General features: G+C 42.2%; 2 protein-coding genes across 6 annotated transcripts; both read right to left on the reverse strand.

Moving 5' to 3' along the window:
- Window positions 1-4,157: 4,157 nt before the first annotated feature.
- On the reverse strand, window positions 4,158-204,226 carry MID2 (midline 2). 4 transcript variants are annotated; one of them, XM_069986526.1, is made up of 11 exons: window positions 203,962-204,224; window positions 191,506-192,216; window positions 159,678-159,818; window positions 115,642-115,737; window positions 84,618-84,725; window positions 81,179-81,327; window positions 72,786-72,913; window positions 69,007-69,150; window positions 21,028-21,189; window positions 16,125-16,332; window positions 4,158-7,001 (listed from the first exon to the last, which is right to left on the reverse strand). In XM_069986526.1, exons 2-11 carry the CDS (start codon window positions 192,163-192,165, stop codon window positions 6,593-6,595), a joined length of 2,205 nt encoding a protein of 734 aa, XP_069842627.1. In that variant the 5' UTR covers window positions 192,166-192,216; window positions 203,962-204,224; the 3' UTR covers window positions 4,158-6,592. The 4 variants fall into 4 exon arrangements, with proteins under 4 accessions (XP_069842627.1, XP_069842626.1, XP_069842628.1 ...); XM_069986525.1 differs by having other exon boundaries at window positions 203,719-204,224; XM_069986528.1 differs by lacking the exon at window positions 4,158-7,001 and adding an exon at window positions 11,024-11,128 and having other exon boundaries at window positions 203,719-204,226.
- An 8,281-nt stretch (window positions 204,227-212,507) lies between these two features.
- Window positions 212,508-258,774, reverse strand: LOC138802675 (uncharacterized). Of its 2 annotated transcripts, XM_069986229.1 has the most exons (10): window positions 258,558-258,774; window positions 242,397-242,500; window positions 233,394-233,501; window positions 229,691-231,319; window positions 229,486-229,585; window positions 221,237-221,388; window positions 218,174-218,286; window positions 216,460-216,540; window positions 215,339-215,461; window positions 212,508-212,703 (listed from the first exon to the last, which is right to left on the reverse strand). In XM_069986229.1, exons 2-10 carry the CDS (start codon window positions 242,482-242,484, stop codon window positions 212,629-212,631), a joined length of 2,469 nt encoding a protein of 822 aa, XP_069842330.1. In that variant the 5' UTR covers window positions 242,485-242,500; window positions 258,558-258,774; the 3' UTR covers window positions 212,508-212,628. The 2 variants fall into 2 exon arrangements, with proteins under 2 accessions (XP_069842330.1, XP_069842331.1); XM_069986230.1 differs by lacking the exon at window positions 242,397-242,500.
- Between the last annotated feature and the right edge of the window lie 29,584 nt (window positions 258,775-288,358).

Here is a 288,358-nt window from a genome sequence, read left to right on the forward strand (position 1 = left end):
TCTAAATCTACCCCCCCCCCCCCTCGGGTTATTTCACCTGTCCGACCAGCCCTTCCAGCCTATATCACCATCTCCCTGTCATATATACAGAAATAGATATATCTAAATTGAGATTGCTGCAACCTCACCTGTGCAATAGTCTGCAGTGAAACCTGAAATATTTGTCTTAGTGCCCTGCAGTTCAGCTACAGGGGACATTCAAATTAATGGTCTGTCTGTGTAATGGACTATAGGAAAGTGAAAGAGTGAAATTCATACATCCATACATTGGTACCTCGGTTTAAGAGTAACTTGGTTTAAGAGCTTTTTGCAAGAAGAGCTCACAGTTTTTCAAAATTTTAATTTGGTTTAAGAGCATTGTTTTGTTTTAAGAGCTCCCTGTACTGGGTGGGAGGGCCAGTGGGGAAGGGCATGGTCTGCATAGCAGGGTCTACAGTACTGTACTCTGACCCAGGAAGTCTCCCTCACCTTCTAAATTATAGCAGATCCATTTCCTTCCTTCTTCATGCCCCCTGCAGTCTCTGTCAGCCCTTGTGTTTCCCATCCTCTCTATCCCTGCTATAATGTGCCTACACTTACACTCAGCTATAAACACTACTGCTATAATGTGCCTGCACTCACACTCAGTTATACACATTGCTGCTATACTGTACAGTAACTAATAATATAAGATATTTAGCTGTTTCTCATTGTTTCTTCATCTGTTCTACATGTTATTCAGAACAAAAAAAATCATTATTTTGGGGTGTGGAACCAATTGTCTGCATTTTAGTGATTTCTTATGGGAAAATTTGCTTTGGTTTAAGAGCGGATTTGGAATACAAGCACGGTCCCGGAACGAATTATGCTCGTAATCCAAGGCACCACTGTGTACCCTAACCTCTTTTTTTACAAACAAAATAAATCCAAGTTTCATCATCTTTCTAGTTACTGAATCCATAAATTAACTTGATTACTTTGCCCTCATCCTCTGTACCCTCTGTAGGTCAGTCATGTCTTACCTCTACACAATATTCTACAAGTGATTTCTATAGAAAAAACAATGTTCTTGTCATGAGCATCAGGCCTCTTTCAATGCATCCCATGATTTTATTTGCTTTGGCACAAGCCGTATGACATCAGTTACTAAAGGTTACTTTGCTGCTCACCATTTTCCCCAAGTCGCTTTAAGAGTATAAACACACACACCATATACGCAGCGTATTTACTGCTGCAAAACACAGCAGATACGCAGCAGAAACGCACCAGATTAGATCTAAATAATTGAACACAGCATCAAATCTGAACCACCAAGTCTGCTGCAGATCTGCTGCGTATACGGTGTGTGTGTTTGTACCCTAAGTGTCAGTTTTACTCAGCCTTTTACCATAGTATGTAACTGTAAAAATAGTTTTCTCGTGCATTAACGCATAACCTTATATTTATCCACATTAAGCCTTATTTGCCATTTCTCTGCCCGAGCTTTTAGCTTCCCCAAATCCCTCTAATATAATATCATCCTCCTCCTGTCTTGATTACCTTACAGAGCTTAGTATCATTACTATATGCAAACATTGATGTTTTTTTCCCACTGTAACTCATTTACAAGGTTATTAATAAACATATTATAAGAAGACCCCCTCTGGTTTTTGGATTAGTACGGCCAATCCTGTCTGTTAATACTTTCTGTCTGTCTTCATACTAAATACATGATATACTGGAGGATATGTTTCACAGTCTAACCACACAGAGGTTAAATGTACAGGCCTAGTTTCCTAGCCCAGTTTTCGATCCCTTAAAAAGTATTGGTATCACATTTCCTGTCTAACATGAAGACCAGATATAGTCACTAGTAAGCCCATAAATAATAGTAATAAGCCTGTCTATAATAAATTCTAGTTCCTGTAGAACTCTGGGTTGAATGCTGCCTGGACTGAAGGCCGTATTGCACGGCACGATATTGAGGAGGAAGCAAGCGCCAACCTGTCAGGTCAGCGCTTGCTTTTTCCTCGTTCCCTGCTTGCTGCCTGTGCTAATACAAACTGCAAGCAAGAAGCAGCGGGAGGGGCTGCCCGGACGATCCTTAGACCGTCCAGGTGGTCCATTGAAGTCAGTGGTAGTCTGCTGCTACCGCTCCTATAACATGGAGCGACATCATGATTAGGCTGTTTCAACTATCAGCCGATTGTGCCAAAAATCATTTGGTGTAATAGGGCCTTTACAGGGGTTGTCCAGGGGAAAGAAAGTAATAGCCTAACCTATCAATAAGTTGTTTAATAGGGTGCAGACACTCTGATCCCTTGTGGATCAGCTGCCTGCACTACAATGAGAACGATGCAGTTGGCTCTGCTCCCTGTTTAGTCTTGACTCCAGTACTACAGCCTCAGCTCCTACTGAAGTGAATTCTATCCTGTACATAGGCTATCAGTTGTTCAATACTGGGAAGCTATTAAGTGGAGAGATAGTAACAGTGTATTGTACTGCCTGGGCCAAGATAAGCAGTTGTCACACTGATAATAGCAGATATAAGATTGTAAAGACTGACACATAACGGAGTGTATATGTATATATTTTACATATATATTTATATAGCTACCTCTGCATTCCATTAGTTAAGCTATATTATTATTTTTGAATATATTATACTAGAGTTTAAATGGCCACTGTCATTGGACATGTCACATGCCAGTACAGTGACCCCCACTGATCAGGAGTGACTAGCACATTTCATTCTCTGGCTCATAGTGACCTCTTTCCAGGTGCCCCCCTTATAAGTTTATGGGTTCACTGGAGATGACTGACTTTACCATACGCTTCTCCCCACTCCTTATTCTGATTGGTGCGGTTCTCAGTAGTAAGACCCCGACCATTCAAAACTTTTGACATGTCCCTGTGTCATGTCAGAAGAGTATGTCAATGATAAATAAATGTAATTCTGTCAATCCCTCATCTGCCACAGTGGCGCATTATTTGGTGTAGTAATATAACATCCATTTAGTTGAATGGGTGACCACATAACACATGGTCAGGAGTCCTCCGGGATAGCTAGGTTTTCCCTAGCCACACCCCCCTCTAACAGCCATTCTATATTGGTACAAATCCCAATACAACCCACAGACCCAATTTAATTATAAATGTTGCATTAAGTCAAATGTAAGTTACTGATGTGAAAATTAAGACTTTTCTTAGATCTTTGCCTTGAGTTTGTGATTTAGTCGCTTACTGGCAAGGTACCAAGCTCTCTGCTGGTGTAAAGCATTGATAAGGAATACAAGTCCCTGGGTTTAAGTCTGTGAATCGATAAGGTGTCTGGATCTTTCAAGTCAGCTCTGTTGTATGAGATCACATCCTGAACGCACCAGCTAAGCCATCCAAATGGAGGAAAAAAATAATAAAAAAGTATTTAAAGGAGATGCCCTGTGAAAATAAAAATAGAGGAAGGCAGGGGTGCGTACCCATCCACTTGCCCGTGTAGTGCTGCTCCTGGGTCTTGCTGACAGCTCCCGGCTTCTTACAGCTCCTCCAGTTGCAACTTCACATACCTGGCTGATGGATTGCTTGCTCAGCCAATCAGTGTCTTGAGTGGGACACTGACTGGTTGAGCAGGCAATCCATCAATGGGGCTGTGATGTTGCAACTGGATGAGCCGGGTATGTACTCCGAAGCTGGCGATTGTCAGCAAGACCCGGGAGCTGTGCTGGGGGGGAATGGGGACAGGTAAGTATACTTTGCTTATTATGTTCCTGCACCCCCCTGCCTTCCTGTCATTTAATATTTTTATGTGACGTCTCTTTTAAGAACAACAAATGTAATATGAATTTCTGTATAAAATAAAAAAATACAAAAAAAAACACAACACATACTATTGCACAAAGTTTATTTATAGAAATCTGACCATCTCATCATCCTTTCACTGTGAAGAGTTTCCAATAAAAACCTATCCCCCTTTTTGATGTTTCTGTCATGGGGGGGGGGATCATATTTAACATTTATATAGGTTTTGGAATAAATATATCATACAACATTTGTATATTTTACATATATATTTATATAGCTATATCAGAGTGACACAGTAGTTGATACATATACATATACAGCAGTATGAAATAACTGGGGGCATAAGCCACTCAGATTTTATTTTAACCCACGCAGTTTCATAGGACCTCTCCCTTTTATTAAAAAAAAAAGGTTTTATGGCAATGCTTCTAGATTTTCTAGAACAAATGTGGCCGCCATGTTCAGTGTTATGTTTTTTTTTGCACTGAAACTTGGAGACGATGAACATGAGAGAAGCAATAGGGGATGTAATCTTTCCATTCAGCAGGCATTAGCATATGGATGGGCCACATCAGCTGCTGAATAGTTCTGCTCCATTCACTCTGGTTTCCAGGAAGATCTGTGAATTCTATAACAATAAGTTCTATGCAAACTGTTTCTCCTTTATCCTACCTCAAAGAGTAAGACCTCATACACACAGTCATATTACCATTGTCTTTTTAGCTGAACTGTATTAAGGCATGGGGCCTTTACTGTACCTCTGTAGGTCTCTATGGAGCTCATATGGAGCTATTTTCCATAGACAAGAGAAGAATAGCTCTGCATGTATGAGGCTTGATGAAAACCTGAACTGTGTGATATAGTAGTGTCAGCCCTTAGCGGCAATTTCTTCTACTCTCAGAAACTAAATGGTAAAATTACAATAAATAACCGTCAAGGAGTATGACTCCCAATCTTCAGTAAGCATTAGGAATAATCTCAGCCTTTTCTATCCTTTCAGTGTTTTCAGTATATAGATACAGACAATTTAGGTAGAACTAATATATATATATATATATATATATATATATATATATATATATATATATATATATATATATCTCATCATGTTCTCACAATTAAAAGGTTTGATTTGACATAGGACTGCAGGTAGGGTCCCAGCTACAGGGGTTGCAAAGGAAACAATTACACTCATATGCCTGAAGGGGCTCGGAATGTTCTTATGCCACAAAAGGCCCCAGTATAATAAATGATGGATGGGGGCTTATTATAGTATAATCACACTTCTTTTGATGCAGAAACGACTATAACCAACATACATGTTGCATATGATTTAATGCAGTTGCCTCTGCAGCATGCATATGAATTCCTGCAAGTTGTAGTTAGATGAATGAAGCAATTGCAAAAACCTGGGAACATACCCTTCAAGGTTTTGCGTTGGAGATTAGAAGCGTCGCATTACGCCTCTGACTGCAGGTAAGTATTGAGTTACATTAACCCATATAGACAGATTCAGCTTTTCTCTATCTGTATACCATAAAAGTGAGAGTATTACATTGAAAAAAATCAGGCAGGTCATTTAAAAACCCACAAACAAAAAAAGCATAGATTACTATATGGTTCTGCTTGTTATAGCTTTATGCCTTTAGCATATTTACATGTGTAGCAGCTTTGACCTCAAAAGAAAAGATAAGGACCTTTCCCTATATTGGTCTGATTTTGCTATGATGGTTACGCCAATGAAACAGATCAGACAATGTCATGTATTACTCTGCATAGGTCTTATTGAAATGATAGTGAGCCTAGTGATCACTATAATAACTACTAAGGTAGGAACTCTCACTAAACGGGCCAGAACACAGTTTTATTAGGGTGAAAAGAGTATCTGAACTGATATCATAGAGTTTTATGAACTTTTGAAGGCTAAAAACAACAGGGAGGCACAATGTACTGTCTGCAGAAACCAAGCATTCTCTGCATAGATTCATTAAGAAGGATGATAAGAAGCCGAAAGATTTTTCTCGATGAATTGGAGCAGCAAAAGCAATAGTAACCCCCCCCAAAATTATTTCAATGTTGAATGGTGTCCACAGTTTTCAACTTCAAGAACATCTGCCCAGCCATTGCTTTTGAAGAACAGAACTAACTTAAAAGAGGGAAGGCAACTATTTCACTCTGCAATGCAACCCTGCTATATATATATATATATACAGGGTGGTCCAACAGGTGGACAGAAAATAACATTGGGGGAGATTGATCTGTGAAACTGGCTCAGTTGCCACTAGCAACCAATCAGATTCCACCTATCATTTTCCAAAGAGTCTGTGAGGAATGAACGGTGGAATCTGATTGGTTGCTAGAGGCAACTGAGCCAGTGTCACTTTACACCATGTTTGATAAATATCCCCCTTCATAACCCTATTACACATACTGTCCACCTACTTTTGGACCAATGTGTGTGTATATATATATATATATATATATATATATATATATATATCCGGAAGAGGAGTTTCGAAAAAAGTTCTAAAATATACATTGTGCAGGAAGACTTTCTCATAGTCAATAAAGTGGATATAGCCAATGACGGACAGTGTATGGTGACTTTTGGAATAACACATCTTAATATGCAAGAAAAAAAATAAAATAAAAAAGTGTCTAAAGCTAGCTACCTGGCCTATATCTGCTAGTAGCTGATGAAGAGGGTTTTATATAGTAAGAAAATGTTCTCACTTCCTCACTTGCCTAAGAGCAGGCTATCCATTGCAGGATACAGCTGTGTCCAATATCTTATTCTATTAGGAAAAGGCCATGGAGCAGGTCATGGTGTTGGTGTTCACTGGCAAGCTTTGAGTCCAGATACATATGGAGATTCTTGTGGTCTACAGATACACTCTGGCTGAGGGGTCACAAATGTGTCCATGAAATCTGGTGCCGGGAGCCCTGAGAGGATCAGCAGAGACTTGTTCCATATTGTAAAAGTAGGACAAACAGGCAGGATAAATGAAATCTCAAAGGTGTGCAGGTGAAGGGAATTAGCCGGATCATAGAAAGAAAGTGTATTATTGTCATAGTCTAGGAGGACGCCCAAACGTTTAAGCTGGGGGTGAACATCTAAGAGGACCTCTTTGTTATTGTGCCTAACAAGGAAATTGCTATTACATCTAGTGAAAACCCAAGACGAAGTGTTCTTTCCAATCCATTCATTCTTAGGAGCAGACTTGTAAGCAATTCCTACTGCGTACCTAAGGAGAGAGAAAAGGGAAAAAAATCATTACATGTTGTAAAGATTACCTCGGTCCAATAAGGTTAATGGAAGAAAGACAGAGAAGGAATTAACCTGGATTGCACATTTTACCTAAAGGGCCTCCTTTTTCCATGAAGGATCTTTGTCTTTGCCGACTCACTGTAAGTGCATGCTGGTTATATGTTCTGTATGAAAAACAGTTCTCCTCCCGAAGGCAAAAAGCTATCCCTCTAGGGTCACATATTAGAGATAACTCCTCTCTAAGACAATGCCTGACCACTGCATAAGTCTTAAAACATGACTAAGAGTTATCTCCTCCAGTAGTGGAGTTCTTGTTCCTCATCAATTTAGAGTAGGGTGCTGGTAGACTTAGATTTAGGAATGAGGGGGTTATGTGATCGTCAATCTGGTACCAGGCAACACACTTCCTGGGAAAAAGTAAGCAAAAGAGCTCTCCTCCAGAAGAAAACAAGTCTGCTCTCTAGTTTTCATTTCACTGCCTGTATGTGACCCGGCTCCTTTAACCCCCCGCAGCCCGCAGCACCTGGCCCGGAGCATACATCACCTGCTCGGCGCTGCAGCTGTGTGTGAGGCTCCCAGCTCCCCTCGTTTCCCATCAGCCTATCAGTGCACGGCACGGCATCACTGATTGGCTGATGGGGAGCGAGGGGAGCCGGGAGCCTCACACACTGCCGTGGCGCCAACCAGGTAATGTATGCTCTGGGCCAGGGTCTGCGGGGGGTTAAAAGGGCCAGGTTGCATATCTGCAGTGGAATGAAAATTCCACTGCGGATATGTAACCCCATAGACCTTCACAATACCAGGATCAGCAGCAGCAGATTTCGCTGCAAACTCGCATCGTGAAATCCGCTGCGGATCCGGTATGTGTGATGCTACCCTTAAAGAGTTTAGAAAAAGGACTAAGGATTATGTGACAACTGTCTGAAGGGTAGGTTTAGTACAACAAAAAAAAGTTTGAGTAGTTTCCACTAGCAACAGGTCATAACTGAACAGGTTTTGTTTTTGTTTTGTTTTTTGCCAAAAGCAAAGTACAATGTACAAAGTACAATAAACTAAAAACGAAGTTAAACTAGCCAAGGTCAGGAGACATAGAAGGTCCATAATTCAGATGTGGCCCAGAGGGATTACACAAGCAATAGAGTAGTCAAACAATCTAGGTAGAACATGGAATTAACAATGATCAGAAACAACAATATAGGATTGAGATAATGAGGCATACAATAGAGAAAATACTATACATGCCCCGTCCACAGAAATACTTACAGGAAATATTCTGATTAAAACACAATAGCACTAGTGTGAACGTATCTAAAGATAACAAGTGATGAATAAAGAGTCTCATCTTGTATAAATTAGGTTACATAATGTATTTAGAGCGCAATGCTTTTGACCCCAGCATTGCCAACAGCAAAGATGTTAATGGTAAGTGTATGGAATTCTCTAAACTGCCATTTACTTAAAGCCAGCGAGAGGTAAACACTTCACCGATGCGTCTCTCTGTCTAATCTCCGACTAATGCATAACAATGTTAAAAATGTATTAACTGCACAGTGTCACTAGAAAGGGATTCTGGGTAATATGTCTACAATGAGCAGAGATTTTGCTTGTGGGTTTTTATTAACTCGGCAAAACAGATTTCCTTCGTGCTGGAACCTAAACATTATGAACACCTCTGCAGCAAGGAATGGGATTTTTTTTACGCTCAGAAAGCCTGAAGTGCTATGTACCTTATTAAAAATGAATGTCTGAGGTCTGCACGCTGCATGTTAAACAGACTGTGTGCGAGAATTTTAAGCAGACTCGACAGCATCATTGTAATAGGAGTTGTCAGAAACCAACTGACCACGTAGCGTGGGACCTGAAGGCGGGAGGGAGGCAGAGAGCAGTGACAATGCCTGACCATTATAAGTTATTATAACAGACTTGGACATGCATTATCTATAATAGGAAGAAATAAAGAGTAAAAGATCTCCTAATGTAGATACTGTATAATCATATAGGTATAGTACTATAAAAATGAGGGAAACAAGACTACATTATAATCTGCTAATAACATTATGCAGCCTCTTAAAATTCTTAAATTACAATTACAAATCAAGGTACTTTAGAGACCTAAAGGATAGGCGACAAATGTCAGCTCTGCTGTATTTATAGTCTATGGTGACTGACATTATTTTATGAATACCTTCTAACCCCTAGAGATGTAAACAAAGACACGTACAATCTAGTTGTCATAGGGAACACCCATGAGGTTCCTAAGACATACGGAGGCTAGGCAGTCTGTACGGCAGGGATCATGAAAAACATATCGATATTTGCATATTCTAAAGTTATTGAAGAGAAGGAGGAGGAAACAGTTCTGCCAAGGTAAATATACAGCACTTTGGATCGCCTTTATCTTGTTCTATCTAAACTAAGAAAATGCATACACTCAGGAATTAGTTGTAATATATTAACCCCTTTTGACCCGTATAACTTTTTTTAATTTTTCTCTCTATAGATTTATGTGAGGCCTCAATATTTACCACATGATCTGTAATTTTTGCCATAAGTGGGACTTTTTGATCATTTTACCCCCTTTTTTCTGATATGCAATGTAACCGAAATCAGCACCTCTTGTATTTAAGTTTTTTTTATTTATGCTATTTATTATTTATTTTATTTGAAAAAAAGGTGATGATAATTTGTTAAACATTATATAAATCATCTTTTTAACCTTTCTTTTAATTACTTTTTCAGTCTTCCTAGGGTACTTTACTATGCAATTGCTTTATCACCTATATCACACATATGTGTTAAAGTGAACAGATCAGCAATCTGCTAGTACAGCCTCCCTATGTAATAGCAGATCAGTTATGGCAGCCACAGAGGCCTAGCAAGGTCCTTGTGTTAAGGTGGGTTAAAGGGTTATGCACCAACTGTTTTAAACAAATACTCTTTACATTTTGAGACCAGTCATTCCGATACGCATTAAGCCTTAACCTTACTCCCTTTAAATTTAGGGTACTTATACCTATTAAGGTATGTTCACACAACATTTTTTTGAAGAGTGAAAATACAGTCATATTTTTATCATTACTGGTATAAATAAGGAACATGATCAATATTTATGGACATATTTTCGCCCCAAAAAACATTGTGTAAGAATAATCTTAGGGTATATGCATATGTGACATATTTGCATCAAGTTCACAGCTTATTAATTTATGCTGCAAATACGTAGATTTAATACAAATTTTCCCTGGACACTTTGTTTGGGAACTTGTCTATAAGATGTCCAGCAGCTTTCTGGGATAATCTTTCAAACAGTTTGACACCAAGTCTACATGAATACGTTTTGACCCCTCCTGGGGTCTTTAGCAAGTATCAAGTATACTTGATAAAGACCACAGCAAGGGTCGAAATGTTGTATCCAGACTTGGCGTCCAATAAACTTTTCGGAAGATTATCTCTGGATGCTGTTGGACATCTTCTAGACAAGTTTCGTATATCCACTTAGGGTTGTGGGTTCACCTGCGTGTGTCCTACCACGATCGCTAAATCAAGGGACCATTGGTGTTGCTAAACCTTCCTTTCACTTCAACTTCGTTTGGCAACTCAAAACTGAAGTGTTGCCGATTCTGGTGCGAAAACACCATGGACCGCAGCAAATGTTGCCACTGAAGATTTTTAAACACAATGGCCCATATTTATTAAATAGTCTAGTTTTTAGAGAAACTAAACTTGGACTAGACACAATTTGTATGCATACTTTTTACAATTCTACCTGCCTTTTTTCAGTAGTAGGTTTAGTGCCCCTTTAAGTACAATAATAAACTACAAAGTCTATTGTATGTGTTGTGCGTCAATGTTTGTCAAGATCTTTCTGGATTCTGGATTGAAGGAAACCACCACTTCGATGTCAGGACCTCTAAATTCAGCTTGAAAATAATTGAAGCAAAAATTCCTGCAGGAAGAAAAGAAATGCATGATCCTGTGCAGGTCCCTGATACATACCAATAATCCTGCGCTTCTATGTACTGCTACAACTGTAAAGCCAGAAGTGTCACCTGTAAGCCATGGCCTCTGTTGCGTAGCAACAGACAGAACATATTTGGATGCTGCCTAGCAAGCAATGCAGGTAAAAAGTATTAGTAATGTATTAGAGAGGCTCCCTAATATACGATTACAGTGTATCTTACTTAAGTCTCCCTGCCATAGTATAAGCCTGAAGGATCAATAACCGTGAATACAAACATAAAAGACGCTGCATAGATTGTTCTCCTGATCCAGCCTATTCTTTAAAACTATTTCTGGATACTGACATTTATACATTTGGTTGACGATTTCTCCTATATGCAGATTGTCCACATACATCTGCTATTACAGCCAACGTCTACATAACCCTTCTGTTCAGAGCTGTACCTAAACTATCTATGACTGGCATAAAGAAGGTGATTTATATAGAAAAATGCAGTGACCTGGATTTTACTGAGCAGTTGTCTCTACCTGAATAAATATTCAATGAGTGGACAGTTTATTAAAGACACCTGGTGGCATATTGGACCCTGTTTGGCCTTCAGAAACACGGCACAACATTGTCCCATAGAGCCTGAAATTGTTCTTCCGGAATATTTTCCCATGCCGGTTGGATTGCTTCTCACTAGAGATGAGCGTAATTCAAGCATGATTAAGTTTGATTATTCGGGATTTGAATATTGGTGTCTGACAAATTTGGAGGCAGCCCTAGGGAATCCTGGAAAACATGGATACAGCCTATGGCCTATGGCTGTATCCATGTTTTCCAGGACTCCCTAGGGTTTCTTCCAACTTCATGCTTGAGTTGCATTCATCTCTACTCCTCGTAGTTGCTGCAAAATAGTTGGAGGTCCCGACATGCTTTGAACTGCCTGTTCTACATTATGCTGTAAGATTTGGGCTTCCCCCTTGTCTTATAGTACAATGTTCTGGGCAACTGACCTTTGTGTAAATACTTGTGTTCTTACTATATACACAGTATAGTCTTATCAATGTAACCCCCACCCCCCTTCCCTTTAGTCATGAGCAGCAGTTCACTGCTTATAACAGGGCTGCTTTTAAAATAATTCCTTCCTTGCTGTGATTATGCTGCCATTTCCTTTTGAAAATCTGGCGTCAATAAACTCCTTCTCCCTCCACATGTTACTGATAGTGTACTCTAAACAGCCCCCAGAACAGTGCCAGCTTTTACAGTGTAAGCTGTGCACTAACTATTACATGACACAGCAGAGAGAAGGAGGGCTTGTGACTAGGTGTTCTTCTGTGACAGTTTACTCTGGTCCCACCCCTAATATAGACAGAAGGGAAAAAAACAGTGTGTAGTGTCCCAGCACAGGTGTGCCACTAAGTTTCCTTTGCACTTGGGCAAAGTAACTCACTCAGATTCTCACAGTGAGATAAGGGAGAGTTGTAGTGTTTGTTTTTCCCCACTAGGTGTCACTACTGTATTTTTTGTATATGTTGTATTATTCACAGCTAAAGGAAGCATTGGGTTAACTGTATTTGCCCCATGTTTGTTCTTCTCCAATCACAGGTGCAGGTGCTTTCCCTTTTCTTTCTACCCTATCATCTCTCTTCTTTCTCTGCACCACACAGCCCCACCAATCACAAGTGAGTTTAGTTCACCCCTATAAAAGGGAGGTTAGTTCCTGGAGGGAGGAGTTCTCTAGTCAGGAATTGGAGAGAGCTTGTAGTTTGTAAAAAGCGAAGGGGATCTGAGGGAGGCGCTATGTACTGTAGATTGTATAAGTATTTTTTTTTTTTTTTTTTTTTAAACTTTAATAGCATAAATGACGATTTCCACAACATGATAAAATAAAAAAATCTCTGTAAAATAAGTCTACATTCAGAAAAAAGAGAAGTCCCAAAAACAACAGTATGGAGATGGTTACTGTCAAGCAAAAAATGAATCCATTTGTATTGTTACAAAGGTAAACAGTTTCAGTTCATCATAAGGGATCAGCTGGCCAACCGGTCTATGGTGTCTTGGAGGTGATGAGTTTACTGCTTTATGATATACTTGCTGACACACGACTGGCTGACCACTGACCATCACTACAGAGAGTAGGTCAGGATGTATAACGTTGTACAGAGACCTGCCGAGACAGTGTCTAGACAAAAGCCGTAGTAGTATTAACAGTAGCGTACTACCGGCTGATTACAGATGGAATCTGGAGGATGTGCTGGGATATACTACGTTGATGGTTGACGCTGAATCAGTCGGGGCGATGGCGTGCCGTGGCCACAGGGCGCAAAGCTAACAGTGTGCTCTCGAGACTCTTAAAATAGACGGTCAGAATGAGAAAAATGGAGATGTATGATGAGTGTAGTAGTCCACTGGATAATTCTAAGAGCTAGACCCGTTTCGGAAAGACTCTTTCCCTCATCAGTAGCTAAATGGTTAATAATAGTCTCTATCTATCTATCTATCTATCTATCTATCTATCTATCTATCCATCTATCTATCTATCCATTCATAAAATAAATAAATAAATAAATGAATAAAATATGGGAAAGTATTTCTGGATGTGGAATTGAAGAAAATAAAAATAAAGAACTCTATTTTTCTATAGACTGCATGTCTATGCATAGTAGTCAATAGACATTATTACTAAAGTGTATATGGCAACAAATATTGTCGATACTGATAACAAGCTTACTCCATACCTTCTGCATTGCTTGATAGTAACGATCTCAATACTGTTGTTTTTGGGACTTCTCTGTTGTCTGAATTTACACTTATTTTACTGAGATTATTTATTTTATCATGTTTTAGAAATTGTCATTTATGCTATTATAGTTATTTTAATAATACTTATCCTATCTACAGTACATAGCACCTACCATCATTGAGCCTCCTTCAGATCCCCTTAGTGTTTCTACAGTGTGAACAGGTGCACACATTGAAGTTGAGACTCTGCTGGTAGACAGTATTTAGTGGTGGGACGCATATTTTTTCTCTCTTAACAACCGCTAACATGCGGTGCTAGATTCCTAAGGAGGGAGGACGTCCTCTGAGGCAAACCTTGCCCATGCCTGGGATACCATCTACATTATACAGGGCAGCATACCTGAGCTAGGTACTGACCCCAGTAGGACATAGCTGCAGTTAATGCCTATACATCTTACTGTAACGCACAGCTGTTCTGGAAAACCCTGGAAAGTCTGTTCAACCCAGTGCAGGGACCTTGTACTACCCTAGCAGGACGGGTACCTTAACACTATAGGGCATAAGGGGGTCAGAGCAAAAAGGGTCTATACGTGAGTAAGAGTATCTTTTCTTCTTTTCTTCTACTATGCTATCCCAGCAGAGTATACAGCTACCTTGGACAGGGCCCTCAAGATGCTTCTCTACTCCACTCTACTCTTACAAAGTTTACTACTACTACCTCTTGCCTGCACCTGCAGTTATGAAAACAATATTTCTGTATTGCACTGAAAATTCTCAGTAAATGGAAGTTTTCCTAGTTAAGCTGTTGGACTCTAGTCTGTCATTTTGCACCTGCACCTACATACCAGGTTACACTTGGGCTATCCAAACCCAGTAGTGCAGAGTCAGTTTGTCTGGGGGTGGGTCCCAACACTACTCCAGGCTACCGTGACAAGTGCCCAAATGACCCAGCACCAACATCGCATAGGCTACTCTGGCATTTGGCATGCGCACCATAGAGAGAACTCCTGGGAGCTCAATAACAGCCATAGGAGCAGTAAAATCACAGAGAATATCTATGTGAAAGCATACTACAATCCAACATTCAGTGGCTGTATCAGTGACTTTGGTAACTACACAGAGCATCTGACCTCCATCATTTTGATAACAAATACAGTATTCTTTTAACACTAACCTAGTAGACATTGTACACTAATCTAGTAGACACAATTGCGTCCATTGGATGCCTGAATGCCAAACTGCAAAATAGGTTTCTACTGATATTCCTCTAATGTTCCTACGTGGACATATAGGTGGTGGATCCAGTTACCCACCCAATTACCCTTCAATGTCTACTATAAATTTTCCCATGATAACTAAGATTTTATTTTATTTATTATTTTGTTGTGGAGCTAATGGGGAATTATACCCTCCTCTTTACGTCTCCTCTCTCCTCCCCTCTCTCTATGGACTTCAATGAACAGCAGATAACCTGATTAACCTCAGTAATCTGCTTAGTCACTAACAACAGAATTTTTGCAGTTTTTCTTACTGAACAATAAGTTTAGGAGGTAGCAGAAAAGAGTAAATGAGGCAGAGACATAGGAAATTGTATGCAAATATTCGCTTGTTCTACTGACGCACATAAAGGCCCAGATTTATCAAAGGGTGTAAAGTTTAGACTAGTTTAGCAACCAATTATAGCTCAGCTTACAGCTTTAGTAAAATGAAAGCTGAGCTGTGATTGGTTGCTGTGGGCAGTTTACACCAGTCTTAATTTTACACCCTTTGATAAATCCCCACACAGTGTATTAAAAACAACCATTTCGGTTTTCATTTTTTTCCTACTCCGAGATCAAGAAAACAGAAAGTAGCTGGGGAAAGAGAAAGCAGTGATGGCAAATAGGACAAAAAAATGGACACCTCATAACATGCCTGTATGACACGGATGATGGTTCTGACAGGATGGGTAGCTGTAGAAAGGGTTTGACTTACATATATATGTACATATTTTTTTTTCTGTTAAAATCTAATCACACGTACAGTAACAATGCTATTAGCTATGTTCCACATTCAGAGGAATACTGGGAGGACATGGATCATATTCCCCAGGCCTTTTCTGCCTTAACGTGACAGCAACAACTTCAAAAGCTTCCATGGAAACAGCGCAAACACAAACCTCTGCCTCTTGCACATCACATACTAGCTAAACAAGGCAGAGGCGGTTATTGCATTACGGCCACAAAGGGATTAAGCAAAAGAGTCGCAGACTTTCTTACAGCCCTGCCTCCTTAGAAATGTGAAGAGTTCTGCTACCTCAGGCCTCTCATGCTTCCTTGACAGCTGATACTTTTTTGGCCCCAATGGATATGATTGAAATTGAAAAACAGAACAGCGGTGAACAGTCTTATTACACTACTACGATTTACTCACCAAGTAGAATTTCCTACAGCTACTTCCCAGTAATGGCATCCGCTGTCAATAAAGACATTGCCTGTTGCACCATAGCATCCCGTTCCACTGAAGCGCTCTGGCGTGTGACTCTTCTTCAGGGAACTTTCTTCTTTTTCCATCTGCATTCCATCATTGGTAATTTTTAGCTTCTTATGTGCAAATTTTGGGTCAATTTTAAATGGCTGACCTATAGGTAGAAGCAGAAAAGTAACGTGATATCCTATATATCATCCTAACATAAATACTAAGCAAATCTCTATACAACATGTCCACATGGCCAAATCTCGCAGCTTGTTGATTTACGAACATAGATAGCAGTCACAATACTAACAAGGTGATGTCTTTACTAAGTTAAAGGGGAAAAAAATTCTTTCAAATCAACTAGTGCCAGAAAATGCCAGAGATTTGCACCTATGGCAGGCTTACCACTGGTGGTTGAGAATCAGTCTGTTTCTAATATTGGTGGGGATCCTGATAACTAAATCCTCATTATCACTGTTTTTTGATATATCCTGATATGTGGTAAAACGCTTTTATAAAGAAATGCTGTTAAAGGATACCAATGACAAGAAAATCGTCAGAAGCTATATATATATAATATAGCCCCAAGCCATATAACTAATTGGTAACAGCGTTACTCATATGTCCGGGAAATGTACTTTATTAATCTCCTGTGCTATATTTAAATTATATGTACTGTATGTAGGCATTGGGCGGTCATTAGTGGTAAAGTAGTCACGGCTGGCGGGAAACATCCCGTGTAATCATCCCTCTTCTTAGCATAGGAGCCTGCAGCCATACAGAAGGGCCATCCCTGAGCTCAGATGCTCCCAGAGAGGATTTATCCCACCAGCCGTGCCTACTTCGCCGATGAGGACCGTCCTGATGCTTAGTTAAGTATAATTTACATACGGCATGGGAGTTTTACAAAGTCAATTTTCAGGCCATATGAGTAAATTAAATTTTTTTAATTAAAGTATTGTATTGCCCCCCAAAAGTTATACAAATCCCCAATATACACTTATTAGGGGAAATGCTTATAAAGTGCTTTTTTCCCTGCACTTACTACTGCATCAAGGCTTCACTTCCTGGATAACATGGTTATGTCTCTTCCTGGATGAAATGGTGATGTCACGAACCGACTCCCAGAGCTGTGCGGGCTGTGGCTGCTGGAGAGGATGATGGCAGGGGGATGCTCAGTGTCCCTCCAGTGCCCTGTGTCCCTCAGTGTCCCCCTGCCATCATCCTCTTCAGCAGCCACAGCCCGCACAGCTCTGGGTTTTTAGTTACTGGAATGCCCCTTTAAGTGTATGATCCTAGAGAGTCCCTGCAATGGAAGCAGTGGTAAACCATGCACACTGCCCCTCCATTCACTGTGTATGGAAGCTGCTGGAGTTAGGCAAGTACAGCGCTCAGCTATCTCTGGCATGGAGCAGCACTGCACATGCATGACAGCCACTTCAATAGAAGACTCGTAAGCCTGTTCTAAAGATTGCAGAGGGTTTCAGCAGTCAGAGTCCTCACCTATCTCCTGGATAAGTCAAAACGGTGGGACTTTGCTTATCAGCATCCTGTGCTGGGGCATAAAGCTGTCATTAGCTATCTTCACACTGTAAAAATAACGGTTGTCTTTTTTAACATCGGCCATCGTTGCACAAATAACACATCATGGTTTAAATAACGGACGTTATTTGTGCAGTGACGTCCATTATTACTTATTTTACATAATGTGAACCTAGCAAGTCAGGAATGCCTAATGTACACACAGGTTGGGAGGACCAGAACCCTGACTTGATGAGATCTATTGTGTGAAAAATAAGAAATACTTTGCCAGAATTGGGGTCTCTGTCATAGTTTACGCTGTGTTCAGATAATGCAGCACAAAACTGCTGACAGATACCCTTTAAATATAGCACAGATAGTAAAGTGTCACTGTCGTTTAAATGTTTTTTTTTGCATAAATCAATAGTACAGGCGATTTTAAAAAAAACTTTGCAATTGGTTTTATTAGCCGAAAAATGCATTTTTATCATGAAAAAGCAGTTTGAAGCTCTCCACCCTGTCTTCATCATTTTCTATGGAGAGGAGAGAGGTGGAAAGAGATGAGGCACCAAAACAAGACAATAAAGAGTTAATTTACAGCTACATCACCAGGCTCTCGCCTCTGAAGTCAGCACTGACCTCTCTGACCTCTGAATACCAGCTTTCACACAGGTCCCACTGTGTAATCCTTTGTTCTCTGCTCTCTGCTGCCGACTTATCTCCCTCCTCCCCCCTGCCCTCTCCATAGGTTTCACAGGGCTCGACTGATGTAAAAGAGTCGAGATTTCCTGATAATGAGCAGTGAAAGAAAGAGAGGAGGGAAGGGGGCAACCAGAGGAAAGTCTTTTGGAATGCAGGTAATTGCATATTTGCCTAATGAACCCAATTACAAAGTTTTTAAAATTGCCTGTACTATTGATTTCTGCAAAAGAAAAAAAAAAAAAAACCTGACAGTGACACTTTTAGAAAAGGACTGAATTTGTCATTTTTCTTCTGTGCAGACAGCATAAAAGTTAACAAGACGTGTGGGCTAATAAATGTCAGCAAAATGGATTGACGTATTTATTATTACACAACCTAATGCATGGTTTTACTTATATAGGGTCCAGGGGTCTCGCTCGGGACAGGCGGCATTATCTCACATTGTTGTCCATAGCTACAGTCACTGCTGCGGTTTACAGTCATTTTTGCAGAACGTGGCAGACAATGATATAGCATCTTGAAAGTCAACCCCGTCAACACATGCATCATGTGAGAGCGCCTTGACAGCGGCAATTAGAGGAGCTGTAGGGAGCATTCTGGAGGACATTCGGGAAGAATTCGAGGAGCAGAAGTATTTGTGAGAACACAGACAATACATTCGATATTAACCAATTTTTCTACATTAACAATAAACAGCCTGGTTCGAAGCAAGTGCCGTACCCTATTTAACATTTACTGAATAAAATGCCCGGCATATCACCAACCTAATGCATTAGCTGCAGGCAGATAAATCAATTGGAATCCACAGATATGAGTTTTATTGGTAAATGGTCGTACACGCTTTATATTTGGCTTGTCAGACTTCTGATTTGAAATCTTATTGAGTGTCTGAGCTTTTAAAGGCCGCTATTTCAGTCCGAGACAGGCGCCAAGGCTTATAAAGAAAATGCATGTTCACAATGAATTGGAAGATCCTGCAAGGGCAGAGTCATTTTAGCAGTACGAGATAGCATTAAATTCAGGATTCATAGTGAATAACAGTTTCCTCTAAGCAGAGGCAGAAAATGTGGTTTTAATAGAAACACTGCATCTGTCTCCCTTGGACTTAGTAAGTACAAAGTGTCTGATGATAGTTTCCTGTGGCTTAATGTCTCTGAGAGGGGAAAATGACGTTCAATTTTATGTAACAATCGCTAATATAGAAAATGGGTGATATTTTACATTTTGCTGCTAAAACCTCAGACATACATTTGGACAATGCTTGAGATTACAGAGACTGGACAAACAAGATCTAAATAAGTAATAGGTTACCTTCACTTCCAGTCAAAGGTTTTATATACTTCATATATAGATTAGTAGAGAGACATTAGAACATGGCAAACCAAAAAGGGGATGGGGGATTGAATCATAAATGCTTTCAATAAAATTACAGAAAAAGTTTCCTTATATTACATGTAGTAGTCAGGGAAGAACAGATTGAACAGAAGAGGTGTTTAGGTATTAGAAATTAGTATTTAAATTAAACTCAACATTCATTTATTAAAGTATTGTATTGCCCTGCATAAAATGATGATGTCACGACCCGACTCCCAGAGCTGTGCGGCTGTGGCTGCTGGAGAGGATGATGGCAGGTGGACACTGAGGGACACAGGGCACTGGAGGGACACTGAGCATCCCCCTGCCATCATCCTCTCCAGCAGCCACAGCCGCACAGCTCTCGCAGTCGGGTCGTGACATCACCATTTTATGCAGCAAGTGAAGCCTTGATGCAGTAGTAAGTGCAGGGAAAAAAGCACTTTATGTGCGTTTCCCGTATTAGGTGTATATTGGTCATTTGTATAACTTTTGGGGGCCAATACAATACTTTATTTTATTTTTTGTAATCAATTCTAAAGGACAAAGGGCTTGGGTTAGGGCTTCATTTATATGCAAGCTATTGCTGTTGGCTAGTTGTTTAAAAGGGTTATCCAGCTTTTAAAAACTGATGGCATGTCCTTAGGATAGGCCATCAAAATTAGACTGGCAGACGTCCAACTCCCAGCGACCCTGCCAATAAACAGCAGGTACGTGGCTGTGCAAGGTTCTGCAGCTTTGTCCCATTTATTTGAATGGATGATACTGCAATACCTTGCTCCGATGGTGCAAACAGAAAGCCTGTAGCTGAATAGTAAAAAACTGCAGATTAACAGAATTAAAGAAAAAGTTTCCTTAAATTACATGTAGTAGTCAGGGAAGAACAGATTGAACAGAACAGGTGTTTTGGTCTTAGAAATTTTAAGGCCTCTATAAAACATGAGATTGGAAGGGAATAGAGATGAGCGAATAACTTGGAATGTCCTTTCGCAAAGTTTGTGAATATTCACATGAATTCGCAAACACTGGCTTTCAATGAATTTCAAGTTTAGCAAATATGCGAAGAGATTCTGGCGAATTCACGAATCGCAATGAGGCGAATTGAAAGCCCAATTCGCTGTGGATCAAAATCAGATTTGCTTCGCTCATCTCTACTAGGGAACCTTGGCGTCACATCCCTGACAGTCTATGCCCTGAGCTTAGGCTCACAATTTTAAAAGGCTGGGTAACTTCTTAAAGACACGAATCATGCCTAATATACCAAATAATGACAAGGTATACTCACTGTTTGTCTTAAGCCTTGCCGGATCACTGTGTCGGCTCCCAGCCTGGTTAATAGCTTTCACCAAAAATATATAACGCGTTCCACTCTGGAGTCCGTGCACAGTGTAATGGTTCTGCTTGATATTGGGCACAATCATCCAGCTGTCCATGGAGCTATATAGACCTATAAAACAAAGGAGTAACTATCATTGCAAATAACATATCAACTTTAAATTAAAGAATCAAAGCATATTTTTTTTTTATGTTTTGGGGTTGGTCTCTCCTTTCTGATATACAGATACACAAGATGATGCCCACAGCTGTTCCAGAGCCCAGGCCTTATCCCATGTGCTGTGTACAGTCTTCAAAGCACAGTAGGATTTCCTATAATATTGCCTTCAGTTGCAGAAGTTCATGAATTAGAGGATCGGCTTAATCCACGATGTGAAGCAGAAGCATTTAATGTATTACTTTATGTCATAACTAATCTTGAATTAATCTGTGTGTTTGGTTTACAAGCGCCTTCAAATTGCAGATTCTACAGGGAGTGCAAATAAAGTTCAATCTGATGTGTAAATGTTTACGCCTGTGCCGGAAAAAAAAAAAAATCACCCAGGGATACGCAAATCACAATAAAAAAAAATTAAGAATAAAAAACAAGTGACTCTGCATAGTTTCATAACCGTGAATACATACAAGGTAAATTATCGTGTTCAATGAGTTATGAACCGATAAGCGACGTGTCAATATAAATGATGAGTTATGTAAATGACGCCGTCAGGATACGTCCAGACATTCTGGCTGATGTCAGATGATAATGATACAATTATAGACATAATTCAATTAGAGACATAAAAATAATACAAGACATGATGCCGTGTTTTTTAGATTGCTTAATTAATCATTGCTGCCAGCTCTCTGCTATATACAAAGTGTCTAAGAAAGGTGGATACCTAGCAACAAGTAAGACTTGTGGTGGATGACCCTGCTTGATCTGCACGCTCCGGTGGATATGGATCGCTATCATGATGGTGCCTATTAAAGGGATTATGCCACAAATCAATCTATATTAAAGGATATCAGGACCAAAAATCCTTTTTTTTTTCTTTTTAAATTAACATCCTATAAAAATGTTATTTTCTACTTCTAGCTCCCTCTACTATGGCCGCTCATCCATCTGTTTGTGGACTTGCATGGTCTATCCTTGGGAGCAGTGAAGACATGCTCCTACTCTGACAAGGCACAAATGACAGGTCCAACATACCAGCAAAGTTCCCTTTGTCCAGAACTTGGCAGAATTGCTCACTCTGGGTTTAGGAGTCCAAAGGGTGGTCCCTCCCTGTGATTGACAGGAAAAACTGTCAACCATAGTGTGACACCGCCCACTGGACCCGTCATCTTAGAAAAACTGTTTATACAATTAAAGTAGAAATTAGTTTTTCACCACAAAACTATATATAAATCTTAACTCCTCCTCTTCTATAACATGCAGCACAATTCAGACTGCAGGTTCAATGAGACAAAATCCCTTTAAAGGGAACCTGTGATCACTTTCATTCTACCTAAACCATGTATAATCTGGGCGGCAGTCCCTGGAGGCTTCCACCTGCCCCACTGGCATTGATTGATAAATCTTTCTCTATACCCTATACACATGGAGAGGTCTATCAATCTAGGCTGGTAGGATGGAGGAAAGCTGCCAGGGACCACCCCAAGGACTCGTAGTTCAGGCAGCATGAAAGTGATGACATGTAGGATGGATAAGAGAAATGATCAAAGTCAGTTTATATAGTACATGCTATGAATTTGGGAATATATTGAACTGTATATTCCTACAGAATTACTGAATGAGACCATTTATATTCAAGCACACTATAACAACATATAACTACAGGATCAATGATAGTATGGTTCCAAGAAAAAGCAGTATATAAGCAGAATAAGAACAATGAAGACTTGACTCAATGCGCATTTTATTAAACCGATGCAGACTTCAGTATTCGGGTGGTTTGCACACCCCTCCTTGTATCACTCATTGATTATCCTATATATGTTACAGCACTAGCATTTTAAGTAGGAATAAATTACCCAAAAGATGAGTCTATAAGCAATTTCGACTTTATGTACTTGATTCACTAAACACCGTATCAACAGAAATAGTCTCAAGCTCCTGAATTCATATGCAATTTCACGCACCTGAATCCTGAAGTATACATGCAGTCAGTGCCGGCATTGACAGAAAGAGTCAGCGTTCAAAGTCTGTTGAGTGCTTGCATACTAAATAGAGTGCGGAGGGGGTTGTGTGTAATGAGGGAGACCAGAAGAAGCGGGCATTATGGTATGCCATAGAAACAATAAGGTTCTGTATCCCTATACAGCGGTGGCCCTGCTCAGCATCGTAACTATTTCCTCCTGATGTCATTTGTTCTAGGCCACAAACTGTTTAAGATCCAGCCGATATAGGTGTGAGCAGGGGAGGCATGGAGGTGAAGAAATAGATTTATTATAGTGCAGTTATCTTATCCATCTGTAATACACGTGTATACTCTTCACTTCAGATATTGTTCACATGTGCTGTTCACAATTACTTAGCTATACAGTGGTAGCTTGTTTTAAGAGTAATTTCAGGCTGGGACTTGCATCAGGGGACAGGTGTGTGGGGGTAATCTCGCCATAGCTGTAACCCCTCTCTACCCATACAAAGAGTGCTGCTATACTGTGCTCACCCTATACCCTGATGATTCCTTCCTGCAGTCTCTGTCATCCCTTGTGTTTCCCAACCTCTCTGTTAATGCTAATGTTTCTGCACTCACCCTCAGCTATACGCACTGCTGTTATAATGTGCCTGCACTTACACTCAGCTATACACACTGCTGTATAGAAAAGTTTCTGTCACTGTCTTCCTGCACAGCTCTGTGATTCTCACTTTCTGATTGGTCCATGCTGAACACACACCCCTTCCACATTGCTGTCATGTGACCACACAGACTTCTGACTGCCCTGCTTCTCTATTCTAGCCTGTTGTACTCTACTGTACGCTACTGCATTATGGGGATCTGCAGCTCCATCCTCTAATCTACAAACTGTTGTATTCTTATGCACTTAGTATACATAATACACCACATGCTGATTGCTATACTCTACAGTAACTTATAATAATATGACATATCCAGCTTTCTAAATGTTTGTTTCATTTGTTTTCCATGTTTTTTAGAATAAAAAATAATTATTTTAGGGTGTGGAACCAATTGTCTGCATTTCAATAATTTCTTATGGAAAAATGTGCTTTGGTTTAAGAGTGATTTGGATTACAAGCACGGTCCCAGAATGAATTATGCTCGTAATCCAAGGCACCACTATATATACAGCAGCAGGTTTAAAGAAAAATAAGTGGTTTATTGTCCATAACAGAAAACAAAACATACAGCTTTCTTCAGCCAACACCCAGGTATGGAACAGAGTCCGTGAAAACAGTCATTGGCAGTTATGCAACACAGTCAATTGGTTCACATAGGGCTCTCACCCGGATAGACGCTGCCAGACACCAAGCAACTCCTGGAAGTCTCCTTTGGCCTCAGAGAAGCCACACACAGCTCCTTCTCCACAGCAGCACACACTGAGACTGGAGATACACACACCCACTCTCAGCTGGTTCTCCCAGGCTTACAAAGGCCACACCAAAACCTGGACCTGGAGTAAGGGAGCAGCCGCCCACCCTCTCTTTGGCATGCTCCCATGAAAGACCGTCCCAGACTAAACTGCATTGCAGCCATAATAAATTGAAAAAAATGTGCCAGTGGCCTAATGTTGCTGACACCAGCAATCATAGTCTTTGACCTCACCAAGCCCAGGATCCTTAAGACATATCTACCATCTATGACGGTGCCATGCGCCTTCTTACATACCCCCCCCCCCCCCCCCCCTCTGCCCAAAGCCGGGATTATGGGCACCTTCAGCAACCTTGCAAGTCCTGTAGTGCCAGGAACCAGCGGGTGACTCGGGCATTTTTTCCTGTTTTCTCCCTCAACCACCTAAGAGGGGGATGATCCGACACCAGCCTAAACTTGCGCCCTAACAAATAGTACCGTAGGGATTCTAGGGCCCACTTGATGGCTAGGCACTCTCTCAATAATTGAGTAGTTCTGTTTTGCGGGCCACAGCTTCCTGCTCAAATAACTCTTCTCCGTTTATCACTTGGGATAACACAGCCCCTAGACCTACATCTGATGCATCAGTCTGGATGACAAATTCTCTTTCGAAGTCGGGGGCTACCAAGATTCTGGAAGGCCTTTTTAGCCTCTGGGGACCACTTAACCATGGCTGACTTCCCCCCTTTTGTTAGGTCAGTTAGTGGAACCACTATCTCTGCAAACTTGGGGATGAATCTTCTATAATACCCCACAATTCCTAGGAATGCCCTGATCTGTTTTTTTAAGTGGGAGGGGCCAGTTTTGAATCGCCCCTATTTTATTTAGCTGGGGTTTTATTTCCCCTATTCCCACAATGTACCCCAGGTATCGGGCCTCTTCCATCCCCATGGCACACTTACTTGGATTAATGGTAAAATCGGACTTCCTTAATGAGTTCAGGATGGCTTGAACTTTACCTAGGTGACTTTCCCAATCTTGACTAAAGTCGATGGCCCTCTGAAAAGTAGCTGGGGCCCCTTGCAAACCAAATGGCATTCAAACGTATTGGAAAGAACCCTCAGGTGTAGAGAAGGCCGTCTTTTCTCTAGCCTCATTAGACAATGGGATCTGCCAATATCCTTTTATTAGGTCTAGGGTAGTGATGTAACGAGCCGGACCAAGCCTCTCAATTAGCTTGTCTACCCGGGGCATGGGGTAAGCATCTACCTTAGACACCTCATTTAGTTTGCGATAATCGTTGCAGAAGCGCCACTCTCCATTGGGTTTAGGGACAAGCACTATGGGACTGGACCAGCCGCTTTTAGATTCCTCAATCACCCCTAGGTTTAACATCCTCTGCAGTTCCCCTGCCACAATTTGCGGACGGGCCTCGGGAATCCTGTAAGGCTTTAAATTTACCCTCACATGAGGCTCTGTAATGATTTCATGTTCCACCACATTTGTTAGCCCTGGTGCATCAGTAAATAAGTCACTATTTTGCTGCAACAGTTGCCTGCACTGATGTTTTTGGGAGGGGGATAGGGTCTCAGCAATCCTTACATTCTCCCAGGTGACCTCTGGTTGGGATAACAGACAAGAGGATTCTGGAGGGTCCCTATCCTTCCACGGTTTGAGCAAGTTGACATGATATATTTGATAGGGTTTTCCCCTACCTGGCTGGTGTACCCGATAGTTGAATTTCCCCAGCTTCTCAACTATCTCATATGGTCCTTGCCACTTTGCCAGGAACTTGCTTTCTACCGTGGGTACTAGCACAAGAACCCGCTCCCCTGGACTGAACTGTCTCACCCTGGCTGACCTATTATATACTCTAGCTTGTGCCTCTTGTGCCTGTTGGAGATGTTCTCTGACAATGGGAAGTACCTGAGCTATCCTATCTTGTAGTTGACCCACATGCTCAATGACGCTTTTATGGGGTGTGACTTCACTCTCCCAGGTCTCTTTGGCTATATCTAACAGGCCTCGGGGGTGTCTGCCATATAGCAACTCAAAGGGTGAGAAACCTGTGGAAGCTTGGGGGACCTCTCTGATAGCAAACAGAAGACTGGGTAACAGGTAATCCCAGTCCCGGCCATCCTTCTCAACTACTTTCTTTAACATGGCCTTTAAGGTTTTGTTAAAACACTCCACAAGGCCTGTTTGTGGGCGATATACAGAGGTGTGGAGTTGGGTGACCTTTAAACCTTTCATCTGCCCCTAGTTCTTGGGGTACCCCATTAAGTACCACTACTGTATTAAAGGCACCTTTTAAAGTTTCGTCATGTAATTGGGCCGTCCCAAAGTCTCCTCGGGACACCTCTAGGTCTGGGACCTCCACAAGGGTCACTTCCTCCTCCCCCTCCCCTACCATGACTGATAATGGGAATTCAGGGACTACATCATGACCAGTGTTCCCGGGGCTTTATTGGTACCTGGGACCTTTTTTCAGTACCACACTTTCCCACAGACCCCAGAACAGAGGACAGTCTCGACCAACAGGGTGTGACACTGTACTGCCATCTGTTTTTAGGATGACTTTGGCCATGGGGTACAACTTGATATCCCCATGAATACAAGTGACCCCCAGGGTTTTCCCAGGGATTAATTTATGAGGGACATGAGCTGTCAGAAGGGTGACCAGGCTTCCCAAGTCCAGGAGTCCAGTGACAGGGATGCCATTTACCCTAACGGTACAAAGGGCAGTCCTTTCTGGCATTTGGCATGGCACTGCAGGCCACATGGGTAAACATGGAAGTCCACCGCCCCACAGAACAGTCCATGGCTTCTGAGCCGAGGGGGCACTGAGCCGCGATATGACCCGGGGCCTGGCATCTCCAGCAGATGACCTCTCCGAGGGTTTGTCTGGTTGACTCATGTATACTCTTGGCTTTAAAACGTCCATCACGTGGGGTTCGAGAACCCTTCCTTTGGCTTGCAGAGACACTCCGAGTACGCCAGTATGGAGAGGGAAGGAGTCCTGGGTCAGCCAGAGAGGTCTCAACAGCATGATATCTCTCCACCAAACCCACTAAGTCATCCGCATTCTGGGGATTTCCCTGGGCAACCCAGCACTGCACTGGCTTGGGCAGGGCATGCACAAACCGCTCCATCACCACCCATTCAACCATTTCTGCTGGAGAACAAACATCCGGCTGCAGCCATTTTTGGGCAAGATGCAGGAAATCGAACATTTGGGATCTTGGGGGCTTATCCCTTTTGTACCCCCAGTGGTGCACTCTGAGCCCAGACAGCAACGGTTAAGCCCAAATGTGCCAGGATCTCTGCTTTGACCTTGCTATACTCCCGGGCATCCTGCAAAGACAAGTCATAATAAGCCTTCTGGGGGTCGCCTGTGAGGAATGGAGCTAACACTTCAGCCCATTGCTCACTTGGCAGCTTCTCCCGTTCAGCGACCCGCTCAAAAACGGTAAGGAAGGCTTCCACATCATCTTCTGGAGTCATCTTTTGCAGGGCTTCTCGTACAGATTTTCGGGCTCGCTGACCGTGCTCCATGCTGGTAGGAGGTGGGGTCTCCTTGACCTGAATGGCTTCTTTCATTATAGCCATCTGCCTGATGAGGAGCTGGTTAGTCTCCTGCTGGACTCGTACAGCTTCAGCATGAGCTTGTTGCTGCTGGGTGTTGGCCTGCACAAGTTGTTTGATAGTGTCCTCCATTGTCTCTGCCTAGGTCTGTATCTGAGCTGCAGCCTTAACCCAGGACATACGATCCACTAGCGGGATCTGCCCCCATCCGAAGCACCAATTTGTGGGGATCAGTCTCAAAAGCAGTCTTTTGATATGAGACAGCGGGGCAGGGACAGAGAGCAGCAGGTTTAAAGAAAAATAAGTGGTTTATTGTCTATAACAGCAAACAAAACATACAGCTTTCTTCAGCCAACACCCAGGTATGGAACAGAGTCCGTGAAAACAGTCATTGGCAGTTATGCAACACAGTCAATTGGTTCACATAGGGCTCTCACCTGGATAGACGCTGCCAGACACCAAACAACTCCTGGAAGTCTCCTTTGGCCTCAGAGAAGCCACACACAGCTCCTTCTCCCCAGCAGCACACTCTGAGACTGGAGATACACACACCCACTCTCAGCTGGTTCTCCCAGACTTACAAAGGCCACAACAAAACCTGGACCTGGAGTGTGGGAGCAGCCACCCACCCTCTCTTTGGCATGCTCCCATGAAAGACCGTCCCAGACTAAACTGCATTGCAGCCATACTAAATTTTAAACATGTGCCAGTGGCCTATTGCCGCTGACTCCAGCAATCATAGTCTTTCACCTCACCAAGACCAGGATCCTTGGTGAGACATATCTACCATCTATGACGGTGCCATGGGCCTTCTTACAATATATATATATATATAATTTATTTTGATTTTTTTTTGGGGGGGGGAGGTTGCATTGACCACTGTATAAGGGAAACAGCTTTGAAAATCAATCACTGTCAGTGCGGACTAAAGGTGTAATGTGTTGTGAATAGATGCCACAATGTCAATCACTACATTGAGATCCCGTATAATCCATCTGAAAGTCATATTTACGGAATACAAGGGATATAAGTGAACCTGACCTGTGCTGTCAGCAGGCCATCACTTGTAGCGGCAGTGATTCTGGTGCTGATATTACATTGAAGCAGACGTGCCCAACCTTTACTAGCATGGGAGCAAGTTTCAGATTTGACAGGTGGCAATGAGAGAGACAAACTCCTATATAGATAGCACTATATGATGCACCTTTATCATAATGTTGGCTGGCAGTAGTTTTAACTTTTGGGCTAAGTTTCCCGGGTTCTGCCAGGTCATAGTTACCAACACTGTAAAAGCAGAAATTGGGGCATTTAAAGGGGAACAAAAAACAACGTATCCTTCTTTATGCACAATTATTTTGGCGAAAAAGGTGTTTTTGTGCACACTGTTTATTTGTTGACAGCATTAATCAAGCCTTTTGCAGTATTTTGAGCAGTTTTTTTGCTCAGGGGGTTTAAACAAGCTACTTTTTTTTAGCTAGATTTATCATGTGCGATTTTTTATTGAACGCAAAAAATATTGCACAGCAGTACTGTAGTCAGACCTTGGTGTAGTTTGTTAGCCTTTTTTGTTTTTGCCCAAAAATTGTGAAATATTTATCAAAGCCTGTGCTCATATTGATATTTTTTGCGCATGTACTGGAGTTTTTCCAGCAGCACGTGAAAAGTGCGATAGCGGGAAAAAAATTGTGCTAATAATACATATCCCCCAATAACTATTCCTACATCCTACATCTGCCACTAGGTTTATGCTGCCTTAAATGCTGAACAGATCAGTGTATTACTTACTGTACATCATTTTGTTCAGCCGTACTCCTAATATGCAGGTGAATAGTATTCTTGCCACATCCACCCCAGCTGCTGATTGACAGTTGACTGACTATTTACAGAATTGATAGATTACTGCAAATCAGCAGCTGGTGGGTGGAGTTTTCTGCTTCTCATAAATATCAAGGACTACTGAGCTCATGCACATAATAGAGAAGGCTACTTATTTTCCATGTTATTCAGGAGGGTATCTCCGAATCAGCTGCACAGAACAGTGTAAGTGATACATCATTCTGTTAGAAAGGGCTGTATAAACCTGCTGACAGAGTCTCTTTAAACATGTGGATTTCGCTTTTTTGCTTCCTGTTTGCTCCTTCTCAGCGCAGCAAGACTAAACCTAGCTTGAGCAGCGGCAGCCCATGTGAGTATCAGACAACAATAGGAGACAATTTCTCATACTGCAGTCCTCTAATACAATGGTAATCTGTAATTTGCAGATACCACAAATAGATATGTGATGCTAATAAAAGTGAATAGCAGACAGGGGGAAAAACAGGCGGAAATAGTTGCTGGCAACTCCCATAGAGTGTCCATGAAGCCTGCAGTGCTTGTGAGATTTATTGATCTATTAATCTCCTGTAGAAATATTCCCATTTTGATCACTCTTTTTTTATATACAGCTCTCAGTTTCTCAGGCCCCTAGATTCTCCATATTTCACTTACTAACATCATCCTTTCTATTTTACGACCTCATAGTATGTTCCATTGTTGTTTTCCTATTTATATGCGATCTGGATTCTTTATTTCCAGGGTATTAAAGAAGACATGTTTGAATAACTGCTCTATATTAATATTTTCCTAGCTAACACGTTCCCTGATACGGCACTCATGCAAGTCGGAATCAGTTCTAATTAAGATTTATGTTACGATATTATGTGCATTACAACAAGCGCCTGGGACTTCTAAGAGATGTGATTATTCTTCCTTGTAGTGGGATATTTTACCAGCCAATACTTCTCACTGTTCTGTCTAATGAAGCACACTGAGCTGGTGACAGTGACAGATTTAAAGAGTCCGCACTGATTTACAGCGGTTTCATTAGTAATGGTAAAAAGACCTTACTGATACAATATGTAGGGCTAGAGGGACAAGATTTGGCACAGGAGGGGGTTCTCCTGAATAAGACCACTGGAAGGACACAATGAAATTCACATGTATCGGCTCCAGTATGCTCATAATTCCCTCATGTCCACACCCAACTTATCCATCAGTCGCCCTTAGATCAGGACATCTGGAAGATTTTTCATCAAAGATGAACTAGTAGATGTAATTTCAGTGACTGAACGGCCCTTAAAGTGGTAATCAGTGGACCAGAAGAAGGCTGCCGAGAAGAAAAGATATTTGCTGTTTCTAAGGAGTCAGGACTGCAGTAAAGTATATGACAGACGTGACCTCTTTCTGCTTTGCTGAGGTGAAGGGTGCAATCACATATGTTAAGATAAAAAAAAAAACTAGGATCAGCTCACTCATCCGTGTTCTCCCAGTGGTGCTGCAGCATCGGAAACTTTTACTGGAATACAAAGAAATACTTGATTCTCAGGACTTCTGCACTGTTCAGTATGGTTTCTGTATTTTTCTCAGCATAAGCGGCGTTTTCACGCAAGTCGGACTACTTAGTAGTGTTGAATGAGCATGCTCAATGCCCGATCGAGCACCTTGTGATCATGCGCCTTCAATAACTGATGTCTGAACAATCTGGCTGCAGTAACACATTGCATTTTTTTGTTCTAATTTTTGTATATTTTGTCCCTGAAAGGGATGTGCAAACAAAATATACAAAATTTAGAACAAAAAAATGCAATGTCTTTGCAAGACATATTAGAACTCCGGAGGTAAGCCAGCAACTGCCGGCATACCGCCGGAGTTCTAATGTGTCTTGCAGAAACCTATTGCATGTTTTCGTTCAAATTTTTATATATTTGGTTTAAACACCCCTTAAAGGATGAAATATACAAAAATAAGAATGTATAAATGAAATAGGTTACTTAAAGGTGAACCAGGCAGCCTCCATTATGCTGAGCAGAGGCCCCCTGGTTATTGATTTCAGTGGAGTTTATCACTCGAATTCAGCACTCTGGCATTAAAAAATGCTCGACATGAGTAACTAGCACTCAAGCGTTTTAGTGCTCGTTCAACACTACTACTTAGACACGGCGATAGTTGCATGGGCCTCGACTATTATTAGTGCTCACAATTACGGCTACACTGTGAGTTTTTGTAGCGCTACTGATTCATTTTAAGCTATAGAGTGTCAAACGATACATAAAGCTTTATGAAACCTCGTGGACTGCTCTATAGTTACAATCAATCAGTAGTCCTAGAAATTTCACTGTGTAGTCCATAAGCTGGCTTCCAAATGTAAGCCAGGGGCAAGTACACTGCACTGGCTCATGAGGACCTGTGCAAAAAAACAAAAAAGTCACACATCCAAATGTAATTTATTCCAAAGTTTGGAGATTTTATATGCCAGAAAATTGGTGTAATGTCCCTGAAGTTTTACATTATACAAAAATATCATTGGAGAAAGCCACTATATACTTATTTTATATTTTATACCACTATGTAATATAAAAATGTATTTTATAATTTACAGGCATTAGTAATACGACAAAGACTATGATGATGATAATAATAATAATAATAATAATAATAATAATAATAATAATACTGATACTAATTTTATAAACACAAACAACAACAATAAATTGGTTCCAATTGTTATGAAACATTATGCCAAATATACATCCACTATATTCAGGAGGAAAACATTATTTGACTATTACATGCACGCTCTCTCTACTTTAATACACTGAAGTAAAGCAGTCGGCCAATTGAACTCTATCCAGATTAGCCTTTAGATGTGCAAAAATCCTCCTTGGCTGTAAAACTTTATCTGATTTCTCCACGGATTATTCAACCTACATTTCAACTCTTAAAACTGTGGGACCTTTGACTTATAAGTCTGTCACTAAATAAACACTGTATAATCCATCTCTGAACTCAAAGTGCTTCATACGCGGATCAGCCATAACATTAAAACATAGCCGTGAAGACAGCTCTGTCTTATGAAGGTATGAACTCCATAGGACCTCAAAAGCTGTCTTGTCGTATCTGGCACCCCAACTTTTGTCAGAAGATCAAGGTGTTTTGACACCAATAACACCCGTCACCTATACACAGGATAGGCAAAGAGTGTCTGATCGCTGGAATGCAGGTCCCAGGCTCCCATCTGACTGGATGGCAGTCAAACAACCGCAGTGCCACTCTATTTACCTTAATGGCCTGAGAAAGTCAGCTGAATTGGATCTGGGGAAACTGGAACACACTCAGACTGGGACTGACTAGACTTTTTGGTGGCTTCCTATTGGTGGAGAGGAGCCTGAGGTACAGTAACTTGACACAGGATTGGTTAGTCAAGAAAGTTTTGGCAGGGTTGTGATAGGCCCAGAAACAGGGAGGTGGTTGGCCATTTCCTCTAACAGGTGGCATACAGAAAGTGCTTAGGGACAGTAATACATTAACCCTTATACAGACCTCAGCTTACGCTTGCTGTAAAAGAAGAACATAGAGTGACATCTACTGATCAAATGCAGTACTACATCCTCATCTCCAGATTAAACCCTGTAATAAACATAACAACAGTGCCATCCTACATACATATATACTTGGCAGTAGTAACACATGAGTTCTGGGACACTGCGATGATAGTTATAGTTTTTGTTAAGCAAGAAATCTATAAGTACTTTGTATTGGTATGAATGACATACAGTATACTATAAAGTATACCATAGTCTCAACTGCACTCTTAGGATGGGCCACTTATCGATCTACTTTAAAATAAATAAAAAATCAATTTTGAGCATCTTCTTACAGAACCATACAGCAGAACTATTAGAACTATTAAAAATTCTTGGCAGTAATGAGATCTAACATGGATATATGTTTTGTTATAGCTTGTGCATGCCTCTCTCTAAACTACATTGATTCATAACTGTTTATAGCTTATGTTTACATGTAAACTAAAAGTACGCCAATGTATATAGTGGCATATCCACAACGGATCCATCAATTTAATTGGGCCATGACTACATTTGGTACATGTCTGAACTAAAACTGGGCCGTCTGTACTTTCCAATACCACAGAAAACTGCATATGTTTAGAAATCTACCAAATATAGTCCCGAATAGAACACTTTCAGTCTATTAGAACTCCATAAGTCGGGCACAGGTATGCCATGGTGATGGGTTTATCTTCCTCTGAGTAGAAGCGAAATGGTAGGAAATATTAAATAAAAACTATTTAGAAAGTTGCTTCATTTTGCAGTCAAGAGACAAATCAGTAAAACAATCATTGTAAAGATGTTAATAGATTTGAAAATGTAAATATTGGACTTGGAGGGGCAATGAGGAGGATGGGTTGGTGCGCTGAGGGTTGGCCTAGTTTCCCTTTAAGGATCCATGTGATGGTAACATACTCCTATTCTCATACAGCAGAATAGAGCACCATACTATAGTACGCAATGCACCAAGCCTCAAAGTATTTCATTTTACAAAAAGCTGAACACACTAAAGAGAACAGGTGGAGACTCATTTCATAGTCAGAGACGAATAGACTATTTGTCAAAGCATTGTCCCCTTAAGTCATTTATGTTAACTAGAACAAAAAAGGAACATGTCAGCTTAGATGTGCCAGTCTATACTAAAATAAAACTATTTTGGGGATGATGCATGAAATTATATTACACTCTTAAAATAAAAGCATTTTCTTTGAGAAGTAAAACATTATTTCTTTATAGTCTACTAAATTATGTATGCCGAATCAGTGAATGACTAGCATCCCGGTGATACTTAGGTGGGGCTCCGCCAGGAGAGGAAACTCATGTATGTATAAAAATATATATCTCATACCAACACACTCTAAGGCTATGTTCACACAATGTACTTTTTATAAAAACAATGGCCGCTGTTCCTTGATCGGTTGTTTATACATTGTGTGAACATAGCCTAAATAGTCAAGCATGATTTTTTATTACTTTTTTAGGGACATTGTATTTAAAGGGGTTATATGCTGATGTGAGCTTGATATCCCCTAGCCATAGGATAGGGGATTACAAACTGTTAGCTGGGGGTCCAATTACGCAGATCCCCACCGAATCAGAAAATGGAGATGCATTCAGTGTGCCTAAACGCTCAATTAATTCTCTATGAAAAAATTCAGTGCTCTAAGGTGTTTTGCAGCTCCATAGAGAATGACTGGACACCCGGTTGCTCTGAGCACCCCATTTATTGTGGGTTATTGCATCTTTGTTCTAAGGATCAATAGGTATACAGGCGATTTGACCCTAAGCTAGCACTTTGTTTCCCCTATCCTATGGATCCTGCCATATGCCATCATTACAGCCTCGAAATTGTCTCCTTTAACATCACCATACGAGTGAGCAGGTAAACATTATCCTCCGTATATAGAGTGAATAGCGTATACCTGCTTATCTGTGCGCCGCCAATCCTATGTATATAACCATTTATGTCTCCTTGCTTTGAGCTTACCTTACATTCTGCCATATACGATTACATTTCGCTGTACAACGTATAAATTAAACATTGGTCTCGTGTAGCGAGATTGCTTTGTATTGTCTGACTACATCATTGTGCAGTTTGCATGATATGTTGAGCCTATGCATCAAAGATCACACTTTCATTTAATTTCCCGTCAAAATGTCCATTAGGTACAAGTTATTCATTTTTCAATGTCATGAAAGGAAATGGATAATAGACGTACTTATTGAAGCTCAGACTTGGGGTTTAGGTATTTCTGTTTCTTCTGTATTTCCAGCCTCAATTAAATTGACTTGTACTTTGTTGACCCATCACTTGCACATGGTCCTCTGGCCTCAATATATTTGTCATAATCAGCTGGTAGCACATCTACTTGTACAGACCTGTATCTCTCTGATACTACCTTGTTTCATTGCCATGTCATTTTACAGCAGCTTGCTGTCAGTCTTCTGCCAACAGCACATCCCTAACTACTCCGAGAAGTTTTATAGCATTTCTTCATAATATCAAACAGCCATACTCATCGCTGCCATTTGCTTTCCATGTACTTACAGTAAATCCACCAATAAACTACAAACTGCTCTCTGCTACATGGTAATCAAGATGATTCATTACCACTTAAAGGGGTTTCAAAATTATTCACTAAATAACACACATTACAAAGTTATACAAAGTTAGTGAGTATAGTGCATCACACTTCCGGGTCTAGCGTGGGGGGGGGGGGACACGGGGAAGGGGGCCATTCACTAACATAACATACATTACAAAGTTGTATAACTTTGTAATGAGTGTTATAAAGTGAATAATTTTGAAACGCCGCACTACCCCTTTAAAGGGCCACTCTGACATCAGGTAAAAAACATAATAAATATGCTGAAAAAGCTTAATGCTTCAGGGGTCTTAAGGCCCCATTCCACGGAATGATTAACGGACGTATTAGGCCGATATCGGCCGTTACGGATGATAATTGTCCCGTGGAATAGAAGGCAACGATCAGCCGACATTGTTCATGTCGGCTGATCGTTGCAGTCCTTTGCCTTTCAACCATGTTGAAAAACAAATGACTGTCATAGCAGCGATCTGCTGCTGTCGCTCCGTGGAATAGGAGCCGCAACAGACCGCCACTATCCTCTATGGGCTGCCTGGATGATCTAGCCTCACCCGGGCAGCCCCTCCCCACGGCCCCTCCTGCACTTGACTGCTCGCTGCCGCCGCGTGTAATGGCGCTAGTTTGCTCCTCACAGTCGGCCCGTGGAATAGAGGCTTTAGTTTTGTATTTTGTGGATGTACTTCCTGGTTGAGTAGTTGTTTAGTACTACAAGTCTCAGGATGCATTGCTTTCCCTTAGCTCTCCATCACAGCCCTCCCACCCTGCCTACTTCCCTCCCCCAGCACTCCTGCCAGTTCCCCACCCAAAGCTGTTACAGGACATGTCATTTCACTGCAAGCTATTCCACAGTGAGGTTGTAGTACCTGCTGCTTCATACACCAGAATAAGGCAGCATGTTGTAATCACACCTCCCTCTCCTCAAGGCTGATTTCACCAAAATAGCAGAAAAATTGCAGTTAAAACACCAAGTGAAAAAAAAACAAAAAACTACCATATGGGAACACAGCCTAAATGCCCAAATAAAGATATATGTATCTATATATAACGGAGATGGAGCTTGGAGAGGCTGGTCAGAGGCTTAGAGCTCAGAGACAAGATCCAGCCAAGCCTCCACTAACACCAGAGGATGATGTATGGTCTACAAGAAGTCGGGGGGGGGGGGGGGAGGGGAGGTTTTTTATTTATTTTATTTTAATATAATTTTCTTATACTGGAGTATGCCTTTAATAGTATTAAAAATATATGAATTCCGATCCTTTTTCTTTTAAATGGCTTTAGGGACCAACCCACCTATACGGCCTCTCCTTTCAGGCACTAGGGCTTACTCCTCTCCTCACTGCTGCAGTTCTCATGGTGCCCATTTCGACTTGCATAAAATGCTCATTCAGCCAATCACTAGCGATAACAGTGACCTCAATCGATCAATGATTGGTTGGATGGATTGGCAACCCTGGACATTACTTTCTACTAAGCCACTGTACAATATGCTGGTTGCTGCTCTGCATGTGAAACACAATCCCTTCTGAGACAGAAAGAAGAGCTAAGATAAGAGGCACATGATACTACAGAAAGGGGTAAAGAGGGGCAATAAACTGGTGTTCAGTATATACTGTAGGTTCTTATCAGAGCAGGCGACATACACCAGCAGCTTGGTTGGTCATTTACAGGTAACTGCATGTGAGACAGGCTTACAGAGACATTTCACAGTACAGTATACAGTATATAAGAATGGCCTTAATATTCTTAAATTATCATCATGACTGTGTTATAACTATGCTATCGCTGGTCTTTCTAATTACAATCCACTACTGTTTCTCACGCCAAAGCCTGTATGTTATTTTCCAAAATGTCCCAGTAAGTTACGGGAAATTTTAGTAAAATGTCAAAGAAATTCCCAGACTAAGAGAATTAGGGGTCGTACTCCTTGGCCGTACATTCCCCTTAAAACAGAGGTTTCTCTTGTGACACTCGAAGAATGGGCAGTTGTGTCTGCAGCAGATTCATACCCTCAGGAAAAAAGAGAGCTTATGCCAGAAAGAAGAAACATGGATAACACAGCTGGGTTTAAAATCCTGAAAAAAAGGAAGCTTTAAACATAAATCCCAGTAGAAGTAGCAAAGCGCCATTTGGGCAGAAATTATGAAGCAGCGAGTCCCAGAATGTTCAGTGTATAAGACACTCGATGGGTTCTCTCAATACTCTGAAACTTTTGTAGGTCATGTTCTGCCAGAGAAAGTAACAAGTAACAAGTGATCTGCTTCCATTAGAAAAGTTATATGCCAATTGTAGATCGTTCCTGTTCTGTAGAGATGATCAGAAGAGGAAAATTGGAAAAGATGTTAAAAAAGAACATGATAAACACAGCAAAGCTGCTAGCATTGAGGGACATGAGCCAAGGAGATGAAAGGAATGAATGAACTCGCTGCGCTATTGTTTAATAAGACAGATAAATGCATCAACTCTGCCTCTGTTTTTCCCTTCTCATTGTCACTGTGCCTTTTTCTCCCTAAGCATGGACAGTATTGATTAAATGGGCTGAAGAATACTGTGAATATGCCTCCCAGACCTCATTTGGTAGTACATTACATAAAATGTTACTGAATTGCATGATAACCTTTCTATTAGCAGGGACAATAGGCTGGAAAATCTGCCAGGACAGCCAGGAAATTTCCCATTTCCAATGCGATCCCTGATGTACCCAACTGTAGTCAATTGCCTTCAATCCCCAGCCCATAACTCTAATGAATTGACAAGTTTATAGAACCAAACTGCTATAAACAAATCATAAAAGTATATTCATTGTGGTTGCAGTATACGGCTATGTTCACACTGCGTATGTTTCCGATGCGAACCGCGAATATACACACGCAGTTTTGAGGTTGATGCGTTCGCTTGAAAGTATACGATATACGCCCGCACAATGCACACTACGTATGAGCTTACGGCCAGATCGTATACGGCGCCATGAAAAATGAACACGACCATTGTTTGAGGACGGAAATGTTGAAACTCACGGCCGTGGATTTCCATGCGGTCCCGTACAAAGTACTTATTTCAGCCAAATTGAACTTGATTTTTCGATCCAAAAGGTTCCGTGAGTTTTATTGGGCTGATTTCCAAGTAAATGACCTGTTTCAGATCGCTTCGAAACAAGCTAGGAAGCATAACTGTACTACGGGCGTATGTTCGTGGTTAGTATGCATCCGGCCGCATGTCTATTTTTCCCACGCCCGTAGTTTCAGCCGCACATGTACGGCAGCGTATAAAATGCGGCCGGAAACATATGCAGTGTGAACATAGCCTGAGGCTATGTTCACACAGCGTAAAACACCCGGCCAGGCCACAGAACAGCGGGTGTTACTGAAGATCATTCCGGCTGGTAGTGCAGTACCGTCCGGATTATCTTCCTTTGTGCTGAATTGGGATGCGGGTGCATCCATGTGCACCCGCATCCCAATTTATCATAGCTGACAATGGAGAGTGCGGCCAGAGCCGCACTCTCCAGGCTTGTGACTTTCAGGCTTGTCAATAAATATGTATACTATGTGTATACACTCTGGCCAGGATTCCCTCAGCCTGCAGTGCACTTAAGTTTTGAATCAGCAACAATGGCAGTGAATAATTCAAAACTTACTTTGTGTGAACATGGCCTAACTGTGTAAATAAACACGTAAAACAGAATCTGTGGACATACAGTGTATTAAGAAAGTCTTCAGACCCTTTCACTTTTTTCTGATTTCGCTTTATTGTGGCCTTGTGCTAATACACATATATTTTTTAAAAAAATCATTTCCCTACACCCTTCTGCACTCACTACCCCATAATGACCAGTGGAAACAGAATTTTAGGAAAAACTAAATCTTGCTTTGTCAAAAATATTCTGACCTTTTACTCCGCCGTAGTTGAAGCCAATTTGGCAGTGATTACAGCCTACAGCTTTCTTGGGTATGATGGCACAAGGCTTACACATTTGGACTGGGGGATTTTCTGACATTCTTCTTTGCAGATCCTTGCACTCTCTGACACGCTGGATGGGGACTGTTGGGGACTGTTGGGGACAGTTCTTTCCAAAAAGGTTCAATTGGGTTCATGTCGGATTGTCCCTAAAGTCCCTATTACATGGGGCGATGTGGAGAGCATGCGAGTACTGATCTGTCAGTACTTGCTCCTCATTCCCCCGCCCACTGCTGGCACTATTACACGCACTGAAAGCGAGCGAGGAGGAGCGGGTAAAAGCCGGGGGGCCAAGGGGGGCTGCTTGGGTGATCGTCCAGGCAGCCCATACAAGAAAGCGGCAGTCTACTTTACGTGGAACGACGGCAGATCGTTGCTAGGCTGTTCGTTGCCGTTTCAGCCTGTTGAAAGACAACTTCTATTACACAAGGCAATTACCCGCAGTAACGGTTGGTATACGGAATACGGCCGATAATCGCTTCATGTAATAGTGCCTTAAGCCGTTGACTTGGGTGTGTACCTTGGGTCACTGTCTTGTTGGCCTAGTCTGCTTTTTAATAACAATAACTTAGATTTAGCTTTCCTGCATCTCTGACCAGTCTCCCAGTCCCAGTCACTGAAGGAAAACTCCCACAGCATGACACTGCCACCACATGCTTTATAGAGTTTATCAAACTTTGGGAAATCCTAGGTTCGATTGAACTCGAACATTCACGAACCTGCCGCATTTGATTACTGAAGCCTTCCCGGTCCGTGGGGAAGGAGGAGACCCTATTGCTTTATGCTAAATATGGTTTTATGCAGATGGCGAGCAGAGCCTAGTTTCACCCAGACATGATACTTAGAATGGAGGCCAAACATAAAATACGGTTTCTTTAGATCAAAGAATTGTGTTTCTCACAGTCTAAGAGTCCTCTAGGTGCTAATTTCTGGCCACTCTTCCACAAAACCCAGACTGGTGGAGGCTGCAGTGATGGTTGACCTTTTGGAAGTCTCTCCCATCTGCACATAGGAGTTCAGCCAGAAAGGCCGCTAGGTTTTTGGTGAATTCTCTCTTGTATGTAATGATAAATGAGGACATAGCTAGCAAGTAATCTGTACAGAACAGAAGCATCACCTTAGTTTCAGGCCTAGCAGCTAAACTGAAAATGTTACGATCTCAAGATTATTCTATAATATAGTAAAAATTCAAACAGTAGTTGATTCAAACAGTAGATAATTTTCCGATTCCATATTCCCTTTAAGAAGAACAATGGTAACAGTATCGGGCATGAGCAGGACATAACTTAAATCCAGGCTTCATAAGTCTAGCTCTAAACAAATCTACTGTAGGTTATCTACAAAGTCATCACATCTTTCATTACCTATCATCTAAGCAGTCAAGGTGACTAATCTACGCTCACATAGCTGCGGCAGATCACCTTTCTGCTTTGCTTCGTATCATTGCTCTATATTTTCAAATGCAAATTGAATCTTATTCCTCTTACCTCCATACAGCCGCAGAGATTGGAGCTCAGCGTCCTATCTGTATACAATAAATTAAAGTGATTTATCTCGAGATATCATCTAGTCCGAGCTTAGATGTCTCTCTAGTAGACGTAGTAGATGGAAAAACTATGTCAGTATGTAGGAGAGGTTTTATCTCATCCATTAAATCTTCTGGCATAATAATATTAATACTATTTCCTTAAATAGTGGTGGCATATTCTACAGCACTGTACAATTTAGAGGGTTCATGTCCAAAAATAAGGTCCTGCAGTTAGGCCAAAATGGTGTCCTGGTCTTGCTGTTAACCCCCAATAGTGCCCTGGTCTTGTCCTGCAGTTTCCCACCAATAGTGCCCTGGTCCTGTAGTTAACCCCCAATGGTGCCCTGGTCCTGTAGTTAACTTTTAATGATACCCCTGGTCCTGTAGTTAACATCCAATGGTGCCCTGGTCCTGTAGTTAACCTCTAATAGTGCCCTGGTGTTGTCCTCAGTTAACCACCAATAGTGCCCCTTGTCCTGATGTTAACCCCTAATGTTGCCCTGGTCCTGTAGTTAATCACCAATGGTGCCCCTGGTCCTGTCCTGCAGTTAACCCCCAATGGTGCACCCCGTCCTGTAGGTAAGCCCCAATGATGCACTGGTCTTGTAGTTAACCCCCACTGATGCAGTGGACGAAGTGAAATCTCTCATACATACTGAGACAGTTCTTCTATCTATTATATTTGAGAGACATCTGAGCTGTCTCAATAAATTTCGGCTGTAAAGTTTTCATTGCGGCATTTAAAATCACAAGTCTGTGTGCTATTATTTTTGCCCTATCCAGAACCCGCCCCCCTCCATGTTTTCCAGATGCACAAGATTCAAGACAGAGTAGCTGCCATTAGATTTAGCTAGAGATCCTTTGAGACTTTACTAAGGGCAAAGGAAGGACACAGCGATCTGCTAACCACAACAGGTCTGGTTTCCAAATCCCCCACCAATTAGCTGTATTCCTGGGTAAAATCATGTCTATGGATACAGATGCTTTGTCTATACCGCTCAGCAACTGCAGAGGTAATTGTGGAAATAAATGCTGTCCATTAAAATCAATGGCTATCCATGTAATGCATCAACAGTCTGGTCTCATTTCTGGCAGGGTACCCTCCCCCCTATTACATGCCTATGCTCTATTGTGAGACATTGACAACCCCCCGAATCTTTACTTTTAAAGTTTTATAATGGAACCTATTATGTTACATAGAAATCCTAGCGTAATGTTATTCACAGATCTGAGGAAGTGTTCTCTTTTTAAAATGTATCGCTGACCCCTATACACAACTGTGCCCCCTTAGCGAAAACTGCAAACTGCTGACAAAATTGCCGTACTCTTGAAAAACGTACAGCACTGTAAAAGGCAAAGTCTTTCATCTGGTAATAGGCTGGTCCTGTGTAAATGAAAATGCCTACAGTGCAATAATTTCCAAACCTTACAAGTCACTCGGTATATTAGGAAGTGAGAATGATCAAAAGTTTATATCCTAAGACTTTCAGCAATAGACTTTTTCACAAGCTACAGTGCGTGTCTTGTTTTGTAGATAAGGATAATAAGCCTCATACAGAAAGACGAACACTGACATAGAGTGGAGTTGGTAGCCATAGCTCAGATTGGTGCTTATAGGAAATGCTAGAATATGCTACGAGTGACAACTCCACTGTTTTGTCCACATCTCCGATTTGCTGCATAAATTGCTTTTACAAGTTGTAGTTTTAACATTTTTCTAAGATTTGCAAACCTATTTGGTATGAAGTAGACTCGTATGGCTCCAGATAGGCTGATGTCATTTATGAAGTTGTAAGATACTAAAGCTAATGATATAAAATCAAGTTACACAATCAGGACAAGGAACATTTGCATACATAAAATCAATTTAAAACAACAGGTATGTTGCTTTAAGATTTTTACATAAATAGACCGGCGCCAGCGTGGGGATGCTGGGGCCACGGTCCTTATCTGTTTATGCTTCTAGAATGTAAAAAAATGCTTTAATTCTCTGGAGTAAAGTGTCAAGGAGGCGTCTCCAAGCAGAGCATTTACATGAAATTTTATCTCAGGAGGCAGATAGTTGAGGGTAAGGCCTAATGGATGGCAATTAAGCAGCTGGAGGTGGAAAGAATTGAGCACAGGGCATTTCAGGCAAGCCATGGGATGTACACAGTTGGCCTTTTGTATCCATGGGAAAAAAACACCCCCTGCGCTTTTGGATCTCATTTCGATATTAAAAAGCAATTATAAATTGCTTTTACATGTTGTAGTTTTACATTTTTTTAAGATTTGCAAACCTATTTGGCATGAAGTACATTAGTATGGCTCTGGATAGGCTGAAGTCATTTATGATATAAAATCTAGTTGCATGTCCAGGAAGAAGAACATCTGCAAACATAAAATCAATTTAAAGCGAATGTATCAGCCAGTACATCACTTTAAGATTTTTACATAAATAGACCAGCGCTGATGCCATGGTCCTTTGTTTGAACCACGGCCCAGTATAACACCAGTCTAATCCCAGTCACCGTCTCAGCCTAAAACACTGAAGGCAGGCCAGCCGGCCCCCAGTTTGATGAAACCCCTCCCCTCTGTGATGCTGCTCCATTGATTCTTATGGAATTACAGAAGGGAAGGCAGAACGTCACACTGAGGGCAGGCGGGTCCACCTCCAGCGCTTAGGTCAGGCTGGTGACTGAGAATAGACTGGCGCCACCGGTCTATTCATGTAAAAATCTTAAAGCAATGTACCTGCTGGTACATTCACTTTAAGTGCCATACATTTTTTTTTTTTTTTTTACCAAAGTTAGAATCTATTTTACACATCACGATTCAGGGATGTGTGAACTTTAGAGGACGAGCAAAGAAAAGGGAAAAAAAATCTACATTTTTGTTCATTTTTATGGCCTCTTCTAAGCAGACACCTCCCAAAGTGACATGACCTCTAAGCTCAACCATAATTCAGCTTTACTGTATTTTATATACACACCATTAATAAATCTGAAGGTATACGACATACAAGTGATAGATTCTGACAATCACATTCAGAGTACAGAACGTGACAAGTTCTGCAGTAAAAAATAGATAAAGGAGGTCAGGGGCAAAGAGAGACTCGCCAGTAAAATCAAGGATAGTCGGTAAATGTGACACTATATATATTCACCATAAAAGCTGCATATTGTGTTCATAAAATCCTAAAATATCCAGATAGTTTAGCAGACACAATGGAGCTCTATTCTGTGGTGTATTCCCAGAATAAAGGGTTCTCGGTGATTTGACAGGGCGCTGGATGTGCTCCAGTTTCCTATTTTAATCTCTGATATAATTTAGGTTCCAAGCACTGACCTCTTTGGCTTTGGGGCAAGTAGAAAGGGATAGATGTACTCGAGATCGATGGAGACCCAAATGTCTGGTTTAGAAAAATAATTTTCAAATACGCTATAAGTAAACTCTGAATTAATAGAATCAGTTTAGGATCTTCATCTATTTGTCAGAGAAGGTGGTGGCTACAAAGAGCACATATTGCTCTATTTCCCCTTTGTTGGGGCCAAAAGGAACATGTTTTGGTCATCAGGGCCATTCCAATAAAAAGGTATTGCCCAAAATGGCAACTAATAAACCCCTTCCCATAATAGAACAGGGTGGAGAAGGATAGTTCATGTCCAGCACATGTGAGCTCTGCAGCTGTGCCCATGCCTTTCTCAGAGGCCGTCAGCTATGATCACCAGGATCAGACTTAAAAGGGATTTTAAGCCAATAATGATGTTCTTCCTAATTTACTTAGAAAAATCAAATTATTTTATATTTTAGGGGTTCAAAGTATTTCTTGTGTCGCTTGTCTAATGATTGGCAATCAAGCAGCTAAAGGTGGATAGAATTGAGCACAGGGCATTGAAGCAAGCCATGGGGGGCCCTAAAACAGCCCTGCAGCCTCAGTGTCACAGGACCAAATCCACTGGGCCCCCCCACACCCCGCAGGCACCACCGGCGGAGAAGGCGGCTGCTAAAGCAACACAAGCGTGAACAAGGTATCGGGGGCCCAGTGGGTTTGGTCCTATGACATAGGGGTTGCAGGGCTGTTCTGGACCCTTCCCCCCCTCCCCTGTTGTCACTTGCCATGCGGAGTTGGCGGTCGCTGACCGACAGTGTTGATTTAGTGTAGGGACTCATGTGGGCCAGGGGACCTGCACGTGGTACATGAGGTAATATGATTTGATCAAATTATATACCAACATCCTGGCATTGGTTTTTAAATGCAGCCAAGAGGCATTAGTGTCAGCCATGGATGTGAGGTGCAGCAGCTCCTTTCTCTCCATGTCCATATTTTACCATTTTTCTAATCAGTACCATTTAGCCCTGGTCAGAGTCACTCAGATCCTTTCACTTGCACTTTTTATTCCACTTGCAACATGTCTACAGTACTTCAGGAACTGCTTGCCCCCTTGCTGCCTAATATATCCCCCCCCCCCCCCCGAACAAGTGCCATTGTTACAAAACAGTATGTTATTCCCTTATCAGATTCTGTAATATTATTGTCTTTTCATTTCATTCTTGCCCGTGAACACCATGGTTACTGTATTAAGCAAAACCAATGCACAACAGAACAGTCATTACTAATAGAATGAACCTGCAGTGTAACCCATTCATTGTGCACATTGCTAGGTCAGTGTAGATCTGCATACAGTATTATTGTCATCTTCACCATATTATTACATGTCTACATGTAGATGGGTGGGCAGCATGCACCACACAGCAGGGCAGATTCATCCTTCTAATTCCGCTCTGTGTATCTAACAGCATGTGAATAGTAATGTAGGGATTAGTAACATCTTCCTCTTCCTTTCCTTGTCCATTATTTTGTTTGTCCTCATTGTATAACCAGCACAACTAAACCTATGGGTACTTTCATACAAGAATCCAGATATCCCTATCCCATCTTTTTTGCCTTTTTGTCTTGTTTGCTCCTCTCAAGAGATCAGATTTTCCTCATTCATACTTGTCCCTGTTCTCTTGTTCTTCCAAGTTGCTTGTCACTCTCTCCCCTCCCCTCTTTTACAATGTGTCTGTCTCACGCACTCGTCTTCCATTCCCCTACAGTCCTATTCTCTCAACCTCCCAAACATCACACACACGTCTCTGTATCACACATTCTTCTCTTCCCTCCAGCCGTTCCTTCGCTGGCACAGTCAAGCGTGAATATATATATATATATATATATATATATATATATATATATATATACTGTATATACAGTTGTACCTTGGTTTAACAGTAACTTGGTTTAAGAGCATTGCTTTGGTGTAAGAGCTTCCTGTACTGGGTGGGAGGGGGAGGGGCATGGCCTGCATAGCGGGGTCTACAGCCCTGTACTCTGACCCAGGGAGTCTCCCTCACCTTCAAAATCATTGCAGATCCACTTCAGGCTGGGGCTTACATCAGGGGACAGGACTGTGGGGGTAATCTCTCCATACCTGTTACCCCTCTCTCCCTGGACAGAGAGCGCTGCATGTATGTGCCCACATCTGTCCTGCTCATTCCTTCATGCTCCCTGCAGTCTCTGTCAGTCCTTGTGTTTCCCATCCTCTCCATTACTGTACAGTAACTTATAATATCACATATTCTGCTGTTTCTGAATGTTTGTTTCATAAGATTTATATGTTATTAATAATAATAAATCATTATTTATGGGGTGTGGAACCAATTGTCTGCATTTCTATGATTCCTTATGGGAAAATTTGCTGTGGTTTAAGAGTGGATTTGGATTACAAGCACCGTCCCAGAACGAATTATGCTCATAATCCAGGGCACCACTAATATATATATTCAGGGCCGGACTGGGCCACCGGGGGACCGGTGAAACCCCCGGTGGGCCCCGAGCAGGAGTAGGCCCCGCCCCCCAGTCAGGGAGCACAGTCCCCCCGCAGCGGGGGCCCCCGTGCTCCTGGGGGGCCCACTCAGCCGCCGGTAGCTGGCCTGCACCTTCCCTTCCTTGTGATCGCAAGCATCTGCTTGCGATCACAAGGGTGCTGCCGCCGCCGCCCCGACAGTTGAGCAGCTGCTGGTCCCGGCAGCGTCATCACCACTGAGCTCTGTGCGCGGTGCGGCTGCTAGGACTTCCGGTTCACGTAGCGCATACCGGAAGTCCCAGCCGCTGCGGCGCGCACGGAGCTCAGTGCTGATGGCGCTGTCCAGGACCAGGAGCTGCTCGTCTGTCGGGGAACAGAGAAGAAGAGACCAACGACGAGGGGGCGTGTTGACAGGTGAGTTGTGTTTCGGTTTAGTTTTTTTTATCATAGGGGGGAGATGGACAACATGAGGGGGGTGGGGAGAGATGGACAACATGAGGGGAGGGGAGAGATGGACAACATGAGGTGGGTGGGGGAGAGATGGACAACATCAGGGGAGGGGACAGATGGACAACATGAGGGGGGTGGGGGAGAGATGGACAACATGAGGGGAGGGGAGAGATGGACAACATGAGGGGGGTGGGGGAGAGATGGACAACATGAGGGGAGGGGAGAGATGAACAACATGAGGGGGGTGGGGGAGAGATGGACAACATGAGGTGGGTGGGGGAGAGATGGACAACATGAGGGGGGAGAGATGGACAACATGGGGGGGGAGATGGACAACATGGGGGGGGGGATGGACAACATGAGGGGGGGAGATGGACAACATGGGGGAGAGATGGACAACATGAGGGGGGGGAGATGGACAACATGATGGGGGGGAGATGGACAACATGGGGGAGAGATGGACAACATGGGGGAGAGATGGACAACATGGGGGGGAGATGGACAACATGGGGGAGAGATGGACAACATGGGGGGGGGAGATGGACAACATGGGGGGGAGATGGATAACATGGGGGGGGAGATGGACAACATGGGGGGGCTATAGGGGGGAGATGGACACATGAGGGGGCTATAGGGGGGATGGACAACATGAGGGGGCTATAGGGGGAGATGGACAATATGAGGGGGCTATAGGGGGGATGGACAACATGAGGGGCTATAGGGGGGAGATGGACAACATGAGGGGGCTATAGGGGGGAGATGGACAACATGAGGGGGCTATAGGGGGGAGATGGACAACATGAGGGGGCTATAGGGGGAGATGGACAACATGAGGGGGCTATAGGGGGAGATGGACAACATGAGGGGGCTATAGGGGGGATGGACAACATGAGGGGTCTATAGGGGGGAAATGGACAACATGAGGGGGCTATAGGGGGGAGATAGACAGCATGAGGGGGCTATAGGGGGAGATGGAAAACATGAGGGGGCTATGGGGGGATGGACAACATGAGGGGGCTATAGGGGGAGATGGAAAACATGAGGGGGCTATAGGGGGAGATGGATAACATGAGGGGGCTATAGAGGGGAGATGGACAACATGAGGGGGCTATGGGGGGAGATGGACAACATGAGGGGGCTATAGGGGGGAGATGGACAACATGAGGGGGCTATGGGGGGATGGACAACATGAGGGGGCTATGGGGGGATGGACAACATGAGGGGGCTATGGGGGGAGATGGACAACATGAGGGGGCTATAGGGGGGAGATGGAAAACATGAGGGGGCTATGGGGGGTGGACAACATGAGGGGGCTATGGGGGGATGGACAACATGAGGGGGCTATAGGGGGGATGGACAACATGAGGGGGCTATAGGGGGGATGGAAAACATGAGGGGGCTATGGGGGGATGGGCAACATGAGGGGGCTATGGGGAGATGGAAAACATGAGGGGGCTATGGGGGGGTGGACAACATGAGGGGGCTATTACAGAGGAATCGACAACATGAGGGGGCCATATTGGGTGAATGGACATGAGGATATCTATATTGAAGAAGGACAACTTGAGGGGGCTATATTTATGGGGATGGACAGCATAAGGGGGGTACCTATATGGGGATGGACAATATGGGGTGCCATTTATAAGGGAGACAACAGAGGGGGGACCATATACTGTAAGGAATATATATATATATATATATATATATATATATATAGATTGAGGGCGTACAGGGGCCAATACAGATGTGCAGTTTGTAGAGAGATGAGGATGGTGACATAGTGAGGAGCCTAATATGTTTGTCTGGCAGATTCTGTGGATTCGTGGCTCATAGAAGTTCTCATTATGGCCCAGGACAGATGGAGAAGAAGATGAAAAGGGAAGAACTCCGATCAGAAAAGACGTCCCCTGTGAGTCACCTGATATATTTGCACTGTAATGTATATGGTGTATAGAACCTGTGTAGAGTTGTGTCTACCTCTATATGACTGGATGAGGTGATGGTGATCTGTGTACAGTGAATCTTATTCAGTAGCAGCGGTGGTGTTAGTCAGTATGTGGTGGTATTAGTCAGTAGCAGTGGTGGCGTTAGTCAGTATGTGATGGTATTAGTCAGTATGTGGTGGTATTTGTCAGCATGTGGTGGTATTTGTTGCTTGTAATCCGGTACTGTGTTTTATTGGTCTTAGTGTACTAGATTTGGTCAGTAACAATATAGTGATGGTATTGGTTGTGGTGTGGCGGTAATATTTTCCCCTTGTATACTGGTATTATTGGTAATATCACTCTCAGTATACAGGATCTGGTCAGTAACAGTATGGCGGTAATTGTGGCGGTAATATGTATGGTGATAATATTTCCCGCCTATATAATGGTATTATTGGTAAAATCAGTCTCAGTATACAGGATCTGGTCAGTAACAGTATGGCGGTAATATGTGTGGGGATATTTGCTCTTTATATACTGGTGTCATTGGTAGCTGTATGACTTTTGTATCTAAGTATACAGTGTTATCATACAAAGGAAATTGTCTTATAGCCCAATTACACCAGCCAATTATCGGTAACAAGCGCTCCTAGGAAGCCCCATGTAAAAGTGTCAGAGATCAGCTGACAAGCAAATGCCCGATAGTCGGCTGATTTGATCTTTTGTGCGGCTGTAAAAATCATTGCTGTCGGCTGCACATCTCTGTGTATTCCTGCCCTGCTGATTAGCAATCGTTTGCAGCCCCATACTGCCCCAAATCACGCCGTGTAACTGGACCCTTATTAATGTTACCATAGATAAGTATGGTGGCTGAAGGGTGGGCCCCAAGAATGATTTCCCCTGGTGGGCCCAAGGCACTCCAGTCCGACACTGTATATATTTCTTCACACAGACATACAACTTATAAAGTGAGGGCCCCTTACTCCTCTTTTCACCCCTACCTTCTCACACATAGTCTGAAATACACAGTATCTGTGCTTTAGTGATTCTACGATCTGTTATTCGTACACCTTATAAATGACCTGACAGGCAGCGGCAGATGTCTAGATAGAAAAAAAAATCAAAACATCCAGAATTTTGTTGTTATAGTGTACCCCAGATGGCGTTTTATAGCCCCTTCCCATCCACGCTCCTGTATCTTGTTCACAATATACATTTCCCAGCTGGGCCATTCACAAATTAGACAAGATTCTGTGAACTTTAAACATATTGACATAAGTAGACAACCGCACTTAAAAATGAGCTATGGCTAAAAAGGGAAACTAGATTAAAATAATTGGAGAACTATGCGGAAAACTGATTTAATAAATAATAATAATAATAATAATAATAATAATAAAAATAATAATAATAATTTTATTTGTATAGCGCCAATAAAGTTATATTACTTTGATGCAAACCTTTATTAAAATAAAAATAATTTTGAATGTATATCCTATTATATATATTGAGTGGCAGCAGTAAGGACCAACATGGGTCTCTTTACTGCCACTAATATTTGCCTCAGAAATTGCGGTCTTCACTCCTTAGTTGCCTACAGCGCTTCTGATTCAGAGGCAGTAACCTCCACACAGCCATATACTGTACCTTCCTATACATTAGACTATACAGTACACTAAAGGCGCAGTAGCGCTGTTTGCAATGATTACTATCACCGCTCACTCTACTAGAGCCACCAGCATCTGATCTCCATCCTAGTTCATCCCAAAGGTGTTTTGAAAGGGATTGAGGTCAGGGATCTGTGCGATACAGTCAAGTTTTTTTTACATCAAACCCCCATTCCATGCCGTTATGGACCTTGGGGCACAGTAATGCTGAAACAGAAAAAGCCGAATCCAAACAATTCCCAGTTGGAAGCATCTATTGTCTAGATGTCTTGGTATATACTGAAGTATTAACAAATCTCTTAGCTGGAACTAAAGGCCCTATTCCACCAACAGATCTGACGACAGATTATCTGCCAAGGATTTGAAGCCAAACCCAGGAGAGGATCTGAAAAGAGGAGAAATCCAGTCTTTCCTTTATGACCTGTTCTGTGTTTATAGTCTGTTCCTGGGTTTGGCTTCAAATCTTTGGCAGATAATCTGTCGTCAGATCTGTTGGTGGAATAGGGCCTTAAGTGTCCCCAAACTGTACACATGGTACACAAGCAGGCAGTGTTCTCCTGACATTCAGACTGACAGATAGAGAAGTGTGGTCCGTAACTCCACAAAACACGATTCCTTTGTCTTAGAGTCCAGTGTCGGCAGCTTTACATTACTCCATTCGAGACTTGAATTGTACTGGGTCATGAAAACCCATGTTATGAAGCTCCCAACAGATTTTCTGCAGTTTTTAATGTCAGAAAACTCTGCAAGTATTGAGGTGGTAACTTGTCTGCACTATGCACCTCAGCACTTGGTAACCCCACTTTATAACTTTACATGGTCTTCACTTTGTGGCCGATTGCTGTGGTTCCTAAATGCTTCTATTTTTTAATATTACCTTTTTAATATTACTACTTACTTATGGTGGAAGATCTAGAATGGAAGAAATTTCATGAACTGACCTGCTGCTGAGGCTTCTATTACAGTACCTCTGTGGTAGAATTGGATATAGTTCTGCAGGTCCTCACACAGGTATATAGTTCTGCAGGTCCACACACAGGTATATAGTTCTGCAGGTCTTCACACAGGTGTATAGTTCTGCAGGTCCACACACAGGTATATAGTTCTGCAGGTCCTCACACAGGTATATAGTTCTGCAGGTCCTCACACAGGTGTATAGTTCTGCAGGTCCACACACAGGTACATAGTTCTGCAGGTCCCCGCACAGGTACATAGTTCTGCAGGTCCCCGCACAGGAGCCCCGCACAGGTACATAGTTCTGCAGGTCCCCACACAGGAGTATAGTTCTGCAGGTCCTCGCAGAGGTATATAGTTCTGCAGGTCCACACATAGGTCTGCAGGGCCCCACAAAGGTATATAGTTCTGCAGGTCCCCACACAGGTATATAGTTCTGCAGGTCCTCGCAGAGGTATATAGTTCTGCAGGTCCACACATAGGTCTGCAGGACCCCACAAAGGTATATAGTTCTGCAGGTCCCCGCACAGGTATATAGTTCTGCAGGGCGCCATGCAAGTATATAGTTCTGCTGGGCCCCAGACAGATAAATAGTTCTACAGGTCCCCACACAGGTACATAAATCTGCAGGGCCCCACACAGGTACATAATTCTGTAGGGGCCCCACACAGGTACATAATTCTGCAGGGCCCCACACAGGTACATAATTCTGCAGGGCCCCACACAGGAGTATAGTTCTGCAGGTCCTCGCAGAGGTATATAGTTCTGCAGGTCCACACATAGGTCTGCAGGGCCCCACAAAGGTATATAGTTCTGCAGGTCCCCACACAGGTATATAGTTCTGCAGGTCCTCGCAGAGGTATATAGTTCTGCAGGTCCACACATAGGTCTGCAGGACCCCACAAAGGTATATAGTTCTGCAGGTCCCCGCACAGGTATATAGTTCTGCAGGGCGCCATGCAAGTATATAGTTCTGCTGGGCCCCAGACAGATAAATAGTTCTACAGGTCCCCACACAGGTACATAAGTCTGCAGGGCCCCACACAGGTACATAATTCTGTAGGGGCCCCACACAGGTACATAATTCTGCAGGGCCCCACACAGGTACATAATTCTGCAGGGCCCCAAACAGGTATATAGTTCTGCAGGGCCCCACACAGGTACTGTACATAATTCTGCAGGGCCCCACACAGGTATATAGTTCTGCAGGGCCCCACACAGGTACATAATTCTGCAGGGCCCGCACAGGTACATAATTCTGCAGGCCCCCCACACAGGTACATAATTCTGCAGGGCCCGCACAGGTACATAATTCTGCAGGGCCCCACACAGGTACTATAATTCTGCAGGACCTGCACAGGTACTGTACATAATTCTGCAGTGCCCGCACAGGTACTATACATAATTCTGCAGGGCCCCGCACAGTTATTTTACTCATCAGGCCCCCTGCACAAGTACATACTGCAAGTCTCCAGGGCACCGCACAGGTATATTATTCAGCAGGGCCCCACACAGGTACATAAGTCTGCAGAGGCCCACATAGGTATATATTTTAAGAGGGACCCGCTGAGGTACATAAGTCTGCAGATTTCTGCACAGGTACATTAATCTGCACAGGGCCAGACAGGTACATAAGTCTACAGGGCCCCGCACTTAGCTCTCCACTTATTCTGCCTGATCCTTAAGTAGGCAGCTAGGTACCAACTAACTCAGTCACGTATTCCTGCACTTAAAAGAGTGAACTGCGGTGGTAAATATACACTCACCGGCCACTTTATTAGGTACACCTGTCCAACTGCACGTTACCACTTAATTTCTAATCAGCCAATCACATGGTGGCAACTCAGTGCATTTAGGCATGTAGACATGGTCAAGACAATCTCCTGCAGTTTAAACCGAGCATCAGTATGGGGAAGAAAGGTGATTTGAGTGCCTTTGAACGTGGCATGGTTGTTGGTGCCAGAAGGGCTGGTCTGAGTATTTCAGAAACTGCTGATCTACTGGGATTTTCACGCACAACCATCTCTAGGGTTTAAAGAGAATGGTCCGAAAAAGAAAAAACATCCAGTGAGCGGCAGTTCTGTGGGCGGAAATGCCTTGTTGATGCCAGAGGTCAGAGGAGAATGGGCAGACTGGTTCGAGCTGATAGAAAGGCAACAGTGACTCAAATAGCCAACCGTTACAACCAAGGTAGGCAGAAGAGCATCTCTGAACGCACAGTACGTCCAACTTTGAGGCAGAGGGGCTACAGCAGCAGAAGACCACACCGGGTGCCACTCCTTTCAGCTAAGAACAGGAAACTGAGGCTACAATTTGCACAAGCTCATCGAAATTGGACAGTAGAAGATTGGAAAAACGTTGCCTGGTCTGATGAGTCTCGATATCTCCTGCGACATTCGGATGGTAGGGTCAAAATTTGGCGTCAACAACATGAAAACATGGATCCATCCTGCCTTGTATCAACGGTTCAGGCTGGTGGTGGTGGTGTCATGGTGTGGGGAATATTTTCTTGGCACTCTTTGGGCCCCTTGGTACCAATTGAGCATCGTTGCAACGCCACAGCCTACCTGAGTATTGTTGCTGACCATGTCCATCCCTTCATGACCACAATGTACCCAACATCTGATGGCTACTTTCAGCAGGATAATGCGCCATGTCATAAAGCTAGAATCATCTCAGACCGGTTTCTTGAACATGACAATGAGTTCACTGTACTCCAATGGCCTCCACAGTCACCAGATCTCAATCCAATAGAGCATCTTTGGGATGTGGTGGAACGGGAGATTCGCATCATGGATGTGCAGCCGACAAATCTGCGGCAACTGTGTGATGCCATCATGTCAATATGAACCAAAATCTCTGAGGAATGCTTCCAGCACCTTGTTGAATCTATGCCACGAAGAATTGAGGCAGTTCTGAAGGCAAAAGGGGGTCCAACCCGTTACTAGCATGGTGTACCTAATAAAGTGGCCGGTGAGTGTATATTGGAGCCAGCATATTTGTAAGACATTAGATGGAGGGGGGAGCAAGCCGTTACACTGGGGCCCATGAACCTTTAGCTTTGCAGAGTGAAACAGCAGCATCTGTCATAGGAAAAGGGCACATCATGTACGATATATACTTTCATTTGTGCGCCTGAAATGGTTGGTTAACATCCCCAGGATTTGTGGCTGCATCACAGGAGATTTGTAGATGATTATTTCAATCCACTTCCCGACAGCCAGATTTACACACTGCTACGTGGATAATTAAATTGGACAGAACTATTTTAAAACAATTACTCGCAGACGACTGCAGGTCAAAATAAATCAAATTCCATTAAGCAAGCTTTCTATTCCAAAATGAGACTCACATTGAATTAAAACGCCCTGTAATTAAAAAGAAAGAGATTATATTTTAATTTTACTTAAAAATGACCTTCCTTCACCATTACTCAAACCTGGATGATAGAGGATACATGTAGCACTATGTAGAAAAACGATTGCAATGATCCCTCTGTTCCTGGGTTAATATATGATAATGGTGTGGGTTGCCAGCTACTGCACAATACTGCTTCCAGCTTACTCAGGTAGACATAGACAGTCCGGGCATGTTGGCAGTTGTAAATCCACAGCAGCTGGAGAGCCGCAGGTTGGGGAACATTGCAGTATGTGGACCCCTGCTGAACAGAAAACCAATTATACCCTTTCAGTAACGTGCAGTAATAGGAAGCGAAACCATCAGTTTACGAGATGCTTCTTCTTAGATACTAGTCTGAGAGAACCTTGTTTAGTCAGTATTAATAAGGAACACGGATGCCATAAAAATGGCAAAATTCTTAAAATATTTGTACAGTTTATGTAAATTTAGAGGAATTACGAGAAGCTAAAGGATGCTTAATCTGAAGGATACTTACTGAAGCTTATGCCTCATGTGTATGCAAAATGATATATCATAAAATACTGTATACAGCAGGTCTGGCCTGGCAGATGCAGTCCTTCAGTTTTTGCCATTAAAGTGTACCTGTCATCATATATAAAAAAAAGTAACCCAGTAAGTATATAATTAAAGGGGTTATCCAGTGCTAAAAAAAACATGGCCACTTTCTTTTAGTGATAACAACACTGAGCAGCAAATCCGCGCCCAAGCTGGAGACAAGAGTGGGGCTGTCTCTGGCCATGGCCATGTTTTTGTAGCGCTGGATAACCCCTTTAATGCTTGCCTTATCTATGCTGTTGGTTTGATTTTAAGATTTTAATATTGCACTTCCTGTGGCCTGTTAAGAGCCCTACTGTGCTGCTTATGCTTCTACATTTCACTCTGAACCCATGGACTTTTTTTTAGTAATGACATTTGCCTTAAGCCAGAAGATCCATAAGTTTACTCGGCTGCAGCAGTGTACAGAGGCATGTACAGGAGAGTGAACAGGAGAGTGAACAGGTGCATGCATGGCTGTTGGCCAATAAGCATTCATCCTCACTGGGCCAGTCTGTGCAGAGCAAAGGGACAACTGACTTCCTGTGTTTTGTCTTTCTATTGCTGTTACTAGAGACCGAATGGCCTTAGAGTTGGACTGGCCTGGACTGCAGTTTTCCAGTTACTGAGACACCTAGTGGGCAAATTTAAAGCATTATTTTCTATATAGAAAACTGGCAAAAAAATAAATTATATAAATTGTAAAGCTGTTGTATATTACCCGACACCCCCCCCCCTTTGCGGATTTTACCTAATGTATTAGTAATGCCCATTTAAAGATGTTGTACATTACATGTATCTTATGGGGTATTGCTTGCATTTCATTTGTAAATTATATCACTTTATTTGTAATATATCTTTATTAAAGAACATGTTTAATTATTTTTTTTTCACATATTTACATTGCCCCTCTGCTGCTACCATTGTCTGTATCAGGAACTGTAGGGCTGCTTAAGCCCTGGTCCTGACACAGTTATACATCGCTAGTGCTGCTTTCAGCACTAGAGATACTGAACTTCCCCTAATGTCTATTCTAATGCATATAAGCATTCCAATAGAGATTACAGTTGGGGAAGCGGTTTGTCTCACTAGCACTGCAGCCTATAGCAGAGGGAGCAGTGATTGATAGTTATGCCTGCTCCCTACACTGTTTAATGTCTATTTTAATGCTAATATGCATTAGAAAAGACATTAGGGGGAAATTCTGTATTGCTAATGCTACTTGCACTAGCAATATGTAACTGTGCCAGGAGCAGGGCTTGAGCAGCCCTGTAGTTCCCAACACAGCCATTAGTGGCAGCAGATTGGCTGTGTCGCCCCTTCCTGCCCCCACTCAATATTAACTGCTTTAAAAATATTATTAATAATAATAATAATAATAATAATATACACAGTATATATATATATATATATATATATATATATATATATATCTTTAATTAAGTTATATTACAAAGCTATATACCTTTACTTCAGAAAAAAAAATATTCCCTGAAGTACTCTCTTATGAAATTTTGTGCACTTAAAAAGCATCCTTCTCCATAGTTTCCATCAGGGGACTACTGTACAATACATTTGTGGGTTGAAGAGCCCAACATGGGGTCACCTGTTCTAATACTGAGTTATTTTGATTTCGTTTCCAGTGATGGTTCATAGAAATTCAGGATTACACAAAACATTATGCGCACCACTGAAGACGTTCTATACTATAGAGTTGGCCATGTAAGCTAGTCTATATTGGATTGACATCCATTGAGCATACGAGTTTGTGAACATGAAGGACATTTTAAGAGCGTTTAGTTGATGGGCCGTTGAAGCCCTTACCTAGACATTCTAAAGCTTTCTATGACCGTAATGCTGACCTCCTAAAGGTCAGGGGAATCGATAAAGTATACTATGACAAACGTGGAGGAGAATGGTTAACATATGTGGTTCGGTGAATTATGAGAGTTAATAAGATCTGTCCAGATGGTTTGACACTTCATTCTGCCTGATGCTTTCAGTGGTGGTGGGTGTCTATGGGAAACTTTAAATGGTTATTTGATTTAGTTTTTTTTTTTCTTTATTATTTTCTATTTTAAGTTTCATATTTCTTCTGCTGAATATTGTATTGGATGCCACTGATGGAGATGAAGATCGAGGATAGTGGACTGCACATAATTTTTGCATTATTGCAGGTATATTTTATATTTAGCCAGCCTTAAGTTTACACTTCATCATTTCTGCATTATTACCAGTATATATTGTACGAAGCCAGTCTGTATATTGAATATACTGAATATGTTTGTATCATTAGAATTTTTTTAGAATTGTTTATTTCCTACTTTAATTTTTTTATCCAATACAAACTTGCCAAAGCAAAGCAAAATCCAGCATCTGGTGTAGTACTTCAGTTAAAAATACTCATCTTTACTGCCACAATGTTATAATAGGGGGGCATTCACACATTTTGTGCATGGTCCGTATGGAACAGAGTTTGGAGTTCCTGACATCATCATTCATTATAATACAAGGAGCTTTGAAGCTGATTAAAGGGACTCTGTACCCACAATCTGACCCCCCCAAAACACTTGTACCTTTGGATAGCTGCTTTTAATCCAAGATCTGTCCTGCGGTCCGTTCGGCAGGTGATGCAGTTATTGTCATAAAAAATTTAATTTTAAAATTGCAGCCCCGTGCCCGATGGGCGTATCTGTGCTCTAACTTTGCACCACCCCCTCTGTCCCTCCTCCCCACCCTCTTCATCATTAGGAATGCCACTGGAACATTTACTTCTGTTTGAACATTGCACAGGTGTCTTAATGATCCAGCCCATGTGCTGTGGTAACACAGGTGATGAATAGGAAGCAATCTGCCTGGAGTATTCCTAATGATGAGGAGGGCAGGGAGGAGGGTCGGAGGGGTGGTGCAAAGTTAGGGCACAGATACGCCCGTAGGGCACAGAGCTGCGATTTTAAAAGTAATTTTTTATGACAATAACTGCATCACCTGCCAAACGGACCCCAGGACAGATCTTGGATTAAAGCAGCTATCCAAAGGTACAAGGTGTTTGGGGGGTCAGATTGTGGGTACAGAGTCGCTTTAAATGTTCTCACTACTGTACTGACACAGTATGTCTGTACAGTAGTGAGAAGCACATCTTTTGAGAAACGGACCATGCATGTAACATGTAAATGCTCCCTATGTAGTGCCATACCAAGCTACCATACAGTGATCAAGTAATAAAAGCAAATACAGTCTTCAATCTAATACCAAGCTTGTGTTAACCTACATATTACACCTGTCTACCTCTACCAAAAATTAAATAACATGCCTTTAGATGTGGATGGATGCCTGCCTTGGTACCCTTGTCATGTCGCAATACTCGCCACAGAGTTAGACATTGACGCAAAAGGGGCCACCCTGGTATTTCCCTATTTATGTTCCAATACTCGCAACCGAGTGGAACTTAAGGGTCTACGTATCAGGGTGGTGTGGTGATCTCCCCACTGGGAGGTACCCCTTGGCAACAGGCTTTTTTTCTCTGGAGGAATATCTGGCTATTCCTGTGTTTTAAGACTCTTAACTGAGGCTCCATGGACCCTTTTTTTTGCATAAAACGTATAAAACAATTATTTAACCAGTTCCAAATAATTATCTAGCCCTTTGAATGTACACAAGGAAATACCTAACTACCTAACTATGGAATTGCTATCCATCATATGAGCTTCTAAATTTTTTTTTGCATCAAGTAATGAAATAACAAGTGGAGGATAAGTAGAGCATGTTAGTGCACAAAATTAGTGTCAAAGTGACAGTACTGTGTTTAGCTTTATGGACTGTATCTGCCATGCCAGGCGCTCCTCTTCTTCTGTACATACTTTTCATCTCAATGCAGTTGGCACTGGCTGCACTGGTACATGCTTCCAAGAAAAAGTCTAGTAAAGAGTTTTGACATTTCCTTTCATAGTTTGGCACCACCTGGTGTTCAAAGTTATAACAATGCGCACGTCCATTTCATTACCTGGTGGAAACACCTGCTCAGTTCTCTGCATATTGATTCTCTGTTTTCTCCAGAGCAGCCAATACTTACTTGTCAGAAAAGGATAATAGACTATACAGTAATATGATAGTGTAAGGGAGGGAAAGTAAGAAGGGACTATATTGACAGCTTCCAGAGTTGGAAGAAAACTAATTCTGTTCAGAGTCTACAGGCAGCACCACAGGGGCATATTTAAGTCCCCAAAAAAAGTTTCTGCAGATTTCTTTAAAACAGCTATTAACAACCTTTGGTACCGAAACAATTCATGGGTTGACCCCTTTAATAAACCAATCACTGGATTTTCAATAGTGCCATAATATTGTAAGGTAGTAAACTAAAGGGTAAGAAGGCTAAAAGGACTGTACAATAATACGACATATGAATGCAGTCCTGCAATCTCTCCGTAATTTAGTAGAATTATGGATATACCATGGGCCATTGTTTTTGTATTCTTCCATCTCCGATATTGATGATATTGAGCTTACACTATTACTAGTCATGTATTTCTCATCATCAGATTTCCTATTACCTTCTGTATTCTTCTTGTCCCTGGGGAACGAGTTCCAGGCCATTAAATTACAATAACAGCATTATCTTCTAAATTCACAGGTTACAAAAAGAATGTATTGTGCTTATTTAGTATAGCATGCGTTAGTATGAATGGATTTTTCCCATGCCGTAGATGCTCAGATCTCCACTTATTCATTGCTTTTATTAGCTTTGTTAGCTTGCCAATTTACCAGCGGATGCTCCATTTTATTAAACTTGTATAATTAGCTATTGTTTTATTGCAGTTGTTTGCCAAATGTTTCCACATAACCTCATGGGGCTATTGACTTTATTCAAGTTTTCTTTTTTTCTTACTCAAGTCTTTTTACTGAAACATGTCTTAATGTGGTGACACATACCAGGAAGAAAGAAAGTGCAATTCCTTTAAGTCGGATAAATCAGAATATGCTATTATCTAGCACCTGTGCATGATGGACTAATGGAAGTTTTAGATATAAAAATAAAAAGTTTGTATAGCCAAAAATACTGGGCGTGCATTATTTCTTTTTGTTTTGTTTTTCCTTTGTCCTTTGCTGATATTGCTTTTACGTCGCTTTATTAAAGTGACATGAAAATGCATGTTCTCAAAAGGCTTCAATTACTTTGGATTTCACAGTTGTAGAAACTATGAAATAGTAACAAGGTCTTAGATGACTGCATATTACAACATAGCACATTAGTAACACTTCACACCACTTTAGCTATTTGTAACTACTCAGGAAGGCTTTTTGCCTGTTCTGCGCCATCTAAAGGAGGGCACATGAAGCCTGGTCGCATATAAAAGCTCTCTCGCAACTTTAAAGTACAAATTTGCTAAACAAGAAATAGCACACTAAAATGCATCTAGAGTAATAGCTTGGGGCTTCAACGCAACTTAATGTAACACATCTTCTACATTTTAATTATCATTGCATGAAACTGCATTAATCTTGTACATGCTCTGTCTCCTCTTTTAGATAGTGTAGCCTTCACAATCGGAGATATGTGTGTTTTTTTTTTTTTTTTAAGAAAAGAAAACCCCCAAGCCATAGGATTCCCTGAAGTTCACCCTAAAGAACTCATGACTTCTTTCCCCTAATTTGTTAAAACTGCTGTTTATATCTGGAAAATTGTATAATGCTTATAAATACTGATAAACGGTATCATTATATAGATGATGTATTTTTGTTATGTTACTGTTAGGAATGTGACTTTGCGCTCCTCGGTCTGTGCCAGGCGGCCGAGGAAGCGCTGAATTTTTGTCTGTGTTTGCATAGGAATTGTGTCTGAACTGTGTTTTACTTCAGCCACACCTGCCTTGCCTGTGAGACTTCTGGCAGTGCAGGGGTTACTGCACTGCTAGGTCTGTTCAGCTGAGCTTGGTGCTGGAATCAGGGCTGCTCCAATCAGCTGCTGGACCTAAGCTCTTACCCTGGATAAAAAGCAGTCAGATCCTCAGTTCCCCGCTGGCTATTAGTTGTCACTAGTCCCAGCTCCCCTACTCCTTTCCCAGCGTTCCCTGTCCTAATCCCCTTGCTATTGCTCTGCCCGTGTTCTGACCTCTTGCTTGACATTTGACTATCCGCTCTCCTTCTGATTTTGTACTGCGTTGTCTGTTTGGTTTTGACCCTGCTAGTTGACTATCCTCTATTGTGTTTTGTTTGTCTGTCTACGTTTTGTGTATTCACCTACGCAGTGTAGGGACCGACTCCGTGGTTGTCCGCGACCGTTTAGGGTCGACCGAGGCAAGTAGGCAGGTGACAGTGGGTGGGTTCAGATCTAGGGTCACTGTCTCTTGTCTTGTCTACGCCTGCCAGTCCTGACAGAATAGCCAGCCCTATAAAAAAAAAAAAAAAAAAAAAAAAAAAAAATTTTTTTTTTTTTTTTGCAGTCACCTTGCATCATGGACGCCATGGAGGCTCTGGTTAACCAGATGCAAGGTCTGAACACGCTGGTTCAGAACCTTGCTGAGCGCGTCCAGGAGCAAGAGACTGCACCACGACAGGTGACCATGACCACCCCTCTACCTCTGGAACCTCCTGTGCAGCTCCCTGAAAAGTTTAAGGGAGACAGGAGGAGTTTCCGAACATTTAGAGAGGGATGCATGTTGTTTTTTCGTTTGCGCCCCTGCTCCTCTGGGGGTGAGGACCAAAGGGTGGGCATTATTATGTCCCTCTTGCAGGGTCCTCCTCAGGAGTGGGCTTTTTCATTGTCCCCTGGATCCATGGAGTTGACCTCCGTGAATCAATTTTTTGCTGCCCTAGGGCTATTATATGATGACCCAGACCAGGCGGCAGTAGCAGAGCATCAGCTTACTTCTCTGAGACAGGGTAAGAGACCTGTAGAAGAATATTGTGCTGAGTTCCGGCAGTGGTGTGTACCATCCGGCTGGAACGATCCAGCTCTGCGTTGCCAGTTCCGGATGGGGTTGTCGGATCAGCTTAAAGATCTATTGGTAGTGTACCCTACCCCTGATACTTTAGAGGGGACCATGACATTAGCCATACGGGTGGACAGACGACTCAGAGACAGACGCAGAGAGAAAGACACCCCTGAATCTTCTAAAACCCTGTCCTCTGCTGTTTCTACTCCTAAATTAAGTCCTTCTGTTCCCCGATTGCAAGATGAACCCATGCAACTCGGGGTTGCGGATGCCAAGATTAGACGGGCTTACCGCCTACAACATAATCTCTGCTTGTACTGTGGAAAGGCCGGACACCGGGTGAGGGAATGTACCTCCAGACCAGAACCACCTCCGGAAAAACTCCAGCGCCTGAGTGACGATCGAGGGGGTCACTCAGGTGCCCAGGTACCTCTTGAAAAGAAAAACAAATTAATGTTGCCTATTTCTTTGTTTTTGGGAGACAAATCTGTTTCTGGTTACGCTCATGTGGATTCGGGGGCCTCGGCCAACTTCATTAATTCTGCATTCTGGTCAGCTCTGGGAATATGCCCGCTTCAGCTTAGATGTCCGTTGACTATTACTGGTGCTGATTTTACACCCCTGGCCCAGGGTAAAGTCAGGTACATTACTCCTTCTATGGAGGTGCAGGTTGGGTCAGTACACAAGGAGATTCTTGATTTTCTGGTCATGGATAACTTGTCTTCTGACATAATTTTGGGTTTGCCCTGGTTGGAACAACATAATCCTGTATTTGATTGGTCCACTAAGGAGTTGATTAAATGGGGTTCTAAGTGTTCTTCTCACTGTATTGCATTAAATGTCACAGACTGCTCTACTATGGAGGGAGAGATTCCTGAGTTTGTAGCTGACTTTGCTGATGTGTTTGATGAAAAATCTGTGGAAGTTCTGCCACCGCACCGTCCGTACGATTGTGCTATTGATTTGATTCCAGGGTCCAAATATCCTAAGGGGAGAATTTTTAATTTGTGCAGACCCGAGAGGGAGGCCATGCGAGATTACATCCAGGATAGTCTTCGCAAAGGTCATATTCGTCCCTCTTGCTCTCCATTAGGTGCTGGTTTCTTTTTTGTGGGGAAGAAAGATGGTGGACTTAGACCCTGCATAGATTACCGTGAACTTAATAAGATCACCATTAAGAATCAGCACCCCCTTCCTCTTATTCCGGATCTGTTTAATCAGATTGTGGGTGCTCAGTGGTTCTCCAAGATTGATCTTCGTGGGGCCTACAATCTGATTCGAATAAGAGAAGGGGATGAATGGAAAACTGCCTTCAATACCCCTGAAGGGCATTTTGAATACCTAGTCATGCCCTTTGGGTTAAGTAACGCGCCGGCAGTTTTTCAGCACTTTGTAAATGATGTCTTTCGTAAATATCTTGGTCAGTTTCTGGTAGTATACCTGGACGACATCTTAATTTTTTCACCAGATTGGTCCTCTCATGTTTGTCATGTCCGTAAGGTATTGGAGTTACTCCGACAGAATCACCTCTACGCTAAATTGTCCAAGTGCCAGTTCGGGATCCAGAAAGTCTCTTTTCTTGGTTATATTATCACCCCTAACTCTTTTTGTATGGACCCCCTTAAAGTGACCGCTATTGAGAAATGGGAACGCCCAACTAACCTCAAGGCCCTGCAACGGTTTTTGGGGTTTGCCAATTACTATAGAAAATTTATTAAGGGGTTCTCTGTCATTGCTAAACCATTAACTGATTTGACCAGAAAAGGGGCAGATCTGGTGAACTGGAGCCCCGACGCCGTACAGGCATTTGGACAGTTGAAGAGGTGTTTCTCTGAAGCTCCAATCCTTATTCAGCCTGATCCTGAGCAACCATTTATCATTGAGGTGGATGCTTCGGAGGTAGGGGTTGGAGCAGTTCTCTCACAGGGTCCTGTGACACTGACTAACTTAAGCCCTGTAGCCTACTTTTCAAGAAAATTCTCTAAAACAGAGTGTAATTATGATATCGGCAACAGAGAACTACTGGCCATTAAGTGGGCCTTTGATGAATGGAGACATTTTCTTGAAGGGGCTAAGCATAAGATTAAGGTTTTAACGGACCATAAGAACCTATTATACCTGGACAAGGCTAAACGCCTTACCCCCCGGCAAGCCAGGTGGGCATTATTCTTTACCCGGTTTAATTTTGAGATTACGTTTCGTCCTGGTTCTAAAAATGTCCGAGCTGATGCCCTGTCTCGCAGCTTTGATGTCAGCAGTGCCCCCAGGGAAGAACCTGAGACTATTTTAACACCAGGAGTGGTCATTGCCACTCTCCAACCTGAACTTGCAGCTCAGGTGGTAAACTCACAGTCCCTAGCACCCAGGAATACTCCAGATGGGAAACTCTTTGTACCTCCTAATCTTAGACTCAGGGTTCTTGAAGAGACCCATTGTTCTGTATTAGCAGGTCACCCGGGCATTGCTGGCACAAAGTATTTGCTCTCACGTTGTTATTGGTGGCCTACTTGGGCCAGAGATGTTAAACTGTTTGTTGAGGCCTGTGAGGTCTGTGCCAGGTCCAAGGTCCCTCGCAGATTACCCGAAGGTCTTTTACATCCTCTACCTTTACCTGAGAGACCTTGGACTCACCTTTCAATGGACTTCATCACTGACTTGCCGCCATCAAAAGGAAAGACTGTCATCTGGGTTGTTGTTGATAGATTCTCCAAAATGTGCCATCTCATTCCCCTTAAGAAACTTCCTAATTCACGTACTTTAGCATCTTTGTTTATCAATCATATTCTACGGCTACATGGGGTGCCAGAGAACATTGTATCTGATAGAGGGGTGCAGTTTGTGTCTAAGTTCTGGAGGGAGTTCTGTGGTCGATTGGGCACTTTATTATCATTTTCATCTGCCTTTCACCCTCAGAGCAATGGGCAAACTGAAAGAGTGAACCAGTCATTGGAACAATTTCTCAGATGCTTTGTTTCTGGTGCCCAGGACAAATGGAAGGAGTATTTGTCCTTGGCAGAATTTGCCCTCAATAATAGGGAAAATCAATCTATCAAAATGTCACCGTTTTTCTGTAATTATGGTTTTCATCCAAGGTATTCATCTGCGCATGCTTCTGAATCTGTTAACCCGTCCGCTGAAAAGACCTATAGTAGACTGTGCACAGTCTGGGCTCGAGCTCTTGAGAGCTTGGTTAAAGCCCAAGAATCTTCTAAAAGACAAGCCAACAAAAGACGCATATCTGGCCCAGAGTATTGTGTGGGTGACAAAGTGTGGCTTTCCACCAAAAACTTGAAGCTTAGGGTTCCGTCCGGAAAGCTAGCACCTAAATATATTGGTCCATATGCCATTACTGAAATCATTAACCCTGTTTCTTTCAGGTTACAACTGCCAAGAACCATGCGCATTCATAATGTGTTTCACAAATCTTTATTAAAGATGTATGTTACTCCAGTGTTGCCATCTACTCCCCCTGCCCCTCTGGTCGTTCAGGGGGATCTTGAGTTTGAAGTGGAAAAGATTCTGGACTCTCGTCGGGTGCAGAACTCTGTCCAATACCTCATCCATTGGAAGGGGTTCGGCCCAGAAGAGCGAACTTGGGTGGCGAGCAAAGATATTCATGCTCCTCGTCTCATACGCCAGTTCCATGCTCGCAATCCCTCTAAGCCGAGTCCTTTGAAAGAGGGTCCGGAGGCCCCTCATAAGAGGGGGGGTACTGTTAGGAATGTGACTTTGCGCTCCTCGGTCTGTGCCAGGCGGCCGAGGAAGCGCTGAATTTTTGTCTGTGTTTGCATAGGAATTGTGTCTGAACTGTGTTTTACTTCAGCCACACCTGCCTTGCCTGTGAGACTTCTGGCAGTGCAGGGGTTACTGCACTGCTAGGTCTGTTCAGCTGAGCTTGGTGCTGGAATCAGGGCTGCTCCAATCAGCTGCTGGACCTAAGCTCTTACCCTGGATAAAAAGCAGTCAGATCCTCAGTTCCCCGCTGGCTATTAGTTGTCACTAGTCCCAGCTCCCCTACTCCTTTCCCAGCGTTCCCTGTCCTAATCCCCTTGCTATTGCTCTGCCCGTGTTCTGACCTCTTGCTTGACATTTGACTATCCGCTCTCCTTCTGATTTTGTACTGCGTTGTCTGTTTGGTTTTGACCCTGCTAGTTGACTATCCTCTATTGTGTTTTGTTTGTCTGTCTACGTTTTGTGTATTCACCTACGCAGTGTAGGGACCGACTCCGTGGTTGTCCGCGACCGTTTAGGGTCGACCGAGGCAAGTAGGCAGGTGACAGTGGGTGGGTTCAGATCTAGGGTCACTGTCTCTTGTCTTGTCTACGCCTGCCAGTCCTGACAGTTACTGAATAAAATCCTTGTTCTGCTCATAGTTAAGGAGGGAGTTGGTAGCAAGAATGCTTAAAAGGGGTTATCCGAAGATTTCAAGTTACCAACTATCCATAGGTTAGGTGATTTCTAGCTGATCAGTAGAGGTATGATTGCTGGGACCAGCTTCGATCATTAGAACAGAGATCAATTGTCCCACAAGGGAATGGAACAGCAGTGAGCATGCTCCACCACTCCATTTACTCTCTAAGAAACTTCAGAACATAGTCAAGAACTGAGCTCAGCAAGTGAATGAATGAAGTGGTGGACAACCATACACGCTGCCACTCCATTCAGGGACAAGGAACCTCTGTTTTTATGACTGATGTTGGTTTCAGTGTTTGGACCTGCAATCAGCTATGTATCACCTATCCTGTAGATATTTTCTACTACTAACTTGTGTTATTTTCCATTTTATAAGGGTATAATGACGCTAATACAAAAGTGTCAGTGTCTGTGGGTTGCAAACACAATTTAATCACTTATTGCTGTACTGCACCTGGACTTACAATGGCAAATCAAAGTGCCGAGCAGCTGCATGCGCAAAATCTACCTGTATCCACAAATGCTCATGTACTGTACTAATAGGTGTAGCACATTGCTAGTGTTAATTTTGCATTTAAAGTGTACCTATCGTTATAACTTTCAAAAGCTAAATCAACAGCAGACGTGATATAAAGCAAGTTTGAAATTTACATTCTTATTTTTTTCCTTTTAGTTATCATAGTAAAAACACTGTACTTCCTGTGTTCTGACTCTTTTTTTTCTTCAAAGAGTCTAAATACAGGAAGTCACGTGTTTCCCAGGCCATCTGAGCGCTCAGAGAAAAGGCAGTCATGTGACTGATGGACACAGTGAGCCGTGACTCTCTGTACTGGCCAGGCTTTCATGTGTTTAGGTATCTTTTTTTCAACCAGCACAAGACTAAAAAGCTTCAGGAGACTGGACCTGTATTTCTGGTAAGTTCAACTTTGTTTTACAGCATAAGAACTAATAATAATAATAATAATAATAATAATATATTGCAAACTTGCTTTATATCTACTGTTGATTTAGATTTTGAAAGTTATAATGACAGGTACACTTTAACAATAATGGTGAGCAAGAGTCTATGACTATAATAACTTATCATGAAATGCAATACATTCTATTATGAAACCAGTTCTATTGTGTATAATGTTATTTTAATGCAACCAATAATCCTCTTTCTATCCTTAATATAATCTATTCGAAATTCAGCATCGCAGAGTTAAATTGACTGGTAAAAGATCAATCTTACTGATGAAGTTGGCTTGCCCAGTATAGATGGTGTATTGCAGCTCGTATGAACCAACGCTGAATTCATCATCAGACATCCAGTGGACTGTTATAGTGTCATGAGATGCCGTACAAAGCTCTTCTCTTATAGTAGGAGGATTCGGAGCTGCAGATTGAAATGAAACCATAAATAACCCACATAAATACTAGCAAGCAATATCTAGAGTTCAAAGACACATCTATTTTTCGTAATACAGATCTGTAACACGGATCGGAATAAAGTCACAGCTAAATAGGGATCAAAGCAGAGTAATGGTTCCCGTGTACTCCTGCCTCCAGCTCAAATGCTGACTGCACATTTATAAAAAAAATACCACCTTACAAATGGGAAATTTACACAAGTTGGAAGATTTCCAAAATAATTTTGACCACGGGGACAAATCTTTACCACAACTTGCAGATTTTTTTTGCAAATTTTGTTGTGATTTTTTTTGTAGATTTTTCTCATGCATACAGAAACAGTCCAAGGCTTGTAGTCCTTAAGCTAGCCACGGTTTGGGTCACCATGGTCACATTGGGCAGAGGGCTGCCACTGGAACTCCTCACACTGGCAGGGTGATGAAGGGAGGGGGATGTACTGAAGATATGGGTGTTTATAGTTTACCTGAGGCTCACTGATATTGTTTTGGGGTGCCCTTGGGTGATACAAATGAAAAATCCAGACCAGGTGTAACATAAACAACTCACAGTTTGCATCACTGAAGTTCGGAAAAAAAACATCCAAGTTGGAGGCACATTATTTATTTTTTTTTTTAACAAAAAAGTCTTGGCTGTAGGCAGGAGGTGTTTGCGTCTTTCTAGAATCCCATGATCTGATCCTTCTTTATTCTAGCTCTTGTAGATAGTCCTTTGACTTTCTCCCCAAAGCAGGCTGTAACTAGATCATGGTAGGGCTCAGAGGTAGAAAACCCATCCATTGGTTCCACCAGTGCTACAATTCCCAGTGGCTGGGTACAGGTCTGAAGACTAATTACCTTCTTCCTGCTCATAGGTTAGGATTAGGTTAGGACAGTTATTTCGGAATTCTCAGGAGACAGAAATGCTGCCCCCAAGCTGTCTTTAGAATGGTGTCCAAGTGGTTCTTAGATTCACTGACAACTCCTCAGAGGAGGCTGCTGTAGGATTTCTTTCCCCAAAGAAGCCTAAAACATGAACACATCCTCTCAATCGGAGAGACTGCACTAAAACCCTGACTAAACTTCAGTAGAGAGGCAGAACCAGAAAAAGCTCCTCCCCTCCTTTAGCAAGGTTCCTAGCTTTGTGTATGGGTTATTTATAGTGCTCCTAGCTGTACCTGACAGGTAACAGTTACAAGAGTATAAACGATATAAATAAGAGTGCAAAGAAAAATAAAACAGTATAAAGATCTCAGACACATCCTAAATTAGGCAATTTACCGACACCGCCACAGCGCAGGTCCTGCTGAGATCCCGGTGGGACACTGCAATTATACTGATTTTTATATGTTATATGATTAACTATACCAGCAAATTTTGCTGCAGGTAGTCCGAAAAAATACATTTTATTGTGGATTGAATTCAGTAGAAAAAATACATAATGCACATTCCATGACAAAAAAAAACACCACACACAGCACTGTAATCTGCTGAAGATTTTACCAGCACTGGTAGAATTAGCAACAAATCCATCTTGTGTTAATTTACCCTCATAACTGGTTTCAACAGCCCTTAAAGGGATTATCCAGGCTTAGAAAAACATGTCCGCTTTCTTCCAGAAACTGCACCAACCTTATCCTCATCCCCATCCAAACTAGTGACAAGAGTCGTGCTGTTTCTAAAAGAAAGCAGACATGTTTTTCTAATCAAGGATAACCCCTTTAATTAAATGTACCTTATATGGAACATCTAACTGTAGGGCCATGTTCACACACAGTAAATAAATAACAAAATACAACAGTAAAATAAGCTTGAGGTAGTCCGGCTCCGTCATTTGCTGACAACTGATGCCACAACTGTTGGCAAAAATGCACCATATGCTTTTTTTCATTACCCATCAGTTATTGGAGGGTGCAAGATACGTTCTTCAGTTCTTTGTGTCTGGTGATCCAGAAGTATCCACCAGATAGTTTGTCAGTTCAAGCGTGAGCCGGACCACTGAATTAATGTAAAGGGAGCCTTCCTAAATGTGAATTATCAGCCATTTTCTCCATTAATGGCCACTTTTTGGGACATTTTTTTATGTTTATCAGCAGTTTTATTGCTAAAAAAACAGTCCAAAATACTATGTGTGAACACAGCCAGAGAGCGAAAAAGAGATGCAGTTAATTCTAGTAAGTTTACTATTGTATCCAATTGCTTTCTCCCCCCATTGTGGAGATTTAAGCTCAGTTCACACATCAGTAGGACTGTCTGTTGTCACGGACCCACAGCTATGGACAACAACATGGATGTTCATCATTGTGTGAAGCCATTAATAGCCACTGTGGTGTGTACTAGGGCTGACCAAAATTTCTTGCAGCATGGATCATGGCCCTGGAAGGGACCAATAACACCTATGGGTGTGTGAACTGGGCCATAAAACGATTGTGTTTGTTTTCAGAGATATTGCGGATGTGTGAACATACCCAAACTCTTTGAAAACTGACAATTAGAAATAGAGCTGGCAGAGGAATGTTGTTAAAGCGAATGAACCACCAGGTAAATCGCTATGGGCTTTTTACATTAAAGGGACTCTGTCACCTCCAACCCACCCTTCTCAAAACCCTAAACTAAAGTAATCTGTAAGTAGGATAAAGGGTGATGTATCCAAATCTGTAATTTGTACCTTTCTACTCCTTTGTATGTAAGCCTACATACCGGCCATGTTTCTGCATAGAGAGGACTACTTAGCTCTAGAATATAACGGAGAGGACTACTTAGACTCCATCATTTGTGGCTTATAGCAGAGGAATCCAAGAACTTAGAAAGATAAAATTGCAGATATAGAATCAGCGTTGTATACTGATGTATAATCTACTGATAAGTTTAGCAGGTGTTTTGGAGGTGGCAGAGTCTCTTTATCAGACCGGCGCCAGTGTAGGGATGACGATGGCATGGTCCTTTTTGAACCATTGCCTTATTCCCACGCTCTGTGCCGCTCTATTCCCGAGCACTGGTCTGGCTTGAAGCACTGTGGACAGGCCAAAAAATGAGAAGGAAACAGCACATCCAAAGTAAGTGGGTGGCCTAATATCACACCAGTACGCGCTGTTTCGGCATATGTCCGCCTTTTTCAAGCAGGCTGACATATGCCGAAACGTCGCGCACTGATGTGATGTTAAACCACCCACTTATTTTGGGTGTGCTGTCTCCTTCTTATTTTTTGGATGATTTTGCCAGCCTTGGGCCAGGTTCGGTGAGACGGGCACCCACCCTCTTATTATACTATCCTTACCTGTGCCGTTGGCCCCCAGTGTGACGATCTCCCCACTGTGACATAGCTCTATTGATTCTAATAGAGCTTCTTCAAAGAAAGTAGGGGGATTCGTCCACTGGTGGGCCCGCCCCCAGTACTTCAAGCCAGGCCAGTGCTCCGGAATAGAGCGACGCCGTGCGTGGGAACCCTATGTTAATGTAAAAGCTCACAGTGATTTAAACAGTGGTACATTCGCTTTTATCCTCATATACACACAGTTCTTCGAGAATGAAGCACTTTAAATGAAAAAAGAAATATCAGCATTGTGTGCTCTCTTTGATGCATGGCCAGGTATTGGCAGCATGGTTCAGCATTTTATCTTCTTACCTGTTACATAGTCCAAGCCTTCTAACAATTTCTTCTCTCGGGAGAAATCCAGGGCAAAGTTTTCAAAGGCATCATTTAAATTGACATCAGGGATAAGAACTTGAGAAGATGTAGTTGCCATGGATACTCTGTCATAAGATAACAGCACCATTAAATATTTGGGTTGTTCTAGGAATTTTTTTTAACACTTTAAAACCAGTTTCTACTAAAGTATTTCCTTTTTTTTTTTTTTTTTTGCTGGAGTTAAGTACATTCATTTGTTGCAGTTATCTAAATTGACCTATTAATTGAGACATTTGAAGTGCCGGTCCTTTGTAAGGACAATTATTCAATGAACTCACCCTGATAACAAATGTCTCCATTCACACACTTCATAATTTATGCACCTCTAATTTAGTTGCCGCTGAACACGGCAATGCTGGAGACACTTCCTATTAACAGATACCATCTTTCTTGGTTGTTGGGCATTTTAATCTCATCACGTTTTAAGTTTTTTTAAATTTGTTTACAAGCTTTATATATTTAACAAATCTAATACTCCAATGCATATACAAAGCCTAAGAGTCCTTTTACATGAAGCGATTTCTTGGCTGCAAGGACCGTTTGCTGTGTCTTTACACGGCATGAAAAATCGCGTGCCTGGGCTACACGAAGGATCACTATATCATTTGTGCGGCCTTCGAAACTGACAGCCCAGATATGCATATATCTGTGCTGTCAGTTTACAGATCACTAGCAGTGTATATTTACCACACTGCTTGTGATCTGGCATCTGGCTTCTCCAGTTAGCCTGCTATGTCTTCAGGCCACACCTCCTACGGCTGTCAATCATTCCAGAGAAGGTGGGCCTGAAGTTACAGATGGTGGTCGAAGAATGGGAGACCTGGATGCCCAATTACAAACAGTGCTGATGTAAGTATACACTACTGCTTGTGATCTTTAAACTGAAAGCACAGCTGTTCTATCAGTTTTTTTTTTTTTTTTTAGCATTGCTGGTCACGCATAACCCTGTTTACAAAAGACGATGTGTGGCCGGCAGAGTTGGTTCAAATAGTGCCAAATAGGTATTGCACAAGGCAAGTGCCAAATTTATTTTGAACATTGAGGGAACTTTATCATTATGTGCCCCTCGCATACGCCCAGGAAAAAGGGTCAGATTTGCCCCTTTTCCGTGGCATACGCCAGCCGTGTCCCCTGCTCAACCAATGGGCAGACAGGAAGGCACAACAAGGCGAGGAGGAGGCATGGCCTTCTCCTGCGCCTGCTTTATTAGGCTCGGTTCACACGTTGTAAGAGTGCGGCTGTATTTGCGGCTGTAATTGTGCGGCGGTATTTTTGGTGGTTCGTGTGTATGCTTGGAAGTATAGGATATGCGGCTGCACAGTGCACACTATGTATGAATCTACGGCCCTATCGTAAACGGACCCGTAAAAAATGAACAAGACCATTGTTTGCGGCTGAATATGCGGCCGAGGATTGACAGGCGGTCCGTACGGAGTACTTCAAAAATAGCCGGCAATGATGCCGAATGCCGATGCCTCTAATAGTTAATATATTAAATTAATCAAACACATTTTCTTTGTAATCAAGACACTTTCGTTGATCAATAATTTATTTCTAACGAATCCATCATTTTGCAATTAAATATACTGTTAAAAAAAATAGATATATAAATAAATGTATATTTATCTATATATTTATTTTTTGACAGTATATTGAATTGCACAATGATGGATTCGTTAGAAATAAATTATTGACCAGCGAAACTGAATTTATTTCAACGAAAATGTGTTTTTTTAATTAAATATTAATTAGTACAGGAAGCTCTATAAGCCGTTAATTCATATGCCGGCAATAGAGCATTCTGTACTAATCATCACTTTACTTTAATGAAAACATCAAATGTTTCTTCTAATTATGTTATGACAATAGCATTATTAGAAGAAACATTTAGAATTATATGTGCGCTCAGCTGATTGGCTGTTCGGCTGAGCGCACATATAATAAGCCGGTCCGCAGCACACTGACTTCATTGTGCTGCGGACCAGCGAAGAGGACGCATCGGGGTGAGTATAGAGCTCTCCCCACCCCCTCCCCGGCACTGCACCCCTCCCAGCAAGGAAGGAGGGTCACTTAACCCCTTCCTTGCTGGGATGGGTGCAGTCTGACATCAGTCTGGCCCCCAGGGGGTTAAGGGGGATGCAATACATCCTCCCTTAACCCCTTGGGGGCCAGACTGTAAGCAGCGATCTGTAAAGATGCTGCATACTGTAAGGAGCACAACACCGCTCACAATGATGGGTGTTGTGCTCCTGTTTGTGTGTTTTTGTGTGTTTCTCCCTTTTTGTTTTTCAGATATCGGTATCCTGGGGATTACGTCGGATTCCGTGGACTACGTCGATGACCAGCGTTTTTTTAATGTTTTTTTTAATAAAATGGTCAATGAGGGGTGTGGGGGTGTTTTTATTTGAATAAAAAAATTTGTAAACTTGTGTCTTGTCTTTATTTCTTTACTTTATAGACTTAGTAGTGGAAGCAGTCTAATAGACGGAATCCATTACTAAGTCGGGGCCTAGTGTTAGCCGGTATAAAATGGCTAACACTAACCCCCCATTATTATCCCAGTACCCAATGCCACCAGGGGTACTGGGAAGAGCCGGGTGCCAGTGGTCCCGGAGCGTCAAAATTGGCGCTCCTGGACCGGGCGGCAGCAGGCTGGTAAGATTTAGGCTGGGGAGGGCCTAAACCAATGGCTCTTCCCACCCTGGTGTTACCAGGCTGCTGTCGCTTGGTTTTTAACCCGGCTGGTTCTAAAAATAGGGGGGACCCTATGCGTTTTTTTTTTTTAAATAAATAAATAATTAAAAAAAAACGCATAGGGTCCCCCCTATTTTTATAACCAGCCGGGTTAAAAACCAAACGACAGCAGCCTGGTAACACCAGGGTGGGAAGAGCCATTGGTTTAGGCCCTCCCCAGCCTAAATCTTACCAGCCTGCTGCCGCCCGGTCCAGGAGCGCCAATTTTGACGCTCCGGGACCACTGGCACCCGGCTCTTCCCAGTACCCCTGGTGGCATTGGGTACTGGGGTAATAATAGGGGGTTAGTGTTAGCCATTTTATACCGGCTAACACTAGGCCCCAACTTAGTAATGGATTCCGTCTATTAGACGGCTTCCACTACTAAGTCTATAAAGTAAAGAAATAAAGACAAGACACAAGTTTACAAATTTTTTTATTCAAATAAAAACACCCCCACACCCCTCATTGACCATTTTATTAAAAAAAACATTAAAAAAACGCTGGTCATCGACGTAGTCCACGGAATCCGACGTAATCCCCAGGATACCGATATCTGAAAAACAAAAAGGGAGAAACACACAAAAAACACACAAACAGGAGCACAACACCCATCATTGTGAGCGGTGTTGTGCACCTTACAGTATGCAGCATCTTTACAGATCGCTGCTTACAGTCTGACCCCCAAGGGGTTAAGGGAGGATGTATTGCATCCCCCTTAACCCCCTGGGGGACAGACTGATGTCAGACTGCACCCATCCCAGCAAGGAAGGGGTTAAGTGACCCCCCCTTCCTTGCTGGGAGGGGTGCAGTGCTGGGGAGGGGGTGGGGAGAGCTCTATACTCACCCCGATGTTGTCTCTTCGCTGGTCCGCAGCACAATGAAGTCACTGTGCTGCGGACCCGCTAATTATACGTGCGCTCAGCAGATCAGCCAATCAGCTGAGCGCACATATAATTCTAAATGTTTCTTCTAATAATGCTATTGTCATAACATAATTAGAAGAAACATTTGATGTTTTCATTAAAGTTAAGTGATGATTAGTAAAGAATGCTCTATTGCCGGCATATGAATTACCGGCTTATGGAGTTTCCTGTACTAATTAATATTTAATTAAGAAAACACATTTTCGTTTAAATAAATTCAGTTTCGTTGGTCAATAATTTAATTCTAACGAATCCATCATTGTGCAATTAAATATACTGTCAAAAAATAAATATATATATAAATATACATTTATTTATATATATATTTATTTTAACAGTATATTTAATTGCAAAATGATGGAATCGTTTACATTTAATTATTGAACAATAAAAGGGACTTTATTAGACAGAAAATGTGTTTTATTAATTCAATATATTAACCATGAGACACATCGGCTATAGTGCAGAGGATCGCAAACCCCGGTAATAGCGATTCATGTAAACTGTTTCCCTGCTTTCCCAGATGCATCCAGAGGTGTTTCCATCACTTTCTTAACATTTTATTTGTTATTTTTAGTTGAACCAGATTTCCAAGTAAATGACCGTATGTTTTGAGCCGCATGTCTATTTTTTCCCACGGCCGGAGTTTCACCCGCACATTTACAGCCGCATAAAAAATACAGCCGCACAGTTACAGCGTGTGAACCCAGCCTTAGGCTGGGTTCACACTACGTATATTTCAGTCAGTATTGTGGTCCTCATATTGCAACCAAAACCAGGAGTGGATTAAAAACACAGAAAGGCTATGATCACACAATGATGAAATTGAGTGGATGGCCGCCATATAACAGTAAATAACTGCCATTATTTCAATATAACAGCCGTTGTTTTAAAATAACAGCAAATATTTGCCATTAAATGGCGGCCATCCACTCAATTTCAACATTGTGTGAACAGAGCCTTTCTGTGTTTTCAATCCACTCCTGGTTTTGGTTGCAATATGAGGACCACAATACTGACTGAAATATATGTAGTGTGAACCCAGCCTTAAGGTGTAAGCTTAGAAACAGGGGTAAACCAGGCAAAAATCTACACCTGTAATTTTTTGTGCAATGCCTGCACCAAGCGCAGGGTCTGCTGTACTAAGAGGCTTGTGCGTCTTAGTAAATCCAGCCGGGGAAAAGAGGGTGGACCTTTATGTAAGACTGGTGCACTGGTATGCTAGTCTTGATAAATGTCCCCCATCATCTCCATGTTTCTTGGCAGTTTACAAAAGTACAAAAATAATCTAGTCTATGCTCAATGATATGTCTATCCTTACGATTGTGGGTTAAGGTTAGCTTTACAAGGTGTGGCTTTACAATGAGTTTTCTGTTTTCTTGGACAAAGGCTGCATCTAAACTTAGGGGAGGGAGATACTGTACATGTAAAACTAATCTGACGTCTACTGACTACAAAGATGTCAAAGATTAGGGAGTACTGTTTCTCACCTCACCCAGTGCTGGATTTAGGGGGTTATCCAGGCTTAGAAAAATGCTTTCTTCAAAATGCAGCACAACTCTTGTCCTTGGTTTCGGTGCGGTTTTGCATCTTAGTTCCACTGAAATGAATGACGCTGAATTGCAATACTACACACAACCTGGGGACAGAGGTGGTGCTGTATTTGCAAGTATTGCAAGTTGCTATGCCTTTTCTAAGTCTGGATAACAGCTTACACTGATCAATAGTGCTCTATATTGTCGCCCATGCTGCTACAGTTTCTGAGAGCCTGCCTTTAGAGATGCAGGAGAACAGAATCCCTTCCTATGTGTGTGCGCAGTGTATGGAAGTCATTATAGTAACTAGCCTCCATCCACTAGCTCAAGTAAATTTGAATTGTAAACACAACAGCCTATACTGAAATGGAACATGAAACGACAGCTACATAAACATGCCCCAGTTTCTATGCAACCAAAATCCTATCCTTCATTTACTCATGTACATATCCCAAAAGAGAAGATTTTTCCGGATAAACAATAGAAAAATAATCAATATTCAGTATAAGAACACTAAGAAGAGAATCAATAAAAGCACAACACATATAGCTCAGTACAAATCTGTTGCAATAAAATGACAGCTCTGAGCATAAAGAAAACCTCCAGAAAACTGAGAATTTTTCAAAATATTTAGTGAGTATTTAGAAATAGATGTGGACCCTGGGGCCTGGCAGAGCTATGACCTTCCTCCATGTTGGACTCAGGAGTACACTTGCTGCCATTCAAAAGCTGCAGCAGGTTTCATTCAAGGATCAAATTATCCTATGGTTTATTGAACATAGAGAAGCACTTTACATTGCTTATTGCTCTAAATTATCTAAAGTGAAAAATTGACAGATCCTCAATGCAAAAAAAAACAAAAAAAAAAAAAACTCTGTTATTGTTGTTTACCGTTATTGTATATTTATTTTCAGTATTTTACTTTACATCTGGCTTGTTACATATAAGGAATCAATTCTGGCATTTTTATTGTATAAAAGTTTATGAGCCAATGGTGCATAGTAACATAGTTGGCTGAAAAAAGATATATGTCCACCTAGTCCAGCCTTTTGCCCTGCAGTGTTCATTTAGAGTAAGGGTATGTTCACACTACGGAATCAGGACGGATGCCGCACGCATCTCCGCCTGTGCCATATACTCCATTGTATGCACTGGCAGATTACACCGTCCACCCGAAGAATGAATCTGTTCATTCTTTGGACGGATGGTGTAATCCGCCAGTGTGTAGAATGGAGTCTATGGCATGGGTGGAGATGTGCGTAAGTGCGAGTGATGGGGGAGTGGCGGAATCCACAGTGGGTGATCCGCCTGGATTCCTCAGTGTTAACATAAGCTCAGGCAAAAGTCCCATGAGTAATGACAACAGCCTTCAATAATCACATGTCCTAAATTATATGATGGATACATCGCTATGTGGTCACATAGTGGGTGATCTGCTACGTCACTTCCAGTCCGGGAGTTTGTGGTCTGAATTACTCTGTGCAAGCAGAATTGTGTTTTAGTTATGGTATATGGACTTGGGTTGGCTGGGGATTATATGAGTATGAATATGATGCTATTTTGTGTTGTAGTTGTGGCTAAGATAATGTGGCTATGCCAGTCATGTGAACAGTGTGCGTCTTTTCCAGTCTGTGCCATGGTGTGGTGTGGATGGACTACTGTACATGACGTCAGCTCACCAGACCATACCAGCAATAAGTGCAGGAATAATACAGGGTTATAGGTATCATCTGTGTTTATAGCTATTTGATTGCCCTATGTAGATACAAAAAAAACACCAGTTTAGTCTCTACTACATCTTTGTTGACAAAGCAAATGTGAAACATGTGGTTGTCTGGGCATATGTGTTCATATAACCTGTACTTTAGGAGGACTTGGTTATTAGTAAGGGTACTTTGCCATTGGTGCTTTTCATTTTTATGATATGCATGTTCTGTGTCCTTCATTATGTAATTGTGTATATTGCTTGTCACTTTATTGCCTAGTGCCCATTGTGTTGTCTACTAAACACTATTTTTTGGATGATATGATGTGATATATATATATATTGTATCCACCCATCCACTGGAAGTCTGTATTGTTCAACCCTCTATACTACATTTATTTTTTTTTTCTCTATATATCTGTCATGTTATGTTACTCTATGAAATGAAGTATACATTTTAGATTGTCTATATTATTGTCCAGCAATTTTTGTAAATTGATTTTCTTAAAAGCCCCATGAGGTAGAGGGGGAAGGGGGAGTATTTTTTTTCTCCAACTCTGACAATAAGCATAAATCCCCAATTCATCCATTTTCACTACATTTGCAGTACAGGTTGGGATAACAGTATTCAAACATATATTTCCCCTTGCATTTGAATGACACAAAATACTAGTATACATTTACATGCAGAGGATGAAAATCTATAATAGTCATGACAATCACATGGGTGACAAGCTGGCCTCCAGAGACAGCCCTGATAACTGTACTGAAACAATCTGTGTATCTGTCTGACCCTCACATGTCGAAAGAACTTTTCATCTGGTGTAAAAAAAATGTTTTTTAAATAAAACGCTAAATAAAATCAAAGCTTTATTTACTGAAACTAGAAAATCCCCATGCAAAATAGTGAAACTTTTAACTGAAATCGTTTACCTAACATGGACTCATATTTTAGGACTTTGAATTATCCGCAAGAGCTGCGGTTGCCCCTTTGAGCCAGCCAAGACAATCTACTGGCTACTGTCTGTAAACTAATAAGCTACTTGGAAGGCAAGACAGGTGAATTTGATTTCCTTATGTATTCCATCCACTACTATTGAGAACATACCAGGAAACTAATCATGGCATTGGCTCGGGCACCTCCAAACCAGGATTACACTTGAACCTGTCACTTTCATTCTGCCTGAACCGGGCAGCTTTTCGCCACCCTGATGGCATTTATTATAAGGTCTCATCCTATACCCAAACTGGGTGAGATTTATTTATCAAGGCCGGTGGGGCAGAAAGAAGACACCAACATTACCCAGATGACTCGTAGTTTGGGCAGCATAAAAAAGATGACAGGTTCCCTTTAATATCCAAGCTTTTGATTAATACACCAAATTTAGTTTTGTCTATTTCTATAAAGTAGATATATTTTTTATGATGTACCTGTCTACTACTGTTTTGGCAGCTTGCAGGAACCTTGCATGATCGTTTTCTTTAAGGAGATGGTCGGCCTGGTTGATGAGCACTGTTGATCGCTCCAGCCTTTGTCGGCAGTTGGCGATCTGTTGAGCAAGTTTTCTTAGCTTCATTACCTGAAAGGCATTTAAAAAGAAAAAGGGAAATAAAACCTTTTCTTGATGTAGCTGACAGTACGCCATGCTATCACCCTGCAGACCCAGTCATCTGTATCATATGGCAATGGCTTCCTGAGCTTAGCCAAGAAATAAGTAGCATGAATGATTGTATCCACCAAACCAACAAGTGACTCCTCTAAACACTATATCTCATTTTCATACTTCATCTTTGAACAGTTTTACAACTCAAATCCAGGACTGTGTTACTCCTCCACATAACCTCTATTCTGTACTGTCAACGCAGACATTTATGAAGCCTCACTGTACAACTATATAACTTATTATAAGGAATACAGAAAATATTCTTGTCTTATTCTGAAGTCTATTATTTTAGAAACAAAAGGGAAAATGACATATCTGAATACTCCAGCAAGTAGTGGGTGAGGAAGGCCTATCTTTTAAACTATATCCTGAACATGGCTGCTATCTTAAATGCTGCCATATTGGATCAAGGGAAAGTTTTTCCAATGGTCATGTAGCATATCAACGAAGACCAGAATTCAATTCAGAAATCTATTGCCTTAATCAGATTTGCAACATCTTGTGTGGTTCAAAATATATCAACACAGTAAGAAAACAACAACCAGGAAAGTTCTCTGTGATACACAGCTATTTGACTTGCTGTCCATGGTGCTGAACACAGAGCTAAAGGTAATGGATTCAATCGTTATGAACCTACACAAGAACTTTCTGTGTTCATAATGGTTAAATCACAAGAGATATTGTAAATTTGATTGTGTCAATCTGAGACAATTCTGGTTTTCCTCTGATATGCTACATCACTACCTTCCAATTGAAAAAACTTGCCCTTGATGCAAGATAGCAGCCATGTTCTGGACATCGCCTAAAAGGTAGGCTTCTTCACCCATTACTTGCTGGGATATCTGGTATTCAGATATGTCCTTTATAGAGGTGGACGAGACTCGATCGCTTGCCATTTGAATACTGGTGGCTGACAAATTTGGATGCAGCCCTAAAGGAGTCTTGGAAAACCTAAAAACTGTTTATGGCTATGTTCACACGACGTATATTTTCAACGGCTGTGATTGTCACGAGAATATACGTTGCATTGCTGTCTATGGGATCCTGGCAGGAGCTTATACACATAGTACACGCACTGGCCTGGATCCCTAACGGCGCCGCAAACAACTGACATGTCAGTTTTCTGCGGCTGCTATTTATTAAATAGTGGCCGCAGAAAACCCTGTCAGTGCACACTGTGGAGCGAGCGGCTACGGCCATACGCTCCATAGCGTGCAGAGTAAAGTTCTGATGCAGGCACACACGGATGCGCCCGCATCAAATTACTGCGGCCGAAAAGATCATCCGTCCGGTACTGGATGATATTTTCTATGACCGGCCGTTCCGTGTCGCGGCCGGGTCACGAAACTGCCTGTCTCATACGCTGTATGAAGATAGCCTATGGCTGTTTTCCAGGACTCCCTAGGGCTGCATCCAACTTCTTTAGCCACCGGTATTCAAGGGCCAAGCAAAAAGACTCAAGAATGCTCTAGTCGTGCCCATCTCTAGTCATTTTTCCTTTTATTTCTTTTGACTATATCGTATACATCTCCCAATTTTTTATTTTTCAAAGCTAATAATTGAGCATGACACATCTTGGGATTTGTCTTGCTAAGAGAAAAAGTAGGGAATGATATACCTCCATTCTCTTCTAGCAGCCTTGTTTCTGTAATATGATGCTGTACAGAGCCACCATATAGTGGCATATGAAATGCCTACAGCCATGTAGCACATAGCCTGAGGGTCTCTGTGCGTCTGTATAAGTATTAATATTGATCATACATAGTCGCCATCTGTTGCTCACATAGACTTGTTAAGACTCGGTCCTGCCTGTACACCATACAATACAGGCTATCATAGAAGGTGGTTGATATTCTCCCACCAGGCACATTATAAGAGTGCTATTACCTGTTACCGCATTGCTCTCTCTTATAACTTGAGATATTGCTGCGTACAGCATGTAATCGCTCGGAGAGATTTATTCTTTCCTACGCTTTCTATACATCCAGTAATTTAGAAACCATCTCTTGTTGACTGGAAGGAACTGCTGCAATATGATGAAAAACCTCCTCTTCCCTGTTATTGTAATATACTTGGGAAAGTTAACAAAGGACAAATGATTGCTATTGCGGCCAGTCATTGATAATGATGAAGGGGCCTCGCACCTTGAGAAGGTCTGGTAATTAGGATCTATTGATTTATTGACCGCTGTGTGGGCTGTGTTGTGGATAAGGAGAACCCACCTCTTTCTCTTTTGCACTTAATTGCTATCAAGATTATCCGGAAAATACAGAAAGACAAATATCATTTTAAACAACTAAGTCTGAAAGCCAGAATAACAAAGCCAATACATTTACAATCTTCTAAAGGTCATGAATAAGCTGCATGACAGTCTGGCTGCTAAAACAACTAGGTAGCAATCCTGGGGCAAGAACTCGATAAATAACGATGCTAGACTTGTTTATCTAACTTGTTTGTCTGTTAGTCACAATCTACAAGTCCACATTTACTCTAGTTCCTCATTCAGGATGTTCTATATACGCACGTAGCCAACCTAATGTACACAGCTTCTCAACTTAACTCTGGGCTGGTGTACAGAAACAGGGACAGGGTGGATACAGCAGGAGGACCGTCTGGAAAACTGGGAGACAGCCATAGCCATAGGCTGTATCCCAGTTTTCCAGGCGGTCCTCCTGCTGTATCCATTTGCTGCACAGAGGGCCAGACAGCGGGAATCTGATGCCGAGCGTTCGGGTTCATACGAACCCAAACCTCGGCAGGTTCGGACCATCCTTAATTCACACTAATCTGAAGATTTTTACTAATTTAGCTTTGAATTCATTATAAATTGAGTTCCTCATCTCTATTTATGAGCCTTAAAGTGAACAGACCACCAGGTACATCGCTCTTTTTTTTTTTTTACATAAACAGACTGGTGGTGCGTCACAATGGAGCCGCATCACAGAGGGGAGATCTGCACACTGAGGGAGCAAGTGTAGATGTGTACAACTCAGGTGCGGGAGGAGGCCACATCTCCTCCCTGCCTTGCCACCCCATCAGATGATCGGGGGATACAGCTGGTATATGCCATGGGTAACAGGCAAATCTGACCTTTTTCTGTGGTGCACTCCAGGGGCGCATGTTAATAAATGTCCCAATATGTCAACCCAATCACAACAGTCTGGAACAAACATCCCGCCTCATTGATATATACGCCATCCCCTTACTTTTGTTTCCTTGATCTTCACCGCAATCATTTGCTTTCTTCTATGTATAATGTCCACCAGTTCATCACATTCCTCATTGAGCTTCGCCTCGTGCATGCTGGTATTAACCTGTAGAAAGACGTGAAAGACAAAATTTTAGCCCGGACACAATCTACTTATTATAAATGTGAAACCAATTTAGGAGCATCATAATGACATGTTTAATAGGTTAAGTGGGTTAAGGAGAAAGCACCATGAAGTGACATGTTTAATTCCCCATTAGTAGTGTGCAGCCGCCTTCCTGTATAATCTGTATTTCTTTTCACAACACTGCCTGCTTAATGGCGTAACTCTAATAGACATTATGTGAGTACAATTGCTACTTAAGGAGCCGAATCAAGCTAGTGCAGAAAGCAGGCACTGTCTGCAATGCGAGGAAGGGCTGCTATAATAAAATGCACTGTTATTCCGGGTTTCTTGGTGCCGCCATACAGTACACTCATGATATAGAGGCACATTCAATTTACAATTGCCTAGCCGCCAATCCAGAACGCAGCAAGATGCCTTGTTGCTGGGAATACATTTAATGTAGGCCTGTCACGCTGGATTAACATTTTCTAATTGCGCACTACATCAAAAACTACGTAAAGGTCATGCTGAACATTTGTTTCGGAACGGCTCACTTTTTCTAATTGTCTTCTTTTATTTGGCTGTCTGGTTTTCCTCTCTTATTCCGAGAGCGTTCTACAGAAGCCACTGTTGGTTTAGGTAACGGAAGAAAGCGCAAGAAAAATTTGGCAATTATTCGAGAGGTATTGAAAATTACGCTGAATCTCATTGTTATTGCTCGGAGAAAGAAAATGAAAAAGCGAAGAGAAAGAACAAAAACGGAGAATAGCAACAAATCTCATTTCTAGAAGATTAAAGCAATTCTTTATAGAGTTTGGAAACATGGCACTTTGACTTTACACAGAGATCTTGGAGAGTACTTCAGGGTTGAAAGTACTTTGCATATAATAGACAGAAATCTGCATACTTAAGAGAGAGTCACTCTGGATGGCAGCAAGGGCAGTCTGAGAAGAGCAGTATAACTAGGACAAGCCTGCTTCACTATAAATGATTGTGCTGCTATTCAGACAAAGCATTCATGGGGAAAATAGAAAGAAATCTAGAGCTTCTCTAGATGGGCACTGTCGGAAAAATAACTAAAACTTCTGACATTTCGCAGGGATGTGCAAAAAGAAAGTACAGTCCAACAGCACCATAGACTGTAGCTTACTAATAGCTGAAGGAGGTATGGTTGCATGCTAGTTTGTCAGCAATCCCAAATGCCGGCTTGTCAACATAGAAGAACAACGGAATCCAACAACATCTAGTAGTGGGCAAAACATTCCAAACTTTGATAGCATAACTGGGTAAATGCAGCAACTTTCTACCAAGACTCGGTTTACTTGGTTATGCAAGCAAAACTTGGAATTTTTTGCAATCTACTGGATGCGGCAGGATTCCACTGTTCTTCTTTATCACTAGGGCATGTCAAAATTGTTTGTCAGTTGTTTCTCCAGGAATACAGAGATAATTGACAGCAAGAAAGTGAGCCTCCCCACTTGTTTTGCTGACTGGTCAAAACAGGTCCCTGTGCCATGCCCAAAGTTTTTTTTTATGATAGATACACTTTAAACTTAGAACCCTTCTGCACTTGCACATCTTTCGTTATGAAACTGTGTTTCTGCTGCTGGATGCTACAGTATTATTTTTAGAACTGGCATTTTCCATAATGGTACTCAAATCGACTCAGTATCCACAATCTGCACCCCTGCAAACCGCTTGTACTGTCAGATAGCTGCTTTTAATCCAAGATCTGTCCTGGGGTCCGTTCGGCAGGTGATGCAGTTATTGTCCTAAAAAACAACTTTAAACTTGCAGCCCTGTGTCAAACTGCTGTAGCCTAGAGTGTCTGTGCCCTAGGCCTGTGACGCCCCTCTGTACCTCGTCACCACCCTCCTCATCATTAGAAATGCCCCTGGGCACAATTTTTCCTAATCATCACTTGTCTGAATACTGCACATGTGCTCAATCGTTAAGACACATGTGCAGTGTTCAGACAAGAGATTAGGAGGCTTTCATAATGAGGAGGAGGGCAAGGAGGCGGGACGAAGGAGTGGTGCAAGCCTAAGGCACAGACACTCTAGGCCACGCCAATTTGACACAGCGCTGCAAGTTAAAAACTTTTTTTTTCAGGACAATAATGGCATCACCTGCTGAACTGACCCTAGGACAGATCTTGGATTAATAGAAGCTATCCGAGGGTACAAACAGTTTGTGGGGGCAGGTTGTGGATATAGAGTCTCCCATAATAGCATTATATTATCTTGTTACATCTGTCAGGTGGTGGATATATTATCCAAAGATGGGGAAAATGGAAAAGCTACTGTAGTACAAATTTTTGAAAAGTTAATGTTGGCTATGATATGAAGATGAAGCTGTGGGCAAACAGAGTGCATCTCAGCTGGCTGTATATAAGGCTGCACGCCAGTCAGCGAACCTATGCTGACCCCTGTCTAACACTAAAAGCGACTACATTAACAAGTAAGCATCAGAACTAGAACGTATAGCAATGTAAGAAGATGGCCTGATGTGATAAATAATATTTTCTTTCACACCACTGAGTAGTCTAGGCTCATGTACTTTGTATTCCTGGGGAAGAGATGGCACCAGGATCCACTATGCGCAGAATACAAGCCGGCAAATGCAGTATGGGTTGTGGTATTAATGTGGATGTACTGTACTAGCTACCTAAACATTGTTACAGACCAAGTACGTCACTAATCTCTTGGTGTCAGAAGACATGACAAAGCTTCCTAAAGCCATTTAATGTCCTATGTTCACCCCAACGTGTTTCTGCACACAATAAATCCCTTTTATTCTATAGCCATCTCTTTATACTAGCTGACACATAGAAAATGGCAAGTCCATCAAGTAAAGCTATATAATTATAGTGACAAAAAATGATTGACAGCTTTACAAGACTGATCACCGAAGCAACAGAAACCACTCATATTCCTGGTAATAGACTGAAGAAAACAATCACTGACAGTACTGGTACTGTCAAAGGAAAAAAGTAATGAAGATATCTGGAAGAAACCGATAATCAGAACATTCCTGCTCTAGACTTATTACATGATGGTTTATTTTTGTGTATATATACTTACCATATAATTATCTGTTCCAGTATATTATGGAATTGGTGAGGGACATTAGGAGGTATCGGGCGTCTTGTAGGGATGCAAGTGCCATGGTCATTTTTTTGAACCACCACTCAGTTCCTGTGCACAGCGGCAGTCTATTCCCAAGCAATGGTTGGCATGAAGCACTGGAGGCTGGGCCGTTGGCCCCCAGTGTGACTAAACCCCCTCTCCTTTAAAATCAATGGAGTTGCACCACAGAGGGGAGATCATCACACTGGGAGCGGGCGGGGCCAGCCTCCAGTGATTCATGCTGGCTTGTGCTCGGGAATAGACTGGCGCCATACGTAGGAATCGGGCGGCGGTTCAAACAATGGACCGCGCACCTCCGGTGCAGGTCTATTCATGTAGAAAACCCAAAGTGATGTAATGGTATATTATTTACTTTAAGACTAAGGGGCAGTGTAGGTTTTAGTTACCCACATAATATATACTTTTCGCCTTAGACCTAGATGTCTAGGAAATACCGTTGTTTACCATTCACTAGTGGTGCAATTGGGTATAATTTCCTATGTTAAATAAAAAGTAATAAAAGTCCCCAAACTAAATAGTTCTGTCATCAAACCAATAGCAAAGTCTGAAATTCTATCTATACCTAACTTTAACATTGTCTTTATAGTAATAGATCTGGTACAATAATTATGTACAGCTTAACATATTCCAGAACATATCTTCTAATATGTTGTGTATAGATAGTGTCTAAACTGATGGTCTGAACACACTTCCTTTCTTTACTTTACTTGTACAAATCTATTACCCCAACGCCAGTGCATTACAATCACATCACAATTCAGTGACAAATGTTTAAAATTTTTATTATAGTTTTTTTATTTATTTTTGTAAATTCTTTATTTTTTACATAATTAAAGCATGACATTTAATTTTTACAAATCTTGCATAAAACATGTATACTGTAGTGTATTCATTATTTCAGGTGTAATATTTATCCTCTCTATAAAGAGAGAATACACCAAGGGAAATGAGTTCCATATGTCACGTATGAGGCCGAACTAATGACATCTACATCTGTCTTTGTTCAGGACAACGCCGACGCGTGAAAAGGTCGCTGTCCAGTGCTGAATTATCCGACACCAGGCTGCATAATTATTTCTTCTAATTGTTCTCTAATCAATTCTAGTTTACAAGTCAGACTGCTTGTCAATGAAACGTCACCTTGTTATCTCATATCTCTCCAGGAACCCAGACAGTGTGAAGTATTGTCAGAAAAAATCCTCAGCTACCAGCAAAATCAATGACATCTCTTATCGTAATATCTTTGTTATTGATGCAATTAAACATTCTAGAAGAAAGTAATTGATACAGCTAATTGCTATAGAAAACGATTGCATGTAACTATTATAAAACAACCTTGTATTTCATTATTCATATTTCTATTGTAATGTATTTGTCGCTATCTGCGGATTACATACATGCAAACAATGTGTATAAATAATACATAGATCCATTAAAAATTAAATATTACAATATAATACATAGAGTAAATAATATAGTGATAATAAAATATTTACTCTATAGCAGCCATATAGATTAATCACAGGACTGTGAGAGAAGGATTAATAACAGTAAGGGGGGATAAAATGTAAGATAATGGGATAAAATCTATGGGGTGCCATTACAATAAGAAAAAGGAGAAGACTTTAACTATGAACAATGGCCGCTAAGAGACTGTTCACATACAGCCCCACAACAGCAAAATTCTATGCTGTGTTCCTGCAATGGGCAACAGGTATGGACACACAGTGCCATCCAATTGGCTCAGCTTTGGGCTACTATTTTTCCCCCATTACCCTCTTGTACAGGGATCTGGATTTTGTTATAGATGGCCACCAGGTCACTAACACTGAGACTGGTTCAAGAACTGTTCAGAACAGGTGAGGTTTTTTTATGGGAATTTGCTACTGCCCTGGACAGTTCCTGTGATGGACAAAGGTGGCAGCAGAGAGCACTGTGTCAAACTGAAAAGAAAACAATATTTTCTGCAGGACATACAGCAGCTGATAAGGATGGGAAGACGACATTTTTAAATAGAAGTAAATTACAAATCTATATAACTTTCTGAAACCAGTTGATTTAAAAGAAAAACATTTTTGCTGGATAACCCCTTAAACTCACACCACAGTAAGGGAGATCTGTGTATTATATCATTCTGTTGTTCTGTTTTTTTTTTACTTTTAATCTCTACAATAAGTAAGGCGCAGACTTGGCAATGATTTCCTAGTTCCCTTGGTTCAATCAGGTTCTCATGTTTTGTGAAAGGCAACCTAATAATGTTAGTTTGTACAATCCACCCAAGAATACTTGTATGTATGCTGGTCCTGGCAGGAATCTCTAGTGTTCAACGTCATGTTTTATTCTTACTCTAATGTTACCTTGGCAAAGGAATTAATTTAATCCAAAAGGAATTGTCCATGAACTATAATGTACTCAGACCAGCAACATGATGAAAAACATTATTGTCCTCCTCAAACAGTATTTCTCTAGGCTCCAACCAACTTAGTGTATTAGACAAAAGTAGCCTTGGATTCCGTAAGTTAGACAAGAAGTAGTAGCCTTGCATTCAGTGAGTTATACAGGAAGTAGTAGCCTTGGATTCAGTGAGTTATACAGGAAGTAGAAGCTTTGAATTCAGTGAGTTATACAGGAAGTAGTAGCCTTGAATTCGGTGAGTTAGACAGGAAGTAGTAGCCTTGGATTTAGGGTTTTAGGGCTCCTTTATACAGCCCAATGAAGTGCCCTAAAAAAGTACTGATCAGTTTTTACAAGGCCCAGTTGATCGTGCATTAGCGTCATCATAGTCAGTCACACATTACCTTTTACACAGGAAGATGTAAGGACGACTAAAGATGATTTCACTGCCCAAACTAAAGATCAGCCAACGAACAAGCTATTTCTTGTTCATCAGTCGATCCCTAGCCCATTTACACAGGATGATTATCGGCAAATGGATGTTCCTGCCTGCAAATAATCGACCCATGTAAAAGACCCTTGTACAGTTGCCATTTTGAGTGGCAGAGATGGGTCGAGCATGTGTGAGTCTGGTCGTTCGACATTTGAATACCAGTGGCTGAAGAAGTTGGATGCAGCCCTAAGCTTTCTCCAGCATTTTTGTTTTTCAGCATTGAAAACATGTATACAGCCTATGGTTATATTAATGTTTTCGAGGTAGCCCTAGAGCTGCATGCAACTTCTTTAGCCACTGGTAATAAAATGGTGAAGACTTAAAAGGGTTGGCCACTTTATAGTAAAATTGTGCTGCCCTGCTCTATGGTGAGTCTGTCCATAAGATGGCTCACATGGAGAAACATGTGACCATGTGTCCTCCATAGGCAAATACAGGCTCAGTGTTTGACACTTGAAGGCTGGGCATCGTCACATGCTTCTCCATGTCAGCCATCTTAAGGACAGACTCACCACAGAGCAGGGCAGCCCAGCACAATTTTACTATAAAGTGGCCAACCCCTTTAAGTTGTCACCATTTTATTACCAGTGGCTAAAGAAGTTGGATGCAGCCTGGAGGAGGGGAGTCTGATAATAGCTCTATGAGGTACACAGGGAGCTGCTGTCAGTAAGTGCAGTGAGTACAATTATTATTATTTTTTTTATGACATATATTTTATTGAAGATATAGGTTTAAACCTTATATATAAACACGGCCAAAGGTAATGACCAACAGTGGAAACAAGAGTGAGTACAATTATTAATACTGTACACTTTAAGCATGCTCGGGTTGCACTTATCTCTAGTTATGGATCTTGCTGCTTCTGAAAACTGACCCACCTTTCCTCTCTTAGCTCCCCCTGGACGTCAATATCCATTCTCCTCATCTCATTTCTCAGTAGTATTCATTGGTATTAGTGCAGGCCTGTTCCAGCCATGTATAATTATGTATATACATTCAGAGACAAAGCTACCAGAGAAAACAGGAATTTATCGTACGAAGATAACAATTAAAATGCAGAAAGATGAAACGGTATACTCAATACACATAAGTCAGGCAACAAGTGAAATCCAATTTGCCTCTAAATCCTTATGAATTTGATGCATTATGCATAAACATGCAATTTATAGTCATTTCCTCATTACATTACCTGAAGTGATAATGCTGAGTTGTTAGAACTGCGTAAAAATGAACTTGAGGAGAAGAGAGTGACAGTAAATAAAGGGAGCAGTGTTTAATCTGTCTGAATCTGCTGTGTGTTCTCTCCCACTCCTTTCTCTTTGATTTATTCCCTCAATCTATATTTCCCCAACTTCTTGCTCCAGGCTCCTATCACCTCACAATGTAATATTTCATTCCTCAAGCAGCTCAGGTTTTTCTATCATCTTTATCTTTTCTTCCTTCTATACATTTACTCTATCTCTTATTTAAGAATCCTATTTTTCTCTTGTTCTCCAGTCACATTGAAGGATCATTATGTTTTTTTGTAATTACAATTAACATTACTCGGATATTATGCAGACTAGCTTGTGGCCATGTATTACACTGATCTGGGAATCAGGGCGAATAAAAAGCTTAACTAAGTAAACATTTTTCCTACAATAAAATATGGGACTAGTTTATATGAGGTTTTATGTATTTCCTGCTTCCTATACAAAGACAATACAAAGACAAGACCTTCTCCAGCACTGTATAGGGATTATCAACACCTGCATTAGTCCCTGTCTATATACAGTTTCATAGGAGGAAAATTAACCTACAGAATTGCTATGTTTTTAGCAGCAAATCCTTTAATATAGGTGTAACTTTTAGGTAGACGGAGAATCTATGGAGACTCATTAGGAAGTTCAGCTATCTACGGAGACACAAAAATGCAGAGACAGTAATGCACGTAACCCCAATTGGATCAGAATTGGGGTCCCACATTACTGACTCGGTGCGTTCCGTCTCCATGGATACCTGAACTTCCTGAAACTTGAAAAGTAGATATAGCAGCTCACCGTCTTCTCCTGGTCTATCGGTAGGTGCACGGACCGCTGCGTGGTAAAGCAGCCCACTCGGGATACCAAAAAAAGAGAAGATGTCCAGCACCGAAGCGATATTCCAATATCTGATGTCTTTGTTAGTAGTAAAACAAACACTCCATAGTCCACCTACATATTTCAGGCCAAATGGCCCTTAGTCATGGCATAAGTAGAAAATTCACAAAAAATTTGTGAACTTTGAACTTATGCCATGACTAAGGGCCACCTGGCCTGAAACATGTAGGTGGCCTATGGAGTGTTTGTTTTACTACTAATAAAGACATTAGATATTGGAATATCATATCGGTGCTGGACATCTTCTCTTTTTTTGAACTTCCTGACAGGTACACTTTAAGGCTATGTTCACACTGCGTATGAGTCCGGCCGCATTTCGTACGCCGCCGTACATGTGCGGCTGAAACTACGGGCGTGGGAAAAACCGGCATGCGGCCAGATGCGTACGAACCGCGAACATATGCCCGTAGTACAGTTATGCTTCCCTAGCTTGTTTCGTAGCAATCTGAAACAGGGCATTTACTTGGAAATCTTCGCCCAGCCCCGTAAACCACACAGAACCTTTTGGATCGAAAAATATAGTTCAATTTGGCTGAAATAAGTACTTCGTACGGGACTGCACTGAAATCCACGGCCGTGAGTTTCAACATTTCCGTCCTCAAACAATGGTCGCCGCATACGATCCGGCCGTAAGCTCATACGTAGTGTGCATTGTGCGGGCGTATATCGTATACTTTCAAGCGAACGCATCAACCTCAAAACTACGTGCGTATATTCGCGGTTCGCACTACAGCCGGAAAGCAATGTAGTGTGAACATAGCCTCAATGGGCAATATCATTTCAATCAACTTCCATCCATTTTATACCTTTTTTGATTCACAACCTATTTCACCAACCTAAGTCCTTAATTTACCAAATAAAACTCCTCACCAGAAAAACAGACCTAAAGTCCCGATCTCTAGGTGTCTCAAATCTCTGCAAACTGCTGTCCAATGCCTGCATTGCTACTACATTGGTCAGATATTTGAGCCTGTTGAGATCTGAGTAATTTAGAGGACCCGGCATCCTAAATTCTTTGTCTTGTTCCTCACACCACTCCTGAGAATTTTTTGCAGTGTCATTATCTTTTTGAAAGAGACACTGACATTAGGCAATATGTTCAAAAAGATAGGGCGCATTTGGACAGCAACTATCTGAAGATACTGCCGGTGGTACATGTCATATTAACATCTATATAACTGCTATGATGGAAGGTTTCCTAGCAGAACATTGTTTGGGGCATCACAATGCATCCACTAGTTTGCCTTCTTCCCACAGTGTATGTTAGCATCAGGTATGGCATAAGGCAGTCAGACAGGACACAGATAGTGAGCCTTAGCTGAACCCACCCACTGCCCCTGCCTACTTGCCACAGACAGCTCTAGGAGGCTGCGGACAACCAAGAGGACAGTCCCTACCCTGAAAAAGTGTAACACAGAACAGTGACAGACAAAACCAACACAATGGGCTAGAGTAGCCAATTCGGGTCAGCTACATCAGGCAGCAAAAGTACAAAATCAAGATCCAAAAGAGTAGACAAAGTCAGGCGGTAAGGTCAGGACAGGCGGCAAAACAGGGAAGTCAGGAAACAAAGCCAAAGGTCAGAAATACACAGACAATAGCAGAGGTAAAAACTGCAGCAGAATATAACTCAATAGCCAGCATTAGACTGCTGGAGTGCCAGACTATTTATCAGTAACCTGGTCCAGAGCCTCATTGGCAAAGGCACCTGTCAGTCAAAAAAAACACAACACCAAACAGCTGAAGGAACACAGAAGCAAAGTAACTCTTTTATTGCCAGAAACCTGACAGGCTAAGCGGGTGGGGCAGAACACACAAAGACAGGTCCCTGTTCAGACAAGGTTCAGGAATCAGCGCTTTCTCCGCTACACAGCCTGAACTGACAAGCGAAAAGACACAATCCTGACAGTGTATTTTGGTGTCAACATTTCCCTAGGTAGGGGATTTACCTACACCTGTCTGTCCATGTGATCAATAAGAAAACATGATTAATCAGACCGGGCAAACGTCTTCCATTGCTCTACGGTCCAGTTTCAGCCCATTGTAGGCACTTCTGTTGGTGGACAAGTGTCAGCATGGTCACTCTCAGCAATCTGCAGCTATGTATCCATATACATTAATCTGTGGTGAAATGTGTGACAATTATCATAGCCAGAATAGGCTAGCCTTCTCTCACCATGTCCATCAGTGAGTCTTAAGCACCAAGGACCTGTCGCTTCTCCTTTCTTTAACCACTTTTGGTAAGTACTAGTTACTGCATATTGGGAATACCCCACAAGACCTGCTGGTTTGGAGATACCCTGACCCAGCCATCTATCCTTCACCACTTGTCACTTAGATCCTCACTCTTGTCCATTTTCTCTGCTTCCAACACATCTACAAGAATTGCCTGTTGATTTGCTGCCTAATACATCCCATGTCAATGTTACGAGATAATCAATGTCAATTTCACCTTCCAATGGTTTCCATATTATGTATGGTCGGTGTACATGATTTACTTCTAATTTAGTTCTATTTTTTGCTGCTTAGCAATCCTGACCCAGTCAACAATAATAACACACTGTAGTGAACACTGGTTTACCCTCGCACTTGTATATATCGGTAATAAACAGACATGAACTGACATACATTGAATTTATGGTGAAAAAAACAGCAATTTTGCGGGTTGTTTTTTTGAGAGGTAAAAGAGACTTTCTATAACTTTAAAAAAAAAAAACTGGATATACAGTTAGATGCCTTGCCTTTACTAGTAGTGCTGTATCTCACAATTGTTTACATCTCAATATAATTCCCAAAAAAATAACCTAACAATGGCAAATTCTTTCTCCGTTCCTCTCATTTTAGCTCTCGGTAATTAGCATAATATTAACTATATTACCCAGAAATTGTCAATACAATGGAGCAGATTTATCAAATACTGGCTCTGTATAAGAACTCTCATTACTTTGAGTGATGTCTGCTCCATATTTTTATATTGTTTCATTGCTCATGATAAATGTTTCTATCCCTACGGAGTGCTATAAATCAAGCACGGTTCTGCCGTACATAAGCTGCATTTTAGGGGAAAATTCAGGATTTTAAAAGAGCACTAAAATTTTGTTAGAGGCCTTAGCTGAGAAGCCCCCATAATATATGTGTGTTTTTAGTACATTCACAAAACATTTCTGTGACAGAACATATAACTGAAATATGATTGTTTATGCAGCAATATAATCTACTCCAATTGAATAAACCCTTATGCCTGCTTAATTTTTTTAAGTGCTTTAAAATATAGTGATAATAGTCAAGAATGATTCCAAGATTTTCATATCACTGGCCTGTCCTTCATAAGTCCATCAATATCAGAGTGGTGAAGGTCCAACTCTCAGATCAGCTGTCGGAAAGGCCACAGTGCCCATCAATGGCCTATTGTAAGGATGGACCATTGGTATCGCAGTCTTATAGATACTGATTCCAGTAGCAGAAAATTGAATTTAAATAAAACTATCATCCTAACAAATATTTCTTTTCAATATAGTGTAATCAATACTCAATAATCAATAGTACTGGCTTCTTTCTTTCAGATGGATAGCTCTGATGAAGAGCTGATTGAAAGCAATGCATTCTGTGAATTGTAGTACTGAGCAACTGCTCATCTGGTAAGTACAAGCAAGAAATACAAAACTAAATACTATTTATAGACCTTGAGGCCTGGTATAGGATAGTACCTAATATCCCTTGAGGTTTAATGTAGCTCATATGTTAACAGAAAATATTTTGGGATGGTGAAGGAGATTGTAGTGTCTTTGTTGTGGTCTATGATGGTAAATGGCTAAAGGGGTGTTGTAAGCTGATGGACTGGCAGGTGAGGTGATATGGTGAGTCTTATATTATTTTATGGCATCCTCATACCACGTCATAGTGAAACTAGAATTTATATAAATTAAGTCTTAGTGGGTTTCAAATCCTGTACTAATGAATTTCATAAATATATCTTTACAGTGATGAAGCCCCATTTCTCTGCTAGAGGTTTACCCCATTGTCTACATGATTACATAATCTGGCTGCCTCTTGACACAGCTCAGTGTCCATGGATTATGAAGTGTATGAATCTGGATATTAGGAGTCCCCCTAGTGGTGGCTGAAGGCAGTAAGAATTTTGTCCTTTTTCTCTATAAGTGTGGGCAATATGGGGTATGGGGTTGGTAGAAAATAAGTTGGTGCTATTGTAGGTAAATGTTCCACCTGCAGATATTGGTACATATTTTGCACATTTGAGACTAAGAGTCCTATTCCACGGGCGATCAATAATGTAAACGAGCGCCGATCTGCTAAATCGGCGCTCATTTACTGGGCCTATGCCACGGCCCGATGATCGTTTAGGGAGGGCTGCAGGGATATCGTTACCGATGTCCTTGCAGCCCTTGCAGCATACATTACCTAGCAGGGCTTCTCCTCCGCTCCGTCTTCCTCCCCTGTCCCGCGGCACAGCATCAACTCCGGAGTGGCCTGACTGGGCTGTCAGACCGCTCAGCCAATCACTGGCAGCGGCAGTCCTGGACAGTGATTGGCTGAGCGGTCTGACAGCTCAGTCAGGCCACACCGAAGCTGCTGCTGCACCACGGGACCCGGGGAGAAAGACAGAGCGGAGGAGAAGCTCTGCTAGGTAATGTATGCTGCTTCTCAAATTGTCGGTCGCCCGCCCCGCTATTCCACGTAGCGATGCGCGGTGGGTGACCGATGATTTTAGGTTGAGGCCTAAATAAACGGTCAACCGATGACATGATCATTGGCTGATCGTTTTCTCTATTCCACCGAGCAATAATCGGCCGAATCAGGCCGATTTGGCCGATTATCGCTCCGTGGAATAGACCCCTAAAGAACAAACTTTTTAAGGGACCAAAGTCTATGTCCTATATTTATTAGGATTTCTGTATTCTCCCTGCAAAAGCCTTCTGGACTCCATGCCATTTTTTATCTCACGATTTATAGTAAAATCTGCACCAACGTCTGTTATTTTTGCCAAGGAATGAAAACATTTGCATAATATATATTTCAGAGTATTTACTGAATCTGTTACACATCATTAAGACTATAACAGTAGCTTTGCAGTGTTCTATTCCCATAGCCTTCAATCAACATCTCTATATTCTCTTCAATAAACCCATATGGGATAAAACCAGGCCAACATCCTGTTGAGTTTGTCTCTGAATATAGCAAATCATTGGGTTTAATGTAGTTAGATGGCACCAATAATGCTGATAGATGAGCAGTTAAACCTATATATAACACCTTCACTGGTCCGTAAACCTGAAAAGTGCCTTGCAAGGTGCACTGGGTTTGTGATTATCTTTCATCATACAGGAGTTGCTGGGCCATTACAACGTGTCTAACAAAAGCCATAACTTGCATCATGCAGCTTTAAGATCCTGTCTCCCTGTTCTGTTGTGAAAAATTGCAGTCAGGCGGTTGTGTGCCTGTGTGAAGGTAGCTGCAATGCATTCTGGGCTTTCAATTTTATCCACAATAAAAATTCGCTCTATGATAAGCCATTATATCAGAACAAGCTTAGCAGACAGCAATATGCAAAGGGGGTCTATAAAACAACACCCAACCCCCTACTCTGATCTACTAATAATACACATTACACTGTAACTGCATCTATTAAACCAACTCGTGTGATATAATCTATGGTTACACTAGGTCATTTATCATTTATATGAAGTCTTACTATTTCTGGGTTTCTAATTTGTTGCAATATATCACAATATTTATCACAAACAAATTTTGAATAATATACTGGAAATGCAAAGAACAAAGGAAATAACATAAGGGCAGACTCGATGGACCCGGTGAGCTTTTTCTGAAATCTTCTATGTTTCTGTAAATCCATTTGGAAGATGTTTTGAATACATTTTTGCATTGTAAATATGTGTTTGTGGATATTCTGCACATGGACTTGTTATTTTATTTGCATACATACGTCACAGCTTGGAGCCTGGAAGGGCCTTGCTAGGAGCGGTGGAGTCACACAAGCAGAGGCCCGACATCATGGTATTCTCTAATGTCAAATTAAGTTTAAAAAATTGCAAGGTTCTTTCTGGCAAAATAAACAATGTGACATCCAATGCATTAAATTATCTAAGGCGTCCCAGTCTTTATGTAATAGTGTTATATGTAATCTGTGTTATATGCTAAGTGGCCCAGTTATAGTATAGTAAATAAATGTGTATAATATAATATATAAAGTCACATAGTTATGCTAAGAGGCCCAGTTATAGTATAGTAAATACATGTGTATAGTATAATATATAAAGTTACATATTTATGCTAAGTGGCCCAGTTATAGTATAGTAAATACATGTGTATAGTATAATATATAAAGTTACATAGTTATGCTAAGTGGCCCAAATACATGTGTATAGTATAATATATAAAGTTACATAGTTATGCTAAGTGGTACAGTTATAGTATAGTAAATACAGGTGTATAGTATAATATATAAAGTTACATAGTTATGCTAAGTGGCCCAGTTATAGTATAGTAAATACATGTGTATAGTATAATATATAAAGTTACATAGTTATGCTAAGTGGCCCAGTTATAGTATAGTAAATACATGTGTATAGTATAATATATAAAGTTACATAGTTATGCTAAGTGGCCCAGTTATTATATAATAAATATATGTGTATAGTATACAGTATTGAGTTGCATAGGTAATAAAGTTGAAAAAAGACACCAAGTTTGACCTATAACAATCCTGTGTTGATCTAGATTTCAGATTTCAAATTCAAGGTGGTCTACCACGGACACACTAGGGGGCGTAAAGCACAAGGCTTTTAAGTGTATTGAGAAAGGACGGTAAATAGTTGCTATCAGACCTGCTGCAGTATACACTGGGGGGGGGGGGGGGGGGGGGGGGGGGGGCGGGGGGTTGCAGGCGGCAGACATATACCAGCTATAGAGATGAGAGCAACTCAAGTCCAATCGTTCTGCATATAAATACCGGTGGCTGAAGAATTTGGATGCAGCCATAGGGTGCCATGGGCTATATCTATGTTTTCCAGAACTCCCGTCCATCTTCTCCAGTCACCGATACTCAAATGCAGAACGATTGTGCTCATCTCTAACCATGCTGTGAAATCCTTGGTGGCAATTCTGCACAATATTGAGGGAATTTTCTGCCATGGGTTTACATGCAGACCGTAAGCGGTGGGAAAGCCGCAGCATTTCTGATCCATATGAAAGTCTATCCAGTGATATCAATATGCATCCCATTCACAGTGGCTTGCGTTCATGTATTACTTGTCACTGGTTCTATCATGACAGCTTTGGTTGCCTCTCGCAGTAATTACTGGAGATGAATTATCATATTCATCATTCCTTTTGCTCAGCGGACATATGACTGACTGAATTTAACTCCGGGCATTTATTAATAGAGAAAATGAAATGAGCTCAGTTATCTGCATTGAAGTGGAAAAATACATGCCTTAAACGCATGAATCTTTAAAAAGCAGCATAAAATACACTTTCCACTAATTCTTCTAGAAAATATCCACTGCTGGGAGTATAGCCAATACCAAATATATGAGAAACCATGCCCCATATCTTTCACACATTATCCCACGGGAAAAGATTCTAAACCTAATCTCATGTAATCTGAAGTGAAACAACCACTGAATCAATGAAAGAAGCCGCAGTCCGGTATACCGCAACATGCAGATATTAACATAGCATTGTCTTATTAGCCTAATATAACTCTAGGGATTCTTGAATTATTTTACCTCTAAGCATTGAAAAGAATACACAAAATGTGTATGACTGACTAGAAAAATGGATAACAACTGGCTGACAGCTGGTAGGGGCAACAACTTTCAGGGCTCAACTTTGTGGGGGGTTCTTTGTCTGTATGCATCAAAGTCAAATATATTGTATGTTACTAGAGTATTCATTATTGCTTTCCTTTTTCTTCTTTTCAGAATTATTTAATAATGAAAAAAAAAAAATTCTAAGAGGTGAAATAAAAGGGTGAGGGTATACAGTATACAGACGGTTAAACGTGTACAATAAACCTAACTGAAGAACAATACTTACTGATGGGCTGTCTTCTACTGAAACACAGATGTCACATATATTAGAGCTCCCTTGAAGTATGGATGCAATACTGTTATATTTGCATGATGTACAGATGCCTCCAGACTATAATGCACATTTTCCATCTGCAGAATATATCTGCGGTAGAACTACATTGTGGTACATTGGCATATCAATGAATACACTGTACTGTACTGAATGCATCACAGCTCACTACCTAAAAAACAAGGAGTCTGGTATTATATCTGTATAATGTTTCCCCCTTTTCCTTCTGTGGATGTCCTATGGATGACATAATGTACCATACTTGAAGGACTCCCCTTCTTGTGGTCTCTTTGGTTCCAGGTCAGATCTGTCTTCCTGATGGGATATCATCGCCACAACATATTATCAGTTTGTTTACTTGTAGATAATCAGGTCCGGATACCTAACTCCTGTAACGTAATCTTATGTAAAGGATGAATGTGATACAGACAAGTGTACATGTGTAGTATGCATACACTATACTCTATGCATTAGCACCCTTTTTCACATTAGGTGGGTAGCCTTACAAGTGGCTTAGCAAATACAGTATACAGTGAGTGGCAATGCACAGTACTATGTGCATCGTGATTTAATATCTACAAGTGAAGGGAATCCAGTGATAGGCAGGAGTAAAGTCCAAGAAGTAAACCAGCGGAACAGCCGTCTCCAATAAAATCCACTTTACTGATAATCGGACATTTTTCTTTACATTTGCTGTATTTTATCTTTGTCCGATTATCAATAAAGTGGATTTTATTGGAGACAGCTGTTCCGCTGGTTTACTTCTTGAACTTTGCATATATCAGCCCGGTGAGTTCCTGGGCGCTAGCGACGCTGTCATACACCACTTATTCATCTAGGAGAAGGTTCAGATTGTATTATTGGCATGTTTATGGTTGCAGCGGTTTTTACCATTTATAGGCAGGAGTAACTTCTCCTGCATTCACTTTCCATATTAGCAATGAATTCAATAGAAGTATAGAGTAGGACAACACCAATGTGTCCCTGCATCTTATTTTATGGGGGTTATTTATCTTATCTGTCGCTATGGCAGCATAAACTTGTCACAGAAATGCTGAACAGATCGGTATATTACTTACATCATTCTGTTTAGCCATTCTCCTAATATGCAGGAGAATAGGATTCTTGCCACACCCCTCCCCCCGCCCTCCAGCTGCTGATTGACAATTGACTGCCTATACACAGCATGGATAGATAACTGCCAATCAGCAGCTGGTGGGCGTTGTTTTCTGCTTCTTATGAATATCCAGGACTACTGGGCTCATGCACATAATGGAGAGGACTACTTATAGTCCGTGTTATTCAGGGGGATATCTCTGGATCAGCTGCACAGAACAATGTAAGTGAAACATCATTCTGTTCAGCTTCTCTGTCACTAGTTTATGCTACCCTGAGATAGGACAGTGTAAACATGCTGACACAGTGTCTTTAAGTTAAAGCCCCATGTCCATTTACCCCACAAGATTTACTAAGAGGCGCATGCATGGATAAATCATGATAAATCATCAGGCCATCAGTCAGACGAGCGGGAATTATGCCATGGAAAAGGGGCGCATGTTGATAACTGTGCCTCTATATGCCTATATGATAGCCCAAGAAAATAACACTGGCTCCATAATACTGTATTTCATGGAAAATATAGATGTAATACAGGTACTGTGGTTCAGTTGTATCGTGGGAGGACTGGGAGTTGAGCCTGTAATGCAGAATGTAAATTGCGCCCACATTATTATCGTCTAAAATCGACCTAAATAGTTAAGTCTGAGCTAGCGATGGAAATCACGTATACACTAAGAGAATTAGAAGGAGACAATTAAAAATATGTGTTCAAGATCTTTTCTTAATTGGATTAGGAATTTTTCCTGCATTTATGAGATAAGAAGATAAAAAAGTAATTCTTTTCAAGGAGCAGATTTGTGTAATTAATACAAAGCAGAAAAAAACACTGAGGCCCATTTGATGATTCTATTACTGTTATCATTTTAGCGTGCTAAGAGGGTTTCCTCCAATGGACCCTCTTCTAGCACCTTGTTTTGTTCAGAGCAAGGAATCTGCTATATGTTTTCATATGATTGTTAAAATACAGGATGTAGTGGCAGGACTATTATATTAGTCACAGAGTCCCTGTAGTCTGTATGTGGGTGCATGGAATATCAGAGATCAAGAAGAAGATGCAAAGTCATTGGGGAGAAAAAGCATAAAACCTATTCATGGAGGCAAGAGACAGACAGATAGATAGATAGATAGATAGATAGATAGATAGGAGACAGATAGATAGATAGATAGATAGATAGATGATAGATAAAAAAATAAAAAAAGGAACAGGGAAAAAGAAGAGAATAAAAACAAAGACCTGGGAGGTGGGAGACCATACAGGAGCACAGGTATATGTTACAAATAAAGTGCAGGTGCAGATATTAGGTACCGATAACATAGCTCATTGCAGCCAGGTTGTAAACAGTAACATAAAGTGCAAGTACTATAGTATATACCAAACCACAGGCTGCATGGCTAAATCTAACCAAAATGTTAGCAAGTGCACATAAACAAGGTTACCCGAGAATGATTTCCCAAAGCCTCAGGCCTCCCACCTCACACTCCTCTAACGTCGTTTCGCTATTGGCTTCTTCAGGGAGTCAGTATAGATGATAGATAGATAGATAGATAGATAGATAGATAGAAAGATAGATAGACGGAACGGATGGCCAGATAAATAGATAGATAGATAATTGATAGATAGATAGATAGATAGGAGATAGATAGATAGATAGATAGATAGATAGATAGATAGATAGATAGATAGATAGATAGGAGATAGATGATAGATAGATAGATAGGAGATAGATAGATAGATAGATAGATAGATAGATAGATAGATAGATAGATAGATAGATAGATAGACAGATGGACAGGTGCAACGGACGGTTAGATAGATAGATAGATAGACAGATGGACGGACGCAACAGATAAATAGATAGATAGACAAATCTATATTAAGCCTCAGTTGGCGATGAAATGCAAGTTTAAGGCTCCAGTGTCGGCGAAAACTGTTGTGCATGCACTGCACAAAGATGGCTGCAATTTGATAAAGTGCTCTACCAGGCAAGCACCAACAATAGTCACCTTTTTGGAACTCAGGTCTGAAACATCACTCCCCAAAACCAAGTAAACATTTTTAAGAATAGTGAAAGTAATAACGTTTACAAACCACAACATAAGCTATAAGGAAAAAGAAGGGGGGGGGGGGGGGTATTAGCGGTGATGGCAGGTGTGTCAGGATGAATGTGAAGAGTTAGATATTCAGAGACTGTTATACATGGCTAGGAAAGCTATAGAGGCCCACTGGATACAAGCTGACCCACCAACAGTGCAGGAATTTCAGTCTAAGGTACATAATATCATCAGAATGAAGACAGGAGTATATCAGAAGAGGCATTTCGTAGTTAGATAATGATTGTGGGGGAACTCGGTTGTGTAAGTAGAAATATATGATTATATGTAATCCCTATGGCAAAATGGATATAGTATGTTATTATCCAGCACTATATAACGTAATTTTATGGTATTCTTTATGGTGCTTTTTCTGTGTGTTTATGCTTGCCTTAAAGGTGTGTCAGGAAGAGCTTAACCTATGTAAGAATATGGGTATTCTGTTTTCTTTTGTCTAACCCTGCATTGTACTGTAATTCCTTCTATCATACATCCCTGCTTAAATTTCACTTAGTCTGACCTAGAAAATACTGTAGTTTATGGGGAAATGTTTACAATCACTCAACTAGGAATACTGAAAAAGGACCTTAGTAAGAGTAAGAGTGATGTGGACTCTAAGGAATTCACAGGTACTTACACTTGTGGGTTGCACTTGGTAGCAGGTGAATCTCCAATGTACGGTCCTAAACTGGGTAGTGAAATTACGTCACCCATCCACCCAACCCCATGGCCTCATATCAGAAGAAGCTTCCTTACTGCAATGGAGGGCTTTTTTTTTTCTCTTCTCTGCTATTCCTGGATGTAGGAGTGTCCAGTGCTGCACTCCCTCTGCAGATCAGCACTAGGTGTTTGTGATCTCAGTGATTTAACTGACAGCTGACTCTTCCAGTCAGATGTCAGTATCTGGGCTGGGCTGGGACTTCTAGTCCTATAAGTACAATCACTTGCCACAAGTTCCTTGCCTGTGAAAGAGCCTAGTAACACTAGTGTATCTTGATCTAGCATTCCTCTGACCTGTTTATCCTGTTTTCCTGACCTTTGGCTTTTGGACCTCGACTATTCTTTTGGACTCTGATTTTGTACCTGAGTATACAGAACGTTGCTGACTTGGACTACTGACTACCCCTTTATTGTGTGTATTAGTCTTGTCTTGTTTTGTGTGCCTCACTTTACCGCAGGTGAGGGAACGCCGCCAAGTTGTCCGCTGCCGCCTAGGGCAGAGTGTGGCAATCAGGTAGGGACAGCTGGGGCGGGTGTCATCGGCAGGGACTGCACTGTCTATTTGTCTTCCCAGTCCCCGTCCTAACACTACAATTCCCATCATGCCTGGACAGCCAAAGCTAAAGCTTTGGCTGTCAAGACATGATGGGAATTGTAGTTTTGCCACAGCTGGTGGGTCGAAGGTTCCCTATCACTGACTTAGAAGAAGATAGCAGTGGAGATCAACTCATCAGACAAGGTCTTCTGCAGCATGCTACTGTATGTGCAGTGATACACAAAGGCTGCAGACACCAAAATGGTTAAAAACTTTAATAAAAATACATTGCAAAAAAGGTTCCTCTATATACATTTATTTCATTTACAAATACCCCAAAAGCCATCAACTGCCTTGAAAAATTTTAATTCCCAACCCTGTGAACCACCCAGTACCCCCTGACTTATATTATGCAGTGGAGCAACCGGGGAACTGACACACTGGCACGGATGCCAGAGCTGGGGCCTGTCAGACTGCACAATAAAGAAAGTAGGTTAAGGTAGTATGACAGGTGGCAGCTCTGATCTCCCTGTTCAGGCAGATGTCGGATAGTCAGTTTCCCTCGTGTGCTGAACACATCAGCCAAATGGTTAACCTAAAGTTTAGAGTTAACATTTCTATCAGGACCTTGACCTTCATGTACGAATAATAATATGTTACACAATGATTTACATTTATTTAACTATCACACAGAAAAGCCCTCGCTGTGCACACTGCCTGTACGGCTTCTTTATACAGAGATGCATAGGCTTTGTGCACTGCAGTACAGGCTCGGTTGGGCTCTGTGTACAGAGAGATTTTTCTCGTCGAGAATAAATGCTAAAATATCTGCATACATATACAGTTCGATATAATGTGCCACAATATTTTTGGCAGATTTGTATAGATTGACAGAAAAATACTGTGTATGCCTAAGAGACTAAAAATCAAAGCTTGCAGTGCTATTTTAGCAGTTTTAGGCTATGTTCACACTACGTAAAAGTACGGCCGTAGTTGCCGATGGCAACAGCGGCCATACTTTTACCGCCGTGGAACAATGCCTGTTGTTCTATGGGATCCCGGCCGGAGCGTACACACATCAAACACGATCCAGCCGGGATCCCATATGCCGCCGCAAACAACTGACAGGTCAGTTTTCTACGGACGGAATTCAGTGAATTCCGGCCGCAGAAAGCCCTGTCAGTTCACACAGTGAAGCGAGCGGCTCCGGCTGCTTGCTTCACTGTGCGCTATGGGAAGCTCTGATGCGGGCGCGCGCTGATGCGCCCGCATCAGAGCTCTGCGGCTGAAAGGATCATCCGGCCGGTACTTAAGTACTGGCCAAGATAATCTGGCCAGAGATCACGGAACGGCCGGTCTCATACATAGTGTGAACATAGCCAAAAATTGTATTTATCATCCATATAACATGCTTTTTCATCTTTAACAGTATAACATGTACACATTAAACACAGTGTGAATCCAGCCTAATAGGAGCAGCTTTTTTCCTTCTCCTAAATGAAGCTGTCAGATTGTGCAGCAGGGATGGGAATGGCGGGTCCCCTGCACAGATCCTGACAGCCCCGGTGAGCTTAGAGATCACACAGACTGCAGAGTCAACCTGATCCCTGCAAAGTCCATATGAATTTACAATGTAAGCTAACATCCATCTTAATAATAGTCATATGATTACCAAATAATACCACTATACATCGAATAAAATTATATTATGTAAATATTAATACTTTGTTCTGAGTAACTAAATCCAATATACCAAAGACTATATCACCAATAGTACAACATAAGCTACAAATAATACCACCATCGCATGAACACATATTACCACCGCACAGTGACTGAATAATACCATCATACTGTTACTGAATAATAAATGCTATATAGACTAGTATTGCCCCCCTGTACAGTGACCATATAGTGGTAGGGGCCCATTCTCTCACCAGTGACTCACAGGTAACATCTTCTCTGACATCTTTCATTGTTCTTCGGACTGGGTGGAGAAGAATACGATGAATTCCTCTAGCCAAACATCTGTGATCACTTGCTTTCCCTAACACTCTCCCCACCTCTATTTTATTCATAATGCCCTAGTTTTGTGGTGACACACTGTGACCCACACATCAATACAGCCACGCAGAGAGAAATAGTGTCCTTTCCATACACATGAGTCCCTACACAGTAATATAGTGCCTATGTTATCCCACCATGTAACAATAATCCCCAATTTTGTGCTCCCTACACAGTGATGCCTGCCTTTGTGCTCCCCCTTTAAGCTCACAAACACAGGTGATGTTCCCCTTTGTGCCCCCATATAGTAGTAGTCCCCATATTTGCGCCCACAGAGTAGTGGTCCTTTTTTGCGCCTTAACAGTAGATTTGTCTTACTTTTACCCCCATACCCAATTAATAATGTTCCCTTTTTGCTGGTGCCACTTCCGGTTTTTGTCCTTCATGGCCCAGCACAGACATTGTGAAATAACAAAACCTGAGGGTTACTATATTTGTTTTCAATACCTCACACCATGACTGGATTTATCAAGCTGTCCTACAGTAAAGGCCCTATTCCATGGAACGATTATCGTTCATAAACTCGCTCCAACAACTGCTCGTTAACGATAATCGCTTCGTGGAATTGGTGTAAACGAGCGAACGACAAAGGCGAAATCTTTATATTGTCATTCAAAATTGTTTTTTAGCATGTCGGAAAAAAAAACGTTGGTCTTTGAAAGATAATTTGCTATTCGGTTTGTAAAATTTTAAATCTTTCAGTCGTTCGTAAAAAGGTTTAAAAAAAGTAGGTGTGTCGTATGGTCATGATCACCCCGGCGAACGTTTTAAACAACCATGTAACGGCCGCAAAATAATTGTTACACTACATATATCGTTCACGTTTCGACGTGTGTTATGTGTTATCGTTGTGTTATGTGTTAACGAGCGGCCGTTGGAACGACTTTATGAATGATAATCGTTCCGTGGAATAGGGCCTTAAGATTGTCCCATAGTAACCAATCACATTGTCCCATAGTAACCAAGTTGCTAAGAGCAACAATGAACATTCCTACGATGAGTGCTAGATAAATCTCCCCCCCCCCCCCAGGTGTTTTGTGTTTTTTCCTTTACTAGTATTTATGGGAAACAGATAAATGTATAAAGCTGAGGGGCTATATGGTGACTTTGGAAGTTTCACATATTGCATGACCAAGGATGGTATTGTAGATATTGTATTGCATCTGCATCTCAACTAATAAAAGTGATTTTGAGTGCAAAAGTTAAATTTTTACCATAATGGCCCAGTGCACCAATGTAATTGATGGCCACTTTTTCCCCTCTCTTGTCTCCAGATTGGGTGGGGTTTGGAATTCAGTTCCATTGAAGTAAATGGAGCTTAATTGCAAACCACACCTGAACTGGATGAGTAGTTGCATCTCACAGACAACTAAATAAGGTAGGGGGCCTTTCTTAGGTATACCCCACGTGGGAAGCAGCACTGTGCATACTTGCTGCCCTATAAGAAGTTCTGTCTATTCTTTCTAACTATTGCATCACACAGTTTGCCATAGTATAGCTATCAATATGCTGCTGTTCAGTAATGATCTCTAGAACATAAAGGGACATTGCTACAAGGCTCACAGATCATTTAACCTCTAGAAGTTACACGTTATATCAGAGCAGCGGCAAAGACTATGAGAATGCTGCAAAGTATACCAGGTGGCAATGAACACAATTACAAGATAGAACTGTGAACCCTGTGGTTTTCATCAAACTCCACTCTGCTGTGCTATCTGGTTAGAGCCAAGGGCTGTTTCTGTGAATGTATTTGATCACACATCTAAGTGAGTGCACCTTTTGTAGGTGAAGGCACAGACCTACATGCCACGGCTTTCAAGTTATGTCCTGCTGTCCTGTAGTAAGAAACGTATGGCAGGCAGTGTGTGAAGTGAGCCGCATTGCATTCCGGGTCTGTACCATAGCCTGTTATCAAAGGCTTGCTATGTATTCAGCTGTGTTTACATAGTCAGCTCTGCACACCGCATAACGCAGAGGCGGTATGGAGAAGATTTATTAAAGTGTGTCGTCTTCTTGAAGATTATCGTACAATGCCAACAATGGCTGCGTGGTAGAAAAGAGCTGTCGGTACATTAAAAATGAGAATTCACATATTGTGCTTGTATAACCTATAAGTATATTCACTGACATATGTCAGAGATTCCCAGGCCTTACTATATTTTCTGCTGTTTTGCTTTGTCATCGAAGAAAAGAAAAAAAATTGGCCCTAGTGAATCAGTTATACAATGGACAGGAATGGTGCCTAATGGACCACACTGACGTTAATGGAGTCTGTCAAGTTTCTAGCATTTGTCAAGTACTTTAATGTAGCATGTTGTATCATGCGCTATTTTGTCCATCAATTTTCTGAATGTGCGGTTTAAGAACCCAATGAGGTCAGTTTACGGTAGATTCTAAAATGCACAAATAAATAGGTCCATACACAATAGCTAAGTGATTAGATACGTTTATCCGGACCTGTTCTGCTCCAATTCCTCCCCCTGGCCATCTCAGAAGTGTACCCTCTGAGGAGAGGAGGCGGCAGATGAATATCCTAGGCACCTGTGATCGAAACCATACAAACATGCCATGTTCAATAGCTGCCCACTGTTCCCAATGTTTCTGCAACACTGGCCAGCTATGGAACATTGTGTGTGGGCACGGTTTCGCCTGCATGCAATAATTGCAACATGTATCTCCCCCCCCCCCCCCATACATTTTCTCAAGTGTAAAAAAATATATACATTTAGCGTATTTTTGAACTAGAAAACAACTTTTATGGCACAAAATGATCAAAATTCTGCATGGACACATAGGGGGAGATTTATCAAAGTTGGTGTAAAGTGAAACTGGCTCATTTGCCCCTAGCAACCAATAAGATTCCACCTTTCGTTTTCCAAAGAGTCTGTGAGGAATGAAAAGTGGAATCTGATTGGTTGCTAGGGGCAACTGAGCCAGTTTCACTTTACACCATGCTTGATAAATCTCCCCCCATGGACCGAGATTTATCATCCACATGCCCAGTGTATGTCAGCAAAGGGAGGACAAAAGGCGCAGGAGCATAGCAAGCAGACACATATCATGGTGAATGTCTTCTGTAGCTTCAAAGCTGGGGTATATTTCAGAGACTGCAGCATGGCAGCCACAGATTCGTCGGCTTCATTAAAGGGGTACTCCGGGCCGGGGGGTATTTTGGAGGATCGGCGGGGAGGGGGTGGAAATTGAAGCCGGAGGTCACTTACCTCCCCGTTCCAGCGCCGGTGCCCGGATCGAGCCGCCCGGTACTCCCGTACCACGGCCGCTTCCTGGTCAGAGCTGCCGTATGAGACGTGACGTCTCAAGGCAGCTGTTCCAATCAGCGGCCGTAGCGGAGTCCCGCCTCGGCCGCTGAATGGCAGAGCTGCCTTGAGACGTCACGTCTCATGCGGCAGCTCTGACCAGGAAGCGACCGTGGGATGGGAGTACCGGGCGACGCGATCCGGCCACCGGCGCTGGAACGGGGAGGTAAGTGACCTCCGGCTTCAATTTCCACCCCCTCCCCGGCGATCCTCCAAAATACCCCCCGGACCGGAGTACCCCTTTAAGAACTGTGGGCCTCTCTATAAATCCGGCATGGGGCATGGGAATAGAGATTTGGGTAAGAACGGTATATCTTTATTGGTGTTGGGTTTGTGGATTTTTTGCAAACTTACCAGTTTGCCTATGTACTGTATTTAAAATTTATAAATGTTTGTTGTGCAGCAAATTTTGGTGGGTTCTGTGGATTATTGCAGATTTTAACCCCACCAGAGGCCAGCAGCATTTCCCTCATAAAAATTGACATGTTATAATTTTAAAATGGAGCAGCAGCATTCGTTCCCACCCGGCCCCCCATATTCATTCTCTTTGAGGCTTCTAACTGTTGTGGAGCACTAAACTCATCAATGTTCCTAAGCCCATAGAGTGTGATTGGAGCGGAAGCCAAGCTTGCACTCTGCTGCACCATTCAATCAAGGCACCACTGAACTTTATACTTATGATCATGTTATTATCGCCTATCTTAGAACAATCCCTTTAAAGCAAACTATCAGGCACATACATCTCATGCCGTAGTTTGTGAAGAACACCCTCCCCGACACACAGAACACATGAAGCTTCAGCAATTTCAACCACCTTGCTTGCAGCAGATTGTAAATTAACCTTCAATTATGCAATTGCTTTCATAGACAAACAGACTAGACAATCTAATTCCAGTCTGGGGATAGGGGACACACGTCAGAAATAGGTAAGTAATGATAATGCTCATCTGCCTTACCGTTAGCTTAATAGCAGCCACATACAGTAGGTTGAAACAATACAATAGTCTCTGTCTGCCTATAGATCTCTGCACACTAGATGGAAACAATCTGCTTTTCCAATCGTTCACCTGCTACACAACAATTGCAAAATTGCCAGTTTCTCTGTAATATCCTATGCTGCACTTGTTCTGATAGCTGACCAATTTACAACCACTGGGCCCGAACAAAACCAGACAATAGTGCGGCGCAGTAACAAAGTGCGTGGGAGGATCAGTGCCTGCTTATAAGTGAAAGGCCTGCAGTTATTCTAGACATGACTTATAAACTAGGAGACAGTTCTCTTTATAAGGTGGCATAATACCATATAACTCCATAGAGTTACATCATACAATTATACAGAGAGAGAGATGTGCCCTTTCTTAGCTCTTCACATATCCTGAGATGTAAGGTGTGAGATTACTGACATCAGCATGATTTGGTGACATATACATTGTGTTTGTCTATGGGTGGACACCTAGTGAAAGTTATATAAAAGAAAGTTTTTGAGTGCATGGATAGTAAATTGTGACTGGTTGAACTGGTTTTATGGGAAATTAGAGACCTTAAAGGGGTTGTCCAGCAAAAATCTTTTTCTTTAAAATCAACTGGTTTCAGAAAGTAATATAGATTTGTAATTTACTTCTATTTAAAAATCTCAAGTGTTACCATACTTTTGTACTGTATGTACTGCAGGAAATGTTTTCTTTTTAGTCTGACACAATGCTCTCTGCTGACATCTCTGCCCGAGACAGGAACTGTCCAGAGCAGGAGAGGTTTTCTATGGGAATTTGCTGCTGCTCTGGGCAATTCCTGTCTCGGAAAGAGATGTCAGCAGAGAGCATTGTGTCAGACTGAAAAGAAAATGCCACTAAAGCAGCTGATAAGTACTGGAAGAGATTAGATTTTTTTAATAGAAGTAAAATTACAAATCTATATAACTTTCTGAAACCAGTTGATTTGTAAATATATGAAATGGTGCCTTGGATTACGAGCATAATCCGTTCTGGGGCTGTTCTTGTAATCCAAATCCACTCTTAAACCAAAGCAAATTTTCCCATAAGAAATCATAGAAATGCAGACAATTGGTTCCACACCCAAAAAATAATGATTTATTATTCTGAATAACATGTAAAACAAATGAAACAAACATTAAGAAACAGCAGAATATGTGATATTATAAGTTACTGTACATTAATGGAGAGGATGGGAAACACAAGGGCTGACAGAGACTGCAGGGGGCATGAGGGAATGAGCAGGACAGATGTGGGCACATACATGCAGCACTCTCTGTCCAGGGAGAGAGGGGTTACATCTATGGAGAGATTACCTCCACAGTCCTGTCCCCTGATACAAGCCCCAGCCTGAAGTGGATCTGCTATGATTTGGAAGGTGAGGGAGACTTACTGTAGACCCTGCCCCTCCCCCCCCCCCGTTCCCGCCCAGTACAGCGAGCTCTTAAACCAAAGCAATGCTCTTGAACCAAGTCACAATTTTGAAAAACTGTGAGCTCTTAAACCAAAACGCTCTTAAAACAAGTTACTCTTAAACCAAGGTACCACTGTGTGTATATATATATATATATATATATATATATATATATATATTTTTTTTTTTTTTTTACTGGATAACCCCTTTAACCAAATTAGAGATAAAGAGACCCTTTATGTGCCTCTACAAAATGGACCTCCAATACACCAAACCAGAACAGTTTAGTGTGCCTTGCTGCTTTTCCGAGCTAATCACATACTGAATGAGTCTACTCTTGCTGCTTTGAGTCTCATTGCCTGTATGTGAATATGATAGGATAAGGCAATACTAAAGGATGCGGGGATAGTTTGCACAATTTGGGTATATACACCAATGGACTTTTCCTTGCTAACACATCCCATACGTGCCTGAACCACAGAGGCTTTGTCTAGTGACAATAGTCTTGCAATAAGATTTACTATATCAAATTAAAATTCCAAACCCAATTATATCAGTATAATAACATTTATTTTATATCTGTAGCCAGCTCATTGACCATGCAGAGCAGGTTCCGTATAGTACAGATCCTGTAATTTGTGAGGTATCATGCTCTCGGCCTTCTTTGTTATAAATGGGATAAATGAGCAGACAAGAATTTCCATGCAGATCCACAGTTTTACAATGTACAAAATACAACAGAGAATCATACACACAACAATTTCCTAATGCAGTGCAACTATAAGAAGAACTACTGTCTCAGCAGTGCTGCCTTAGGGTAGGTTCACACTACGGAATACGCAAGGAAATTTCAAGTGTAGGCTGAGTGGCAAACCTGTCCCATTGACTTAATAATTTTCTCAAGCTCAATCCATCATCTCTTTGGGGGGACGGTGGATTGAGTTTGAGAAATTCATTGACTCAATGGGACAGGCGGAACTTCAGTCCGCCATGTGGTCTCTGCTTGAAATTTCCATAGTGTGAACATACCCGTACCGATCTCTGACAGCCACCAATCTTCTACAGCTCCTACTGCTGCAACATCACGTACCCAGCTGATGGATTGCCCACTCAACCAATCAGTGACTGGGGCAGGAAAATTCAGCAGTCACTGAATAGTGGACAACCCATCGGAGCCATTACATTGCAGCAGCAGGACTCAGGACATATCTAGAAGTTGGGAGGAAAAATGACATCCAGTGGGTGTACGAGAGAAGTGCTACAGGGGCACAGGGAGAATTAAACATTCTTCATTTTGTTTCCGCACCCTCCTGTCTGCCAGTGATTTTTTATCGGGTTGGGTTATTGCAGCAAGGCTCCCATTGAAGCAAACAGCAGCTGGGCTGTAGTAACCCAGTACTGCCAGTATCTGCTTCTTACTCACAGCTAATTGGCAGGGTATCAGATGTCAGCACCAACAATAATGGCCTATACTGTATGCAAAACTGGAAAACCCCTTTAACAAATACTTCTCCATAAGATAATAGCTGACTGTCATGGTTTCCAGCATGGGAACACACTGGGATCAACATATCGTTGGTGGAACTTTTGAACAATAAGGGATTTTCAAAGAGGAAAACCCAATAAAAGAAGGGAAAAAAAACACAGCAGCTGAGGCATGAATAATATATATGAGGCTGCAGGGAATTTCCTCTTATTGTTCCACAGCGTAACAGTGCTGTAACCTGTAGCTGCTCACTTGACACCAGGTTACTAGTGATGCCATTATGAAATCTCCATTCACACACCATCACCTGGGTACAGGAAACAAATCCACCATGTCTGAACATGACTGTACAGTACAAAGAGATTTAGCGTAGTAAACCTGTGCTATCAAAACACTACATAGTCGAAGTTCTGTTAACATCTGCAGTCAGGTTTCCATTGTGGAATAAGGTCCCTATTCCCCCGGATGATTATCGTTGAGATTATCGTTAAATCGTTCAAATCTAAACGATAATCGTTCGTTTGAATAGCAGTTAGTGACTAACGACCGAATGAGAAATCGTTGATAGTTTAATAAGACCTGGACTTATTTTTATAGTTGCTCGTTTGCAAATCGCTTGCATTGAATAAGAAGTCGTTCGATCTTTCGCAGTAGTGACGAACGCAACTGCGACGACAAGATGACCACAAGAACGATCATAAGTAACGATTATCTTTCCATGTAAATAGGTTAATAGATTTCAGGTCTTTCGTAATAGCGGTCGTTTGGATCGTTTATCGTTAACAATTATGCAAACGATAATCGTCCCGTGGAATAGGGCCCTTAGTTAGTAACACTGCTAATGAGAACACTGGGCTGTTAATGGGGTTTACGTCATCGTTCTTACCTCGACCTGTTGGCAAATTTGAATGAGTTTTGCCATTTGGGATTCAAGTTCACTGCTGTGCTTGACCAGATTGGTAATGTTCAATTCCAGAGTTTGCTGTAGAAAAAAAATACAGAAACACCAAATATTAGATACTAGATATTAGATAGTTGTATTCATAGTTACCCGAACCTCCGTCAGGAGTGACTGCACGCCAATTAGGTGAGGAATCTAAATGACAAGTAGGCTTTAAAGGGACACTACCTACAGAGCTGGCAGCACCACTGGATAGATATCAATAAAAGTTTTCTGAACACACCTTTGTTTCCGGTGTCTGTGTCCCCCCCCCCCCCCCCACTCACACACACTAAAACACTAATTTGGGCCTTTAATAGTGTCAATGAGGTGTAGCCTATGGTTCCCAGGCCCTAACACTGCTATGCCTCACTGTGATATAGACACAGGGCTATGTCCTCAATCTGCAAAGAGGTGGACATACAGCACAGTGGGGCATAACAGTGCTAGGGCCTAGCGAATTATAGGCCCCGCCTCCTTGACACTATTCATAGCCCAAATAAATCCTTTTTTGTATTAAAATAAAATCCAGAGACACAAGCAACAAAGGTATGTTCTGAATTCTTTTATTGATATGTGTCCAGTGGTGCCGCCAGCTTGGTAGGTGGTCACAGAGTGACAGTGTCACTTTAAGTAATGCAAACAGCCATTCACATAGTGTAAAAGAAAACATGAATCATAGTCCTGGCTCAACAGGTAGGTGGGCAGGAGGTCATGGCATGGTGTGAGAGGGCCTGCTGCCCTCTTTATAAGAATCTACCACAATTTACACCTGCACATAGATTTTGTAGGGGCTATAAATCTGTTGCGCCTGTGTATCGGCAGGGAATTAATGAAGACTTGCATATAAGGTTCCGGTTATAATAAATCTTTCCCTAAACCAGTTTAGAAAAGGTGCAAAATAAAAATACAGTCCAGAGTAGTACCAGATTTATAAATGGCCTGAGCAAATGTCTAGACTCAGTAAAGAATCACAGACTTATTTATTCTCAGACTCTATATGAACTGAACTATGTTCTGATGCCATACCTATTTACCGGGCTTAGTTCTAAAAATATATTTGTAGGCTGAGCTTTTTCTCCTCTCTTACTTATGAATTAAGCTTTAGTCTAGTATCCTACTTACTTACTGGGCTCAGATCTAGTACTGTATTTATATACTGAGCTTAGTTTTAGCACTGCATTTATTTACTGTGCTTGGATCGAATCCACTATTTACTGATCTCGGTTCTAGTTTTAAATTTGAATATACCGTATAACTATTGTGCTAGGTTCTCATACTGTATTTATATATTGAGCTTAGTTCCAGTACATTATTATTTAGTCTTGGTGTTGATACAGTAGTTATAAAATCTTTGTTGTGATACCATATCTACATACCAAGCTTTGTTCTGGACCAGTATTTAGGTACTGAGCTTGATTCTGTTACCATATTTATGCACTTCCTAATGGACCGTATACCACCGGCTGTGTTTAATATAGTAAGTATGTATAAGTAAGTATGTGATTTTTCTTCAAGCTTAAAGCGTAACTGTATAGTACAAGCAATTTTAAGAAACTCTGTAATAGGTTTTATTTACCAAAAGAGTTTCCTTCTGTAGTCAAAAAGCAGTTTTCCTAGGTCCCCCCCTTACATCAGAAGAAGCAGAATTTCTGTGTCCATTATGTGTCTATGGAGAGGGGAGGGGCTGAGAGGAGTGAGTGAGCACGGAGCAGTCCTGCACAGCACAACACTCTGCAATCTTTTCTTAGCAAGTTCATAGATAAGCACTGACCTTTCTGACCTCTGAATCCAGCATTTTAGGTGCCCAGACAGTCTACAAACAGCTGACCTTCATGTCACCTCTTCCTGCTCACTCATCTCCCTCGGCCCCTCCCCCCTTCATAGGATATAATGAAGACAGCAGAACCCGTCTTCACTGGCTTCTCTGTAATGAAGACGTGTTTGCCTGATAATGCACAGATAAGAAGTCAGGGGGGGAGGCTGGGAAATTGCTTCTTGAGTACAGAAGGAGGCTTTTTTGGCTAATAAAACCTATTACAGAGTTTCTTAAAATCGCTTATACTACTGATTTCTGCAATAAAAAAAACATGACTGTTACACTTTAACATAACTTGATTTCCTGAAATACATATCTACTAAACAGAACTCTGTAATGTAAGACAATAAAAAATATACAGTGTTTTTCTTTGCTATTTTGTCCTCTACCACCTACACACTCTATGGTGTATTTGCTTCAAACAACAGGAAGTCTAGGTTCATCCCTGACAACAATTATAGGTTAATTCCAGAGAAACGTTTGGTGCTTTGATTTATAAGGACTTTTATAACAAAAAAAAATAAACTGATATATAAACCCCAACTGAAACGGATATGTTATAACAATAATACCTAGTGCTTTTCATAAACTACAGAAAAGATTTTGATTTATTGTCGGTGTTCCAAACAAGCATTGGGAATACTCTAAACTAAAAGCTCTTCTGCTATATTTATATACATTCCTTTATATTATGGTCCTGCAGCTCTCCATACTGTGTAAGGCTATGTGCAGACTATGTAAGAGACCGGCCGTTCCGTGACCCATCTCTGAAAAAATCATCCTGGCCGGTACTGCAGTACCAGCCGGATGATCTTTTTGGCTGCAGGGTTCTGATGCGGGCGCATCCGTGCACGCCCGCATCAGAACTCTCCACTGCACGCTATGGAGCACGCTCGCTCCACAGTGTGCACTAACATAGTTTTCTGCGTCCGCTAATGTCGGTTGTTTGTGGCGCCGCTAGGATCCCAGCCGGAGCGTATATCCTGCGTATATGCTCAGGCCGGGATCCCATAGACGGAGAAGTAACATATATTTTCGTTGTGTGAACATAGCCTAACAGATAATACACAGACACAAGTGACATTCATGGGGGTTTCTCAACTTTTTTCTTTAATTTTCAAATAAGTAACAACAACCTCATACACAACACAGAAACATACAACACCCTGTGAAGAGCCAAAGCAAAGAATGTAGAGCTATGAAGATCATTTTTGCGTAATTCCCAATAAGCGTATGTTCAGATGATTGATTTGCAGTTTTCATGCTGTGGATTTAGACAGGGATTACAGCTTCATTTCATAGGGGTTAACCTGTGTATGACTGCCCGACAGGTTCCCTTGCAGTTTCTACATCAAGAAATAATGAAATGTATTTGAACTTTGATGTAGTGTGCGCAGAACCCAAGCTACAGTATGGTATGTACAGGAATTCCGAGATACTGTCGTAGCAGGCCCTAAACAACTGATTGTTGAGACCTCTCTTATAGACATTTACAGTGTCGGACTGGCCCACCAGAGTACCAGAGGATCCTCAAGTGGGCCCCCAGCTAACTGACACTGACTGACATGTCTTTTCTCACTGGTTCTTCATTGGTGGGCCCCCAGGATCATTTCCTCTGGTGGGCCCCAGATACCTCAGTCCGACGCTGGACATTTTTTGCAGCCATTCTAATGCAGTGCAAATAAGCAACACCATGCCAGTTCTTTATAGTATTGCTACATCTGTAGTCTAAATTCTACCTCTTGTCTTATCATTGTTTCGTCTGCCACCCTCTCTTAACGTACCTCTATATTGTATACTAAAGTTTACCGATTTTACTGCTGGTGGAGGGTTTGGACATCAGTATAAGGTATATGGGGGCCTTCTGAGTCTCCACCAACAGATGATGGGGTTGGGTGTGATGGATTTTTTTTTTACTGCCCATCCCGATTCCCTTTGTTCTTGGAGAAACAAACCACCACCTTAGCAACCTGGCTGCAGCTTACCCTTCCCCTCCCTAGAGAAAACACAGGAACATTCAGCAGTACCAATCATGTGTATAGGGGGAAAGAAGAGATATAGAGACATATTTCATTTGAACTATAGTTTGTTTGACAGCTATTGGAGGTGTATTCTTTACTCCCCCTGCAGCTCAGCCTTTTCAAATTGTCTGCTCCACCACAGGCTCGGTAGTAAGTCAATGCATGGGGAGCTGATGTCTATTACAACAAGGACAGAATGATTATAAAGTAAAGACCAGTAAATGAGAATTGAGAAAAAATCATCAGGGACGCATGGGGTCCCAGGGAGTTGCTGTACCTTGAGCCTTGAAGAGTACTTGCCATTAAGTGCTTTTCACATGTCATCAATCATGTTAAAAATTACTTATAGCAGAGGGGTTTTACTGCTGAGACCCACTGTGATCAGGAGATATAACCAGGTAGGTAGAGAGCACAGCAGCAGTGCAATCCAATTCCCGGGCGCTCGCTAATTTCCACAATGTAAACTCATAGACTTACATTGTCAGAATTAGCCAATCAGGAGAATTCCTTATCAGCTGCTGTACGTCCTGCAGTCTTTCCAGTCTGACACAGTGCTCTCTGCTGCCACCAGAATTGTCCAAAGCTGGAGAGGTTCGCTATGGGCATTTGCTACTGCTCTGTACAGTTCCTCTCACAGACAAAGGTGGCAGCAGAGAGCACTGTGTCAGACTGGAAAGAATACAGCACTTCCTGCAGGACATATAGCAGCTGATAAGACTTGCAATGTTTAAATAGAAATAATTTACAAATCTACATAACTTTCTACATCAGTTTATTTAAAAAAAAAATAGTTGTTTTTTTTTTTTTTTACTCCGGCAGACTCCTTTAATAACAGGTAACCTTCAGCAATGTACTCCTCAATGCATACAACAAAACTATGTACGATCTGCAAACATTGTTACACAGACACGTGTAGTCATGAGTGAACATCAGAAAATTGTCCTGGTTTGGGGACAGAGCTGAACACAGACAATTTTCTGATTTTCTTTAAACAAGAGACACATGTACATGCAACCTAGTAAACACCTAAGAGAATTGAACTAGACATCGACATCCTACAGACTTATCAGTAAGAGTATCTGTAGTCTTAGACGTTTAATAGCACAGGCAAAATAGACATAAAATGAGACGCAAAGCAATGTAATAACAGGTATGGCGCCTTAGAAACATGCATCGCAGGGCTCTTAGTTAGGAGGTTAAATATACAGACTCTTCAGTGTACACATCTGTCTTGTGAAGCGAAAATCACTCCAAAAGAAATGTTTACTTTCACAAAACGCATAAATATATGAATATATTTCCATAAAATCAGGCCCTCTTCAACGGAGCTGTCATTTAGCATAGCAGCCGCCACATTATACACTGTTTATCTGTCCACTGTGCATTATGCAATATTTATAAAAGGCAGAGGAGAGCTTAGCAGAGCTAAAGATAATCCATTTGGAAGTATTTCTAGATTTCTGAACACAGAAGTCTATAGAACACATCAATAATTCAAGTGACACAGAATTCCCATTAAATGATATGATTTCCACTAAAAGGAAAGGCTTGGTAACGGAGATGTTGCTCAAGCCGTCATGTAAATGATACCTTATTAATAGTTTAGGCCTTCGAGGAATGAAATTTTCTATTGTTTCCAGTTGACAGGGGGAACGGATGAAATGACGAGCAGACGGTTAATTATAGCAGGCTTCCGGCCCAGGATCTACGGCAAGAATTTCACCCCTATTAGAACCGGAGCTCCGAGGCCAAAACAAATTAAATAACGTAGGATGTATTGAAGAATTCTGAGAGAATGGCAATATAGCACACCGTATGGTACAGGGCTCACATATCTACAGTGAGAGGTATTATGTCACATTTACATTCTATTGCTCTGCTTCTCTGGTGCATTATACATTTCATTTCTTACAGGCAGCCGTTGGTATTGACAAATGCATCAAAGAAATGGAGGGAGAATTGCATCGCTGATCTCTGTTACCTTACTGGTGATTTATGCCGAGATATATGAAATGTAACCAGGCACTTTGCATCTGAAAATTGAGCTATAGGAAACAATCTTTCACCCAGGTTTGATATACCGAGATTATGCGCCGTGTAGTTATTTTATTGGTTATGTGTACAACACAATGTTACTTGTTTTTTTTGTCATATCTATATATCTGTCCATCTGGCCCCCTATCTAGAAGCGTGTTGGACCACCTTGGTATTCAGAGCCGCAGCAATTTGTTTGGGCGTAGGTTCAACTAGGTGCACAAATATTGGCCCAGAATAATAGGTTTACATCTCGTCAAAGCAAAGACAACTGCTGTCATGTTTCTGGAACCAATCCATGACAATTGGACTATTGTGACATGAAGCATTGTCCTGCTGAAAGTGTCCATCTGCCACAGGGTAAACAGCTGCCATGGAGGGATGAACATGTTGGCCTTACTGTCCAAACATCCATCTACATGTGTAAAAGGCACCGGGGTGTGCCAAAAAAACATTACCTGCCACAGCCATTACACCTTTTCCACTAGAGCCGGTAACCCTGTCTGCTCTATAATGGCCGTACAATGTTGCCAGGACTTTCAGTGACACAACATAGCCGCTGGGCGTAGTTTCCAATACAAGGCTAGTCGGCCCTTATTTAGCTTCATACAAAGCAGAATGATCAACTTTTTTGAATTCCGCTCTCTGCCCGCTCCCTGGAAGAAGTGGAGACATCCCGGGAAACAGCTGGAAAACATGAATATAGCCCCAAAAATATGGCCTTTGGGGGAATCCATGTTTTCCAGCCAGTCCACTGAGTGGAGAAACACCAGGATTCAAAAGCTGAGCATTCTGCTTCAAACGCAGCACGCTAATTCTAACATGTTCATTGGTGCACCAACATTGTATCCAACTGCTTCGCCATGTGCCGAGTTTGTCACATCTTCTCAATATGCTCCTCTAACCTCTAAATTAGTGTTTCCCAACTCCAATCCTCAAGACCCACCAACAGGTCAAGTTTTGAGGATTTCCTTAGTATTGCACAGGTGATATAATTATACTCAGTGCATCAGGTATTATCACAGCTGGTCTTTGTATGGGATATCCTGAAAACATGACCTGTTGGTGGGTCTTGAGGACTGGAGTTGAGAAACACTGCAAATTGTTTTCATTCATAGGAACCTTGTACTGGATGTTCATTTGTTGTCTATTTTCTATTTAGATAAAACAGAATAATCTGCATGCTTGCCGTGTATAAAGGAATTGCACAGAGTGTTATATACAGACGTGGCCTCCTAGCAGCGCACAATGCACTTGAAGCAACAACAACCACAGAAGCCTAGCATAGCTATAGACTAAAACTATGGACAACTTTTGTCCCCTGTGTCTACTTTGGAACCAAAACTAAAACATTTCCATAAAGGATGATTTCCCATCTTATAAAGTGATAGCAAGTCTTTTTTTTTCCTGTTTTTTTTTTTTTTTCAAATATATAAAGTGAAAAGTGAGTAACTTGAAGCTCCTAGGTACAAAATCTGCATCAGGTGTCTTCTTATATGGCTGTCGATTAACAAGAGCTGAGCGTGACTGCTATCTCAGCTCCCTTTGTAGTTACCATCCTGCATGACAATATCTTTTTCAATGTAAAGTGCCCTGGAAATCAGCTGATGCATTGGAAACTCAGAAGGACCAGCTGACATCTACTGGGGAAGCTACTGCTGACCATACATTTTTCTTGCAGGGGCAACTTCAGAGGAAATACACTTTCATGTATCACTTAATTAAATGAATGGCCGCCTATGTAAATCAGAAAGGGCAGGGTCTGTTACGGTGTGAGTATGCTTGTTAACAGCATCTTGGTCTGGCTAAAAGAAGGGAACCATGAGCTGGGGGTCTTTGACAACAGAATGTTTTTATCAATATAATAATAATAATAATAATAATTATATATATATATATATATATATATATATATATATATAAAATTATAATATATTATTATTATTAATAATAATAATAATAATAATAATAATAATAATAACAACAATAATAATAATATGCTTGTGTTGATACTTTCTGTAACTTAAAGGTACCCTCTAAATTTTGTTAATGTTACCATGATTGTAACGAGACCACCAGTTCTCAGCTGCAGAAGCCATCTGTAAGCGCCTGGTTCCGATGCGGCACCACCACCAGGGAAATGAAGCATTCCATGGAACCTAATGCAATCAATAAGCTATCTGTGAACTGCATGGATGTAACAGGTGATCCAGAGCAAGAGAAGATCTTCGTAGCTGCTCTCCACTGTAGCTGATAGATGAGGGTCGTGAATAGATGACCTTTCTCTATTAACTGAGAATTCCCTAATCGGATATATGAAACCAGGTTTTCTCCATCAGACAGCTCCTGTAACCCCAAGGGGTAGTAAGAAAGTTCCCGTTCAAAAAGCAAATCTCTTTTTAACAAGAATAAGGGTGAAGCACGAACAGATGCTGTTTTTCATACGTGACAATTTAATGTGACCTATATCTCTGCAATACTTGTCCTGCTTTACACGCCAGGGAGGAGAGCTAAACAAGAGAACAGGCAGCCCTTACTAGCTGAGGCATTGCATGGAGTAAGCCAGGAAAATACAAAAAGATCCATCCTTGTACTGCTGTGGGGGTGCAGAGTGGTAGGATTAAGGCAACACTCTACATACAATGGCACAGAGACTTCTAAATGGCACTTCTTTCCCGAGCGTTCCGACCGCCGGCCCACGACTTCTGAATGGCACTTCTTTCCCGACCGCTCCGACCGCCGGGCCCACGACTTCTGAATGGCACTTCTTTCCTGGCCGCTCCGACCGCTGGGCCCACGACTTCTGAATGGCACTTCTTTCCCGACCGCTCCGACCGCCGGGCCCACGACTTCTGAATGGCACTTCTTTCCTGGCCGCTCCGACCGCTGGGCCCACGACTTCTGAATGGCACTTCTTTCCCGACCGCTCCGACCGCCGGGCCCACGACTTCTGAATGGCACTTCTTTCCCGACCGCTCCGACCGCCGGGCCCACGACTTCTGAATGGCACTTCTTTCCTGACCGCTCCGACCGCCGGGCCCACGACTTCTGAATGGCACTTCTTTCCCGACCGCTCCGACCGCCGGGCCCACGACGTCTGAATGGCACTTCTTTCCCGACCGCTCCGACCGCCGGGCCCACGACTTCTGAATGGCACTTCTTTCCCGACCGCTCCGACCGCCGGGCCCACGACTTCTGAATGGCACTTCTTTCCCGACCGCTCCGACCGCCGGGCCCACGACTTCTGAATGGCACTTCTTTCCCGACCGCTCCGACCGCCGGGCCCACGACTTCTGAATGGCACTTCTTTCCCGACCGCTCCGACCGCCGGGCCCACGACTTCTGAATGGCACTTCTTTCCCGACCGCTCGGCCCACGACTTCTGAATGGCACTTCTTTCCCGACCGCTCCGACCGCCGGGCCCACGACTTCTGAATGGCACTTCTTTCCCGACCGCTCGGCCCACGACTTCTGAATGGCACTTCTTTCTGTCACCTTTTCTTTACAACTGTTGCATTATACTGAGGGCAGCAATAACTCTTTGCGAGGACTTTGTGAGGACACCCCTATACAGCGCTAAGTTACTGTATGTTCACACAACGTGATAAATTCAAACTATCGTCCGTGATTAATACAAAATATACATTGCATTAAAAATCAATGGAATCACAGCCGGAGTGTATACACATAGTATACACTCCGGCTGGGATTCCAATCGGCCTCAGGAAAAACTGACATGTCAATTTTTTGCGGGCCGCTATGCATTGAATAGTGGCCGCACATCCCTGACAGGTCACACAATGGAGTGTTCGGCTCTGGCATCCCAATACAATAGAAATGAAGATCATCCGGCTGGTACTGCAGTATCGGCCGGGATGATCTTCACTGACAATGGCCGTTCTGTGATGCGGCAGGGTCACAGAACGGGTGGTGTCATACGATGTGTGAACATGGCTCTAATCTGTTTTAACATTCTGCTTTGTGCTGCTACCGACTGACGAATAACTGCAGTGGCATCACTGTCTCATGTCATTTTCAATATGCTTGGTGACAATTCTGTGCAGAAGCTTTACCTTGATAGTAGAAACTTTACCAAGTCATTTAGACTAATGGGTGCTATGCCCATGCTCTGATGTCTCTCCAATCTCAGACATTGGACCCCCAGTCAGTTAAACCTCTATTACACCAAGAGATTATTGGCCGTAATTGGCCGATTATCGACCACAACGGCCAATAATCACTTGGTGTAATAGCTAGTGTTAAAATGCAACGATCAGCCAACATTAACAATGTCGGCTGATCCTTGTCTTATAACATGTTGAAAGATTTTTCAACAATAACAACTGTCTGGTGTAACAGGAGCGGTGGCAGCTGACCGCCACTTCCCCTTTATGCTCGAAGCCCCTCCCGCAGCTCCCCTCATTAACCCAATTGCTAATGGCGAGGATAATAGCACCGGCAGTGAGTGGGGAACAAGGAGCAAGCGATCGCTGATCTGACAGGTCAGCGCTTTCAAGTTCCTCCTGATTTCTTCTATACACATTTGACCAACGCTTTCCAATAAAGATGAGCACAACTGGTTTATGCTTCAGTCCGATTGTCCAGCATTTGAATACAGCAGGCTGAAGAAGTTGGATGCAGTCCTATGCTATAGCCCTATAAAGCCTATTGCTGTATCAATGTTTTACAGGACTTCCATAGGGCAGCATTCAACTTCTTCAGGCACTGGTATTCAAAAGCCGAACGACTTGCATGCTCAAGTTGCGCTCATCTCTACTTTCTGGTTCCTATATACACTTAGTAATCCTGTATACAGCAGCCAGAGCCCAGGTAAGACGCTGCTCCTCTGTAGACTGCAGTGGAACATCAGCAGTGATGCAGGGTGGATCTTATGTCGATATTTCAGCTTTTACTGCCATGATTATATCACACAGAAAATAGGCTCAAGGTTTTTATCTTTTATACCCACTATATCCATGGCATCAGAGAGGCTGTAAATGTTTTATTGTTGTCTATATTATTACTAGCTCCATCAACTCAGACAATTTGTTATTTTTTAATATTATATACCAGCAAAAGTAGCCCATAAATGTCATAGTACAGTAGTCGGCTTCACCAGCCAGTTTTTTTCACCAAGAAGGTTATTTTTCAGCACATTTCTTCTGCTCTCAGGATACTCGGAGGCAACACAGGTTGATTGAAATCTCCTGAACTGAAACAAATGTTGCCCACACAAACTGTTCTCATGCCAATGAACTAGAACGCTGGATGTCCAGTTTAATAAGGGATGTGTTACTAGACCGGTGTTCACCCAAATTACTATAAGGTTTCTTAGACAACTACAAATGTAGCAGAATTTGTCATTTGGCACAATGTACCAAGCTAGCTGTAGTTCTATATGAGTATTTGAGGTTTTTTTATTTGCACTTAGGACACATATACAACTTTTAACAAAATCAAAAACAAAACTCCCATTCAACTTATACAGTGCTGGCCAAAAGTATGGGCACCCCTGCAATTCTGTCAGATAATACTCAATTTCTTCCAGAAAAGGATTGCAATCACAAATGCTTTGGTAATAATCTCTTCATTTAATTTGTCTTCAATGGAAAACAACAAAAAGAATTGTCAAAAAGCCAAATTGGATATAATTCCACACCAAACATAAAAAAGGGGTGGACAAAAGTATTGGCACCCTTAGAAAAATCATGTGATGCTTCTCTAATATGTGTAATTAACAGCACCTGTTACTTACCTGTGGCACATAACAGGTGGTGGCAATAACTAAATCACACTTGCAGCCAGTTGAAATGAATTAAAGTTGACTCAACCTCTGTCCTGTGTCCTTGTGTGTACCACATTGAGCACGGAGAAAAGAAAGAAGACCAAAGAACTGTCTGAGGATTTGAGAAGGAAAATTGTGAGGAAGCATGATGAATCTCAAGGCTACAAGTCCATATCCAAAGACCTGAGTGTTCCTGAGTCTACCGTGCACAGTGTCATCAAGAAGTTTACAGCCCATGGCACTGTGGCTAACCTCCCAAGATGTGGATGGAAAAAAAAATTGAGAGATTTTAATGAAAGATTGTGCGGCTAAAGAACCTCGACTAACATCCAAACAAGTTCTAGCTGCCCTGCAGTCAAAGGGTACAACAGTGTCAACCCGTACTATCCATCACCGTCTGAATGAAAAGGGACTCTATGGTAGGATACCCAGGAAGACCCCACTTCTGACCCAGAGACATAAAAAAGCCAGGCTGGAGTTTGCCAAAACTTACCTGAGAAAGACAAAAACTTTTTGGAAGAATGCTCTCTGGTCAGATGGGACAAAAGTAGAACTTTTTGGGAAAAGGCATCAACATAGAGTTTACAGGAAAAGAAGAGGCCTTCAAAGAAAAGAACACGGTTCCTACAGTCAAACATGGCGGAGGTTCCCTGATGTTTTGGGGTTGCTTTGCTGCCTCTGGCACTGGACTTCTTGACCGTGTGCATGGCGTTATGAAGTCTGAAGACGACCAACAAATTTAGCAGCATAATGTAGGGCCCAGTGTGAGAAAGCTGGGTCTTCCTCAGAGGTCATGGGTCCTCCAGTAGGACAATGACCCAAAACACACTTCAAAAGCACTAGGAAATGGATTGAGAGAAAGCACTGGAGACTTCTAAATTGGTCAGCAATAAGTCCAGACCTGAATCCCATAGAACACCTGTGGAGAGATCTCAAAAGGGCAGTTTGGAAAAGTCACCCTTCAAATCACAGGGACCGCGAGCAATTTGCCAAAGAAGAATGGTCTAAAATTCCAGCAGAGCATTGTAAGAAACTCATTGATGGTTACCGGAAGCGGTTGTTCCCAGTTATTTTGTCTAAATGTTGTGCTACCAAGTATTAGGCTGAGGGTGCCAATACTTTTTTTCCGGACCATTTTTGGAGTTTTGTATAAAATGATTTTCAAGTGTTATAAAAGTGTTTTTCATTGCAAGCTAAATAAATGAAAATATTATTACCAAAGCATTTGTGATTGCAATAATTTTCCGGCTCCCTGTACTGGGTGGAAGCCGGAGTAGTAGAGGGTCATGGTCTGCATAGTGGGGTCTACAGCCCTGTCCTCTGACCCAGAAAGTCTCCCTCACCTTCCAAATCATGGCAGATCCACTTCAGGCTGCATTAGGGGACAGGTATGTGGAGGCAATTTCTTCATAGCTGTAACCTCTATCTCCCCAGACAGTGCTGCATTTATGTGCCCACATCTGTCCTTCTCATTCCTTCTTGCTAGCTGCAGTCTTTGTTACCCCTTATGTTTCCCATCCTCTCCATTCCTGCTATAATGTGTCTGTACTTACACTCAGCTATACACACTGCTGCTATAATGTGCCTGCACTTACACTCAGCTATACACACTGCTGCTATAATGTGCCTGCACTTACACTCAGTTATACACACTGCTGCTATAATGTGCCTGCACTTACACTCAGCTATACACACTGCTGCTATAATGTGCCTGCACTTACACTTAGCCATTCACACTGCTGTATAGAAAAGTTTATGTCACTGTCCTCCTGCACAGCTCTGTGATTCTCATTTCCTGATTGGTCCATGCTGACCCCCTCCCCATTCCCAATTACTGTCATGTTAGCACACAGACCTCTGACAGCAGCCCTGCTTCTATATTCTAGCCTGTTGTACTACACTACTGCATTATGTGAATCTGCATCTGGGGGCTCGATTCACACGTTGTAACAGTGCGGCTGTATTTGCGGCTGTAATTGTGCGGCGGTATTTTTGATGGTTCGTGTGTATGCTGGGAAGTATAGGATATGCGGCTGCACAGTGCACACTATGTATGAATCTACGGCCCTATCGTAAACGGACCCGTAAAAAATGAACAAGACCATTGTTTGCGGCTGAATATGCGGCCGTGGATTGACAGGCGGTCCGTACGGAGTACTTCAAAAATAGCCGGCAATGATGCCGAATGCCGATGCCTCTAATAGTTAATATATTAAATTAATCAAACACATTTTCTTTGTAATCAAGACACTTTCGTTGATCAATAATTTATTTCTAACGAATCCATCATTTTGCAATTAAATATACTGTTAAAATAAATAGATATATAAATAAATGTATATTTATATATATATTTATTTTTTGACAGTATATTGAATTGCACAATGATGGATTCGTTAGAATTAAATTATTGACCAACGAAACTTAATTTATTTAAACGAAAATTTGTTTTTTTAATTAAATATTAATTAGTACAGGAAACTCCATAAGCCGGTAATTCATATGCCGGCAATAGAGCATTCTGTACTAATCATCACTTTACTTTAATGAAAACATCAAATGTTTCTTCTAATTATGTTATCACAATAGCATTATTAGAAGAAACATTTAGAATTATATGTGCGCTCAGCTGATTGGCTGATCGGCTGAGCGCACATATAATTAGCTGGTCCGCAGCACAGTGACTTCATTGTGCTGCGGACCAGCGAAGAGGACACATCGGGGTGAGTATAGAGCTCTCCCCACCCCCTCCCCGGCACTGCACCCCTCCCAGCAAGGAAGGGGGGGTCACTTAACCCCTTCCTTGCTGGGATGGGTGCAGTCTGACATCAGTCTGGCCCCCAGGGGGTTAAGGGGGATGCAATACATCCTCCCTTAACCCCTTGGGGGTCAGACTGTAAGCAGCGATCTGTAAAGATGCTGCATACTGTAAGGAGCACAACACCGCTCACAATGATGGGTGTTGTGCTCCTGTTTGTGTGTTTTTTGTGTGTTTCTCCCTTTTTGTTTTTCAGATATCGGTATCCTGGGGATTACGTCGGATTCCGTGGACTACGTCGATGACCAGCGTTTTTTTTTATGTTTTTTTTAATAAAATGGTCAATGAGGGGTGTGGGGGTGTTTTTATTTGAATAAAAAAATTTGTAAACTTGTGTCTTGTCTTTATTTCTTTACTTTATAGACTTAGTAGTGGAAGCCGTCTAATAGACGGAATCCATTACTAAGTCGGGGCCTAGTGTTAGCCGGTATAAAATGGCTAACACTAACCCCCTATTACTACCCCAGTACCCAATGCCACCAGGGGTACTGGGAAGAGCCGGGTGCCAGTGGTCCCGGAGCGTCAAAATTGGCGCTCCTGGACCGGGCGGCAGCAGGCTGGTAAGATTTAGGCTGGGGAGGGCCTAAACCAATGGCTCTTCCCACCCTGGTGTTACCAGGCTGCTGTCGTTTGGTTTTTAACCCGGCTGGTTCTAAAAATAGGGGGGACCCTATGCGTTTTTTTTTTAAAATAAATAAATAATTAAAAAAAAACGCATAGGGTCCCCCCTATTTTTATAACCAGCCGGGTTAAAAACCAAACGACAGCAGCCTGGTAACACCAGGGTGGGAAGAGCCATTGGTTTAGGCCCTCCCCAGCCTAAATCTTACCAGCCTGCTGCCGCCCGGTCCAGGAGCGCCAATTTTGACGCTCCGGGACCACTGGCACCCGGCTCTTCCCAGTACCCCTGGTGGCATTGGGTACTGGGGTAATAATAGGGGGTTAGTGTTAGCCATTTTATACCGGCTAACACTAGGCCCCGACTTAGTAATGGATTCCGTCTATTAGACGGCTTCCACTACTAAGTCTATAAAGTAAAGAAATAAAGACAAGACACAAGTTTACAAATTTTTTTATTCAAATAAAAACACCCCCACACCCCTCATTGACCATTTTATTAAAAAAAACATTAAAAAAACGCTGGTCATCGACGTAGTCCACGTAATCCGATGTAATCCACAGGATACCGATATCTGAAAAACAAAAAGGGAGAAACACACAAAAAACACACAAACAGGAGCACAACACCCATCATTGTGAGCGGTGTTGTGCTCCTTACAGTATGCAGCATCTTTACAGATCGCTGCTTACAGTCTGACCCCCAAGGGGTTAAGGGAGGATGTATTGCATCCCCCTTAACCCCCTGGGGGCCAGACTGATGTCAGACTGCACCCATCCCAGCAAGGAAGGGGTTAAGTGACCCCCCCTTCCTTGCTGGGAGGGGTGCAGTGCCGGGGAGGGGGTGGGGAGAGCTCTAAACTCACCCCGATGTGTCCTCTTCGCTGGTCCGCAGCACAATGAAGTCACTGTACTGCGGACCGGCTTATTATATGTGCGCTCAGCCGAACAGCCAATCAGCTGAGCGCACATATAATTCTAAATGTTTCTTCTAATAATGCTATTGTGATAACATAATTAGAAGAAACATTTGATGTTTTCATTAAAGTAAAGTGATGATTAGTACAGAATGCTCTATTGCCGGCATATGAATTACCGGCTTATGGAGTTTCCTGTACTAATTAATATTTAATTAAGAAAACAAATTTTCGTTTAAATAAATTCAGTTTCGTTGGTCAATAATTTAATTCTAACGAATCCATCATTGTGCAATTAAATATACTGTCAAAAAATAAATATATATATAAATATACATTTATTTATATATATATTTATTTTAACAGTATATTTAATTGCAAAATGATGGAATCGTTTACATTTAATTATTGAACAATAAAAGGGACTTTATTAGACAGAAAATGTGTTTTATTAATTCAATATATTAACCATGAGAGACATCGGCTATAGTGCAGAGGATCGCAAACCCCGGTAATAGCGATTCATGTAAACTGTGTTCCCTGCTTTCCCAGATGCATCCAGAGGTGTTTCCATCACTTTCTTAACATTTTATTTGTTATTTTTAGTTGAACCAGATTTCCAAGTAAATGACCGTATGTTTTGAGCCGCATGTCTATTTTTTCCCACGGCCGGAGTTTCACCCGCACATTTACAGCCGCATAAAAAATACAGCCGCACAGTTACAGCGTGTGAATCCAGCCCTAGCCTGTACCTACAAACTGCTTCTGTTATTTTTCAGGTTTATGCACTTACTATACATTATACCCCACATTCTGATCGTTATACTGTATAGTAACTCATAATATGACATATCCAGCTGTTTCTCATTGTTTGTTTCATCTGTTCTTCAGAGTAAAAAAATCATTATTTTTGGGGTGTGGAACCAATTGTCTGCATTTCAATGATTTCTTATGGGAAAACTTGCTTTGGTTTAAGAGTGGATTTGGATTCCAAGCATTACCCCGGAACGAATTATGCTCCTAATCCAAGGCACCACTGTATACAGGGTCAGTCTCAGGACACCCATTTATTCAAGAAACAAAAGGGAATACCCCAGCAAGTAATGGGTAGGGGGTCTATTTTTTAGACTATGTCCAGAACATGGCCGCCACCTTGGAAGCAGCCATACTGGATGAAGGGCAGGTTTTACCAATGGGAAGGTGTCATGTAACATATCAAAGAAGACCAGAAGTTTGAAATGTTATCAACACAGAAAGTTAAAAGTGACGAAAGAAGAGAAAATTGAGGTTATTCTGATGTCTGGAGAACACAGCTGCTATATCATAGCCGCAGACATCAACAACTGACACCTAGAAAGACCATCAATTTCTCACCACACTTTTGCATCCCTCACAGCCAATGTAGATTAGGGGATACAATAATTCCCTTTCCTTATTTTGCTCAATGTCTTCTCTTCTCCGTCAAAGGTATTTATTTTCATTGCACTATATGCATTTTACTAGAATAATTAAATTAATAAAATTAAACATAATAATAATTGGCTTTAATGAAAGAGTTTTTATGGTTTGCCTAGTGCAGTTTATATGTGTTACAAAACAATACAAGCTGTTGCATGTTAGTCAGGGATTATTCCATCACACGGGCTCTCTGATGGCTCAGTATATAGTAGCCCTTCTCTCTACCATCACATCTGTACAACCCAAGAAAATAAATGCTGTAAAGATGTCAGCTTATAATAATGTTAAAGGGGTAATCAGGTTACATATAACTAACACTTCTGCATTCAGCACTAGTGATGCAGAACTCCTCTGATGTCTATTCTAATGCATCTTAGCAATAGAATAGACATTAGACTTGGGGAAGCTGCAACAGCTGCACGGTATAACAGAGCAAGTTGGGACAACTGTCAATCAACACTTGGATTGTGTACTGTCTGCTGACACAGGCAGCTTCCCCGTCTAACGTCTATTCTAATGCTAATATGCAATGTAATAAGACCAGGGCCTACACAGTCCTGCCGTTCCCAAAACAGCCATTGGTGGCAGCAGAAGGGCTGTGTTGTTGCCCCTTACTAAATAAGTTAATGTATGATAATCTAAGAAAAAATAAAAAATGTATATTACTTCATAAATAATAATAATATATATATATATATATATATATATATATATATATATATATATATATACACACACCCCTTTAAGGGTGGCAGTGAGAACGGCTGCAGTTTGCTTTATTGAATGCATTAGCATAGCATTAGCATATAGCTGGTACTATATTGTATGACATATAAGCTGCAGGAGATACATGAGACATTTGTTATATTAACCAGTTATAAAGTTGTGTACAAAGACAACACCAAAGCTAGGACACGAGCACTACAGCATTGTCTTGTCTCCCCAATACTCACAACACTATGGCTACAATAAACTAAAATAATTATTACAGGGCTACATTCCAGGCATGAAAGCGGAAGGAGGTTAAAGCTTTTTTCACAGATTTACATATAAGTAGTGGTAATAAACATTTATTAGTCTAATAAAGTGGATGGGTGTATGGAACAAGTTTTTTAACAAGATTTTAACATGGAATAAAGTGCAAAGGGTGTGTAAGTGAAATGGCGGTGCTACATCATGGCATTACAGCGAGCTGCAGCTCTCATACCCACCCAGTGCAATCCAGTCAAATACAATGTCATACAATGTACAGTATACACTGCCACTCACTTCACATTTACCAGGTGCTATTGCACCTGTTATAGTGAGCACGGCCTCTCAGTACCTACAGAAGTCCTGCTCCTGTACATAATATCCATGGTGCCAATAGAGTAACTTGACATGCAACCAGAGTACAAGGTAACAGGTGTGTGTAATGCTGTTGTTTCTTAGATATCTTTGATGAGGAAGTAGGGAAATAATCATCCCCATCATGTGCTTGCACTCAGTAGCCCTTTATATTTATAAGGACTCACACATTCTCCCTAATTGACAACTTTCTGCCTATATTGTACATCCTATGTACTGTATAACAGAGAGCTGTCAGCCAGTGGCAGGTGGGGGAAGGGAGAGGGGAAAGGATATGTTCACACAGTTAACAAAAAACATGTACAGCTTTATTCCAGTAATAAGTTATATATGAGCAGGGTAGGCCTTATGGGTAAGGGCACCATTGACCCAGCTGGTTTGGACCCCAGAAATACCTCAGCACAAGACGCAGCTCCTCAATTAACTGATTGGGGGTGTTATTTAGACAACAGGTGTGGCAGGGTTAGTTATACACTGTATGGCCATGTTCACACTACGTATATTTTCGTAAAACTACGGCCGTTGTTGCACATTGCAACAAGGGCCATGATTATTACGAAAATATACGTTACCTTGCTGTCTATGGGATCCTGGCTGCAGCAAGGCATATGCTCTGGCCAGGATCCCTAGCGGCTCGGCAAACAACTGACATTTCAGTTTTCTGCGGCTGCTATTCACTGAATAGCAGCCGCAGAAAACCCTGTTAGTGCACACTGTGGACACACGCTCTACACACGGCAGAATATGGTGCACCATAAAGGGGGTTTGAGTAAAAGGAAATGTGTAAGCCAAGACTATACAGATGAATATCCTTTAATATCCACTAAGTGCAGGAAGCTCTATGAGAGTTTGGAGTAAGAATTACAGATACGCCGCAATATTCACCTCCTTCGACTTCAGCCTCTGCCATTGGAAGTATTTTAGGAAGTGACCTGATGCTCCAATTTCAACAGTGATTGTCAGTTGTCTCTTTTCTAGGTCACGCACAGTACGGCACATTCTGGTTTAGAAGTCCTGACTGGACACCAAATAATGCACTGAATATCTGTCAATCAAAAGACTCCGTGACCGCAATACAGGTAGTGACCCATATTCTGTGTATCTTTGGTCTAGACCAGGATGTCTTGCAAGGAGCAGAGCTAGATGAATATATTGAGGTTTGTCTTATTTATGCCTCTATACAGAGTACAAAACTGAGATTTTCTGACATGGTACAGGAAAATGTATATTTATTATCAACTCTAGTACTATAGTACTATAGTACTTGTAGTGCTATCCAGTTTGCTAAACAATTATGAGAATAAAAAAAATAATAATATGGACAAATGTACTGGTTAAAGTGGCACTGAGATACGGAGAGCAATCTGCAGTAAATGTGCCCGCTCCATAAATGGTCCCTATGAGAGTCATGGAAAGCAGACATATCTGATAGATCTTGTTAACTTGTATTTGCTTTCTGCTATACAGTGCTGATGAACAAGTAGATTAGTATATTATCCCAGATATTACAGCATACCATCAGCATTAATGTAACCTTCCAATTCAGACTATTTTACATACACTCTGTTATTGCCAGGGAAGAATTCTGCCTCCATAGTCGCTGCCAGTGCCCAAAGGAATCTGGAACAGTACTGACCATCTAGAAGAGCTGCCGCCAGCATAAACTAATGAAAGTGTTGTCCTACAAATGGCATCTGCTACAAAATTATTAATCCCCGTATGCCAAAACCATGAACTACTTAAAGTAAAAGTATAAAGATAAAGTATATCTAAAGTTACAACTTTTTCACGGATCAGTAGTACAAGTGATTGCATGAAACATTTCCTCCTTCTGGCATCCTGGAGCTCCCCTCTCTCAGTCTGTAGTCTCTGTGTAAATGATAAGAAGCCTCCTCAGCCATCATTAACGTCCATCTAAAACACCAAGTACTGGACTGGGAGCAGGAGAGGGAGGTGCTGCAAAAGGGGGGCATCTGACTCTCTCATACTACTTGTATGAGAGAGTCAAAGGGTCCTATTACATGGGCCAATGGGGGCCCGGTAAATACTGTAAACGAGCACTGATCTGCTAGATCAGTGCTCATTTACTGGGCCTATTACACGGCCTGATTATCATTAAGCAACAGCTGCATGGACATCGTTACCAACGTCCTTGCAGCCCTTTCTCAAACAGTATACGTTACCCATCCACGCTCCAGGGCTCCTCCTGAGGTCTGCTTCCTCCCCAGTCCTGCACGCCACTGTCTGAGCCCGGGACCGCCGCAGCTAGTTATTGGCTGAGCGGCCTATCACCTCTGACATGCCGCCCTTAAGCTGCATCGTGCGGTGCCAGTGAGGAAGCAGAGAGCAGGAGGAGTACTTCTGTGTGGATAGGTAATGTACAGTATACTGTTTGTAGAATCGTCAGCTGCCGGCTACGCATCGCTATAGTAATGCGCGGTCGGGGCCCACAGAAAGGATCAGCCAATGTGTAATAGGGCCCAAAGTCTTAAAGAAACAGAGGACTTGTAAGAGTACACAGCACAGCTCTCCAGCTCAGCACCGGGGAGAGCCCATCTGCTCAATATAATAGTCATACAGAGAAAAAAACAAAAAAAGACCCAAATATGCAGGTTACATAAATTGATTGACCAATTACACATCTACAGCTGTCTAACAAGGGGATGATACATTGGGTCTCATTTGCTAACAATGCATTACATTTTGAGAAAACCTGTAAAAAAAATGGCTGTTTGCTTAGTAAATCTGTTGGTTGTGGCGGATTTTGAAGGACACACCCATGACAAACGCGTCACAAAATGAAGAAATCTGTAGAAAATATGTTGGAACACCAAACCGACAGGGAAAATAGACAAAAACCTGTCAATTTTCTGACAGGAACACATTAGTAAATCAGCCCTTTTATGCTACAATAGTTTTTTTTAATTTAAAGGGAAATTATCCGCAGGTTAGAAGAATCTAATCTTCTGATATGTCCCCATAGCGCACAGGGTGCTGAGGATCCATTTATAGGTTATTATCAGTTTAATCCTTATGCTAATAAGTCATTATGGGTGCAATGGGGGTGGAGCAATAGTACTGTGTTGTCTTGGCTGTGAGCTTAGAGTTAATGTCATGTTGGGTCCAGGGCACTCTGGATCAGGTTTTTATCAAACACCCTCACAGCATGAGGCTACCACCGTGATGCTTCACTGTAGGGATGGTAATGGCCGAGTGATAAGATGTGCCTGGACTCCACGCAGATATTACGCTTAGAATTGAGACCAAAAAGTTCAATCTTGGTTTCATCAGACTAGGGAATCTTATTTCTCACAGTCTGAGAGTCCTTTTTACAAACTCTAAACTGCTTTTATGTATTTTTTTTTTTTTTTTAAAAAGAAGCATCTCCCCCTCCCCCCCCCCCCCCCCAAAAAAAAAAACAAAAAACAAAAACTGTTTTCTCTCATTATGGAGATTTGAGTGCAGAGTGATGGGGAAAACTTATTTATTTTTTATACATAATGAAAAAGTTTAAAAAGTGATATTACGAGTTTACATACCTTCTGGGCACCTGCATCATTATTATGCCACTCTGGTCACTACTGTTCGGCTGTTTGCAGGTTCAGGTGCATAATGTTCCCCCCTCCCTTCGCATATCTACAAAGTGTCCTGCCAAGACAACCCCTTAAAAAATAATTTTAATGTGCTACACTACATTTGTACAACTACAGAGTGTATTGGTTTGGGACCTTTAGATTTACAAGCTACACCTCAGCAACCTTTAATATTCATGCAGCAGCTTTATAATTACAAAATTAACATACAAATCTATGGCGGTGTCCAATATTTCAAAGGTAAATCTGCAACTTGTGATAAATATGTTCTAGCTGCCATTCTGGTGGGAACTCCATAATAAGGTGCAGGTACGGTGTACATAAAAATGCAAAAAAGTGACATCAAAGGTATGATTATGGAGCGAGTGTAATCTCATAACAGCTGCCTCCAAACAGCTGGGTAGGAAATAGCTTGGAATATATTTACATTATTAAACTGATTAAACAGCACTTGCTGGTTTGCGTCATATTTTTCCCTTCGCTTAGGCGTATATGCCAGGAAAAGCTTCCAAAGTGTATAGAAACATAGAATATTGTCGGCAGAATAAGACCATGTGGTCCATCTAGCCTGCCCCTATATAATGTTCTTTCTTATTAGTGTATTCCAGGCATGTTTACATTCTGTTACTGTAGATTTACCAACCACATACTGTATGCTGGAAGTTTGTTCCAAGTATCTACTACTCTTTCAGTAAAGTAATATTCTCTCACTTTACTTCTGATCTTTTCCCCAACTAACATCTCACTGTGTCATCTTGTTCTTGAGCAATTTTTTTTTTTAATTAAAAACACTTTTCTCTTGAACCTTATTTAGCCATTTAACATATTTAAAGGTTTCAATCATGTTCCCTCTTTCCTCCAGACTATACAGTCTTCCAGATATGTTTTATGCTTTACACCCTTCCCCATTTTTGTAGCCTGTCTTTGGATATTTTTTTGTATTTGAGGTCTGGGGTGGATGGAGGCTTAAAGGGGTATTCCACACTTTTCTCTTTGTCTCCCCCCTCCTTCCCCTTCCCTTCTGAGGTAAACAAGTCCCTGGCCAGCTGTATCAGCAACTTTGTTGCTTCTTTGTAATGCTGGGAGAGTTAAACTGGGGTCAAGTTGCTATAGAACTGTAATTATTCCTGCTGGCATTACAAAGTTGCAGATAGGAACTTGTTTACATCAGCTGTCTATGGTGAGGGCAGGAGGGGGAGATAGAGAAAGAAGCTCACACACCTTTTTTGTGTATTTAGTAAAAAGCAGCAGCTCAGAACTGGGGGATGGAGACTGAATAGATAATAACAAGTATGGAATGAATAGTTAGTCTCACCATGGGCAGCAACATATGAAAAGTTATGTTTGAGTGAAATAATCTTTTAAAGCTGCTTCACTTGGACAAGGTTTGTGATGTGTTTTATACAGATAAAAAGGTAAGTTTTTAACCCCCCCCCATGGGGAACATTGAAAATGAGTCACATTTCAATGGGGTTCCACACTGATCTTAAGATGTATTTTTTAAATGCAAATTTTCCTGCAAGTGGAACCCATCAACAATAGACTAATATGGGATCAATTTATTAGACAACTTTTGAGCTTTTTTTAAGTATCTCAACTGATCAGATCTTGAAAGCATATCCATAGAATGACCCATCATTTTTAAAAGGTCAGATAATCTTTATATTTTTTTGATTTGCATATTGATCTGGACTGACCCTATGGCCACTTGATCATCACTTTGATGTATTATTCTTATAATGTAATTACCTCTAAAGGTAAAGCTCCAGGATTTCCGATACAGTAAACTGTCGGGATAATTACACTGTACAGTATGTGCAGCAAATCACCATCCTCACTACCATATTTAAAGGCCACAGCACTTGTATTTTTTTTTAACCTGCAGACCCACATTAACCCTTATTCACCCAGATTCACTCTAAAGGGATTTTACCATAATGACAACTTATCACCTATTCACAGCATAATGTCCAAACTATGAGGGTCTGACAGTCCAGACCCCATATAGATAATTTTGCCTGTTCCTCTTTGAATTATAAGAGAAACAGGGAGACCAGCCAAACGACAACACTGCTGGCTGCTAGTGAAAGCACTCAATGCAGTGAAGTCCTAGGTGCATTGCCCCCTGTGAAACACGAATATGCAAAAGAGAGCATGCGGAGCTCATCAAAGAGTCTCGAAACACAGGACTAGCCAGATATGCCTCCGGGAAGGACCCAGCCAAGGGGTGGCTCCTGTAAGGAAACCACCAAAACCAGCATATTAAGTGGCCCTATAAGTCAATGTAATGACAAGGGAAAAACAAAGGCCAGGTATCCATCCACATACAGCTGTTTTGGGGTGTTGCCCCTCATCAGTGTGGAACTGGATTCTAGCTAGGTGGGAGCAATGCCTAGTAGAGCCATAAGAGAAACAGATCGCTGATCTCAGGGAGACCAGCCAAACGACAACACTGCCGGCTGCTAGTGAAAGCGCTCAATGCAGTGAAAACCTAGGTGCATTGCCCCCTGGGAAACATGGCTATGCAAAAGAAGAGCCTGTGGAGCCTCATTGAATTAGGCAGCGGTTGAGTATATGCACTGCTGCTCCATTCAAACCCTATGGGATTAAGTGTACAGCACTGTGATATCTTCAGTGGAAATTTAGACCCCCTTCTTGTAAACAGTGGGGTTCCCAGCAGTTGACACCTCACTGAGACACTTATCACCTATCTTGTGAATAGGAGATATTTTGCCATTATTGGAAAAACCCTTTAAGTATCCTGGACCAAGTTTCAACTTAGGGAACTTAGTGCTTTTCACGCCATGTATTTTTTACAGGAAAAACTGCAGCAACCAGATGGTACATGTATAAAAAATCACATTAGCCGTACGTGTGTTATAAAAAGTGCAATATGATGACGTTTTTAGAACCACATATCCAATCTGTCATGCTTTGTGTCAAAGGCTTCAATATAGAAAAAAATGAAGATAAAGCAAAAAAAACCAAAAAAAACCCACAATGCTGTTTTTCATGTGAGATATTCTAGGAATATTCCCTATGACTGCTTCTTTGAAGATGCTGTGGCTTCTGGAATGACTTGTGGGTGTCTTGGAGGAAAACATAAATCCATTTTCAAAATGATCTGTTTCCAAACTAATAGGCTCTTTTCTATCTATGACTATACTTATTGGACCTTTCATGAAGCTCCAGTTTTTCTTATTTATGTTTTGTACATTGTGACCAAAAGAATTGGCAGGTTTTGTTTTTTTGTGAGACAAATTGTGCTTTCTAGTGATAGCTCTCATTTTACCATAAAATGTAAATGGTAGAACTAAAAAAAAAAAATATATATATATATATATATACACATACTGTACATACACATTTGTAAAGTAAAATTGAAAAAAAAAAAAAGAAAATTATGGGGGTTTAATTTTTATGCCATACAAGATACAATAAAACCAATGTGCAATCCCTGGGTCAAAATGAATACAATGATACTAAATTTATTTATTTGTGATATTTTAAAAAAGTATGTTTATACATTTTTTTTTTATTTTTCCCTCTGGGACTGTATGAAGACTCATTTTTGTTCTGTAGGTTGTATCTGTACTCTTTTTACTATATGTGATGACTTTGTATTCCAGTTTTTTCAGGGATGTGGTGTTACCAAGAATCATCCATTTCGGTGTTTGACATTTTTTTCATTTACTGTGTGGAATAAATAACATTATTTATACTATTATATATACAAGTCTACATGCAGCTATACCAAATATGTTTATTTTTATTTACTTATTGAATTAAAAAAATGTGAAAAGCTGTTATATGAATTATTAGTCGAGTTTTTTGTTTGTTTTTTTAACATTTTGTTTTACTTATTTATTTATTTTTACACTTTTTGGCTATGTTCACACAACGTCTTTTCATCTCCATTTAAAATTACGTCCATCCGTCATTTTGACGTTCACACAATGTCAAAAATATTAAAAAGGTGGCCGATTTACATATTTAAAATAACGTCCATTTTTGCCGAGATTTAACTGACTGCAATGCAATGTGCTGAAGTCAATGGGAAGACAGACGTCCAATGCACACAGCGTATGAATAACAGACGTTTTTGCCAAGGGCGTCAAAATAATGAACATGATCATTATTTTGGGACGTCTTTTGCAAACAGCGGCGTTTTTTATTAGTTGTTCACACACAGTTTTCCTTTTGTCCCTGTTCTGTCTCCGTTTTTACTATTAAATTCAATGGACTTTTTAATTAGGCCACATCCAAAGTCCAATTAGTAACCCCAAACTAGAATAATGTACAAAAACCCGTCAGTGCACTAAGGGAAGGTCAGGCTGCTAAATAACGTCCGTTATTTTAGACTCAAAATGACGGATGTCATTTTAAATGGAGATGAAAAAACGTTGTGTGAACATAGCCTTTAAGTCCCCCTAGGGGGATTGTAAAAGTAGTAATTCAATTGCTTATTTAATATATTACTATTACTTGTCAATTTATCTGTGCCCTGGCACTATGGCAGACTGTGGCCAATGGCAGACTGTATAAACAGATCAGTCACGGACACCACAGAGGCCTTGCCTATGCCACCACTCTCAGTCAGTTAAAAGGCAGCAGGCTGATGATCGGATTGCAGAGTTAACAAAGCGCTTCGCTTTATTATTACGGTAAATTTGTTCATCTCTAGTCACAGAGAAATAAGAACTAGTGATGAGCGAATACTGGTCGATCGAATAGATATTCGATCGAATAGTGAGATATTCGAATATTCGATATTCGTACGAATATCCCGCGAATATTCGATAAATATTCGATAAGCGTTCAAATCCCCCAGCTTCCGGTTTTACCCTCCAAATGGTCAAATAGATGTTTTTCAGTAATCGAATACTTGTTCCCATAGACTTTAATGGGATCGAATATTCGATCGAATATTCGAATACTCGCGGGATATTCGTACGAATATCGAATACTCGAATATCTCACTATTCGCTCATCACTAATAAGAACCATTATTATGGGTCAGAGACTGGGTGTTCAGACTATGACCAATCAGGAGATTTAGCCATGAGAAGTTCACTCTTCATTGCTCTGTCACTCTTCTCTCCCTGCTCGTTCTCCTGATTGGTCGCTTTCTGAACACTCAAACTCAACCAATAAAAACTTTTAAAATGTCTCTGTTTTTGGTGGCAGATACACTTTAAGGACTTGACATTAATCCTCTATGAGCACCTTTGGAATGGAAGTGGAATTATTACTGAAAAGCAAGTTTTAGGGCATGTGCATACATATTTTTTCTTGATCCAGAGAACAGGGACCCCAATCTTCCATTAGAACGGAGCAGCAGCTTCATTCATTATCTATATGTGCTGCCAAAAACAGCCAAACACTGTACTTGGCTGTTTCCTGCAGCTTACATAGAGAATGATGGAATGTGACCTGCCACTCAATTCTAATGGAAGACTTGGGTCCTTGTTCTGAAGATCCTGGGGGACCCCAGTGATTGGATACCCCAAAATCAGCTAGTTATATCCTATTCTTTGGATAGGGAATAACAGGACTTGTATTGCATCCATTTTCAGCACCATAGCACACACATGTAAACTATGAACCCAGCATTTTTATCTAATAACAGAACCAGCTCCATGTTAATTGCTAGGATTTCTGAACACTTTTTTTTATTTTCCCTCCATTTCCCCTTTAATTTTGGATGGTTATCTTAAACAGCTTTGACCGTATATATTGCTGCCATGTTTATCCTCCTTTTGTGGACTTTATTGGTGCGTTCACACCTACAGGATCTGCAGCTGGTTTTCTGCAGCAGATTTCATTTAAATAACTGAACACAGCACCAAATCTGCTGCAGATCTGCTGCAGATCCTTTAGGTGTGAACGCACCCTAAAGGGAATCTGTTGCATTAAAAATGCAGTCTGATCTGCCAGCAGTATGCTACAGAGGGGGAGTAGCTGGAGAGATTGGTATATATATGTGTGTGTGTGTGGGAAAAGAGAACCTGGAATTTATTGATCTTTTCTTCCTTAACATAATAATAATAATAATAATAATAATAATAATAATAATAATAATAATAATAGTAATTTATATAGGGCCAACATATTCTACAACACTTTACAATTCTAGGTATTCCTTCTCAGTGATTGACAGTTATTTATCTATGAACATTAACCCTTAGAAGACCGGGCCAATTTTTGCGTTTTCTTTTTTTCCTCCTTGTGCTTAAAAGGCCATAGCACTTTTCCACCTAGAAACCCACATGAGCCCTTATTTTGCGCCACTAATTGTACTTCGCAATGACAGGCTGAATTTTTTCTTAAAGTACACTGCAAAAGCAGGAAAAAAAATGTGTGGTGAAATTGGAAAAAAAACCACGCACTTTGTTTATTTGTAAGGTATTTGTTTTTACGCCATTCTCCCTGGGGTAAAACTGACTACGATTACAACGATATGTAACATGTATAACTTTTCTTTTATGTGATGGCTTCTAAAAAAAATTCAAACCATTGTTAACAACAATATGTTCCTTAAAATCACTCTATTCCCAGGCTTATAGCGCTTTTATCCTTTGACCTATGGGGTTGTGTGAGGTGTCATTTTTTGCGCTATGATGTGTTTTTTCTACCTGTTCCTTGATTGCACATATGCGACTTTTTGATCACTTTTTATTACAAATTTTTCTGGATTTAATGCGACCGAAAATGCACAATTTTGCACTTTGGGATTTTTTTGCGCTTACGCTGTTTACCGTGCGAGATCAGGAATGTGATTAATTAATAGTTCGGGTGATTATGCAGGCGGCGATACCAAACATGTTCATTTATTTATTTTTATTTATAACATGGGAAAAGGGGGGTGATTCAAACTTTTATTAGGGGAGGGAGCTTTTTATTATTAATGAAACTTTTTTTTTTTACACTTATACTAGAAGCCCCCATGGGGGACTTCTAGTATAAGTGCACTGATCTCTCATTACGATCTATGCTGTATAGATATACAGCATAGATCGATGAGGTAGGCACTCGATTGCTTCCGGCTGCAGCAGCCGGAAGCAATCGAGTGCCTACCTCATTGAATGCCGAGCCAGGATCAACGCCATTACGGCGCAGACCCCGGACGTAATGGATGTGTGAAACCCCACTAGACACCAGGGAACGGCTCCGGAAGGTAATCTGATGCAGCTGTCGACTGACAACTGCATCTGATTACCTGATTAGCGGGCACAGCGATTGGAACACGCCCGCTAATAGCCGCGGTCCCGGGCTACATGAGGCACCTGGGACCGTGGCAGTTCAGAGCGGGGTCGCTGCGCGGCCCCACTCTGAACTCCCTTACCGACTGCAGGGCGTAAATATACGACCACGGTCGTTAAGGGGTTAATAGGTCTTGTACACACTCTGTATATGTTCAATAAATAACGGCCTCTATTTATTGAAAGGGCGAATTCACATTGTTTCCTGTGGAATCCCGGCCTGAGTGTACACACACTGTATACACTCCGGCCGGGATTCCATGCAGCCTCACAGAAAACTGACACGTCAGTTTTGTGCGGTGGCTATTCATTCAATAGCGGCAGCACGAAATTGACTGTGCAGACAATGTAAAGTGTGGCTCCATAAGTACTTTATATTGTCTGTATGGTTAATGTGCCCGTATTTCAGTTCAAAGGTTCATCCGGCCGTCCTGCAGTACGGCGGTTCTGTGACACGTGGCCATACAGTGAGGTTCTTCTGATTCTTTTCCCACAAAACAACATATCTATCTGCTCAGCCTATCCTGCACAATGGCATAATAGGTACACTTAGGACTGTTTTTAACATGACAGGTTTCCTTTAAAGTACAGTATTTTACAGTATTAGTTGTGTTTGTCTTTTAAGTAAGGTTATGTTCACACACCCTCCTTTTTCAGTAAAGAACAGAAGTTGATTGCAATAGAATCAGATTCAGTTCTTTACTGAAGTCAGTGCAATGCCACCCGTTGTGTTCACACAGTGTTATGTTAACGCCCGTTCTTTAGAACAGCCATTCAAATAATGTACATGCCTATTATTTTCAGGCGCACATTACATTGAAGTGAATGGCTAATTGATTTGCGGGCACACCCGACGGTGCCCACAAGTCAATTGTAAGAAAATAACCTTTCTGCAGCTGATACAGAGGTATCGTCTGCTGGAACGCCCCTGCAGGAACAGCAGTTGCTATACAACAGATGCTGTTAAACATGGTGTGAACATAGCCTAAGTTTTTTTTAACTAAAACTTTAAATTGAATCTGTCATCCCTGACAAGCTGGTGGTACCACTGGATAAATATCAATAAAGGCTTCCAGAATATACCTTTATTGCCTGTGTATGTGTTTTATTTTGAATAAAAAACACCTTTATTTTAGCTATGAATAGTGTCAGAGAGGCGGAGCCTATTGTTCCCTGGGTCCTAGCACCTCTGTGCCCAATTGTACTGTATATCCACCTGTTTGCCTAACCAGTGATACACACTATGCATACAGTACAGTGAGGCATAGCGGTGTTAGGCACCAGGGAACAATAAGCTCCGCCTCTCTGACACTAGTCACATAAAAAAGTGTTTTTTAGGAAAATAAAAGCACAGACACAGGCAACTAAAGGTATGTTCTGCATGCTTCCATTGTTATCTATCCAGTAGTGCCACTAGCTCAGTAGACGGCCAGGGGGTGACAGATTCACTTTAATTAGAAAAAGAACTGTTTAGACATTGGTTTGCAGTTGACATATAATCCTTCTACACCATGTTCATTTCTGATTCAGAAAAGCAATATAAGGCTATTACTTACGCTGAATTTGCTCTTTTCATCATACTATGTAAACAGACACAAAGAGGCAGATGCTGAGGGACACCACATTCCCACTTACAACATCTGCAAATGTATATGAGCAGAATATGGAATCCCCAAAGGCCCAGTGGATCTACATAATAATGCAAGGGACATTTCCACTGGCAGAAGATGGAGCTTTCAGAGCTCATGAACATTAGAGTATTATGATGCAATGCAGAAGCCATAGATTTAAATAGGATAGAATGAAATCCTGTCTTGTTAAATCAGGAAATTGTTTCCCAGTGAAGGGTGAAGCCCTATGATACACCACGACCCATGCACCAAGACAAAAACAGAGATAATCAATAAAGTTTTATTTGCCAACGTCATACTCTGTTTCCCCAAAAATAAGACATCCCCTGAAAATATGACCTAGTGGAGGTTATGCAGAATTTTTTGTTTGGAAGCATGCCCGCTGAACACCAGGGCAATGCAGCTGCGATTCTTTTTAGCCTGCCACCATATGAAGACGGTCACCGGCCGCCAACCCCGATGTTCCCTTCTGCGGCCGTCACTTGTAAATGTGCAGGCAAGGCATCAAAAGGCCGTTGACTGTCACCATCCCCATTGTCCCCTACTGCCAGATGTAGAGCTGCACACGGTCTTCCTGTTAACCCATAGCCTGCCACCATACCGTACGCTGTCCATACTGTGCTGTATGAGTGTGCTGTGGTGAGCTCCCCCTTGTGGCCGGAAGCCGCCATACCATATGCTCTGTCCCTACAGTGCATGTGACATGTGAATTCCTCTTAATGGATAAATAAGACATCCCCTGAAAATAAGACCTAGTGCATCTTTCGGAGCAAAAATTAATGTAAGACACTGTCTTATTTTCGGGGAAACAAAGTAGTACAAGTCTTTTGGGCAAGGCAAACACAAAACACAATGGTTCATATGCAAAAAGAATTTTATTTTGCTTTTAAGTTTTCTGTCTTCAAAAATATTGAAGTATCTATATGTGCAACCAATACTCAAACTCAGTACCCAGATGTATAAGCATTTGGTGCAGTCCTATATACAAAATGTCTAACAAATGTTGAATTAATTAAACTATTTACTTATTTATTTTTTTAGTCAAAACTGATTTATGGTCTACCCTAAAAATAGGTGATTAATAACCTCAGTGGGTGCATTTCAACTCCCATTTAATTCTATAGGAGCTGAGCTGCAGTAACCTGGCATGGCCACTACACCATACATGGAGCTAAAGCTTCCGACTATGTGCACTGTATTTACATCTGAGCATTACAGCTCACCCAAACAGCTGATCAGCAGGTGTGCCATGTGTTGGCTGCTGATCGCCTATCCTCAGGATACTCCATCATTTAATTTAGTCTAGAAAATTCGTAATATATTTCTGCATTTGTGAAGTCTTGCTTTTTTGATTTAAACATTTCTTCCACAACCTGATAGATCTGACATAAAGACTTATACACTTCCCTTCCAGTGTTGGTTGTCTTTAACTAACTACACCATACCCAATCTGAGATGCTTCTTTCTTTAAAGGGAGTTTCTGACCAACATTTAACCCCCCCCCCCCCCCCCCGTGAAAAAAATAAAGTGCTACTGTATCAAACAGTTATCTCCACAAAGGGGCAATGTTTGATGTTATGATTTCGTTTCCATTTCCATATTGAATAAATAGACATTTTCATTTGAAAATTGCTGTGCAGTAAATTTAAAGGGGTTGGCCAAAAATTCTTAGGTGTAATTTAAAAGCAACATTATGCCTCTTCTTATAGCGAGGATCGGCCGGCTGCCCCGGTCTTGAAATATAAGGCACTCTTCCCCCTTGTTATAATGTCCTTCCCAGCACTTGCAAATGACAATTCCCTCCGTTAGATGACTGTGACCAGGATCCACCCACCCTAGGCATATAGAGGCAAAGTGAAGGACACACAAAGAGGAGCATGGACACATGCTTCTCAATGCCGGGCCATTTTATAGCGGAAACACCATTTGCTGGAAAAGACAGAGTAACAAGGGGGGAAACGTCTTATATCTCATAACCATTCTCAATGTAAGCAGGAGCCATACTATTACACCTAACTTTATTACAAGCACAACAGGGCCTGCCCAGCATAGTCATATATTAAGAACTGTTTTAAGGCTCGATATTATGGGAAAAGTTATGAAAAAGTCACCATACAAACCAGTCTTGTGTCTGTGATCATCAAAGACATTCTTGACCAAATTTAGAAAGTACTGTGGCTTAAACTCACTGAACTTATGGCAGGAGATCAAATGCTCAATATGCTGACTATTGTTGGGTGAACTATCCTCTAACAGCATCCATTCATCTGTACTCGGTCAGATTTATTCTGACACAGGGTTCAGATTGTAACTGCTTTACCTGTTTGTAAATCTTTCCTGACAGAAATGCATGTCGTGCTAAGCCTCAGGCGAGGATAAGGCAGGACGTTTTTTATTTATCTACTGATTTTGAAAACAAATAAAAAGTGGTCTTCATCCAAAATGGGGGGCTTGGAGAGTGAAGTCCACAGTATTGTTTTTTATAACTGATTTGTAGGCCCAATGATAGTGAAATAGATATTCACAGTGAATCTACAGTATATCTCTTAAAGACCAATTATACTCAATGCATATTGTTTTCCAATTAAACGGGTTTTTGGACAATGAAAGATTTTATTTTATTTTTTATAAAAAAAAGACAGACATTGTCTAAATAAAGTTACTTTACTGACTTTATGTCATCTTTCATGTTTTATTGTCTTCATTGCATCACTTCCTACCAAGTGTACATCCTATATGGACTTCCTGTTCCCACTGTACACTTTAGCTGGGAAATCAGCCAGTTCCATCTCTATGTGGGAGGGTCCCGTGGGTGTAGTCGGAAGGAGATAGAGTTGGCTAAATTTCCAGCTATATTGTACAGCAGAAACAGGAAGTCTGTTACATAAGCTATACTAGACAGGAAATGGAACAATTAATTCAACAGAGCAAACTGCTTTTAGCAATAATAGAAAGAACGCATTAAAGGGGTACTCCAGTGGGGGCATTTTTTTTCCTGGAACTGGGGAGGAGGTGGCTGAGGGAAACGACATCCACTCACCTCCCCGGTTTCAGCGGGTCCCGCATCGCGGCGCTCCGGTCCGGCCGCTTCCCGGTGTCTGACGTGGGCCTGAGACTTGACGTCTCAGGTCCGCTCAGCCAGTCAGTGAAGGAGGTGAGATCCGTTTCAAGTCCGCTCAGATCCCGCCTCTGTCACTGACTGGCTGAGCGGACTTGAGACGTATCGTCTCGGGCCCGAGTCAGACACCAGGAAGCGTCCGGGGACCGGAGCACCACAATGCGGGACCCGCCACATTTATTTCTTTATTACATATTTTAAAATAAGCTTTATCATGAGAAAAACATTTAAAGACATTATAGGGTTGCTGGATTTTAACAAAACCTTTCTTGTGTTTTTGCATTGTATTATACAGTTACCTGAGTGTTGAGTATACAAAAGAGTCAGACATTTAACAAAACTCTCAATAAACGAGGTTGCAAAACATCTCTTCTACAATAGCTCAAAATAGAGAGAACATCAGAAAAAGAGAGAGGAGAAAGTGTTTTTCAATAAATCCCCAGGGATATTTCCTTAACTATAGTAAGACCGATAAAGTGATTACCTTTTCCATACAAGTTTCCATAAAAGTTTCACTCTAGTAAAACAAATTGTTAACAGATACTTACCAATCCTTTTTCAAGACAGCTTTCACAGAGATTTCTTACAAAAAGGCTGTCATTTTGGATCGAAAAAAACGCTAGGTGTGGGAAATGTACTCTCTGTAAACCCTTTTTAGAAAATAATAACCCAGATGATACTTAACTACAATATAAGAGGTGTTTTCTAAACAGCAAGAAAAAGGGAAAAGCATGTCAGGCATTACTGAGGATAACAGGAAAAAAAGATACCGTGTAAAAAAAAAAACATTGAAGATTTCATAATACTGTCACAACAGACAGAAAAAAGTGGAGTCCCTTCCACAAAGGTTGACTGGCTCCTAGTAACATAAGACAAATAAAGTAATATAGCAAATATTGGTACATTCAGCGATATGCACAATACCCCGTTGATTAAAGGGGTAATTGACTTTTAAAATCTTTAGTACTTTGCCACTTATGGTGCATTTACACATACAGATTTTAGGCTGCAATTGGTGAAAACAAAGCCAGATTTAAAAAGAGGAAAATTCTCAGTCTTTCCTTTATGACCTGTTCTCTGTTTATAGTCTGTTCCTGGCTTTGGCTTCAATAATTGCATTGGAAAATCTGTCTGTGTAAACACCCTCATTAGGGCCCTATTACACGGGATGAAAATAATTTTTGTGCAGAAAATCGTTAAATTGTTTGAATTTAAACGATAATCATCCTGTGTAATTCGAAAAATGATTAATGTGTCGTTGATCTAGCTCTCACCCTAAAATCATTGTTAATCATTTGGTAAGCGATAGCTGTAATTTCTAGGGATGAGCGAACCAGCTGAGGTTCGGGTTCGTATGAACCTGAACTATCGGCTTCTGATTCCCGCTGTCGGCCAGCTCCGTGGAGAGGGTGGATACAGCCTGAGGACCGTATAGATAAAAAACTGGGATACAGCCTATGGCTATGGCTGTATCCCATTTTTCCAGGCGGTCCTCAAGGTTGTCTCCACCTTCTTCACGGAGCGGGCAGACAGCGAGAATCAGAAGCCGATAGTTCAGGTTCATACGAACCCGAACCTCGGCCAGTTCGCTCATCCCTAGTAATTTCACATTCGTTCACTAATGGTTCAGTGTAATTCCAAATCTTTCCTTCTTTTGCTGGGATCACATGAAGTAAACGATCATAGTAATGACTGTTGTAACAATTGTAACTAAGGACTATTATTCTGTGTAATATGCTGAACAATTTTTAGGTTAACGATTAACAATCTTATTTGCGATCATTTATTGTTAAAAATTGCTTAATCTAATAGGACCCTAATAGAAGGTTAGAGGAATCTAGCCTGCTGTTATGTTCCCATAGGGCCAGGGCTGCTTTGGGTGTGCCAACCCACCACACAAATCACTCCATCTTTTGAAGTGAATGAGATTACTGCATGGAGGGTGCTACCTGGTACCCACCAGTAAAACGGACTCTGAAGGCCCACCCTAAATTTACAGATCAGTTTTCAATAGGGGCTTCTCCGCAGAATGCTAAGAACCATAACTCTTCAACTTCCTAAATGTTACCTAAATGTTTACTAAATCATGGTTGGCAAATACTAGTAATTAAGAGAAATCACAGTTTTTAGGATGTGCCATGAATAGGGTATAAAGTCAAGGAGGCCAGCTTCCCCTTACCCCACTGGGTTTGATGGACAGATCTCTCCCTGTATGATGCAGCCACAGGACATATAGCTAGTTGCTAATATGGGAGTCGCAGAGTCCTTTTGCTTCTTGTTTCTACAGCCTTTCGCAGCTTTACCACCAATACCCCATCAAATAACTGACCAAACCTGAAAATTTAGACCTGTATACTAGCCCATTCAATGACCAGACTCCAAGTTAGTTCAAACCCTACAGACTTCTTTAAAGGACAACTCCGGTGAGAATACTCACCTCCCCTCCTGGGTCGGTCTCCGTTTGAATTTTCCACCGATAGCAGGTTCCTAGAGCTTCTTCTCCCCGGCACTTCCTTCTTCTTCGGTTGGCAGCGCCAGATGACTGACAGCTTGACAGCTTGCTCAGCCAACAGTGATCAGGTACTTATGTGTTTGAATACCTCAATACTTTATATAAATTTGTAATTTGTTTTAATTAACGGGGGGGAAAAAAAATCACCGGAGTTGTCCTTTAAATGCCCCCCTTTGTTGCAGACTGCTCCCTGTGTTACATATACTGCTCCCCATGGTTGCCTTATACTATTTTCCACTACAGTGTCAATCACTGACGGAATCTTTAAGGATGGCATAAAATGTATTGTTTCTCGAAATTACACCTCCTTGTGCAAACATGCATCTGTTAAATGTTAGCAGAAGAGACAGGAAAGGAAGAAGCAAAGACGAGCAATTTTTTAAACGATCAATGGTCCCAAAAAAAAATAAAAAAATAATGACATTTCAATGCATATTTATACATTCGCTACCTGCAAACTAATCGATCAGTGCTCAATTTCATCAATTTATCTTTACATCTAGAAGTGCCCTATAACCTGCAAAGCACAGATCGAAACTAAGCAACCTTATACGAGAAGTTTGTCTGTTGTAATTATGTAAGGATAATAGAAAACTAAGTCAACATAAAAAAGTGATTTAAATAATGTTACAGAAAGAAAGAGTTAAAGGGGTTGTGACAATAATTGCACTGTTTGCAAGATTTAGAGTTTTAGTAATCCCCCATGTACCTGCATTGTTTTGATAACCTGTTGCCCTTGGTTATGACCCTAGGCATGCTAAGTTCAACTGCAATCTCCAGGAATTACTGGCAGTCTCTGCTTAGCCTGCAAGAAGGGGGGGACTGTGGGAACTATGGGCAGTGTTTCATAGCAACAGTAGGGGCCTAGGTCAAAGAGAATCTAGAGCACAGCAGACCCTAGGCCACACCACTATAACACTTGTATGGCCAATAAAACAGCAAGTGAAAATAAAATAAACAGACAATAAAAAATAAAATAAACACACAGAATAAATATATATATATATATATATATATATATATATATTCACCACCACCAGCATTGGTGACAAACTCACTTTAAATCAACTACAGCACAAGTTACACATTAGAATTACAATTACAAAGAGCAAACATTTGGGCAGAAAACTCCGCAGAGACCTGTTGTAGGTGGGTGAGATTGTAATGAACCTCTGACTGCACTGTGTCAGTACTGGATACATTGAATGGTCCCAGCAAGATGTTGGCTTATGCTTTTGGTAACAAATCCTGGCATATGCTTTTACTTGTACAGTATTTGTCATGCCATGCTTATTTACTGTGCTTGGCTCTGATATCATATTCATATATTCAGTCACTTTCCTTTTAATTGAACTTGGTTCTAATCCAATTTTATGTAAAGGTCTCTGTTCTGGCAATATAGTTATGTACTGAGTTTGATATTTATGTAATGAAGCTGATACTCTATGTACTGAGCTTGGCTCTGGTACTATACTTACTTACTGTGCCAGCTCCTAGACCATATTTATAAGTTAATATTTATAAGTTTTTGTACCGTAATTATGAGCTGAGCTTGGTTCTAATACTGTGTTCATGTTATGAGCTTGATTCGGTTACTATTAGAGATGAGCGAACCGGTTTCGGGTTCGAGTCCATCCGAACCCAAACGATCGGCATTTGATGTTGGATAAAGCTCTAAGGTTGTCTGGAAAACATGGATACAGCCAATGACTATATCCATGTTTTCCACATAGCCTTAGGGCTTTATCCAAGTTCAGCAGCCACCGCTAATCAAATGCCGAAAGTTCGGGGTCGGATGGACTCGAGCATGCTTGAGGTTCGCTCATCTCTAGTTACTATATTTACTGAGCTTAGGTTCTGTACGTATGTATTGATATAAGTTTTGATACAGTATTTATTTACTGTGCACAGTTCTGCTTATATAGAGATTAGCTGTATTTATACACTTATTACGAATAAGGTTGGTTGTCATAACAGAATATAGAAGACTTTCCGGAGCACACACTCTTATGGTCAGGCCTTTAATTCTGAATGATGACATATAGGTCTATAATAGATGATTTTATTAGAAAGTGTGGGTAAATAGGCATATTATTTATTTTAAGGTAACTAATACAGTACATGGCAGATTTTATGTAGCATGTGATTAGGTGTTTTATAACAGTATTCCAAAACATATCAATGTAAGTGATGTTACTTTCTTCTTTCCTGTCAGTTCTCTACTCCCCATGTCCTATGATGTTGGTTGGGATGGCTTTCCATTGTCTATTATAGGCAGAAGGGAAGATGTAGCCCTGTGGGCAGATTTTATTGACTCCTATGTTTGTAACTGGGCAGAATTATCTAATGCTGGCAAATGTTATGCTATCAAATGTCATGGACCAGCTTGAAATTAAGCTATTTTCTTCAAAAAAAAATACAATGGAAATGGACAATCTGAATAGGCCTTTATCAAGCAACCTTGGTAAAGGCCTATTCAGATTGTATGGTCAAAACACATTGCAAATAAACAAACAGTTTTGAATCTATCCTATGTGTGGCATCCTGATCCCTTCACGTCCTAATTGTAATATTTCAACCCAGAATACTTACCTACACACCTGCGCTGATCCAAAAGTGGGGTGCTTCTGGTCCATTGGTCCTGTGTGGATCATCCTCTCTACATATTCCCTTTAAGATATGGGAGTATCTTAAGGCTAAGTTCACTAAGCCATGGCCAATGTTATAGTGGCCAAACACTGGAACATTGATTTCCATATGGCCCCATCCGGGTGTGCATGGAAATCGATTTACATTGATTTTCATGCACAGCACGGATGCACAAACTGACGGAAAAGGTGTGCATGGAAAATTAATAACGGCCACTGTTAGTGCAACAGTGGACGTTTTTTAATGACATGGCAATTATTCTCACGGCCGTACCGAACGGCCAGTTGTTCGATACGGTGTGAGAATGGAACTGGCGGCATTGCATTGAATGTACTGCATATGGATAAAATGGCCCCGGTGCAGGGAAGCCAGCCTGGTTCCTGAGCACGGTGAGGGTCTTTAACCTAGCACCGGCCTAGGCTGAAGAACTGGAGGCAGGCCGGCCTGCCCCAGGGGGAAAGAACCCCCACCCCTCTTTCATGTGGCTCCATTGATTCTAAAGGAACCATGGCCCCGGCTGTCCTGTGCCGGCACCACTCTGCAAAGCTTAAGATGGTACATTCTGATGGTACATTCGGTTTAAGCATGATTGATGTAATTTATCTGACTGTCCGACTATTTTTTTTATCCAACAACATAATATTGGCTACAGTTAGTAGAACGGCTGAAATAGATGTATATTTTTTCACCCTATATAATTTACGTAACTGAAAACAGGATCTGACATCATTCAAAATGCGACTGTCAACTACCGTATGTGCCTTATTCCTTCCATCTCTAATGTTATACTCATGAAGGGTATCTCAATAAAAGCGTGTATAATGGATAAAGGGAATATTTATGGTGTATCTTATGACACAGTATTTTCCACAGAAAGCCCTCATGTCTGTAATGTATAAGAGTTTAATAAGATCTATAAAGGATCGGGTAAAATGATTTTAGGAAGTTAAGGTAAAATGCCACTAAGGGATTTACAGGGCCATTATTCATCACTGTCTTCAGCTCACTCAGAGACCGTTTCATATGATACTGAAATCATTCCTGGACAGAAGCAATGACAGATGTTGAGCAGAGAGCTTTCTGGCGTAATGTTAAGCCACATACTGTAATTGAAGCAATTTTATGTCCCCACTGAGACCCATTTAACTCTGTGGTCCTTATGAATTGAATAAAGCCCCAATGTCCTTCTAGTAATAACTATGATTTATACTGAGTGTTATGTATACACAGAAGGGACTATAGAAAGGATATATGACAGCCCTCCGGCACAAGAAATGATCACACCGCAAGTTTTACCAAATAAATGGTAAAGTAATGCAATGGATGGCAATCCAATAACACCAACATCAAGGCTGCGAATACATGTACAAATAGAAACTCAACGCATTGTATGTGCGAGTACTATATAGAGACACTGAATAGAAAAAATAATAATGGGTTCTATTCAAACAGATAAAAACATATCCAACATACAATTTATAAATTATATATCACACAATATTCTCTATATAAATTATATATGATACAATTTTGTAAGTTCTAGAAACAGAGTCAAATATATGCAGCGCTGAGGCACATTACATATAAGAGAAATCAATGCGAATCCCAGCAGGACTCGGCCTATTTTGGCATTAAAGGCTTCAGGATTATTTTCATATTTTTGCCTTGTTACTTTCCAGTTTTGTGTCATTTATATTTCTTTCAGTCTAACTTGCAACTTTTATTCTATCAGTCACTGAGAGATTTATATTTTTCATGCTTTTCCACTTTTATTAGGACTTTTTTATATGTTATTTTAATAGATAAAATTTAGGGGGTATATATAAATTATAAAAGGTGTATTCTATAGTTGCTGGGGCTGTTATGAAAATAAAATACACACTTACCTGACTCCCCTGCAGATCTCTCTTTGCATGTCTTCTAGCTTCCTGTTTGTTGCTCTTCTTGCTACTTTGTCTCGGCAGTGAGTGACCTGCTTAGCCATTCATGAGTCTTGGAAGTAGCAAGCAGAGTGATAAGCAGGATGTCAGAGATGTCACAGGGGGAGCTGGAGGGTAATCAGGTAGATGAGTATGATTTTCTTTTCATAGTGCCCTCAACAACATGTATCCATATTGGCCAGGCTGGGTTCACACTACGTATATTTCAGTCAGTATTGTGGTCCTCATATTGTAACCAAAACCAGGAGTGGATTAAAAACACAGAAAGGATCTGTTCACACAATGTTGAAATTGAGTGGATGGCCGCCATTTAATAGCAAATATTTGCTGTTATTTTAAAACAACGGCCGTTATATTGAAATAATGGCAGTTATTTACTGTTATATGGCGGCCATCCACTCAATTTCACCATTATGTGAACAGATCCTTTCTGTGTGGTTTTAATCCACTCCTGGTTTTGGTTGCAATATGAGGACCGCAATACTGACTGAAATATACGTAGTGTGAACCCAGACAAAAAATGTATGTATCCAGAATACTTGCTGAAAGTTCGGGTTCATACGATCAGCATTTGAATCCCACTGTCTAGATAAGGTGGATACAGCTCGAGGACTTTCTGGAAAACATGGAAACAGTGTATGGCTGAACTGAAAACTTGTGAGCATAACCCAAAAACTGTGATCCTTAAGGCTACAGTATGTTCACACACCCTATCTTTTCGTAAAAGTACGTCCGTTGTTACAATCGGCAACAACGGGCATAGTTTTTACGAATAGATACGTGTCCTGTTTCTTTATGGGATCCCAGCCGGAGCGTATACACATAGGGGGAGATTTATTAAAGGGTGTAAAATTTAGACTGGTGCAAACTGGCCACAGCAACCAATCACAGCTCAGCTTCCAGCTCTGGGGAAAGGAAAGAGGAGCTGTGATTGGTTTCTGGGGGAAGTTTGCACCAGTCTAAATTTTACACCTTTTGATAAATCTCCCCCATAGTATACGCTCCGGCCGGGACCCCCTGACATGTCAGTTTTCTGTGGCTGCTATTCAGTGAATAGTGGCCATAGAAAACCATGTCGGTGCACACTATAAAGTGCAAGCTTCATAGTGTGCTGTGGGGAGTTGTGATACGGCCACACACAAATGCGCCCGCATCAGAACTTTGCGGCATGAAAGATCATCCGGACGGTACTGCAGTACTGGCCGGGATGATCTATTCAGAGACCGGCCTCTCCGTGACCCGGCCAGGTCACGGAAAGGCTGGTCTTTTATGCCATGTGAACATGGCCTTACTCTGTATAAAGATTCAGTAGAAAGAGGAAGAAGCTCATTTTTTGCGCAAATTATCTCATTATGACACATGGATCCCACTCAAGTGTATAGTGTAGGCATCCAATAGCAAGTTAATTTGTACTCAGGTGCCTATAGGAACGCATCCTATTGAGGAAAGGTAACAGTTGTTAAAGGAGTTATTTACGCTCTATGTGTGGGGAGGGGGTGATTGAAAAAAATAATGTACATGTCCTTCCCTGGCTCCTTAGTTGCAGTCTGTACTACTTGTCGTTTTGTGAGACCACTTCCAGGTTCGGGGATGTAACACAGTAGGTCTGTTCAGCCATTTAGTGGCTCAGGCGGGATACCGCTACAGCCATTGAATGGCTGAGTGGGTTTGCTACGTCATATGCCCTACTGCTCTCTCCCCAGTCCTGCATAGAGTACATGGTAAGCACTGTTTTGTCTTGCTGTGTTTGTTACTAGAGACAGAATTACTCTAATAACAGCCAGTGGACAACAGATTGCAGAAAGATGAGACAACTAAAGGCCAGAAGTGTAGAGCTCTTTTTTTCTGGGATCATTTTGGTAAATTAAGAGCGTACCTGACCTGCCGGAAGTTTGGTTATCCATGGATAGGACCACGCTGGGTCGGTACTGTGTTCGGATCAGAACAGCATGGTCGTAACCATGAATCCTTGAACCTCAGACGGCTGACTGGATTTCATGCTGATCGGGTCAGCGTACTTTGTGACAGGTACACTTTAAGTAATTTAAAAGAAATTTTAGGAACCGATTTAGGCTACCAAATAGAGGGAAGCTTAAACAATAGTGATCATTTAAGAATAAGAGCAAGAAAAGTCACAAGACTACAAAGGACCTCAAGTTTCTATAAAAATAGAAACATAAAACAAAAGCAATGTAGTGCATTAATGTGTGAATAGTCACTCCAAACGCATGTGATGCTTAGATCTACTGTTCGTGACTTTGTTATTCTTTAGTCTATGAAATGAATACAGATTTTATGCCTTGGAGCTTTATAATTAGCACATTCTTTCAAATAAAGCAAATGCAGTTATATGGATTTTATTGGATCCACAAGACTTGTTAATATGTCATCATACTGTGCAGTTATTGATTTGATTGAGTTTATTCATGTAGTGTTCCAAAAAATACAGCTTTATCTGACCTTGCAAAGCTTTGGATCGGAAGTAGCCATATATTTTCCATATGGGATCGAAGTATAGGGGAGGTGATCTGCTGGGGGATCGAATTCCTGCAGATCATTTGCGTGTCTCTTTTTCAGATGTCTGAGAGGCTTTAAGGAATACTGCAACATCAGGAAATATGAATAAATAAATACATTTAGCATAAATAGATTACAATGCTTACATGTCTATTCCAGTCCTAAAACAATCAAGAATCCATTTGTTTTGTGGGTATATTATCCTATCCCCTACCTTCCCTATGTCCTCTCATTGCTTCCTGGTTGAGTAGCTGCCTAGTGCTACATTTCCCACAATGTATTGCTTCCTTGGGTCTGCATCTCAGATTTCCCGACCACCCTGCATGCTGAGACAACACCACAATGGAAATGAAAAGGACTACACAACTTCCTATCAGGGACATTTCAAACAAAAACATGCTAAAGCCAGTAAATATACTGATAACACTCAATAAGTAAGGTATATTTCTTGGTCTCGATATTTCTCATACTGGAATATCCCTTAAAATTTAAAGGGGTTATCCAGCGCTACAAAAACATGGCCACTTTCCCTCTACTGTTGTCTTCAGTTTGGGTGGGGTTTTGAAACTCAGTTCCATTGAAGTAATTGGAGCTTAATTGCAGACTGCACCTGAACTGGAGACAACAGTAGGGGGAAAAGTGGCCATGTTTTTGTAGCGCTGGATAACACCTTTAATTCTTCTCGTTCACAACATCTATCTGGCTGTTACGGAGTGTTGCCCTTCATCAGTGTGGAGCAGGATTCTGGCTAGGTGGGAGCAATGCCCTTGTCATTTTGTCATTTTCCCTTGTCATTACATTAACTTACAGGGCTGCTTAACAATATCAAGTCCGTTTTGTGGTCAGCACTCCATAGACTTTATCCCCCTGTATAGTCATGTCTGCAGGTGGCATATCCATGAGCCACCCGCAATCATGGACTATGCATTGTGGTGCATTATGGTCTCACCCACGGCTGTGTGGACCAGGCCTAAGAAGCACACATGAAAGAAAACACATTTGTGCCTCTCTGAATTAAAGATAACTGGTCTACCTTCCCAACCACAGGTGTAATTCCAGTGTTACAGTTTCTATGACAACACACATGAGCTAAGGAAAGAGATGGGAATTGGGATACCACTGTGTGGATGGCATGACACCATAAAATTCAATTACATTGTTAGAGGTATATAATACTTGGTCAGAAAACATGTCCTGATACTTCTGTACTAGAAAATACTGAATAAAGAAACTGATAAATGACACTTTTTTTTAACAGATTGTGGCATTGTCCTTCTTTCTGGCATGGTCCTTTTTTTAAATTGCCACCCGTTTCCCGCTATCTGCTTATTCATATTCAAATATGGCTGCTCTATGCACTGGAGGTGGGCTTGGCGCCCCCAGTGTGCTGATATCCCCTTAGTGACGCAGGCAGACTTGATTCTGTAGGAGATGCATCACCGTGGGGAGAGGACATCAGTTCACTGGGGCAACGGGCCCGCTCAGATGTGAGATCTACAAACTTTCATTACTACTGAGACCACCACTGTTCAGGAGATGTGCATAATAGCCTGCTTTACTTCCCTGCTGTCACTCATCTTTGTCCATTGGCCCCATAAACTTATAGTGGATCTGTCTGGAAGAAGATCTCTGTAAACCAGTGAGTGAGGTACGCTACCATAGATACTCTCCTGGTTAGTCCTTTTTTTTTTTTTTTTTTTTAACGACAGTGCCTATTTCTTTTACATGACTAAAGAATCACATGTCATGTCTTGCATGACAACAGGGAATTATGAATTAATTTTATTAACCCTTTTTTAGATGGATAATGGAAAAAAATGTAAGTAAAAATAATGGTATAGTTTTATAGCTTGGGTCGTTATGGACGTGGCAATACCTAACATGTACACTTTTTTATATTTTATGTAGAGATGAGCGAACCTGGAGCATGCTCGAGTCCATTCGAACCCAATCGTTCGGCATTTGATTAGCGGTGGCTGCTGAACTTGGATAAAGCCATAAGGCTATTTGGAAATCATGGATATAGTCATTGGCTGTATCCATGTTTTCCAGACAACCTTAGAGCTTTATCCAACTACAGCAGCCCCAGCTAATCAAATGGTGAACGATCGGGTTTGGATGGACTCGAGCATGCTCGAGGTTCGCTCATCTTTAGTTTTATGTAACAAGTTATTTTGTATGGGGAAAAAAATACATTTTTTTTTAATTATTTTTTTTGTCTTTGTCACATGTTTATTAGTGTAAATTAGTGTAAACTAGTGTATTTTACCCAGTGATCTTCTCCAGTGTATTGTATATGTCAGCATTATGCTGACAGGCAATCTACATAGCCATGCCTCTGGCCATATCCAAGGCAAAGCTGTAAAATCCGTAAAATTATGTAAAAAAAAAAAAAAAAAAAAGCATATTTGGTCAGAATAAGGCTATGTTCACACAATGTTTTTCAGCCCCGTTTAAAATGATGTCCATCATTTTGAGTCCAAAATAACGGACGTCATTTAGCAGCCTGTCCTCCCCTTAGTGCAAGGACGGCTGTTGGTACATTATTCTAGTTTGGGTTACTAATTGGACTTTGAGTGCGGCTTAATTGAAAAGTCCGTTGAATGTAATAGTAAAAATGGAGAAAGAACGGTGACAAAAGAAAATCTGTGTGTGAACAACTAATAAAAGACGTCCGCTATTTTCAAAAGACGTCCGAAAATAATGATCATGCTCATTATTTTGACGTCCGCAATAAAAACGTCCATTATACAATACATTGTGCGCATTGGACATTCGTCTTTCCATTGACTTCAATGCATTGCCTTGCAGTCAGTTAAATTGCGGCAAAAACAGACTTTTTTTAAATATAAAAATCAGACGCCTTTTCACTATTCTTGACGTTGTGTGAACATAGCCTAATGCCCGGTAGTGATCAGTGTAAAAAGGCACATTGGTGGTCACTCGCACACTATTTTAGAAAAACAGCTACAAAAACTACACATAAAATACTCAGAATGAAGCTCAGAAAACAGTTAATGTTAACATGGCCTTGAAGAAAAAACATGGCTGCTTTCTTCCAGAAACAGCACCATGCCTGTCCTTAGTTTGTATGTCGTTTTGCAGCACAGTTCTATTGAAGTGAATGTAGCTGACTTCCAACCTGAGGACAGGGGAGGTTCTGTTCTTATCCTGGATAACCCCTTTAATATTTCAGCTATAAAATTAGGTTCAATGTCCATTTTTGGCTTTATATGGTTAAAAAAAAAAGCCTGTTAACATTTTCAGCCATTTTTGGCATGAATTTAGGTGAAAATATAGACCAAATACTTAAGGCGTACTCATGAATAATGAAAAACTAAGAACAATAAGGAATACAACACAAAGGCACAATGTATAGTAACAACAATTATCCTTAATGTGCATCCATATTTAGTCTACATTTTCATACACGTGTGAATGAGCCCTGATTGTGTAAGTGTGTGGGTTTATATGAGTGGGTGACTGTGTGTATGTCTACGTGAATCTGTGTACTATATTTCTCATATAACAATTGTATCTGGAGTAGCAGCTGTTTCCTTGTCTCTTTTTATGGGGATCCAGTGTTATCGGCACACTATAACATTACTCTCTGAAGTGGCGTCATGCAGGATTCCAGCAGAGCAGAGCAATCGCGGCTAGAAACGCTCGGCAGGTCTGTTGTCTTAGAAATCACACTGATCTCCTCCCCTCCGTTTGGTACATTCTGATCCTTCTTTCTTGTCTTCTCCGGCTTAGGTTTTAACAAATATTTAGACAGCACATGCAAAATACTCAATAAGGTTTCCCTTCGTAGACAATGTTTTCTTCCAAGAAAATGTTGGCTAATATTTGATGCCAGATAACTTATTATTAACCATCACCGATATTTATTAACCATCATTATGCTACGTTTACACGGAGTGATAATTTGCCCAATTGATGGTTTAACGATTTTGAAGCAACAATTTGGTTTTTATAACGATCAGCGTTTAGACGAATAAATCGTTAGGAAAATCGTTTGAAAATTCGTAAGAAAAATCGTTATTGCGATCGTTTTTAAGATCACTTAAGCCCATCTTTTACATAGGGTAAATCGGTGAAAGACTGTTTACACAAAGCGATCTGCGAATTTTTAGCGAACGACGAACGACGATTTAAGAACATGTTGAAAGATCAAAATGAACGATTTCTCGCTCATCGTTTGATCGTTTGCTGTGTTTACACGATATGATTATCGCTCAAATGCGATCGTTTATGCGAAAAGTCGAACGATAATCGTTCCGTGTAAACGCAGCATTTAATTAATCCAATTAATAATCTGCTTGGTAGCCAGGAAATATGAGAGACAGGTGAGTTAGACAGGTGAGTGAGTCAGGTGAGTGAGGCCCGTCATACACAATATTCTGCATCGCCATTGGTGAGCCAAAACTAGGAGTAGAACCTCTACAGAGGAAGGTTATGCTCAGATAAGGTTATGCTCATGTGTAGTATTTTTGCACTTTTTTTATATGTGAAAGACCAATATTTAAAAAAAAAAAAACCTGGCAGTTCATAGTCAGTTTAATTTTACTTTTTAATATTTACAGATGTAAAATGAATGGGATTTTCTTGTCCTCAGGTTTTACAGTATGTGGTATTATAACTTGCCTCTATTTACTTCAATGGAACACCCAAAAACAGGGACAAAGAATCAAAGATATAGTTATCTGAAGGTAGGGATTCGGTAATCTCGAAAAATTGGGATCCAAGTCTTCTGTAAGAATGGATCATTCAGTTGTCTCCCATAGAATATGAATGGAGCAGCAAGGGGCATGTGTGTGCCTCCACTATTTGAATGGAAGACTTGGGTCTCTGTTCTTGAGATTGCAGGAACCCCAGTAGTCAAACCCTTTACATGCCAGGGATCATTTTTGAGCTGTTTAGATCTCAAAAAGGTTTTAAATGCAAAAATGTCAAAGAACAGCTTGCAAATTGCCCATTAGTATTTCCTGTAGCAAAAATAAAGATGAACAATGTAAAAAAAAAGAAGAAAAAAACAGAGAATAAAAGCTAAAATAAGGCCCAAAAATATTAAAAAAAAAATGTGTGAATTTTAAGGTTATGTGCACACGTTGCCTCAGTTGTGTGCAAATTCTCATTACTGCTGAGACTGCAATTTCAGGATATGCTCATGGTAGCCCGCTTCACCCTGCTGTCAATCAGCTCAGCCTAGGGGCCCCATAGATTTAGATAGCAGCTGCCTGGACGGAGATTGCTGCTAGCAAGGGAGTTAAAGACACTCTGTACCAACAATCTGTCCTGTCCCCCCGAAACCGCTTGTACCTTCGGATAGCTGCTTTTAATCCAAGATCTGTCTTGGGGTCCGTTCGGCAGGTGATGCAGTTATTGTCCTAAAAAACAACTTTTGAACTTGCAGCCCTAAATCAAATTGGTGTGGCCTAGAGTGTCTCTGCCCTGTGACGCCTCTTAGTCCATCATCCCCGACCCTCTTCATCATTAGGAATACCCCTTAGCAGTTAGAAGTTCTTTTTTTAGTATAATAGTGGATAATAGCTGCATTGCCTGCCGAACAGACAACACAACAGATCTTGAATTAGAAGCAGTGGTTGGGGGGGGGGGGGGGGGGCCGTGTTTCACATTGTGGGTACAGAGTAACTTTAAATGTGTTACTGTGTGCATCTCCAGCCTTGTTTTTATGATTGCTATTTTTTCCCCCTTAGATGATGTAAATGCTTATTTAAATGATATGACAAAAGAAACACATTCTTTACAACAGTACAACAACAAAAAATGCAAGATCTTAACTACACTATTTTGGAAAACTGATAAAAAAAAATCCACAAAAAAATGCATAAAGCAAAATGTAAATACATTTTATTTAGAGTTCTGGTTTTCATGCGCACAGCAATTTTTCAATACGTAGCATGTTTCAACAGATTTAGCCCATAGATTTCAAAGTACTAAATTTAAAAATGCCTATTCTGCGTTCAGATCCTCACATCGCATATCTGTCCTGTTTTCAATCATCTGCATTTCTGCGAAATTACAAAAATCTAAAAAATGATTAATCCTTTACAAAAAAACGGAACCAAATCCGGGTCAAGAACAGACAGCTTAGAGGAAAAAAACACAGACCCCCACACAGCTCTGTACACGTAAATATAGGTCAGTTCTAGGGGTCAGAATATGGTGATATATAATATTTTATTTTTTAAAGGGGTACTCTGGAGAAAAAAAAAACACTTTTGTAATAAACTGGTGCCAGAAAGTTGTACAACTCTGTAAATTTTTTTCTTCATAAAAATCTCAAGTGTTCCAGCACTTATCAGCTGCTGTATGTCCTGCAGGAAATTATGTATTCTTCCCAGTCTGAAACAGTGCTCTACTACCATTTCTCTCTGTGATAGGGAATGTCCAGAGCAGTAGCAAATCCCCATAGAACAGTGCTTCTCAATTCCAGTCCTCAGGCCTCACCAACAGCTCATGTTTTGAGGATTTCCTCTAAATATTTCACAGGTGATATAATTATACTCAGTGCATCAGGTATTATCACAGCTGTTCTTTATATGGGAAATCCTCAAGACATGACCTGTTGGTGAGGCCTGAGGACTGGAATTGAGAAGCACCGCCATAGAAAACCTCTCCTGCTCTGGACAGTTCTACTCACAGACAGAGGTGGCAGCTCACAGAACTGTGTCAGACTGGAAAGAATCCACCACTTCCTGTAGGACATACAGCAGCTGATAAGTACTGAAAGTCTTCAAATTTTTAAATTTAAAAACATTTTTTTCTCTGCCCCTATAAGTAGAAAAACATATAAATCTGGTTTTATGGAATGAAGTTACCATGCAAGGTGAACTTCAGAAAAACAAACAAAAAATACAAAATTGCACAGTTACATATAGGGATGGTCCGAAGCTGGTTCGGACAGGGTTCGTACGAACCCGAACCCTCCTCAATGATTCTCGCTGTCTGCCCGCTGCGTGCAGCGGGCGGATCCAGCGGGAGGAATGCCTGGAAAACTGGGATACAGCCATAGCCATAGGCTGTATCCCAGTTTTCCAGGCGGTCCTTCCGCTGTATCCGCCCACTGCACAGAGCGGGCAGACAGCGGGAATCCGATGCCGAGCGTTCGGGTTCAGCCGAACCCGAACCTCGGCGGGTTCGGACCATCCCTAGTTACATATTTTTCCAACAGCAGATTTCTATGACAACTTAAAGTAAAGTACAATTAGTAAAGCATTACATGACAAAGTGAAAGGGGGGCTTTAAAAGTGCAATAACTTCTGTAAAACTCATTTGAACAAAATAAAATGGTATAGATTTAAAAAATAGATGAACAAAAAAAAAAATAAAGCCAAAAAATTCCTATCATTGCAGCAGAAAGGGTTAAAAGGTAAAAAGGTATATTCCCTATAGTAGGGAAGCACTATTTAAAATGACGCTCCCAATCCATAATAAATCACATCTAAGAATGTAAGATAGATGACAATTCCTTGATAACCGATACAATCGGAGAGGCTGAGATCCGTTATGTCATCATTTGCTGTATCTATAGGGAGCGCTGTGTCAGAAGGATTGTTAACTCCTATAAGATACAAATCTAACATGAAAACAAATGAGAATGTCAGGAAGCTTTCCTGCTGTCATCATGAAATCATACATTTCTGTGTCTCCTAGACTGTGCAGGGGAAATATCTCAACGTTTCCTTGTACAATATTTGGTTTCCTGCCAATCATGAGATTTATTTTCCACAATTGTAATAATTTAACCAGCTGCTTTAATAGACAGGAAGAAGCCTCTTTAAAGGGACAGCTCAGATTGTTCAAGGTCACATTCAGGGTTACACATCCACTGCGTGTTCACACAGATCCACGGGGCACCACCCAAGTTTAATGACAGTAATCTGTGATGCGGCACCACAAGTTCTCCAGACATTGGCTCAGGACTAGTGATACCCATATTAGTATTGTACATATGAATCTAATTTGTAACAGGGTCCCTACGTGTCTGGTTACTGCAGTGTAAAATGTTGCAAAATTTTATGTGTACTCTGATAATCAAATATACTTATATCCAAGTCAGGTTAACATACAGTACAGAAGTTAACAGTAGTACAGAAGTTTTTACCAGCTCTCAGTATCCCGTGTGTAAAGAGATTTGCTTTTCCCCCGTCATTGCTGCAGACCTTACAAGTAAATACAGTCTTGATGGGACACAGTCTGGCTGAATGCAGAATAAATCATTTCGTTGGTTCTCAATCAGGTCCAGACAGCCATCACTTCTCAGTTATGTTTCATCTCTTCAGGGTTGTTTGGCTCTCTTGCAGCAGATCTAAATCCTGTATAGAAAGCTCCTTATAAGGCAGAACTGTGTGCCCCATAATACACCACACCATGCCCCCTAATACACCACACTGTGCCCCCTAATACAACAGCACCACACACCATGCCCCCTAATACAACAGCACCACACACCATGCCCCCGACCAAAACAGCACCACACATCATGCCCCCTAACACAACAGCTGCACACACCATGCCCCCTAACACAATAGCACCACAAACCATGCCCCCTAATACAACAGCTGCACACACCATGCCTCCTAACACAATAGTACCAGACATTCTGCCACCCCTAATACAACAGCAACACACACTGTGCCCCCAACACAACAGCACCATACACTGTGCCCCCTGATGCAACAGCTGCAAACACTGTGCCCCCTAACACAGCAGCTGCACACACTTTGCGCCCTAACACAACAGCTGCACATGTGGTGTCCCACTAGTGGTGCTGCAGTTATATACACCTTTTGCAAAAGCCTGTACTTATTGTGTCATTATTGTGATGAAAGTTGTACTAAAGTTCGCCACTAGATGTTGCTTTATTATGTAGATGTATATGGAAGCTGTACAGCTTAAGGATTGCAAAGGATTATTGTTTTCTATGTGTCACCAGAATCTGTAGACCAGTAGTTCTTCTTTCCTTTCATCTCCCTCCTTTCTTCCCACTCTTTCACCCACTCACAGCGCATTTTACACGCTAGAGAGAAAATAGTCACATGGGTGGAGGAAGAGCAAAGAGTCTATCGTTTTAGACACTGTGGAGGAAGGTCGCAAGCCAGATAGCTCTCCACAGTGGTTCTATCTGGCCCCTGGCCCTCTGCCAGGTCCCCATACCCCAAGTCAGTCTTAGTCAGTACCCCGCATGGTAAGGACTCAAGACAGCATGTCTCTCACAACTTCTTCACTAGTAACATTCCAAAGCACTATGCACTGTTAAACTCCTCGTAAGAGAGGACTAGCCAGAGACAACCTCAACCCACACCGTGGACAAGGAGAAGTTACAGAGCAGGATAATATCCACTACAGAGCCAAAGAGCCAGGAACTGATCCGGACAGAGCAAAGTTGCAGTAGCCTATGAACTCTGTCTCGCAGCGCAGGTGTCAGCAGGGAACCCTCAGCATTCCGCACATCCCAGGTAACAAGGTCTGGGGCCTGTGTCACCCATTAGGAAGGTTCAGCCGAGTCTAGTGGGCATAAGGTGGTGTGAAGACTGAAGTCAAAAGTTAATACACGGGCACAGGTGTTCTTCTTCTTCTTCGTATTCTACCTCATCCTCCAACATCCCGGCAGAGCACATTACTACATGGGTTAAGACTCTCACGGCATCCTCCTCTCTGCTACTCTATTTCTTGTATCACTCAGCACAACTCAACCAACACAACTGTATCTACACTGCACTTCTACTACAGATCTGGTCGTCCTATTGTCAAGTGTTTATTTGGAACTTTGTGAAGTGTGTTTCAGAGTCTTTAACTAAAATTTTTTATATTATGGAACCTGTATTACCTGCTACACATTTACAAGTAGTAAACCAACTCAACTATATCTCCAAAACTCTGTGATTATTCGCCACCACCGACACAGCACACACCGCAACCTTGGGACATTCTCCCCTGTTTGTGGGTGGTGGGTCCTATCATCCGGGAGGGTCACTATACAACTCTGGCTACCATGACATAACCCAAAGGGACCCAGTAGCAGCCCTGCAGGACACTGACCACAGGGGAAAAGGGTACAACTGGCCTTATAAACTAAAATCAGGCGTGCCCTCCAGGCACTGGCGTCACGTGACAACACCTTAAGGTCCGGCTGTATCTCAGCCATCCACCACCAGAGTAGTGTCACACTTCACCATCTAGCAAGTGACCAGCCGCTCCTTCGAACAACACCATCGGGGGTACACCACACACACACACCGTGCCCCCTAACACAACAACACCACACACCATGCCCCCTAAAACAATAGCACCACACACTGTGCCCCCTAACACAACAGCACCACACACCATGCCTCCTAACACAACAGCACCATACACTGTGCCCCCTAACACAACAGCACCATACACTGTGCCCCCTAACACAACAGCTCCATACACTGTGCCTCCAAACACAACAGCACCACACACCATGCCTCCTAACACAACAGCACCATACACTGTGCCCCCTAACACAACAGCACCATACACTGTGCCTCCAAACACAACAGCACCACACACCATGCCTCCTAACACAACAGCACCATACACTGTGCCCCCTAACACAACAGCTCCATACACTGTGCCTCCAAACACAACAGCACCACACACCATGCCTCCTAACACAACAGCACCACACACCATGCCTCCTAACACAACAGTACCACACACCATGCCCCCTAACACAGCACCAGACGACATGCCCCCTAACACAACAGCACCAGACGCAATGCCCCCAACACAACAGCACCACACACCGTGCCCCCTAACACAATAGTACCACACATTCTGCCCCCTAATACAACAGCTTCACACACCGTGCCCCCTAACACAACAGTACCACACACTATGCCCCCTTATACAATAGCTTCACACACAGTGCCCCCTAACACAAGAGCCCCACAAACCATGCCTCCTAACCAGGGCCAGCTCCAGGTTTTTGCGGGCCCTTGGGCGACAGAGCCTCAGCGGGCCCCTCATTTACACACTATGCACAATAACATGAGACACCACTAACATGTGCAAACATATATTATTGACATGGACACTGACACACTCAGACACTGACACAGAGCGATTACAGCTCAGTCTTCTCCCTCTTCCTCTCTGTCAAGTGTTCTCCATACTGTAAGGTTGAGGACCTTTAAGTCATGTGATCAGGCCCTTATCCCTCTTTTCTCTCTGTGCAGGTCCTGCTCCATCTCCTGTGTCTTCTGATGTTCAGTTCTCACCCTGCACTACAGTGAGCAGGCTGAACATCAGACAACCGGGCCCCTCTCCCTCTCTGGGTCCCTAACCACAACTTTGGGACATTCTCCCCTGTTTGTGGGTGGTGGGTCCTATCATCCACCTGGCTACCATGACATAACCCAAAAGCACACCATACCAGGTACCCATACCCCAAGTCAGTCTTAGTCAGTACCCCGCATGGTAAGGACTCAAGACAGCATGTCTCTCACAACTTCTTCACTAGTAACACTCCAAAGCACTATGCACTGTTAAACTCCTCGTAAGAGAGGACTTGCCAGAGACAACCTCAACCCACACCGTGGACAAGGAGAAGTTACAGAGCAGGACAATATTCACTACAGAGCCAAAGAGCCAGGCCCTTATCCCTCTTTTCTCTCTGTGCAGGTCCTGCTCCATCTCCTGTGTCTTCTGATGTTCAGTTCCCACCCTGCACTACAGTGAGCAGGCTGAACATCAGACAACCGGACCCCTCTCCCTCTCTGGGTCCCTAGAGATGCTGTGGGCCCCAGCACTTGCCCAGGTAAGTTTTGTGCTGACTCCGGCCCTGCTTCTAACACAACAGCACCACACACTGTGCTCCCTAACACAACAGCTGCACACACCGTGCCCCCTAATACAACAGCACCATACACCGTGCCCCCTAACACAACAGCTGCACACACCGTGCCCCCTAATACAACAGCACCATACACTGTGCCCCCTAACACAACAGCACCATACACCGTGCCCCCTAACACAACAGCACCATACACTGTGCTCCCTAACACAACAGCTGCACACACCGTGCCCCCTAATACAACAGCACCATACACCGTGCCCCCTAACACAACAGCACCATACACTGTGCCCCCTAACACAACAGCTCCATACACTGTGCCTCCTAACACAACAGTACCACACACCATGCCCCCTAACCCAACAGCACCACACACCATGCCTCCTAACACAACAGTAACACACACCATGCCCCCTAACACAGCACCAGACGCCATGCCCCCTAACACAACAGCACCAGACGCCATGCCCCCTAACACAACAGCACCAGACGCAATGCCCCCAACACAACAGCACCACACACCGTGCCCCCTAACACAATAGTACTACACATTCTGCCCCCTAATACAACAGCTTCACACACCGTGCCCCCTAACACAACAGCACCATACACTGTGCTCCCTAACACAACAGCTGCACACACCGTGCCCCTTAACACAACAGCACCATACACTGTGCCCCCTAACACAACAGCACCATGCACCATGCCCCCTAACACAACAGCTCCACACACTGTGTCCCCTAACACAACAGCACCACACACTGTACTCCATACACTGTGCCCCCACAATATAATAATGCCACAAGCTGCTCTCTGTAGCACTTCACCTGAAATGAGTACTACTCTCTGTACCTGAAAGCTGTTTAATATATAATCAGGAAGACGGATAGAATAATTTGTCGCCAAGACCGCCTCAACCGAATGGTTTGCTGTCTCCCTGGTGCCAGGGTTCGGCATGTGGTGGAAAGGGTGGATAAATTACTTGGGAGGGCTGGGGATGACCCAGCTGTCGTGGTCCATGTGGGAACCAATGACAGGATACAAGGTAGGTGGAGGTCTATTAAAAATAATTTTAGAGAACTAGGTGCTAAGTTGAAGGGAAGGACCTCCAAGGTGGTATTCTCTGGAATACTGCCTGTGCCATGCGCATCGCAGGAAAGACAGCGGGAGCTTAGGGAGTTAAATGCATGGCTCAAGTCATGGTGTAGAGGAGAAGGGTTTGGGTTTTTAGAGCACTGGGCTGACTTTTCATTGGGGTACAATCTGTTTTCCACAGATAATTTGCACCTTAATGGAAGGGGGTCCGCTGTGCTGGGGGAGAGAATCCTAGAAGGGGTGGAGGGGTTTTTAAACTAGGGATGTGGAGGGAGGACAATGTAGTATGTAATGTAGTGGCAGATAGGTTAGAGAGGGGACAGAACAATGAGGAGGGAGGAGAAGGGTCCTGTGGGGGGATAAGAGCAGTGCATAGGGAGATCCATATGTTGCGGATGAACAGTGAGGATGATTGTAGCCACAGCACAGTAATAAATCCCATTTCTTATAATGAAGCGGTTAAACTCGATGGTAATATAAAGTGTATGGTTACTAATGCCAGAAGTCTAGCCAGCAAGATGGGGGAGCTGGAGGCCTTGGTTCTGGAGGAGTCCATTGATGTGGTTGGTGTGACTGAGACATGGCTGGACTCCTCACATGACTGGGCTGTCAATATTCAGGGATTTACGTTGTTCAGAAGGGACCGGGTGGGCAGAAGGGGAGGAGGAGTATGTCTGTATGTCAGAAATGATATTAAAGTGAGTGTAAAAGATGCAATAGTGTGAGATGACTGTGATGATGTGGAAGCATTATGGGTAGAACTACAGAAGGAGGTAAAGAGTGAAAAAATTATTCTTGGTGTAATCTATAGACCCCCCAACATTACTGAGGAGGTAGATGGCCAGTTGAATAGACAAATAGAGCGGGCTGCCCGGGAGGGAACAGTAGTGATAATGGGGGACCTCAACTACCCAGATATAGATTGGGGTCACGGTTCAGCTAAAACCACAAAGGGGAGGGAATTTCTTAACCTCCTGCAGGATAATTTTCTGGGCCATCTTGTGGAGGAGCCAACTAGAAGTGATGCCTTGTTGGATCTGGTTATTTCTAACAACGCTGAGCTGGTTGGGGATGTCACTGTCCGTGAACACCTGGGTAATAGTGACCACAATATAGTGACTTTTAGCTTAAAGTGTAGAAAAGAAAAACATGTTGGGAGGGCAAAAACTCTTAATTTTAAAAGGGCCAATTTTCCTGGGTTAAGGGCAGAACTTCAGGGCATAGACTGGGAGCAGCTGCTATCACATACGGATACAGCTAATAAATGGGAAATCTTCAAATCCACATTAAATAACTGTACTGCCAAAAATATTCCTATGGGTAACAAATATAAACGGTTAAAATCCAATCCCACATGGCTTACAACCGAGGTTAGAGGGGCTATAAATGAGAAAAAAGGGGCATTCAAAAAATATAAATCAGAGGGGTCAGCTGTAGCATTTAAACATTACAAAGAAGTCAACAAAACCTGTAAAAATGTAATAAAAGCAGTAAAAATTCACAATGAAAGGCAGGTAGCTATAGATAGCAAAAGAAACCCCCAAAAATTCTTCAAATATATTAATGCAAAAAAACCAAGATCAGAGCATGTAGGACCCCTAAATAATGGCGACGGGGAATTAATAACTGGGGATCAGGAGAAAGCTGAGTTACTTAATGGGTTCTTCAGTTCTGTATATACAAAAGAGGATGGAGCTGTGGTGGGTGGGGCCAGTACTGAGGTGGGTGGGGCCAGTGCTGTGAACACATGTAATGTACTGAACTGGTTTACTATAGATATGGTCCAAGATAAATTAAACAAACTCAATGTAACCAAAGCTCCAGGGCCTGATGGATTGCACCCCAGAGTTCTTAGGGAACTCAGTTCTGTAATTTCACTACCCTTGTATGAAATATTCCGTGATTCTTTGCTTACTGGTATTGTGCCGAGGGACTGGCGTAAGGCAAATGTAATACCGATCTTCAAAAAGGGCTCTCGAACTTCCCCAGGTAACTATAGACCCGTAAGCTTAACGTCCATTGTGGGGAAACTATTTGAGGGGCTTATAAGGGGCTACATCCAGGAATATGTAGTGGCTAATAGTATTATAAGTGATAACCAGCATGGTTTTACTAAGGACAGAAGCTGTCAAACCAACCTAATATGTTTCTATGAAGAGGTAAGTAGAAGCCTGGATGGCGGCGCGGCTGTGGATATAGTGTACCTGGATTTTGCAAAAGCGTTTGACACAGTTCCTCATGGACGTCTAATGGGTAAGTTAAAGTCTATCGGTTTGGAAAATTTAATGTGTAACTGGATTGAAAACTGGCTTAATAATCGTACCCAGAGAGTGGTGGTCAATGATTCCTACTCCGAATGGTCCCCGGTAATAAGTGGTGTACCCCAAGGGTCAGTACTGGGCCCCTTCTGTTTAACTTGTTTATTAATGATATTGAGAATGGAATTAACAGCAATGTTTCTATCTTTGCAGATGACACCAAGCTTTGTAGTACAGTACAGTCTATGGAGGATGGGCAGATGTTACAGGATGACTTAGACACACTGAGTGTTTGGGCGTCCACTTGGCAAATGAGGTTCAATGTGGATAAATGTAAAGTTATGCACCTGGGTACTAATAACCCGCATGCATCATATGTCCTGGGGGGAGTTACACTGGGAGAGTCACTGATGGAGAAGGATCTGGGTATACTTGTAGATAATAGACTACAGAACAGCACACAATGTCAGTCAGCTGCTTCTAAGGCCAGCAGGATATTGTCATGCATTAAAACAGGCATGGACTCTCGGGACAGGGATATAATATTACCGCTTTATAAAGCTTTGGTGCGGCCTCAACTGGAGTATGCTGTCCAGTTTTGGAACCCGATTCATAAAAAGGATGTTCTAGAGCTGGAGAGGGTACAAAGACGGGCAACTAAACTAATAAGGGGAATGGAGCATCTTAGTTATGAGGAGAGATTAAAAGAATTACATTTGTTTAGTCTGGAGAATAGACGTTTAAGGGGAGATATGATTAACTTATTTAAATATATAAATGGCCCCTACAAGAGATATGGGGAAAAGATGTTCCAGGTAAAACCCCCTCAAAGGACAAGAGGGCATTGCCTCCGCCTGGAGAAAAAAAGGTTCAATCTCCGGAGGCGACAAGCCTTCTTTACAATGAGAACAGTGAATCTGTGGAACAGTCTACCACAGGATCTGGTCACAGCAAAAACAGTAGAGGGCTTCAAAACAGGGCTAGACAAGTTCTTAGAGCAAAATAATATAGATGCATATGTATAGAACCTATCACCCCTCCCCCTTCCCTGTATCCATCCCCTCCTTGGTTGAACTTGCTGGACATGTGTCTTTTTTCAACCGTATTAACTATGTAACTATGTAACTATATACAGTGCAATGTGAAATGGTCTTAAAGGGGTATTCCAAGTTAAATTAATGTATCCCTTATCCACAGAATGCCCTGGGGTAGCTTGATGTTGTGTAGCTTGTCACTGTTGTTCATGAGTGGTATGCGCCCACCCTTGGATATAATGACCCACAATTCTATTTGGAACAGGTGTAGGTAGTGCAGGTGTAGGTGCTAGAGTACTCAGCTGTCTGGAGAGCAGGAGAGGTTTTCTATGGGGATTAGCTACTGCTCTGGACAGTTCCTGTCACAGACAGAGGTGTCAGCAGAGAGCAGTGTGTCAGACTGGAAAAAGTACACCACTTCATGCAGGACATACAGCAGCTGATAAGTACTGAACGACTGGAGATTTTTTTTTAATATAAGTAAATTACAAATATTTGGCACTTGCTGGGACTAGTTGATTTGAAAAAAAAAATGTGGTGAACTTCCCCCTTTAAGGGGTTAATCTTTACCTATGTGTCCTGCACATCTAGCTTCCAGTTTTAAAGCTTCAATATTCTAAGTATTATTCCCTAGTATGGCATTGGGATTACTTCTGCATGATGCTAGTTTAGCTGGAATTGCTATGTGAATAGTGAATGGAAGGTATTATAAGGATACATACACAGTTTGCCAATTTTCCCTGGGGTCCTAAAACAAGTTGTTTTACAGAGTCATATGATTGTGACTCAGTGACATCAGAGAGTGAGTGGAAGGTTTTAGCAAGAGAGGAAAATTAAAGAGAAGGTTTAAAATATATTTAAAAGGATGGGCAGCTTTACCCAGTAATACCATCCATGGACTAATACCCAAGAGCACAGCACATGCAAAAACATCCCAGGGCTGGATTTCATTTGCAGTATTTGATGCATTTTTTACGCTGTCCCATCATACCCAGTCCTGTGTATTTTATCCACAGATAGTAAGCCATACCTTAAAGTGATACTGTCACCCCCTTTCTGTATGAGGACTTCCCTACTACACAGCTGTAAAGCCTAAATTCTGCCGTTTTCATACCTTAGGGTGCGTGCACACTATGGAAATGCCGCGTATAACCTGCAGCGTATTCCGTCGCTCGTCCTCGCACGCGGTGGCGCGCATTTCCGCCCGTGCCATAGACACTATTCTATGCACGGGCGGATTCCGTGTTCCGTCGACAGAATTGACACGTCAATTCTTTCGATGGAACGCAGAATCCACCCGTGCACAGAATAGTGTCTATGGCACAGGAGGAAATGCACGCCGCCGTGTGCGGGGATAAGCGACGGAATACGCCGCGGGTTATACACGGCAATTCTGTAGTGTGCACGCACCCTTACTTTATAATAGATTTCTTGGTGCTTGGTGCAGTGAAAAATGCTTTTTATGGTTGGTGGTTTGTGCCACCTGGATTGGGCTTCACATCTGCAGCGCCACTTAGCCCTGCCCACATCGGTGCCATAAGCCCCACCTCTCTGTGATGCAATTGTTGTCTAGGCCCCTCCCCCTCAGCGGCCATTGAAAAGGGCCAGACTATTGGTCTAGGCCCAACCCCCTGTAGGTCAACCCAATCTACTGGCCACCAAGGGGATGGGGCCAAGACACAGATTATGTCACAGAGGGGTGGGGCTAACAGGGTCAGTGTGGGCAAGGCTAAGTGGGGCCCACCCGGGTGGCACAAACCACCAAACATAAAAAGCATTTTTCACTGGACCAAGCACCAAGAAATCTATAACAAAGTAAGGAAGTAAAACGGCAGAATTTAGGCTTTACAGCTGTCCTCATAAAGAAAGGGGGTGACAATATCACTTTAAAGCATACCTGTCATTTCAAGTGACTTTTTAGGATAAGCTGTCTTGTGTATACATGAGGAGCAGCACTATAAGAGACCAATATTTATTAACCTTGTATATGCCATTTTTCAGCACATTTTGCCTCTGTAAACTGCCGTCTTTTCTCTCTCTATGGTGTGTGAGTGTTCCCTGGCACTCCCTCTCCCATCTCCATCCTCCCCGTCCATAGACTTCTTATTCCATAGCTAGCTACAACCAGTAACCTGTAAACCAACCTTGTTGCTAAGCTTATTCTGAGGGTGGATAACAGTTTTCCATGAAGGGGGAGTGGAACAATGCTTGATAACAGAAAGGTGCATTTTTGTCTGATAAGATATATTACAAAGTTACTTATTTTAGCCGATACTATTACCTATGCAAAGTTTGTTGAAACAATAGTTCCCTTTCAAACTGGTTATCCAGAATTAGAAAAATGTGGCTGCTTTTCCCATTACAGCTGAGCCCCATTTACTTCAACAGAGTTTAACTACAATACAACATATAACCTGTGGCAGCCATGTTTTTTTTTTAGTCCCGTATAACCACTTTAAATCATGTCTGCTTTAAAATGCTGATATGCCCCATTCAAATCACACTTCAAGACTACATGTCAAGCGACCAGCAACAAGGTATTGCAATGTATAATGACGCATACCCCCCGGCAGGCCCACTCACTTAATTAGTTTGAATATAGTTTACAGAGGGGCAGCCACTGTTTTTTTTTACATAAGTTCTAGCAGTGCTGTCAATAATTCTCAGATTTTCCATACAGATTCCACAGAAATAAGTAACATGCTGCTTTTCTGGGTGAATTTTTTCCACTTTAGTTAAGATCTGTGGGGAAACCTTGACTTGTATGTGAGCAGGATTGTGAAACCCCATTCATACGCATGGGATATAAATTATCAGTGTATTTGACAGAAATGTCAGTGCAGAATCTGTACCGTAATCCATGTCATATCTGACATGTGTGAATTGGACCTTAGAGAAAAAGTATTCTGCCTTCACTTCTACTGACTAACGGAAATAATTCCTTTTTTTTTTCTTGACAGAGTGCACTGAACTGAGCCTATAAAAGGCGATCCAGTAATGAGAGCGCAGGAATGTTCTAGTTTATACAGTGACAGCAAAGCTATGCAGCTGCAGCAAAAGACTGCCTAGTACCTAAACATACACAAAAACGGCAGAAATGAACATCTCTACCTATACTGGTACGCAGCCATGTCACATCACGGGAGACCTCAATAGACGCATTTTATACCGTAATATGCAAGTTTATTTAAAGACAGCTTCAATACCTGAGCAAACACAAAAAGTGTAGTATGGACTAAATTCTTTCCAAAGGAAGTTATGTACTGTGCAAACAAACCTGTAATGTCACCTTCAAGCCTTATAGCTGTAGGAACATGTTGGTCAATGAACCATATTTTTCCCTTTATAACCTATATGATGACAAGGAGCAACTAGGTTTTAGAGGTGGAAAAATAGGAAAAAGCTGTCTGGTGCCGCACTACACAGTGAAGGAAGTTTGTCTCCGTTCATTGCATAGTGGTCATGATATTTAACTGCAGCTCAGCTCCCATTCAAGTGAATAGGAGCTTAGCTGCATTTATAGCTGTGTAGTGCTATGGGCAAAATGTACGAGGTTGCTCAGGTTCTTCTAGTAGTAGTAGTGTCAGGGAGTTAACCCTCAGTGAACTGTAAAAGGCTGCAGCTCGCTGAAGGTTAACTCCCTGGCACCATTGCTCCCAGAACAACCTTAAAGCGACTCTGAAGCACGCCCCAACCACCAATCTGCCCCCCCCCCCCCCCCCCCAAAAAAAAACCTCTTGTACCTTCGCATAGCTGTTTTTAATCCAAGATCTTTCCTGGGGTCTGTTCGGCAGGTGATGCAGTTATTGTCCTAAAAACAACTTTTAAACTTGTAGCCCCGTGCCCAACACCCGGGGCTTAGAATATCTGTGCCCTAACTTTGCACCACCCCTCCATCCCTCCTCCCCACCCTCTTCATCATTAGGAATGCCACTGGAACATTTTCGCCTTAACGATCCAGCCCATGTGCTGGGCTGACACAGCTGACGAATAGTAGGCAATCTGCCTGGAGCATTCCTAATGATGAGAAGGACAGGGAGGAGGGACAGAGAGGGTGTACCAGCCTAATGCATACACAATCTAGGCCACTCCCGTTGGGCAGGGGGGCTTGAAGTTAAAAGTTGTTTTTAAAGACAATAACTACTACACCTGCCGAAGGGACCACAGGACAGATCTTGGATTAAAAGTAGCTATCTGAAGATACAAGCGGTTTGGGGGGTCAGATTGTGGGTACAGAGTCGCTTTAAACAGGGGGCCACTTTCCTGGGTAGCTTGCAAGAGGGTGGGGGTGAGGAGGGACTCCACTGCGCTGTGTTACCATAAGCACATGTTTTTGTAGCTGCACCTCAGGTTGGAGGAGGGAGAGAGCAGCAGTAAGTGTCATATGAAGCAGCAGCCGGCGGCAGGGCTCACCCACTCCTGTAGCTGCTGTGACCTTCGGGCGGCTCCTGCTTCAGATGACACTTGTCTTCTCCCATAGCTGTGCACTGCCTCTGCTCTGGCCAACTGGAAGGGCCTGGAAGATGCCGATCCAGTGGAAGCACAGGTAAGGCAGGAGTAAAGGTTTTTTGAACTTGGCACCAAATTAAGAATGATTGGCAGCGTAGGCGGCTTAGTGAAGGATCCCGGGAGCTTGAGCAGGCCAGCATTGGGAAAGGCAGGAGTGGGCAGTCCAGTGGGTTAAGGGGCAGGAGCGGGCATTCTAGGGGCTGGAGGGGCAGGAGCAGCAGTTCGGTTTTTTAAGTTTGGCGCTGCTAAAGCCTCTGATCCGGCGGAGGTAGATTGACTGCCTCGAGAAGGGTCACAGGGGCTCAAGCAGGCCAGTGGCGGGAAAGGCAGGAGCGGGCAGGCTGGCAGAGGCAGGAGCGGGCAGGCTTGGACTCTAGAGAGGCAGGAGCCCCCCCCACACACACACACACTTTAGGGGAAAAAAACTGTATATTAAAAAAAGTATGGTATATTAAAACAGTAAGTAGATAGATAGATCAAAATCACTGTCACTTCACTTTGGACTGCTAATTTAAGATGGTTGCAACTCAAGTATGCTCAAGTCCAATTGTTTGGCATTTGGCATTGCCAGCGGCTGAAGAAGTTGGATGCATCCCTAGGGCTGCCTGGCAAACATCCAACTTTTATAGCTACCGGTAATTAAATGCCAAACAATTGAACTGGAGTTGCGATTATCTCTACTGCTAATACAATTCTATTAGCATGGTTCTGATGAGAACACCCCCTTATCGTTCCATTTTCTGCATAGAGTGCAGAGAACACTTTTCAGTCACTGAATCAGGAAATCTGAAAGAGGGAACTTGGGTGGCCATACATCTGACAGACGGCTGAACATCCCGCCAGGCTGGCCCCCCATCCTCCGCACACACAGGAAAGTTCTGCACAGCCAAGCGATCCTATGTTCTCTATGAGGACAGGAGGGTTAAGCCGCGAGCGGCAGCTACAGCTGGCAGGAGTATAAGGTGTATGGGGGCCACCCTCAGAGAACCCACACTGGACACTGAGTGCCTCAATTTGAATGTGGTAGAGTCCGCCAACTCTCCTGGTCTATATACAATAAATTATTATGACGCGTGTTTTTCAGGGGCATCTTTACCTAGAAAAAAACCCTGCAGTATTTAAAACTAAATAAATAGCAAAAAAATCATTATGTTTGACATTAGCCTGACCACATAGACGGAAGCAGAGAATGAATGCAGCATGAATATATTATCAATATGACGGCATCGCCCTACCAATTTTATCTCTCTCTTAGGATTATCCTTTCAGCTCCTCGGCACATCTCATGAGCAGTCATTTTTATCAGTTTTTTACCAAATTAACTATCAGCATTTCCCAGCATCAAGTAAATGATTAGGGCATCTTATTTTTAATTTGAAATGAGGACAAATTCATTTTAATTATGTAAATTTCAAGTGATTAAGAAATATGTATGCAACGCTTAGCGTAAACTGATAAACAGACAGGAATGAATATGCAAGCACAGAAAAAGAGGCCATACTGTAATTCACTTAGTTCTCTCTCTGGCAGAAAGACCTTTAGGTGATATTGTAGTTACTTATAAGTGTTGAGCGAGCATGCTCTATCATATAGCATAGTGCTCTATCGTATAGCGTAGTGCTCTATCGTATAGCATAGTGCTCTATTGAGCATCGAGGCATGGGGGGGTTCATCCAGTTCCATGCTTGACTTCATGGTGCTTGGATAAAAGAAGGGACACGTAAAAGAAATATACAAAAATTAGAACGCAAAAAATACAATACATTACCGCAGGACACTAAAATTCTGGCAGTATGCCGTCAATCAACGGCATACAGTAGAAGTTCTATTGTGTCTTCCAGTTATGTATTGTATTTTTTTGTTAAAATTTTTCTATATTTCGCTTACACATCTCTTAAAGATGAAATACTCAAGTCTCCCATTGATTTCAATGCGTTTCATCGCTCGAATAAAGCACTGGAGCATTGGAAAATGCTTGACAAGAGTAACGAGCACTTGAGTATTTTAGTGCTCACTCAACACTAATAATTATGAATTTATCAGTGTTGGGGCAGGATTGCATATGTTTGGTAGGAAGGGGTCATGCTGGATGAGAGCACCAGATGTAACAAGCCTAAAGCATTACACCCAGATCGCTGCTACTGCATAGAATCCAAAAATGTGCGATATTGCTTCTCTGGTGGACTGGGGACGCTTAGAACATTTTCTAGGCATACTCTAAGACAAGAGGAGGTCAGCTGTGCCTATCACCTATTGTGAATGTCCTGATCTCATCTTATCTATATACTGGTAACACCTTTCATTATAACTTTACTATATAAACAGTGGTACCTTTGTTCTTGAACTGCTCGGTTCTCAAACAGCTTGGAACTCAAACTGTATTTTCAAGAAAAATCTGCTTTGGTTCTCAAACTCTGCTCGGTTCTCAAACACTTTCCGGGCCCCAAGTCTTAAAGTACTCAGTATCTGAAAGTTTTTGCGAGCGTCGATGGTGGGTTGTACGTGGTGAGTTAAGCAGTGGTGAGGCTTCTTGTACAGTACTATATAAGACTGCTGGAGTGCATATACAGTACAGTAGTAGTACAGTCAGTGCACCACCATCTCCTATCCATTACAGTGCTGGCATGGGGGTGCTCTATACAGTAAAGCATGAGTGAGGAGTTAGTGACTACTGTACTATAATTGCTGGTTTTGTTAAATGTTTCTTGTGTATAGTGTCCTGTACAGTATAGTGCTGTTCTGTTCTGTACTGTAGAGATGACACTGAGCACTATACAATGTAATATATGGGTACTGTAGGTAATTATTGTTGGGTGCTGGAACCAATTAAACACACTTACATTATTTCCTATGGGAAGACACTGCTCAGTTCTCAAATACCATTGTATTTAGATTTTATTTTTGCATGTAATGGTCAAAGCTGATTTTTTTTTTTTATTAAAAGCAGTGGTTTACTTTGGACAAAGGCCAGATTTGTCAAGCTGCCTGAAATCCACAATGTCTATGTATTTTTTTATTTATTTATAATATCTGAGATAGAAAATCTGAGCTGTCATTGGTCGTTGTCTTAGGCAGCTTGATAAATCCAGGCCAATGTCTTTTTGTTTGAAGAATCTGTCAACAAAAATTTGATCAGTGGAACCTTCCCTACAGCATCCCCAAGGGGACCATGAAGTATAACATCCAATGATAATGGTCTGTTTGTGTTAGGTATGAACACGCTGGGCTCCCCAGGCTGTATGTAGCCTGCTTCCTCAAGGCATCCTGAAAGGCGCCTGCACCTTCTCTATAACAATTAAAAAATTTTAACAGGGTAATAGGAAACAGGTTTTCTAACAGAGACAACTCCTTTGAAGGGTCGATATTATCTCACCCAGGGCCCGGAAAATATTTAAAGGGATTATCCAGCTCTACAAAAACATGGCCACTTTATTCCAGAGAACTGAACTGGAGACAAAAGTTGTGTTGCTTTTGAAAAAAAGTGGCCATGTTTTTGTAGCACTGGATAACCCCTTTAAAATGTCAGCAGAGCGGCAGTCAGCTGCCACAGCTTCTTTTGCATGTAGTAACGGTCATGTTTAAAGACAACAGTCAGCCATAATGCATGTCGGCTGACCGTTGCCCTTTAACATGACCTATAACACCAAACAATTAGCGGCCAGAACAGCTGGTAATCGGCCAAGTACAGCCAATAATGCACAATACAGACAATACACACAATACATCACAATCTAGTTGATATCAATATGAGAGTTCTACCAATTTGGGAACTATAGTATGGGAATTTTACCATGACAAAACTGGTGTTATCATGAATAGCACAATTAACATACAAGTTATTACAAACCAATAAGACAGAACAATAAAACCACTGACAGATGAAGCAAATAACATTATCTCAGTAGAATGGTTAATTGGTACGGTACGGACAGTTACCTCTTGATGCTGATAAATTGGAAGCAGTAATGTGTAACTGATGGTTTAGGTGACACCTCAGAATAATCTACTGTCTGTGTATGAGAAGGATAATCAGCATGCTTAGGCTGGGTTCACACTGTGTTTTTGCAAAAAACTGATGAAAAAAACGGATGCATTTGTGTGCATTCGTTTTGATCCGTTTTTCCATTGACTTCCATTGTAAAAAAAAACGGATCAAAATGGATCCGTTTTTTTTTTGACGGACACAAAAACGTAGCTGACACTATTTTTGTGTCCGTTAAAAAAAACGGATCCGCTTTTTACAATGGAAGTCAATAGAAAAACGGATCAAAACGAATGCACACAAATGCATCCGTTTGTTTCATCAGTTTTTTGCAGAAAACGGATGAAAAAAAACGGATTGCAAAAACGCAGTTCAACTATACAGAAGGGTGGAGTATAGCAGCCATGATGCCTCCCATGCACAGCACAGAGAAGAGGGGGTTCAGCTCTTCTCTGTTTAACTTTCACATTTACAGAAACAGCAGTAGTATGAAGGACATTATATAGCAGTAATCTAAAGAGTGGAGGGGGGGGAGAGAATCCTTAGAGGATAGCTCACACAGGCTGGAGGAAGAGAGCAGGACACACAAAAGGCAGTCTGCATGAAAGAATCATACAGGGGGTGTACAAGTATATAGAGAAACAGCACACAAAAGACTGTAGAAGTAAAAGAAACCAATTTTGTAACTAAGTTATTTTTTGCAACATATATAAGTACAAAACAAATATAAAAGGGATGTCCATAGCCTTTAGGGCTAGGAGTTCATTTGCCATGCTTCTGTAGATACGGAGGGTGAGCAGTATAACTAAAGAAAACACATGAAGTTGTAATGCACAGTGGAAACGAAGACACCCAACTAGCTGATATCTCACACTGGAAATTACTGCACAGGCACAGAAATCATCCAGTATCATCCACATGCATTGTCCATAAACATAACCACTAATCGGCTCTGCCAACACTGCTATGTGGTTTTGTCTGAGTAAGCACAAACTGCTATGTGGGCAGAACTGGGAGCTTACATGTTATGCGTGGGCACAAACTGGCGTGGATGGACTTTGGATGGACTTTTTTGGTAATATTTAGTTGTGAAAGAAACCTAGAAGATTGTTTGCAGAAAAAGACCACTTGGTCCATCTACTCTGCCCTTTTAGTATTTCCCTTCTTATTATGTTAGGATAGATATATGTTTATCCCAGGCAAGTTTACATTCAGTTACTGTATATTTACCAACCAAGGAGTTATCAGCTCTTTAGCCAGCCAGTCCCAACCTGAGGACTTGTCTCTGTGAAACACAAAGACAAGACAAAGCAAACACAATAATCACTGGATCTACTAGCCGGGTCGGTATCTATCGATCATCACAGTTCTAAATCGGAAGGGGGGGGGCAGAATCTCTGCCCAAGCTCCAGGCTTGATTGGGGCAGAGATTCCAACCTCCAGACAGTTACAGAGCTGATTGGAGGTGCCAGCCGCCAGTCAGCATGTCATAAATAGCAACACCTGAGTCTATCAGCCAGGGGCAGTGAAGACTTGGCCGTGGCAATAACCAAGGACGCTTTGCTGGTGCAACCCTAGCAAATGGCTGGGCCGGTCGCCAGGGTCGCAGTCGGCAATTGGAGGACGCTGACAGCACGCTCCAGCAGTGTCGGGAGCCAGGCGTGATATCCAGCTCCTGACAGGTGTTCACTTTAAATCACATTCTATAAAATAGGAATTCTTGGATCTACAGCAGTAGTAAAGTGCGCCATGTTTATGGCTGTTTTTTTTCTCGGACACCTGCTGACTGCTCAGACTTTTTCAGTTTCTGTAAATAGCAGCAGTATCAAAGCTATATGCTTCTTCTTCATACTGATAAATAAAGCACATGGCAGACACAGGCCTCACTGACCTTAACCCCTTCCCCCAGCATACATTCTGCGCCTTAATGCCCAAAGCATTTATTTTTTGTTTTTCCATGGTCGCCTCCCAAGTGGTATAACCTTTATATTTCTCCATCAACATAGCCATATGAGGACTTATTTTTGTGGGACAAGTTGTAATTTTTATCGGTGTCCTGCTTTTTTATTTATTGTTTTAGGAGGCACATTAACAAAATACAGGAATTCTAGATTTTTTTTTACAGTGCTCACTGTGTGGGATAAACATTAAAATAATTTATTGGAAAATGTAGTATTTTATGAGGAATTTTTTTAAAATTATATTTTATCTTATGTACACAGACATCTATGGCTACCACGGCATGTAAAATTTTTGGTGGTAGGCTGCACTTTTAAGTCCAAGTGAAAAAACATATACATTCAGGAAATGACTTGTGAACATAGTCACAAATTGACTACATTTAGGCCATCAAATATGGCTACCTTCACATGCCCAAGGGTCGGGCTGCGCACCGACATCTTCCTTATGCTAGACATGCGCATGCAGCACTGCCCAGTGACCTTGACTAGCTACCGAAGAGGAGACGCCCAGATGACTAGTTGGGGTCATTTGCATAGAGTGAAGGGCTTTATAAATGTAAGTCTGCTCTTTATACCAGGCAGGGATGCGGCCTACAGGAATATTTTATGAAAGTGTGCTGGGTCACATAGAAGCATGTTTTCTTAGCGTTACAGCAATTTTTTTTGAATGATTGGTTCCCATTAATCGTTGGTGGACAGCATCACTGAGGAAGGGCTTCTAAGCCATTGAGTTCCTTCTCCGAGCTTCGGCCTATTGCTTGCTTCACTGGGATCGCACATCATTTTTACAAGACATTTGCAATGTGCAGTAGCAGCTGTGGCTGCTGCAAAAGTCATTGGTGCAAACACGGGTTACAGTATCACTTGAAAACAAGATGCCCTGTGCAATGGTACTGGCTTTAGGAGAATACCAGCAACGGTGGGAGTGAGGAAGGTAAGTATATGTTTTTTATATTTTCCCTCAGGCTTGGCACATAAAAAATACAGCTCAGAATACCCCTTTAAGATAGAAGAAGGGTCTTCTACAAGGTTTGTATAGCACATCTACCACAACGCTGTTCGAGCGCTGACTGGCATTTTAACCAGCTATTATTTCTAGTGTGGCAAGGAAGGGATCAGTAAGTCCACATAAGTGGGGATCAGAACAGTAGTGGCAGGAGATCGGAGAAGATTTATCCCAATGACACAAAAGAGAATCAGTATAGTGTAACATTATGGAGCCATTTAGGGTGGTTTTACACATACAGTAACATTTTTAGGAGAAAGAGAGAGAAAAAATTATGTATATTTTGGGCTTTCTTTATCTGTGCCTGAGATTTGCGAAATTCAAATAATAAAACACAGAACGCTCTATAAACCAAGCTTTTTTGTTCATGACTCTGCAGTGTTTTTGTGGCCATGGTGTTTCTGTGAGACAGTCGGCATACTCTAAGTAATGTGGGTTTTAGTCATTCTTTTATAGACTCGACTGAAACACTAAAAAACGTTTATAAGAATTGTTAGAATGTAAAAAATGTCACCCCAAAAGGCTTGTTGAAAACACATAGAAAGACTAATATTTTTGCAAGCAACTGTAATGTAAACATTATTACAATATGCGCAAAGTTAGTTCAGACTTCATCACCTACATCATAGCTCCTGGGTATTTGTATAAGGCCTATGGATGCAAAGCGAGGTTCAGATGTGCTGCGACTGGGATACTAGATAACTCATCCAGTATACAGCTGGTGCACAGATGACTTTGTCAATGCATAACATTGTTGGCCACATAGTTTTGCCATTAAGTGAACGTTTTTCAAAATCCAATTGCCACCTACCTAGTAAAAAAAAATCTGCATAGACTATTGAATGTTTTGCGTCCTATCTGTTATTGAAAAACTACGTGTAAATCTGCACGAAAATCAACTTGCAAATTTACAATGCAAATATCTTTCTGCGGTTTTGCACAGTGTGTGGATGCGGCAGTATCAGGGGTCTGCATAACTTAGGAAACCCATAAAGGTGCCTTCTGGTGGAGGCTGTTTTTGTCAGATTACAAGGTATTCTTTAATACATCTCCAACAAAGCATCACACGGTGACACGCGGTGCCCCCAGGGGACTCCATGTGCCACTGTACAATCTCCTCCACACATAGCTCTGCCACGTGCATTCGGCATTACGGTTAAACGCTGAATTCAACTCTGCTACATCTGCAGTTTTGTGTTCCAGACTTTATGTGACATTTGCTTTAGGCATACTAAACCTGTTTTGAGAATCCCAGACCTGGCACCACACCTATGGAAAATCACAAGTTCCAAATCAACATATCATACAAATTTACAGCACTTTCAGGAGTTTTTATTGAAAAATTACTCACTGGCCCTGTCTGCTTCGCTCCCCCTCCCTGATGAGGCTCCCTTGTACTTCCTGACTGGTGGGCAGGCAGGCAGGCGCTGAACCTGTGACTGCCAGGCAGAGGGGAGGAGAGGGCCAACATGGCTCTAAACAGCGCTGTCTTCTCTCCAAGTCTCCCTACGCTGCAAAACCAGACTGCTCCCCCTATAACTTTCCAGCTTACAATGTTTCTTTTTCACTTTGCAGGCAGCGTATAGCATCTGCAGCCATACATGATCCTACATATCCGTATGTGACTGTGAAGATGCTGTCAGCTGCCTTTCTAGTAATACAACCCAGAGTATATCTGCAGGGTGCCAGTGGTGTTCTTGTCTTCTTAGATAAGACCAGGACAGGATATAGAAGCCATCAGGCTCTCTGGCAGCTCAAGGCTCAGATTGCACTGCAGCTCTTGTCAGAGTATGAGAAGCAGGAAGGGAGGGGAGCAGCACACGCCAAGGACAGGGCAGGGTGAGCTTAGCATGCACAGCTGACTTAAAAGGGTTTTCCGGGCTATTAGGATTGATGGCCTACCCTCAAGCTAGGCTATCAACCGCTGTTTGGTAGGAGGCTGACACTTGACACTCCTGTTGGTCATCTGTCCAGCGTTCATACTATACAGTATGGACACCAGAAGCAATTGGCTCCATTGGCTATGCAGTGATGGCGCCTGTCAGACATATCAACCAGAGGCACTTACAGCGCACGGACATTGTATAGGTGAACTTCACAATGTGATCTCCACTTAGCTTTTGACCCTGAACGACTGGATGACAGTGAACGTTCTACAAATCCAGCTCCTAGTGTATTATGCCTCCAGTAAAACTGTATACAGGCATATAAATAACAGGACTGGAGAGCTCCATAAGGCACGCAGCGATTGTGTGTCCAGGCTGCTGATGAGGTGGCGAAGCCTTACAGATACTTACATGCTGCGATCATGATTTGACTGCAGCATTTAAGGGGTTAAACTGTCAGGATCAGAGGTTTCTCCAGTTCTGGCACTTAGCGTGGGAGCTTGACTGTCATGTATGTTCTCACCATCCATTAAAGGGAACCTCTCATCATTTTCATGCCGCCGGAACTATGAATCATCAGGGCCGTCTATGACAGCTGCTTCCCATGCCACCAACTTTGATTGATAAAACTTTCACTGTTGGGGTGTCAATCAAGGCTGGTGGACTTGTGGTCCAGATATCATGATAGTGATGACAGGACCCCAACCAAGATTATTGGCCTCCACTCTTGGGGGCCCACACAGCAGCTGTATGGCTGCCTCTATGGCACATATACCCCGTCACATGGGCATACTGATGTCCTAATGAAAAGACAGACACGATTGTGGCAGACCAAGACATAATGATGCTAATAACAGAAACGGCTCTACCAATTCCCCAGAGAGTGATGATGATCCAATCACATGTAAAAAAGCTCAACAAACACAACACAATAACAAAGAAATAACAGGGAAAGTGATAATCTAAGTACAGTTCTATTTCAGACAATTCACTACCTTACTGTGTGATAAGAAAGCTCCACAAGTGTTTATACTTTGTAACCTATAAGCCTGCAACAGTCCCTAATATAACACATCCGATAGCTTCTGCATTAAACCATAGAATAGTATAGGAACTACCGAATACTAAAGCTGTGGGTCAGAGCCAGGCAACATAAGAGAGGTGGAGAACTAATGTTGGAAATTGAGAGGGTCTTGTGATTCACCAGGTACATAGTTGGTACTGGATCTTTGGGTAGAATGGAATGAAATGTATCAGGGGCATTGGTATAGTCCCATTTTTTCATCTTATCCAGACCGCAATAGACTCTCTCCAGCCACCATTCATCTCTGGAGAGTTTTCTGCCCGGAGATATTAGGTTTCATTATCCATTACATCTTCTCTACACAAACTCCCTATCCTGATGCCCTGACTGTGTTATCCTATTGCCAGCCCAAATACCATGCCTGGTGTTCTGTCCGGTCTGGTGTCGCACCCCCCCAAGTACAAAACTACGGAGATAACATTAACATATTTATAATGTTCATAAAAAGGTAGGGTAGCGCCCCAAAGTAATTGTCAATAGTCATTGCCTCTAACAGTGATTGCTACCACCCACAATGGCACCCCCAAAAAACTGTGTACAGATAGTGTCCCTGACAGTGATTAGTGCCCCAGACAGTGCTCCCAATTGGACTTTCCAAAGAGTCGCCGCTGACCCACCCTTCCTCTTGATCTTGTTGACTTCTTCTTCCCCACTAGCTAGGCCAAGGCTTTAAAGCCGACTTCAGACATGCTGTGTGCCAGGACTCCTAGTGCTAATTTTCAGCTCCTTTATTCCCAGACTCACCTACAGTACAATCCCCTAGAGAATCTGTGGTGGAAGCAGAGTAGGTCTGAGGTGCTCGATGTCATCGTGTCTGCATAGGCTTCAGATATGCCATCGCATAGGCTATAGGCCTAAAGTAGCTGTAATCTACAAGGGTGAGTGATGCAGTGAGTCAATGGCTCTGTTTTGAGCTCTGTTGCAGTTTTCATAGATAGACTATAGGGACAAGGTTCTTGGAAAATAGGCTGATTTCTTTTTCCAATCTTGCCCACCATTGAATGGCAATGACCAAAATATCCTAACGGAGTATACAGACATGTGACGGCACAAGTAAAGACATTATACAGTAGTTATTAGCATATAGTATTAAGTTGTGTCTTACCTTTAGTTTTTCATAGCGATCACTCAATGAAGCCACCTGATGTTCCCTGTGTCTACCAACTAATTTGCATAAGGCACAAATAAGCTGATCATCTACGGTACAGTACATATTAACCTTCTCATTCTCATGTTCCAGACAAACAAGTCCACGAAAATGAGCATCCGGTACTGGTTCCACCAAGCGGTGACTAGTGAAGGGCTTCTTGTTAGGGTGAGTTGCCCGTAGACAGCGGTCACAGTAAGACACCTCACAAGTGATACACGTCTTCACAGCATCTCTCGGTGGTTCCACCTCACAGAACTGGCATGGAATCCTTTCTGTTGCCATGATTGGGATACTTTTGTAGATTTTGTCTCTGTTTTCGTCACTGGGAGAACTTGGGACACTCAGAGAGGCCTTCTGAAAGCGGTCAATAATGTTTTGTAAAGTGACGTTGCGTTTCAACCCTTCCAATCCACGATGGCTGAGAGAAATGACATATCTGCAGGTCGGACACTGAAAGGCTGTAACAGGTTCCACTATGTCACTTGAAGGATTCCCAGAAGCCAGTATACGGTGGGCACAGCTGAAACACAGGCTATGAGCGCACGGAAGCAGAAGCGGGTCCTCAAATAGCTCCAGACATATTGGACAGGTTAGTTCTGACTCCAGTGTTTCCATGTTTGGCTAAACCATTCCAGATTTAGGATATCTTGAGTGTCATCATTTTACCTAAATAAAAACACATTTTTAGCTTTATGGAATATTAACTTCCTACTAGTAACATACCCATCCTTCCATCTATCTTTTCGATGTACTATTAGAGTATGCAGACTAAAAATACTTGTTTGTTGGCTGCAAATTCTCATGTAATAAAGAATATGCAGCCAACAGTTGATAGACGTAATGACCAAAGATTGACCATGCATCAAGCAGTAATCTGCCCATCTAAAACCACCCTCAGTCTTTGGCCTTGCACGCAATAAAACCCTTTTGCAAGAGGCAATGATTGGCCATTGGAACATTGGATCCCCATTATCGTCTCCAGTAATAGGCCATGCAATAGCATCATTTATGCAGGCACTTACATGTTGGTAGAAATATGCTAGAAATATGCTGCCAATGATGTACGACAACTGATCCAGCAGTCATTTTTGTGGCCCTTTACCTTCTCTGATCCTAGTGATATTCCACCACTTTAGAAGCTGGGAATACCCATTTAGGCTGGGTTCACACAGCGTATGACACCAGCCATTCTGTGACACGGCCGGTACTGCAGGAATGGCCGGATGAACCTCATTTCTTTTGATTTGGAATGCAGGCAAGTTCTGGTGTGCCCGCATTTCAAATCACCATAGCCGACAATGTAAAGTGCAGCCGGAGCCAGACTTTACATTGCCTGCTCTGTCAGTCTTGTGCGGCTGCTATTCAATGAATAGCGGCCGCACAAAACTGACATGTCAGTTGTTTGTGTGGCCGCATGGAATCCTGGCTGGAGTGTATACAGCGTGTACACACGCCGGCCGGGATTCCATATTAATGTATTCGGCCACTTCATCAAATAACTTGTAACTACGGCCGTTGTTTGATGATTTTTTATGTAGTGTGAGCCTAGCCTTAACAGAAATAGTGACCAAACATAAATGGAGCTAATTTTATAAAATAAATGTCAATATCACATACATATCACTATACAATCATCTAAACTTACTACTACTACTAATACAATTACTACTACTACTAATAAAAATAATAATAATAATCATAAAATCATGTGAGATGTCCCACTCAAATATAGTCACCAAACACTAAACTCCATCTACTTTACTGTCAGATTTTTGAGGAGTCATCCTCTATTTCACCTTGCTCTTGCCAGAACCTGGGGCAACTGGAGGGTTCTGGTACTTTGGTGGGCCAGTCCAGTCCTATGAAGGTTCACAAACTTTCCACTAGTTAAAAAATTTAACCAAGAAAAACCAAGACAACAGGGACAATAAATGTCAAATGTATGAACTTCAGATATCAGGGCGTTAAAACCGCAAAGAATAGTTGGCCGTGGAAACTCTAACAATGACTATTCAGCATTCCACTGGGTCTAAGAAATGATTCATGAAAGACTGGTTTAACTATGATTTTTTATATCTCCTGAAAAACAGAAATCGGAGAAAATAAAACCATACGCTGGTAGAAGTCGAGACCACTATGTAGAAGCAGGGCACGATCGTGACTCATTGATGTAGAAATAAGATACACGAGGACACAATATTTTATACAAATAAAAGTATAAAGCACCAATAAAAGTTTCAGAATAAAAAAAGATATTTTTACAGAACGGGTAAATCAGGTAAATGTGCCCTGACTGACAGACTATAAATTGACGGGGATTCTGTTGACTAATACCTCTTCTGAGTTAGTGAAACGTAAAAAGGAAATATAAGGGGCCTTGAGCTGCATGAGCTTTCTCCTGCTAGATCTTCATTGCAATCAGTGACATAAAGTAATGGCAATAAATGTGAATCTCTCTTTCTGGAACCTCAGGGCACTATCAGTTACCAGTGCAAGTGTCAATTAATATCCGCTATTGGATTAAAGGAACTCTGGCAGAGATGAGCTTTAGGCCAGCTTCACATTTGGTATTGCGGCCTGTAGCTCTCTATGATGCATTCATTAGGCCCATGATTGGAGTGGGACTTGCTGCCATAATACAGACGCAGAATGCAGATGTATTACACTCATCTGAGGCTTCTGTTAGTTGCAGTAGTAAGATAGATTTTTATACCAAAAACTGCAGGTGTTACTATCATTTTACTCTCTTGCTTCTTACAATGAAATCAATGGAAACCTCAAGGCTATATGTGACTATACTATACAACAGGCTACAAATGGGGATTCGAATGTTAAAAGGAAGGAGCTGGGAGAAGTCCAGGTTGGATCTCATTAGTGTTGGACTGGGATGGTCAACCCCACAGGGTCCTATTACATGGGCCGACTTTTAGTAAATGAGCGCCGGACCTGTTAGATGGCCCGATAATCGGGCAGTAATGGCTACATGGACATTGTTAGTGATGTTCATGCAGCCCTTGCCCAAACACCTGACACCTTACCTCTTCCCGTTGTCGGTGTTCTCTCCTGTGCTCCGCAGCTTCCCGGTCCCAGTGGCAGCAGCGTCTGAGCAGCCTGTCAGCTGACAGGCTGCCCAGACGCTGCAGCTGCTGGAATTGTGGAGCTGCGGAGCACAGGAAAGAAGACGAGGAGTGGGGAGAGGTAAGGTGTCAGATGTTTAGAGAAACGTTAGCCGTCAGCCGCGCACCTCTATTGCACGTCCAAACCTAAAACAACGATCAGCTGATGATCGTTGTCATAGGCTGATCGTTGTCTTTATTACATGGAGCGATAATCGTCAGAATCCTCCTAATTCGGTTTATTATGGCTCTGTGTAATAGGGCCCTTACTGTAGAGGAAGATGTTACCTGATCCCTTTTAGGTCTTATGCACATGTACAGTATGTATGTGCTATTACCATCATCAAACGGGCATAGTGGTAATGACCATGCAGTCACCATGATATAATAGTAAGTCACGGTGCCCATACTGTCTAAGGCCCTTGTGGTTCTGTATTGATAAGGTGTGGTAAGGGGTTAACACTTTACTGTTACGCCCAATTTTAGAAATTTTTTTGCTATTATAGGTTTAACATCCACAGTATTATCATACATGGAGAGGGAAGGGAGTGATGGACTGCTTATACTTGCAGGCAAGTAGGTAAATTAAAAACTCAAGTCCCGACTTCCGGTTCCGGCGAGTATGGGATGGCAGCAGTGTGAGTGAGCTCCACCACCCTCCGCTCATAATATCGCTCCCCGCTCTGACTCCTGACATTACCGGCCCTGCCGGACCACATCTCTGACTTCTCTAAGTGCCGAGGAGTCGGAGGCACCACTTCATTAAGTGGGGAACCAGTTATACACCTCCCCATAAGCCCTCCTTCATTTACCTCACAGCTCTGTCACAGGGACACCTAAGATGGCGCCGACACGAGGTGCTACTGCTGAGGCACACACAGAGGAAACACATACCTCACAAACCCCAGTGTCGGACCTCTGTGACACCATAATACCAGGACTAAATATGTCTTGCAAGGCACTGGCAATTCAAGTATCCAAAATGATATTAAATGACATAAAATCCTCTCTTGAGGCCACTATAGTTTCCTCCCTAGCAACCATACAGGGAGATATAGCAACGCATACCTCACAGATTACTGAACTTCAGGAGAGAGTCAGCCTGTTAGAAGATGAAATACATTCTACAAAAATAAAACTACAACAGAATATGAATGTCACAGCTTCATTGCAAACAAAGACTGATGATCTAGAGAACCGCTCTAGGCGCAACAATTTACGTATTATAGGTTTACCTGAATCCATTCCAGCCATGCAATTACATGCTATATGTTCTCTAGAAATTCCCCAAGCCTTGGGTATCCCAGGTCACATTACTGTGGAAAGAGCTCACCGTGTGGGACCCCCACCAGCGAAACAAAAGCAAGATGCAAATAAAAAAGAACAGAAACCCAGACAAGTGATTGTCAAGTATCTGAATTATAATGATAAAAACAACATTTTACAAAGCTTTAAAAAATCTACAGTTGATGTTGCAATTCGTGGCCACAAAATCCTCATGTTTAATGACTACTCCGCAGCAGTGGTTCAAAAACGTAAAGCTTTTGCACACATTTGCTCGACATTGGTAAAAAATCAAATACGATTTGCTCTTCTTTATCCTGCCATACTGAACGTTTTCAAATCGGATGGTTCAGCCTCTCTTTACAGTTCTCCTGAGGAAGCCATTTCTTCCCTTAAAGATGTAAAGGGTCTCACTCCACCTATTCAAGACAAGCACAAGAGACGACGTTTGGATAGTCCTACTGACACGGTAGAAAAAATGGAATGATTATGAACTCCATCTCTATTCTGTTGGACGCTATGCTGCTCATTAAAACTGAGTATTTTTTCTCTATTTAGCCCTATATATGTTGACTAAATACTATATTAGGGACACCTTGTTACTACATTATTATTTCCTTTAGTCTAGGTAGTAATGCATTTGGTGGTGTGTGTGTGTGTGTAAGTATGTATTTATGTATGTATATATATATGTATATGTATATGTGTATATGTATATGTATAATTCCACCTTGTATGGTTTTAGGTTTAAGTACAACTTCTTTAAGTACTAATCATTATATACTGGCTCTCCCTTTTATTTTATTTTATTTATTTGCTTCCCTGTGACAACTCACACATTTCTCAGGAGGGTAGGGATGTGTATGTCTTTAATTTTAATATATACTCATCTAGTGGAGCGGAGGTTGATGTGACCTCTCCACCAGTTATTTCTTTCTCTTTATTTCTTCTCCATAATGCGGAGTTTGCGAATGCTCCGAACATTGGACAATACGAAAAAAGTGAAGTCCACATCTCACTTTATTCGCTTAGTTTATATTGTTAACTGTTTTATTCTTGGGTATATCACCTTTAATTTGTCTGAAAATGCTACATGCTATCCTCTTTTTCTGCCTGAAAGGGTTACCCACTATGTTATTGTGCTTCCAGGGTCTCTTCTTAACACCTCCTCTTCTATTAATATTGTATGAAATTAATCACTTGGAATGTTAAGGGACTACGTTCCCCATCTAAGAGGACTTCTATACTGAAACACCTTAAAGAGACTTAGGGCCGATATAGTATTATTGCAAGAAACACATTTAACTGAATCGGATTATTTCAGACTCAAACGTTTTTGGGTGGGTGCAGTTTATGGTTCACCAGCTATTAACCGTAAAGGGGGGTAGTTATTCTTACACATAAAAATTTTGCCTGCACGGTATTATCTCAAAATCAAGATGACGAAGGCAGGATATGTCATCTTCTTATTGACACTCCAGCGGGCAAATATAGCATATATAACGTTTATGGTCCCAACACTCAGAGACCTGATTTTTTTTAAAAATTGGAAAACCTCATTCTGCAAGATGACAATAATCTTAAAATAGTTGGTGGAGACCAAAATACTGTTCTTAATAGAACTGAAGATAGAAAAAGAACTAAGACCCCTACTGTATATACTTAATCAGATAATATTTTATCCAACTTCCTTAATTCTACCTCCCTATCTGATTCTTGGCGTCATCTACACCCAGATGGTAGAGAATACTCTTTATACTCTCACTCCCAAACGGCCTGGTCAAGAATAGACTACTGTTTAGTGTCACCGGACTCTCTTGGCAGAGTAGAAGACTCTGAAATTCATGATATAGTAATTTCGGATCACTCCCCTGTTAGTTTACAATTAAGAGATATTTTTCAGAAGGGATCCGATATTATTTGGAGATTTCCTTCTCATTTAGCTAATGATGAATCATTTATCAAACTATTAAAAAAATGGTGGTCAGACTTTTATTCTAACAATGCTGAACATACACAATCCCCAATACTTTTCTGGGAGACTGCAAAAGCAGTTCTAAGGGGCCAAATAATTTATTATGTGGCTGCCCAGAAACGTGAAGCACGTAAAAACTATCTTCAACTTTCCCAAGATCTGCGCTCTACATACACTCTTTTCCTGTCTTCCCCTACAGATGACAATAAATCTAAATGGACAGCAGCTAGACAAGCTTTCGAAATTGCACAGGAAAAACTCAATGCTATATATAGAGATCAATACATATCCCGTTTATTCCGCTATGGTAATAAATCAGGGAAAATGTTAGTTAACCTTGCTAAAGGTCGTAGACCTACTACACATATCCCTGCTCTCAAAGATACAGCGGGTAATATACAAAAAGATCCTAAAGTCATATCACAACTTTTACAACAATTTTACCGCTCACTATATTCCAAAGATAGGCTTGATCTAGCTGCTGGTAAGAACTTTCTAGAGTCATTAACTCTACCTTTTCTTGATACCCCTTCTTTTGATTCTCTCAACGCCCCAGTCACATTGGAGGAAATTACTGCCACTATCTCTACACTTAAAAATAACAAAGCTCCAGGCCCTGATGGCTATAGTGCGGAATTTTATAAATCTATGTCTTCTGTCATCTCCCCCACCCTTCTTTCTACTTTCCAAACTATTCTGACTGACCATCACATGCTTCCCTCGGGAGATACTGCATATATCAAAATACTACACAAACAGGGGAAGGATCCGACATCTCCTAATTCGTACAGGCCAATCTCTTTAATAAATGTAGACCTAAAATTGTTGGCAAAGATTATGACCAATAGATTGGCAGACATCCTACCATCACTAATAGGCAGCCATCAAGTTGGCTTTATAAAAGGACGTTCTGGTGTCACTAATATAAGAACGGTACTAGCGGCCCAGTCTGGTGTCCAATCTGGGGGTCATTCCAGCCACTCTCCAGGTCTGTTGGCAATTGACGCCGAAAAGGCTTTTGATAATATCAGCTGGGAGTGGCTGGACATGACCTTAACAAAATTTGGTATCACAGGTCAATTCAAAGATTTTATTTCCACAATTTACACATCTCCGAAAGCTAGAATTCATACCCCGGGTTTCCTTTCAGATAGCTTTCCCTTACAAAAAGGTACCAGACAGGGTTGCCCCCTATCCCCTCTATTGTTCAATTTGGCGATGGAGCCTCTTGCTAGATATCTTATTTCTTCTGACTTTTTCTCAGGCATACAGGTTGGTTCCCAAATCATCAAAGTTACATGCTTTGCTGATGATACTTTAATATATTTAGATAACCCAGATCTACATGTTCCAGCAGTATTAGATGCCTTAAAATTTTTTGGTTCCTTTTCTGGGTATAGAATCAATATACATAAAAGTCAACTTCTTTACCTAACTCCACATAAGAGGTCTACTTCGGGTCCTGCGTGGGTCTCCATCGCTAAATCCTATATTACTTATCTTGGAATCCAGATTGGCAGAACTCCCTCCTCACTATATTCCCTGAACTATCGCCCTATAATTAAGAGAATAAAACAAGATCTCCAGAGATGGGAATCTCTACCATTGTCAATTCTAGGCCGTACCCACTTTATCAAAATGATGTGTTTTGGAAAACTGTTATATCCAATGCAAACAATACCCCTTTTACTCAAACATTCTGACGTTTCCCCACTCCAATCATATTTCACTAAATTTATTTGGCAATCAAAGAGACCTCGTATTGCATATTCCACTCTCTGTCTCCCTACTTCTAAAGGTGGCGCTCAATGCCCAGATATTAGATTATATAATTTAGCCGCTCTCTTTCGCCATGCTAAAGATTGGATTATGGACACGTCATATTTCTCCAATATTTTAATTGAGAAAGCTTTAGCAGCACCTTGGCCTTTACCCACCCTGCTACATGCTAAATTACCAGAACTACCCCCAGAAATTAAGAGAAGTGTTATCTTTAAAGACACCATTGCCACATGGAAGGCGATACGAAAATTATATGGTTTACCCTTTTGCCTATCGAAAAGATTTCCTCTGTGGCATTCACCTCTTTACCCTCCTGACTCAGACAAATTAGATTACTCGGAGTGGCAGAGTGCACATGTTTCTTCTGTTGGGGATCTGCTGGATACTAATTCCAACACTTTCTTATCATGGGATATCGTCAGAACACGATTTAAATTGTCTTCATTTAATTTACCTCAATACGATTCTATAATTGAATTTCTTACTTCCAGAGTACGGGACATAGCAGAAGCAGAAAGTGATATAGAATTTGATAATCTATTCCCAACACCACCGGTACATAATTCTTTATCACATACATATGGAGAACTTAGATCACGCTCTCAAAAGAATTTATCTAGCCATCTTAGTTTCTCGGCATGGGGGGTGGTTAACATAGTGGCGATCGGAAAAAATGGCAGTCGGTGCTGTCCGAGGACGGCACCGACCGCCATTATTGTAAAAAGTAATGGTGGTCACGGTGCCACGGGGCCGATCGCCGTTCACAGCGATCAGGCCGGTGGCACGGCGATCAGAGTCCCCCAAAATAGTAAATACCTGCTCTGGACCCCTCAGCTAGGTAGCTGAGGGGTCCAGAGCAGGTATTTGTACATTACTCACCTGTCCCGGGGTCCTGATCGGCGTCTTCCGGGTTCGCGGCGTCCTCCGTCTTCTCATTCGGTCTTCGGCTCTTTCCGGCGGTCCCCATCGGCTTTTTTCGGCTATTTTCGGCTCCAGCCTTGTCTTTTTCCGGATTTTGCGCTCTGCTGCCCCCTAGCGGCTGATATGTGTAATACACTTATCAGCAGCTACAGGGATGTTCAGAATGTAGAAAAGTATTTTTTTTTTTTCCAAATTTTTTTTTTCTATTTTCCGCACCCTATCGCCGCTGGTGCTGATCAGCATCGCACGTAAGTGCGCTGCTAATCAGCAACTCCTCCTTTTTGGCGTAGGGTGTTTTTTTTCTATATCCTACTGCCACGGTCTGCTGATAAGTGCCGCACATAAGTCAAATACACTTTAAACCTGAACAGGTCCCTAAAAATATCTGATTTTGAAATTTTACTGAAAATTTGGAAATTTGCTGCTAATGTTTTAAGCCTCCTATTGTCTAAAAAAAATGAAAGATCGTTTAATAAATGCTGCCAACATAAATTAGACATGTTGCTAATGCTATTTAATATATAATTTATGTGGTATAACCACTTTCTGTATAAGCCAAAAAGTTTCAAAGTTGGAAAAATGCATTTTTTTCTCATTTTTTTCACATTATTTGGGGTTTTTTCATAAAGATTCGTTATGAGTATCGACTCCAATTTACCAGAAATGTAAAGTACAATATGTCACGAGAAAACAATCTCAGAATCAGCCGGATAGGTAAAAGCATCCCGAAGTTATTAATGAATAAAGTGACACTGGTCATATTCATAAAATTTGTCTCTGTCATTAATGCCATTTCAGGCTCTGTCCTTAAGGGGTTAAGGTTATTACAAAGGCTCATAGTATCTGTATGATATTGTAAACATACAATCCTTTGTTGCCTGTGAGCGACTTTCTTTTTGAATATGTAATGAATTTTCAATATGTATGTTCAAATATTACATAAGCCACTAATAAAATATCGTTTAAAAAAAAAAAAACTCAAGTCCCAACCAACATGGCTGATGATGTCTGCAACATCCCGTGTCCAGGTAAAGAAAGAAGAGCAAAGAGGTAGATAACAAGTGACATAATAGATGATTTTTTGTGAGTACCTGGGTGTTTTGGTGGAGATTCTAATGTATTGTAATCTTTATATCCTGTACTGTACCATCCCATTGTCTTTGCCTTACACATGATCCTACAGAGATTATAGGAGTTCAGAATGATCTGACTTTAGCAGGCACACCATTCAGTTCTCTCTTTGACATAACAATTCTTCTCTACTTAAGTTTCCAACAAAGCAGCAAACAGGGCTTCTACATTGTAAAAACCCTTCAATGAATCCATAAAATCTGATCAATTGTTGCTCCAGTGATTACATTGGAGAATTAATGAGGATATAAAGGGAGAACTATACCATACCCAGAACAAAGCACAATACAGAGGTAAACACCACATACAATAATAGGATGAATACACCACGCTCCACATAATAGGGTAAATACACGCACGTCATTTTCTAGGAACATATTCCAGCCTGTGACGCGTTTCAGTTTGGCCGTTATAAAGGGGTGTGGCTACATACTTAGCATCTGATAGGCTAGCGACTACTTGGGGACAAGTGCAGCTTGTAACCTAATCCGGACATTATAATATTTACATAAATACATTGTACAGGGTTTACAAACACAGCAAAAATATTCTGATCTGTTATTAGGGTTCAGACTGAGATGCTGAACACGGCCCAGTTATCTGCGAGGAATTATTACTGTATCAGCAAAGGGGCTTATCCTGGACTATAGGAAACATGTGACAAATACAAGGAGAATGGATCACAATGCATATACTTGTGTATAATGTGATGACATGCAGCATAGGAATAGGTTTATTATTACACAAGGGTTCTATATACATACAGTGATAAATGACTGAGGGAAGCTAGACGAGAATAATGGATAGATAATGGATAGATAATAAATAAATAAATAAATAAATAAATAATAGATAGATAGATAGATAGATAGGACAAAGATAGACAGATAGATAGATAGATAGATAGATAGATAGATAGATAGATAGATAGATAGGAGATAGATAGACAGATAGATAGATACAGTAGATAGATAGATAGATAGATAGATAGATAGATAGATAGATAGATAGATAGATAGATAGATAGGAGATAGATAGATAGATAGATAGATAGGAGATAGATAGATAGATAGATAGATAGATAGATAGATAGATAGATAGGAGATAGATAGATAGGAGATAGATAGGAGATAGATAGATAGATAGATAGATAGATAGATAGATAGATAGATAGATAGATAGATAGGAGATAGATAGATAGGAGATAGATAGATAGATAGATAGATAGATAGGAGATAGGAGATAGATAGATAGGAGATAGATAGATAGATAGATAGATAGATAGATAGATAGATAGATAGGAGATAGATAGATAGGAGATAGATAGATAGATAGATAGGAGATAGATAGATAGAAGATAGATAGATAGATAGATAGGAGATAGATAGATAGATAGAAGATAGATAGATAGATAGATAGATAGATAGATAGATAGATAGATAGATAGATAGGAGATAGATAGATAGGAGATAGATAGATAGAAGATAGATAGATAGATAGATAGATAGATAGATAGATAGATAGATAGATAGATAGGAGATAGATAGATAGATAGATAGACAGTCAGTCTATGTCACACAGCAACCTAATAAGCACCCCCCCCCCCCCCCAGCTGACAGGTATACAGACATCCCTAGCTGTGCCCGGATGGTTGGGGGTAGGCAGGTATACCCGGATGGGTGGGGGGTAGACAGGTATACCCGGATGGTTGGGGGTAGACAGGTGTGCCCGGATGGGTGGGGGTAGACAGGTGTGCCCGGATGGGTGGGGGTAGGCAGGTATACCCGGATGGGTGGGGGTAGACAGGTGTGCCCGGATGGGTGGGGGTAGACAGGTGTGCCCGGATGGGTGGGGGTAGACAGGTGTGCCCGGATGGGTGGGGGTAGACAGGTGCACCCCTGGGTGCCCGTGCTGCAGACAGATGGATGCATATACATTACATATACAGCTATACATTACCCGTAACTTTCCCAGCCGGCCATGCCTGGGCAGCAGTGCTGGAGCTCCGGCAGGTGTGGGGCTCGGAGGAGGATTGCTGGGCGGAGGAGGAGGATGATGAGGCGAGTTGTCACTGGTTAGCACCACACTCATTAGTTAGTATGCTGCCGCTGCCGCTGCTGCTGCCGGGATGGCGGGGCATGTGGCGGTGCCCGGTGCCTCACACTGCACACCCACTCAGAGGAAGCTAGGTGCCAGCCCTACCTACACACAGCTGGGGCTCCGGCACAGTCTGCTGGAGAGACGGGCAGCTCCTGGGCATCCTCAGCCATGTGTGGAACCGGAGAGACCTGCCCAGACAGAGGGAGCAGTGAGGAGCCCCCCAGTCAGGCAGCTTGTGGGGGATGATCCAATGTGTTTACTGAGCTGCTGGAAGCAGAGATGGATCCAGTGTATCTCAGCCAGGGAGGGGATGACATTCAGAGTAACAGTCAGTGCAGTTACTTCCAGTATTGATCCATCTTCACTCCCACTCCCTGGCACATAGTAAAGTCAGACAGAGCCCAGGACAGCTGCTTATCCAAGGGGAGAGGGGTCCCCCTGCTGCAGCAGCTCGGTACTGCAGCCTCCTGCACATTCTGCCAGCAGTGTATACAATGTGCAGCTATAAACAGCTTATACACGGTCACATTCTACATATAAAGTCAGGTAATACATTGCATTACTTATCGTATACTCTACAGCCCTTTATACTCCACTGTCATTACCCTGCAGACCATTGAGGTCATAATTCCTATGACTGCACACTTCCTCTTATGGTTCACTTGCTGGAAGCCTGTACAACAGGAATTCATTATATTGTAGAGCTATAATTCAGGAGAAAACTCCCCCAAAATGCACTGCTGCCATGACATCATAATAGCTCTGCTAAGCTTTTAAGGGGCAGGTCTGTAAGCAGGATTTTGTCTGATTCCAGTAGTAACTTCAGGGTTGATGATGCAGTTTTGGACTATAAGGTTGTAAGGTTTTTATTATGTATTTTGTTGTGATTATCAGTGAAAACAAGCACATTTTGTGGCACAATAGCAAATAAATATACACAGTGATGTCACAATATAAAACAGATTGTTACCATGTGTATCCCTACTATTATCCCTAACAATGTGTACATTAGTCCACTGCCTATTTCAATTGTTAGTGTGTGCTATACCCTGAAATACATGTGTGAGCTATTTGTATACTCTGGAAGCACTCTCACAGTACATCATTACGGTTCATAAATAGCACCACCACCCCAAACGAGCAGCTGGTGGGCAAAGAATTCTGGTGCTCATGAATATCCAGGACTACTGAGCACATGCTGATAATAGATAGGAATACTTGTCTATGTTATTCAGGATGATATCACTGAATCAGCTGCACAGAACTACATTGAACTTCTAACAGTGCTGAATGAAGATTATGCCAACTAACTGCGGCACCAAGCAAAAAAGGTAAGACACATATGTTCCTCCTCAGCGTCCTGGGTGCTATAGGGGACTATCATCAGTTTAGATTCGTTTAACATACTGATAGTTCTTCTTAAAGTTCACAATTCTGAACTAGTAAAATACAATATTGGGTGCTGCGAATGGGTGTTCCCATTTTCCATGAAGAAATCCTCTCTTACATGTGGATGATGTTTTTATAACCACATCTAGATGTATTAGACCACAATTTGCTGTGGATCTACAAAGTTGACTCCATATTGAAATCTGCAACTTAACAGGCTTAACAAAGACCTGTGTGAACAATGGCTACATGGTGCCTGTTTATCTGTACATACAGCATTGTGCAAAAGTTTTAGGCAGGTGTGGAGAAATGCTGCTTTCAGAAGAGTTAATAGTTATCAATTAAGGAAACGCAAAGTGATCAACAGAAGAGAAATCGAAATCTAATCAATAGGTAAAGGCTTGCTGAAAGCCTTCTGTCTCTTTAAGTAATCCTACTCAGACTTGAGGATGTTGAGTTCAGGGCTCTCTGGGGGCCATATCATTCCTTCCGAGATCCTTGTTCTTGTTATGCCAAAGATAGTTCCTAATGACATTTGATGCATGTTTAGAAGTTGTTGCTGCAGCAGAGTCAGTCAGCAACCTCCCGGATGGTACTGCGATGGTACTGGGTGAGTATCTGCCTGTAATTCTCAGCAATGAAGAAACTATTATTACTAAGAGAATCTCCAAGTCGATTTAGAAAAATACAGTGTAAAACTCACAAGGATCCTCCACCATGCTTCACTGTTGCCTTCAGAAATCGCTACTGAACCGCTCTCTAGCCCTTCCGCAAACAAACTGCCTTCTGTTAGAGCCAAAAATGTCACATTGTCACTCATCACTTTTTCTTCATACAGTAGTTGAGTTGTTTGGTTCTGTTTCCATGGCACTGATGGCATTGCATCTTCCAATTTCGAGGGAAAGTAGGCGGAATGTGTCTTTGACATGCTGCACTGATTTTCCTTGGCTGACCACTGCTTGAATTGTAGATCTTAAAAACCTGAACCTGCTTTGAAATCTTTTCCTGGGAGCAACCAGGCTGATGCAGTAAATTAACTGCCCTTTGTCTTCTTCATGAGCTCAGTCTTGCCATGTTGTAGGATTCGTGTTGAGCAAACCTGTCAAATTATTCGGGTAACGTAATCCGAACCTGAACTCTCATCGTTTGATTTCCCACAGTTGTAGAAGTTGGATGCTGCCCTAGGGGACCCTGTAAAACATGGATATAAGCTGTATCAGTGTTTTCCTGGAAGCCCTAAGACACTTTTCAACGTCTGCAGCCACAGAGAATCGAATGAGCAGAGGTCAAGTACGGATAGCATTGCCGAACCTGAACATTTTGACAGGTTAGCGTAACACTAGCTATACCATAAACCTACTGTATTTTCTGTCATATAAGACGACTTTTTAACTACGAAAAATCTTCTTAGAAGTCGGGGGTTGTCTTATATGCCGGGTACGGTCGCCCCATACAGTGGGGGAGCTCAAAAATGCATTCCTACTGTATGGGGCAACCACTATAAAAAAACAAACAGTTAACTCACCTGGGGCCCGTTCTGGCAGCCGCACTTGCTCTGTCATGTTCCCGATGCGGCAGAAGACAGAGGGACAGAAGACAGAGGGACAGAAGACAGAGGGGTTACAGGTGAGTTAACTGTTTTTTTTTGTTTTTTTTTATTCAGCTGCAGTCACCCCAGCTCCACCTATAAGGCGATCCCCTGACAATCTTCTTAAAAGTCAGGGGTCATCTTATATGCACAGTCGCCTTATACGCAGGAAAATACGGTATATTCCACAACCTGACATTTATAGCAGAGTTTGATCTGATTTAGACTTTGTTCCCGTTCATTTACAGTACATTGCATTAAAATAAAGGAATAATTCTTCTATAATAATTTTCACTGTGCTGCATTTTTGTTCCACACCTAAATATAACACAGTATTGGACGTGGACTGAATGAATGGAGATATATGCTTGAAAGCTAGCAGAGCAGGCTGTTTTTCTTCTGATCCTGTGTGACAGGAGCTTGTATTAACCAGAGAGCAATTTACTGCAGAGTAAGACCACCTTCACACAACTGTATTTTTATGTCCGGGTACTGTCAGCAATTGCAGATCTGGAAAAATAAGTGGCTGATGGCTGATGATTGATTATTTATTTGTCAAAATTAACCTCTCAGCTGATGAATGTGTTCCTTGCATAGTGTTATTATAGGCAATACTGGGTTTGGTGGGACTGGTGAATCTGGATCTGTGCAGTTTATACAGCTTGAAGGGCTCGGAATACAGAAATGGCAAACCAAGAGTAGTGTTGGTAAAACCCCAGATAGTCATATGGTTTTTAGTATAGCTGTCTTACCCCATATTGTACTCCAGTTAGTCCTCTGAGGTCATCTTCCCACAAGATTTATCAAATATTCCTAAATATAAGAATCTGAACCATCATGTTAATAGTAAACAGAGAGTGGTGAAAGGAATAGAAATACAAGGGCAGAGAAAAAAACATACAGTATGCACACAAGAGCTGCACATCCAAGCAAAACTTTATTAACAATCAAAATATACAAAATTCCTAAGAGGAGCCATGAAGCTGCATTGACGCCAGAATGCGTGGGGTCCTCTTCCTACCTGACCCCTCGTCACCATCACTTCACACATGGTGACTTACCCCTTTACGTTTGTTTTGGTTTGATACATTTACTGCATTCATTATCATTTCTGCACTGTTCTTACCACTTATCCGTGTTGTGTTAGGGGTCAGTTGTTGGTGTATCCCGTCTTGGATCCAAGCAGGTTACTGATAGATGTATTTTAAGTTGTTTTCATTTTGTTTATGGTCTTGTGAGGGGGCTTGTCTCACCTACCCTGCTCCTGTTAGGAACTATGCATATTCTGATTAATAAATGATTGTTTGGATGTGCAGCTCATGTGTGCATATGCTTTTTTCTTTGTGTTGTTTACATGCCGTTAGGGCTGCGGCAGCTTTCCGTGCTCCTTGTACCGTGCACCCGCTCTCTCCCCCAGCTGTCTGGTGCAGACGCCAGAGCTTACATGCAGGGGCCCAGCACTGCTGCTTCGGCCCCTGGGGGTGTCTCACCACTCTACGGTCCTGCTCTCCTCTGTCTCAAATAGCGTGCATGTCCCCGCCTCCAAGGGCGCGCGTGCGCTGGCTGTCACAGACTTATAGGGACAGTGCATCCCTAATTGGTTAAGTGCACTGATCACCTGCCCTATAAATAAACCACCTGTGCTAACATTCCCTGTTGGAGCCTCTGCATGCCTTCCATATTGTGTGGTCCCAGCTCTCCGTGATTCCTGCCTGAGATTCCTGCTCATGGGTCCTGCCCATGTTTCTTGCTCATAGTTCCTGCCCATGGTTCCAGCCGTCTGTCCTGCTTTGTTCCTGCTCCCTTTGGTTCCAGCTGTGAGTCCTGCTGTGTTCCTGATCCGATTTATTTGATGGACACAAAAACGTAGCTGATACTACTTTTGTGTCCGTAAAAAAAAAAAAAAACGGATCCGTTTTGATCCGTTTTTTTACAATGGAAGTCAATGGAAAAACGGATCTAAACGGATGCACACAAATGCATCCGTTATTTCATCCGTTTTTTTTTTTGCAAAAAACGGATGAGAAAACGGATTGCAAAAACGCAGTGTGAACCTAGCCTTAGCCTGTTTTTGACTAATTGATAAGATGATAAATGCCGTGCCCCCTTTCCGTCCATATGGCACACAAGGCGCAAACTTGAAAAAAAAACAGTTTTTGTGCACAGGGGGTCCTTGTGCAAACATTTTCTAATTCATTCAAGTTTGCATTAGCTGTAAACATTGATAAATGTGCCTCTTAGTCTATAGAAAAAGGAACCGAGACTCTCTTTGCCTCCATATCAACTTATAGACAGTAATGGAAAACATCAGAACCTCTTACTTACCTGAAGAATAAGGCCCCGTTCCCACTGAGGAAAGGTAGCGGAATTCCGCGACGGAATTGTCCGCCGCGGAATGCCGTTAGCCTCCCGCTCATAATGGGAGTCTATGGGAGGCGCGCGCTCCTGCTCTGTACGCGCTGAAGAATGAACATGTTCATTCTTCAGCGCGGACAGGGCAGGAGCGCGCGCCTCCCATAGACTCCCATTATGAGCGGGAGGCTAACGGCATTCCGCGGCGGACAATTCCGTTGCGGAATTCCGCTACCTTTCCTCAGTGGGAACGGGGCCTAAGAGGAGGAGAGGTTGGTGACATTCCAGGAGGAATAGTATACAGCAAACAGCACTCAACAACGTGACGCATCTATACATATCGTAAGAAAAATGCATTGGAATTAGATGGATTTCTGTAATTAATACTAAGAACACGTGATCTGATTGTTACCTCAGGCTGTGTTTCCCATTTGCATTTGGGAGGGTTCTTAACACAGCCTAAACCATGCCCGCAAGGATTATCGGCAACATTGGGTAGCTATTGGGTAAGAAATGGATGCATAGTTTCAGTCGTGTTCAAAACGCATTCCAAACGCAAATGTGGAAAAACAGTCTAAGGCTATGTTCACACTACTTTTATGTCCAGCTGTAGTTCATACGCGGCCGGACATGTGTGGCTGAAACTACGGCAGTGGGAAAAATAGACATGCGGACGAATTGCGAACATGCGGGTGAACCGCGAACATACGGCCGTAGTACAGTAATGCTTCCCTAGCTTGTTTCGAAGGGATCTAAAAATCAAGTTCAATTTGGCTGAAATAAGTACTCCGTACGGGACCGCATTGAAATCCACGGCCGTGAGTTGGAACAGTTCCGACCGCAAACAATGGTCTTGTTCATTTTTCATGGCGCCGTATACGATCCGGCCATAGGCTCATACGTAGTGTGCATTGTGCGGCCGGATATCGTATACTTTCCAGCGTGTGCATCAACCTCATAACTACGGGCGTATATTTGCGGTTCGCACTACGGCTGGAAATATACGTAGTGTGAACATGGCCTAAAGCTGGCCAAACACCTTCAATACCTGATGGACTAACTATTGTTCTCTCCCATCTGACCCCTTCCTCCCCATACGGAGGAATGTTCGGGATGGCTGCAGCTTATCTCTCCCATGAACAAAGGATGATTTGTGATTTTCCATTACACCTGAACCCTTCCTCCTCCATGGTAAAAGCTATGTATGTTCACAGAGATTTAGGTAATCAGTATAAAATAACACATTTATTTGGCCCAATTTTGGAAAAATCTTTCCTACAGGTAAAAGGGGCTTGGATTAAGGAGATTAGATTATGGTAATTGGCCCTTTAATTTAAGGTACACACAGCCTCATTACTGACAGGTTTCTTGGGAAATGTCTTGAGACACATAAATACTATACTTCACTTTTGTTTGAGGAGCTGACCAAGGTTGATATAATTGAGGAGGATTCAGTGTCTAAATTGAGCCTTCTTGAGAGCTTGGATAAGGTCCCCATACATCTTTGTCGTCTGTACCCACCCCTCGCGGCGATATCAACCATTGGGGCTCTCCCGGGTGACGAATACAGGAAAGCTTGGCTGTTCATATACTGTATAAAGTGCATGCTGTTTTATTCTGGCAAACACATACGATAGAAATACAGGTATGTAGTTATTACCAATAAATTACTAGCCGCAGGATCAAATAATGGAAACAACACCGTCCCTCCAATGGTAGAATTGCCTAACCGAGTATAGGAGATAGGCAGATTCAAATATCTATCAGCTTCCAATAAGGACCAAGTAGAGAAGTTTCAGCAAATCTGGTCCTCGTGGGACTCTTCCTATGAATTGTCTCATACTACTGGATAGGATGACCTACATGTATGTACTGTTCCAGGTCCAAGTCCAGTCCTCATTGGACTCATTAGAGGACAACTGTATACCCACCAACTTCTTTCTAATGTGCCCTTACAAAATGAAGCAAACTACCTGGAACTTGTTAAACTTTTTATTGGATTGATTTGTACACTGTTATTTTCTTGCACTTCATTTAAAGTTTAAAAACATTTAAATAAACAGTTTATTAATTTATCAGCCGCAGGGCCTTTACAATAAAATAAATAAAAAAAACTGATGAAGCTAAAAAGGAAATCCTTAAAGGGGTGCTCCAGCGTGGGGGCACTTTTTTGGGGGGACCGGGGAGGAGGTGGCTGAAATAAAAGACGTCCACTTACCTCCCCGGTCCCCGTTTCCCGGCCGCTTCCGGGTTTCTGACGCCGCCCGAGACGCTACGTCTCAGGGCCGCTCAGCCACTCAGTGAAGGAGGCGGGATCCGAGCGGACTTCAAACGGATCCCGCCTCCTTCACTGAGTGGCTGAGCGGACCTGAGACGTCACGTCTCGGGCCTGCGTCAGACACACGGAAGCGGCCGGGAACTGGGGACCGGAGCGCCGTGATGCGGGACCCACCGCTGGAACCGGGGAGGTAAGTGGACGTCTTTTATTTCAGCCACCTCCTCCCCGGTCCCCCACAAAAATGTAGGACTTCAGTTATAGTCTGCTGCTGGCATGCTGTGATTATATAGCTCAAAGACTTAAGTTCTTCAGATATTACCATAGCAGTATCCTTAAAGATTTTTTTTCTTTTAAGTCAACTGGTGTTTTATATAGATTTGTAATTTGTTTCTATTTAAAAATCTCAAGCCTTCCATTACTTAGCAGCTGCATGAAGTGGTGTTTTCTTTTCAATCTGACACTGTGCTCTCTGCTGCCACCTCTGTCTGTGACAGGAACTGTCCAGAGCAGGAAATGTTTTCTATAGGGATTTGCTCTAGTTCCTGTGAACAAAGGTGGGAGAAGAGAGCACTGTGTCAGATTGGAAAGAATACACCACTTCCCGCAGGACACACAGCAGCTGATAAGTACTGGAAGTCATGATGTTTTTAAATAGAAGTAAATTACAAATCTCTATAACCAGTGGATTGATATTTTTTTTACTCCAGAGTACCCCTTTAAATAAATGGATGACATCTACAGTGTTTGGTTCTTATATTAGGCCACTTGTCTGAGGCTGAATATAGATGCTAGTGGCAGTACTAACTTATAAAGGGGAATTTGAGGAAAACTTGATTTTTTTCCCACCCAGATCATCCAAAAAAATTTGAAAAGGTCTAAATACTACTCTGTTTTTGAGTTACAACTGCGACCGCTAGACTATTGCTGTGCTACAGTTTTTTTTGTTTTCATTTTTATGCTGGAAATCCTCTTGTAGCTTTAGTTTTAGTGTTGGATTTAAATCAGGATTGGGATTACACTGGTTGCAGTGAAGATTTATGGAAGAGAAAAATACACTGGGTTTACAAACATCAAAATTGAAATGTTTCTTTGCAATATCATAGCCCGAAATGTTGAATCTACTATCTTCTGGTACAGTGATAGTCTCTGGTATTGTGTCATCTCATAGACGCACAGAGTGGAGAGTGTTCAGACTGTTTTCTCTTTCCAGCCTGACGGAGTGTAGAACATTCAAGATCTGCAATACAAATAATGCACATTTGTTAATGTTATAAAGGTTCTTTTTTCTATGCTTTGTCATGTTTATTAGTTCATAACCAAGGTCTATAGTCTAGAACAGAATGTATAAAAAAGTTATACGTATTATATTAGATACATATTATATTACATTGCATGGTCATATGACCTGTGTTGAGAAGATATATAATGGTGATCCATTTGCTTTCTAGTAACCTTCTGAATCCATATACATGCTGCAGCAGGTGCACATTCATTGATTCACCACATAGCCCATGCTTAAAGGCTAGGACTACACAAAGATTTTGGTCTCAACTTAAAGTGACTCTGTAACCACCAAACCGCTAGTACCATCTGTTTGATGAGAGTAAATCTTGTGACCGCTTGTGTCTTTTAAAATGCGCCGGATGCCTTGTTTAAAGCAAAAAATTATCTTTTAATCTGCAACGCTTTGTCAAACTGGTGTTTCTTTGCCCCAGGTCTGCGACGCCTTTCCTTTCTCCCAACCCTCCTCATCATTGGGAACAGCCCCTGGCAGGATATTTCCTATTCATCACCAGTCACAGGTGCCGTTTAGATGAACGATGAATAGAATTCCTGCCTGGGGGTGTCCTAATGATGAGGAGGATGGAGAGGAAGGAAGGAGAGGCGTCGCAGACCTGGGGCACAGACATTCTAGGCCACACCAGTATGACACAGTGCTGCAGATTAAATGATCATTTTTTGCTCTAACCAAGGCACCAGGCATATTTTAAAAGACATGACTGGAGAGGATTTACTCTTATTGAAAGGATGGTACTATCAGTTTGGTGGGTTGGTGGATACAGAGTTGCTTTAGGATTGCCTGTATCACACCTAAGGGAAGTGAATGTGTTTGCCATACAGATCATAAGTTGCTGTGACCATGTTCCAAAAATCAGTAATTCTAGTTTGTAGTTGCAGCAACTTGCAAGCTGCAATGTGACCACATTCTTTCTCATTATCTGTAATGATACAGGCAGCAAAGCACTAGGATCTTTGACTATGTGTCTGGCGTTACGACCCTGTGTAGCTATTGCTTAAAGCGTAACTGTCATGTTTTTTTTTTATTGCAGAAATCAATAGTATAAGCAATTTTAAGAAACTCTGTAATAGGTTTCATCAGCCAAAAAAGCCTCCTTCTGTACTCAAGAAGCAATCTCCCAGCCTCCCCCCCTGACTTCTTATCTGTGCATTATCAGGCAAACACATCTTCATTACAGAGAAGCCAGTGAAGACGGGTTCTGCTCTCCATTGTAAGCCTATGAAGGGGGGAGGGGCTGAGGGAGATGAGGGAGCAGGAAGAGGTGACATGAAGGTCAGCTGTTTGTAGACTGTCTGGGCACCTAAACCGCAGGATTCTGGGGTCAGAAAGGTCAGTGCTTATCTATGAACTTACTGAGAGAAGATTGCAGGGTGTTGTGCTTTGCAGAAATCCTCCGTGCTCAGTCACTCCTCTTAGCCCCTCCCCTCTCCATAGCCACATAATGGAGACAGAAATCCTGCTTCATCTGATGTGAGGGGGGAGACTGGGAGATTGCTTTTTCAGTACAGAAGGAAACTCTTTTAGTACATAAAACCTATTACAGAGTTTCTTAAAATCGCTTGTACTGTTGATATTTAATGTTTTCAGAAAAATGGCCCTGAAATGACAGTTACGCTTTAAATTTTAAAGTTATTGTAAGTCCTCCATTATTAAACGACACACACATTGTTCTACCATAAATCGAGAGTTGTCTTCATATAAATCCAAATCTTGTGGATAGCCTGGGGATATTCTTTGATATGTGTATGTAGTGGAGTGTATGTCTGCAAATGTCTCATGAGAAATGACAAATATTCGATTTTTGACTAATGAATCATGACACAAAACAAGAGAAAAGGAAATGGGTAAAAAAAAGGTATGTTACCTGAAGGTCTATGTGTAAAATAAAAAATAATACAGTCAGAAGAAGTGCTGAACATGGTCTATTTTCAGTTATTATCATCCATTAAAAATTAAAAATAAATGAAGAAAAAGGTTTCAGTCTCATGAGTATTACCATTTCTTGAATTCCAATGATCCCTATGGTTCTAGTAAAAAAAAAAGTCTTCAGGGTACTCACATGATAAAAAATATGTAATAGCTAAGGGTTGGACTTATCTTGGAGTGAAGAGCTGCCTCTGCATAATATTACCATACTGGTACTGACTACTTCATATAAGTCATTGGTACGTGCTGCCGTCATGTCTATGCAGTCTGGTGGTCAATCGTCATTTACAGTCATTGTGTTTTTCTAGGGAATGCCTCACCTACTGTACAGTATACAAAACATAAAATACTATTGCCTGCTTGTAAGTATACAGAAAAAAGGTTACGGCATATAGGGGGAAATTTATCAAACTGGTGTAAAGTGAAACTGGCTCAGTTGCCCCTAGCAACCAATTAGATTCCACTTTTTATTCCTCACAGACTCTTTGGAAAATGAAAGGTGAAATCTGATTGGTTGCTAGGGGCAACTGAGCCAGTTTCACTTTACACCAGTTTGATAAATCTTCCCCATAGTACGTTTTACCTGGCTTGAATCAGCCCCCAATGCAATTCTCACTCCCCCACCCCACCCCACTTGGAATATTACCTGTGCTTCAGGTACACTTCCAACCTTGATAAAATCAATGGTTCCCGTTTTAATCTTTGTACAGTCCACAACTGTATATTCAGTATAATCATTGTTTTCTTCATCAAGAAGAATGGCTTTCACCTGGAAAACAATGTGTAAATGTATAAAACTTCTAGAATCATGAACCCTCAGGGAGATGCAACTAGCCTCCTGTCTAACATTTGGGGACTACCAAGGTCCAACACCGTAGCATTTGTAGTAAGTCCCTTACACACAGGGAAGAGGAGCTGAAAGATTATTTTAAAAGAACAATGACCTTATGACAAGATCGGGTATTAGGAAAGTCTTGGTTAAGGACTGCTTCCCTTGAAATATATCTGAGACCAGTTGCTATCTTCCACCTTTGACTCTTCTAGTATCTGAAGCTCAGCGTATTCCCTATACTATGGCTTTCACTCTTTTGCTCTCGTACTTTGGACCTCATTCAATCTTCAGTTTTAGTCTTCCAGTTTTTCTTTTTTCTAAGGAAATCTTATAGGCTGACTGAATTTTGAAGCTTATTTTAACCTACTTAAAGTTCTGTCGAGCCATTTGATACTTTGAAGCGCACAAGCCCTTCATGAAAGACACAGAGAATACAGACCATTTCCGTGAATGATAGATCCAAAATATGATAGAACTTCAAAAGCAGGTTTAGAACCTTTCTAAATATTAATGTCCAAAAATGAAAAGATTATAGGAAACATTAGAACAGATCATGAAAAGCGTTCATGACATTTTTCCATTTGAAGTCATGAGCTGCCCAAAAAAGGTTTAAAGGGGCTATCCTGCAAAAAAGAAGTTATCATCACCTATATTATTACCAGGACAGATGATGAATATGGGATCTCTATAACCGATCACTAGAAGGGGGATCCTACCCCCCTCCCCATTCCTTTTAAATATATAACCAAAGAGGGGAGGGGGGCCTGCTTTGCATCACTAGCTCTGTGTGGCAGCACTGGGTCAGAGCAGGCGCTTAGACAGCCCTGCAGTTCCCGACACAAACATTGGTGGCTGCATCCGAAGTTAATTTAAATCCCACATTCACTATCAAGTATCTGTGTAAGAATGTTGTAGAAGATGGTCAGTAACTGTACCTTACTTAGCTTTTTTGGTAATATTTGACCTGAATGAATATGCGTTCCCTTTGCCATTAATCGAACAGCTATAGGTCCCACCTGTAACAATGAAAACATTTTATCTGAATTTCCAATATTGGTAATACAACATTTGCATAGTGAGTTTGAGGTAACATTATGATGTAATTTTAACCTTTAATAGTTGTCTATTTGCTATTGCAGCTACTTTGATGATTGTATTTATCCTTTCAGAATCCAGACACGGTCCCTGGAAGGTAGTATAAAACTTTCTTTTATTTCCACCTATACATTGTGCCTTTAGTACACTCTTGACTTCTTGAGTGATGTCAACTTTACGTTTGCAATATAATAACATGTATTAAATGGTCATTTTATAACATGCATCTTTTTCTCGCTGAGTAGATCCTCAATTTTATAATAGCTTCAATTCTTTGTGGCATACAAAAAAATAATAATAATAATAATAGGAACATAAAACTAAGTGTTCACACAATGGCCATGGTTTTGCAATCCCCATCTTGTAAGTATATAATTACACTGCCGTAGTATTAAAGTGTAACTGTTTTTTCCCAAAACTTTTAACGTTTGATAGAGAAACTCCACACGCCATGCCTTTGCCTGTTCGGACCTTGGCACATTCCTCAACTTGTGGTATACGGCCGACAGTGCTCTAGCCATGATTTTCTATTTGAATTGTATGTTTCATTTGCACCAGTCTAAACACTGTCTGAACACAGTTCACTTCCTTCTGCTCTGCTAATTGATTCTGCTCCACACCCTCCTCCCTGCTCATTTAACAGTTAACTTTTGTTTTGCTAGGTGATATGTGGCCTTTCCACTTACCCTGTGCTTTGTCAGCCTGTGTTCCTGGTCCAATCCCATGCTGGACTGGGTCCCTGACCTCCTATAAAATGTATCATTGCCCTGTCCTCTACACTGGCTATTAATCGTTTTTATAAGCGCGCTAAGCAAACCCTTGTTTCACTATACTGTTCTTGGTGTTCTGATCTCGACTTTGGTATCTTTAACTTCTCTCTTGGATTGTGCTTTTGAATCAGGTTATCAGTTTGGTTAGACCCTGGCCAGATTGATTACCCCTTTGGTGTTTGTTCGTCTTGTGTTCATTTTATGTTTTATGCCTTGGTCACAAGCTGGGACTGTCGCCCAGTTGCTTATAGTCACCTAGGACAAGTAGGCAGGGACAGCTGGTGGGGGCAATTCAGGGCTCACCCACTTTCCACACTGGCCCCGCCCATGCCCGCCCACATGTGTACTGCTGACTTCTCTCTTTGCACCACCTGGCATCCGACGGCCCTGGGGGAGCAGTGTGAAAGGAAGCAGACCAAGGAGGAAAGAGAATGATACTGTGGAAGGATGCATACCAAGCAGGAGGGAGGGGGATACTATGAAAGGGGGAATATAAGGGGGTATACCAAGAAGGAGAGAGGGGGGGCTCTGTAGAAGGGGGCATAGTAAGGAGGATTTTAAAGTATTCAAATATAGAGTGAGATAGGTTTGTCAAAATATTGGAGGGGGGGGGCCCATCGCGGGTGGGGGTTGACCTCTTGCACCAGGGCCTGGTTTTCACTTGGACAAGCAGGGAAAATGGCAGTATATACTAAAGTGGCAACCAGTGAAGGTAACTGTGCTTCTTTGCTTTTACAAATATGTCTATTCAAAAAAAATATTTGTAATTCTGTGCATTACCTACCTTATCAATGATCTGAGCAGTAACTTCACAGTCTGATATATATAGAGTCACATTCTTTTTAGAACCAGCTAGTGAGGAAGAGGTTGCCATTTGAAATCCATCTAGCCAATCTCCTAATAGACACAAATATATATATATATAAACATGTGCATATGCCTTTAAAGTGATTCAGTCACTCCCCTTACTCTATGTGTGGTTCTGCGCACCATCCACAAGCTAAGATGCCTCACAATCAATATATACCTGTATAACACTTGTCAGTGTCTTCTTTCTGCTCTAAATTAGCTTGATTTTATCTGTGGACAGTGGCACCTAGGCGGCAGCTGGGCATTCTATCCACCTGGGAGATGAAACCCAACAGCCATGAAGCCTCACCTGGATGACAATGTCCATATAGGAGAAGGGGCCCAACTGCCATGTAAAGGGGCGGGGGTTACACTACCACTTAAAGTGACACTGTCACCTCCTTTTTGCATTCTCACATCTATACACAGGTGTAAAGGGTAAATTTAGCGGTTTTCATAACTTATTTTATATCATACGTCATGGTGCTTGTTCAAGTAAAAAGTCATCTTTTATCAACTGCAGATTGTGTTAAGTGGGCGGGGCATTAGCGCTACTTAGCCACGCCCACAATGCCACAGTTGGCCCCGTCCCCTCGCCGGCCATCGGAACAGGCTGGCCGAAAGGTCTAGACCCCACCCCCTTTACGTCGGCCAACCAATGGGTGTCAACGCCCACTTAATACAATCTGCAGTTGATAAAAGGTCACTTTTTACTTGAACAAACACCATGACGTATGATATGAAATAAGGTATGAAAACCGCTAAATTTACCCTTTACACCTGTGTAGAGATGTCAGAATGCACAAAGGGGGTGACAGTGTCACTTTAAGCAACCACATAATGATTCTAGACTCTGAGCCAGCAACGTATAATAAGGATGAAAAGGACTTGTGTCAGGTGGAATCAGAGCAAGGGAATCTAGTGATATATGGATTAAATGTCCCCCATTTGCAGAATGAAGGATGCATATTGTGGTAAATACAGTACTTGTGATCATAGTATTTTAGGAGTGATACCTTTATTGGCCATCAAAAAATTGTTTGAATTGTGAGCTTTCAGGATTTAAAAGATCCCTTCGTCAGACAAGTTTAAAAATGAATCCCTAAAATGTTGTACTGTTTCTGTAAGTCATTCATTTGTGAACTTGTCTGACGAAGGATCTCTTGAATCCTGAAAGCTCACAATTCTAACAATTTTTTGTTGGCCAATAAAAGTATCACTCCTAAAATACTTTGATCACAAGTATTAACCACCATATGGGTTTTTTGGCTAACATGGTAAAATACTATATTTTTTTCTAACCAGAATTAAAGATATAATAGTGAACAAGAGGCATGGAAACATATAACCGCATTCATTTCTGGTTCTATAGCTCCCATAAACATAATTAAAGTCAATACGTAAGCCACGGTACCCTTCATATATCCTCTTGTGCTTCCAGAATGTAAAAAAATTACATAACTTTCATTGTTTTATTCTTCAGAGCTGTACTTCCAGTGGCTTGCCAGTCAAGCAGGAATAAGTATGGGAAGGGGAATGAGCTGTGGCAGGGGGGATGAGGACATTCCAACACAAAGCATTTCAGAAGCTTGGGAAAGCCTCTTTGAAAGTTTACACCAGAAAATAAAGGAACTTTATATATGAAAGGTACCATGTGTTTTCTTAAAGGGAAACTATCAGAAGATTAGACACCCCTTTTGTGCCGGTGCACGGGGTGCTGAGGATGAAGGTGAGGTTTTTTACCTTTATCCTCTGCGCCGTTCCTGTGCAGTTAGTAGGTAGATCCTTATGCTAATTGGCCGGTTTGGAGCACTGGGATAAATTTGTCACTGCATCTATTATTTTATCTCTTTGTCCTATGCCTTTCTGTGTTCTTCGGCTCAGCACTTAACTTAACTGAATAATCCTTACCTATTTAAGCAAGTGTGAAACTTCCATTATTGATTTCAAATACAATCAACTAAAAGGGTTGTTAAAGATGAGAAAAACACGGCTGCTTACAAAAACCCCTACTTTTGTCAAGTATTACACCTCAGCTACATTTAAAGTGATACTGTCACCCCCTTGCTCACGTTTCATTTCATTGGTGGACAGTGTCACATAGGCAGGGCTTCACAGCAGTTGGACCCTTTCTCCCCACTAGGGAGAGGGGGCCCAACCAATGTGAGGCCCCACCTAGCTGACATCATCCACTGATGAAATAAAGCAATTTAAGAGCATAAAGAAGACACAGACATGTTTTTTACAGCTACATATCAAATGTGCAGAATCTAAGCTTGTCAAGTAAGGGGGGGGACAATATCACTTTAAGGCCATGTTCACAGTACGTAAAACTACGGCCGTAGTTCTCGCCGCAGAACTATGGCCGTAGTTTTGCGGTGTGGAACATAACCTTACTTTCAATGGGAATCGGCCGGGATCTATGCGGCGCTGCTAAATAACTGACAGTTCACACAGTGAAGCGAACGGCTCCGGCTGCTTGCTTAACTGTGGGCTATGGCAAGCTCTGATGCGGGCGCGCTGATGCGCCTGCATCAGAGCTCCGCGGCCGAAAGATCATCCGGCCGGTACTTAAGTACCAGCCGAGATGATCCGGCCAGAGACCGGCCGTTCCGTGACCCGGCCGGGGTCACTGAACGGTCGGTCTCATACGTAGTGTGAACATGGATTAAGGGTGCGTTCACACGTACAGGATCTGCAGCAGATCTGCAGAAGATTTGATGGCGCAGATTCAAAGCAAATCAATTCTGGGCCATTAAATCTGCTGCGGATCCTGTTCGAATTTTCTATCTGGATACAATGGAACCAGTGAGCGTAGTCAAAGACTGAATGTGATGATACAGGGGAAGATTTATCAACTTTTGTGCATGGGAGCAGTTGCCCATAGCAACAATCACATTCCAGCTTTTATTTTTTAGAAACCTTTTTAAAAATGAAATTTTTAATCTGATTGGTTGCTAGGAGCAACTGTTTTTGGATCCTGCAGGTAACAACTTACCAGTTCCAGGTATAATAAAACCAACTGGATTAGGCCATAGGCCTTCAATAAAATCCCACATCACTTTGCCGAGTAAATATTTTATTGGTTGCAGTTGTTTTACATCTGTAATGTAAATGGACGTCTCACTGTCTTTGTTTTCCATATGGATTCTGAAATAAAAATATATTTGCCTATACATTTTCATTTCCCTATTAATTTACATATTCATAATTTTATAATATTATTTCCAGTTACTTTTAATTACCTTTTTGAGATATTCCATAGCATCCAGTCGCAGCTCGGCTTTCATATCTTGATGTTTTTTTAAAATGAAAGCTGAGCTGTGATTGGTTACTGTGGTGAAACCAAATTATTTCAGGCAGATCGATAAATCTAAGCCAATGAGATAGGACAGAAAAGCAAAGTGCTCCAAAAATGTCATGGCATAGGAATAATAAGGAGGCTGATCTTGTCCCAGTAGGACTTGTCCTCACTTTGTAGACTTGTATGAAAAACACAACCACTTGTCAGATGATGCAGGTGGTAGGGGCTACTGCCATCACAGGGTAGTTGGTAGTAAAAAAAAAAAAATCCTCTTTTCCAACTCTGGAATTTGACCTTTTGATCCAAATGAGATGAAAATTGAACAACAGGCATTTCAGATGATGTGATTGCCATTTATTTCTTTGCATTTATTTCTTTGCATTAGGTGGCACTCTATCTATACAGATCATGTTATAAATATTCTTTTCCCCCCTGGGTTCTCAACAATGCTCTGCATTTGCAAAACCAAGTTTTTAGCTTTAATCGCTGAATCACTGATGCCAGTATGTCACAGAAGACCTAGTCCTTTATTAAATCCCATTACCAGACAGGCTCGGACTGGCCCACAGGGGAACTGGGGAATCCCCCGGTGGGCCCTACCTCTTGGGCAGGAGGAGGGCCTCCCTGTTTAGCAGCTCCAGGTCGACATATAATCCCAAAGCACTGCTGCAAACGCCTGTCAACCACATGCGGGTGCGGGAAGATAATAAAGTATACTTATGAGTCCCTGTGCCCTTATAGCGCCATTCTTGTGTCTCTGTCACAGCTGCTGGAAGTACTTTTTGGCCAAGTTCTATGGGCCCCTGGCTCTTACAGCTGCAACATTATGTACTCAGCTGATGGATTGCCCGCCCAGCCAGTCAGTGACTGCAGCGGTGTCCTACCCCAGTCACTGATTGGCTGAGCAGGCAATCCGTCAGCCGACTACATAATGTTGCAGCTGGAGGAGCTGCAGGAGGCAGTTGTCTGTTGGGTATTGTTAAGGAAGCACTATGGGCGCACATGAACTGGTAAGCATACAGTGTTGGACTGGCCCACAAGAGGACCAAAGGCTCCCCGGTGGGCCCCCAGCCTTAGAGTCTGCACAAACACTGACTGGCATGTTGTTTCTCACTGGTTCTTCATTGGTGGGCCCCCAAGATCATTTCCTCTGGTGGGCCCCAGATGCCCCAGTCCGACAATGTTACCAGAAGTTGCATGTTGGGAGGCCACACTGTTAGGGAATAACAAATGATCACCCAAGCATCTATGAAAACCTTATCTTATGCAAATAAAATACAGCTACTGCTATGGTGCCACCTATCAGCAATTTTTTGTACTACAGTATGTATTATGGCCCACCTGATATTACTATACATTTTCTCTCACACCTGGCCCAGCAAGCTGCGAGCAGTGATGCTTTACAGACACTCTAGAGCAGGGGTACTCAACAACTTTTAGTGAAGGTCCACTTACCGGGGTCTTTTGTCAGGTGAAGGTCCGAGCTGAACATCAGTAGGAAACGTGTTTTGTTACTTTTCACAAACGTTGTTGAACTATTTACATACAGAATTGCTGCTTATTAGCGGGAAAACTGGCATTTTCTCTCTCTCACCAGCCGTTTAAAATTAGGTACACAGGGGGTGACTGCATTAGTAGTATATAGCTCCCCCTGTAGTATATAGCCCCCCTGTGCGCTCTCCCCCTGTAGTATATAGCCCCTGTGCGTTCTCCCCCAGTAGTAAATAGTCCCCCTGTGCACTCTCCTCCTGTAGTATATAGGCCCCCCTGTGCTTTCTCCCCCTGTAGTATATAGCTCCCCTGTGCTCTCTCCCCCTGTACATAGCCCCCTGTGCTCTCTCCCTCTGTATATAGCCCCCCTGTGCTCTCTCCCCCTGTATATAGCCCCCCTGTGCTTTCTCCCCCTGTAGTATATAGCCCCTGTGCGCTCTCCCCCAGTAGTATATAGTCCCCCCTGTGTGCTCTCCCCCTGTAGTATATAGCCCCCCGTGCACTCTCCCCCTGTAGTATATAGCCCCCCTGTGCTCTCTCCCAGTATATAGCCCCCATGTGCTCTCTCCCCCTGTATATAGCCCCCTGTGAGCTCTCCCCCTGTATATAGCCCCCCTGTGCTTTCTCCCCCTGTGCTCTCTCCCCCTGTAGTATATAGCTCCCCTGTGCTCTCTCCCTCTGTATATAGCCCCCCTGTGCTCTCTCCCTCTGTATATAGCCCTCCTGTGCTTTCTCCCCCTGTATATAGCCACCCTGTGCTCTCTCCCCTTGTATATAGCCCCCCTGTGCTCTCCACCAGTATACAGCCCCCCTGTGCTTTCTCCCCCTGTAGTATATAGCCCCCCTGTGCTCTCTCCCTCTGTATATAGCCCCCCTGTGCTCTCTCCCCTGTATATAGCCCCCCTGTGCTCTCTCCCCTGTATATAGACCCCCTGTGCTCTCTCCCCCTGTGTATAGCCCCCCCTGTGCTCTCTCCCCCTGTTTATAGCCCCCCTGTGCTCTCTCCCCCTGTATAAAGCCCCCCTGTGCTCTCTGCCAGTATACAGGCCCCCTGTGCTCTCACCCCCTGTATATAGCCCCCCTGTGCTCCCTCCCCTGTATATAGCCCCCCCTGTGCTCCCTCCCCTGTATATAGCCCCCCTGTGCTCTCTCCCTCTGTATATAGCCCCTCTGTGCTCTCTCCCCATGTATATAGCCCCCCGGTGCTCTCTCCCCCTGTATGTAGCCCCCCCTGGGCTCTCTCCCCCTGTATATAGCCCCCCCTGTGCGCTCTCCCCCTGTGCGCTCTCCCCCTGTATATAGCCCCCCCCCCTGTGCTCTCTCCCCCGGTATATAGCCCCCTGTGCTCTCTCCCCCTGTATATAGCGCCACTGTGCTCTCTCCCCCAGTATATAGCCCCCCCTGTGCTCTCCCCTCCCATATAGCATAAAAAAAAAACACGTATACTCACCTAAGTCCTGCGCGTCCTCTTCTCTTCCTCCTGTGCCGCACTGCAGCGGTCACTAGAGACCGCTCTCCCCGCCGGCGCAGGAAAGTCACTCGGCGCCAACACCAGAGGGGGAGCGCGGCCTCTTGTGACAGCTGCGGCCAGTAAGAGGTGACTGACAGGGAGGGAGCCAATGGCTTCCTCTCTGACAGTGCTGCTGCCGCCGCCGCCGCTCGGTATCTATGAGCGCTCGTTACGAGCGCTCATAGATACTTACTGTGCAGGGAGCAGCGCCGCAGCCGGGGTCCGGACAGCTGGCCGCCACGGTCCAGGTTCAGACTGCGGTCCGCCAGTTGAGGACCCCTGCTCTATAGAAATAGTTACCCATGTGTAATAGAAGTTCTGCTGCTACGATTGTGTAATTAGTGTTTGAGTATTACTGGGTCTTAATGCCCTAATGTGATGTGTATTTGGCTTGGGTCTGCCCTTTAGAAAGTACAAGAGAGTTACTTCCTCATAGTAATATGTTCCTGGTAATATACTGTAGATGGGAAACTACACATTCCTAGGCCTGGTCAGAAGCCTCCATATGGATGCTAGGATAATGGCTATGGATTCCATATTCAACAAATTCGAGCTGCATCGGGTATAGGGCAATTGGTATCTGCCTCTTAATGTTGTTTTGTGTTCCTCTGGTTTAACACAGGACACAGTTTGCTTAAAAGTAGGACTATGGCATATGAAGTCTAATTATATCTGGTGTCGAGTACTTTTTATCATTGTGGGAGCATAGCATCCTATAACAGGATTATAAATTGAACTTGATGGTCTTTATTTTTAACCTAGGTATATGTACTGTAACTAAAACTAGAAAGTTCTATGCAATATGTAATACTAATGGTACTATAAGCAGTCAGTAGATGGCAGTATCACTTAATAAGTAATATAATGTCTATGCATACTTAGTGTGATGTATGTGAGAAGTATCCCTCTGTTTGGTTGCCAGGAATACAGCTACAGTAAATTTAAGTGCAAAATGATTCCAGAGGCAATAATTCTGCATGCAAATGTGAACAGGAACTATCCGAACTGTCCTGCAACTCTTGTTCTGGGCCTTTATGAAGTTTACTAATTTATAAAGGTTCCCCACCATGTATCTGAATAATAGTACAAAGCTCCAGAATAATATGCCCTGTCTGCTAACATAATGGAAGCTATGGTCGCCCTAGTGAATCTAGTGAATCTGGTATATGATTTGATCAAACCATATTGCTTCATGTACCACGTGCAGGTCCCTGGTTCACATGAGTCCCCACGCTAACTCCACACTGTGTCGGTCAGCCACTGCTAACCCTGCAAAGCGAGCGCAAGCAGGAAAGGGAGGCCATAAAATGGCTCTGCAACCCCAATGTCATAGGACCAAACCCCAAGGGCCCCCCCAAACCCAGCAGGTGGTGCCGGTGGAGAAAGGGTTGCAGGGCCATTTTATAGCCTCCCTTCCCTGCTTGCGCTCGCTCTGTGGGGTTAATGGTCGCTGACTGACACAGTGTGGAGTTAGTGTAGGGACTCGTGTGAACCAGGGGACCTGCACGTGGTACATGAGGCAACATGGTTTGATCAAATTATATACCAACATCCTGGCGTTGGTTTTTAATGTAGCCGAGAGGAATTAGCTATAGGTGTGAGGTGCAGCAGCTCCTTTCTCTTTTCTGAGTGCTAGCACTCCTCCATGTGACCCCAGTTAGCAGGAAGCACCTGTGCACACATGGTAAGTACTTCCTATTCTTCCCATTCTACCTGCAGGAGCAATGGTTAGTAGTTAGATCTTGTTCACACTTGTGTTGCTTGGTGGCCCCTTTCTCCGCCGGCGGCGCCTGCTGGGTTTGGGGGGGCCCTTGGAGTTTGGTCCTCTGACAGTGGGGTTGCAGGGCCATTCTATGGCCTCCCTTCCCTGCTTGCACTCGCTCTGTGGGGTTAGCAGTCGCTGACCGACACAGAGTGAAGTTAGTGTAGGGACTCATGTGAACTGGGGGAATTGCACGTGGTACTTGAGGCAATATGGTTTGATCAAATTATATACCAACATCCTGGCATTGGTTTTTAAATGTAGCCGAGAGGCATTAGTGTCAGCCATAGGTATGAGGTGCAGCGCTCCTTTCTCTTTTTGTCCAAACTTTGTTTTATTGTTTCTTTTGTTCTAGAGTACTGTGAGGGTAAGTGCATAGTGAACACTCTGTTCCTAACCTTATCTATACCTTTGTGACTCAACCTTTTGGTTCACTTGAAGAGAAATGTACAATAGAGACATATGATGAGGAAGAAATGAGTCCGGTTAGAGGTGACCATATTGCTTAAACAAATTGAGAGGAAAATTCCACTTTAAGACCGTAATATGTAGGTGTTTATAGTGTGAGCTGCTTTAGTGACTTTAGAACTCTTGCTCTTTCATTTGCTAAATACAAAAGACATTTTAGACAAACCAGAAAGTCCAGGTTTACCTGGAATGCTTGGGGTTTCTCTACTACTACTAGGTCCTGCTTTCCGTGAAGAAGGGGGTGATGGTAATCAGCATTTGACAGGCATGGGAAATGTCCTTGGTTCTAGGACAGGCACCAGCTGGATATGACTTACGTAGCTCCCTAGCTCCACACCAGAGGTATTATCGAAACTCCTTGGCCTAATGCAAAATCTGAAACTGTCATGTGTCATTCATAGCAATAGTCTCCTAATAGGGGGCAGAGGGACCTCCAGGGTCCATATGCGACTGCAATTTGTGTACCCATATAGTAATGTCCTGTCCTTTAATTCAGTGGATAGAAGTATTATTTATAACCTTCCATAAAAATAATGAGTACAGGTTACAAGATTTTACCATGTATTGTCAAGTGGGGGCAGCATAGCACCATTAAATATACTTTGGTTCTATTTAGAGATTTATTTATTAGGGATCTAGATTTACACAATTTGTTCAGGATCAGGATTTATGTTTTTCAGAGCTCATTGAGTTTTCTTTTGCAATCTGGTCACATTGCTTCTTATAAAACAGAGTAGACATACACATGGGTAGAGTTAAAACATTTCAGCATCCATTGTCCATAGGTTTATATGAGAAAAATTAGGCCAGAGCCCCTTGACAAGGACTGAGACTGACTTTCTTCAGTAGAGACGGAAACTAGAGTGCAGTGCTAGACCCTTAAATATTGCCTCCATGCCTTAATTACTTCTAATAGTGTCCTACACAGTAGTTAAATTAAAAGTGTGGCAACATTTTTTAATAAATTATTGTATTGCCTCCCCAAAGTTATACAAATTACCAATATACACTTATTACAGGAAATGCTTATAAAGTGTTTTTTTTCCTGCAGTTACTACTTTATCAAGGCTTCACTTTCTGGATAAAATGGTGATGTCACGACCCGACTCCCAGAGCTGTGCGGGCTGTGGCTGCTGGAGAGAATAATGGCAGAGAGATGCTCAGCTCTGGGAGTCGGGTCGGGACATCACCATTTTATCCGGAAAGTGAAGCCTTGATGCAGTAGTAAGTGCAGGGAAAAAAGCACTTTATGTGCATTTCCTGTGATAAGTGTATACTGGTGATTTGTATAACTTTTGGGGGACAATACAATCCTTTAAGTCCATCAATAATGCCACTCACAATTGATAGTGCCCCATACAGTTATTAGTCCCATAATGTGGAACCCACAAAGCAGATAGTCCACTTACCTTACCCAACTATCACACTGCAGCATCTTTCCCTGTTGGACACCCCCAGCTTAAGGCCCTATTCCACGGAACTTTTTTGAATGATTATCGTTAATAAAATCGTTCAAACGACCGCTCGTTAACGATATTTGTTCTGTGGAATAGCTGTAAACGAGGGAACGACAACAGAGAAATCGTCGTTCACTATTTTTTTTCAACATGTCGAAAAAAAATCGTTGGTCTTTCAACAATAATTCACTAATCTTTTAGTTGAATAAAAAATCTTTCAGTCGTTCTTGAAATGTCTACCTACATTTCCCCACATTTTAAACGACCATGTAACGATGTATTGACCGCAAAACAATCGTTACACTACAGATATCGTTCACATTCCCACACGTATTATGTGTTATCGTTCGCTTAAAAAAATCGTTAAGTGCGTTAAGTTAACGAGCGGCCGTTGGTGCGAGTCTATGAACGATAATCGTTCCGTGAAATAGGGCTATTAGGCAGTGTGATCACATCATACACTGTGTGCATCACAGTATAATGTCTGCAGATGTACCTATCCCCTCATAGACTAAAGGCCTTAAGCTGCCTGTGGCTACAAGGGAAAGTGATGCATGAGAAGCTGACATCTTTCTGATTTGTCACACTAAAGTAGCCCTGAACACCTGGAACACGGTCTTCAGCAGAACATTGGTGGTTCGGAAAGGGGGTTACTGCCCATATTATAATCTGCCACCCTCATCTTTTTTCTGTTGAGTTTTTTGGTATTATTCATAGGCTTCTTGTGCCCTATGAGATATATTTGTGCACCCATTTATTTTCTTATTCAAATATTTTATAAATCTTTTAAAAACACCAAAAATTACCATACAGCAATTCAAATAAATGGGCCCACATGATTACTATCCCATGTTTGTCTTCCCAGTACAGAACAAGTTCTGTTTATTTCCTGTTCATGTTTTTGATCGTTGAGTTGTAATACCGTTAAAATGAATGTACCATCAGGTATACTTGCTTTGATATCACCCACGGATAGAACAACGCCGTACACAGGAACCAGGCCGGGGTTAAAAAAAAACGGACCGCAGCACCGGCTTCCCCTTGCCAGCGCCATTCTATCCATGCGTCATGTTAAAACTCAACAATCAAAAGCATGAGCAGGAAATAAACAGAACTTGTCCTGTGCTGGGAAGACAAACATAGCATAGTAAGGATGTGGACCCATTTATTTTAATCATAGGAACTAGGCTTTTTATTGGTTGCTGTACAGCTAGTCAATATACTGATAGAAAACAAATTCAGACATTATACTTACTTGGAAAGTTTCTGCACTGAGTCTGGGAATCGACAAGCCGATGCAATTACATAACCCACATCTGCGGGAATTACACAGATGCCCCCTGTGCTCATGATTTCTGAAACAGAGAATGATTGGCCGCTATGCGTCAATAGACATTTTTATTTTAATTGATAATACATATCAATAAATGGAATCTTTTTTTATAACAAACATCACTTACCTACAATTTTCTTAATTGATGATATTTTTTTAGCAGGAAGTGTACACATCATGCGACCCTGCTTCAGCAGTGGATTCTTTAGGAATGGTTCACCCCAAGGGAGATGGGGCTTCTCTACAGTCCCATTGAGTATGGATGCCAGAAAGCAATAGAAGCTTATAACACCAAAAAGTATACTAAAAGCAACAGTGGTTTCCCAATTAACAATAGAATGCGTTCGCAGAAGAATAATTAGAAGAAGACCCTCAAAAATTAAGGAATTTATGAACCAAACTTTATTTAGCATGATCATGCAAGCAGTGATAAAGCCGTGTAATACTATAAAGCATATTATCCCCAGGCCTAAATAAAACACCTTTACCAACACAAATAAGCACCAGTATCTCACCGTTCCAAAGAGTATCCACCAGATTCCATAAAATAGAAAGGCGCTGCTCTCCAAGGTCTTACCAGCAGATGCAGACAGTAAGCCAGTTATGAGAACCATGATTCCCACCACAATGCCTAAAATGAAGGAAGCTCTTGTTTCCACAACAATAGAAAAGACTGCCAGAGTGTTAAATGCGTGACCAATAGCATCCACTTCCTTAAATCTAAAACCATCAGAATATGAGCAAAAAAGGAATTTCTTTTGTCTTATCTTAAGAATTCGAAGTAAGGAATTCATGATTTCCAATAGACTGTGACTTTTTGGGGTTTTGAATTCTGCCTTCGAGAAGTAAAGCCTTAGAAACATATAGGCAACCGAAGAGATGAAGATGATGAGGCTGATCACTTGTGGTGCAATATGGTTAATTCCACTCGGAAGAGTTAAAGAAGCACAGTAAACAGCAAAGAGTAATGTATATATGCCAAAGTAGAAGTTTCTCAGAGACATCATGCAAGCTAAAATAGCAAAAAGGACTGCAAACACAACCATGAACGGTAGAGGAAGCAATGGGACATGCGTTAAGTGAGGTTGATTTAGAAATGAATATCCCTCTGCAAACTTAAGGATGGACAGAAAGCTGAAGAATGTCGCATTCAATATGTCTGAAGCACAAAATGAGGCAACCGAAACCATGAGTTGGTACATTGCTGACGTGAACATCCAGTGGGCATGGGCGAGGAACTGAAGATTAGTTGTTCCAATAAGCTTTCCACAGATTACACTCGAAGACACCATATTAGCCATAATTCCAGTCACAATGAGATGGTTTCTTGATATAAGGTTTTTGGAATGGACACAATTCTGAGCCTTTGGGCCCGGTTTTCCTTTCAAGATATCCCAGAATCTCATTGCCACAAGGTATAAACTGACAGTTGTGACAATCATAAAGTTACATCCAATACCCGATGGACCAAGTGACTGGTTATTACACATAGCAAGTACGTGGATGTTCGCTAACCCCAGCGCAAAGGCCATGATAGGTATGGGCCCTTGATTATGAAGTGTCCCAACACATCCGATTATAAGAAAAGCAGTGGAAATGGCGAGTAAACCGGGAAAAACTGCAACACAAAACTGATCTGTCGAAACGATCTTATTATCGACTAGGATCTGTAGAATGCCGGTATTGCTCCAAAGGGCTGACACAGTCATGCATAATGTTAAAACCAGAGGATGAGGGCTGAATTGTTTCTGGTTTCCTAAAAGAAATGCATGGCAAATAAAAGCATGTTAGAAGATTTATGCCGCTTAACCAAACTACTTTTTCTACTACTAACAAAAACATCACTTAATGATATTTTTACCATCTGAGCTTAAAAGTCACTTAAATGGGTCATGTGGGGAGCAGAAAAGGGATTACCTCTTCTTCTGCTCAGCGCTCCACATCTGCCCTGTGCACATCCAACAAGAAGCAGTGAGTACCAAATCTCAATCATCCCGTGCAGATGAAACCACCCCAACATTTGATTTCTAATAGCCACACAATGTCACCGTAACATTGGCAACATGTGTGACTACCGGAAATCGCATGCAGGCGTGGTTTCGCCAACAGGTGGTGCTCACAATTTGGCTCTTGCCCCTCTCAGAAGGAATACAGGGCACAAAGGGCAGATGTGGAGTACTAGGAGTACTAGGGAACAAAAAGCGTAATACCTTTTCTGCTCTCCAGACAACCCCTTTAAGACATGTACATTGATCTATGTCTACAATAACAAAATATATTTTGTAAATGAAAAACTGTTCTGTGGTCAGATGAATAAATCACAGACATAAGAGGAGGGGAACATCCAGCTTGCTATTGGCTAGAGATGAGGGAACGTTTCAAAAGTTCGTTCCGAACGGACTTCAAGGTTTTCTTGAAAAGTTCGGTTTGACAGAATTTCGGATTTCTTCAGATTTCATAGTTTAAAGCATCTATATGATACGGGGGTAGTGTATTTGGTTGAATTTAGGGCTCTACATGTCAATAATATCATTATCTTTTTAATATCTCAAAGTCAATTTTATTTTTTAGACTTCAATATTCAACATTACAGAGTCTATGCCGGAAATTCACCATTACAGGGTCTATGCAGGAAAATGGTCACAAATGCAGTGAAGGAGCAGTCTCTCCACTAAACTTTCGCAAGGGTCCAACTATAATACTTATATATCTGTATAGCACTTTTTTTTAGAGTTTTATTCTACACGCATGCACAAGGTATATATTTGTGCCTAGGAAAACACCTATGTCATATACACTCTCGCAAGGGTGACAGTATAGTACTTGAATATCTGTATAGCACGTTTTTGTTCTGTGCACCCTTTGCTCTCCTATACCTAATCTATCTACCTATCTATCTATCTTTCTCCCTCTCTATTTTTCTCTCTCAATCACTATGGGGGAGATTCATCAAAGGGTGTAAATTTTAGACTGGTGCAAACTGCCCACTGCAACCAATCACAGCTCAGCTTCCAGCTCTGGTGAAAGAAAAGAGGAGCTGTGATTGGTTGCTGTGGCAAGTTTGCACCAGTCTAAATTTTACACAATTTGATAAATCTCCCCCTATGTGTTTCTCCTTTCCGCTTTCCTCTTTTTGTCTTTGCTTTTGTACAATATCTTCTCAGTACAGCGGCGTGCAGCAGCAGCATTTTGTTACTAACGAGCTCTGTGCACTGCTAACTTCCTCTCTCTGTGCAGACTGCCTCATGCGGTCATGTGACGGCTCCTCTTAATGGTGCGTTCACACCTACAGGATCTGCAGCTGATTTTCTGCAGCAGATTTCATTTAAATAACTGAACACAGCATCAAATCTGCTGCAGATCTGCTGCAGATCCTGTAGGTGTGAACGCACCCTAAAGCAATACCGATGTCACACAGGGGGTGGGCTAATGCAACATCCCTGCTGATTTAATGTGTTCCGGGCATCATGGGAAAGCGCATTTCCCGCCCAGAACACTTCCTGCTTTCTAAAATGGCGGCAGACATTTTAGAAAGCAAGAAAAAAAGAATATAAACTCGGAGCGAACTTCCAAAAATTTGAATCCGACCGGACTCGGACTTTTGGAAACATCCCAACCGGATCCCATACCGGCCGAACTGGTTCGCTCCTCTCTACTATTGGCGCATTAGGCACAATTAGCACATAATGTAGAAAGTCAAGTATTTAGCATTGGATAATATTGGTCATGCAAAACCTTTTCTAGTGTTTTACCAACAGTAATTTATTTTATTTCTTAACAATGTTGGTCAGTAGCTTATACAAAGTCCAAAAGAATTAATTATTATTTACCTATGTGTGCTAAGATCAAACATAGAATAATAAGCACTGTCCCCAATGCTGACCTGGTTACCAGGGCTCTTGGTGAATTGTAGTTGTATACAGCAAGCATCATGGTGCCTGGAAATGGAAGGGAGAAAGAACATAAATGAGTCAATTACAATACATGTATCAATAAACATTGGCTAAACTGTAGGAAGGTTTGCCAAATAGACGTTCTGCATAGAATACATACTGTACAATGAAAATTGTAAAACAATGTAAGCATAGGTGGCTTTTGCAGATCAAGGTTTAACAATATACAGTATGGAGTCCTTTTCTGCATCCTCAGCACTATTGAAAGTTAAAATTTTAAGTAGGACTGTAGACAAGCACAGAATCCCACCTTAACCCAGACTTAGAAAAACATTCCTATTTCCAAAAGCAGCACCATGCTTGTCCTCAGTTTGGGTGTGGTTTCGCAGATAAGTTCTATTAAAGTGAGAAACTCCTTTAACCCCTTCCAGCTGCAGCATTTATGAACATATCTTTGTTAACTTTTCTTCTTCTTCATAACTTTCTTTTTATTTTTCATTCAAACTAGTCCCGTGAGGACTTATTTTTTGTTGTTTTTTATATCCCATTTTATTGAAGTTTTATGAGTACAGAAAACAAGAATAACAAAGTAAGATTACAACATAAACTACAATGTCCTTCCATAAATAAAGTGTTACAATTTCTTATGAGGCATACATTGCATCATTCTGGATCTACTAGAAATGGCAATACAAAGAACAGTCACCGTAAAACAACTACGATACCGAGAAGACTATAAACTGCTCTATGACTCCAACAGAATACAGCAAGGGAGGAACATGTGAAATGAGCATGGCTACAGAAATTTCAGAAAGTCTCCCCTTTGAGACATAGGGCTTCCAAAGTGTTGGCCAATACACCATGACACTACCATTATCTGTTTTTGGAAGGGTTTAAATGCCGCCTCAATTTCCTGGGATGAGAAATGGGTTTTTATTATTCACCAGTATGTCCATGCCAAAAATTCTCGGATAGGCTATGAGCCTATCCAAGAATAAGGGGGAGAGTAGATATTAAAGCCATTATGAGCTGTGGGAGCTAACTTGATCTTGCCAGGAGTTGATTTCCTCAAGAGGTGATTCAGAGGGATAGAATAGGCATCAGTTGAGGCCATGAAAAGGGAAGCTATGATGCCCTCTTACATGGGCCAATTATTAGGAACGAGTTCTCATAGAAATGCTTAGTCAGCCAATAATCGGCCCATGTAAAAATGCCATTGATCAGTTGATGAGCGGGAAAACCCCTGCTTGCCGATTGGTTTGATTTTATATGCAGCAATAAAATTTATCACTATCACCTACACATCTTTCTGTGTAAACAGGAGACGTGTGGCTGATAATAAATGTTAATAGGCACACAAACAATGCAACCATCATTTGTGCGGCCTGGTCGATTGATTTATTGTGCCTTGTACAAGCATTGCAAACAAGCGCATATTTCTCTGATCGGCGCTCGTTTGCATTTGCGATTTTAAGAAAGTTTCCTAAAATCGCTTGTACTATTGATATTTATTATTTTCAGCAAAAATGGCCCTGAAATGACAGTTACGCTTTAAGCCTATATATGGCTACAGACAGAGGAGCGATTGGGATCTTTTTACTTTGTAATAATAGATAGACTTTAACCAGTTTGTTAATATGGGGCAAATGAATTGCGAACAGAAAAACAAACATGTCTGACACAGGTAGCACATTAGTTAAACATTCTTTTATTCCTTTTTTTTATACTTAAACTTAAAAGTCCAAGTTTGTACTGACAAAAAAAAACTTTTTCCCAGTAATGACATGATAGGAATTAGCAAAATAATATTTTTCAGGTAAAATGTTAATTATTATTGGATTACTATTCTTAGCTTGTAAATCTGTGTTTGGATATCCTAGTAGGTACATCTGCTTCAGTTGTAGTAAGAATGGCGAGGCTGCATCAGAGCATTGTGGATAAAAGCTGTATAAAAATATATAGTTTTTTTCATGTATACAGTTAAAGGCACATGGAGGTATAGTATTAGTTCATTGTAATCTATGGGTGCCCATACCCCCTACAGTTTCTGGTCCTTCACTGTCATTGCTCCCAAGATCCCGACACTAGACTGTGACTCCACCTGACTGAGACACTGCAGTCAATCACTGACCTCAATTACTGATGAGGCAGCTTGGCCCAGTTAATGGCTATAACATCCTGTGCACAGTATATGGTGATGTCACCAGGGCACTTTTACTTGGGACTTAGGAGTGGCAGAGCTATTGTATTACAGTAAACTGCAGTCAACTAGTATACCCTATGTCAGGACAGGGAGGTAGGGATAAGACACGGCAGTGAGCCCTAGGTCTGAAACCACCCACTATCCCTACCTACTTGCCTTAAATGGCCCTAGGCAGCCGCGGAAAACCATGAAGGTGGTCCCTGCTCTGGTGTAAGTGTAACACAGAACAAGACAGACAAACATAAAGGAGAGTCAACAAGTCAAAGCCAAACGGGCAATGCAGTGCAAAATCAGTAAACATTCAGATAGTCAAAGGTCAGGCGGGAGGTCAGATAACAGGTAAATCAAGCAGAGGAATTAGGTACGGGGATCGCAGGAATAGACAGGGGGAGCTGGGATCAGGGTATGAACCTTAATAGCGAGGGATGAGAGACTGGCTCATCCTCCTTTTATGAGGATCAAGAGCCCGGTCCGGATCCCATTGGATCAGCGCTCTGATCCTCAAGGTTCCGGACAGGCAGAGGAAAAAGTCAATCAAAAGCCATGCTCAGCTGTAGCAATCAAGACTAGCAGAGCTCAGTGTAACTCCTGCATTGCTGGAACCTGAGAAGCAAGCGGGTGTGTCACACAAAAGCAAAAACAGTCCCAGTTCACACCAGGCTACTGCACATTCCTGACACCCTACTTGTGGCAGGCTGTAGCAATACAGTTTACATGGCAGTCACAGTGAGAGCTTTCAGAGGTCATGGTAACTTATCGACACCCCATGATTGTATTGCAGAGTTATTAATCAGAGCCATGACAGTGTAAACAGCTATCAGCTATCAGTCAACCACCTAAATGCCATGTTGTGCGTGGCATTCAGATGGTTAAATCTTGGGTTGCAAGAGTTTCATGAATATCAGAAGTTTTATCGCTTCTGGGAAACAATTATAAGAAAGCTTTTCCACTTAAAGGGGTTAAAGGGGGTTATTTTAACTTGTTCCTGCTAGATGGTATTTCATTGGCTTGCCACATAACCTCCAAAAAGATCTGTTCTGGGTATTGGTTGGTATCACATCAGTTAGACCCCCTACTCGTCATTCACTAATAACTTAGTAATTTAACATGTGTGTGTTTTGTGGGAGAAGATATTTCTGCTAAAATGTATATAGTAATCTCTTTCCAGACAATAGTTACATATAGGGAATACAAAGTAAAGACCTGCTGGTGGCATCATGTAGAAACATCTTACATTGTAGTGAATATACGCAAACTGTTAGGTCTTAGACTAAAAACAATATATCTATATCTTGCACTTGTGTAGATAAGGTGAAAAGTCACACAAATGTTTTCTCTAGGTCAATTTATCATCATCAAACTGATGCAAAAGAATGTAAAAAGGGGGGTGAAAAGAGTTTAAAGCGTGAACCCTAGAGCTATGGGTGAAAGCTATAGCATCTCGGCTACTGTAGTATCAGCTGCAGAGGAGGCTCAGAAAGTTTCGATCCTCCAGTGAATGTCCTGTGAATGTCAATGTGGGTATTGTGTCCATTTCAGCCATTCCTCTAACTGATAAACCCAATAAAATAAATGAAGTAGAAGGTAGTGAGTGTGAGTACCATAGTGATATCCTGTTACAAGCCAGCCGTCCACCTTATATTGGACAATGCATATAAATCCCCAGTAAAACAGAATGCTCTATCACCAGCAGTAATTTTCCAACTTCTGAGAAGTATGTCACTGATAGGCTTCCTTATCTAGTAATAATTTCCGTGCCTAGAGATTTTATTTTGCCCAAGACCCCCTGGTCTTTTTCCCAGAAATAATAAATATAGAAGAAGAAGAAGAAGAAGAAGAAGAAGAAGGCTGTAGTATTTCCCCAAACTCAATGCTGTGTATTGTGAGACACACTGGTTGGGAGTCAGAAATGATGACATGAATTAAAGGGGTTGGATACTTCTTCAGTGATTTAATGGAATATGTTGTAATGATAATAAGGATATATCACTTATATTGTGTACTATAATATTGTTCTCGACAGTTTTGAATAATGAGATGACTCTGCGCAATTTACACATGAATCTACCATAGAGTCAGTGGAGAAAGCTAAGTAATGTTGTATGACCCCATGCTTCTCGATAGGGCACCATGTTATGGACCAGTATGAGGGGGAGTTAAAAGAGCAGAACATATTCCATTAAAGGAGAGTTCCGGTGCAGGGCAAAAAATCACTACGAGCAGAGGGTGGGGGGGAGAATGAAAAAAGCCAATACTGTATGTTTACCACTTCCCGAGCCTAAGCTGCACCATATCACAAAGCTCCTGCCCCACTGGCTGTCATCTTCTCCCGGGTTCCCGGTACATCATGACCTGGGTTCAGTGTCGCAGACAGATGGGATTTAGCTTTATTTAGAAGGCTAAACAATTAAAAGCACCTAAAAAAACAAACGAAGGATGTGCCCCCAAGCTGTTGTGGGGTATGATAACCTGGATCCTGGTACATTTTGGGGAGTTTATCAGTTTCTTTCTTTGCTTGTGACATTATCATCATTTTGGGCACTTTGGATATGGAAAAGAGAGCACTGTAAAATATATATCTGACAAAGATGTTTGTCTAACAGATTTGGCTGAGAGAAGTCATCATGACAGTCTGGTCCAGATAGAGAAGAAGATTAGAGTATCTCTAAGGGGTGGGGGTTGGATATTAGTTATTTGGCTGTAACATACCTGGGTGAAGAGTGAGGGTCCTCAACAGGGGCGTAGCTAAAGGCTGATGGGCCCTGGTGCAAAATTTTAGCTTGGGGCCCCCCATCTCACCCGATCAGGCAAAGTCATATCTAACGTTATATCCAATTACTCTAATGTGCCACCATGTTCTAATGCACTGTCACTGCCTCCACCTCATGTACTGCACTACTGCCCCCTATAATTAATGGACTGTACTGTATCATTGTCTAATCGTTGTATTCCAATCTTTGACTCTCCAGCTGAAAAACTACAACTCTCATCATGAACTGCCAGTTGGAAACGATGGGGGTTGTAGTGCTGCAACCTGAAGAGCCACATGCTGCAAAACTACAACTCCCATAATAAACTGTCAGCAGGGCACGATGAAGTTTGAACTTCTGCAACCTGGATAAATCACCACCTGAATATTTCACCTTATGTTACCTGCAGTCTGTCACGGCCGCGGCGGCTTCCCGCGTTCCGGGTTGCCGCCGCGACCGCCTCCTGTCCCGTGCAGCCGCCGGGGTCCTTGTGTAGGGACCCGGCGCTGCTGCTGCTTCGGCCCCTGGGGCGCCTCACCTCTCCTCCGTGCATGTCGCGGTCTGTGCCGGCCGGCGCGCGCGTCCCCGCCTCCTAGGGCGCGCGCGCGCCGGCTGTCTCAGATTTAAAGGGGCAGTGCGCTCCTAATTGGTTAGTGTCACCAATCACTCCCCTATAAATCCCAGCATGCCCTGTCCTTAGTGTTGGAGCCTCTACATGCTTCCCATAGCGTTTGGCCCAGCTCCCTGTTGTTCCTGTGTCCTGTCCGTTACCTGGTCCCAAGTCCCTGTTCCTGAGTCCTGTCCGTTACCTGGTCCCAAGTCCCCGTTCCTGGTTCCTGTTCCCCTGTCACTCCACCTGTTCCCGTGTCCAGCCTGTCACGTGCTCTCTCATCTGCAGACTATTGCCTGTGCCATCTCCTGCCACGCCTCGCCTGCCGACACCAGCAACCAAGCCAGGGGTAGCGACCTGGGGGTCGTCTGCCGCAGCAAGTCCATCCCGCCTTGCGGCGGGCTCTGGTGAAAACCAGCGGTCCCTTAGACTCCGCTCCCTGGTGAGGTTTGTGCCATCGCTGGTGCCGGTCCAGTGGATCCACTACTCCGGGCGTTACAGTAGGCTCCAACCATGGATCCCGGCGAGGTGCCAGATCTCCGTGACGTCGCCAGAGTGGTCGCGCAACAGGCTCAACAAATCCAGAAACAGTCACAGCAGATCCAGCAACTCACTGCCGCCTTACAGCAGCAGACTACTGCCCAGCGCACACCATCTCCTGACGCTGCTTCTTCACTCCGACTGGCCCTCCCAAGCAAGTACTCTGGGGACTCTAAGTTGTGCAGAGGATTCCTGACTCAGTGCACCATGCACATTGAACTTTTGAGTAGTCAGTTTTCCACCGAGCGCTCTAAAGTGGCTTTCATCATCAGCCTATTAGAGGGTAGAGCCCTGGCCTGGGCCACGCCACTGTGGGACCGTGATGATCCTGTTGCTGCCAATCTCCGGGCCTTCCTATTCGAGTTTCGCTCCGTCTTTGAGGAACCTGCCCGTGCTTCTTCAGCCGAGACTGCTCTCCTCAACCTCTCTCAAGGCAGCTCCTCTGTTGGTGACTACGCCATCCAGTTCCGCACCCTGGCAGCTGAATTGGACTGGAACGAGGCCGCCCTATTGGCCACCTTCAAGAAGGGCCTGTCTAGTCGAGTGAGAGACGTGCTCGCTGCCCGAGACCTGCCTACCTCCCTGAACGAACTCATTCTACTGGCCACCCGAGTTGATACTCGTTTTTCGGAGAGGGAGGAGGAGGTTCGGCATGAACATTTACTAACCCATTCCCGTCGCCATCCCCAGCTGGCGCCGGTTTTCCAGAATCCTGACCTTTCGATGTCCCAACCCTCTCCTGAGATTCCTATGCAGGTGGAACGGGCTCACCTGACGCCTGATGAAAGAATCCGGCGCCTGGAGCAGAATCTCTGTCTCTATTGCGGTGGTTCCGATCACTTCCGGCTGGGATGTCCCCTACGTCCCCAAACATCCGGAGGATGCTCGCACCTAGGTCCGGTGGGACAGGTGTCCCTAGGTGCGAATGCCACCATTCCAAGTCTGTCTATGCCAGTTTCCATCCGGACTCCCTCAGGACAAAATCATCAGACTACTGCCTTCCTCGATTCTGGCTCAGCAGGCAGTTTTATTGCGGCAACATTGGTCCAAAGATGGCGGCTACCCGTGACCCGACTAGCCAGGCCCCTGACTATCTCCTCGGTCACGGGCGAAATTCTTACCGACCGTGTGTACTACCAGACCGCATCTTTAGTCCTCCAGGTGGGTCCTTTACATCAAGAAGAGATATCCTTCTACGTCCTGCCCCATTCTTCCCCCGCGGTCCTCCTGGGACTCCCGTGGCTACAAGAACATGCCCCTCAGCTGGACTGGAGAACCGGGGAGATTCTCAGTTGGGGTCAGGACTGTTCCCACCAGTGTCTCAAGTCACCTCAGACCAAGTGTATTATGTCATTTCCTGTCCCGGCCAAGCCTCTATCCGGCCTACCGGCAGAAGACCAAGACTCGGCGGATGCCTTCTCTGCCGAGGTGTACCCTCTCCCCGTACCCAAGACTAAGGTCGTGTCCTCTCACCACCGGAAGAACTTACAGAAGGTCCTCGTCCACAGACCCACAGTCCCTTGCCACGTTATACCGCCTGATCGCCTAGTACCAGTCGTCACCTCCACTCTTCAGAGAGTACCCCCCGGAAAGACTCATGTTCACCCTGCGCTTCAAAGAGGTATTTTGAAGTGGGGACATTCCTCGTTGGAGGCCGGGCACCCTGGAGTCCGTAAGACCGGCCAACGGATCTCTCGCCACTACTGGTGGCCCAGCCTATCCCAAGATGTCAAAGACTTTGTGGCTTCCTGTGCCATTTGCAGGCAAGAAAGAGGGGGAGGCCAAAGGGGGGGGTACTGTCACGGCCGCGGCGGCTTCCCGCGTTCCGGGTTGCCGCCGCGACCGCCTCCTGTCCCGTGCAGCCGCCGGGGTCCTTGTGTAGGGACCCGGCGCTGCTGCTGCTTCGGCCCCTGGGGCGCCTCACCTCTCCTCCATGCATGTCGCGGTCTGTGCCGGCCGGCGCGCGCGTCCCCGCCTCCTAGGGCGCGCGCGCGCCGGCTGTCTCAGATTTAAAGGGGCAGTGCGCTCCTAATTGGGTAGTGTCACCAATCACTCCCCTATAAATCCCAGCATGCCCTGTCCTTAGTGTTGGAGCCTCTACATGCTTCCCATAGCGTTTGGCCCAGCTCCCTGTTGTTCCTGTGTCCTGTCCGTTACCTGGTCCCAAGTCCCTGTTCCTGAGTCCTGTCCGTTACCTGGTCCCAAGTCCCCGTTCCTGGTTCCTGTTCCCCTGTCACTCCACCTGTTCCCGTGTCCAGCCTGTCACGTGCTCTCTCATCTGCAGACTATTGCCTGTGCCATCTCCTGCCACGCCTCGCCTGCCGACACCAGCAACCAAGCCAGGGGTAGCGACCTGGGGGTCGTCTGCCGCAGCAAGTCCATCCCGCCTTGCGGCGGGCTCTGGTGAAAACCAGCGGTCCCTTAGACTCCGCTCCCTGGTGAGGTTTGTGCCATCGCTGGTGCCGGTCCAGTGGATCCACTACTCCGGGCGTTACACAGTCCTATGTAACACCACAGATAACACAGTGATATCTCTGAGTACAGATAATGTAGTAGTCACCTGCAGTCCTATGTAACACCACAGATAACACAGTGATATCCCTCTGAGTACAGATAATATAGTAGTCACTTGCAGTCCTATGTAACACCACAGATAACACAGTGGTATCTCTGAGTACAGATAATGTAGTAGATGTGGTTCCCGCAGATGACAGCATGTGCCAGCGGGTGCAGCGGGACAGATTAGTGCAGTGCTTCCCAACCTTTTCCACCTCGGGGCACCCCTTAAAAAAAAATAATGTTCTACTAAATAAGAAAACCATCATACAGGGACTCACAGGTGACGTCTTCTTGGATCTGAGGCGTCACTTTCCCTTTTCCTCTCCATCCGGCCCAGTCCTCCATGATGATTTCTTCCAGATACATTTCATCTTTTCAGAACCTGCGAGACAAACAATTTAGGCTCCTCACATTTCTAGCAACTTCCTTCCCTTTCTCCCTCCTGTAGGCTCCCAAAGTAACTGCGCAGTTTGGTGTTATGTGCAGTAAAGCAAGTAGGAATGTGGGATGCCCCCTGTATGTAGGATCCCCTGCTGTGCCCCCTGTATGTAGGATTCCCTGCTGTGCCCCTATGGACTAATAATGCCCCCAGAGGTGCCCCCTTGAGCTAATAATGCCCCCAGAGGTGCCCCCATGAACTAATAATGCCCCCAGAGGTGCCCCCATGAGCTAATAATGCCCCCAGAGGTGGCACCCTGAACTAATAATGCCCCCAGAGGTGCCCCCATGAGCTAATAATGCCCCCAGAGGTGGCCCCCATGAGCTAATAATGCCCCCAGAGGTGCCCCCATGAGCTAATAATGCCCCCAGAGGTGCCCCCATGAGCTAATAATGCCTCCAGAGGTGCCCCTATGAACTAGTAATGCCCCCACAGGTGCCCCCATGAGCTAATAATGCCCCCATAGGTGCCCCCATGAACTAATTATGCCCCCAGAGGTGCCCCTAAAAAAGCAAACATCCGGCAGGCGTGATGACGTCACATCATCACACCTGCCGGAGAGGCCACGTCCCGGCGTCCCATAGGCTGCTGGTATGAAGTGTCAGCAGCCTATGGGAGGGAATGCAGGAGCAGGACGCTGACAGGTCCTGCTCCTGCATTCTGCTCACTTTAAGGTTCCGCCCGCTCACTGTGTGGGCGGAACATCAAAGCGATCTGTGCATCCCGAGAAGCTGCGCGGCCGCAGCTTTTCGGGATGCTTAAAGAGACAAGTGGCAAGGGGGGCCGTGCGGGCCCCCCTAGTGTAGGGGCCCAGTCGCCATGGCGACCGCTGCGACCCCTATAGCTACGCCACCAGTCCTCAATATTGTGACTATGTGTTAACAGGTTACTTTTTTTCCGTGTAGTGCTGATGGTTTAGTGTAGTATAAGAAGTGCTGAAGAATGTGATTACATATCGCAAAATGTGTTGCAGCCTATTGTGTATCATTGTTTTTTTGCAGTATGGAGGTTGGTGGTGATATGGTATGTGGTCTGGTGGGGTTTGTATGCCAGTACTGTCTTTTAGTCCCAGTCCAGTCTTGGTTGCAGGTGGCTGCTGTAAGTTCTGGGTAAGTGTAAAGTCATTTGCTTGTTTTTCAATTTTAACAGTTTGTCCTGTTAAGCTGACAAACAGTTTTACTAAATCCGCACCAGGGCTCACCTTGCCAATTCACTTTGCTGCCAGTCTTTTTATTTCTCTGCCTTGAGTAATATGCACTCTCATTATGCCGCTCTGGAGTACCTTGGGTCCACAAGAGGAGTGCATTCTCAGGGCCCATCCTTTAGCTCCACCCCACACTAACATTACTAGGCTACATAAATATACGTTTTACAACCCCACTCCTCACCCCGAAAACAAGAATGTATCTCACAATGGGCATATGTGTATGCCAGTGTTCTATGTATAATAATACTGAATACTTCTAACCAATACAGTCATACGGTTACTAAAAAACAACAGTATACAATGAACACATTTGTTTCACAAACATCTTAGAATTCCTACTTTTCCCACGCATTTTACACCTTTTTACTAACTCCTCCTAAAATGCCCCTAACTGTAGTTAGGCCCTCATAGTGTGCCACTATCTGTATCTATGTTGCTTAAAATGAGCCCCCATCTGTTCCTCCACTGGATTAGTTGGATGCTAACGGAAATCTTTTAAACCCAATTGACAACCCAGTCACACCATTTACTCCCACAACTTTGACCCTCAAGGCACAAAAGAAACCTTGGGGCATACCTCAAACTTCTTTCTATAGTTGTGCTCTAGGTACTGTATGGTGAATGTCTGATAAGAAAATCGTAAAAAGCTGATTTTTTTTTTTTATTACAAGTTAACATTTCAAATCTACAACTTTACCCTTCACCGTGCCAAACAAGATCCTTCTCTTATCTCCACATCTATAATATCCAATACAATAGTCCTGTTTGGGTATCTATCATATAGCTCATTACAAAAGACCTGGCAGCCTTTTCAAAGATAAAATTGGCAAAACCATGCATATAGTTATCCTCCAGCACCATGCATATAGTTATCCTCCAGCACCATGCATATAGTTATCCTCCATCACCATGCATATAGTTATCCTCCAGCACTATGCATATAGTTATCCTCCAGCACCATGCATATAGTTATCCTCCAGCACTATGCATATAGTTATCCACCAGCACTATGCATATAGCTATCATCCAATACTATCAACCCCCTTCACTCTAGCGTTGCCTCTTGTTCACTTTCAAACTTTGACCCAATACCAAAAAAAGAAGTCTCAGCCCCCACTCTTCTGCCAACCCTACTACCTGCATTAGTGATCCTGTTCCCTTACACCTAGTCCACTTCTCTTACCAAGCTGTCATTATTCACCTAAAATATTTAGCTTGTCTCTTTCTTCTGGTATCTTTACCTCATCTTTTAAACAATCTGTCATAACCTTATTACACAAAACAAAACAAAGAAAACAACTCTGGAAATGTCATGCACTTGTAACTACCAACTCTAATCTTCCCTTCATCTCTGAATTGCTAGAAAGCTTGGTCTACTCTTGTCTTATACAGTATTTCTCTACTAGCTCTGTTTTTAACCTCTTTACAATCTGGTTCCCTCTTTGCAGTCCCTATTGGACAAACTATAAGCAGATTTAGTTGTCAGTACCATCTTTATGCACCTCTGTATTAGTTACAAGGGTATGCAGGTCTGGCACCATGTACACATCCTTTTACAAGGGTCAACAGACTGGGCCACAGAATCGATCAAACTCTATGACTGGTGCTGGTGACAACAATGCACTGAATGGGATAATCCAATCAGCTGGAAAATAAGCAATTGTTCAATCATTGACTGATCACTGGCCCTTTTACATGGGGTGATTGTCAGCAACTAGTGTTCCTAGGAACGCTTGTTTGCCCAAAGATCGGCCCATGTGAAAGGACCTTGAGGCCAAGTGGGAAACAGTTAAGTCGACTCTTGATAAAAAAGACACTCCCGTGGACAGGAAGTTGATAGTTCTGATAGGTGTAGTTCTTCCATTTTTAATAAAGTGATATCTCTTGACTATTATGCCCTTCCCTCAGCAGACTTTGCTTTAAGAAACACTTTTTCAGGCAAGAAATGTGTCTCCTGTAACTGAATAAGCTCGTCAATGTCCTAATGGTTTGCATATTTTAATGGCTCCCTTCCAAACAAGAAAATATATGTCCATAGAATTATCCCTAACAAATACAAATTTCTAATGGGAAACCATTGATACCTTATTCATACTGTATTCCTCCCCCCCTTTAAGTCCTAGACGCTACACCTAACCACATGGACTGAACATGTTCCTGTGAATGACTCGCTCACTGAATGAATCACTCCATCATACTAAATTATAATTCAGTGACCACACTTCCAGAATAACATCTTTGGTAAAATCAGTAGGATAGAGTTCCAGTGTTCCAGCTGTTCGGGAGCTCACTACATCATGATTTAGTATGATTATACATCTATTTTTCTAACCTGTGCACATGCTGAATCGACTGTCAAATTGTTATCAGGATGTTGTTCGTACTCATCAACATTTTTTATTAGGTTACTACACTTCTACTGCTGTGGATGTTTACTCTTAGTCTCTCTTACTATTGTCATGATGACCCATGCATTAAATTTTTTGGACCACAACTGCACGCAATGTTCTCCATGTCAGACTGTGTTTTATTGCAAATACCATACCAACATGTTGCACAATGTGTGCTGTGCTAGATATGGCCCTCTAGATTGTTTTCTTTTTAATTTAAATATGTTTTTATTTGAACATAAAAACATAAACATATCACATTGTCTTCTTCAGTGCTCTTCTAGTGTTGTCAAGGTGTAGTATGTGAATTTGTGTTTCTAATGCTATGTTTACACCGAGCAATAATTCGCCTAATCGATCGTTTAACGATTTTGAAGCAACTATTTGGTTTTCATAACGATCAGCGTTTAGACAAATAAATCGTTAGAAAAATTGTTTGAAAATTTGTAAGAAAAATCGCTATTGCGATCGTTTTTACGATCGCTTAAGCCCATCTTTTACATAGGGTAAATCGGTGAAAGACGTGTAAATCCGTGTAAATGCAGCATAATATACAGTACTATTGACAAACTCTTTCAAATTTTCATTTGATAGAATAGATAAAAACTTATCAAGATGCACAGTAAGAACTTAAAATGTCACTCCCTAAGCCTTGGTTCACACCTAAATGTGGAACAGACTCAAATGAAAGTATGCACCAGTAACCATCAGTATCTGGGCATCTGCTTTAGGCATCATATATCATAACATGTTGCAATAATACAGGGATTTTAATATGGTAAAATAGGATTAGTCCATAAGTATGGTAAAACTCTTGCTGCTGAGACTCATTGACAATGACAGCCCACTAGATGATCACATGGTTCTTGCGCACGGCATAAAATGAAATTGTAGGTCAGTAGGTAACCTTAGTATTGTATGTGCCGTCTTCATCAAATCATCTCTACAGAAAAGTACATGATACAAATATGTCATACAACAAAACAACCTGAACATCAGCCTGAATGCCATTCTTACCCATTTCAACTTCTTTCCGGAATAATATCCTCATAATATAGAATACTCTTCTTACTTCTTATGCACATGTATGTAGTTATATAATGTGGACCCAGAATGCTACTGAATCAGTATGGCTTTGGATACCCCACAGGTATCAAACTCGTGGCCCTCCAGCAGTTGCAAAACTACAATTCCCATCATCCCTGGACAACCAAAGCCAGGCATAAGATGAATTGTAGCTGGAGGGCCACAAATTTTACACCTGTGCTCTAGGTCTTCATGCATTATCCCTATCCAGAATTCAGGAGCTAGACTTTTGTTGCTAAGGGACACCTCTCCACAAAAGTGGTCCTGGCATGGAAAGTGGCTGGGCCAACAGACTTCATTGTACCAGTGTGTGGCATAAGCGAGTCAGCTAGGTATATGCAGGATGGCAAATACAGGATACACCTTCACTAGGGACCCAAGGGAAATCAAAAATGCTCAGGAACAAGTAGCTGATGCTTTAGATCCCATTCACACTGAGTAATTCTCGCTGAATTTCAAGCGAAGCCCGCTCCGCATACTCTCTATTAAGTTCTGCCTGTCCTATTCATTGAACAGTCAATTCATTTCAATTCCTTCAGGGAGAGCGGAGGGCAAACAAGGCATCCTATTCATTGAATAGGAGAGGTAGAACTTCAAGCAAAGTCTGCGGTGTGGTCTTCGCTTGAAATTCTGTGAGAATTATTCAGTGTTTGAACAGGCCCTTACATGGATAGGTGGGGGAAAACTTAGTAATGGACATTGGCATTTTAAGTCTGTGAGAGTGTGTGTGACCAGCCCTAGAGGCCAGATGTGGAAGCACAGCAGAAAGGTAGCAGTTTAGCAGGGATTGGCAGACTGATCAGGGTGGGCAGCAAGCAGCAAGTGGGAGGAGAGCAGGCAGCACAGGGCCTGGGCCTGAATCCACAAGACACACAACACTGCTGGGAGGCATCAGACAAGAGGATTCCAACTGAACTACAATTTTATGATATAGCACCCTGCTCTGCCCGTACAAAGGACACAAACCCAGAAACAGCTGTCTACACACATGGGTGTCTGGTTTGGTAATATCCCTGGTCATGTTTCAGGGCTCTTTTATAGGTCAGACATTAAAAAATGCTATGGGAGACACTAGAGAAAAAGTTGTTTTTACTTTTACTGGATAGGTTATTTACATAGTTCTTTTCTATGCTGCATTGACTGCAAGACTCCATATGCCAGCTGGTTGATCTCAGTGCAGATCACTCCCTGTCAGATGATGGAGTCTCCTCAGGGCCGCTTTAACCAGAGGGCACATGGTGCACGTGCACCGGGCCCACTGGTTAAAGAGGCCCCCCTGAGCAGGCCGGCCGTTGCTATGTGCGACCAGTGCGGTCGCACAGGGCTCCGGCCACCAGCCTGTCAGGGGGGAGCGCCATGGATGGGTAATCTACTTACCCCTCCATGGCGCCCCCTGCAGGCCCCCCCCCCCCCGTCCGCCGCTGCCCCCGCCCGCCCGCTGCTGCTGCGGCGCTTCAGCAGCAGCGATACTGACAGAGAGAGAGATATTGGCTCCCTCCCTGTCAGTCCCTCTTGTGGCCGCACTTCCTGCGGTCACAAGAGGCCGCACTCTCCCTCTAGCGCCCGACGTCACTGGAGCGTCGGCGCGAGGGTAAGGGGAGTGCAGCCTCTTGTGACCACAGGAAGTGCGGCCTCAAGAGGGAAGAGAAGAGGAACGCGTGGACCTAGGTGAGTAAGTGTTTGTTTTTTTCAATATTATATGGGAGGGGGAGCGCATATGCTATTGGGGAGCACAGGGGGCTATATACTATGGGGGGGCGGCTATATACTATGGGGGAGCACAGGGGAGCTATATACTATGGGAGGGGTGGCTATATACTATTGGGGAGCACAGGGGAGCTATATACTATGGGAGGGGCGGCTATATACTATTGGGGAGCACAGGGGAGCTATATACTATGGGGGGGCGGCTATATACTATGGGGGAGCACAGGGGAGCTATATACTATGGGAGGGGCGGCTATATACTATTGGGGAGCACAGGGGAGCTATATACTATGGGGGAGCACAGGGGAGCTATATACTATGGGGGAGCACAGGGGGCTATATACTATGGGGGAGCACAGGGGGCTATATACTATGGGGGAGCAAAGGGGAGCTATATACTATGGGGGGGGCTATATACTATTGGGGAGCACAGGGAAGCTATATACTATGGGGGGGTTATATACTATTAGGGAGCACAGGGGAGCTATGTACTATGGGGGGGCGGCTATATACTATGGGGGAGCACAGGGGAGCTATGTACTATGGGGGGGCAGCTATATACTATGGGGGAGCACAGGGGAGCTATATACTATGGGGGAGCACAGGGGAGCTATATACTATGGGGGGGTTATATACTATTGGGGAGCACAGGGGAGCTATGTACTATGGGGGGGTGGCTATATACTATGGGGGAGCACAGGGGAGCTATGTACTATGGGGGGCGGCTATATACTATGGGGGAGCACAGGGGAGCTATATACTATGGGGGAGCACAGGGGAGCTATATACTATGGGGGAGCACAGGGGCTATATACTATGGGGGAGCACAGGGGCTATATACTATGGGGGAGCACAGGGGGCTTTATACTATGGGGGAGCACAGGGGGGCTATATACTATGGGGGAGCACAGGGGAGCTATATACTATTGGGGAGCACAGGGGAGCTATATACTATGGGGGAGCACAGGGGAGCTATATACTATGGGGGAGCACAGGGGCTATATACTATGGGGGAGCACAGGGGCTATATACTATGGGGGAGCACAGGGGGCTTTATACTATGGGGGAGCACAGGGGGGCTATATACTATGGGGGAGCACAGGGGAGCTATATACTATTGGGGAGCACAGGGGAGCTATATACTATTGGGGAGCACAGGGGAGCTATATACTATTGGGGAGCACAGGGGAGCTATATACTATTGGGGAGCACAGGGGGCTATATACTATGGGGGAGCACAGGGGGCTATATACTATGGGGGAGCACAGGGGAGCTATATGCTATTGGGGAGCACAGGGGAGCTATATACTATTGTGGAGCACAGGGGGCTATATACTATGGGGGAGCACAGGGGTCTATATACTATTGGGGAGCACAGGGGTCTATATACTATGGGGGAGAGCACAGTGGGGCTATATATTGGGGAGAGCACAGGGGGGCTATATACTATTGGGGAGAGCACAGGGGGGCTATATACTATTGGGGAGAGCACAGGGGGGCTATATACTATTGGGGAGAGCACAGGGGGGCTATATACTATTGGTGGGAGAGCACAGGGGGGCTATATACTATTGTGGGAGAGCACAGGGGGGCTATATACTATTGTGGGAGAGCACAAGGGGGCTATATACTATTGTGGGAGAGCACAGGGGGGCTATATACTATTGGAGAGCACAGGGGGGCTATATACTATTGGGGAGAGCACATGGGGGGGCTATATACTATTGGGGGAGAGCACAGGGGGCTATATACTAATGGGGGAACGCACAGGAGGGCTGTATATAACTGGAGGAGCACATGAGGGTCTATATACTACAGGGACACCTTAACCTCTTAAGGACATAGGACGTACCGGTACGTCCTATGTCCTCACTTGCACTTCAAAGCGGGGCCGCGCGGCGGCCCCGCTTTGAAGTGCCGCGATCCCGGGTGCCGCGTGTAGCCCGGGACCGCCGCTATTAGCGGGCACGGTCTGATCGCCGTGCCCGCTAATTAGCTAATCGGAGGCAGCTGTCAAAGTTGACAGCTGCCTCCGATTACCGGAGGCAACGTTTCCCTGGTGTCTAGTGGGGGAGATCGCTCCTCCGGGACCTTGTCCCGGAGGAGCGATCTCCGTTACTGATGCCGGCCGGGGACGCGTCCAAGATGGCGCCGTCCTCGGCTCGGCACTCGTTCGTTTTCGGCTGCAGCAGCCGAAAGCAAACGAGTGCCGATCTCATGGATCTCTGCAGCATATCTATGCTGCAGAGATCTCAATGAGAGATCAAAGTATATATACTAGAAGTCCCCCAGGGGGGCTTCTAGTATATGTGTAAAAAAAAAAAAAAAAGTGTTGTTAATAGTAAAAAGCCCCCTCCCCTAATAAAAGTCTGAATCACCCCCCTTTTCCCAGGTTTTAAATAAAAGTAAACAAATAAATAAATAAATAAACATGTTTGCTATCGCCGCGTGCGTAATCGCCCGAACTATTAATTAATCACATTCCTGATCTCGTACGGTAAACGGCGTCAGCGCAAAAAAATCCCAAAGTGCAAAATTGCGCATTTTTGGTCGCATCAAATCCAGAAAAAATGTAATATAAAGCGATCAAAAAGTCGTATATGCGCAATCAAGGTACCGATAGAAAGATCACATCATGGCGCAAAAAATGACACCTCGCACAGCCCCATAGACCAAAGGATAAAAGTGCTATAAGCCTGGGAATGGAGCGATTTTAAGGCACGTATATTGGTTAACAACGGTTTGAATTTTTTACAGGCCATCAGATACAATATAAGTTATACATGTTATATATCGTTTTAATCGTAACGACTTGAGGAACATGCATAACAAGTCAGTTTTACCACAGGGCGAATGGCGTAAAAACACATTTCCCCCAAATAAAAGAAATGCGTTTTTTTTTTCAATTTCACCACACTTTGAATTTTTTTCTGGTTTCGCAGTGTACTTTATGCAAAAATTCTGCCTGTAATTGCAAAGTACAATTAGTGAAGCAAAAAATAAGGGGTCATGTGGGTTTCTAGGTGGAAAAATGCAAGTGCTATGACCTTTTAAACACAAGGAGGAAAAACCGAAAACGTAAAAACGAAAATGGGCCATGTCCTTAAAGGGTTAAAACTATGGAGGCACAGATGAGTGTAACTATGTAGGGGTACAGAGGGGTGTAACTACTGTATAGGGGTACAAGGGACCTAACTACTGTATGTGTTGGAGCCTAAAATATTTCACAGCCCGGAGAAGACGCCTCCGGTGAGTCACTGGATGTAACTGCACTCTGTTATAGGGTTGTAGTGTTATGGGTCATGATGTGGCGGTATTATGTAATGGTATCATTGGTGATATCTTTCTGTTTTGTTTAGTGCAGTTTTTATGTAATATGTAATCACTGTATGGTGGAAATAGTGTTATAAGGTAACTACTGTATGTATTGGGGCTCTTGATACAGTGTGGGGGCAAATTCAGTACATTATACAATGTGCCAAAAGGGAAGGGGGGGGGGCACTATTGAGGGCTGTGCACTGGGCCCACCAATGTATTAAAACGGCCCTGAGTCTCCTGAAAAAATGTAATGTAGTGTTGTTTTGTATTTTCTACTCATAAAACAAGGACACAAACACCAAACACACTCAACAATAGATGCAGAGTATCTCTCCTTATCCTGGCAGGTCTTGGATTGAAGGAGTTTTGGAAAAAATCAATTTAATGGAAATTCCCCGAAGGAATTGAAATGAATTGACTATTCAATGAATAGGACATGCAGAACTTAATAGAGAGTATGCGGAGCGGGCTCCGTTTGAAATTCAGCGAGAATTACTCAGTGTGAACGGGATCTAACGGGTTCTTAAAGAACTCAGATCTGTGATTGCTGCCCCCCTGACAGATCTGTATAACCAATCCCTGCTAACTGGAGATGTCCCGGATGATTGGAGAACAGCCAATGTTATACCAATCCACAAGAAGGGGAATAGAGAAGAGCCCAGTAACTACAGGCCAGTGAGCCTGACATCTGTAGTAGTGAAAATGATGGAAACTCTTCTAAAAAAGAAGATAATGGATCACCTAAGAATCAACAATTTGATGGATCGAAACCAGCATGGCTTTACTGAGAGCCGATCATGTCAGACTAATCTCATTGATTTCTTTGATTATGCCACAAAAGTGCTGGATGAAGATGGTGCTGTGGATATCGCTTATCTGGACTTCAGCAAAGCTTTTGATACAGTTCCCCATAAAGAGCTGATAGAGAAGTTGGAGAAAATTGGACTAAATCCCTGGATAGTTCAGTGGATTTGTGGTTGGCTAAAGGATAGATATCAGAGGGTTGTTGTTAATGGTGTATATTCTGAGCAGAGAATGGTTACAAGTGGTGTGCCACAAGGGTCTGTTCTGGGTCCTATTCTTTTTAATATGTTTGTAAGTGACATAGGAGAAGGTTTGGTAGGTAATGTTTGTCTGTTTGCTGACGACACAAAAGTGTGCAATAGGGTCGATATTCCTGGAGGTGTCAGTAATATGAAAAATGAATTAGCTTTGCTAGATAAATGGTCCAAACAGTGGAAATTGAAGTTCAACGTTTCCAAATGTAAAATAATGCACTTGGGGAGGAGGAATCCTCTATCTGAGTATCACATCAGCAGTACTGTGTTGGAAAAGACTTCAGAAGAGAAGGATTTAGGGGTAATGATTTCTGACAGCCTTAAAATGAGTCACCATTGCAACCAGGCGGTGGGGAAAGCAAATCATATGCTGGGGTGTATAGCTAGAGGTATAACCAGTAGGAAGAAAGAGATAGTGATCCCGCTGTATAGAGCTCTGGTGAGATCACATCTGGAATACTGTGTCCTGTTCTGGAGACCTCACCTAAAAAAGGACATTGATAAAATAGAACGGGTCCAAAGACGGGCTACAAAAATGGTGGAGGGTGAGGCATAAACCATATCAGGAAAGACTTAAAGATTTGAATCTGTATAGTCTGGAGGAAAGACGGGAAAGGGGGGACATGATTGAAACCTTTAAGTATGTTAAGGGATTAAATAAGGTTCAAGAGGGGAGTGTTTTTAGTAAAAAAAACTGAGCTCAAGAACAGGAGGACACAGTGAGAGGTTAGTTGAGGGAAAGATCAGAAGCAATGTAAGAAAATATTATTTTACTGAAAGAGTAGTAGATACCTGGAACAAACTTCCAGCAGAGGTGGTTGGTAAATCTACAAAAACAGAATTTAAACACGCCTGGGATAGACATATATCTATCCTAAGATAATAAGAAAGAAAATACTAAAAGGGCAGACTAGATGGACCCAGTGGTCTTTTTCTGCCGACAATCTTCTATGTTTCTATGTAAGTTGAAACAACCTCTGAAAGGCTGGTTAGATACATGAAATGTGTCAAACATTTTTTTTTTTTTTAAACTTTTATTTTTTTAAACTTTTATTAAAAAAAACTGTTAAGGGGCGGCCGGCACGTGCAGCTCCCTGCACTGCTCCCTGTAAGCGCCAACGGCATCCCTGACAACCGGTCTGGCTGCTTGCTAGGGGCACACCAATGGCGTCCCTGATGACCGGTGTCCTCGTATGTTTCCATAGCTAGGGCTTCACCGCCCCCAGCCTAACGGCTTTCGGTGTTTCTGATTTAGTGATTATGACTGCCGGCTGACACCACCAGTCAACTCTGCTTAGGGGCTGAAAGCTGGGGTCTCTGTCCCAATCACGGTATGGGGCCAGGACTCCAGCCTCCATAAGACTACTCCCCTCATCAACCTCCTTTAACCCTGTTCTGCAAGTGTACCTTGACCTAGCGTTATTCCTGAGCTGAATTTACTGGGTTCCTGACTTTGACTGTGACTACCCCCTTAGATTACGTTTTTTGAACTGCAGAGACCTATTGTTGCCGATCTGGACCTCTGACCACAATTTTTCTTATTTGTGTATGTTAGTCTTATCCGTGTTCTGTGACTTACTTTGCATAGGCTTGGGACTGTTGACCAGTTGTCTGCTGCCGCCTAGGGCAGTCAAGGCAATAAGGCAGGGACAGCGAGCGGGTGCTAGTTCCAGGGCATCACCTGTTGTCTAGTTCCCTAGTCCTAACAAAAACTGTTGCATGTAAGCAACATAAGCGCAACAAAATAAAAAGTATTTCTTAAGCTCCCCCCCCCCCAAGAAAACCCTTCAAATGCATTGTGTAGAACAAATAATTATTCTGCAAGTACAGTCTTTGTAAGTTGCATAGATAACAGCATCTACACATAATTGCATATGATTCTTCACTCTATCCCATGAGCACTAGTCTATAAACCACTGTATCCATATTGCAGCTATTTATCTAAGGGCCAGGGGAAACCACTGTCTAGGGGATATTGTTCCATACATCCTATATTTTAGAGAATTTTTTTGGTAATCTTGTTCTGGTACACCACTATTTCAAAAGGTACAATGGTGTTAACCAACCGTTTCCACATCAATATAGACGGAAGGTCATCAGCTACCCATTTTAAGACTATTGTTTTACGTTACAAGGATAGTGTTTCCTTAAGTTCCTCAAGCAAGCATATCTCCAAACTAAATGGGACTGGCCTTTCCAGTAGGGACATAGGAATGACTTTTGGGGGCACTTAATATGGTGGTTTTGGTGGTTTCCCTACAGGAGCCACCCCTTGGCTGGGTCCTTCCTGGAGGGATATCTGGCTATCCTGTGTTTCGAGACTCTTCAATGAGGCTCCATGTGCTCTTCTTTTGCATATCCATGTTTCCCAGGGGGCAATGCACCTAGGATTTCACTGCATTGAGCGCTTACACTAGCAGCCGGCAGTATTATCATTTGGCTGATCTCCCTGAAATCAGCGATCTGTTTCTCTTATAAGAATGTCAGTAACCTCCTTCTGTCAAACTCATTAATGATGATAAACAGGAACGAAAGTAGGTTCATCGCTACCTCTCAGCTTCTGATGTATCTATTCTGGTTCTATGTGATAGTGCCACCTTGGCAATTTTCAATGAGTAGATTTCCTACAAAGATCATTAAGTCTACCACCATATGCCAATGTTTGCCAGTGCTGGTATACAGCATGAACGTGGTGTGAACCCAGCCATACTTTAAGCATCATTATGTGGTACACATTATGATTCTGAAGCGATCATGTACTGTAGTCCAGGACAGACACCATTTCTATAGAAATACATATGAATGAACATATGCTTAAAATACAGCAGCCATTCTGTTCAGATATTCTGGTTACATTTGAGGAATATTGACAAGAAGAAAATATTCTTCAAATGTTCTTCAGCAAACAAAACCATTAAATGACCAAAATAGCTTTAGAATTCTTAAAGTGTCTTTTATTGTATTTTGGCCTCTCTCCTTCGAGCTGCTTCATATCTCCATTTAATGTTCTGTGTGTGTGTGTGTGTGTGTGTGTGTCTTACAGATAGTTCTGCATGAGTGATAAATAATTTATTGCGAGCGTTTAGACAATCCAATCACTAGAAAGAGATGGGAGAAGAGAGTGCTACCTGCGATCTCTCTGAGCTCTGTGCCACATCAACGACATGGAACCCCAATGTAAGTCTATAGGACCTTCACATTATCATCGGCAGAGAGTGGTCAGAGAAGTACTCAGCTAATGCTTCTCTCCATACTTGTTCTAGCGACTGGTCAGGGTCTGAACATGTCACTACATTATATCAAAAGTGATTAAAAAAATACTTTAACTACTTAAAACTCATTTTGTCTTGCTCAGCAATTTATAGTCTTGGCCATTTTGTTTATTTTTCTATCACTTATCAGTTATTACTATTTTTTATGACATGCACACAGACAGGCCATATATATGAGATGAATGTGACTGAACCCATTGGGGATGTTGGGAAAAGTGCTGCTGCCAGAGGATTCCCCTTCCCCATTTCCAGATTTCCTCTCCCCATTAAGAACACAATAAGCATGCACATGTATTAAGGTTGCCTGATTTATTTGTTTCTGTTTTTCTGGACAACTTAAAAAACCAGGGCAGATCATGTCAGACTAATCTCATTGATTTCTTTGTTTATATGACAAAAGTGCTGGATGAAGGTGGTGCCATGGAAATTGCCTATCTGGACTTAAGCAAAGCCTTTTATAAAATTCCCCATAAAGAGCTGAGAGAGAAGTTAGATAAAATTGGACTTAATCCCTGGATAGTTCAGTGGATTTGTGGTTGGCTGAAGGATAGATATCAGAGGGTTGTTGTTAATGGTGTATATTCCAAGCAGAGACTGGTTATAAGTGGTGTGCCACAAGGGTCTGTTCTGGGTCCTATTCTTTTTAATATGTTTGTGTAAGTGACATAGGAGAAGGTTTGGAAGGGAAAGTTTGTCTGTTTTCCGACAACATAAAAGTGTGCAATAGGGTTGATATTCCTGGAGGTGTCGGTAATATGGAAAATGATTTAGCTTTGCTAGAAAAGTGGTCCAAACAATGGAAACTGCTGTGCAGTGATTCCAAATGTAAAATAATGCACTTGGGAAGGAGGAATCCTCTATCTGAGTATTACATCGGCAGTACTGTGTTGGAAAAGACTTCAGAAGAGAAGGATTTAGAGGTAGTGATTTCTGACAGCCTTAAAATGAGTCACCAGTGCAACCAGATGGTGGGGAAAGCAAATCGTATGCTGGGGTGTATAGCTAGAGGTATAACCAGTAGGAAGAGGGAGATTGTGATCCCGCTGTATAGAGCGCTGGTGAGGCCACATCTGGAATACTGTGTCCAGTAAAAAAGGACATTGATAAAATAGAACGGGTCTAAAGACGGGCTACAAAAATGGTGGAGGGTGTCAGGCATAAAACATATCAGTAAAGACTTTAGGATTTGAATCTGTATAGTCTGGATGAAATATACTAAAGAACTCAATAAAGTTCAAGATGAAAATGTTTTTAATAAAAAGCTGAACTCAAGAACAAGGGGACACAATATTAGGTTAGTTGGAGGGTAAGATCAGAAGCAACATGAGAAAATATTACTTTACTGACGGAGTAGGAGATACTTGGAACAAACTTCCAGCATATGTTGTAGGTAAATTTACAATAGCTGAATATAAACCTGCCTGGGATAAACATAATACTAAACACTAAAAGGGCAGACTAGATGGGCCACGTTTCTAACCATGCACAACTAACACGTTTTGTGAACATATTAGAAATCCATAATGAATGAGAAAGAATACATGTGATATACGAGTCTGTAGTATAGAATACTGGTATAAGCACATTAGTAGCAATTACTATGAACATTAACAAAATGATCTGTGCAAGTTCCTTCCACTGACAAAAAACAATAGTCCCCCCCTTTTTACAGACTGTCCAGGAATTTACAGACTGTTGGCCACCCTGACTTACATAGCATAGTCGGCCAACAGCAGTCTAATATATATGACCACCTATATAATGCCTTTTAACTTTTTTATCATGATGCCAGCAAGCCAGCAATATGTATCACCAAAAGTAATAACAAATCAGCCTAACAAATCAGCCTATATATTTATACAACATACAGATATGCTTAAGGTACAATGCTACTATCACTCTTTCATTTATAAGAGTTGTTCATCATATAACTTTTATGAATTATTATACTAAAAAACTTACCAGAGATCCGGGCTAGTGAAATGGTCAAAAACTCAATGACTTCTGCTTCCGGCATTTTTCCTGAATAGTTCCAGCAATCCCAACGCAGGAATACGATTAGAGTCTGTATATATATGTATTCACTTCCAGCTGCTGTCTCTCTCACACTTCAATTATCTGCCTCGCTCTTCTTTTTTTCCCATGATTTACAACAGGCAAAACCAGTCTATGCTGTCAAGCTGATGGCTTGTTGCAGTCTAGCTATTATCTAAAACCCGCCCTAAAGTCTTTTCTGCATAAATCCTCACGTTCTATTTGGCAGTCACATGAGGTCTCTTTGTAGAATCACAAATGTTCATATGTTAACCCTGGACACTGATCTTTCGTTTAATACTATGATGAAGTGCTTGGCTTTCGGCCACTAGTACAATGAGCTCAAAATCCAAGACTCCTCTGTGTGAGAGTTTGGCAGTGACTTTTCCTGGGCATGAGAAGTGGAGGATAATTTAATAACATAATATTTTAGTATACAGTAACATAGGTATTGCATTTTTTTCAAGTTCAACATTAAGTTCCACCTGATAAATGAAAGGTGCCCTCCCCCCAGGTTGGCACAAAGACAACTCTTTGCCATCTGCTCCAAGACTTGTCAGAAGTGACTACTGTATTCATCTTAATCATGTCTGAAACATATAAAGAACAGATTGCAGCTGTGTAGGATGTAACTTCTTTCAGAGAGACAGGTTCCGTAATGTGATTGGCAGAAGTGATAGTGACCATAAACTAATGGACTCCAGTGAAAGTCTACCAGATCAGATTATGGACATAGCTAGGATTCATGGGGCTTGATAGCTAAAAACTGTATGGGGTCTCATGAATCCTGTATGCCCCCCCCCACCTCACATACTCACCCTGCCCACAAGCTGGTGAATGCCCGGTCACATAAGTGCAGCATGCAGCTCCTCGCTCACACAGCTCTTCCCATGCTGGGGATGTGCAGGTGACAGCTGCTATATGACGCTGTGAGCCGTTTCGCAAACTTCCTTTTCGGGGGTAGCAGGAACACTGAGAGACATAAGGCTATATTCACACAACATATCTTTTTGTAAAAGTACGGCCGTTGTTCCAATCGGCAACAACGGCCGTACTTTTTACAAAAAGATACGTTGTCTTCTTTTCTATGGAATCGTGGCCGGAGTGTATACACATAGGGGGAGATTTATGAAAGGGTGTAAATATACACCTGGTGTAAACTGCCCACAGCAACCAATCACGGCTCTTCTTATATTTTACCAGAGCTGAAAGCTGAGCTGTGATTGGTTGCTGTGGGCAGTTTACACCAGGTGTATATTTACACCCTTTCATAAATCTCCTCCTTAGTATACACTCCGGCCGGGATCTTATGTCAGTTTTCTGCGACCGCTCGCTCCATAGTGTGCAGTGGGGAGTTCTGATGCGGGCGCGCACGGATGCGCCTGCATCAGAACTCTGCTAATGTAAAGATCATCCGGCAGGTACTGCAGTACCGGCCTGGGTGATCTTTTCAGAGACCGGACGTTCTGTGACCGAGCTGGGTCACGGAACCGCTGGACTCTTATGTCAGAACATAGCCCATGGCTGGAAAGAATATTAAAGGCTATATTATGCTATATTAATAGGTTAAATGATGTTTTCTAGGTGACTGGTTCCCTTTAAAATTCTTTGTTGCTAAAGTACCAGTTTTGAATCCTTAGCTAGAATGCATAGGAATAGTAGTATAGTAGTAGGAAATCCAAAGCACAACCAAGTAACTGGCAAACAAACACAAAGAAGGAAGCACAATGCCAAGGAGATGCTGGCAGAGGTAGGACGTGGCAGGTGCTGCAATTGGTAAGGCTGCTCTGTAGTTATTACAGAAATGTAATACATATGTAATCCATGACTGTTAAATTTGTTTTTTAAAGCTTGAAAGGGTTGTCCAGCATAAACTATTAACTTATGATGCTGCGGGGACTGCAGGGGAAATAACAGTGCTGTATACTTACCCTTTCTACTCCAGTGCAGCTGTCGGTCGATGGGCCATCTGCTGTCTGCCACTGTACTCCTCTTTACAACTTACGCTAGCGTGCCAATCTAACCGAAAAATACTGCTCAGCATAGACTGCATTATACTGTCTATGCTGTCCATTTCTCTCAGAACAGCAGGTTAGTAGAAGTTGGGAAGAACAGGACAGCAGCGGACAGCAGGGGGGTGGGGAAGGGGGCTAGGAACCAGCAGCTGTGGCAGAGGGGCCTAATGAAGGCTAATTACTATATGATAGCACAGTGGAGCCTTATGACTTTACGGAGACATAGAGGGGCCAAATTTCTATATGAATGCATAAATGATCTTAACTTCTATGTAGAAACACACTGGGGGACTAACTACTATATGGATGCAGAGCGGGTGTCTAACTACTATATTAGGGCACAAAGGGGGCCTTACTACTGTGTGGGAGCATATAGGGACCTAAGTACTAAAGGGACACAGGGAGCCTTACTACTCTATGGAGGCACAGCGAGGGCCTAATTATATATTGGCACAGAGGAGTCTAACTACTATATGGGGCCACTGAGGACTACACTGTGGCACTCTAACTACTGTATGCAGAGTGGGCCCTAATTACAATAAGGGGACACAGTGGGGGGGAGACTAATCAATGGGGACAACGAGGGGCCTGACCACTATATGAGACACCCAGGGCCTAACTTCTAATTGGGGGCACAAGGTGGGTGGTGTAACTACTGGAGACACAGTGGGGCTTAAATACGGAGACACAGAAGTGCCTAACTTCTGAATGAGTACCAGATCAACTCTCATCTCTAAGACCTGGCAGGAGACCATGATTCCCCAAAAAATCAGCCTAGGTGAATTTACAGAATGCTAAAGCGAACCATATGAAAAACTGCATCACTAACAGTGGTATGTATAATCATGCTTACAGCAGATCAGAGCAGATATTTTAAGAAGAATCATAGTCTCATGCTGCATCTTAGCAGAGAGAGTTGGTCTGGCTTGTTGTAAATGCTACTCCATTCAGCAGCGATGACAGTTTAAAGGCTATGTATCATTTGGACATGTATCATTTGGCATATCTTTTGTATCATTTCGGCGGAAAGTGCGGTTTTGTGAATATTTTATTCGCGAAACGGCCATTTTGTGAATAATAAAAAAAAGACCTGCACGTGGTACATGAGGCAATATGGTTTGGCCAATATATATACTAACTTCTAATGTTGGTTTTAAATGTAGCTGAATAAGCTTTCGTGTCAGCCATGGGTGCGATGTGCAGCCACTTCTGTCTTTTTGGCTTGTGCATATTTTATGTATTCTGTCCCTTTTTTCATTGTGGCTAGCACTCGTGCTTTGTAAGACCCATGTGATCCAAATTAGCAGGAAGCACCTGTGTACATAAGGGGAGGATCTCCTAGTATTCTCCCATTCTACCTGCAGAGGAATGGAGAGAGAGGTAAGAGCTTGTTCACACTTGTGCTGCTTGGCGTCCACTTTTTCCGCCGGTGGCGCCTGCGGGGTCCGGGGGGGGGGGCCCCTTTAGGGTCTGGTCCTGTGACAATGCTGTTGCAGGGCCATTCTGTGGCCCCCCTTCTCTGCTTGTGCACGTTTTGTGGGGATTGTGGTCGCTGACCGGCACAGTGATGTTTTTTTGTTAGGGACTCATGTGTATCAGAAGACCTGCACGTGGTACATGAGGCAATATGGTTTGGCCAAATTATATACTAACTTCTAATGTTGGTTTTAAATGTAGCTGAATAAGCTTTCGTGTCAGCCATGGGTGCGATGTGCAGCCACTTCTGTCTTTTTGGCTTGTGCATATTTTATGTATTCTGTCCCTTTTTTCATTGTGGCTAGCACTCATGCTTTGTAAGACCCATGTGATCCAAATTAGCAGGAAGCACCTGTGTACATAAGGGGAGGATCTCCTAGTATTCTCCCATTCTACCTGCAGAGGAATGGAGAGAGAGGTAAGAGCTTGTTCACACTTGTGCTGCTTGGCCTTATTTTGACGCTTCAGGACTACTTGTACTCAAACCAGTAGTACAAAAAAAAAAACCTTGTTGACCATTAAAATAAAATTTGCTGCTCATCATCGGAGTCCACCAAATCTGACCTAGTCCTCAGAAGAGACACCCAGGGGGTTAAGTGGGGTCACATAGCAGATTCACTTAACCTACTGGGGGATATCTGTGAGGGGGGGGACTTACCCTCATGGGATCACAGCGTGCTGCTTCTTCCCCTGCATCTGCAAAAAAGGCATCCGTTTCTTTCAAATGTTGTGTGAACCCAGCCTAAGTGTATAATTTATTCCCCCCACACACACACACACCCATACCCATGGGTAAAGGCTGTGGAAATACACTATTCATTGAGTGGAGCAGGAGTTTTTTCAATACAATCAGTCTTAGGCCGGTGTCAGTGTAGATCATCCTAGTCGGTACTGCAGTACCAGCCGGATGATCTTCATTTGTGCTGAATTGGGATGTGGTGAATTGGGATGTGGGCGCACACATCCCAATTCACCATTGAGCACAATGGAGAGTGTGGCCAGAGCCACACTGTCTATTGTGTGTGCTGTCAGGCTTGTGTGGCCGCTATTCAATGAATAGCGGCCGCACAAAATTAACATGTTAGTCTTTTGTGCGGCCACTAGCATTCCCGGCCAGAGTGTATACTATGTGTATACACTCCGGCCGTGATTCCATACGCCAGTTGCTGCAAATAGGCAACAACTGCCGTGATTAATAGTAAACTTATGTTGTGTGAACGTAGCCTAATACTGTTAACAGTCAAAAACACAAATAGAAATAAGTGAACTTGGTTTGCCAAACTTTAGCAAGAAGTTTGTCTCGGACCAAACTATGATGTGAACAGTATTTTGTCAGGTTTGGCCGAAAGTTTAGTTTGGTTGGAACTCAAACCTGGCATAAAGTTCAAACCTGGGTTTAATGGGTTCGGTTCATTCATCTCTAAACACAAATAAGTTCTATGTTTTAATTATACTGTTACAGTGTTGACAATTCAAACAGGTACAAGTGACCTTTTTTGAGTGGAAAATTTGTTTATTATTGTGTTTTCAGATTTATTTCAAACCTAAGTATATAATTTCATGATTTTTCTATATACAAACACAGATGAATCAGAGGACAAAGTCCTGAACTTAAGGTCATGTCTATAAGTGTCCCAGTATACTTATTTATGGTGCATTTTAGAAAGAATAATTGATGTTCATAAGTCCCTGTGTACATAATATCATCTAATTTTTATCCTTTTTTTTTACTAGCCTTCATTCATGCATCTCTGCATTATTGTCCAATCTCATCGTCTACCTATTTGGTCTCAATCTTTTTATTTAAATTTTTTATATTATATAAAGTTCATCTTTCTGCAGAGAAATTTTTTCTTGTATGAACAGACAAATTTTCTAAAGTCCAGTGAGTGACCAATGCCATCCCTGCCATCTTAGATCACTAAGCTTATGACTAAATTCATAGAGGAGGCAAGCTACTGTATTAATAAATTTCACCCCTTTATTACCTTTTTAACATTTATCCCAGGTATTTTTTAATCATAGATATATATTTAGGTAGTCTATTTATAATCAGTCTCAATGTTTGTCCAATACATCCTTTCCCACATGAGCCTTTTGTCAGTGCAAAACCTGTTTCTTTCAGTTTTGTGCCAGCTTATTTTTGGTGGTACACTAATTGTTGTGGAAAAGCAGTGCATTTTATGTCACATTTATACACCTGTTTAATTGCAAACACAATTGTGCAAGGTTTTTTTTGCGGTACACACATTGTTGTGGAAAAGCAGTGCATAGAGAAGTTTGTGTTACCTAGATAAACACTATTAATGTTGTACAGTGTTATAGATGGGTTTTAGGGCTATTGGAGAAGCTCAGGTTTTGACTGAACTAGTTTGGTCCAAATCAAACGTTTTATCGAACTTTGGGTAACCAGTCAGACTGTCCTTTTGAAATGTTTGAAAAGATACTATCACCTGCAATTATACTGTTACAATGTTGACAATTCAAACAGGCATAAGTGGCTTTAAACAGATGGAAGTGGTTAAAAGTTTGTTTATCCATTTGCTTTTAACTTACCGTATGTTGCTCTTAATAAGTATGTAATTAAATAACTTTCCTTTCTTATACACAAACATAGGTGGATTGTCTTAAACTTAGGGTCATGTCCTAAAATGTCCTCATAATTATCATTATTGTGATGTTGTGTTGGTTGACTCATTATACTTGTTCAAAGAAGCCTGGATGCTTTCTTAAAAAAATATATATTTGTATTACAAGTTATGGGCACTAGATTCCAAGTCATATGACGCTGATACAAAAATTTATTCTGATTGCCATATTTTGATTATGAATGGAAGGAATTTTGCCTCATTAATTAATTAATTTATTTTTTTTGCCTTACTTTAGAACAACAGTACCTGCTGGATGATCTTTATCGCCAATAAGTTCTGATGCGGGCGCATCAGTGCGCGCCCGCATCAGAACTCCCCACAGCAAACAATGAAGCGTGCGGCCGGAGCTGCTTGCTTCATAGTGTGCACTGACAGGGTTTTCTGCAGCTGCAGTTCAACCTACAAGTCTCATACTACGTGCGACCATAGCCTAATACATTACACAAATAATAAAGATATGTAAAGAAATACTTTAAATTGCGTTTCTCATTTTACCCTTTAAGATCCAACATTTCCTACTTTGTCGTCCAATATACTTCACTGAAGCAAATCCAGGTCATCGTTCACACATTACACTTCCCTTACCGTCTGCCATCTTAAATAAAATTCATAGAAGAGAATATGATTTTGTCATGTTACCCGTCCATTATTTTTCTCTTTCCCTTTTACCCTTTTCTCCCTTTATTTTTTTTTTTGTAAAACTGTTTAATTTTCAAAGTTTTTCAATAAACAAAACATACAATCCCTTTGTATTTTATTCATAGATTTATGTTCCATCAATATTGTTTTATTCTTAATTTTAACAGATATGTTCGATTTTTAAACATAACTTAAGGGTGCGTTCACACCTACCGCATCCGCAGCTTATTTTTCCACGGAAATCCGCAGGTCTGGTAGTGAAGATTTCAACCTGCGAGAAATCCGCGTATGTGTGCATTTTGCGGTTTTTCTGCAGCAAGTTTATCGCAACTGAAATGTCCGTTTAGAATGAGAGACATTTTAAACGGACATTTCAGTTGCGATAAACTTGCTGCAGAAAAACCGCAAAACGCACGCATACACGGATTTCTCGCAGGTTGAAATCTGCACTACCAGACCTGCGGAATTCCGCGGAAAAATAAGCTGCGGATGCGGTAGGTGTGAACGCACCCTAAAGGGTTATTTTGGCCGGGATCCTTTTTTGGCCATGCCTAGGTGTTTCTAATATCTTTATGGCTAATCTTGCAAAGGATATTGTATCTACTCTAAAAGGCTTTAGTACACTGCCCATATACAGTTGTTTGCAATATATTAGAATACCAACATTTTTTTTTTCAGTAATTCAATTCAAAAAGTAACCTCATATATTCTATATGTCATTTTTTTCCAGTAATTCAATTCAAAAAGTAACCTCATATATTCTATATGTCATTTCATACAGAGTGAAGTTTTTCAAGCATTTATTTCTGTAAAAGTTAATGATTATGGATTACAGCCAGGAAAAACCCAAAAGTCAGTATTTCAGAAAATTAGAATATTATATAAAACCAACTGAAAAAAAAAAATGTTTTTAACAAAGAATTGTCATACAAATGAAAAGTCTGTACAGTAAATGCCCTCAATACGTGGTCGGGGCACCTTTTGCATGAATGACGGCATCAATGCGGCAATGTGGCATGGAGGCGACCAGCTGATGGCACTGCAGAGGTGTTATTGAAGCCCAAGTTGCTTTGATAGCGGCCTTCAGCTCGTCTGCATTGTTGGCTCTGATGTCTTTTATCTTTCTCTTGACAATACCCCATAAATTCTCTATGGGGTTAAGGTCTGGCGAGTTTGCTGGCCAATCAAGCACAGTGATGCTGTGGTTAGTAAACCAGGTATTGGTACTTTTGGCAGTGTGGACAGGTGCCAAATCCTGCTGGAAGAAGAAAATTCTATCTGCAAAAATCCTTTCAGCACAGGTAGGCATGAAATGCTCTAAAATTTCCTGGTAGACGGCAGCGTTGACTTTGGTGTTGATGAAACACAGTGAACCTACACTAGCAGATGACATGGCTCCCCAAACCAAAACTGATTGTAGAAACTTCACACTAGACCTCAAGCAGCTTGGATTGTGTGCAGCCTCTCCACTCTTCCTCCAGACTCTGGGACCTTAATTTCCAAATAAAATGCAAAATTTACTTTCATCTGAAATCAGCACCTTGGACCACTGATCAACAGTCCAGTTCTTTTTTTCCTTGGCCCAGATAAGACGCTTCTGGCCTTGTTTATTGGTCAGGAGTGGCTTGACACATGGAATGCAACACTTGTAGCCCATGTCCTGCAGACGTCTGTATGTGGTGGCTTTTGAAGCACTGACTCAAGCAGCAGTCCACTCTTTGTGAATCTCTCCCAATAATAGTAATAATGCTTTTATTTGTATAGTGGACACATAGTTTTTGCCAATTATTGCTTCCTGTTCCTTATAGGCTCACAATCTAATTCACCTATCTGTATGTTTTTGGGTGTGGGAGGAAAGCCACGCAAACACGGAGAGATGTTGCCAGATGTTGCCCTTGGTGGGATTTGAACCCAGCTCTGCACGGCTACAGTGCTAACCACTGAGCCACCGTGCTGCCCATTTCTGAATGGCATTTACATTACAATCCTGTTAAGACTGCGGTTATCCCGGTTGCTTGTGCACCTTTTTCTACCACATTTTTTACTACCACTCAACTTTCTATTATTATGATCCAGCACTTTGAGAACAGCCAGCTTCTTTAGCAACAAACTTTTGTGGCTTACCCTCCTTGTGGAGTGTGTGAATGACTGCCTTCTGGACATCTATCAAGTCAGCAGTCTTCCCCATGATTGTGTTGAATACTGAACCAGACTAAGGGCCCTTTTACACAGAAAGATTATCTGACAGATCATCTGCCAAAGATTTGACGCCAAAACAAGGAACAGACTATAAACAGAGATCAGGTCATACAGGAAAGCCTGAGATTTCTCCTCTTTTCAAATCCAGTCCTGGCCTTGGCTTCAAATCTTTGGCTGATAATCTGTCAGATAATCTTTCTGTGTAAAAGGGCCCTTAGGGTCTATTTACACAGAAAGATTATCTGACAGATTATCTGCCAAAGATTTGAAGCCAAAGCCAGAAACAGACTATAAATAGGGATCACGTCGTAAAGGAAAGCCTGAGATTTCTCCTCTTTTCGAATCCATTCCTGGCTTTGGCTTCAAATCTTTGGCATATAATCTGTCAGATAATGTTTCTGTGTAAATGGACCCTAAGGGACACTTTATAACACTTAGGAAGCCACTGCAGGTGTTTGGGGTTAATTATTCTAATTTTCTGAAATACTGACTTTTGGGTTTTTCTTGGCTGTAATCCATAATCATCAACTTTAACAGAAATAAACGCTTGAAAAAGTTCACTCTGTATGTAATGACTCTATAATATATGAGGTCACTTTTTGAATTGAAATACTGAAAAAAAATTTTTTGTTGCTATTCTAATTTATTGCAAACCACTGTAGTTGTGCTATGTGGATTTGCTATGGTATCACGATGAGCAATCTTTGCTTTGGGGAAGCCATGAAACAGTAAAATTCTTCTTTACATACCATCCTAAAAAGGATCCATTTCTTAGATGTGGAGCTAAGAAAAACTAGTACGGGCTTTAAAACAACACTGACAGGAAGCCCCCAGATAAATATACGGTATCACATGAGTAACTCTGCTACTTCCCTCAATGGCCTCTCAAGAAGTCAATTTGTCAGAGGAAACAAGAGATGGATAATAAAAAGATGCAGAAATATGTAGAGATTATTCCAGAATATAGAATAGAATGTAGAACACAAGGTGGGGGAAGCACAGTGATGTGCGGAGGAAGTGTATTCAGAAAAAGGCTAGAAAAGAGAATTGTATTGTGTACATTCATTGTTAATAAAATGCACCATAAATTATAAGACATTTTAATACTTGACCCTAAGTTGGGACTTTGTTCTGTGATCCTCCTATGTTTGTGTATAGATAAGGAATGTTATTAAATTATATTAGTATTAACATAAGTCTGAAACAAATGGATAAACAAACTATTTCACTTGTGCCTGTTTGAATAGTCAGCAGTATAATAGTGTCATTAAGGTGATACAATCTATATCTATAAAATCTTATACTACCCGATTAAAGATTAGAAAATTAAAGTGAAAGGCTTTTCAATGCTTGAACAAAAATCTAATATATCTATTTAGGTTGAGTTTCCACATGAACAAAATGTAAGCCACACCCCTATCTTTCCCCCAATAGACCCCAATGGGCAGTCCGGGTCCACTGGTGTCCATTGTCTTTGTTGCTCCTCACAATCTCTGCTGGTTGCTTCCGACTGCTGCTGCAATGCCACCACTGTCCACTAGGATGTGTGCGTGCACAGGCATTTGTATGTAATTTAAAGATCCAGTATGTCTTCTCTTATTTCTTCCACCACCAATCCTTTCTCTATACTGGGCATTGCTGGTTCCTCATGTTCCTGAGAAATGGATTGAATATGTGTCTGCTATTCTGTGTTTCCTAAATCATGTCTGTTTCTCGGATTACCCTTGCCTGCCTGACCCTTCTTGATGCTGCTTGTCTGACATGGTGTCCTCTAGAAGTCCATCTTCCACATTCTGGAGCGAGATAAAGAATGAAGACCTAGTGGGCACTGAGACTCCACACCCTGGTGTGGCCCAAAGCCGAACCGGTCCACATCTTCTGGGTGTCACAAAAAAAAAAAAATTACACATCTTCTGCCTTGTTTAGCATGCATACTGTATAAAGATGAGACAACCAGATCCGAACCCGAACTTTCGGCATTTGATTAGCGGTGGCTGCTAAACTTGGATAAAGCTCTAAGGTTGTCTGGAAAAAATGGATACAGCCAATGACTATATCTATGTTTTCCACATAGCTTTAGGGCTTTATCCAACTTCAGCAGCCACCGCTAATAAAATGCCGAAAGTTCGGGTTCGGATGGACTCGAGCATGCTCGAGGTTCGCTCATCTCTAATACTGTACTGTTGCTTTTGGGGACCCTATCTGTAGCAATTTACAAACCTTAAACTGCTCCTAAAATGGGATAGGTTTTTGTATGGCATTTGGAAGGCACACTATGACCGTGAATCCTTGGTGGAACATGTGCAGTAGCCGCTTCTGAACACTGAATAACAGCTTGGACAAGAGTGTCATGCATCAATTGAGAAAGGGTATTTTTAAAGAGGTATTGTGTCTTAAATGATCATTCCCTATCCACATGGTAAGCGATAAGTGGGTATAGCGCTCAGCAACATCCAACACCTACCATAAAATATGAATAGAAATGCGGTGCACCATTGAATTCATTCTCCTTACAAGTGCATTATTTTACATTTTTAAAACTGTAGTTTCCATCACTTTGACCACTTATCTAGTAGAGCGAAATCATTTTCTTCAGTACAGACACCTCCAGGAATATCAATCCTATTGCTCACTTTTGTGTCATCAGCAAACAGACCTATCAAACCTTCTCTCCTTGTGGCCACCACTTGTAACCAGTCTCTGCTTGGAATATACACCAATAACAACAATCATCTGATATCTATCCTTTATCCAACAACAAATCTATTGAACTATCCAGGAATTAAAGGGGTTGTCTGGCCTAAACTACAGAACTCTGATGCTCCTGGGCCTACAGGGACATAGCAATGCTATATACTTACTGTCAGGACAGGGGAGGTAGGGACAAGACACTACAGTGAGCCCTACAACTAAGCCCACTTACTGTCTCTACCTACTTGCCTCAAATGGCCCTAGATAGCCACGGATAACCACGAAGGCGGCCCCTGCTCTGGTATAGGGGAACACAGAACGAGACAGACGAACAAACACAAAGTCAAACAAGCTAAAGTCCAAATCAAATGGGCAACGCAGTACAAAATCAGTAAACAGTTGGAACGTCAAAGGTCAGGCGGGAGGTCAGATAACAGGTAAATCGAGCAGATGGATTAGGTACAGGGATCGCAGGAATAGACAGGGGGAGCTGGGATCAGGTTATGAACCTTAATAACCAAAGCTGAGAGACTTGCCCAGCTTTCTTTTATGAGAATCAAGAGCCCAGTCCGAATCACCATTGGACCGGCGCTCTGATCCTCCAGGTTCCAGACAGGCAGAGAACGTCAATCAAACAGACTTGCTCAGCTGCGGCAATCAAGGCTAGCAGAGTTCAGTGTAAATCTTGCATTGCTGGATGTTTAGAAGCCCAGTTCACACCAGGCTACTACATTCCTGACACTTACCTGTCCCACTCCACCACAGCTGTCAATTACGGGGCCCCCCCCCACTGTCCTCTGCTCCCTGCTACTGTCATCTCTCTTACAGCTTCTGGTGACGTGCCATTCTGAGAGGAAATTGGCAAAGGTTAGTGTTGGTCTGGGAACTTGATGAGAGAAGATTGCAGGATGTGGTGTTTTGCAGGGCTGCCTTTTCTCCTCTCTGTGCTCCCTCATCCCCTCGACCCCTCCATGGTGCATAGTTGACACACAAATCCAGCTTCTTCCGCAGTGAGTACAAAAGGAAATTCTTTTGAATAATAAAACCTATTAAAGAGTTTCTTAAAATTGCTTGTACTATTGATACTGATTGATTTCCGAAAAGTGACATTTTAATGACAGTTACACTTTAAGGCTATGTTCACACTTTGTAAGAGACCGGCCGTTCCGTGACCCGGCCGGGGCACGGAACGGCCGGTCTCTGCTAAGTTCATCCCGGACGGTACTTAAGTACCGGATGGATGATCTTTATGGCCGTAGTGTTCTGATGCGAGCGCATCAGCGCACGTCCGCATCAGAACTCCTTATAGGACACAATAAAGCAAGCGGCCAGAGCCGCTCGCTTCATTGTGTGAAATGACAGGGTTTCCTACTGCCCCAATAAACTGAATTACGACCGCAGAAAACTGACATGTCAGTTCTTTGCGGCCCGGCATGGGATCCCGTCCGGAGCGTATACGATGTGTATACACTCCGGTCGGGATCCCATAGAGGAATAGGCAATGTTCCACCCTGCATAAAGTACGGCCAACAACGGACGTACTTTTACGTAGTGTGAACATAGCCTAACTCTAAATGGGAGAGTTTCCCTTAAACATTGTGAGGGATACAACTGTGATAGTGGCTCCCATTGAGATGTGAGTGCGTCTGTGTTTGTTTTTTTTTTGTTTTTTTGAAGAACAGTATAAAAGAATAAGAAACAATTTATACTCTCTAAAGGCCTATTTACACAGGCTGATGGGCTACAACAAGTGAGTGCTGCACATTGTGGTCAATGCTTGTTTGTTGTGTTCTCACTAAGCACCATTTATTGCTTTACACCTTGTGCCCTTTTTGTGTCCCTTTTAATGCATCAATGTCAGCCACACATCACCTGTTTACTCCGAGCAATGTGCACCCAACAACAATGCATTTACTGGGCGGCAGAAAAGATTCATCAGCTGATGGACAAGCGGGGGTCGTCTTATACGCCGCATATGGTGGGGGAGCTAAAAAATGTCCACGACCACATCCCCGCTGTATGTGGCGACCACTATGAAAAACAAACAATCCAACTAACCCGTTACCTGTTCCCAGCAGTTCCTCTCTCCCGGCAGTCGCAAGTCTCCTCTGTCATGTTACCGGCACAGGCAGTGTGGTACTGAGACATTGCCTGCGCAGGAAGTCCCTGAAGCCTCTGTCATTCCCCTGAAGCTCTCCCAGCAGCCCAGCATCTCTGAGCATCTCCGAGCTTTAAAACAAAGCTATACTTGCTTGTTTAAAGGTTCAGTCTCCTGAAGGCCTGTAGTCTTGTGGTTGGTTGGAAAACTAAAGGCAGGCAGACACGGTTATCTGAACGCTCACAGAGAAGCAGTCATTTGATTGATGAACGCAATTGTGACTCTCTGTACTGTTCGGGACCTCTTTTTTTCCAACCAGCACTAGACTAAAAGGCTGCCTTTAGGAGGCTTGACCTTAACACAAGTAAGTATAGCTTTGTTTAAAAGCATGATAACTAAAAAAATATGGAATGTAAATTGCTAACATGCTTTATTTAAATCCCTTGTTGATTTAGATTTTGAAAGTTAGAACAACAGTGACATTTTAAGGTCCTTTCAATGGCGGCAATCTTTGGCCGCAAATGAGCATGGATCAGAGAGATCTGTGGTCAGTTGCAGAGCCTTTACACAGCCTGGCTAATGGCACGAACAGGACGCACAAACGATTGCTGCATTGTTCATGCGGCCATTCAAATATATTGCTATTGGCTGCAAATCTCCTGTTTACACAGTGAGATGTGCGGCCAATAGCAATAAACTTTACTGCCGATCCAATCATCTCCCCTGTACTACACTATTAGACAGGGGTTTTCTATTGTAAGTCGTCATTGTCCCACTTCTCCTAGACATCCTTACCAGCAGGATCATATTTATAGATCAAACTGACCCAGATACTAATCCTGAATTACACCCCCAATAAAGGACCATTTATACTCATCAATTATCCTCATGATTCACAATTTCTGAACAACTAAACAAACTATAATTTATCAGATGTGCTGCTGAAAGTAATATTTTTATTGGTGGCAACAGGGCCAGAGTTATAAATAAACAATGATGCACCATTTACAGAACAGGGAGGAAGAAGAAATGCTGGTGCACTGCACGGGAGCCAGGTAAGTATTGGTTTGTAACTACAGGGGGATTACCAACATTGGGCAAGCTATATGCAGGTGAAGGCCTACTAACAGGGCCTAGGAAGCGAACTATGGAAGGGGGGCTACCTACTGACAGGAATACTTAATGGGGGGATGTCTACATGGGGAGGATACTATCTACCCAGGGGGATAGCTACAAGAGGTTACTACCTACTAGGGACATACCTACTATATTGGGGAAAGACAATACTGCAGGATTCGGCCACTGCTGTTAGGGTGAGTTCACACTGCGTTTTTGCAATCCGTTTAACGGATACATTTTTTTTAACGGACAAAAAAAATAGCGACAGCAAAAAACAACATCCGTTTTGATCCGTTTTTTTTTTATAATGGAAGTCAATGCAAAAATGGATGCACACAAATGCATCAGTTTTTTGCAATCCATTTTTCACCAGTTTTTTGCAAAAAAATGGATGAAAAAAACGGATTGCAAAAACGCAGTGTGAACCCAGCCTTAACTTGTCAGTAGTTTCTGCAGCATTTCTGTCTTTGCATAAGTTTATTCATGATTGATGGAGTTTGGAACCCTGAACTTTAAGGGGGGATTTATCATCATGCGCCCCTTGTGTACGCCATGAAAAAGGGGCGGCTATATCTCGCGCTCATGCAACAAGGCAGGTCTGATTTATTAACCCTTAGACGACCCAGGGCGTATAGTTACGCCATGGAAGTCTGTCCCCAGATGACCTAGGGCGTAACTGTACGCCCTGGGTGTTTCTCCGGCTATGAAGCGTGCTCCGGAGCGGAGCGCACTTCATAGCAGGTGGGGGCCAGCTGCAATCAGCAGCCGGGTCCTCACTGGTAATGACACGCTGCAGCGATCGCGCTGCCGCGTGTCATTAACTCCTTAAACGCTGCGGCGTTTAAGTGTAAGTGACAGGTGATGTCCCCTGTCACTTACCGATCGGGACCCCCGCAGTGTGACTGTGGGGGTCCCGATCGGTAAAACGGACTGCCGGAGGTCTCTCACCTGCCTCCGTGCGGTCCGATCGGCGATCTGCTGCACTAAGCCTGCACAGGTAGGCTCAATGAGTAGATCGCCGATAACACTGATCAATGCTATGCCTATGGCATAGCAATGGTCAGTGTAAAAATCAAAGTACTGGATGTAAAAGTCCCCCAAAGGGACTTCAAATGTGTAAAAAAAAAAAGTTAAAAACACTAACACACTACCCCAAAACCCCTCCCCCAATAAAAGTTGAAATCACCCCCCTTTCCCAATATATAAATAAAACGTATAAAAATAAATAAACAAATAAACATATAATATACAGTAGCGTGCGTAATTGTCCGATCTATTAAAATATAACAAGCGCCATTGCGAACGGTGAACGGCGTACACGAAAAGAGGGAAAAAAGTGCGCGGATTACTGATTTTATGTTACATTATATATAAAAAATTTTTTATAAAATATGATATTAATAAAAACTAGAGATCATGGCGGAAAAAATGACACCCCATACAGCCCCGTAGGTGAAAAAATAAAACTGTTATAAGCATCACAATAGGCCCATTTTATTTATAATTAATTGCAAATAAAAAGGATTTCATTTAAAAAAAATATATATAACATTAGAGAATCTGTGTAAACCTGCATATGGTTGTGTTCGGGCTGACCTATAGAATAATAGTGTCATGTCGCTTTTACCGTATAGTGCATTACGTAGACACAGGAACCCCCCAAACGTTACCATATTGCATTCTTTTTTACGATTTCACCAATTTATATCTTCATAAATAATATATTTGGAATTCCATCATACATGTTATGGTAAAATGAAAGACGCCATTACAAAGTACAACTATTCCTGTAAAAAACAAGTCCTTACATGGCCTGTAGATAGAAAACTGAGAGTGCTAGAGCTCTTAGAAGGGGAGGAGGGAAAAACTAAAACACTAAGATCAAAATTTGCGCGGTCCACTGGGTCATTTTGGGCCTGGTCCTCAAAGGGTTAAAGGAGAAATCAGGAGACCAAGCTATATTTAAGACCAGTGTACTCATACGCCAGTCTTGATAAATGTCCCCCTAAATTTTACAAGAAGGCAATATAAAACATGCATTGTCTACACAACAAATTAAACTAAGGTGTTAAGAAAAGAATGTATTCCTCTAAACTGCAGTAGCAAATTAAGTTAGTCTTTAAGTCTGCTGTTTTTATAAAGTATCATTTTAACTTAAGAAGCCACAGTACCATCAAGTGTTGGGAGAGCTCCAAGTGAGAACCTTTTTAGTGCACAAGTGGGTCAAGTTAATAACATAGGCAAAGTGATTAGTGCAAAAATATTAAGAACAATGTACTATAACCCTATGTTATTAAAATGTTATAGTCTAAACTATCATTTAATCCTAGGTTTCCTGGAGTCTTCTCAGAATCCAGTGTGCATCCAATGTCTGTGTCTGTCTGTACTCCATACATCACCAGCGTGTTTCTCCTGCACATGTTGAATTGGTCTTGGGGAACCTTCTCCTGTCCTTATCAATCTCACATTCCCTCTAAATCTTGGGTAAACTGGTCATATAGGGGGAGATTTATCAAAGGGTGTAAAATTTAGACTGGTGCAAATTGCCCACAGTAACCAATCACAGCTCAGCTTTCCTTTCAGGACTGCCTAAAGCTGAGCTTTGATTGGTTGCTGTGGGCAGTTTGCACCAGTCTAAATTTTACACCCTTTGATAAATCTTCCCCATAGTGTTTCCTATGTAGAACCAGCCACATCTGCATAAGATCACAGAAACTGCATAATTAGTTTGGCAACAAATGAACTCCTTCACCATAATATTTACATCTCCGATAATTACAGAATGTAACTTTTGTAGTAATCGGCAACCATGGCCGTGAATAATACAAAAGTTATGTTGCAATGCAATCTGATGGTATACTGGCTGGAGTGTATACACATAGTATACACTCTGGCTGGGATCTCTAGCGGCCGCAAGAAAAACTGAATAGCGGCAGCACAACACTGACAGCTCACACAATGGAGAATGCGGTTTCTGGTCGCACTCTCTATTGTCGGCTATGGTGAATTGGGATGCGGGCGCACACGGATACGCCCGTATCCCAATTCAGCACAAATGAAGATCATTCGGCCAGTACTACAGTATGCCCCGGGATAATCTTCACTGACACTGGCCGTTCTGTGACGTTCTGTGACACCCGGACACAGAGCGGCCGGTGTCTTACGATGTGTGAACATGGCCAAAGATGAGACAAATTGGGGACACCAATTGCCACATCTCTGGTAACCTTTTGGGGTCATCTTTTCTAGCCAATTTTCTTTTTTTTTCTGTTCAAACCTGCTTTTTATCTATATATGTTTCAAGTTCCTGTTATTTTTAAATGTAATACTGACCAATGTTTGTCTATAGCTTTCCTGATTTTTTTCTGCCATCAGGCTGTATTATAAACTTCCCTTTTTTGTTACTATTTTCTGTCCTGTCTTGTTTTTTTTTATGCGACTTAAAAGACAGATAATGATAGTAATAGTAGCTGAAGTTGGATGCAGCCCTAGGGAGTTCAGGAAAACATGGATTAAGCCTACGGAAGTATTCACTTCAATGGAATTGAGCTGCAATATCACACCCAAACTGGGGAGAGGTGCTGTTTTTGAAATGAAGCAGCCAAGTTTTTCTAAGCCTGGACAACCCCTTTAAATGTGTTATATGGATAAATAAGGTTCAAGAGTAGTAGATGCTTGGAACAATCTTCCAGCATATGTGGTAGGTAAATCTACAGTAACTAAATGTAAACCTGCCTGGCCAAAACACACATATATATGAAATACTAAAAAGAGTAGACAAGGTGGACCTGGACCAAGTGGTCTTCTCTGCCGACAATCTTCCATGTTTCTAGGTCTCCCTGTCACACACTTTAAGACCCTTTCCCCTCCCCTGACATAGTCCCCTGTCTTGGTAACTTGTTTAATGAGGCTTCTGTTCATAACCTCACAGATGGCTCCTTTATGGGCCAAGAACCATTCTGCTGCATTAGCAGAAACATGAACCGGGCTTCCCTAATTGTACAGGACAATTTCTTTCCTTAACCAAGGCTACAAAGTACTAGCAGAGATACTGGTCAATAGACTTCAGGTATTTCTCCCTTTCAGAATCCATTCAACCCAAATGGGATTCGTTTCACATAGGAACTCCATGGGGAACTCCACAATGTTTTGGGGAGACATACTGTGACTGTATGGTGATAATATTGGTTATTTGTGTAATTGTTAGTCAGTAACCGTATAGGTGGAGTCATTACTGAGTGGTAAGGGTCATGGTGTGGGCCTTGTGTGGTGATATTATTGGTCTTCGTATAGTGACTGACTATAGTGACTACTAATACTGTATATAGTATGTGACAAGTTACCAAAAGACTACCTGCAGGACTACTGATCCCTTTCACTAAAATATAGGCATCACTCAGATAAACAATGCACATGCATGCCAATCTAGAGAATGTAATGTGCTCAAAAAAGGCATTATTTTACATGGTTATATATAAAAACATTCTTAGGCTTAGGCTTGACCATCAGGAAATTTCTCATATTTCTCGGTAATGCGAAAAAAACAACATTATAACATCCATAGGCTGACATTGTCCTCATGCATGCAATGCCACCTAGTGTTGACACATGTGCACACAGTGATAAGGGCACAAATGGAACGAATGAGGTGACAGCACCCTTTGTGTAGGAAGTATAGAACTGAAGTAAAACGTTATCGCAGGTAACCTTTTGTTAGAATGTCTTTTCTTTATATTTCCATGTTTAGTATCTCACTATGTCTTAGTTACTTAGTACGTGTTTCTATACATGTCTCTGTATCTATAATTCATGGCAACATAGATCTCTGGTGATAGGATGCTGATTCAGGGATTTATTCTGATTGCCGTATTTGGAGTCAGGAAAGAATTTTTCTGTGGCACCTCCCCCCCCCCTCCCAAACACCCCGGGGTTGGTGTATTGGCATCTGCCCAGGGCCGCCATCAGAAATAAGCAGAAGCAATAATCCCATAAATTGAAGTGGCATGCAGACACAGTTGCTTTGACAGGTCGGCTCTCTTGCTGTGAAGATCGGGCCTGTTAATAGGGGCTTAGTGCATTAGGCTTACGCTTTACGAAACATCAGACAGACCGGGAACAAAACAGGCAGGACAGGGACAAAATCAGAAACCGCACAATAGTCTAAGGTACAAGCCGAGTCAGAACCAGACACAAGTACACACAACAAGCCAAGGTCAAGCCAGGAGAGTAAAGTGACGTCCAAAACAGCAGGCAAAGGGAACAGGGCAGACAGTCAGAATCAAGGAAAAGCTGAGTACTTAAAAACACTAGTGATGGCTAGAGGGACCAATCACAGGTGGCTATGGTCAGCAGCTGTCTGTTCTGCAGCTGAGGAGGTTGGAAGTCAGGTCGCCAATGCATCACTATGAGAGCGCTGTCATTGAGATGCATTGGAGACTCTGACTTCCGGCCTTCAATAGACCTATAGAAGGAAGAGTGGTCAGAAGAGCGGTGATGTCACCACCAGCGGGATCCAAGCTGCATTGTGGGACCAGACCGAAGCCGCGCCACAAGACACCGATCACTGGTAAGTATATGTGCCAGCCTGCAGTGGGGGGAAAAGAAAAAAGCTGAACTGCTACATTAAGTGACAACACACAGCATCACAACTTTCCTGGCAGGCTATGCTGTAGGCAAGTATATTCCACCTGCTCTGTTCTAGTAATAGTCGCGTCCCTGCTCAGGTGCAGAAGCCTTTTGCTCTAGAGAGGGAACCCTGGTTCAGATCAGGGGCTCAAGGAGAGTAAGCTTCAGGGCTCTATACATCCTCTCTCCTTACACTCCATGGGCACCCTGCACCGAACTCATGGAGTGTAAAACCATCAGCTTTACTGAGAGTTGTGCTACCCAGTGCAATGGCTAGTAAATTACCTGCAGGTTTCAGGGTGTGTGAAATCTGCAGTAGGATCCGCCTGTGTGACCGTACTCTTATTGTAAATCCATAATGCAGAAAACCATTAGACTACATGGCAGTATTTGAGCCACGGCCAGAAGTGGATCCAGCAGGAAGCAGATACACGTTCTTCCTTTATATTCCTCATTCCTTTCTAATCCACATTTGGCTTTGGAACATATACGCGGCGGGACATATACGCGTTAAACTCCGGCCGGGGATTTACGCTACTTGCGGCCGGCTACGTACGGAGTGCGAACTTACGGTCTTTTACATGGAAAGCTTCGCCTAGCCCCGGACACCCCACAGAACCTTTTGGATCGGCACAAAAAGCTGGAAAAATGAAGAAATCACCACTACGTACGGGACCGCATGTTACGCTACGGGTGTAAGTTACGGCATTTTCGTCCTCAAACAACGGTCTGGCTTATTTCTTACGGCGGCGCGTACGATCCGGGCGTAAGTTCGTACGTAGTGTGAACTGTGCGGCCTTAGATCATATACTTTCCATTGTACGCAAACTACGTAAGTCTCCGGCCGCTTATTCACGGAACGCGCTACGTCCGCAGACTTACGTAGTGTGAACATGGCCTAAAACTGTGAATTTTAAATGAAAGGGTTCATCCATATGACCCTGCTGATCTATCACTGTAGCCGCCTCGCTCCTCATTCCGGCGCAGTCTCCTTTTTTTTCTAGGTTCTGCTGTTTTGAAGCCAAAATAAATCCAAAATAAAAATGCAAATGAGTTCCTTTAATGCACCGGGGAAGTTCCTCGGCCCCTCAGTACACTGTCCCACCTGCACGCTGGTTGTGAAGTGCACACTTACTTATACATACGCAATTATGCAAAAGCAGACACGTCTCGTTCTCACGCATGAGCTGTTCAAACTGCGTACTCTGTATGGCGCAGGGACAAGACGTGTCTGCTTATGGATAACTGAGTATGTATAAGGCCCCATTCACACGTCTGTGTCAGTTTGTACTGTCAGGAAATCCTGATCAGAAGGTCTCAAATGGCATCAGAAAAGTATCAGGATTTCCTGACAGTAATCCGTTTTTACCTTCAGGATATCCTGATCAGAAGAAAAAATAGGACATGATGTGAGATGTAGTTCTGCAAACTGTATGGGCACAGCTTGCAGAACTACAACTCCCATCATGCTTGGCTGACAGGTCATGATGGGAGTTGTACTTTTGCAACCTGGATGGCCACAGGCTGCAGAAGCACAACTCCCATCATGACCTGTCAGCAGGACAGTATATCGGTTGTTCCAGCGCTGGATTTGCAGATCGGGAAGCGCTGCTCGGGTCCAGGGAGGAGGAGGCAGCAGGAGTCCGGGACACACCGGGAGCAGCGGCGGAAGGAGGCCTGGGGGAGCCGACTCGTGAGGTTCGGGTGAGTGGAACTCTGGACGCTTTCCTGATGTGCATCAGGAAAGCGTCCAGGACTTCAAGGCTCCCATAGACACCTATGGGGGCGTTTGGGACGGAATTCTGGACAAAAATAGGACCGGTTCTAAAAAATCTGGTTCTATTTTCCAGAACGGACACCCTTCCGGAAAAATCCGTAAGGTTGTCCGTGGCTAACGAAAGTCTATGGCTCCAAAAATCCAGATCTTCCGGACATGTGAAGGGGGCCTAAGTAAGTGTGCACTTCACAACCAGCATGCAGGTGGGACAGTGTACTGAGGGGCCGAGGAACTTCTCCAGTGCATTAAAGGAACTCATTTGCATTTTTACTTTGGATTTATTTTGGCTTCAAAACAGCAGAACCTAGAAAAATTAGCAGACTGCGCCGGAATGAGGAGCGAGGAGTGAGGCGGCTACAGTGACAGATCAGCAGGACGGCCGTATGGAACTTGCTGAGCTTCATCTACACTACAGAATCCTACATATACCAAATCCTACAGTCATACACACAGGTTATATACGTGTACACACACACGAACATGTGCACTTTACATACCATATATATATATATATCAGATACACATAACAGACATACCTATATACATTACATACGATCACACTTTCAGGCTATGTTCACACTACGTATATGTCCGGCTGCATATTTACGCGGCCGGACATATACGTGTTAAACTCCTGCCGGGGATTTACGTAAGTTGCAGCCGGCTACGTACGGTCCGCGAACTTACGCCTGTAGTCTACTTACGCTTCCCGAGCGCCCTACGTAGCGATCTGACAGCGGTCTTTTACTTGGAAATCTCCGGCTAGCCCAGGACACCCCACAGAACCTTTTGGATCGGCGAATCAAAGTGCGAAAATGAAGAAATCACCACTACGTACGGGACCGCATGTTACGCTACGGGCGTAAGTTACAGCATTTCCGTCCTGAAACAATGGTCTGGTTCATTTTTTATGGCGCTGCATACGATCCGGGCGTAAGTTCTTACGTAGTGTGAACTGTTCAGTCGTAGATCGTATACTTTGCATTGTACGCAAACTACGTAAATCTCCGGCCGCTTATTCACGGAACGCGCTACGGCCGGAAACTTATGTAGTGTGAACATAGCCTAAATTTAGTCCAGGAGGAATAATAGAGCAGTGGCAGAACACCAGTATAAGAGATGAAAGCTTCCTAATACTGGCATACAAGAAGTCCTAGGTAAGTATGTATAGTAAACCAGAATGTTTAATAATCCAGGAGACATATTTCATAGTCAGGCTGCATTAGCTAATGTACAGAATCCTGAACATATTGCCAGTCACACACACATGATATATACTTGTACATACACATACACACATGTGCACTTTACACACCATACATCATATGCACACCAGACATACTTGTATACATTACATACGGTCACACACAGGATATATACTTGTACACACACAGGATATATACTTGTGTACACACACACACACACAATATATACTTATGTACACACACACACACACACATACTGGATATATACTTGTACACACACAATATATATATACTTGTACACATGCACACACACACACACAGGATATATACTTGTACACACACACAGGATATATACTTGTATACACACACACACACACACAGGATACTGTATATACTTGTACACACACACACACACACAGGATATATACTTGTACACACACACACACAATATATACTTGTACACACACACAGGATATATACTTGTACACACACACAGGTTATATACTTGTACACACACACACACAGGATATATACTTGTACACACACAATATATATATTTGTACACACACACAGGATATATACTTGTACACACACAGGATATATACTTGTACACACACAGCATATATATTTGTACACACACAGGATATATACTTGTACACACACACAGGATATATACATGTACACACACACAGGATATATACTTGTACACACACACACAGGATATATACTTGTACACACACACACAGGATATATACTTGTACACACACAGGATATATACTTATGTACACACACAGGATATATACTTGTACACACACACACAGGATACTGTATATACTTGTACCCACGCACACAGGATATATACTTGTACACACACACACATGGGATATATACTTGTACACACACACAGGATATATACTTGTACACACACACACACACAGGATACTGTATATACTTGTACCCACGCACACAGGATATATACTTGTACACACACACAGGATATATACTTGTACCCACGCACACAGGATATATACTTGTACACACACACACAGGATATATACTTGTACACACACACACAGGATATAAACTTGTACACACACACAGGATATATACTTGTACACACACACACACACACACACACACACAGGATATATACTTGCACACACACACACACACACACACACACACACAGGATATATACTTGTACACACACAGGGTATATACTTGTACACACACACACAGAGGATATATACTTGTACACACACACACAGGATATATACTTGTACACACACAGGATATATACTTATGTACACACACACATAGGATATATAGGATATTGGTGTGGCCTAGGGTGTCTGTACCCTAGGCCTGCACCACCCCTCTGCCCCTCCTCCCCACGCTTCTTATCATTAGGAATGCCCCCGGCAGAATTTCTCCTATTTATCACCTGTCTGAACACTGCACATGGGCCTTAAAGGAGAAGTCAGGTGAAATTTTTTTACAGTATTGTATTGCCCCCCAAAAGTTATACAAATCCCCAATATACACTTATCATGGGAGATGCTTATAAAGTGTTTTTTTTCTGCACTTACTACTGCATCAAGGCTTCACTTCCTGGATAACATGGTGATGTCATGCCCTGACTCCCAGAGCTGTGCAGAGTTTGGTCACACAAATGAATGAAGTTAAAGGAGTGGTCCTGTAGTCACACATGTGTTCCTTGCATGTGCGTCCTCAGCTCTTGGCTGCTGCAGATGCTATTGATAACATAGTAAATAGTAAATAGGGTTGAAAGAAGACAAGAGTCCATCAGGTTCAACCTAGGAAAATCCTACTGTGTTGATCCAGGAAGGCGAAAAACCCCTATGGGGCAGAAGACAAACGCCCCACCACAGGGAGAAACTCCCCCCCCTCCCCCGACTGCAATGGCAACCAGAACAATCCCCGGATCAACGTATCACCAGAAATCTAATGCCCATAACTTGTAATATTATATTTTTCAAGAAAATCATCCAGGCCTCCCTTGAACTTATTTAATGAATCAGCCATGACAACATCATGTGGCAGAGAGTTCCACAGTCTTACCGCTCGTACAGTAAAGAACCCGCGTCGATGCTGATGATGAAATCTTCTTTCCTCTAGACGTAGAGGATGCCCCCTTGTCATTGTTACAGACCTAGGAGTAAAAAGACCACTACAAAAATCTCTGTACTGTCCATTCATATATTTGTACATTGTGATCAGATCGCCCCTAAGACGTCTTTTTTCTAGCGTAAATAACCCCAAGCGTGATAACCTGTCCTGGTACTGTAACCCACCCATTCCCTTAATGACCTTTGTTGCCCTCCTCTGCACCCGCTCTAGTTCAGCTGTGTCCTTCTTATATACCGGTGCCCAAAACTGTACACAGTATTCCATGTGTGGTCTGACCAGTGATTTATAAAGAGGCAAAACTATGTTCTCATCTTTAGCATCTATACCTCTTTTGATGCACCCCATTATTTTATTAGCCTTGGCAGCTGCTGCCTGGCACTGATCACTAAAGTTGAGTTTACTGTCCACCAATACCCCCAGGTCCTTTTCGGAAGTAGTTTTACCCAGTGTTTTATTATTTAGCACATAACTGTACTTATTATTTCTATGGCCCAAATGCATAACCTTACATTTATCCACATTAAACTTCATTTGCCATTTCTCCGCCCAAGCCTCTAGCTTCTCCAAATCCCTCTGTAATATGATATTATCCTCCTCTGTACTGATTACTTTACCCAGTTTAGTATCATCTGCAAAAATGGAGATTCTACTCTGTAGCCCCTCTACAAGATCATTAATAAAAATATTAAAAAGAAGTGGACCCAACACTGACCCCTGTGGTACCCCACTAGTAACTAAAACCCAATCTGAATATGTTCCATCAATGACCACCCTCTGTTTTCTATCACACAACCAGTTACTTACCCATTTGCATACGTTTTCCCCGAGTCCCAGTATCCTCATTTTGTAGACCAACCTTTCATGCGGCACAGTATCAAATGCCTTTGAAAAGTCCAGATACACAACATCCACAGCCTCCCCCAGGTCCAGTCTATAACTTACCTCTTCATAGAAGCCGATCAGATTAGTCTGACAGGACCGATCCCTCATAAATCCATGCTGGTGCTGCGTCATAAGATTATTTTCATTAAGATACTCCAGTATAGCATCTCTTACAATCCCCTCAAATACTTTACCTACTATAGATGTTAGACTTACAGGCCTGTAGTTTCCAGGATCACTCCTTGACCCCTTCTTGAATATTGGTACCACATTAGCTATGCGCCAGTCCTGTGGAAGAATCCCTGTCGTAATAGAATCTTTAAATAATAGGAATAACGGTCTGTCCAACACAGTATTTAATTCTTGCAAAACCCTAGGATGGATACCTTCTGGGCCCGGTGACTTATGGATTTTAATGTTTTTAAGGCGTTTCCCCACTTCTTGTTGTGTTAGGCAGGTGAGATTTATGGGAGGATTAACATTATCCCTAGTCATGTCGTCTGTTATGGGATTCTCCTCTGTGAATACAGTAGAGAAGAATGTATTTAGTAGATTGGCCTTTTCCTCTTCCCCCTCCACCATTACACCCAGATTATTTTTGAGGGGACCAACATTTTCGGTTTTAAGTCTTTTGTTATTTATATAGGTGAAGAACATTTTGGGATTTGTTTTACTTTCTGTGGCTATCCTTCTTTCTGTTGCTATTTTTGCTTCTTTTATTTGCGTTTTACACATTCTATTCTTCTGTCTATAGTTGCTCAATGCTTCCCCACTACCTTCTTGTTTTAGTAGTCTGAATGCTTGTTTCTTATCATTTATTGCACCCCTTACAGCTGTAGTTAACCACATTGGATTTCTCTTATTTCTACTACGTTTATTCCCATATGGTATGTGTCGTTCACACGATTTACCCAGGATGCTCTTAAATATGTCCCATTTCTCTTGTGTACTTTTATTTCTGAAGGCATTGTCCCAGTCTATGTTCCCAAGGTCCTCTCTTAGTTTTTGGAAATTAGCCTTCCTGAAATTTAATGTTTTTGTAGCCCCTCTGCTAATCATTTTATTGAAGGATAATTGAAAACTTACTATGTTATGGTCACTATTACCTAGGTGACCCCCCACCTCTATTTTTGATATTCTGTCGGGCCTATTGGTTAAGATCAGGTCCAGAAGGGCCCCCCCTCTTGTTGGTTCCTCTACTAGTTGGGAAAGGTAATTATCTTTTACTATTTCCAAAAACACGCTTCCCTTCCTGGAGCTGCAGGTTTCTGCTTTCCAGTTGATATTTGGGTAGTTAAAGTCCCCCATAATAATGACTTCCCCCTGCTTCGCTGCCGCATCTATTTGTCTTATAAGAAGATTTTCTGATTCTTCCACTATACTTGGAGGTTTATAACTCACTCCTATAAGAATTTTATTATTCTTTGTCCCTCCCCTTATTTCTACCCAAAGAGACTCCACATTATCATCACATATATCCTCCCACAGAATAGGCTTAAGGCATGATTTAACATATAGACAGACCCCTCCCCCTTTCTTATTTTTACGGTCATTTCTGAATAGACTATAACCCTGGATATTAACGGCCCAGTCATAGGTCTCGTCCAGCCATGTCTCGCTTATCCCCACTATATCATATTTCTCTTCAACCATTATGAGTTCTAATTCCTCAGCTTTATTAGTGAGGCTTCGAGCATTAGTATACATACATTTAATATATTTGTCCATATTCCCTTTCCTTTTATCACTAGTGACTATTCTAACCCCTCCCGCCGCTCCACCCCCAGTTCCATAATCTAGGCCCAGCTCTCCATCTACTCTGTCTTCACTTACTATATTGTAGTTGCCCTCCCCCCCGGTCCCTAGTTTAAACACTCCTCCAACCTCTTAGCCATCTTCTCCCCCAGCACGGCTGCACCCTCCCCATTGAGATGCAGCCCGTCCCTACCGTAGAGCCTGTAACCGACCGAGAAGTCGGCCCAGTTCTCCATGAACCCAAACCCCTCTATCCTACACCAGCTCTTGAGCCACTTATTTACCTCCCTAATCTCCCGCTGTCTCTCAGGTGTGGCTCGTGGTACAGGTAATATTTCGGAAAAAATCACCTTGGAGGTCCTAGTTTTAAGCTTCCTGCCTAAGTCCCTGAAATCATTTTTAAGGACCCGCCACCTACCTCTAACTTTATCATTGGTGCCAATGTGCACCATGACTGCTGGGTCATCGCCAGCCCCTCCCAGTAATCTGTCAGCCCGATCCGCGATGTGACGAACTCGAGCGCCAGGAAGGCAACACACTGTTCGACGATCCCGGTCTTTGTGACAGATTGCCCTGTCTGTCCCCCTAATAATTGAGTCCCCCACTACCAGTACCTGCCTGGCCTGCCCTGAACTCCTGTTTCCCACCTTACTGGAGCAGACACCCCCCTGGCTTTCAGAGGCAGTGTCCTGCTGCAGCAATGCCACCCCTGAATCAACATCCCCCTCATCCGCCAATTTGGCAAACTTGTTGGGGTGTGCCAGATCAGGACTGGCCTCCCTCACACTCTTCCCTCTACCCCTTTTTCTAACTGTGACCCAACTAGCTGCCTCTTCCTCCTGTACCTCCATGCTATCACTCTCTCCCCCATCTACCCCTTGGAGTGCTTGCTCAGTGAGAAGCAGACCCCTTTCCAGTTTGCCAATGCATCTCAATCGTTGCAGCTGCTCATTTAGATCCAGGATCTGGGCTTCCAAACCAGCAACATGCACACATCTCCCACAATGGTATGCACCCTCGATCGGTTGATCAAGGATTGCATACATGGCACAAGATGTACATTGGGCCGCATTGTCAAACATGGCGCTCATTTATATGGGGATATTATGTATAAAGAAAGAAAAAACAAACAAGCAACAAAAGCAAACAATGTGTTCAAAAGCAAATAAACTATTTGTTTTCCTCTAAAACTCCCCGAATCTAAAGTCCCAGAATATTAAAGTCCCACACTTGAGACAAAAACACACTTCAGATCAAAAACTCGCACGCTCCAAAACTCCAATACCGTATTTTCTGGCGACCCCCCCCCCCCCCAACTTTTCCAGTTAAAATATAGAGTTTGGGACATCCTTGCTATATAAGACTACCCCTCTTCCAATGCCATAAATAAAAATTATTAAAAAAAAATTAGACAGCAGTGAGAACTAAGAGGCAGAAAAGGAGGTA

This window comes from Dendropsophus ebraccatus, chromosome 10 (genome assembly GCF_027789765.1).
Source record: "Dendropsophus ebraccatus isolate aDenEbr1 chromosome 10, aDenEbr1.pat, whole genome shotgun sequence".
Taxonomy (NCBI): Eukaryota; Metazoa; Chordata; class Amphibia; order Anura; family Hylidae; genus Dendropsophus; species Dendropsophus ebraccatus.

Excerpts from the sequence above, each read along its gene's own strand:
- MID2 (XM_069986526.1), bottom strand. The coding sequence starts at position 192,165 with ATGGAAACACTGGAGTCAGAACTAACCTGTCCAATATGTCTGGAGCTA. Across the intron at positions 115,738-159,677 it reads CCGATCCAAAGCTTTGCAAG|CAAACTCTGGAATTGAACAT; the intron begins GTCAGATAAAGC and ends TTTTTTCTACAG. Across the intron at positions 69,151-72,785 it reads AGGCTTGGACTATGTAACAG|CTCCGAATCCTCCTACTATA; the intron begins GTAAGAAGATAA and ends TTCAATCTGCAG.
- LOC138802675 (XM_069986229.1), bottom strand. The coding sequence starts at position 242,484 with ATGTATCTGGAAGAAATCATCATGGAGGACTGGGCCGGATGGAGAGGA. Across the intron at positions 231,320-233,393 it reads TTTGATCTTAGCACACATAG|GAAACCAGAAACAATTCAGC; the intron begins GTAAATAATAAT and ends CATTTCTTTTAG. Across the intron at positions 229,586-229,690 it reads ATCAATTAAGAAAATTGTAG|AAATCATGAGCACAGGGGGC; the intron begins GTAAGTGATGTT and ends TCTCTGTTTCAG.